Source organism: Vulpes vulpes, unplaced genomic scaffold (assembly GCF_048418805.1).
Source record: "Vulpes vulpes isolate BD-2025 unplaced genomic scaffold, VulVul3 Bu000000699, whole genome shotgun sequence".
In the NCBI taxonomy this organism is placed as follows: domain Eukaryota; kingdom Metazoa; phylum Chordata; class Mammalia; order Carnivora; family Canidae; genus Vulpes; species Vulpes vulpes.
This window is the reverse complement of record NW_027325697.1, coordinates 1-219,314: the sequence shown is the minus strand read 5'-3', so window position 1 is coordinate 219,314 and position 219,314 is coordinate 1. Positions and strand designations below refer to the sequence as shown.

The 219,314-nt window shown below is 34.2% G+C and overlaps 1 protein-coding gene across 1 annotated transcript; it reads right to left on the bottom strand.

Moving 5' to 3' along the window:
• Positions 1–47,344: 47,344 nt before the first annotated feature.
• Positions 47,345–189,744, bottom strand: LOC112912708 (low-density lipoprotein receptor-related protein 1B-like). The gene is made up of 25 exons (XM_072745171.1): positions 189,579–189,744; positions 182,890–182,996; positions 177,249–177,378; positions 175,504–175,610; positions 175,037–175,169; positions 167,421–167,543; positions 162,621–162,746; positions 161,563–161,700; positions 160,035–160,169; positions 157,064–157,183; positions 155,205–155,446; positions 144,293–144,516; positions 143,472–143,578; positions 133,883–133,999; positions 132,050–132,223; positions 130,292–130,417; positions 124,986–125,150; positions 110,822–110,983; positions 87,510–87,684; positions 83,277–83,381; positions 61,973–62,049; positions 54,911–55,001; positions 53,615–53,759; positions 50,690–50,788; positions 47,345–49,226 (listed from the first exon to the last, which is right to left on the bottom strand). The coding sequence occupies exons 1-25, from the start codon at positions 189,742–189,744 to the stop codon at positions 49,086–49,088; spliced, it is 3,435 nt and encodes a 1,144-aa protein (XP_072601272.1). The 3' UTR covers positions 47,345–49,085.
• Positions 189,745–219,314: the final 29,570 nt, after the last annotated feature.

Here is a 219,314-nt window from a genome sequence, read left to right as displayed (position 1 = left end):
AATTTATGATATATTTTGGAGTAAAGGAGAAAAGCAATTTGCAAGAGGAATACAACTTTAAGTTTAATGCAAACTAATGTACAATCAATCAGCAGTATTAAAAGAGAGAGAGAGTGAGAGTACTGCAACCATTGTGGATATGCCAGGCTAGTTCATTTTCATGTTCCGACTATAAATGTCTGGGTTCACACATTATTATAAACAGGAATCTAAATCACTGCAGCTGTTTTAATGGCATAAACAAAACATTAATAGGAACAACAAAATCAGGAGCAATAATGCATTTTCAAATAAGGGTATTTATCCTGCCATGTTCTAAAAACCCAAACATATAAGTAACCTGATAGCATAATTCTTGAAGTATGCATTATACCAAAGAATAATTATTTTTCTATAAAAAATATGGTTATAGGATTAAGCTTTAAAAGGTCACTTCTATTGTAAAATGAAGCTAATTAAAATTATACATAAAATTGGTGGAGGTTAAAAATTTGTTTCTGAGTCCTTATTCATTTTGGAAATACCAATATCTAGTACAATTTCAGGCGCATAGTACATGCTTAGTAAATATGCATTAAATGAGTAGGAGTCAAAGTTTTACAGAATAAGTTGAGTGCTAAATAAAGTAATGAGAAAGGAAGACTCATGTTATAGTTCTGAAGTATGCCTGTACATAGTGTTCAATAAATACTTGTGATCTAAGCTGAAAATATTCTCATGGAAAAGATGAAGAGAGAAACCGCAGAGTGTTGACAAACAGTTTACCACATGGGGTAGGCTCCCAATGAGTTGGGCTCCCTGGTATTTACATCATTGTGTAACCTCTTTCCTTGAGTAGTTCTTTTCTAATGAAGGGAATATGGCATGAAGGAGTTTCATTTCTGAAATTAGGTCATAAAGAGGTATGGCTTTCATCTCATTTGCACTCTCTGGATCTTGCTTGCTCACTCAGATGAAGTCAGCTGCTTCCTTCTGAGCTACTTTATGGAGAGACTCACATGGCAATGAACTGAGTATGGCCCCTGGTAAGAGCCAGGTCTGAAGCATGATACTAGCTCAAGAGCCAAGATGAATCATGAAGGGGTTAACAGCTGTAGCCTGCCAGCTAACTGCACACTTTGAGCTAAGTGCTGTTATCTCTTTAAAGGAGATCTGACTCTTCACAGTGGAGAATCAAGGAAGGCTCTCTAAAATGTGGTGCACTTGGACTGAGCTTGGAAGGATGGAAGACTAGGGATGAATGAGGCCGGGGCCCAGGGGAACTGCATGTTCAAAGACACAGAAACTTGAGGCAGCACTCTTTGAGGCTCAGAAGGGCTGGAAGGAAAAATGTTCCAGGAGAAAAAAGTAGAACTGAGTATGGAGGTAGGCAAGTGCCAGATAATGAAAGTCCATGTGCCTCAGATGGTTAAAAATTCATCTTAAAAGCTATAATAATGTTGAAGAATTAAAGATTTGGATCAGAGAATTATAAGAAGATTGACATTTTTATCAAGTTTTTGCTTTGAATCAACATAAGGAAAATCACCAGTTCATTGTTGGTTTCTGAACTCCTGAACCAGTATATAAAAACATAACCTATTTGTTCTGTGATAATATGATTGCTGAATAGTAATGTTTGTATGGCCTTGATTTGCACTGTCTCTGCCTCTCTCTGTGTGTCTCTCATGAATAAATTAAAAAAGAAAAAAAAAGTGGATGACAGCCTCTTGTAAGTCCAGCTTAAGCTTCTAGGATGGATAGGATATATAAAGATTAAAGTAGTTTCTGGCAAGTTCCTGATTTGCCTAACATCTAAGAATCTAATAGAATAAAACTTGAACCATGTACACCATTGTGCTCTAGACCTAGATTTGTCTGATTAACTGTAAGGAACTTGGGGTAGACAACAAAGATAAGACTTCAAGGATGAAGAATAGGACCATAGAAGAAAAATCACCATCAATAAGAAGCCACATGGCATAGTGAGCTTCATGTACTCAGAAAGGGCCTAGATACATGAAGGGGGCAGGAAAGCTACATCAGAAGTTACCTACTCTTTGAAATTACCTTTTTGCCCTGGGAAGGAGAAAGATCTGTTAAACAGAAAGAATTAACCCTTGTTTATCTTGCTAGCTTCATCTTATATATATCCTTGTTATCTACTGCTTATCTCTCAGATTTTTTAAATGTTACAATCTCACTAGACTAGATCAGTGCCTTTGCTATATATGGTCTCTTTTCTGTCATTTTTTAGAAAGATTTTATTTATTTATTCATGAGAGAGAGAGAGAGGCAGAGACAGAGGCAGAGGGAGAAGCAGGCTCCCTGCAGGAAGCCTAATGTGGAACTCAATCCCTGGACTCCAGGATCACGCTCTGGGACAAAGGCAGGCACTCAACCACGGAGCCACCCAGGCATCCCGGTTTTTCTGTCATTTTTAAGTAACAGTTAATTTATTACATTGTTGTATAACAATATCTTTATAATTTAATGTCATTTACTTTATTAGTTATTTATTTCATTAATTAAATGTTTATGTCAATCATTATTTTTTTATCATTATAATTTAAGCTTTATGAAGGCAGATATTATATATATGTACCTAGCATGATACAGTTACGTATTAGGTACCAAATAAATATTTGGTGAAAAGTAGGTATAGATAGAACTGGGATATATAAAATATCTCTTTCTTTATCCCAGATTTCATAAAATGACATTCAGAATTGTCCGAACTAGAAACCCCTAGACTCCTAACTCTCTACCTAAGAAGTCCCAGGCTCCTTTAACTACCTTTTTTCCCAACCTGGCTGGTCACTCACTAGTTCTGAAAAAACACAGTATGCATGGGAATTTGTGGTGATTTGTGACCTACTGTATGAGCCTAGAAGGCAAAATCAGGCTCTGTTGGTTTTACTTCAGAAAAACTTCTGAATCCATCTCCTTTCTATCACTATTACCACTGATATCTTAATGGAAAAGAGTACTATACTGATTAGACTCCCATAATCCTTTTTAATTTTACAAATAGAACGAAATAATGACCTTCTAATTAGTGTCCTGTATTTCTTAATTGTACAGATTTTAAATGTTCCATCATTAAAGCATTTTGTTAAATGCATTATTTAAGTCTACAAGTTAAATAACTTGTAAGAACTTTACAGGTTTAACTTATAACTTTAATGTCTTTAATGATCATAATAACACTTTGAAGAAAACCATCCTAGTTTTAATCCCATTTTTACAGATAGAAACATTGGGACAGGTGCATAACTTTCTGAGGACACCTAGTTTGTAAGTGGAAGTTGCTAGCAGAATTCAAATCTGTTAGTAGGCTGGGAACTAAAGGAAATGATGGACTAGTGAGATTGGAATGTAACAGTCTGGTTGCAAATTCCATACTCTTAAAGCGCTATTGTTTCTGCCACTCACTAAAATCCATCCTTCACGTATTTGGCATAATTATCTTTCTAAAACATACATATGACTCTGCAATACTCTCATCTCCTTCCCCACCCCTATTGGTATCAAGGGGATGCAAACTAAGTCCTTTGGTATGATATGCAGGACTTCCAAGAGCCTGATGTCTTTCAGCCTTCTTGGCCTCATCTCTGGCTACTCCTGGTTTTTGCCTTGCCGTCTTGCCTTACACAGCTGGTCATAAATTTCCATACATGCTGTGTTTCTTCACCTGTGCTTCTGCATGTTTGCTTATGCTATTCTCTTCCCCAGGAAAAGCTTCCCTTATTTCTGAGCTTGGATGCTTGGGTAAATGTCAGCCATCCTTCAAAATTTAGCTTCGGTACTATCTAATCTAGACAACTTCTATTATTTTACTTTCTCTGTTACTTTAAAGTAAAAAAAAAATGATTCATGTGTTTGTCTCCTCGATGGATTGTAAGCACTTTGAGAGCAAGAACTGTATCTCATATTTTGACATCCAGTGGCAATCAGTGCTTGGCACATGGTAGGCATCCAAAAAGTAATTATCAAAGAACATTAGGAAGGGATGGATAGGAATCAGAAAAAGCAAATCTGTGTTGATTTAGACCAAGTACTATAATAGACATTTCAAACTTGTCATTTCATTGTCATCCAGTACTTGTGAAACTGGAATCTATATGGTGTTAGCAGTTCTGTTTTATAGATAAAGAAATAAATGTTCATTGAAACTAAATAACTTTCCCAAGTTTTCATTATTAGGGAATTCAAATGTAGTTTTTACTCCACAGTTAGAGTGCTGGATATTATGTATAATCTAGCTTTCCTAGGAAAAAAATCTTTATAACAATGGCCACCATTTACGGTGTAATTACCATGTCCAACGTACTCTGCCAAGCACGTTTCTTTCATTCTGTTCATTCAAACAAGTGCTTATTAAGCGTATGCTATAACCAGGACTATTCTAGTGACCTAGTGACTGGGAATATTAGCAATAAGTAAAACAGGAAAAAAATCCTTGTCCTCTATGGAACTTATGTTTAAGAGGAAAAGGAGAAGACAATAAATTGATAAATTCATAATACATCAATTGGTTAACAAGTGCTATGGAGAAAGATGATGTCTGAATGAGTATTGGGTGTGCAGGGGGAAAGTGAAAGGGTTGCACTTGTAAATAGGGTAGTAGCGAAAGTCTTACTCTGTGACATTTGAGTTGGGATTGGAAAGAGACATCATGTGCTCCCTAGCATGTAGACAACAAGGAAGCTAATGTAGCAAGAATGGGGGAAGGGTAGATGATGTTAGTGGGAGATGAAGACAGAGAGGTAGGGGCTAGGGTGGGAGTTGCACACAGGGTAGAGCACTGGCTAGCACTCTTAGACTTTGACTTATATAGACTGGAAAATTGTTGAGCAGAAAAATTACACAATCTGATATGTTTTGAAAACATCTCTGTTGTGCTGACAAAATACTTCAAGGCTGCAAGGCCCAAAGGCAGACCAGTTAGGAAGGTATTTCAATAATTTATGTTAGAGATTGAGGTAACTGAAATCAGGTGGCAGTAGAGGTAGTAGAAGTGCAGAAATTATGAATGTATTTCAAATGGAAAACAGAAAGTATTTGGTACGAATTAGATGTAGTTTATGAAAAGAAAAAGAGTCAAATGTGAAATATCTTTGTGGTTCTTGATTCACTATGTAAAATGGACATGTAAAGAAAAAGTCCAATAGGATCCAATAAAATGTGAAAACATTTAATACACTTTTATCATTATTTTTTATAGTAATATATTTTTGATATTTCCATATTATTTGAAGAGAAGTCTATATTAGGGTTAAATTATCTAAGTGGTCAAATTGCCATTTCCAAAACATTTCAAAAACTGATTACCACATTCTTCCTTCTATCTTTATTTTATGGCTTGTATTGGTAATTGTTCTACTTAGTGCAAGTGTACCGTGTCTCAAGGAAATTTACAATCAAGATTTTTTTTTTTTTTTTTTTTTTGGTGGGAGGATGCCTGGGTGACTCAGTGGTTGAGCATCTGTCTTTGGCTCAGGCGTGAGGGTGGAGTTCCCGGATCGAGTCCCACATCGGGCTCCCTGCATGGAGCTTGTTTCTCCCTCTGCCTATGTCCTTGCCTGTCTGTCTCTCATGAATAAATAAATAAAATCTTATTATAATATATATATATGTGTGTGTGTGTGTGTGTGTTTCTTTTTTTACTTTTCAATCCAGTACCAGTGAGACATCAAATGACTAATAGTAGGAAGCAATCATAATGTCTCTGATTTGATTCTTGGGAGAATGAACCTACTTTCATGGCCTGTGAAAGACAGGACTTCTCGTATTTATTGCCTGAGAAGACCTTGAGCTCTTTTTATCTGGTATGCATGCATAAAATTAGAGTTTTAACTAAGGCTATTGAACAGTGATATAAAAATTATCATCAAGGACACTACCATTTTTTTGACTGTAAGTGTCTTTGTGTGACTGTAAAAGTGATATAATAAAGCAATCCAATGGATGCAGTGTGAAACCAGAGAAGAAAAAAGGAAAGAAGGCACAGTGAATGTAGAATTAAGAAGGTGTCATTAAGATCACAGAATTAAAGAAAATATCTTTTTTTTTTTTCCTTTCGGATGGTGTGAACACCTGAAAAAGAACTCAATTAGACCAACAATCAATGGCAGTACCTCTTTGGTTATGCTTATTAGGTGATTTTAGTTTAGATTCCAACTAAGCTGGAGGCACCCAAGGGAAGAAATGTCAGCGGAATGTAATGCTATTGATCTGACATTTACTCATGAAATTATCTACCAACAATCTTTGCTGAGACATCCGATTATTACCTTTATACTTTTCCACAATGCACAGAAAAGTAAACTCAGTTCATCTCTAACATTAGAAATGTTATAGGAATTTGGTATGAACTTTCATTGCTGTTTCAACACTCTTGTAAACATTATTTGGGTAAGGCAACAGGAGACATGTTGCCTAAAAGTGGGATTGATTATTTCTCAGGAGAAAAGAGGGAAGATGAGGTAGATGATAATAAATCAGATTCTCTCAACTTGGTGGTCAACATCTGACAGTATATCAAATGCATATGAAAGTTCAATGATAGTTGTCAGTACTGCATAGTCATTTGTTAAATGATGTGAAAGATTTGGTGTTTATTTTTTTTTTTTTTATTTTTTTTTTTAAATGTCATTTTTTTTTTAAATTTTTTATTTATTTATGATAGTCACAGAGAGGGAGAGAGAGGCAGAGACACAGGCAGAGGGAGAAGCAGGCTCCATGCACCGGGAGCCTGATGTGGGATTCAATCCCGGGTCTCCAGGATCGCGCCCTGGGCCAAAGGCAGGCGCCAAACCGCTGCGCCACCCAGGGATCCCCAGATTTGGTGTTTAAAGTAACAAGTATAAGATGGGAAAAAATAATAAGACTTAGAAAAAGGAAAATATATTACTAGTCAAATGAAACTTCTCTTGCCAAATAGTCACTCTGGAAGAATGTACAGTAATAGAGTGTATATATCATTGAGAAAAATTTGGGGAACTGCTGTTTTGGAATTGTCTTGAGGATAAGTTTTTAAACTCTCCGAGAAAATGAAGAAAATGAATTGAAAATTCAAACTAAAAGATTACCAAAAGAAATGAAGCATAATAATAAAAGCTGCTAAAGTGAATAGGCTCAAGCAAGGGCTTGGGATAAAGCATGAATTACCACCAACACTCTATTCTCCTTTTCTTCCCTCTCCTACCGTCCTGGTCCTGTACTCCCTACTCGTGGACACAAGGAATAATAGATTCTTGCTAAAATGGGATAATTACTAATATCATAGTTATAAAAGTATGGAGAACCTATTCTAATCGAAAAACTAAGTGACTTTGGATTGTTCAGCTTGACCAAATCTTTTTTTTTTTTTAAGATTTTATTTATTTATTCATGACAGACACACACACACACAGAGAGAGAAAGAGAGAGAGAGAGAGAAACAGGCAGAGGGAGAAGCAGGCTCCATGCAGGGAGCCCAACATGGGATTCCATCCCGGGTCTCCAGGATCACACCCTGAAGGCGGTGCTAAACCACTGGGCCACAGGGGCTGCCCAGCTTGACCAAATCTTAATTAAGATTCCTATCTGCTCAGCTCAGGCCTAGTCAAACTCAATGAGTTACACCCACACAATAACCCAACAACTTGAATATTTCTCTTTTAAATGAACCCATATAAAATAAATGATTTTAAAACCAGAGTATCTTCCTCTGAAAAGAATCACTATAGATTGACAGATAATAGTTTATAAGTGTGAGTTACTTTCTGATATATCTAATCATGAACACAGTTTAGCATCTTGAGATAGAATTTCGCAAATGCTTTTTGATTTCCATGTTGTAAGTGCACAGACTTTCCATTTCAACTTAGTAAACTTTGAAGATAATAAAAGATGAGGAAGATGAGGGGCCCAATTAACACACACACACACACACACACACACACACACACACACACAGAGCAAAGGAATATATATAAAAAGGTTTATTCCAAAGGCGACAAGAATTGAAACAGTTCTCGTACCTTGAATCGCAAGCAGTTCAGAGTGGAAGAGGTGATAGCCTGAGGGTTATGGCACATTGTAACATTCTGAGTAGGTGTTGATGTATTTTTAACTGTTGGGGTGGGGCGGGGGTAAGAAAGCAGGCTGATTTACTTCATTTGGAACCAGAAACTAGCCCTGGCAGGTGTTTTACTGCATTAAGCATATGGACCTCAAAATATAGATGACACCCCTACTGCTTTCATTTTTTAAGTCAGCCTATTAATAACACTTGACAGCTGGGTCAAAAGCATATGCCATTTAGCCTTATTGTGACATTTTGGCTCTTCAGGACACCACCAGTGATTATTCAACCTTGAGAGTTGCGATCTTGTGTCTTTTGAAATTATGACTGCTCAACAGAGTAAAACAACCTATAAATTCCAGCCAGAACATTTTATAAGGTTGTCTATATACCATAACTGAATTTCCTGGCCAAGTAGTCAAATCCTTTTATGTGTGAAACAAAATCAGCTCTTAGAGTAGATGGAGTGGATAGACCTATAATGTTACGATTTAAGGGGTCTTGACATGGAATACTCCTCAATACAAACACCCTCAAAGATGGTACATACCATTTATTATCTGCTGATAATAATTAGAAAATCTTTACAACTAGGTTGAGCATACAGAGGAGAAGGTTAAAGAGTTTAAGGGGGAGGTCATTTAAGAAAAGGAGCACAAAGAAGAAGGGGATCTACAATGATAAAGACGACTGGTAGTACTAACTATAAAATCCAATTCTGCCTGAGACTCCCCATGTGAACTGCTTTATGCACTGTGCATTCACTCTTCATTGTCCATTTACTCTTCACAGTCAAAGGAGACTAAATACCAGGTATTAAATGCGTAACACACAATTGTTGGAAATCGAATCTGGCACAAGAATTGAACACCTGGGTTGGTGGAACAAACTAAAATAGCTAATGTCAACACCTGTCCTTCAAAACAGACACTGGAGCCGGGAAGCTCAGAAAAAGATAAAGAGGAGCGTGGTGTGTGTGAGCATGAATACATTCCTCTGCTTATGGACCAATAACCCAGAGTTTGATTTGTTGGATTCCACACACACACAAAGGAATAACAAATCCCGCTCAAAGAAAAAAAGTAAAAACACTCCTAGATCCTATTTATTTGTTGCATTCTTTCTTTTTGTTGGTATTTCCTCTCAATCTTCTCTAAATGAATCTAGGTTCTTTGACAGTGAACCCTGAGTGGGCAGAAGAAGTAGGCCCAGAAGAGACATGGTTCAGAAGCCAACACTTATTTTGAGCATGTCATTAAGAGTTGCCGGCATGATTGTGCCAATCTCGAACATTCCTTACCTTTACGGGGTACAGGATAAGCATTGGAGTGCTTCCTATTAAGGCAATAAGAGCAGTAAAATACGAATTTTATGACCATATTTTGATGCTGGGGCCAGAGTCCCTGCCAGGTCTCCTGAAGGGGCTTTCTGAAAAGAGTTTTGAGGACTGCAAAATCTTAGAACACCCTGACCATCAAGTATCAGGAATAAAGTCAGCAATTAAAATTACTGAAGTCTGGGGAGAAAAGCACAGCTTCTTCCTTTCTTAAACGATTAACCAGAGTAAAATAGCAGCAGAGACACCTCCTTTTACAGAAGTGCATCTGTTTCATTTGCTCAAGGCAATACCAGGAGTATTGACCATTTCCAACGAAGTACTCTTCACTGAAATCTGAAGTTGTGTGTGTGTGTGTGTGTGTGTGATGAAAAATTTCCTGTATATCTTCAGTGAACTGGAAAAAAATGTTAATTGATAGTATTCAACTCTAAACCCATAGTAACAATTTACATTTTATCACCAGGCTCAGTAGAGAAAGTTTAGTTAAATTTCTGTCCATTTGTGTGGGTGGGTGATTTCTAAAATATGTCACTTATTTTAAGTTAGTGACTCTAACATATATATACAAAACTAGCTTAACTTTTAATTAAGACATTGGACCCATAAGTAAAAAAAATCTAGAAGTCATCAAAAAATGCACCGTTCTGTGGCAAATGTTTCAACGTTGGTCTTCAGAGGTATGCATTATAATTTGTTTGTTTTTTGCTTTTGTTTTGTAGAATGCTTGGTAATGTGTGAGTAAAGCAGCTTTTCTGTCTCCAATAGCATCTGCTTTCCATGCAGTGAAACTGACTTATAATGAATCTGAGGGAGAAATGTGCTCTCATAGACTATATTTGGAGTAATCCTTAGAAGATGCAGCATTTGAAATACCATATAACCATAACAGCAGCACTTTTTTCTTTCCCTCTGGTGACTGAAAAGAGAAAGTACACTCCCCTCCCTTATCCCAGAACCAAAGACAGTACACAGTAATTATTTCTTATTTCACTGTGATTTGTATTTTACCTGACACCATTTATTTATCCAAGTTGCAAACCCATGCACTTAAATATTTTAACCAAAATGGTATTTGAAATTATTTTAATCACCTAAATTATTTTCTCTAAGCTTTAAAAGCCACCAGTGTTTTCTTACTCCCCATTGCCAAATGGCTGAGGGTATGTGACAGTGATCATTTCTTTTTATGTTTAAAAAATGAAATGCTAGTATGAAAACACAAGTGTTTAATGTAACTACTGCTTCGGTAAAGAAAATGCATGGTTAGGAAAGGTGAGATCAGCGAGAGAAATGCTTGCCAGCTTGCTGACAGCATGCCCCAAAGTCCTCATGGTACCTCTGCCCAGTAAGCACATCACTGCCGGGGGTCAGGATTCCGATGTGGTTGGTAGTAGAAGTCAGTAAGAGCTGCCACGGGGGCTAATCCTAGCTGTTGTCACTTTAGGTTGGGCATATCACCTCTGGAGATTTTAGAAACTGCCCATAAGTCAACCTTTCTCCTTACTCTGTTATGAACACCAGCTATCATTTCTGTAATGAATCCAGTTACTTAAAAAAAAAAAAAGATTTTTAATTATTTGTTTGAGAGAGAGAGCACAAGCAGGGGGACGGCAGAGGGAGAGGGAGAAGCAGGCTCCCATTTGAAGAGGGAGTCTGATGTGGGGCTCGATCCTAGGACCTGGGGATCATGCCCTGAGCTGAAGGCAGACACTTCACCTACTGAGCCACCCAGGCGCTCCATGAATCCAGTTACTGATCTGGATAATATTATGTATTCCATTTCTTTGGTGTATTGGGACACTAAACAAATGTAGAAATAGCTTACCATTTGAAGACAAATTGAGGCCATCTCAAGACTCATTTTCTCCAAAGTAAATTCATGAAAAACTGGCTATTGTTATGCAGTGGCAATATCACAGCTGCCCCTGGGAAGGCGAGAAATCTGAAGCCACCACCAGCATCTACACTTCTGTCCCCTCTCCACCTCTCAAAGTCCTGCCTCAGTTATTGTGTCAGATGACAAGACTCAAGCAATTTCAGGAAAGCCATTAGGAGGGTGTGCTGTCGCGGAAAGACTAGAGAACAAGATGCTGGCAGTGTCTCTCTCTGTTCATATCTCTGAAATCCGTGGAAACCAGAGTTTTCTAAGGAACTTTATAAAGTGGATTCAATGCTGTATTGTCTTGTTCCTGCCCACCAGCAACCCGCCTTTAGCGAAAAAGTGGAGAGACTATATTATAAATTGATACACCAGAAGTTCCCACATTTTATCCTCTCAGTTTTGCCCTTTATAGGAGATGGCACACAAGTATTAAGTGGAAAACTTCTCTTAAATATAAATATATGAAATTTTATTCAAAGAACAGCTCGGTCTTTGGAGGCCCAGGAGTGAAGGAGCACATTGTCTGACACTCCAGCCCTTCCTGTCTACTCTGCAGTATTGATTATAAACACATGGCCCAGAGTTTCTCGCTGGGACTTCATCATTCACTAGCTGAGACTATAGACAATTTAATAGTATGTATAGTTCTGCTATGTGAAAAATGGGAAAAGTTGTTATAAGTTCCCATAGGATTTTTTTTTTTTTTTGCCATTATTAGGTCAAAATACAAGGTAAAAACATGTAGCACAGTATCTGCAACATGATAAGGGCTTGATAAGCCAATAAACTTAGCAGTTACTGTCATTTTTCTTGAGTCACTATCTTGCTCTGCCCTCTTATGACACACTAATAATATTCTACTTCCCTTGGGGATTCCCAGGTGGCTCAGTGGTTTAGCACCTGCCTTTGGCCCAGGGCCTGATCCTGGAGTCCCAGATCGAGTCCCACGTCGGGCTCCCTGAGTGGAGCCTGCTTCTCCCTCTGCCTGTGTCTCTCATGAATAAATAAATAAAATCTTGAAAAAAAAAAGATTCTACTTCCCTTTATTCTCTTCTGTTGTGTTCTCACACACCTATGTTTGTACTTCTCTTCTTCCACTTTGTTTTCTTCTCTAATTCCAGCCTCAGTTCAGTTAACTCCTACCATTTTTAGCTCATGGCCCAATTTTCACTTCTCAGCTGAGTCTTCCCTGATCCTTTCAACCAGATCAGATTCTTAGGTTATTTATTTCCAAAGGACCATATTGTTTTTATTCAGAGTCAAAATGAATATGCCTGTTTTATGTCTGTTTCATTCCTGTGATATTAAACTCCATGAAAGCAAGAGCAGCTCATTTTCTTGCTCACCATTTCATTCCTAATGCCTGAAAAGCTATTTGACTCATAGCAGGAGCTCCTCGAATATATTTGAAATAAAAAGAATCAATCAACAAATGAATGCTGTCACTTGTAGGTCATTCTTTATTTAAGAAACTTGACTTGTTAGAAACCATGATGATCACTTAACTATCTCGTCTGCATCATCCAGATCATTTTCATAAATACCTTTAAGATATTACATCAACTTCCTCCGTGATATCAGAATCTAACTCAAATGTTTTTATTTCCATTTCATCTCTTTTATTATCTGTAATGTTGTATACTTTCCCCTTAGCAAATCAATCATTCACTGATGCATACATTTATTTATTTTATTTGAAATGTTCAGAATCAGTGCTAAAGGACTGGGGGTAAAAATCTCATTGTTTTATTCTTGTTGCTTGCCCATTTGTTTTGTTTTTTTACCTTAGCTGTGGGATAGGAGCAGACATATAATAAAGCTAATATAAATAAGCAAGTTTAATGATAATTGTCAGCATAAGGAATCCTAAGAGAATGGCATAGGGGTTCTCAATGAAGGCTGAGAGAAGAGTGTCAGCAAAATTTCCAAAATGGGATAAAGGAAGACAGGGAAAGCAGTGCAGGACTTGAGGCAATGGGAGAGATATGAAGAATATGAGACTCTAAGATGATGGCTGGAATTATAGCATAAAGTCAGAGGCAGGGAGACTCAGAGACCATGCTGCCATACTGGTAGAGTGAGATCATGGTGGATGTTGAATATCACACTGCAGAGTCATTGCTCTCTCCTGAGTCATGGTGGATCATGAGAGGATTTCAAGAAGATGGGTGACATTATCCAGTTTGCTTCTAAAAGTTAGCACTGATGGCTCTGTGGATTTGGAGAAACTGAGGCTGTAGGTCCAAAAGGCCATTGCAGTCGTTGAGGCGGATTGCAGTCCTTATCACAAGGTTCACTGTGGTGCTGAAGGAGAAGAAGGGCTTGGAGAACATAGGGTGCTAGAGAGCCATTGAGGTGATGAAAAATAGGTCAAGGCTAAGAAAATGAAAGGAAGGTAAGAAAGGCACATATGGATGGGAGCTGTGAAGCGAGGGTAGGTTAGGAAGCCCCTGTAAGTTTAAAAGCAAGGAACTATGGGAGAGCCATGCCCACTGAGCTGCTCAGTTCTTGCAGTTTACAATTGCTTGAGAAGAAGCAGTTCTGAGTGTTCCTGGCAAGAATTCCATCCCTTCTACCCTCACCACTATCTGACAGGAGACCAATAGAACTAATTTATTCACGTGCTCCATCCCATATCTTTAAGGTCTTCCCCTCAGAAATCAGATTGGCTCACTTCTTCACAACTATCAGCCTGTGTTCTAAGGACTGTTACTTTAGGAAATTTTCTCAATCACTCTTTTTAAAATAGCATCCTCCACAGGCCCACCATACTTTTCTCTCCAGCTTCAGCCCTCTTTTTCACAAAACTGATTACCATGACACACATAAGTACAGGTATACCTTGGAGTTACTGTGGGTTAAGTTCCAGACACTGCAGTAAATATTGCAATAAAGGGAGTCAAATGAGGTGTTTTTTTTCCCAGTGCATATAAAAGTTATATTTACACTATATTGTAGTCTCTTAAGTGTGCAATGGCATTATTCTTATAAAAAACAGAACGTATATGTCTTAATTAAAAAATACTTTATTCCTAAAAAATGTTAACCATAATCTGAGCTTTCAGTGAGTCATAATCTTTTTGTTGGTAGAAGGTTTTGCCTCAATGTTGATGGCTGCTGACTGATCAGGGTGGTTGATGGTTGCTGAAGGTTGGGGTGGCTGTGGCAACTTCTTAACACTAGACAGCAAAGTTTGCAGCATCGAGTGACTTTTCCTTTCATAAACGATTTCCCTGTAACATTGATGCTGTTTGATAGCATTTCACCCACAGTAGAACTCCTTTCAAAATGAGACTCAATCCTCTCAAACCCTGACACTGCTTTAGCAACTAAGTTTATGTCATATTCTAAATGCTTTGTTGTCATATCAACAATCCTCACAGCATCTGCACCAGGAGCAGATTTCATCTCAAGAAATCACTTTCTTTGCTCATCCACAAGAAGTAACTCCTCATCCTTTCAAGTTTTATCATGAGATTGCAGCAATTTGGTCACATCTTCAGACTCACTTCTAATTCCAGTTCTCTTGCTATTTCCACCACACCTGCAGTTACTTCCTCCACTGAAGTCTTAAACCTTCAATTTGTAAAAAATGCAATATCTGTGAAGTACAATAAAGCAAAGTGCAATAAAACTGAGGTATGCTTATATTCATTTATTATCATTTCCCCATTCCTACTATATTTAAGCTGCATGAGAATATACATTCTTGCTATTTTGCTTATTTCTGAATCTCCAGTTCCCCGAGCAATGTTTGACACATAATAGGTGCTCAAAAAAAAAATACTATTTACAGAATGATCATTGCTGGCAACTTTTGGTGCCCAAGGATTGCAGATTTCTATAAAATGCTGGAAAATAAAATGAGCCGGAAATACCTTGGAGAAGCATTCGTCAGGTCCCGCAGAGGGCTGAGAAGAGTCCCACCCTACATGGGGGCTGCTTAGAAGTGTTTAGGGCAAAAAAGGAGGTACAAGGGCAAGGGATTCTATGATTCTGGGGAACAGCAAATTCTTTGTTCTAATTCAATGTATCATGGCATCTGAAAGGCTTCACTAATCTGGAAGCAAAGCCAAGTTTAACAATTAGGATTGGAACATTCTGTTACTATTGTGGATTATCCCTACTGCTCAATTTTACTCTAGCAGGGATGGAATATTATCCTGGGTAGATCCTCACCAGTGAATCCCAAATACCTGCTATAAAAAAAAAAAAAAAAACAAAAAAACAGTGCTTTGAGGTTATTTAAATTAGTATTTAAAACTCTTAAAAATACAAGGTAACAAAAATACTACTCTCCTTGCTTTTGTTTGACCTCTGTCATCCCAAAAGAAAATGGACTTTCTACTCTTTTTACTCTTAGCACAGTGGTGAAGACACCTCTGTCCCATAGAGTCTTGCCCCCATCCACTGCCCCCATTCCCAGATTACCATTGATTCAGCTCCCAGATACTCTCTGGTCATACACTGGTATCAGTTTTTCCCAGTCAGGATATGTCTGAAGAGCCTTGAATATGATCGATCTCTTACTGATGAAGAGGCTGTAAGAAACTTGCTTTCTTTGTGATCCTTTTATTTGCATTTATGCTTGATTACTGCGTGGACTTTCTAATTTGATTTATTTGTGCTTGTTCATTTATTTACCCGAATTCTTCACTACAGTTTTCTTGAAACTCTAATACTAGTTGTTATAGTAAAAATGTCTATGCTATTTTCATCTATTAATGCAATAGGGAATGCATTCTCTTGTTCCATAATGAGTTCTTCCTGTATTCTAATTGGTTTTATTTGTTAACTCTTATTAGAAATTAAGAGGGTGGGTCCTATTTTATTTAGCAGTCTACTACCTAGAAACTCTGAGAGTAAGTGGGGTGTATTTAATGATGGGATATATAAATGTGTGTGTGTGTTTAAGTCTTTATTTCTTTGAGAGAGAGCTTGAGCAGGAGAAAGCATGAGCCTTGGGGAGGAGCAAGGGATAGGGAGAAGCAGACTCCCCACTGAGCAGAGAACCCAATGAAGGGCTGGATCCCAAATCCTGGGATCACAACCTGAGAGGAAGGCAGATGCCTAACCAGCAGAGACTCACAGATGCCCTTATAAGTGTGAGGTGTTTTTTCTTTTTTTTCTTTTCTTTTCTTTTTCTTTCTTTCTTTTTTTTTTTTTACAAACACCAACTCTTTGTTCTTATTGCTAAACTTCATTGAAATTTTTTAATTAAAAAAAAAGAATTTTTTTAATCAAATCTTCATTGTCTCTTATGTGTTCTTCTAAATTGCAAATTTACAGAGAGCAGGAAATGCTGTCTTTGTTAACCACTGTTTCTAAAGCCCCAGCATTTCATTCCATGCCTCTTGGCACTGAATAAATATTGATTTATGAAAACCATAAATTGGGAGATAATGATCTTCGTTAATCAATGAGGAAGATGATGGGGGAATTTACAGCTTCAGTTCAGGGGCAGTGAAACACTAGAATATTTTAATGATTTCAGTATCATCACCAGTCAGTAACATCACCAGATCAGATTTTGTGTGTGTCATGTGTGTATATGTGTGAATAGACATGAATCTGATTAATTCTAGGCAAAATGAGAGGGAGGGAGAGAGTCTGTTTAGTTTTGAATGTCATGATGTTTGCTGCTAAAAAGACTCAGTAATTTAGTCTTCCTATCTTGGCTCTTTCTTATTCCACTAACCCTGGAACTCTTTCTGCTCTTATATAGCAGCCAATAGTGCCATATTGTTCTTTGTTGGCAAGATCTTAAACTTTTACTTCACTAATAAGAAGGAGACAAAATCCAAATTCAGAATTTAAAAAAGGAATAACTATATTTTTTATCCTTTTTAAAGAATAATCATTCATATTTTATAGCTTTCACTCTCATTTATGACACGATATATTTTGATATTTGTTAGTCCTTAGACTTTTAGAGGATTTTAGACATTATCTTAATTTTATTTTTCCTGAATAGCAGTCCTATTAGATTTTTCTTTAAAAAATACATTTTCATTATCAAATATGTTTGAGAAGGGCCACAGAGGCTAACTGTCTTTCAAAATCAGCAATGCTCATTCTTTAAGTTGCAAAAGGCATTATACAAAATATGTTCATTATTTATTGAAACCAATATTTTCTCATATTATGTAAATGTGAAAACTTTTTTTTAACATTTAAAATGTATTAGCATCTTTTGGGGAAGCTCTTAAACTTGGTTTATTTTAATGAGAAGGAATGTATATTCCCTGGAGGAGAAGCAGGGAAAGTAATGAGTAGAGCTAGGACATAAAGCCAAGGCTGTGGTTCCTTGTTCCTGGGGTCTCTCCGCTACGCTACAGTATGATTTATCCCTAATTCAACTTGATTCTGCAGCAGAAAGACAAGTTGTTTTTTTAAATAATAATTCTTGGATCATTTCCAATATTGAGATATGAATTAAGCATAAAAAATCACAGATATATATATAGCTAAAAAAATTAAATATTCCTCTCATCATGCTCCAAGACTATAAATTTAAAACCACAAGAAGAAAGAGAAACTAAATTTTAAGTGGTTTTTATTTGTTGTTGTTGTTTTAAGATTTTATTAATCTATTCATGAGAGACAGAGAGAGAGCGAGGCAGAGACAGAGGGAGAAGCAGGGTCCCTATGAGGAGCCCGATGTGGGATTCATTCCCAGGACCCTGGGATCATGACCCGAGCCAAAGGTAGTCCAATTTTTAAGAGTTTTAAGGGGAATCCTAGGGATGCATAGGTGGCTCAGTCAGTTAAACTTCTGAATTCAGCTCAGGTCATGATCTTAGGGTCCTGGGATTGAGCCCTGCACCAGGCTCTGCACTCAATGGGGAATCTGCTTCTCCCTTTCCCTCTGTCCTGCCCCCTACTCGTACTTTCTCTCTCTCTCTCTCAAATAAATAAAGTCTTTAAAAAAATAAAAAGGAATCCTAAAAGTATTTCAGTTATTGCTGATATTTTTATTCTTTGGCATCTCAATGCCAGTCTACTCTTCAATACCAAATATAACAGAAATAAGAAAACAGGGGTAAATGAAAACCTTTTCAATATGTAATAAACTTCTGAGGCACAATTAGCAGTCGGTGAAAATTAGCAGAAAAATTGGTAACTGAGTATTAGGTACTGACATGAAGGTAGAAGAGACCGTATTTGATACCTCTGTGAAAGTCCCCCCAAATATAGAGTGACTGAGAACCTTTGTGTGGGTTGGAGAAACATAACCTTGATTTATTGGCTATATTTAAGAAACTATAGGGCAGCCCGGGTGTCTCAGTGGTTTAGTGCCTGCCTTCGGCCCAGGGTGTGGGTTGAGTCCCGCATTGGACTCCCCGCAGGGAGCCTGCTTCTCCTTCTGCCTGTGTTTCTGCCTCTCTCTCTCTCTCTCTCTGTGTCTCTCATTAATGGATAAATAAAAAACCTTAAAAAAAAAAAACTACAGTGTTTGTAACCATTGTAATTAAGTCTCCATTCATTAGTAGATTAATTAATAAACCAATTTTGGTATATACATAAGATGAAATATTATGGATCCCTAAACAGAATGGTATAGTGATCCGTGCTGTATCATGGCTGAACCTCCAAAACATTATGCTAAATGCAAGAAGCCAGATACAAAAGGCCACAAATTATATTATTCTGTTTATACAAAATACCTGAAATCAATAAATCTATAGACATAGAATGTATCTTGATGTTTGCCAGGGACTTGGGCAGAGCAAAATGGGGAGAGACTGCTTAATGGTTTTCCTTTTGGATCATGAAAATATTTTGGAATTTGATAGAAGTTATAGTTGCATAACATTGTGAATGTGCTAAACGTCACTGGATTGTTCACTTTAACATGGTTAATTTTATGTGATATGTATTTCACCTCAATTGAAAAGAGAAGATTGAGTTAAGCATCTGGTATCTTAGAGTTCTGCTCCAAATGTAGCCTCCAACTTCAGGCTGGAAATAACCCTATGCCTCTTTTGTGTTGCTTGATATTAAAATAGCACATTTTTCTTGGCATCTCTGTCTTTCCCTTTCCTGCTTCCTAATCAACATGTCCAACTTGCACAGAAAGGTCTCCTTTCTGTTGAGAAAAATTAACAGTGTATATTATTTTAAGAACATTGCAAAAACCAAGTGGAAGTCCAAATTAGATGCATTCTGAGCATACTTCCTTTGCTCTCTTACATCTGACCCTAAAATAAAATGGGTAATAATATGCAGTCAGGAACTATAGATGGAGAACACATGTGGTAGAAGCAGCACCTGTTAGGAAGCTCTAGAAATGGGAGTGGAGGGTGGAGGGTGGAGGGTGTGTTATGGTATATAAGACAGATTCCTTTGGCATCTCCTTTGGAAGAGAGATGTAGAGGGTGCCTAAGTAGGCAGGAAAATAGATTGCCAAACATGAGCTTTCTAAATGAGTAGTAAAAACGTATTTTTTAGGGAAAATGCACTTCAACTTTCAAAGTTTTGTATCAACTCATCTTGTTGCTGTTTGTGGTGGTGGTGGTTGTTTTGAAGCTCAGAAGCAGGTGCCTCAGTTCATGACATCATTGTCATTTGTCCACCTAAGACATTTACTTGCTTTTATAATGTATATATTTATTCACGCATGCCTTTGTAGCCCATTGCACTCCACCCCCCTCCAGTGACAACCCAGTCTGGTGGACTTACTATGTATCCTTTGTTCTTGCACAGCACAGCCTTTTTATAGAGCGATTGAGGGAAATCGTCCTGTGTAGTTCTCTTTTCATTTTTGTTCTTTCTGAACCTTGTCCTTTGTTATAATTTCTCTTCTGATATAACCCCCAGAGCAATTTGCTAGAAAAATAGTGTATAATAGTGGGAAAAAGCCCAGCTGTAGAGACAGAAGACTTGTGTGGGATACCAGATTTGGTTATGAGCAAATCTAATCTCAAAGAGTCTTCTACAAAATCATTCCTTTTAACATTATAGTTTGACTAAAATTGTGATCATAGAAACAGGTAAATCATGTTTAAAAAAACTCAAATCCGATCTCGATTCCTTCCTATGTTGGGCAGTTCTAGCATAGTGTCCTACCCATAGTTGTAAATATGAATGTGCTAGGGAAGAAGATCACAAAGTGGGCCGAGTATATGCAGTTCCCAAGTCTATAGACAGACCCTTGCTTACAATGCTTGTTTGTAAGGTGGCCTTTCAGAACTCAGCATGGATTTCCCCATTGAAAGAATGTTTAATACCTGTGAGCATGTCCCCTGGCCAATCTATGGAACTTAATAAAGCCTTAGGTAACTGAGAAATAATATTAGTATTGCTAATATTACTAAGATTACAGCAAAGAGTGGCTGGCGATATTTGTTGAGAACAAATGTGGGGGTCAGTAGATTTCTCCCGTTTCCATCTTGCTGTCTGCCTTTCATCCCATTGCCCGTTTGCCCAGAGCTTGGTGAGAAGAAACACCGTGATCCTGGAATCACTTTCTCATGTTCTAATTTCCCAGCTTCACGTCCCTGCAACCATCTTGCTTACTTCTGGAACAGCACCCAGTGCTGGAAATTTTCAGCCTTTTTCTCATGTTACATTTCGGTTCTCCACTGATAATAATATTTGCAAGTCAATGAGTGCTTCTAATAATTTATGCTGTTAGAAGAGTAGCTTCATTAATGCCAAATACCATTTACTGTTTGGGTTTCTGTACAGTGTGATTGGGTTGTGGTATCTTCAAATTTCCTATACACCACATCCAGTTGGTTGGGGAGTTTTAGCATCTCTAACCTTAAAAAATATATTTCAAAGCCAGCTACATTCAGTTTCCTCTATTATTCATATATATATATATATATATATATATATTATATATATATATATATATATATAATTTTCCCCTCGATAGCTCATTTTGGCATCTAACAGCCAACATAATCCTTTCAAGAGGTTAGGGGCTTTTGTCACTACTCTATTTAAAATCTCCCATCCCTTCCCATCCCAGTTAGAACAAAATCCAAAGACTCCCATGTCGTCCTCTTCCGCCTTATCTCTATCCTTGTTATCCCACCAGAGTTATGGTGTCCTTCGGAGCTCATTCCCACCTCAGGCTCCCTCTTCAGGATGTTTTCTTCCTGATGTTAGCATGGCTGTATCCTTCTCTTAATTTCCTCCTCTGCTCTTATTTTATCTCCTCAGACATGATTTCTCTTATCACCGAATAGCCTCTTCTTCCTTTATTGCTCTCTATCACCTTACCTCGTTTGGTTTTCTTTATAACATGTATCATTAATTAACAGTAAAATTGTATTTGTTGTTATTATTAGTTTATCCACTAGAAAAAGTCAGGGATCTTGTTCTCTTCACTGCTCTAGCAATAACACTTAGAACACACCTGACATATGGAAGACAACAGTGAATACTTGAAGAAATCAGTGTGGCTACTTAGATATACTTCTTTTGTTAGCATCCAGTGAGAACAGCGTGTTGCATAGGGATATCCTGGGAATTTAAATAAGGTTCCTCTTTAAAATGGAGAATAGCAACAGTAAAATATGAAACAGGCAGACAACAAGATGAAGGTTAATAGAAAGAAAACGTGTCAAATGGAAAGTAAAATGAATTTTTTTTAAGGGAAGACAAAGAACAAAAATAAAATCAAAAAAAATTGAAACAAAATTTAAGAGATTTTAGTTAAAAGTAAACACATGCATGGGATAATTTAAAAGTAGATAAGGTAAATTAATGATTAGTATACAATATTTTCAGTAATCAATAAGTTTTTAATGCTGAGACATTGTTTTCTCAAAGCATATCAGCATATGGTGACAAACTATAGTTCATAAGGATATTTTGCCCATAACAATTAAATTATTTTCTTTGCCAGTCCAAGGATTTTTCAGTCACTCTGTTTTGATTACTGTCATGGCCTCTCAGAAAATGAATTAAATAGGTAAACTTAAAAGGTTTTTGTTTTGTTATTGTTTTAAATGTTTGCAATTATATCATTAGAAGGAAACTGGGGTGGTTTAATAAATTCTGTCATCTTGGATTTGTTTGGAGCGCAGTACACTTGTTTCTTTTACTAAATACGTGAAATTAACATGTTACATAAAATAGATACTGTATCCTTACTCCTTATAATATGATAACAGTGAAAGGATTTTGTATGGTAAAACTTTAAGGTTCAATAAGCCATAATAACAATTCAAATAAAATTCAGAGGCAAATTACAAAGGGAATGCAGAGCCTATTGTACAATTACAATTATGAAGCTACCAAATGCATAGAGTCACTTTTTCCTCTCATGGTACAGAGTAAATATGTACATGATTTGTACGTTTCATGTGCATTTATTGAACACCTACAAGTCATTGCAAAGCATTATGGGAGGTGCATATGCCCAACACAGTTATTCCTGCTATTGAGAAATAGAAAACCTAACAAACAACAACACATAGTGATAAATTATAGTGTCTGCTATGAAAATTAAATAACATATTAATATTTAGCATGGGAAATGTTTAAATAAATGTTGCCATTATATCTTCATAATTTGGGAGAAGCACCAGAATATCGTTTCTGAGTCCAAATGCCTGAGTTAAAATCACAGCTCTGTCCTCTAAGACACTGGCCTTGCTTCCGTAAGCTCCAGTGTCCTCTTCTATAATTATGAATATGATAATTAATATGAATTACCTAACATAGCACCTGGCATATAGGTAGTACCGTGTAAATAGCATTGTCCTCTGACATGAACACCTTGTAATATTAATTCAACCTTCTAATTGTTTTTTCACTGGAAGATTGCAATTGATTTGTGCACATTAGAAAGTACTTTTCCTGAGCATCTCAGGGTTTCTATATAAGGAATATAAAAAACTCAGCTCTAAAAAATAATAAATAAAAAAAAATAAAAACTCAGCTCTAGTCATGCCAGGTTGATATTTTTCCCTTTCTGTTCTGGTGAACTGATGAAGAACAGCAAAATCGAAGGAAATATTCTATACAAAGATCATTTTACAACCTGTCATTAGGCACAACTAGTCAGGTTTTACTGATTTCAGTACATATTGTTCAGACTATCTCCCCCCCATACCATCATTATCCTCTAATAATAGAATTTATAAGACATTTTAAGAGACCAATAAAGAGCAAGTTCCTAAGAGGAAATTAATGAATTTCCTTTTTTAAAACTTCATTAACTGTGAGAAACCTACCATTGACCATGATGTTAATGGTAACTATTCTGTTCATCAACATGTTTATAATTCATATAGCAACTAATGGTTCTAAAGCATCTGATGATGACAAGCAATTATAATAATTATGGACTTTGTTTTATGTGCAGAGTAGCACATGGGCTGTGTAACAGTAAAATAGGGTTGTAATTTAAAGTAATATTTTACATTTTTATGCAGTTGAGAACTGCACTTCTGATTTGAAAAATTACAGAAAAGAATATGTTTGCCCTATCACATGCATGTACTCCAAAGATCAATTCGAGGGAAAAAAAATCAGAATTACTTAAGCATCAGGATGGGCATATATTTGCACCTGGTAACCCTTTTATACACAACAATATTCAAACCATACACAAACCAGTATTTAGGTCTGAATCGGGGTGGGGGGAGTGGTCTAAAAAGACAGTGTTGATATAGACATCAGAAAACGCTTTCTAGATCATATTTAGGCATTTCTGTATTAAGGTAATTGCTATTTTATAGAGAGATATTCTTTAAAGTTCAGAGACTGGAATAGATATATTTTCCACCTTTAACAAGAGAAGTTCCCTTCTACAGCCTTGAAGAAACCTCACAAGTACCAAACTACTTTTCTTGACAGTTTGCATCCACTCTGACTTCCTTTTCTGATCCTGCAAATTAAATACTGTCACTGTAGCACTGAGTCGTGTCATAGCTAATATTGTGCTAAATGTAACTGCTTTATGTAGGCAAGTTTCAAATGAAAAGATTTCCAAAGAAAACTTCTAGTGGCAGGCAGCTAGGGAGCTGCTTTAGGAGTGTGGAGAAAGAGGGAAAAAGGGGAGAGGAGTTGGCTCTGGCAGGTGCTGAGGAGGCAGTGACACAGTTGCTCATACCTTAGCTATAGGAGTTTAGAACAGTTGGGATAATATCTACATTTTTGGCAGAATTCATGCCCATAAAATTTGCAGGTTAGAACTTAAAGAAACTCTTCCTTACGTAAGGCTGGCATTTAGCAGGTACTCCATCCAGAGTAAGGTATAGTCTCTTTGACAAGAAAAGTCATTTTTCTGTGAGACATTTAATTAGTGGAGCCATTTCTCTCTAAACTCTAAGTTTGACATCACCTGGTATTAGACTAGGCAAGACCAAAAGTATTGATTTTAGATGACTTACACAGCTTTTCAGTAACCCCAAAGCCTGCTGGGTTTTTTTTTTTTTTGAGTTAATATAACTTGGGGAGAAAACAGCATATATTTTGGGAGCAAATCTATATTTATTTTATGTTCCTGTGGGACCAAGATATCTACCTGTATTTACAGAGTTTCAATGCCAGACTATTTTAAGGTGTAGGAAAAGTTATACTAAAAAAAGAACAGGTAAAATGTCTACCATCAAATGGGCTGAATACATTTAATTTAATATAAAACACCTCTTCGTTCTCCAACCTCTTTCAATTCCCTGAAGGTTAATGCCTACTAAAAATACAAACACAAATATTTATTTTTTGTTTTCTTTGGATTAAAGAGACAATCTCTAAAGGGCATTTCAAATGCATTTCGTATTCAAAAATAATTTCAGATGTGACCTTAAGAAATGCCTCAATCCAGGAATTTTCTTTCTGTTGATGCATTCATATTCACTGCTGGCCAGGTTGCTGGTTTTCATGGTTGAAAAACACCCCACAAGGACAGTTCAGAAGGATTTTCAGGGTATTTACACACAATATAAAATCATATCGTTATCTAGGACTGATTATGAATAAAAAAATAATTTCAGTGTTTGATCATACATTTTCACTAGGCGTATGTCGAAGCTATTAGTGCTATAGTCATAAATTTATTTTTCATATTTGTGACTTATGATCTGTTAGCCTTAAGATAGAATGAAACCCTTTACAGTGCCCTTAGGGTCTTATGGTCTGACTGCAACTACCTCCTTCTCAATTCTTCCATCGCTTTCACTTGCTCACTCCATCCTTGACACATCAGCCTTCTGTGCTTGCCAAATGGACAACCACACTCTCTGCTTACTTTTGTATGTCCTGTCACCAAGCCTAGAGCATCCTCCCCACCTCCCACATATATTCACATGACTCACAGCCTCACTGGATTCAAATCTCTTTCCAAATGTCATTTCGCCATGGAGGCCTTCCCTTGCCACCTTATTTAATATAACACCCCATCAATATTTGTACACACTGGTTTACCTTTCATCCTGGCTTATTGCCTTTCTCCTTCACCGGGATGTCAGGAGACAGAAGAGGGAAATGAGTTTTGTTTGGTGCTGCACCCACAGCTCCAGGAACAGTGCTGACACATGTATGTGCTCAGTAAATATTTGCTGAATGAAACACAGGCTGCTTAGGGTGCAGAGCACTCTGATGTCGTAGCTCATTGAAGGCTCACAGGACACGAGTGGTTGGTAAAAACTAATGAGGGAAGGGCTGGGAGAAGTAGAGTATTCTGCTTATGACCCAGGGAGGGAAAGAAAATTAGAAATATTATACCATCCCATCCCAAACCAAAGGCAGACTTGAAGTGAAAGCACAGTGGTAGCACTGTGTGATGTGTTCATGTGACATCTGGTTTAGGGCCTATCCAAGGCTGGTGTTCTATCATTGAGTAAACTCAGAAAACGTCCATGAGGCTTAAACCAGTACTGTGGCTAAGATACCAAACTCCCTTTCTCTAATTACAAATGCAAAAAAGGAATATGCTACCCTATATGCCACTAAAGTTGCCCTCTGGATTCACTTATACCTTGAGGTATGCATCTAACTCTGAGAAGACAGAATGAGAAAATTAAGCTCTTGAAACTCATTTTCATAGTTTTGTGTTTTCAATCCCCAATGCTAATGATCTTTTAATGCAGATTTTATCTATGAATTCTATTTATTATGAGTGGTCATTATCATTTGCGAGCTAATGCATTTACTTATTCATGTTAGGAAATAGAAATGCAGAATATGTGTTGTATCCTTTGATTATTAGCAGATAGCTCAATAACATTCTTAGAATAATGTTGCCCACAAACTTTCAAACTAATAACAGACTTTTGTGTACACAGAACACATGTTCCTTAAATGCTCTGAATAAAGCAGTAAGTTTAGGTCAGTAATAAGTTTATATAAATTAATAAATGCCAACTTCTTTGGGTTTAATAAGTTTTCCTACAGGCTTGGTGGCTAAATATAAGCCACCAGTTTTTAAAGTTGGAGGAAATCTTGTTTATTTTGAAGAAAATATGTAACTTTTGATTGTTTGACTCTAGAATAATGCAGGATTAATTAAATAGTTAATTAAGGATCAATTAAATATTAATCCTGTCGGGATTAATTAAATATAAATGAAAGATTCAACAGTTAGTTGAAAGCCATGATCTACTCTGTTGCCAACTAAAAGACAAACAAAAACAAAAATGAATCTATGACAAAGGAGACTATCATAGATTATCCAAAATTATAAAAACATATATTATTTGCAGTTTCCATAACTCATCATTCAAATGTATGCGCAGTCCCACCTACATTAACATTCCCAAAAAAGCTTTTCTAATTTCTGGCCTGAATCCTCCCTCTTTCTGTAATCATGCCCTACATCCTGGCCACTGCCCTCACCTATACATTTTTGAGATATTTATACTACTGGTCACTGTCAAGGTATGTTTTCTTCATAAGAAATAGCAGGATGGAAAGGATGTGGAGAAAAGGGAACTCTCATATAGTGCTGGTGCACACTTAAATTGGTGCAACTGCTCAGGAAAACTGCCCGGAGATTAGTCAAAACAAAACAAAACCCATACAATCCAACAATTTCATTTCTGGGTATTTAGCTAAAGAAAATAAAAACACCAATTCAAAAAAATATATGGGTTTCTATATTTATTACAGCATTATTTACAATAGCCAAGATACGGAAGCAACCTCAGTGACCATCAGTAAATGAATGAAGAAGAAGATGTGGTGTGTATGTGTATGAATATTACTCAGCCATTAAAAAAAGAATGAGATCGTGCCATTCATGACAATATGGATGGACCTAGAAGGTATTATGCTAAGTAAAATAAGTCAGACAGAGAAAGACAAATACCACATGTTTTCACTTACATGTGGAATTAAAACAAAACAAACAAAAACAACAACAAAAGAAATGGACTCATAAAAACAGAGAACAAACTAGTGGTTGCCAAAGGGGACAGGAATGGGAGATGCGTGAAGTAGGTGAAGGGGATTAAGAGGTACCAATTTTCAGCTACAAAATAAACACATTGTGGGAATGAAAAATGAAAAATACAGCATAGAGAATGTAGTCAATAATTAAAAAAATAAATATATGTTTGTTTGTTTTTCTACACTGGGCATTTCACTGAAAGGGAAGTCAATTTCAAAAACAGCCAGAATTAAAGTACTACCAAAATTCAGTGGGTTTTCCTGTTGTTTTTAAATGCATTTGGGTCACAGTAGTTGACTAGTTATCTTGAACAACCTCTCATCAGAGTAGTATATAGGTCTGCTGCTTACATTCAGCCACCTGTGCATCTAGGTCAAAATTTTTTGAAAATTCACAGCTTCTGGTAAAAATAGTCTCTAGGGAGGGTTATTCTATTATTAATAAATTGCATTAATACCATTCAGAAGGATTTCCCTTGCAATGTAGAGCCTGAAGACTGGGCCATCCCTGATTGCTCATCTCAGATAATCTCCATGGCACATTTAAAATATAAAAAGCTTCTTCATGACACTTTGAGGACCTCCTTGAATATAAGCTACATATATACAAGTAAGCCAAGTAGGTTATGTGTAAGACACTACAATACTACCACTTAGCTTACTTAGTTCATGCTACTCACGAGCTAGATACTAAAGAATTCTAATCTGTGTTCTTTTCAGTCAGTAGCTCCATTCTATTTAAAGTTGTTCTAGTTCCTCATCTCTCTGTTTTTGTAGTTAGCACAATGGTAAGTTTTTTAGGATAAATATAGCACATACTATATGCCTGGAGCTGATCAAAGCACTTTTTACGTATCTACTCAGCCTAACACTTACAGCAGAGACCTAAACTGTGATTGAATCACAAGATAGAATCAGTTCCAAATTCAGGACATAAACCTTTGAAATCCCTTTATAGAATAATGAGGAAGTAGAGGAAAGATGTTAAGGAGGAGGAAAAAAAGGAAAGTGAGAAAAAAGACAATGGGATATTTGCCAGAAGAATAATAAAGAGATGAAAGCATGTCAGATAGGTAAGTTCTATATCTTACATAGAGTAACTCATATTTCCACTGGCTACTGAAACTTCTGTTTTGCTCACACTTGATATCTGTGTGGATGACTGACAAAGACTGAGCTGCGAAAGCTCTTGGTAAGTCTCCCTATACTAAAAAGGACCCAGGCATTTTCACATTGGTGAGGGGACTACGAAGACCAATGCTATTGATATTTTGCATTACATGTTTCTAACATTTTGAATGTCTTAGTCTCTATTTTGAGTACCTAGTATGTCTGAGGCAACTTGTTATAAATATACATTACAACGATATAGGAGACATGGTTCTCACTCTTCACAATGTAGCTTTGACGTTTCTCTCACCAAATTTTCTTACCAGAGAAGTTTTTCTTCTCCATTGGTTGTCTCTGTGCTTGCCCTGTGACTTGTTTTGGCCAAGGTCATGTTACGATTATTATGCAAACAATGGCTTACAACTTGCTTGTTCAGTGGACTTCCTTCTTGAGACATGAGAATATATTCCCAATGGACACAGGAGCAGATCATCACCTACCACCAATCTGAAGTGGAAATACCTTAGATTAACTAATACTTATTAGAAATAAATGCTGATTATATTTTGACACCAAGATTTCTGAGGCTATTTGTTACATAGCAAAGGTAGACAGTTACTAAAAGAGAGAGCAGATCTGGTCCCTTTTTGAGCTTATTTTAGACCTCCTCGTAACTCTCAATATTCCAGGAATTTTGGCCTTCTTTCATGTCTTTAAACATACTACATTTATTCTGACTTTGTGACCCTTGGGCAAGCTTTTCACTGCTTGGATTTTCTTTCCTATGGGTTCCCTTGGAGCTCCTTCTCATCTTTCAGGTTTCAGCTTAACCATTTCCTAGGCAGGGAGGCATTCTCAAACCACAATGTCTAAATATAGACACACACCCACTCCTCCATTTCCTCTATGCCAATCACATACATTGTTTGGATCACTCACGTATTTAGAACAATTAATAAGTATTTGTTTTCTCATTCATTGTCTTTATGGCTACTTCTTTCAGATCAGATAATATATCACTATTTTTCTCTAACGTAACTATGTAACTACGATGAGCCACGGAATGCCTTTTCAATGAATAACTGTGTAAATGAATCAACTTTGAGGAGTGGTTTCATCCATTTATCATTCCCAAACTACCACAGAAACCACATGAATACTCCAAATAGTTAACCAACTCACAGGCAATAAAAATGTGTTCTTTTTGGATATAGACCTTTTTTTCCTTTTTTCCTACTTTAGACACTCTAGAATTTTATTTTTTTAAAAGTGCAACATCTGAAATAAGCATGACTGATATACTGGCAGTTCTAAGTTGGTACTCTGAAGGATGGTCAGATATTTTTGTTTTGTTTTTTTTTCCCACCACACTCTGCCTGGAACCTATCATTTAAGTGTTTTACAGGTCATTGATTAAGAAAATAAAGATTTAATAGTAGGAATATATTAATGTTCATCAAATTCTGGTTGCAACTGATACATTTAAACACCAGTTTTATTTTTTTCCAGCTTGACACTTCACTCTGGTTTTCTGATGTAACTGGATAGCATGTATCATCCTATGATTTGTTTCTTCCAAACCATTTGGCTTTAATAGTATATTCAAAAAGTGCAGAAAAAAAGGCTTATTTTTTTCTTTACACTTTTATTCCATTTTCCTTTCAGTCAGTATAAAGCTATTTACTAAATTATTTGCTAGATATGAGCATGAATTCTTACAAACTATATAGATGTATGAATACATATAATATCTACAATTATTTTATAGTATGACAAAGAATTCTACTTAAAGATAAGTCATGTATTTATCATCCTCCTCCTCTATCTGAAGCACTGAGTATGCTTTTTATATTTTGACATTTCTTTTTTCAGGAGTTATTTTGCTCTTTGAATCAACTTCTATAAGAAAGAAAAGTTAATAAGCTCCAAGACTCAAATTATAAAATGACACAAACTACACAATAACAAGTATGCATTAGTTCTTCTGTAATTTATATTCAAAATTGGAGAGATAATTTGCAAACACCTCATAATAAATCCTGAGCTAAAAGAAATGTTTGTCAAATTTTTGTCTCACTTTTCTTTCTGTGGTATGCAGATGTTCAGTTTTAAATTTGTCACATTTTCATACTTCCTTCTATATTGCTTGCTTTCTTTGATTTCTTTCCAAAAAATAAAACAAAAAGCAAGCAAATTAAAATTCATTGCTATGAAATGAATTTTGCAAAGACATTCATGTTTTTTTTTTCTTATTTTCCCCCTTTTCCCGAAGTTCTGCTTCTCAATTATTTTCCAATAAGTTTAGTATACCTTGAAATAACTATTAGGAACACTACATGCTCCATCTCCTAAGATTTAGTGTTACCTTTCTTGCCACTATTTGACATTATACAAAAAAAAAAGTAGGAACTCAGTCTCAAAACAACTGTTTATCTCAGTTTCGTATTTCTGTCTGAAACATACCAATGTATTAGAAACCAATAATTTAAATTTTTTCGAGTCCTTAAAAGTCTACATTGCATCACGCACAAATCCCTTCTGATTATCTTCACCATATATGTAGCTATTTCTCTAATCCATTAACTCTTTGTCTATTAAGTTGCAATAGCTCATCTACCCCTAAAATCTATTCTGTATCTGCTGTGTGGTTCAGCTTTATAAAGACCAACTCTGCTTATGTCCTTTGCTTGTTCAGAAACTTCTAGGAACAGCCTATGCTGCATTAGTCAAAGTTAGGTACAAATTCAGTTGGCCACTGAGGCATTCCTTTCCTTGACTCCTAACCTATTTTATGTTTTCGAACCACCAACCACCTTCATGAAATCTTTCCTTCTCCCTCCACTGGAACTCAAGCATATGCTCTAGGTTTAAATAATTCCTCGTCTTGAATATTTTTATCTCATTTTTTTCCCATGTAGAGATTCTATCCATGTTTTTAGGATTGCCTCACATCCCTTTTATCTAGGAAGTAATCACTGAGCACCTGTAGTCATTAACTCTCTAAGCCATAGTGTTTGACCTCTTTCATGATACTTACTAACTAATGTAAGTTAGTTAGATTTCAGATCTAACTGTATCCTGGCCAGTGGAGAGGGGACTGTATTAGTTAGGATTATACTGCAGATGACCCTGAACTAAATGGAAACTGAAAATTCCTTAGTATCTGTGTATTGTATGACATACTTACATACTCTGATTGATTTATTCACCCAGGATACCATTAATTCAAAAGGACAGTATCTGTGCGTATTACCATAGTGGACAAAACATTGAAAGAACCAAATTTCCTGTCCTCTACGCTCTCCAACCACTAGTGTCAGGACAAAATAGTCATGGACCAGGCCTCCTGCATTGAATAAATGTGACTGGCAATAATTGTCCAGCTAGTGACATTTTTAAGAAGAACATTGTGGATATTATTGGGTGTATCAGTGAGCTTTCTTTACATAAGAAACCACCTTAACATTTTGTATCTTAATATAGCTTTATGGTGTGGCAACTTGAACTGGGCTCAGGTGGGTAGTTCTGGGTAGACTGGTCTCATCACCCACCAGTTAACGTGAGGGTTGGCTGGCCCAGGAAGCCTCAGCTAGTGACTTAACCTCTTATCCTCACAGTCTCTCATCTTTCGTCAAGTTCAACCAGACCCTCATGCAGCAACTGAACATGATGCCAAGAAAAAATAAGCAAAAATGTTCAATGCCTCTTAAGGCTTGGCCTCAGAATGGCTACACTATTGCTTCTATCTCACTCTATTTATAAAGAAGAGTTACAAAGTCACTACAGAGGGGTATGGGCTACCACATGGGGTGCTCAAATTCCATTTTTTAAATAGCTCCCAATAAACAAGAGGCATCCTTCCACATTCTCGTGCCCTGAGTTCAGGCTTCCAACAGAGATTCCTGGCTTAGCCCTGACTATTAGAAGCTGAATCTGCGTTCCTTCATGCATCTCCTCTAGGGTTTTTATATCAGTATTGCAAAGGGAATTACTTTAATTGGCTTGTTTACTCCTTACACTCGTTCAGAGAGATGGGGGTTTAATTATTAATGAACCAACTGCTTTATTTAGGGGAAAAAGTTTTAAAATGACAGGAAATTAAACATTTGATGATGAGCCTAAAATTACCTGTACCTCATCTAATTAAACAATTAACAACCAACACATATTTAATATATTTTTTCTTTTCTCCCCCAAAGTATATAGTACAAGCAATTCATATTTTTTTAAGGAAATTCCATGTATTGATAGGTCTGGGGAGCCTTAACTTAAGAGGCTGAGTTGGGAATGAAAACAAATAGTACAGGCACAGGGCTCATGAGGCCAGGATTCTTTCTTGCATTCTCATATGGTCATTTTGAAGACATTCATTTGTGGCTCAGTCCATGGAAGGAAGAATCCAAAGGGATACTCAAATAATTAGAAGTCAAGAAGGGGAGTAATAGTTCTAGGGAGCCTATAAAAGTGTATAGATAAGTGAAAAGTGGTACAAAAGAAGGTTCTAGTTCTGGGTAGGGGAGAGATGTCCTGAGAAAAGTAGGGTAATTAAGGCCCTTGTGCAAACAAGTATAGCTGTTCCTAGGGAAACTGAAATATTCCTGGATATCATACTACTAACTGATCAGGATTAAGGTGAAAGAACATGGAAGCACCATCCTGTGAACGGAGGCAAAACAAATCACTAAATGGAAACCCAGAAGTAGTCACTTGAGTATACATACAATCATGGCTCTGATTGGCAGCAATGACTGTAGATAGAGACCTTCAGTGCAAAAGACCAGCTCAGGGAAAAGTGTAGAGATAATTATTTAGTTATTTGTGTATATATTCTATCATGTATGTATGTATGTATGTATGTATCTATTTTTAAATATTTCTTTCTGTGGTGCCTGGGTGGCAGAGTCAGTTAAAAGTCTACCTTTGGCTCAGGTCATGATCTTAGGGTCCTGGGATTGACAAGCCCCTCATTGGGCTCTCTGCTCAACAGGAAATCTGCTTCTCTCTCTCCCTGCCACTCTGCCTACTTGTGCTCTCTCTGTAAAATAAACAAAATCTTAAAAAATAAAAATAAAAGATTATTTATTTGAGAGAGGAAGGGACTGAGGAGGGGCAGAGGGAGAGGGAGAGAGAGTCTTAAGCAGAGTGCAGAGCCTGACACAGGACTCCATCTCATGACCCCGAGATGACAACCTGAACCAAAAGCAAGAGTTGGATTCTTAAACGACTGTGCCACCCAAGTGTTACATGTTTATGTTCTAATTAAATATATAATGTCAAATTCTGTATTGTATTGGGCCTGTTTTAGCAATTTAGTTTTACAAATTGTAGATACTATTTTTATCCAGTAAATATCAAGTGAATACCAAAAAATGTTATTATACCAGAAATGGAGATCTGCAACCATGATTTTGCCTCAAGGAAGGGCTCACTGCACTGCTTAGCTGCAAATGTATGGTTGTATGAAATCCTTCAGCTGTCAGTCTGCCTCAGTTTTGAGTAAAGATCAAGCCTTTCTAGAGAAGGCAGCCAGTGACTAAACAAAGGGGTGATGCAAAGGCCTGTTTCTGCCCAAATTTGTACTCATCCAACAGATAATCTTTGTTTAGGAGCTTCTTGTTGAAGATGTTGTATTATTTTATAGTCACCATGTTACAAATTATTTTAGATTTGATTGGTTATGGTACTTACAGTATGTTATGATATGGATTCTTTGTGGTAGCCAGGAGGTTCATTTGGTCTCCTAACAGTATAAAGGAATGGAAGCAAGAGTAAAAGTTACGAAGGCACTTGAAAAACTGCATATAAGAGTTAATTTTTATGGATGCTCAATTAGCAGTAATAACTAGAAAACTGTAACTACTGAAACTCAAAGAAAATGCACATCTTTACTCTTGTTTCTAAGTCCCATCTTCACATCCAGTTCATCCTTTCCTAGCATGTATTGAAATTTCTCTTCTATTTTTCAGTAGATGATCACATGACTACTCTGATAGGGTAAATGAAAGAAAATTCCAAAGGAAGATAATATGAGTGCTGAATAAATCCCTGAATGAAATAAACAGAGTGGGTGTGAATATTCATTGCAGTGATGATAGTGGGTGTGGTGATATGGAAAACAAAGACAGGGAAGAAAAATTGAGAAATATAGGCAGCAAGTACAGATCTCCCTCAACTTTCAATGGGATTATGTCCTGATAAACCCATCATAGATTGAAACTATCATAATTCTAAAATGCATTTAATGCACATAACCTACTGAATGCCATATCTTAGCTTAACTTACTTCAAAAGTGCACAGAATGCTCACATTAGACCTATAGTTGGGCAAAATAACCTAACACAAATCCTCCTATTTTATAATAAGGTGTTGAATATCTGATGTAATCCATCAAATACTGGAAAAAAGAATGGTTGTATGGGTACAGAATGGTTGTAAAAGCATCCATCATTTACCCTTGTGATCACATGGCTGACTGGAAGCTGTGGCTCATTGTTACTGCCCAGCATCATGAGACAGTATCATACGGCTTATTGGTAGCCCAGAAAAAAAACAAAATTCAAAATTGAAGTATGATTCCTACTGAATGCATTTAGCTTTTGCACCATCATAAAGCTGAAGAATTGTAAATTGAACCATTATAAATTGGGAACCATAAATATCGAGATTAAGGTTCGAAATTCACAAGAACTGATAGGAATCAAGATTATATCTTTTTTTTTTTCTTTTTCATAGAAAGTGAATTTTCACTACAATGCTCTCAGTATAAGTGTCATCTTTCAATTTCATAGGCATGGACAATACTTAACCTTGTCCTCCTCCAATATTTTTTTAAGGTTTTATTTATTTATTCATGAGAGGCACAGAGAGAGAGAGAGAGAGAGGCAGAGACACAGACAGAGGGAGAAGCAGGCTCCATGCAGGGAGCCCAACGTGGGACTCGATCCCAGGGTCTCCAGTCTCACACCCCGGGCCGAAGGCAGCGCTAAAACACTGAGCCACCGGGGCTACCCTTATGTGTATTTTACCCAGAACAGGGATAAAATCCTGGCTATTATGGAGTAATCTAATATACATGATTGAAATATAATCTAGGAAACCTTACGGCATTCTAAATAATCAAGATTTTACTTATCAGTGCTGTTTATCTGGAAAGACTAATTATTCATCCATCTAGCCAATCATATTTGCATATATTTGTCAATCATTATTGAGTTCCAACATATCTCAGGTCTTATATACACAGGTGCTCTTAATGTAACTTCCAGGGAATTAGATATTTTCAGTGATGCATCTAAATTTTAATTTGCCTAAAAAACAAAAACAAAAACTGGCCATATCTGTGATTTTCATGTCAACATAGATTTTTCAGGGGTTAACTAAACTCCTTGAAAACCAAAGTAATGATGTACTCCATTTTTAATATCCTCTAAGAAAATATAGAAATCTGAAAAGCTTCATGATCAATGAGGATTTTATAAATTTCATCTCAAATATTGTTAAGAAATCTCAGACTTGGGATGTTTCCATAATAATCTGGCTATTGTGGGTAATGCTGCCTTAAGCATTGGGGTGCATGTATCCCTCTGAATTACTATTTTCAGTCAGAGAAAGACAAATACCATATGATTTCACTCCTATGTGGAATTTAAGAAACAAAACAAACAAGCAAAGGGGAAAAAAAGAGAGAGAGGTAAATCAAAAAACAGACTCAACTTTGGAGAACAAACTGATGGTTACCTGAAGGGAGATGAGAGGGCCATTGGGAGAAACAGGTGATGCAGATTAAGGAGGATATTTGTGATAAGCACCAGGTGTTGTATGGAAATGTTGAATCACCATTGTATACCTGAGACTAATATTACATTGTATATTAACTAACTGGAATTTAGTAAAACCTGAAAAAAAAAGAAATCTCAGATTATCCTATAATACTAAGAGAAATTTTAAACACAGAGCGCACTTGAAAAGAGTAGGGAAATGGTGCCCCATCACACACAATTTCTTTAATAGCATCCAAAGAAATTGCATAGGTCTTTTGGAAACCATGCTAAGTTAGGGCTCATTTCAATGCAAGGAGATGGATTAGGTACATTGGACATGTCTTCTGATATTCGGAACGTCATGCCTACAATGTGTTCTCAAATACACAGAAATACTGAATTCTTGAAATAGTTCCCCGCATACTTGAAAAAAGCCATGTTAGCCAAAACACAATTTAGACATGTAAGCATATAGGTAGTCTATATGTATTGAAATGAAATCCATGAAATGTATTACTCTGGAAGTTTGTATAGATTAAAAAATGTATGTACTCAAAAAGGGCTAAAATTACTATCACACGGGTTAAGTTGTACTGTTTGAGCATGGCTTTGTTAGGTAGGGGCTGATTTTAAGACAAGCAACTGCCATGCTTGTCCATAAGGTACTTCAATACCACCTTCAAAGATAAAACTAGGATTTTAAGGAATCATTGAAATCACAACCCATGATTTAACATCCATGATTTAATCCCTGAGCCCAGGTGAAAGAAAGCAATTTTAAATTTAGTTAAATTACATTTATCATAAATACATCTTAATATTAATACAATTAATATTATGAAAGATATAATAGTAGATTTAAGATTCATTCCATATAGATAGCACTTTAAAAACAAAGGTTCCATTAATCACAGATTATCTTTATTAATTCTAGTTACTTAAATGGATAATTCAAAGTGACAGAGGAAACAAAGGCCTCGTACTTAATGGTCAACAGATGCCATTGGCTTAATTATGAAGCCCGGATCAATTATAAGGGTCTAAAGTCTGAAATTCTTCATTTTTTTGTGTAGTTTTGATATGTAGAGTATGTGCCTTTTAAAATTTTAAATATGATTTGCCAGATTTTTCTGGTTGTTTCATTTATACAAAACTGATGGTTCTTTTGTTGAAATCTGCACTAGAAGATGAATCAAATTTGGCAGTTCCCTCTTACCACACAGTGAAATGGACATAGCGATAACTATATCCCATCTCAGCCAAAAGGTCTGTAATGGGAAACTGGCACATCATAAATCTAGTGGCATGAAAGTGATTTTTGTAAAGAAGAAATGACACACATTTAACCAGGTCTTGTTACAATCTTCAAGCTGCCATTTCTGTCTCAGATATAGCCATCAAAGGGAACAGAGTGGCCCTGTTGTTCTTTATCCCTGTCATAATAGTTCCACTGAAATATGCAGGCTATTTAGCATTTTAGGTATAGGCCTCTTTATCAATGTCTCTTCAGTATATGACTTAATGCACGAATGCCTCTTTAAAATTCAGCTGGTAATGCCAAATAAAATCAGCCTACATTTTAAAAATAGATACTAAATAAATAAAGGGACCATGTTTTAATTACACACATATAGTAAGGTTTTCTTCTAAGGCTCCAAAAGGCTTTTATTCATAGGTTAACATAAGGAAACAATTGAGCTTGGAATTCATGAAAAACACTGTCATCTTATGAAAAAAATGGATTCTGATAAAAAAAAAAACAATAATTGAAGTAAAAATGAGGTAATTATTTTAATAGCCTATTGAAGATTTCAGTCAAAAAGGGAGGATACAATTTGGACACCTTATTAATCATTCTTTTTTTGGAGTTGCATGAATTGGAAGCTACTCTCTTGGGTTAACTCAATTAGAAGTACTCGCTGATATCATAAATCTCTTCATTTTAAGTGCATCATTAATTTTATGACAAAATTAACCCAACACCATTAGAGCAACAGGCAAATCTTGACAGCCAGTTTTTTTAGACCATTCTAGTTGATATTTGAGGGGTCCGCAAACATTTTTAACAGTTCACTAGGTTTTAACCTTGAGCCTACTACAGTTGATGGGATCCTAGGACCAGAAGTGACATTATTGTTTCTATTGCCCTGTGGGAACATTCAATGAACAACACAGCTAGCTGTGATACATGAAACCTTTCCTTACCACATAGAACCATCCTTGATACGTTCACTCTAACAGGAAGATTACTTTCAGCTTTCTGCTTTGCAGTGTTCTGATAACCTTGCATATTTAATTGTAATTGAGAGTCAAGTGACTTCTACAGAGGATGCATTTTAATTAGCTATCAAATTAATGGGGAGGCTGTTTGTCTAGATTTTCTTTCTTTGTACTAATTAATTGTGAGTCAAGGGTCGGGATCTTGTCTTGCAGAATCCATTGAAGACATTCATTTCAAATATTTATATACATCCACTTACAAGCACAGGATTCAGAGTTCATTTTACAATCTAATATAGGCCAAGAAGGAGCATTTCCATGTATGTGCTGGCATCATGCTGCAAGTAATAATGATGGCAAAGTAAATATTCAAAAAACTTTGTTTTCTGTTGCAATCTTCGAGGTGGATAAAAGTATATTATTTTAAATATCATTAAACAAGCAAAAGAGCTCTATAGACAAAGATTATATATTAATTGAACAAAAATTATATTAATAATAAAGGGCAAATACACCAAATTTGAGGAGTCCGTAGAAAATAAATGGAATGTAGAATTGAGGGAGTGTTTAGCATCCAATTACTTAAAATGAAAACATTTAAGCAAAAATTAATTCAGTTTTAAACTTCACCTTGTGCCTGGAGTTACATAGCACTATCAAAATGGTCACAATGTCAGTTTTGCAAATGATTTGAAAATTTTTAAAGCTATAAATATTAGCCTAGAAAGTTTGTATTTGACATGCCTATATTTACTAAACATTTGAGTGACCTTCCCCATGTCACTGTGTGGTTCTGCAAAATGTGAGATGCTTCAGGATCCTGAAAATGGGTGGAGGCACCCACTCAGTTAAGAACCTGATTTTTTATTTCAGCTCAGGTCATGATCTCAGGGTCACATGATGGAGCCCTGTGTCAGGCTCCATGCTCAGTGCAATCTCTTGTGGATTCTCTCTCCCTCTGCCCCTTTCACTCATTCTCTCTCTCTCTTTCTCTCTCTCTCTCAAAAAAAATAAATCTTTAAAAAAAGAGGTGAACATAGTTTTGGGTCAAAGTGAATCTATATTGCTATACTTCATGCATAAAAGAAAACTTGGACCCTTTCTCTGATACAGATAGAAAAGAATGCATTGCCAGGTCAATAGCTACGAAGTGCCACAGTTTGTTTGTTTTGCTTCTTTTTTTTATTTAGGTAAATGGTTTAAGATGGGAATCACCATCATCACATCTTTTAAATCCTTAATTGTGGCATAAGTCTCTGAAATTTCTACTTGCTTTTATTTTACTATTCAGCCAGAAGATAGGGCAGTTTGGGAAACTTCGAGGGAGCAGAGAATAACTTCTGTCTAAATCCTTGGATGTACTAGATCTACTATAAGAGAACTTGGACCAGAACTTTATTCATTATGTGGAGTCTACAGGCTCCCACTAAATGAGGGGCATGATGATTTTAAGGTACCTTAGAATCTTCATCAATTTGGATGCGATATCCAACAATCCTCAAAAGTTCTGAATATTTCTTTTTCTCATTGCAAGGTTAAGACTGGTAATTGACATACAATCCTTTGTCTTCTGACCTACACAGTGCACCTTGAGTTGATTATTAGCTAACCTGAGTTTATCATTTTCTTTTTTATGCTTTAAATAAGTCATCCAACAACATAATCTTTATAATTATTGTTTTATATTGTTTAAGTACCACAGCTACCATATAAGCCAGTGCTTGATCTTCTTCTCTTTTAAAGATTTACTTATTTGATTGAGAAAGAGAGAGAGAGAGAGAGAGAGAGAGAGAGAGAGAGAATGCATGAGCAAGTGAGGGGAGGGGCAGAGGGAAGGAGCAGAGGGGGAGGGAGAAGGAGAGAATCTCAAGCATACTTCTCTGGCAGAGTGTGAAGCCCGACATGGGGCTCAATCTCATGAACCTGAAACCAAGATCTCAGCCAAAATCAAGAGCCAAACACTAAATGGAGCCAATCAGGTGGCCCTTAATCCTCTATCTATAATTCATCCTAGTCACTGCTAGCAGGGCTCTTAGAAATTGTAGTGCTACTACGTGTTAGGGTAATCATCACCCCACTTACCACCAACAATGGGGTCTTTATTATATCTGGCTAGTGGGTGAATCCATTTTAGAATTCCTTTCTAATACTTTACTTTGACAGACCCACTTCATATTTCCCAAAGCAGAGCTTGAGACAAGGGCTTTGTGTAAGCAGTTTATATTGGGTAGTAGTCGAGACTATATAGGGGAAACTGGGAATAGTACAAAAGCTATACAGATGGGTATTTTCATGTTGATTACCACAATGGGAAAATTAGGCTGGTTTCTCAGAGAACTTCGGAAGAAACAGGAATAATGAAGAATAGAACTAGCCGTCTAAAAGGAGGAAGGGGCATTTTTTATTGGTTAATGGTTGCTCCATTGGTTAATGGTTACTCTCTGGAGCATTAACACCTTCATATTCTCAGGCCACACATGTTTGAGTTTCAGATGGGTTCCCGTAGAACTCCTTTTTCTCCCCATGGTCAGTCCTTATATTATTTGTTGTCAAATAATCAAGGACAACTAAGTGCAGCTTGAGTAAGGCAGAGCTATAAACTTGGATGATATGAGGGAGAGCACATTCCTAGAGTGGATTTTATATAAAGGTGTTGGACCAGCAAGGAAGAATCATGGCAAGAACATCTGGAGCTTGCCTTTTGCACCAGCTCAGAGATGCCTCAGGGCAGGAAGCAAGAGTGCATTATAGTTTAAATATATGTGTGCGTGCTTTAATATCTGAAATCTGTGACTATGTTACCTTCCTTGGCAAAAAGCACCTTGCAGATTTAAGGTTGTGGACCTTAAAATGAAGAGATTATCCAAGTTGATCAATCTAATCCTATTAGCCCTTAAACACAAAGAGCTTTCTCTAGCTAAAAAGGGATGGGATCAGCAAAAGGGAAACCAGGGAGATTATAAATCTGAGGGAAATATGAAAAATGGTTCTGAGATGTTCTAGGGAAGATTTATATTTTCCCCATTTTTTTTTTTTTATCCAGATGCAAAGTCCTGGGATCTGTATTAGAAAAGGAAGTGGGTAGCCCTACCTCCACTGTTCCCAATCCAGGCTTCTACAATCTTTCAAAAGGTGATGCTACCAGAAAATAGCGCAGATATCTAGGACTATTTTGAAGAAAGAGAAGGGGTGTGGAAGCACTAAAGAGGCCTTTTTCTCTCCCAATGAATTTACAGAAGGTTAGAGCCCAACATAAGATGTAATATTTGGGGATGTAGCTGGTTGTGGATTACAGAAAGAATCCTGGTATTATGACATACAGGAGCATCGACGTTTTTATGCACTTCTTTGTTTTATTATGTAAGTAAATAAAATATATTGATATGAGAATGAAAATAATCATACTGTGTTCTAGGAAAGACCCATTAGGAAATATGAGGGAGAAATGGTCCAGGAGTTATAGGCCTAAGAAAGATATTTAAGAGGCATAAAACTGATGGAAAGTGGGAACAAATATTGCATACCCTATGTACTGGACAGCACTTGAGGGACAGTGTTTTCTCTGTAATTAAACATCACTAATGAAAAAGAAAAAAATAAAAAGAATCCTGGACTATTATTATTTTTTAAAATTTCATAGACAAGGATATGAGCACAAGGACATGCTGAAAAAGAGAACTTATGAAATTGACTGGCATCATGAGTAGGAAACAGGAAGCATATTATGGCACCTCAGCAGAAAGCCATGAAAATAATATAGACTAGACTAAGCAGGACAAAACAAAAACAAAACAAAACAAAACAAAACAACAACAACAAACTAAATTAAGAAGGAAGGTGAGTAAAATAATGAAGGACTAGTTCCTGAGGCACATGCATACATGCACAAATGAAACATTAGTTGAGTCTACTGGGACAAAAGTAAACTAAAATTACAGTTAAGAAACTTGAAAATCTCTTCTAGAATAAGAAGGAAAAAAAGAAAAATTATTAAAATGATACATGTGTGAGAAAAAAGAAAGACTTATAACCTAAAAACTTCTGTATATTAAAGAAATCAATTTGGACAAAAGTAATAAAGATATCTTGAAGAAAACAAATCTCAGCTAAAAACAGGTTCCTGTAAGTAGACAAAATTAATAAAAACGTGCATATGTGGCAAAATATTTTTATTACAATTAGTTTTGTGTTTTTAAGTCTGGGAAGAAATGTTACATGAAAAGAAAACCTGTTTGGTCTCAGACTTATCCTTAACAACATTGAATAACAGAAGGCAGTGTGAGGCAAGTGCAACCTAATTTTTCAGGAAATGGAAAATCTCCATACATGAGTTGAGTTGACATTTGTTTTTGAAGACCTTAGAGAGATGTTTGTATAAATACAATAGCTCAGCAAAATATACCACAGATAAAGGCTTTTTATAAGTATACTTGATAAAATATACCAATAAAATAAGATTTACATCAAAATAAAGAAATTAAGAATGGAAAATCATATACTAAAAGAAATTTTAAGTTTTAAAAGAGAAATGTTAAATGTAAAAATAGTTGAAAATATTCCAGTTAATAAAGAGAAAACAAAAAATATAAAAATATATCATTTAGTTTGTTAAAATAAAACCACAAATTGTATCAAAGACTATGAGGGCAAATGACATGAAGGGAATCCAAGAATATTAAATGTCTCATGTTAGAGGGGAAAAAAAGAGACATTTTTAAATTTTGGATTTAATTTTTAGTACATTTTTTTTAGTACATTTTTTTAAAGTTAAAATATTTAACAGAAAAACAAATAATAAATAGCTTTCAAATCAAAAGACAAAAATAAAACCATGCAATATGAAGTCTGAATAGGATGAACAGAAACTGAATAAAAGTAAGTAAATAAAAGCCCAGGAAAGACATACACCCGAATACTTTAATGTTATAATGTTATATTTTAAAAGCAGGGTAGAAAATTTAAATTTATACATGAATCTACAACAAATGAAAATTCTCTAAAATGGTAACTGGTTATTTCTAGTGTTTTAACTTATTGGTAATTTTTATTTTTTCTTTATATTTATTTACTAAATTTTCTAAAATGACTATTTTTTCTTTACAATAACTAAGAAATACAGGTTAGAACAAAATAATCTAAGAGGAATATTGGCTTCCTGTACGGTCAGTTTGGATAGAAAAAAACAAGAAGCAAATGGAGAGAACTATGATGATTTTATATTAAGGAAGAAGAACCTAGGGTTTAGTTATCACTCTGGATAAGGGTAGTGATTTCTGAAATTATAAACCAGAGAAGCTAAACATAATTGAATTTTATATAAAATAGGAGAGAAATGCCATCTTCACAATCAATGGGACATCAAAGCCAGTGTGTGAAAATATGCAAGCTGTGTGTTGTTGTGTATTTATATAGAGTTCCACAAACATACCACTGATGCTAGCTGACTGTAGGGATGGAGGTTAGTCCCATTTGCAAGCTCACTGTCCAGTTATTTCCTACCTAATTTTTGACATTATCTATTGAGAAATGTTGTACCTCATTAGTCAAGTTACTCTAAACTTCAACTCTGTCTATTGTTTTTTTAAGTATCTCTTTAAGCAACCTTATATTTCAAAATCCTAATTTTTTTTCTCAATTATATCTCATAGTTTGTTCTCTGTGTGAAAAAATATTTTCTCACTTAAATTACTGACTTGGGTAAGATGTGTATGGTTTTCACAATGGACATTATCTTTTGAAAAGTTACAACATTTTATTATTGGTTCCCCGAGCCACTATGGCATAAATAGCTAGAAATCAATTGCATCAGAAGTCTCATATTTTATGTATTAAAACTGCAGAGGAAACTACAGCTGAAAAATTATCTTGAGGTGAACAAATGAGTAAAGCATCGGTACTGCATTAAGTTCACCGTTATCTTACAAATCCCAGCTAAAGCGGCAGACTATCCATCAGAGAGAATGAACACATTCTAAGCATAGAATTTATCAAATAGGCCATCTTTAGTATCAATTTTTCTTTTGATTTTTGATCACTTTGGATTAAAAAAAATGATTGGATTCACTAGAAACTATTTTTCAGAATAAATTACAGCCACTTAGATATAATATCTACTAGAAAAAAGTTAAACCAGACAACTCTTTTCATTTCTTTTTCTTTTTCTTTTTTTAGAAGAGATACATGCATAGCACATTATGAAGTACATGTTCCTGGACCTCTGGATATTATTCCATCAAAAACTAAATGCTGTTCTGAATAAAACTACTTCCATATAATGTTAATTATCTTTATATTTTTCTTGATTTGTTAACTTTCTGAATATGTTAGCAATGGAATTGGTAGGAGAATTGAAAAAATGAACCATTTTATGGCACTTTTGTTGTTTTTTCACATTTCCAAAATATGTGGAAAAAATTTTTTTTGCCATATTATATGGTAGTCACCTTCACAAAGAAGTTCTTGAGCCTCTCCTTTTCTTACAGGTTACAATTCAAGAATTTCTATTTAGATGACTCTAATTTACATTAAATTATATCATCTAATTTTGAAGAAGTTTTATTAAACTGATGGAAACTGGAATGGGGCATTAGGTAAAGAAAACAGCTTTCAAATAGTGGTGAGTTATATTTTGCTCAAATCTGTGGGATTCCTAGTCTCTTATATTTTATTTTTTTTTAAGTAAAACGACATGAAAGAGTTGACTCTAAATAGTAGAAGTATTCTTAGAGAGGAATCTGATTTTTACATTCAAAGTATCTGTTTGAAGCTAATGGACACTCGAGAGGATAATGGAAAATAAGCAGTGTATTATTTTTCTATTCCTTTCATCACATATACCAATATTTCCAGTTAGGGTTTGGAAATTGTGGGTATTTTGCATTTATAGTTCATTTATAGTAGCTATAACATACATTGAGTATTGAACTTCTTCATATCTTAGTCATCATAAAAATGGAAAGTAACATTCATACAAGGAAAGTGCAAGCTTAAATCTCAACCTCAAGAATCCAATGGCCCAATTTACACAAAACTGTAAAAGTTTCTAAATGAAACTTTTCTCTTAGTAATGTTTTGTTGTTTATGTTGTTTTTTGTTTTTGTTTTTGTTTTTGTTTTTGTTATTTTTAGTGTATAGGCACTTTACTAATACCAAATTTCTATAACTCATGCATCATTGGTATTAAAAACTAAACAAACAAACAAAAAACCTTGGGCACACCATGATTTTGATGCTGAGAGGCCTTTCTCTCTCTCTCTCTCTCTTTCTCTTTCTTTTTTTCTTTTTTTGATTTAGCTGTTTCAGTTGAGTTTTTTAATAGTGGAAGGCAGAACATAGTCCTTTGTCATCTGTTCTTAATAAGTGCAGTTTTGTTCCCCACAAGAAATTTGGCAGTCTGTAGACATTCTGGTTATTGCAACTTTGGGTGGTACTAGTAACATCTAATGATAGAAGGCAGAGATCCTGCTAAATATCCTACCTTGTAAAGGACAACAAAGAATTAACTGGCCCAATATGTCTAGAGGTTGAAAACCTCTACTTTGGATGAATAGTAATTTGGGTGGGAAGAAGAATTTATCATGAAGCATTCATTTTTAGAAATTGTGTTCCATCAAATCTTGAAGGAATGTTTTAGGAGGTATTTTGGTGATGGCATTTATAAAGGATGATTGCTGTGGTGGAGAATTGCACATCTGAATTGGTAGCATTTATATGAGTTTTTTGGATAAAATAATTGAAATAGAAAGAGCTAGATCTAAATAAATAGAGTAAATTTAAGTAGTTGAAAAAATATCTTTGTCCAGTAAAGACTAAAGACAAAATTATTGCAAAAATAAAAGCTAAGAACTCTGATGTGGACTGGCATGGGATGGTGAGGCATAACATGGACATAAGGATTGTGATAATGTAAACTCAACTATGGCTTTCATCAATGCCCTAGTGAGAAAATAGGTCTTTTTGCCAGACTGTGGGTGTTAGTTGATTGGCTGTATATCATATATGACTTGCTAGATATTTATACCACTGTTAATTGTATCAAGATCATTTCAATCTGTTGGTTCTGTTTTTTTTTTTTCAAATAATAATTTCAGTTACATATATAAAGCTCTGATATAAAAAGGCCCCTTTGGATAATATAACTCAATGATACTTCCAGTAAGTCAGACCCTGCTACATTTGCTTCTCCAGGCTGATACTGCAGGTCAGTATACCAATAACCATTCCAGGTACATAATAATGCCTAAATAGCATCTAAAGGAATCTGAGTTTTCCAATAAAGTACACTTTTTTAAGAATGGGAAAGGCAGGAAGAGCTTTGGCTTATTTCAACACAATCACCATGCTACTGTGTATATGGCCTACTTCTCTATCACAATATAAGAATCTGTAATAAGCAATGTAAGAAGGGGGAAAAATATAAAGCCAGAAAAATGTTTCTGCTTCAAGAAAAGAGAAAATGCTTTCTCTATTGTGCTTTTAAAAATGATGCAATGAAATCTATCCAACCCAGAAAGTATGCTCTAAGGATTTAACAAAAATTATGTCTCATGTCGAGTAAAATAGTTTTCTAGGGATATTACACCCAATAAAGAAAGGGGTTTTCTTACTTTTAAAAACTACCCAACACAAGCACTTAAATATGTAGAATTTCATTTAAATAAGTCAGTCAACAATTTTTTATAAAGTATTTAACACTTCATTGTAGAAACATAGGCAAAATGACTATTATAACCAAAATGAAAAATACTGTTCAATTTAAAAAATGTACTTAAACAAGAACCTGAAAAAGTTTATGATATGCATAACATTGTTCAAGCAAAATTGCACTAGTATTACATAAATCAATAGTTTATAAAGGCCTCAATATGGCAAAGTTTAGAAATAGGTAGTATGCATGCACATAGTACAACAAAAAGTCTCTTTATAAAACAGCAGTTTTTTTTTTTAATGCTTGTACAAAGGGATAAAGAGCAACCACAAACATATTTCATCTGTTAGGTTAATACATTATGACAGCTAAAAGTCAGTCATGTCTATCAGAGGAACAAAAAGCCCTCCATACCTTATGAATAAATCTTTTGTGCCTTTAAAGATATCTGTATAAAAATGCTATCCTTTTTTATACAACTTAAATAAATCGTACTTGTTTCAATCAAAATTTGAAAACCAAAAAGTGAATGGCGGGGGTCCATGTGTTTTGCATAACTGGAAGAAACCAGAGTACCAGAGTAACTGGTCAGCATTTACACTCTCCACCTTTGATTATGGGCAGGTAATTGTTTTCCTATAACCTGGAAAGTTCTTTAAGAATATGTTTTGAATAGGGCAAATAACGGATTAGTCATACTGTGTATTGAAAATATTTACTAATTACTCTATACGATAATGGCTATTTTGCCTCTTTTGACCGAGCAAAGAGAACGCATTCGCATCATTGAAATTGTCATCAATTTGTGTGCTTATATATTATTGTTCAGTGTTCTGTGTAGTAAGGGGTTGGGTTAATCTTCCACAAAATGCACATGACTGGGAAGAACTTCCTAAGGCATGAGGACCCAATGCCCTGTTGTGCTCCAGGCTGGCTATTCACCTCAGGACCAAGGGAGAACGAAAGGTCTTATCCATAGCAAATGTAGTCTTTCCACTTCTGGTTATATTTTTGCTATGTTCTATCACCTAAATATAACTATTGTTTACAGGGTGTATATGTTTAGTATATCACAGAGAGTCCACTAAATTTTGGCAAATGTATTCATAGGTGTTCATGCAAATTATCAATTGTATATATTTTTAAAAGTTTTTTCCTCAAAATTTTTATCTATCACTTGGCAATCTAAGGCTAATTTCAAAGCAGGTGACGTTGGATTTGTGAGGGCTAGGTATTTTCAGCAGTCTGAATCAATCTTAATGGATACAAGGAAGAGAGTTGACCATTCAATCATTCTTCCATCAATTTAAATGGAAAAATAAAATGACATTGTATTACAGCTTTCAGACCATATAATGAAAAAGTGCAGAGATTCTTTTTGTTGATTAAGTAGAACCAAAAAAGTTCATATAAAATAGATTGCTCATATTCACACTACAAAGGAATATGTTGTTTGTAATTTTAACAAATTCAAAGGTGAGTCATATCAGCAGCATTGTTGTAAATTGTATTGTAGTGCAGTTCTTTTTCATAAAAATACCATACAAATGGTCAATCAATAGTCATCAGCAAAAAATAAAACCCAGAAAACTCAGATAACAATTAACCAGGAGTAAGATAAAGAAAGAGGTAATGCTGATGCCAAAACAAGTATAATACTGTTGGAACATACAAAAGTAATCCTTATATTTTATACATTTATACAGCATATAAAAGGTATCGCTGATTATGCCACCGTCTCTCTTATCCCAATTTCTATTTTCTTTGGAAGCAGTTCTTTCCTTTCATCAACACTTCCTAAGGAGTTTCGACAGTTTTGCCCATCCATATACAGTTTTGCATACACTGGATTGGAGTAATTTGTTGGCTGAAGGAGGAAAAGAAATAAAATTTTTCTCATCAGTTTTGATCACATTGGTTATTTTCTAGGATGTCTTTTTAATGTTAACAACATTTATATGCAATACATTTAATTTTCTAAATAGTAGCTTATAAATGTAATTTAAATTGTTTACAGACTTCAGTTGACTTTTGTGAGGTATTAGATAAAAACATAATTGTACATTTTTCAGGTAACTTGTGAATCTAAGTGGAACTTTGACATAATAGTAAAAGCCGGAGGATATCTTTGTGAAGACAATATTCACTGGGACTTTATTTAAAAGAATAAAACATTAAACTAAATCATCTTATTTCCAGTCCGTACATTTGTCCCTTATTGCTGTTGCAGTGGCAGGAAAGATGTGTTTACAGAAAATTATCTAAATTGCTTGAGGCTTAGAATTTTTTCAATATGAAGTTAAAATCAGGAAAACAAAGAAAATAATAGTAAAATATATTGGTGGAATAGACTTTAAAATAGACAATATTTTTGCTTCAAACAACTCATACGTAATTATCATTGGAAATACTTTTGGACTCTTCCAAGGAATTGTGATATTCACAGTCATCTTAATTTTCATACTTAGAGCACTTTGAAGTAGAACTGATACATGTAAAAGTGATCTATTTCAGTTGAAAAACATGCAGCATTCATTGTTTTTTATTAACTGCAACTTAACCCAAGAAATTACTGCCTAATTTTTGTTTAATTTTGTTTTGTCTTCTCATCAACAGAACACTAAATCTTAGTTCCGACAAAGAAACATATAATCTTTGAGCCATGCAAATGAGACAAACATGATAAAAAATGAGAATGAAAACAGCTGATGGGAGAGATGTTTAGGGGAGAACATACTCATTCCTGTGAATCTTTATACCCTTATTTTTAGACCTCTTCCATCTACCATGAACTATGTAACCTAAGACAGAGTATTTTCCTCTAGAATCTAGTCACTTAATTAAAAAAATAAAATAAATAAGAGTGGCTTTTATTAGACCACTTCTAATTTCTCAATATGATGGCATATTTTGTAGTATATTTTTATTTAAGTGAACATCAAACTTACATATACTAAACACAACATTAATTGGAAGTGAATCAAACCAAACATGAATTTAAGCTTAAATTAATCAGTTTAAATTTCTGGCTAGAGAATTCCAAAAATAGCAAATATTCATTTTTTTATTGTTAAAGTGCTATGACATTTTCAAAATCAGCAGAAGAGATATTTCTACTTAATAGCTTGTCTAAAATGATAACATGTTTTATATGTAGTCTTGCATAAGCAGGACGTCTAACATAAGCCTCTGATTTTAATGCTGTTTTGAAATCTCTTGTTAATTAAAAACTCAATTAAAGACAGGCCCTATCTAAGTCTAGCCATCATCTTTCATTGCGAGGGTTTCTGTGATGGAATGGATATGGAATAATGAATTTTCTTCTCTCACCCCAGCAGTTAGTGGTCCTTTCAAATCAGAGTTTAGGTAGATGGGCGGCGCTGTGTGTGGAAGCTTGAAAGCACTGGACCCTCCCCCTATATACCTGGCCTGTATGTAAACAGAGAGTTTTAGTTTCCATAATATCATGGAACGATTTTCATTGACATAAACTCATAGTAAGTCATAAGAACAGCATAAAGATGCTCATTAGCCCTCGGGCATATTGTATTCATAGTAACTTTAATAAACTAAGAAAAAAACTGTTAATATTGGATCTGTGCTTCATAAGTAGACAGTTTTAGTATGTACATCTTCCTGATAGACATGCCATGCCTCAAGTAATCTCCATACATTTCTATTTATTTAACTTCATCTTTCCCAAAGAAATCATCTTTGCTAACTGCTCTGTGAAAAATACACAAGCCTCCCCCCACTTAAGGTTTGTCAACTTTGAAAAGTTCTGACAGTAGCATATTCTGAACACTCAAATATCTGGCTGCTTCCAATTAAAGATTCATCACCATTCTGTATTTTAAACAAATAAAAATCTGGCACTTAAAAAAATTCTGTATTTTTGAAATCTGACTCTCCAGATGAATTACTAATTAAAATGGTTTCCTAAGACTCCATGCAAGAACATTGACTTTAGATTTTCTTGGGTCTAAGAGCAGAATTAGTCAGTCAGGTACACTCATATTTGGGATAGCAATCCAAAAGGGGGAAAAATAGATAAGAAGTTGAAAAGCATAAAAATCATGTTCAAATTTGAAGTAAATTAAAGGTGAATTGAAAAAAAAAGCTGTCAATTCTTAACAATGAATAGTCACAAAGTTTGAGATAAGGGCAAGGGTCTCAGAAAAAGATTTTAAATATAAACTCAGGTCAATACTGCCTCTGCATTTCCCCCACAAAGATCTCTTTGAAAAAATATTGAAAATAATCTAAGGTTTGAGATGAATTTGGATATAAAACCAGTAAACACTAATTTCTCTTTTTTGTGATCTTCAAACTATTCTGTGATTATCTCCATAGTCAAATCTTTTTTATTAACCGTATTTACTATTTCAATTATTTTGATTAAAAGGTATGATTGAAGTATACATTTATCCATTTTGAAAATAATGAAAATGCTCTATAAAATCATTTTTATGTGTAATACAGTTTTTATTTGATCACATCATGACTATATCAAACCATCATGACTCAGCAGATACTGTATGAAAAATATTTGATCATTAAGGTTGCTTCAGTGTAGCCTCCTGCTTTCCAAAAGTGCTTATACCTATTAGGACTAATTGTGTTTTTTTGTAGTTACTTCTTAGGCAACAATTCATATTTACATTTCAAAAATCAGAGCTAGCTAGACTCAGCCATCTAAGTCACATTAATGTAATTTTGGTCAATCAGTCAGCAAATTGGTAAATAAATATCTATTGAATGTCATGTGCAAAGTACATTAAAAGTATATCTGGGGGGCACTGAAGCATAGTTTAATCTTCCTTGAGTAAATAGAAAAAAATTTAAATGGAGTACTAAAAAGCTATTTTCTTTAAGTATCTAAAATTGGCTTAATTCTATCACTAGAAATAAAAATGATGGGGAAAAAATGAGAACTCTCTTTCTGAAAAGTATATAAAGTATGTCCTCATCAGTTCATATACTACTTATATACACTGTACTTTTTCCTAAGAAAAATTCAAAGAATAAGAAAAGTCTATTATTTAATATGTCTTTCTTCTTCATAGATAAATTGTCAAATAACAATGTGTACCATATGTATAGTCTTTCACTTTCAAGTGGAAAACAGCAAAACTTAGGGTTCCAGATTTATTTCATGAACAATTTCAAATATAAGAGTTAATTAATAATTAATAGTAAATACAAATTTACTTCTAATTAGGAAAAAAAATACTATAATATCTTTTTATAGTGTAAAGATTTATACATACAGTAACAATTGATTCCTTTTTGGAGAAATAAATATTTGACCATCAATTTCAGTCTCACTATGGATTCAGAACTAGCCTAAATGTATGGGACCCTATTCAATTCAACATCTTTGGGAGCAGCTTTTGCTATAAGTTGAACCCATTTGGAGATAGATCAGTCACTGTGATTATTTACAATGTAAATGTGGATTTAGGGCAAAAGACCTTTAATATATGAGAAAATAAATTAACCATTTAATAAATGAATGAATACGCTAAGAAAAATCAATTCCATAATAGGAAACAAATGTTCTTAATTCACAATAAAATATTCTATAATTATCATTGTAAAATATGAAGATAATACAGTGTAGTGGATCTTTGCAAGTTTACTTTACATGGATAATTGTATTATTTATCTATTTCTCTTTAAAGCTGCTCATCTGAGCATATAATAAGAACAGAAAATTTACCAAAAAAAGTCAGATTTTTCGGCTTTGTGTATCAATGACATGACTCAATAAGAAGGCTATCATGGCAGAAAAAAATATTTTCCAAAAGTAATTTGATTACAAACAAATCCAAGGGCACAGCTTAGTTGAATCAGTGAAACAAAACACTACTGGAAATAAAATACTTACTTTGGCAATGAAGTACTGCACTCTTTATATTATTAAAAAATAAATCAGACAGTATTTTTATACTAGGCTGTATATTTAGATATTTTAGCATGTCAATACATTTGGGTAAGACATTTTAAATAAACTATACACATTTATAAACTAAATGAATGAATAAATGCATATATTCTAAAATATGTTATCTTAACTTCATGCTTCAGGTCCATAATTTTATTTTTTCTTTAAAAGAGACTGTAACATTCAATGCATCCTTAAGTTATTTAATATAACATGAGATAAAGGAAATATTAAAATTCAGGACTGTCTTACAGATAAATGACTCAGGGATGTTAATGCTTACTCTTCATCATCTTAAAACATATTACCTTTGTTGCATCTACCATAAACCCAGGATCTAAAAGACCTCCATCGTTGTGATCATGATCCACCTCATACATGTTATAAGATGGATTGCCAATTTCTACATTGATTCCTCCATTGATAATAGGCTGTCTTCTAATAGTTTTTGTCCTAGAATATATGAACATTAATGTAAGTGTAAACTGTCTCAATATTAAAATCATGATACATAAAGCCATTTTATTTGTAGATTTACTAACAATATAACTCATAGAGAGTTCATAAATAAAGTGCATTCAAAATAAACGATATTTATCAAGCCATAGAACAAAAAGGGTCTTAATGTGGTAAGTTATTTCCTCGAATTATTTAGATTTAACTGCAAAAAATGCACTTGGAACATATTCCTATTAAATAATTAATACATTAATTGAAACTGAATATTCACTAATTCATTATTTTTTTTTTAAATTTTTTTATTTATTTATGATAGTCACAGAGAGAGAGAGAGAGAGAGAGAGGCAGAGACACAGGCAGAGGGAGAAGCAGGCTCCATGCACCGGGAGCCTGATGTGGGATTCGATCCCGGGTCTCCAGGATCGCGCCCTGGGCCAAAGGCAGGCGCCAAACCGCTGCGCCACCCAGGGATCCCCTAATTCATTATTTTTTAAATTCACTTTGACCTATGATTTCTGAAAATCATGACTAAAAGTAGTGATAAAGAACCTTTGAAATAAAATTTCAATCCCCAAGTCATCTGTTTAAAAAAAAAAACAAAACTCTCACAAACACTTGGTTCTAGATAATAACCTTATAGACTACATATACCTTCCAGATCTTTATAACTGCATATTCACATAAATTGAAAAATTACACTTTGAGGAATTTATAAACTATACCAATGCAGAATTTCTGAATGAAATGCACACATGTGATATAAAAGACATATTCAGCATCATTGTATTGACATCACTAATCTTACACATTACGATAATAGGATGCACTTCGGAGATTCTTGCTGTTTCATGGAAAAATTACCACAGCTGTAAAATTCAACTGAAATTTTAATTAACATGTCCTCTTGTTAGTTTTGTTAGAATATATAAATAGAGCCATTCTATTAACATAACAAGGGAAAACTGTCTAAATTATACTCACTTTAAAATGAAACAGAAGGATAAAATGGTTTGAAAACAATATTTTGCACTTGGAATAACTAAATCATGTTGTTAAGAATTTTAAAAATTAAAGGGGAAAGTCACTACATATCTGTAACTATATGTGTAATTTATTTACTGACTGTCTAAACCATGGAATCTTACCTTCTTTTTCTTTTACAAAGCACTAAACCAATTACTAAGGTGGTTATCAAAGTCACCAGGAGGACTAGAGGCACAATGATGGCAATGCTTCCTGAAAAATAAATAAATGAATAGGTGAACACATAAATAAAATGAATTAAAATCTGATATAACTGAATATTATATCAAATGATTTGACCACTGATATCATGAAAAGAAAGCTCAGGCCAAACATCTATATTCTTAGTTCATATCCATGTTACTGAAAAATCACTCTCCTATTAAGATTTTTTTTTTTTATAATTCAGTAACATTTATTTTACATAAAACAATTTTCAAAGAATACATTTAAAAACCATCTAGATACTGATTTTATTGCATTACAAAAAATTAAGAGGCACAATTTAGTATTCAAATAAACTGTGAGGGGTGGAGGCGGGGCTTAAGATCGCTACAGTGGTGTTCCTTAGTCACTTAATGGCTCTGGGAACAAGAGTCTTTAATGAGGCAGTAGTGCACTTCATTTAGTAGGAATAAATCACATAAAATATATACTTTTATACAGAAAGTGTTATTGTATTACCACTTTCAATTACTTTATAAAAACTTCATTTTGAATTGCACAAAAGTTCTTTAAAATTGGTAACTCCCAGAATATAGGGCTTAGAACTAAGTATCTTGATCTGCTGGAAATGTTTCTTTAGATATCTTTCATTAATATGTTGCAGTTAAATCTCTTGAGGTTAGAAATACTGATTTGTCAGTCTGAGTGTGATTCTCACTACACACATTTACTTTCAAGGAGTACACGCGGCAAGTCAGATTGCAGCCTCGCCAATTAGGACATCAGTGTTGGATACTGATATACATAGGCCTAATATCAGTTTCACATCTTCCTTAGAGTGAGTCCTTGGATAGGTTATTTAAAACTGAGGGCTTCTGCTTCTCACCAATAAAACAGAGACAGGGAGATCTATAATACAGGGCTATTAGAATGGGGTGTGGGGAGGCAAGGGGGATTCTCTTTCTTAAATTCCAGTTCCAGAATAATGTCAGCAAAATAAATCTGAGGATTTGGCCTTATGTTGTAAATGTCCATTTTCACATTTTTCATGTATTTATAAAAATTATCTTAGGCTATAATCACCTATCCTCAAAATGGAATAAATGATCTGTGAAATAGATCTCCAAGAGTGGTCAGAGAAACTGGGTCTAGTTTTTATGCATCTGAGCATAGGGGAGAACCTCTGCTTCTGCCTTGGTAACAAGAGCAACTATCTCTGTCTTCCCAGAGGAAGGAGACAATGCCCCTTTGCTGCTAACGTGATCCACAGGAAAACACCTACCGTTGTGTCATTTATGCAGGAAGAAAACTGAATGTGAGGGTTTCTTAATAACAGGAGAGTATTAAGTAGCTTGATCAACAGTGTAATGTTAATTTTTCCAACAGACAAATATCTAGAGCCTGTGAGAAAAAAGCTTTGTCTATTTAGAATAAACATCTGGTTGATTCATTTGAGTCCGCTTAAAATTAAAACAAATGAGTCCCAAAAGAAATTGAAATTTTTTGTGGGGATCTGGAATGCCTCAAGAATGAAATGTTAGGAATTATGAAATATATGAATTTCCTCTACAAATACACATACATGTAAAAATAATATGGTAGAAAAATTGTTAATATTTAGCACAATAAACAGCTGCATAAGGTCTATAAAATAGTAACATAGATCAGTTTTGATAGCTCTAGACAGAAGATATCAGTATGACATAGTCCATACTGGAGATTGCTTACCAAAATACCAAAAAGTCTTTATTAAGGAAATCTCACATATAAGATAATCTTCCTTTCTTTAAAAAAAAGTAAAATAACTAACCCTTCCATGCAAGAAAAAAAAATGACTTGCTTTATTTAGTCAGTTCCTAAAATGTAAAACTCATTTTATTTTATTTATTTTTAAGGATTTTATTTATTTATTCATGAGAGAGAGAGAGAGAGAGAGGCAGAGTCATAGGCAGAGGGAGAAGCAGGCTCCATGCAGGGAGCCCGATGTGGGACTCGATCTCAGGACCCCAGGATCATGACCTGAGCCAAATGCAACGTTCAACTGCTGAGCCACCCAGGGGTCCCTAAAACTAATTTTATTATTTCATGTTCTTACCAAAACTATACAACAACTTCATGTGTTTGATATTATATTACCTTCTAGGTTTTGGGAAAGTGAACTTTATATGAATGTGTAATTTATTAGTAATTAATGAAAGCAGAGAATCTGGCACCTTGGATAGTAATTAACATTTATTCACAAATTTTTAAATACCAGTGAACAGCTTGGTATCTTCATAAACTATGACTTCAACTGACTGATCATGACTTTATAAATATTCTTACTTTATTATTTATATTTTTCCCTTATAATTTGTGGTAAATTGGTAGATATAAAATACTTACCAATTCTGGTCTTAGGGTATACAAAGTTACTTTCCCATCACTGCCAATTGTACACTATTTAAAAATATATTTTACTTATTCTATGTAGTTTCCTCTATTCCTATTTAAGGTAGAAATGCTGTTATATATACATACTAAAAAATTTACCTATCTCTTTCTTTTTCTTTGTCCCATTTGTGATGACAGTTCCAACTCCTTACACTGTAGCCCTTTTAGAACCTAGAATTCTAATATGTTTATATAAAAAAAAAAAACACAACTGTAATAATGCTTAGTGTAGCCAGTAAATAATGCAGGGTGGCAGTTGGGCAAGTTTTTAAAATTGGGTTTTATAAAATTTTTATATCAAGGAAAATAATTGGCAACAACATATATCTTTAGAATTAGAAGACAGATTTTTTTTCAAAATAAGTAGAATATATAGCAGCAAATATATTGTAACATATATCAATCAAAGTTTACTGCAGGTTATTTTTTTTTAGCTGTAACTTATTGGTGGATTGTTCTAAGCTGATTTTTTAAAAAGCACATTCAGTACTTATTGAAGATAGACAGGGTATCTCGACATCTCGATAACCTTGTCACTTAAAATACAAATCTTTCTTTATACAGATTGTTAGGTTGCAGAGACCCTTTCTCTGGGAGAGGCAGGATAGCACAGCAGTTGAGATAATAAACGGTGGAGCCAGACTATCTTTGTCCAAATCTCAGCTTTCTAACAACTATACTTGGGCAAATTAGTTATCTCTGTCTCAGTTCACTCATCCATAAAATGAATGTCATCATTAATACCACCTCATAGTAATGTAAATAGGATTGTCTATTATATAGAAAGTGCGACATACATGTTTATTAAATAATTAAAAACATATTATTGCCATAGCACTGCGCTTGAGTGGGGGAAGGAGGTGAGATCATTTGGGGATATGTTGAACTTAAGATTTCCATGGAATACTGAATGATATAGATATTGCCATGGGCATGGATATAGAAATTGTGCAGTGGGACCTATGTCTCAAACTCAGGAGACAAACCAGGATTGATAATAGAAATTTAGGGGTAATTGACATAAATTTGGTAAGTGAGGTCAAGAATTATGGACCAACATGAAGAGTAAGTGACGAATGAGTTGTTCAAGAAGAGACAGGGAAAATGTATCTCACAAAGAAGAGAGTTGCTTCAAGAGGTAAGAAGAGAACCAGAATAATTCAGTATCATGGAAGTCAGAGCGAGACAATCTCAACCTTTGTTTATTGGTTGAATTTATAGTGGAAAAATATAAGCATTAAATATGCCATTACAATTAATCTCTTTTGACATGTTGCTACATATTCTGCTCTTAAATTCATGTTCACATACATGTATAAATGTGAATGTAGATATATTTTTGTGATTAGGATGTTTTCTTTTGAGCATTATGATAAACAAAAATTATAAAGAAAATATCCTCACTTTGTATCACTCTCTCTCATCCCCTTGATCCCAGCACACTGGTCTTTAAGTCCCTTGAGCATCTCTCTTTCTTGTTCCAGGGTTTCCATACCTGCTGTCTGTCCCTTGTGTTTGAAATACCCTCAGCTTCTTCTCTTTCTAATCCTTCAAATCTCAGCTTCTATATCATCACTTCAGAGAAATCACTCCTGACCTCAGATCTCCTCTGCCGTTCTCTATTTTTTGCTTTTATTTTTGCTTCCTTAACAAAACCAATCAAAATTTACAATTATTTCATAAATCTCCGTGCTTACTCATTTGTTTCCTTGCTTGTTTTATTTCTGTTTACCCTTCTAGAACGTCAGCTTCATTGAAGAGGCACTGTCTGTCTCACTCACTCACTTTTCTCTGGGATCTCATTCAGTACTTGACACTTTGTTGAGGCTTAATAAATATTTGATTTGGAAGAATTAGGACAAAGCATTATTTTGTTGCATGTTTCAGTTATCTCTCTATATCTGCAAATTGTTGGTTCCTTGGTGCACATAATTAGTCATTTTTTCTATTTTAAAACAAGATGGTATAAAAGAGATAAGGGCAAAATAGGAAAAGAGGAAACACAATTCCGTAACAGATACCACATCTCTGTTGTCACTGCACTAAAATAGAGCATCTCAATATTACTGCCTCACAAATGCTGAGTATATTTTTATCCTCTTTTATTTTAGCAAATACGAATAGCATAATTCAAAAATTGAGCATCCACTCCCTTAAAACTTGAGGTGAAATTTAAATAGAAGTGCCCAAGGAATATTTTATCATATTTAATTTAAAACTCTTCAAAAACTTCAGAAGAGTCAGACTAGCTTCTTTTAAGTGGAACCTCAGCAGAACATGCTAGGCTAATAGATCCACTTAATTCCACAGGCTGATTTTTTTAGATACTTAAAACAACAAAGGCCAGAAAACATCAGTATGAGTACTCAGAGATGATTAAGAAGCTGTGCATCAATTAGAAAGGTAAATCTCCGTGCAGGCTGACAGCAGTCAGGCCAACAGAAGCAGTGTATTCTTTATTATTCCAGGGTTCAGTTATGGAATGCTTCACTGTTAGTGGAAACGCAGATCTGAAAACACACTGCTAAAGTGTCTACCTATCTTATCGGGCAGATGATTTTTCCCCAAGTTTGGGGAACATTTGACAACCATTTAAAACTATTGGGCTTTATCTTACGTAGGATCAGTTTAACTAGTTTTTTTCCCCCTTCTTTCAAAGTTATTGAGGCAAGTTTCTGTAAGCATAAATGTCTGATGATAAGTACCTTTTAATAGTGTCATTATGTGGTCAACTTTGCTCAAATTTAAGAAAATCTGACATTTACATAGCTAATAGCCCTTTCAATGTGCATTGATACTTCTATTAAATTTAATGACTTTAAATCAGTGATGGAAGGAAGGACATTAGAGTCTTTGATAAAGGATTACAAATACTTGCGACTCTTTCTGTCTGATGCAGTCTCTGTTTTAGAACTGCTGTATGTGATTAGAGACTTCTGCCTTGTAAGGGAGCTTTTTGCCCCTGCAAATAATTGGAGACTTCACCTTCCAATAAAAACATCTGGTGTTCCCCTCCTGCAAACCATTTCCAAACACCAAACTTTCCTTTGTGGATGGAACTTATGTAAAATTTGAAAATTGAATGGATGTGCTACTTTATATCCTTCTTTCCTTTTCAGAGTTTATCAATATTTAAAATTGTTTTCGACTCTTTAAAAGGCTATGTATTTCAGTCATCTTAGATAATTGAGAGATTGCCGGAAATAAAAGCCTAACATATAACTTGTCTTCATAATTCTCAGCTTATAAATTCAGTGTGTTCCATAGGTTCAAATGCATTTGAACTGCATTTTTCATTTAAAAACAGTGCTGTTGGGCAGCCCCGGTGGCCCAGCGGTTTAGCGCCACCTTCAGCCAGGTGTGTGATCCTGGAGACTGGAGATGGAGTCCCACGTGGAGCTCCCTGCACAGAGCCTGCTTCTCCCTCTGCCTGTGTCTGTCTGTCTCTCTGTCTCTGTCTGTTATGAATGAATGAATAAATAAATAAATAAATAAATAAATAAATAAATAAATATCTAAAAAAAACCCCCAATGTTCTTAATTATTGTTGAGTTTTGTAACTGGAAAATCATATGTAAATGAGTGTGCCTCCAGAACTATTATTGGCAACATGTGTATGAGCTCTAGATCCTGGGAAAAAAGAATAGGACACTGGGACCCTGCGTGTAGGGTACAAAAATGGCATTCTTTTCACTTTGACAGTCTTTACTTTTTCACAAACTCCATGATACGTTTTTTTGTTTTCATGAAACTTTTTTTTTTTCCACCAGAGGAAAACTGGTAAGGCAAGCATTTGTCCATCAGTGAAGTTACTTTTCTTCTTCAAGAATATATTTACCCACTTACTAGATATTACATATTTCAAAAGTTCTCCTCTCATAATAAAATGCATGACAATATGTGTGAATTGGGAAACTTTATTTTTGACTTTCATTTTGAAAATCTTTATAAAATCGTTTAAAGTTGTTAAAAATATACACAACAGACACACACAATGATGATGTAGATGGACTTTCAAATCCAGATGTAGTCCTGAGACTACAGCTGCATAAAGCAATTTGTAAAATGCTGAGCTATATTTTAATACAGTTCAAAACCAATACTTTGAAGACAAAGAAGCAATAAATCAACCACGATTCTTATTGCTTGTTAATATATTTTTCCTTAAGTCTACCAGTCAAGATTGCTTTATAACGACATACTGAAATGCAATCCAAGAAAATACACTTTGGTCTAATTAAAACATGGAATTACTTTTTTTCCTGGAGCATTTTCATATCCATTGTGCTATTTGCAGCCTTGGTAGCTGATGGACATTTCTCCAGAAAAGGTTATGCTAGGTTTGACAATGTGCATTCTGAAAACTGCCCAAGTTTGCTGTCTGAAAGAGCACATAAATGCTAGAACCTGTCACCAGGTGAGCTCAGTGCTTCATCTTTCCAAAAACAACTGGATTGCAATGCATCTCCTGCAGAATTCCGTGAAGGACACTTTCCAAGATTTAAGTCCCCCAGTCATGGCATACAATACAATTCCTGCACCATATGGAACACCCACCACCCAATATATTAACCTGAAGAACTTACTTGTGTTAATATGATCAGACTTGCTGCTCTTTGGGGCTGGTCTCTCACACTGTGTGCCTGACCAGTTGGTGGAACATCTAGAAAAATTAAAAAAATAAAGAAGAAAAATTGGTTTATAATAAAACTCACAAATCTGCTAATATAATAACTTTAACCAAATGAAATGAAGGGCCAGCCATCACTGATTCATAAATATTAGGTATAGAGTTCTGCTAATGTCCTGTATATTGCCGGTATGTGGAGGGTAGTTTCAACTGGACGTCATTTGTTGAAAATTTTTTTTTAAAATTTAGGTTTACAGTCATTTTTCTTTATCCTATGTTAAAACTTAAATTTAGTATATTTTATAGCAAAACTGAAATCTTAATTAAGAATTAGGAATCAATTTAAGAAGTACTGAAAATTGCAAGTAGCCACAATAAAAACTGAGTTGGCCTGTCAAGCAGATCAATCTTTAAGTTTCTGGGACTTTTTTTCCCCCTGGCCTGCTCTATGTCCAAAGTTTAATTAAAACCCAACAGCAAATGGTCATCTGTCTCAGTTCAAACTGCAGAATTTTTACTCTTCTAATCATGCATAGGGAAATGCAGTCCGTTCCCATTTAAAATCAGACTTCTGTCTCTATGGAATCAAGAAAACGTGCCCAAGTTTTTAGTGGAAGAAGCAGTCTTCCCCATATAGGTACCATGACACTATGATGAAAAGTCTCACAGAGGGTGAAAATAATAGATCTGGTTAAAGTCCTTTACTTAAACATAAATCACAGCCATATAATTAGCTGGATGCATCAAAATAAATGCTGGAATGGTTTTAGCTACATTTCAATAATGCCTATTGGCTAGCCCAAGATGCCTCTGTGCATCTGTCAGAGGAAATCCACAGAGAGACCGCTTAATTGGCTTCAATTCTTATTTAAAATGACTGTCAAATGTCACCATATTAAGAATAGTTGCACACAATGAAAGAACAGCTTCCAGAACCATTTCAAGTAGATCTCTCTGGGCATGGTGGCCAAACTAAATAACTGCAATTTCAAGGTTTCTGCCAATAATGTCATAGTCAATTCAGATAGCTGAAGCTGTGCTTGGAACAAGGCTTCGATGATGCCATGTGAATTATCTGGGATATCTGTGAGTACAGCGTTGGCTCTCCTAAAACATGGGTGAAAGCTCATAAAATCATCATGACTGAAAACTTCAAATCATGAAAACAAAAATTTGTTTCATTAAAGCATATATTAATGTCAGCATAATTGACAATAATGTTATAATTCAAGAATATAGTTATTTGATTAATAATGATATTGTAAAAGTATGAGTATGGATTATGGTTTAAATGAATATTAATATATTATTATTAGGTCATCATTCATGCATCATCTTACCTTTTTGTTTAGATTTTTTATAACAAGTTTATGTATCTATTTCCTATACACATTTACTATATACCATAATGCAATAAATCATTAAAGTAAATAAATTTTAAGGCCAGGTCAATGACTCTGTCTACATTCCTGAAGTAAGGTAATGGAATGAGCACATTTTTACAAAATTATAATAAAGTGAACAATGGATAAAATCATTGATTTTTAAAAGTCATTTCTTTTCCTCACCTGTGGTTTTACAGATGATCGATCTACAAAAGTGTTCCAATTCTTTACAGTTTGTAATTCTTGACACAGTCCACAGATAATTCAAAATAATGTGTTTAGGATGATTTTGTAAAATGTTGTTGGAGTGAATTCTGATCATTGCAAAATTCTTTCTGTTTTACATAGCTTTACATTTGTCAAATCTTCCTGAGGAAGTTTTACATACTAATGGAAAAAAGACCAATACTGATTGCTTAATAATTTTATTATATAGCTTATGTATTCAAGGTTATTTTTGTGCAGGCATATTGAATTACTGATTAAAATATAAAAATTGGCTCTTTACATTACCTTCTTTGATAACCAAATAAAAAGAAACCTAAATCAGGGTTCATATTAAATAAGAAGAAAGACCTGAGATACATTTTGTTATGTTATTACTAGAGATAAGTACCTCTGGGCTCATCATTACACTGAGATGCTTAGAAGTCAAAAAGTGAAATTGCTCAAAATAGGAGGATTAAATGCTAAATTACCAGATTGTGTTTGGACACGAACATCACATATTTTAATTACTTTAGGAAGTGATGAAATATATGGCTTTAGAACCCCAGAAGAATAAAAAGAGATTTTTAAGCAAACAAGTAAGGATAGTGTTATTCTTAATTCCAAACTCTGGAATTATTTAGGTAAGACAGGTGGTGTTTCTGAACTGTACTAATTATCTATTTTATCCAGAGCTTGGAACCCAGTATTTATGATGGATAAAAGAAATCACCTACTAATGGTAATAAATCTCTTCTCTTTTAAATTGTGGAACCACTTTTAAATTCCTAATCTTCAAGGAATATTTTACTTATTACATACTGGAAAAAACTCTCAAAGACGGTGCTGGAGAAATAATTAATTTTAACAGTTATACATCTTAATAAGCTGATGATCACCTTGCAATTTTCCCTATACTCCTTATAAAACAATGTTTTATGGCCAAAGATAAAATGTATTCTACTGTTCAACATTTGTTACATTTTTAAAAAATTATCTCTTTTGAGATACTAAATCAAATAGAAGTCATTATTCTTGTTGCCTACCTTACAAAATGACTACTTAAGGCATTTGCTGCTCCACGAGCTCTTCTTCCAGTGGTTGATTTAAGACCAAGGACTTTTACCATCTTTAAAGAAATTCATAAATTTTTATACTCTGAATAGACTACAATGATCAAAGCTATTAAGGGCAGAACATTTAGGAATCGGAATATCTGAGGATCATCAAAATTTCTTGTCCAATTCCTCACTGAATCATTTGCATTACTGTGCTGACTATGATATTTCTGGCATCTCTTTTTCATTATTCCTCAAGTAAAATCCACAGTCCATGCCCCGGTCACCTTTAATCTGTACTGTTGTAATCCACTGCTACCTACTAGTTATCTTCAGATAACTGTCTTCAAGGAAATCCTTCGTGTACCTCCCAAGATTTAAAATAATTTTTTAAATGTTTTTTAAAGTTTATTAATTTATTTAAAATATTTTATTTATTTATTCATGAGAGACACAGGGAGACAGGCAGAGACACAGGCAGAGGGAGAAGCAGGCTCCATGCAGGGAGCCCAATGTGGGACTCAATCCCGGGACCCCGGGGTCACACCCTGAGCCCAAGGCAGGCGCTAAACTGCTGAGCCACCCAGGGATCCCCTATTTATTTATTTTAGGGAGGGAGGGAGAGGGGCAGAAGGAAAGAATATCCAAGCAGATTCCTGTTGAGTGCAGAGCCCAACACAAGGCTCAATCTCATGAGCCATGAGATCAGGACCTGAACAGAAACCAAGAATTTGATGCTTAACTGACTGAGCCCCACAGATGACTACCTGCCTTTTCTTTATTCCTTACCAGCACAAACACTTCTGTGTCATTCCTTTTACTCTTATTCTATAGGTTGTTTCCTACTATCCTTAACCTTAGGACAATAAAAATCCCCTTCTTTTTCTTATGTGTTTACCACTATGGCAGTCTGAATTATTTAACATTTTTAACACTGGTGAATTTTAACTAAGTATTGTTGGAACATAGATAGAAAGAGAGAGAAAGAGGTAGAGAGAGACTTATTTATCTAAACTATCTTTTATCTTTCTTTTTTTCACATCATCATATAAAGATATTGCTTCTGGCAGGTTTTTTATACATTTTTTTCATCATGATAAATGTACAATTAAATCTCCATCTTCTGTTTCTCCCACCCTCCTGTCCACCTCCCCTGTGGTAACCATTTGTTCTCTATAGGTAAGAGTCTGTTTCTTGGCTTCTCTCTAATTTTTTCTTTGCTCATCTGTTTTGTTTCTTAAATTCCACACATGAGTGAGATCATATGGTATCTGTCTTTCTCTGATTGACGTATTTAACTTAGCATTATACTCTCTAGCTCTATCCATGTTATTGCAAATGGAAAGATTTCATTCCTTTTTTATGGCTCCTAGCAGTTTCTTGAAGTCAATAGCTGCCTGGTAAAGTGTTATAGATTTTACAGTTTTTGACTTCTTCCCTTCTCTCTAAGGCTATTGACATTAAAAAGAAGATTATTTACTGCTGCATTGTTTTCTTAATCTTATTCTTCCACTTACATTATAGCTATATGTATAAAATAGTCTGAATTCTAATATATTTTGTGATATTTCATTATGTACTATATTAGTATGGTTAGCAAACTGAAAAAAAAATTGCTAAAATTGAAATTCTAGAGTCCCCTATATCAGGGATTTTCATTAAGTAGCTTGGAGTTTGGACCAGAAATCTTTACTTTGACGAAGTGATTCTGATGCAAGTAATTCACAAATCACACTTCAAGAAATATTTGAGACAACTTATTGCTATAGTCCCATAGACTTTGTCCTTATATCAAATATTATTTGATCTTTTAAAAAAATTTTTGGGTGAGAATAATAATATGCATGCCCAGCATGATTATTCAGAAGATTAAATTATATTGGTAAAAGTTCTTTACATAGTATTAGAAAGCTGAGTAAGTTTTTGATTTTGATAACTAATTTTCATCTGAATGTTACTATATAAAATATGCAGTTAGTTAAAAAGTAGTGTTTAGAGGACTTAGTAGTTACTGTGTCCTTTAAAAATTTGTGAAATTATTGTATAGTTATAATATACTCTGTTTCAATTGTAATATTCTGTATCACAAGGGAATGCCTTTATGTAAAGGCAATAGCAGAACAGATATTACTAGGAAGAATAGTAAACATTTTCAGAATATCAAAATCAGGTTGGCAAATATAAAGGGGATAAAAAATAATCTCTAAAAGGAACAGTTTTTATATGTAAGCATAGATACAAGACATATAATTAAACTGTCCAAAATGCTGCTATCTCTGAAGTAGTACAGTGATTGAGAATTGAGAATATTAGATACAAAATACAACAGGTGTTGTAAAATCTGAGATACTACCTTTCACTGTATAACAATGATCAACTTACATGGACTACAAATGTCATTTTGCAGAAATGTGGTCTAGAGTCACCTGCTTTGGGAGAAGTTCAAAATAAAATAATGAGATTAATATCTACTCCCTTTTTTCATCAAATTTAAAGGTCACGGGACTCTTCTGACCAACCAAAGTAAAATTCAAAGGTGAACCTTAAAGTAATTTGGAATTGAATTTCTCCTCCTCGATATATGTGCTAGGCTACGCTTATTAACCATGATGATAGAGACATTCAGGGAAAAAAAAAAAAACTCACAGGGGAAAAAATGGCACAAAGGGATTAAGGAAACCTTAGAAAACTTGTGCATAGTGCCATGCATGCTTTAGTGTTCCAAAAGCTTCAGTTAAAAAAAATGAAAAATACTACATTTTGTGCACTAGATTTATATAGTAGTATTTCCATATTTATGTAAAGAAATTTAAAAAAAAAGCACTGGCAAAATACTTTGTCCAATTAATTTTGCAAATTTCTGGTGTTGAAATGACTACATTTGCATGGTGTTCCTCACTTTGACTCACTTTGACTCTCTATACTGTTGTGTAATTCCCAGTATCTTTTGTGCCCTTTCCATGCGAACAGTAGTTTGTAAGATGTTATGTAGACAGATATTTATTCATCGGTTTGTTAATTTTATTGTAAAACACTTTTCAATATCTTATTGTTTCATGACTTTCTGAGTTAAAATTATTTCATATACACATAATGATTCATATTTTTTGTAACATGCCCCCTAAATTTCCCGTACTAACTTTGATGTGAAATTTTGCATAAGATCCAATTAACATTTGCTGAACTTTGTGCCAGATCTTAGGATAAGTATATTCATACGAAAAATACTATTACTCACTCTTGTAATAACCTAGGAGTTGGAATTACTATGTGAAGTGAGGATGTGCATATTCAAATAATTTGCCAGGAAAAAAATAGCTTAAGTAGAGGAATAAAATGTGATGTCATTATTTCATTATTGTTTTCTGCAATAATGCCATGATCATTCTAATTCAATGCAGGAGTAGGGAGAAATGCTTTTCTTTAGTCCCTTATGCCCAGGAGAGTACCAATTTCTCAATAAAAAGTCAGAATATTGTCTGAACAAAAGGAAATAGTGTATTTTTTTGAGTCGTAGATTTGTAAGAATTACCACATTACCTCAGACCTGTGATCAAAATGTTTAACTTTCTGTCTCTAGCAGTGAAACTGAGGAATATATTATTAAAGAGTGTTTATATCCTTCTTGATATCAATTTCACATCTTTATATTTGTTCCAAAATATTGTACATGTGTCTAATATATCTTTAAAGATCCATTATCTATAAGTTCATCTATATTATTACTCAATCCACTCTTGAACTTCCAAAACTATTGACCCTTATTTCACTTATTTGGTATTTTTTTACATACAATTTTGCACTACAATTTCTATTTATGCAGTACTATTCTCAATCTAAATTTAACTGTTACTTCTTACATGGGAAAAGGCAGGTATTACCTTGTTTTTTTTTTTTTCTTCAGAAGGCTTAGGGTAGTAGCTTAAATTTATGTTTGTTTTTATAAGTATACTTGATTCTACTCTATAAGAATATAATTAATTGTTTGAAAATATTACAGTAAATCATTGTGTTATCTAGTACTGATAAGATTAGTAAGACAAAACTAATCTTACTTTAATATTAAGAAAAATTCGATCAGAAAGGGTTCTTGGTTTGAGAAATGTTAATGTGATAAAGTAAAAAAAAAAAAAAAAGAGCGATATTCAATAAAATCTGACCAGTAATTATTTTAGGAAAAGTAAAAATTAATAAGAAATTGAAAAGGTGGCAATGAAAGAAATAAAATTAATAGAATGGATTTTTAAAAGTGATTTATTTTAAGAAGTAAGGTGGAATAAAAGAAGATGAAATCTAGTTTGCCAAGTAATTACCCATAAAGGGAAGTTTGTTAAGATTGAGTGGTTTAAGTTAGAAATGTTTAAACATATAATTTTGCACAGGCCACTTGAGCAGAAATGGCCACCAAAGTGTGAAATGATGACTGAATAAATACTAAAAAAAAAAAAAAAATCTATAGTAATGGAAAAGTTTATCATCTAGATATTCTCCAGAAAATTTTATTGAAAGCAGATCTGAAAAGCATGAGGTGTTTTTTAGACTGAGTAGACAATTTGTACTTCACTGAATACATTACATGCACCGGATAAAAAGGAATAGGAATAATAATAAAATTAGTGTTAAGTAATATGATGGATGTAACTAAAGACCTAAAAGCAGGCTATTACGTTAGAAACAGTGGTTATAATGCTATAGGTAAAGGTGAGAGGAAAAACATAATGTATGCTGTAATACAATTAGAGGGCTCTCTCTACACATTGCCAAGACAAAAGGCCAATCCTACAATTGTCTTAAAAAGCTACCAAACCATAAGGGGTGGGATTCTCTATGCTTAGTGCCATGGACACAAAGTAACTATTTTACCACCTGAATATTTTGTGATTTAGTACATGATAAAGGTGAACAATAAAGAATATTTCTATTAAAAAAAAACACCTCATGAATGCCCTTCTTATTTCTTAGGGCTTTTGTGTGGTGCCAGTGATGAAATTTGAAACAAATTATTATGAGGATGTCTGGCATATCTAACTGTTACATTTTTAAGAATCATTCAAGATACACTAATCCCATGCAAATCTGAGGCAATGGTAGGAAGATCTGGAAGTGTTATCACAAGGTTTTGAGTGTATGAATGTCTTTAAGTCCGATATAACTTTAATTCTCTAAAAAAATATATTTAATTTACTTTCTATTGCACTACTCATGTGCTGGGATATTGATGTTAGTCAGACTCATTTATAGCCCAAATCACTGAAAAATGATTCTGACATCAAAATGGTCTTCTGCTTTCTGATATTTCAGCATAGCCTTTAGTCTACTTACAAGACTACTACATGTTCTCCAAAAGCTAACATGAAAGCTTCCCATCAATCATTTGTACTTGATTAAGGCACCCTGTGTTAGTATCAATATCAGCTTCCCAATTACCACCTTTCAGCCTTCCTCAAAATCTAGGACCTAAACTTTCAAAATATTTGTTTTACATTTAATTGTTTTAAAAAATAAAACAAGTAATCAAAAAAAAAGAGAGAGAGAGAGAGAGACATATGAGATAGATTGAGAATGATTTGCTAAAGTCAAGATTCAGTATGAATTAAACAATTTGTATATCCCATGTAGATGTTAGTCATACAACAGTCACCAGGTTTGTTTATAACATTTATAGAATCATGTTGCAGGCAGAAACAAGGAGACCTTAGGACAAAAGATGCCCATTAACACATTTCTTTCCTAATCCAAATGTTGATTACTTTCTGACTGAAGGTAAGAAGGTTTATGCAGGCAATGGGTAAAAACTGATTTAGAAAGTAGAGACAAATATCTTCAATAAATCTAAAATGCCATACAATATTACAGTTACATAATTTTACATTATGGAGAAAACTGCAATTTGGGGTTATAAATATTTTTATTCATTTGGTCAGCATACAATCATAAATATGGTATATTCTATATGCATATTTCCATATGATAAGTATCTAGAACATGCATTTGCCTATAACTATGCTAGATTGTGATGAACTTAAGGTGGGGATTGTCTATTATTCATCTTTGTATTCTCTCATTTCTCTTTTTTAAAGATTTTATTTATTTATTCAAGAGAGACACAAAGAGAGAGGCAGAGACATAGGCAGAGGGAGAAGCGGGCTCCCTGCGGGGAGCCAGACGTGGGACTTGATCCCTGACCCCAGGATCACACCCTGAGCCAAAGGGAGATGCTCAACTGCTGAGCCACCCAGGCGTCCCTGTATTCTCTATTTCTTGAGCAGTCTCTGGCACATGGTCAGAGTGTGTATGTGCCATTTAACTAAATGAATGAATAGATCCACGAGGCAGGGAAGATGCATGGTTGAACACATATAAATATGCGACTATATAGAGAGAAGTTTCATAAACATATGGGGTGCTTATTATGAAGAATGTGTAGCACCATTCATAAGAACTTGCTTTCAATTAGTTGTCAGTCAGTCATTTCTCACTAAAAGGAATATTGATCCACTACGGGAAACACTTCATATAAAAGAACCACAGTAATAGGCAAATATTTTCTTCCTTCTTTCCTTCGTTTTTTTTTTTTTTCTTATTTCCTTCTTTCTTGGCTTCTCTTTTCCCTACCTTCCCTCTTTCACTCATTAATTCTTCCCTTTATAAAATCAGGTGATACCATTCTAGCAACTTGGGCATGAAAAAAATTTACTTATTCGATGATACAAATTGTGTGATATTTCATTTCTTGTCTCAGGATGCAGTCAACAAAGAAATGTTTTTTCTTTCATGACAAAAATTCTAAAAGTGCTTGCCTGATGAAAGCACTTGCCTGATGATATATATATATATATCATATATATATATATATATCAATTAAATGTAATTTAAGGGCAGCCCCGGTGGTGCAGCAGTTTGGCGCTGCCTGCAGCCCAGGGTGTGATCCTGGAGACCCGGGATCGAGTCCCACGTCAGGCTCCCTGCGTGGAGCCTGCTTCTCCCTCTGCCTGTGTCTCTGCCTCTCTCTCTCTCTCTGTGTCTCTCATGAATAAATAAATAAAATATTTTTAAAAAAAGTATTTAAAAAATAAATGTAATTTAATTCAATCATTTAATTTAAACTATTGTCTGAAATTAAAATGCTGGTATGCAGGGATACAAATTGCCATTTGTGTGAATTTGGAATCAGACAGACCTGTGTTGTAGTCTCTCCTCCCCTCCTCATAGGCAATTCATGCATTTCAGTTTTTTAGTTTATAGTAACAGGACAGAGAGAATGATACTTCCTGCTTTGTCACACATTGTCCATAGATATCGCCTCATATGACATCACCTTTGTTTTCCCCTCAAATCCACATCCTTTTTAGTTTGTTATTTATTTTTTATGTTTTCCTTTTACTGCCTCAAAAGATTTTTCCTTATTCCTTCCTTGTTTTTTGCAAGGTAAGTTGATTATTTTAAAATCCAAAAAAAAAAGCTTCCTTGGGATATTAAATGACATAATGATGTGTATAAAATTTACACATCATTTAACTTAATTTAATGCAAATGATGATATTATGAATATTAAATTATTAAATTTAAAGGCTGTATACCTCATGCCAATATCTACATAGTTGTAATTTCTGATTTGTATGCTCATTAGAGGAAGTATATTAGGCTTAAGATTTTATACTCCTTTAACATAATGACTTCTGTTACTGTCATACTATAGAAAAGGAGAAAGAACATATTTTCTTAAATAATGATAGTATAAGGAATCTTTAATTATTTTTTTACTCTGAAATCAACGTTGGTATTTAAACCATATGTGTCCAATCCTTTTCTGGAAAGTGTATAAAATTAGATGGGGGTCAGGTACGAGGCCTTAGAGTGACTATTTAGTTTTCTTGACTTTTCCCAGCAGTGGAATAGGAGCAAGAAATAAGCATTTTTTGTTAAAAGTATCTGAAATTGTGATTGTTTTCTATTGCAGTAAAATCTGGGGAAAGCAGTCTAAATAGAAAAAAATATTTAATTGTTAAAGAAGCAACATTAACAAATGAAAATATTATGTGGTTATATTGTGGTTTCTTTGGTTATTCCGATTTGCTGATTATGTGAAATCATATATATGATTATGTGTCCCCAAATCAAGGGAAGATAATGTGAGAACATCAAAGATTTATAACTGTAGCTGCCCAATATATATAACTCTGTAGTAAATGCTCTTTGTTAAGTAGTGCCACTGTACTGTCAAGGCGAAAACTAGACTTAAAAACTTGTACAGAAAGATGTGATATCTGTATTGTGTGTTTTCCCCACGGCACTGCCGGCATGGTGAAAGCTAGGACAAGTTACAACTTGTTACCTGGGATCATATAGGATAGCTATTGATGTGACAGCTTTTCTTGGCCTTACTACTCCAAAAGACGTGCACATCTCGTATTTTCTGTTTTGAACATATGCCATGGGGCAGGAAAGCAAATAAGGAATGTGCAATGACCTGACTCTTACAATGTGGACAACCCAGGCCCCTAAAGTTGAATTGCTCAATACCCCTGCTGAAAAGTTGTGATCTGTTTGAAATCACTCATGACAAGTTCCTTGGTTCTTCTCAAATATTCTCTACGGGGCCACAAGGTCGCTGGTCCACATGGAGAAATGCTGCTCAGCCTGACAGCAAGACCACAGAGAGCAAACCCTGTAGTCTCCTTTCTGCAAGACCAGTATTTTCAGAAACCAAGGCCTTAATTAACTGCAACCTAGAGAATAATTCCTATCTCTTTAAAATTTGTGACAGAAACAGAACTCGTTATCCTCTTCCCAAAAGTCCCGCCAAAGGCTTCTCTAGTACTTGTACATTTTCCTTACGTGTTTCTCACCCTAAGGACTTAGAAAATAATGCTGAACTTTTAATAAAATAATTAGATTGGAACAATCACAAAACCAAAGACAATGATGAAACACCTAATGCAGATTTCTCTCTTAATGAATGTCCCTTTGGTATTTATATATTTGTTTTGCATCTTTCTGCATTTAAAAATTCTACTTCGAAAATGATTATAAAACTAATTCTCCTGTGTGTTTTCTAAGGAAATTGAGGGCAGACCCATTGTCCTTTCTTTCTCAATAGGACTTGAGCTGGGCTTTACTTACTATAGGTCCCCTCCCAGTTACTATCCGTGCACTGCTTGCATTTTATTTATGCCACATAGCACCTTATTTTCAATAAGAAGCACTTTAAAAAAAAAGCTGCACTTTATTTTTCACCTTCAGACTCCTAGAAGCCCAGATTATACCAGGTTCTGATCATGTATGTCTGGTGTATTACAATGGCTTTAAGATTTTCCTTTTTAATTTTTTTAATGTTTATGTTGAAGAACAATACTCTATGTTCTTTACATATATTATATTTCTTAATCCTATTGTTTCTAAAATTGTTTCTAAAACAATTTTAGAAAGTACATGCTATTAGCATTTCCATATTAAGATGACAAAAGAGCCAGAGGATTAAAACTAAACAACCAAAACAAACTGCAATCCTGAGATATAATATCCTCTATCACTCGGCTCTTGTATGCCTTGTTTACCACAAAACACTTTTAAAAAGTCATTTTTTTAAAGTCATTTTTTTAATTGAAAAATATCTTTGTCCTTTTCATTGCAAATTGGGATTAATTTTTAAATCTCTCTCTCTCTCTCTCTCTTCTTTTTTTTTTTTTTTGCAAACCCATAGCTTCTTGTTCCAGCATAGCACCATGTCATCAAAATCTATCTAAAACATTCAGATGGCTGTGATATTCCATATTTCAAACATTATCAGTGTTCCTCTATTGCTTATGGAATGAATTTCAAATTTCTCGCTAAGCATTCTATATTCCTCAGAATTATTTCACTGTCTAATATCATTGTCCAATCCTCCTTTATAAGCATTATTTATTTACATTACTCAAATCCCCAGAGCCCCTGGCATGTTCCTTCTTCCCTCATCTTTTTCTTCAAATAGACTCACAGGCCCTCAAGGGCAGGGGCTATATCTTACTTTCCCCTTCTTCCCTGTCTATTTTTGATAGAGATTCCCAGACCAAAAACAATAAACAAACAAAAAGCAAGGAGAAGAGACAACAAAAACAAATAAAATTATGTTCTTCTAATAAGTTAAGATGTTGAATTAAACCTACTTAGATCTTTACAGAGAGCTATTTAACCTGGATTCCAGAACACTCAGGAAACACCTCAGGGTAGCGTTAGATGGTATCATAAAGGTGAGAAAGAGAATAACAAATCATGATAAGATCAATCACTTTTCTGTTTTTTTCCTGACTCTTGTAGTTTTGAAAACTTAATAACAAAGTAGGATGTGGTATTATAATGATGACAGAAAGATGATCATATCATAGGCTGTCAGATCTCACAATACAATATAGGCACCAAGAAATTATTTTTTAGCAACATTAGCTAAGAACATACTATGTGCAGAACATATGCTAGCTATTAGGGCAAAATAGATAAATCAGACACAACTTCTTACTTGAAGGAATTTACAATCTTCCAGAGAGAAACAGACATATAAATTTAAAGAAGCCATAGAGTGTACAACAGGCAACATTCCCAAGCCAATTTCATAGAAATATGTTCCATGTCCAAAGGCCACACACAGATGAGAGGTCAATTCTAGCCATAAAATATGGAATATCATAGTGGAGTATGAAAAATGGAAGCACACACACATACTCTCACGAATGATCAAAGAAAGGAGATAATTTCTTTGGAAACCATTTTTTCCTAAAAAATATGAACAAAAAAACCAGATACCCATAAAAATCTAACTAAACCAAAAAGGGGGAAAAAAAAAAAGAAAAGGTAATAGATTGGGGGGAAATGCTCATAGTACGTTATTTTTAGCTTTTGTTTGAAATGAAGAAGTAAAACATAAAAACTAACATCACTATCTTGTTTTTGACCAAATGGAGAATGGTTCTTGCCATGGGCAAGAAGCAATAATATATATTATAAGAAATGTCTTGGAGCTCTGCCATTTTCAAAACAGTCAGTGCCTGAATTGATAGGATTTCAGAAGCCATGCACTATCAGAGTTAGATCTTTTTGGTTCTCTTTTTTCAGATGACACAAATAAGTTTAAAAACTACCTTTTTTCTTCTCTTTTTAAAAAAGTATATATTATACAGAAGACTATTTTTAAAAAGTAAATATTACCCAAATTCTCCAATAAGGGATAACCATTAGCCTTTAAGCTACACAGGTCAAATATTTTTGTGTTTTGTTCACGGATTAACTCTTTGGTGCCTAGGATATTGTCTGGCTTATAGTAGGTGCTCAATAAATACTTGTTGAGGAATGGCTATAGGAAGAGAAGATTGACAGTATTTTTGTTCTCTCTAAGAGGGCAAAATATGAAACAATCAAGGGAACCGACACCTAAGATTCTAGTTCTTATAGACTTATATACTAGACTAGGGGTTATAATAAGAAATAAGTGAAAAGAACTATTATCTTTTGAGCTTAAGTGTAAAGAGACTACTCATACACTTAGCTAAACCTTGGCATATTATTTTAAAGTGTCAGAAAAATAAATTACGAAACCATAGAGAAATACTGAATAAAAATATTTAATCATGAACCACAAATTTTATGATTAATTCTTCAGTTACTGCATAGTATGAACAGATTTTCTATTATTCTTAGTGTTGCTGCTAATGGACATTTTGTTTTCTCAGTGTCTTCTTAGATGTTTTAGAGGGGTTTGGGGAGAATTTGTATCTGTGGTTGTGACTCCAACCAAATTTTAAATCAGGTTGAAAGCAAAACTTCAAATGGGACTCAGATTTAAATATATTATGCCTCATAGACTTATAAGTGAATGGTTAGCCCAAACTTATCACTTTACAGATAAGGAAAATGTGACACAAAAAGACATTAGTCACTTGCCCAAAATCATAGCTAGTGTCATTCATATATTCGATACATTTGGACCTAATATTTCCATTTCTGGGTGTTAGTCTTAGAAAACTAATGAGAAATTACAAACATATTTAGATACATGTTTGTATCTTTGGGGGGAAAAAGTTAACACAAGAACACAAGAATAAAACCGCACACCTAATAACTGAATGATACATGGTTAATTATATAAAGTAGGGAAAATGCAGACAATGGAACACTGGGCAACCACTTAAGAATAAAAGCATCTAATTATATATGCTGACAGGAATGGTGTTCAGAATGCATTGCAAAGTAAACATAAAAGAATGTCTATCATGTGATCTCATTTTAGTATCTAATAAGCTGCAAGTGTATATTTGTGTTAAGAAACTGAATGAACAGAAACCAAAAACAATAGTGGACTTATACTGGGACTTATCCTATCAACTACCTTGTTTCTCAGACCTTTGGATTTGGACTGAATTACACCAATGACTTTCCTGGTTTTCTCTCTCATTCTCTCCCTACGCGCGCGCACACACACACACACACACACATCCTCGTGGTTCTATGTCTGACTAATGTGATATATGTAGTTATTATATATAAATATATATAACATATAATATACAAATATATATTACATATTATAAAATACTTTCCTCATTAAATTTTGATTCTTTTCTTCTGAGAAATTTAGCTAAGCCCGAGTCAGTTAAGATTTACTATTCACTTTCCTTGTGCCACATACAAAGGGTATCTGAGTTGAGACTATTAGGATAATAAGAGGTAAATGGAAAAAAGGAGAAGCATTTCAATTCAATGAGCTGTTTGAGCAGAACATCTAAGAGTGGAATGGTCCTGCGGTAATGTGACAAGGCTATGTGTGTGTGTGTGTGTGTGTGTGTGTGTAAGTATGCTAGTAGTGATAGGAGAAGTAGGGTAGCTACAAACGTGATTTTATTATTGGAAGAGGAAATGTACTGTAAATATTGCTGGGAGATAATGCTGTGAATGTTTTAAAGAAAGTTAAATCCCATATAAATGAAAGTCTGACCCTTGCAAGTTATCTTAGAAGTAGGAATACACAGTTAACTTGATACTGAGTTGAATAGTTCTTCACAGTATTGATTTTTAAACCTCACAACAAAAAACATATAACAGCCAAAATATTGTCAAGATAGCACACATTAGATTCTTTTAAATTTGGTTTTAACCTAAGCAATATCACTTACTTTAAAAATATCAAAACTCTCTCAAAATAAGCATAGAAAATCCTATGTTTTATTTTTCTCTAGGATTTTCTGTGGAGTTTCCTTTTTCCTCCATATGTAGTAATAAGTGAAAATGTCCATCAAGAGACAAAAGTGAAGGCTTTCAAAGAACAAATCTATTTCTTAACTTGAAGGCTACAGTAATAAAATTTCTATGTGGAAAAAAATCTGTCACCTTCATAGATCTGAATGCTTTATAGACTTTCCAAATGTGTATTAAGTCCTGCACATTCAAATAGTTTTCCAGTCTATGAAAAAAAAAAAATGTACTACCAACAAAACTTAAGCAAGCACTATATCTTATCTTTTAAATTTTTTTTTAATTTTTTATTTATTTATTTATGATAGTCACAGAGAGAGAGAGAGACGCAGAGACACAGGCGGAGGGAGAAGCAGGCTCCATGCACCGGGAGCCCGACGTGGGATTCGATCCCGGGTCTCCAGGATCGCGCCCTGGGCCAAAGGCAGGCGCCAAACTGCTGCGCCACCCAGGGATCCCCATATCTTATCTTTTAAAGCATTTTTTTGTTTCCTGTAAGGCTTTTTTTTTTTTTTTTTTTTTCCTGTAAGGCTTTTAGATGAAATAGTACACACTAGCTTTTCATTAAAAATACGTGTCCACTACCAATTGATATCTGAGGCTGAAATCTGTATTTCCAAAAAGCTCCCCTCATAAGGATAATTGACTATTAGGAAGATATCCCAAGGGCTTAATATTCTGCTGTCATATAGAATTTTCAAAACATCTCCCTTAATGGCCATCCAATGGCAAAATCCAATAAACCATTTATAATTTCGTATCCTCCTTAAACTGTCTGGACTTTTTCTTTTCTTTCTTTCTTTCTTTCTTTCTTTCTTTCTTTCTTTCTTTCTTTCTTTCTTTCTTTCTTTCTTTCTTTCTTTCTTTCTTTCTTTCTTTCTTTCTTTCTTTCTTTCTTTCTTTCATATTCTTTCATACTCTCTACTCCTTTGAATTGAAATAATCTACTTTGACAAGTTTCCTCCAATTTCTATTTTTCTCATTTACTTTTGTTGATTCCTTTATAATATAGTATCAAACAGTAGTCTTTTCTAGATTCCATCCTTAATCCTCTATTCCTCTTTCTACAAACCCACTCTCATGTCATGGCATAAAATGCACCTCATCAAGAGGCCCCAATATCTCCCTCTAGTCTTCTCTCTTCCTATTTTGCCACATAGGCTAAATTCTGTTCTCAGCAATCATCACCTTACTTTCAAATATATTCTCTATCTCCTTAAAAAAAGATTTTTAGTCATTCCCCATCTGTACAAATACTATACTTTTTTTTTTTTACTGTGAAACTATCACTTCATCTATGAAGTTTTCCTCTCTCCAACTAATCATCATTAATTGATCTCTATTGAGATGTTTTCCCACAACACTTTGGTCTTATTTCTTTTTTTGTTTCTTAAGTTTGTCTCAAATGTTTATTTAAATTCCAGTTAGTTAAGGTATAGTGTAATATTAGCTTTAGGTCTAGAATTCAGTGATTCATTACTTACACAGAATGCCCAGTGCTCATGACAAGTGCCCTCCTTAATTCACATCACCCACTTCACTATTATAACAATTGCCAAATGGAATTTTAAGTTTTTTAAACCCATTCATCTACTAAAATAAATTTTAAGTTCTTCAAAAGTAAAAACCATGTTGGAATTAGTATAGCATAAGGAGAGTAGTACAGTGTAAGAGTTATAACCGGGGCATGAACTTCAGAATCAAAGAAATGTTGTTTGAGTCCCATTCGTTCTTAGTATGTAACCTCAGTGTTATAGTCTGTGAAATGAGGATAACAATTACATGATGATGATGATGATGATAATAATAACAGCATAATATTCTAACTTTACATAAAATATATAAAGTGCCTAACATAGTGCTTGACAGAAAGTATTTGCTAAGTCAGCTTTAGCTCTTATTAATTAAATTTACATAGGGTCTCTTTCATTATAGGTTATCAATAAACATTTGGCAAATGAATGAATGAATGAATGAATGAATGAATGAATGACAGCAGAATGTCATTCTCTCCTCTATGCTTCTTTTTATAGCTTAAGATATTTGAGGGATTCAGTAAGAATTACTGCTACCATCAGAATACATTTTAGGTTGTAAAAAACAAAGGCATGGACAAAATTCCCATAAAACCAAATGCACATAGAGACTAACATATGCAAAAGTAAAATAATTTTCTTCTAAATCTTTCCAATTAATGTATTTTTCCTCGCTGAGTTTAAAAAACAGGCTGATTATCATCTTATAAGGCCAGGTGCCTCTGATGATACTTGGTAAGAGTCAAAAGTGGAGAACATTTTTGTGGGCTGCTATGCCTATGAAAAATGGATTCTGGGGATACAGGGGCATTCTGTGGGCAGGCATAGTCCTACACCTATTTATGGGAAGGAAGGAAGAGGGTGGGTCTGAAATGTTATGTGTACTTTGCCTGGACATAATGAAGAGGGACAAGATTAATGAAGACTGGGCCCCAGAATAGGCATTACCGGTGTCCTGAAAATGAAGTAACATGGGTACCTAGATCAATGTTTGGCTAACAATCACTCTGGACTTAATAACTCTGAAATATCCACTAATCTCTTGCCCTTGCTCTTCTTTCCTCCAATTGCACTGCCCAGGTTCACGTGCCCATCACTTTTCTCATGAAGTCATGCCAAACCTTATCAGGTAGGGCCCTTGCAGCTGGTCTCAAGGCTCTCCCACACACATCAATGAGCATCACCTTCAAAAGCCAACTCCTTCATCTCAAGCCTCTGCCTCAAATCTCTTTGGCTGATCATTCATTTCAGGATCCTATGCAATCCCCTAACTTTGGCATAAATAAGATTCTAATTTATCTTTTCAGTTTTGTGTCTTTGTGCCCCTCCCCCTCCCAACTACAGTCACCCTTCATTCTAGCTATACACAACCACTCACAGTTCCCCAAATAAGCCATTAAGTTTCACATCCATGTCTTCGCTTATGCTATTCTTTCTTTGCAGAATGGTCTTCCCAACCTCACTTAGTATCATGAACTACATAAACCACAAAACATTGCCTTTTCTGTTAAGCTTCCATTTCCCATTCTGAACAAATCACTTGCCCTGCTAAGACTTCACTGCCCTCTCTTTTTTACCTGTGTTCACACTTATATTATTATAAGTTAATTAGTTGTGTATGAATTTTCACCCCATTAATTAATGAGCTCCTTGATGCTGGGGGTTAAATTCCATTCATCTTCACTTGTCTAGGATTTAGCATACTCTCAGAGTCAATAAATATTTGCTGAATGGCTGAAGAAATTTAGGGTGGAGCCATGTTGAGGTAGAACTGAAGAGTCTCCTCTGTCTTCACTTACACAGGTGCAAACCTGAGTATGAACTGAAAAGTCAATGCCTTAAAAGATCAGTTTACATACACTTTGTAGACTAATACTTAAAGTGTTATTTTTGGATGTAGTTTATGTAGGAATATTGGTTTGACATATTCAAATATCTTCTAGAAAAAAAGAAGGAATACCAATTTTTCCCTGTTTAATTAGTTTAATCACTTCTCATATTTTTTTGGACAATTATCTAAAGAATGACATTTTTAAATAAAAAAAATAGTTCGTTTGTGAACAAAACTGTAGAGTTTTGATAATGAAACATCTGAATTTCAATACAATTGTGCTTCAAGACCATTACTAAGTATACTGTGACACCATCATGGGGTTAGTATGAGGCGCCAGTCATGGTCTCTGTTTATGACATGGGATATAAAGGGGGATGTCACATATGATCCATCTCTAAAGCTCAAAAGCAAAATGCAGAAATAACTTCCATCATGATAAACATTGATAGTTACCCCAAAGGTGGTCCCTGAAATTTCTCAGAGCAAATAAGTTTATTTGACATGGATGGACAAATTAGTTGAATTAGGAGAGAAAGATTTAAACTATTAGGAAACAAAATTTTTACCATGTACCTATTTCTTCTATAAAGAAGTCTTTCTGGTTAAAGTAAGAGTGTTCTCGGTGAACATTTGGGAAACAAAAGAATGTATTATTATTTCATCAGCACTTGAAATGAAAAGTCAGTTACTGAAAAGAAGCCACTATTCCAAATATAATATAGACTATAGCAATAGGGTCTAAAAACCCCGCTTCTGTACTTCCCTAATTAAATGCGACTATTCTAGGAAATGTATTTTTATTAGACAGTTCCATGAGCTTTTTCATTCCCTCTGTTATATTTCTAGACTCTCTAGCTGACTGTGGTGCATACACTTGTCGGTGAGCGAAGCAAAGGTTAAGTGTGTGTGACACAGATGAGCCCCGAGATTAAGTATACACTGTGAAATGCATGTGGATGTTCATGATTTAAACCAATGAACTGTGGCCTGAAATGATGTCACACGAAGCGCAGTGGTAAAGTGGAAGGTTAAACCTACTTGCATCTCGGCTCATTAAACGCAGTTAAAGTGCAAATCCCCTCATTCTGACAGTAGTGATCACAAGGGTTCTCTTTCTGGTCACAGCGCTGACTTTTAAACCCCACAGAGCATCTGCAGAATTTCAGTAAAATACAGCTAAATAAAGCGTCTGACTTTTTTTTTCTAAATATGTTTCAAATTTATTTCATACAGAGATAGTAACATATGAATAAAACTTTGTAAAGTACGCTCATTTCTCTCTCATTCACACTTATCACATGCTGCTCTGACAAGGTGGGGACAGAACGTGGATGTGGATCAGAGGTAGACGTCATCCTTCTAGTGCAGCGGTGATCAAAGAAAACTCAAAATAGAAACCACGTAAGTGGAATGGTTTTATTTCCAGTTGTCCATTATGGACAGAGGGAAGAATATTAAATTATAGATTTTCTCACAAGCAGAGAATCTCCAATACTTTCCAAATGTTTAAAAACCCAGATTCAACTTCATGAATTCCAAAGGAGACAGGGGCTTAATAGGCTTACATAATATAACACTCTAAACCTGATACACACATCAAATAGCATTATACATTTGAAAAGATACCTCAAGTTCTTTTGAAAAGAATGGATGTAAGTACCAAGTGTTCACAAATATGATTATGCCTGGGTTTCCCATATCTGAATAAGGTCAATGAAATTAGAATAATTTTCCCTGGCATTTCCAACTTCAAAGATCTGTGAATGTCTTTAATGTGTATGATGCTAATAATTGAATGAGCTCTTCCTTATGAAATCACTCGCAAATTGATAAAGGAGGAGATTTTGCAGCACACGAGCCACTGAGGGACAATACTTGATCAGAGATGTCCATGAAACATTCACTTAAAATGGATCACTCCCTCCACCACCAAATAAAATGGAGAACAATAGAGGAGGGATTCCATGTACATACAAAGTCATTCCACAAAGTGCCCACAACATTATACAATACTCACAGACACACAGGTACATTTGTCTCAGGGTCCAGCTGGCATGTGCCACCATTGTAACAGTAGCCATCACATAACTGACAGCTAGAGGCAATCTTTCCATTAGTGCAGCTGCAGCAACAAAGAAAAAAGAAATCTCATTGTTACTGGCATCATTATTGTTGAAAGCTGACATAAACTCTCTGCAGATGAGAATATTCATCATAGAGGAGTAATGGAGGCCTGGCTAAAAGTAAGTTTTCAGAAAGACAGACTTCCTGGAGGCAAAGTTGTTTTTTTTTTTTTTTTTTTTAACAAAATGATGAAAGACAAATGTTTTCTTTTAGTAATTTTCAAATTTTCAACCCATTTGCTTAATATAAAATTTTAATATAGCTATATATATGTGTGAAAAAATATGCTCTAATGTCAATCACTTACACTACAGGGAGACGTTAGCATTCATTTATTCCCTTTTCATATAACTAGGGTTTGGTGACATTGGTGTGAATTATAAATCACATGATCAAATATTCTGGAAGCAAATGCTTCAGCTATTTCTCGTAAACTGTAAAATCTGGTCCAAAAAAACTGTTAGGAGTTTCAGATTCCAGGTTTTGTAAGAAAATATAGGATTATCTGATAGTCATTTTATCCCACTGTTTCTCTTTGATTATGTATTGTAATTAATGTCAATTTTTTTATTCTAACACACACAAAAATCATGGTAATTTCATTGAAAAAATAAACAGTAGTGTTGTGTTATAGGAACAATATGTAGGATGGCAACAAGGTAATGAGTTAGGCTTTCTTGGGAAAATTATGGAAACTATTTTAATTCACAGCACATTACATGTCTGAGATAAGAATAAACACTATGGCTATTGCTATGGAAAAAAAAACCAAGCATGACATTAATGGGAAAATACAGAAATTTCTTACTTGCCATGTTATATTTTGGTATAAATGAATAATATTAGATTGGACATTGGAAATTATTGGGGGAAAAGACAAAAGTACATCCACATTCTAAATTAGCAAGAGATCTCTTGTATGAGAAATAGGGTGATAGAATCATATAAGCCTTGGCTCAAAGCAGAATTACAACAGATCATGCCACTATTCTGATTATGAGATCATGTTGCACTAGGTGTCATGAAGCAATCAGTGGTGTCACCATAAATCTGGATATAAGCTTGACATGTAAATCAGGTTGCAATATCACTGATCACTTTGATCCTCTCCGTGATGGACATCTATTGCGTTACATCCATCACAGGGTAATTCCCAATGATCGGTTAGATGCCTAAAATGATCAGTTAGCGATCCTAATTAATTCATTCCGTGAATGTTTATTTCACCTCATGTAGGTGGTGAGGCTGCTGAAAAAAAACACAAAATGGCTTATCTTTTTTCCAGATGTTTAATTTAAAGGTATTTTTTAAGAGCCTAGATTTTAAAAATCACATTTCTTTTCAAGATGAACAGAAGCAATGAGTCAACTATGTACACACTCTAAAATGGAGATATGTGAATGTAGAGCCAAACATGAAGAAGGAAGCAGTAGTTAAAAGTTCCTAAGATTTAGCAAAGAATACCTTAAATCTAGAGGCATTGAATATGGATACAAAGTGAGACAAGTATACATTTAATGGTATTGGTGTCTGATATGTTAAATGGATCTGTATTTCCTTGTCCCCCATCTCAGCCTCCTTAAAAATCAAAGAGCAGAAAGTTACAGTTTCTTGTTCTATGAAAAGGACAACGCCAGAGAGAAAACATAGCTCATTTTATATTAAAGGATTTCCTACAAAAAAGATAACTATACACCAAATACCAGCTTTTAACAGAAAGAAAAAATTCTAAGTATTCATTGCTTTTATCTCCTGCTTTCAGGAGTTATAAAAGATATTGTCTCTTTCTCCTTCTAATAGTTTTATTTGCATCCTAAATTGAAGACAGACATTTGTATATATTTCAAATGTGAAATACAAATTACTCAAATCATTATAATGCTTCAAAGAGTTCAGCCCATGTTTTAATGCAAGTTTTATTCATAATTTCATTTCTTGGAGGCATGTCACACACACACACACACACACACACACACAGTTTGTGATATATCTCTTTCCAAAAGTTAATTACCAGTTGTCCATTACACACAAAGAATTGAAAAGGTATTATTTAGGCTATTCAAAATTATGATCAAGTCTTTCTTCATCAATACTTACTTGGATTTCCACAAAGGAGAAAAATATACAATTAGCTCCATTTTTAAAGATTATATTTATTATACTTGACAGAGTATCTATTCTAGTTGACAGCTCATAGACTGTGCATTAGAAACACACCTGACTATTTGTAATCACAAGTATAGTGGAGGCTTGAATTTTCATATTTAAGTAAAGATTTACTGTAATTCAGTTGTGTTTTTTGTTTTAGTGTAAGTTATTTACCTATGAGACAGAAATTCTAACATAGTGTAAATGTCATTTAATGCTAAGATGAAAAATATCATAGAAATGAAGACAAGTTTGTCTTCATTTGTTTCAGAATACGCAGAGTCTTGTTTGTATTATCACACTTTTATGTATCTAGCCTATTTGATCAAGTATTATACGTCTATTTTTAAACTTCCTCTATCTACTCATTTTGCTAACAACTGTTCTTATTTATCCATCTGACATATTCTTTCCCAAAAGGATCCTTTAAGAGTCCAAAATCACAGTGTTGGATCTTCGTGGCATGCTCAGATTATGAGGTTCTGGTGTTTCTGGATGAAGCTAATTTTCTCTGTAAGCAGGCAGTACTGAAAGCCCAGAGTCTCACTCTTCTTCATATGGAACTTCCCCTTGTAATGGAAATAGGGTGTCTGTCTCTACATGAGCTTTCCTAAGGAAAACTGGGAAGGCAATTGCAGTTTTTAGCCTGTCTTAGATGATAGTCTAGTATTTCCTGTATGAATGGAATGGAGTTGCAAGCAAGAGACTACAGTGCATTTCTGATATGGTGTATTGGACGTAGAGAAAAATGTATGTTCGTTCACTAATGGAAACAAAGTTCTGTCTTGCTAAAGTTTCATCACAAAGAAGTGACGAGCTTAATGAGCAAATATGATTTTGGTAGTTTACATGAAAATGCATTTGCTTTTATATACTTATCAAAGGCACATATTTATAATTAGTCATATTTTCAATTACTTTACTTAAAAAATAATGTACTTTCAAATGACCCAATTTGAGGGTTTGAGTAAATGTCATTCATAATGATAATACAAATCATATTTAGAGTAAATTCTAAAATGAGAGTAAATAAAAAATAAAAAATGTTGATGCTGTCTGTAATAAAATTTTATTGGGCCTTGTTTGGCAGAGCAACATAATTCAGGGCTGGCATCCTCACAGAGCTGTCTCAGTGGAAGCCATGGCATGAACACTTTACAGCATGCTTCTCTATCTCATATTCTCATTTATTATACTCCTAAGCAAGACAAGTGATGGAGTCCAGTGCTTCATAAGCCCTTCTTTTAAAAGGTTTTTAAAAGAAGTTCAGAGTAAGGACTGAACTCTAACCTCAGTGGCATCAACTTGTTTCGCGACAGGAATCCGAATGGCATTACCCTGTAGCTGCGATGCTGTTTTCCATTCACTTGATCTTGAAGTCAAAGGGCAAAAGGCAACGTAACCAAAGTCTAACTTCGACGTTTATATTGTAGTTGCCTCCTAGGGAACATTATTCCATCTACTTATTTTGGACCATAATACTTAAAGTCAGATAAAACCTGGAAGATCAAAATGTATTCCAGTAGACAGGTCTTTTGCTTCTCCCCCACAGGCTCATTTTGTAACAGAAAAATAAACACTCATCATCAATGATAATAATGAGACATTTAAAAGCCTGAGCTATTCTAATTTAGGGCTATTGCATATAGCTTTTTGAAGGTATGTTACATTTCACTATTTCTTGCTTATTATTAGGAATAGTCTATACAGCGAATGATCTGATCATATAATTACATGATTATGTGATGAATTTTCATGTTCTCCAGTAGTACATAGTAGGAGTTGAATAAGTTAATTTACTTGAAATGAACTGAATTTGATCTGTAATCAAACCAAAATAAGACAAAACAAAGATGCAATGGTCACTCTATAGAATTCTAGGATAAAAAAAAATTTACATGACTTTCACATTTATTGCTTAACTGCTAAACCTTTTGGCTTCAAATGCTTTAATAAATTAAGCTGTATGTCCACTTACTTGCAAAATATATCTTCACTGTCTTTATTTACAATGCAGTGCCCCCCATGGCACCTTATACATTTGTCAACCTCACATTTTGGACCTTCATAGCGTGTTGGACAGACACATTCAACACTTCCGTCATCTCCAATGGTACAGGATTCAGAATTCACACAGTAGTGATGACACACATCTAGGAAGAACGCACAACAGACAAAAATACATTATAATACAAGATGCTCTTCTTTTGTCACAATAAATGTAACCATTTCACTTAACATTTAAAAATGGTCAATCATTAAACACATATAAAAATAAGTAAATTGATTAAAACACCTACATATAAAAACAGCCAATCAATGAGTAGATTAATTTACAAAATCAGTTTGTGATAACGTGTAACTAGAATTCTTTAATAGTGCTATTGATTCCTCTTTTTTGCCAGTCAGGCATCATTTCATCTGCTTAAAAAAAAAAAAAAAAAAAGAAACAGAAAGGTAAGTTATATTGATAGGATGCTAGTTGCGATTCTGAATTTCAAAGTTTAAATTAACCAGGTTCCTTAGTTTCCTTCTAATAGACAATATTACTACTATTCTGAAATGCACAGAAATACTCAAGATGTCTTTGGAGGTCATTTATTGTTTCTTCTCCTTGCACCTTTTTCATCTGGAGAACAGGGTAGTATGTGGTAAGTGGGGGAATCCTACCTCTGCATCAGCTCATTGTGGTGCAAAGAAGCTTCCCTCTACACACAGCAGAACAGGGCCACTATTTCTGAACACCCGGACAAGTGAGCAAACAAGGAGATGTGTCTCTCATGGAATACCAAGAGAAAAGTGAACTGGGAAACTGATCCATCATAGGTGGGAAGTGAACAGAAGTCTAGACTATTTGTGGTTCCCCTCCTAGCTGAGAGCCTAACTTCCCAGCCAAACTTCCCTCCTCATGGAGGGAAAAACTCTATGTGGTGTGAGCCTTTTATTTGGAAAGATGTTTCTTTTCTAAAGATTTTATTTATTTACTTGACAGAGAGAGAGAACACAAGCAGGGGGAGTGGCAGAGGGAGAAGCAGGCTCCCCATGGAGCAAGGAGCCCAAATTAGGGATCCATCTCAGGACTCTGGGATCATGACCTGAGCTGTAGGCAGATGCTTAACCAACTAAGCCACCGAGGTGTCCCTGGAAAGATGTTTCTTACTGTACATTATAGATAGTTTTCTCAACTACTTGAGGAGACATCTTCAAATATTTCTATCCCTCTTGAGTGGGAATGAAAAAAATAAAGATCATGTAATAATACAATAGCCACACTATCTTTGTAATTAGACATTCTGACTCAGTCTTTTGAAGAACAGACAAGTGTATATGTATGTTTATATATGAACATATACTTTAACACATTCAGAATATTGAAATTCATAATACAATAATCTCAAGCAAAAGAACTGGTTGGATCAATCTCAGACTTTGTGTTTAGAAGCTGCAATTTCCGTTTAGCTAAGTAATTGTGAAGCAATGCTAAATGAGATTAGCTGAGATAAAAATCTCAATTTATAAACTTTAACCTGCCGTAAGACAGTTATAGTGGGTGAGGAAAATTAAAACATAATTTATAATCCTCATGTTTGTATATTTATCTAGCCCTTTATTAAATCAGACAGAAATTAAATTTATTGACAGCTTTGCTTCATATTTATGGTAATTTATTTCAAGCATTCTTATGCTTGCTCTTGCATTATGCCAAGTACCCTCATTGTGATTCAATGCTTCAGTCAATTAACATGGTTTTGGCTATATTTAAGAAAAGTAGCACTTTCAGAAGGTGAGAGACTTGAAGATCTAAAAACCAAGTCAGTGTTAGTATCTATCCATGATGGTGTCTGTTTGTTCCAGGCTTGGTGGCTATAGTGTACACATTACGAATTCTGTTTGTATTTATGAAGAATGTATGATCAGCAACTTATATGATCTTCTTGCCCCTATTCAGTGCAGAAATCTCTAAAGAATAGCTCTCATTAGTTTAGGTTGTTCAGTACCTCTTACTGACAAAGAGCTCTTTTCATTTCGCCCCCTCCAATTGCTTTAAATGTCATCCTTTCATCCTGGTTGTCCGATGGGACAGAGAAATTGGCTTATGTATCCTTCTAAGATCTTCATGTGATGTCCTTATCCATAGTGGATAATTCATCAAAATCATATAAGTGATTTATTTCCAAATGTAAATTCCAGTACTCATTCTTGTTACCACTGCCCACTCATGCCTAGATTCTAAATTCATTAATCTGAAATGGGACCCAGGTGATTCCCACGGGACTGGCTGAGGAACTAGAACTTGGGAACTGGGGAACATAAGAAATGGTGTTCTTATTAAACAAATTTCACCGATGAGTAAAGGACTACGTTGTTCAATAGTTCTAAAAGGATTGGATTTAAGTAAAATAGCTTCTTCCTTCCTTTCTTCCTACCTTCCTTCCTTCCTCCCTTCCTTCCTTCCTTCCTTCCTTCCTTCCTTCCTTTTTCCTTTTTTTTTTTTTTGAAAGACAGAGAGGGCACATGTGAGCAGGGGTGGGAGGAGCAGGGGAGAGAGAGGGAGAGAATTGTAAGTAGGTTCCATGACCAATGCAGAGCTCAATTTCATGACCCTGAGATCATAACTTGAGCTAAAATCAAGAGTCAACACTTAACCAACAGAGCCATCCAGGTGACACTAAAACAGCATATTTCTCAACTAACTTTGTGATCCTTAATTAAAATGTAATCTTTAATCCAAAATTTTGGAATTTTTTTTATTTTTTAATTTTTATTTATTTATTATTATTTTTTGGGAGTTTGTTTTTATAACCACATCACTGAGAAGACCCTAGAAAATAGAAAAAAATTGGGCTAACATTCTGATGGTTGATGATTGCACTATGTCACAGTGTAGCAAGGAACAGTTATTCCTTGCCTAGAGTGCTAAAGGGTAAAGTTAAATACTTCCCTACAATTTATTAACTATATGTAATTTTGATGCATAAATTAAATCTGCTTTAGACTAAGATTAAAAATGTGAGGATATACACAACTCAATGGTGTTCAGAGAAAAACAATTTAAGGGTACCTCGGTGGCTCATTCAGTTAAACGACGAGCTTTGGCTCAGGTCATAATCTCAAGGTTCTGATTTGAGCCCCACATTGGACTCGGAGCACAGAAGGGAATCTGCTTCTCCCTCTCTCGCTTCTTCTGCCCCTCTCCCTGCTCATGCTTTTCACTCTCTTTCAAATAAATGAATAAAATATTTTTTTAAAACATGGAAGTACAAATTAATACCTCAAAGAAATATCACTGCACTTCCACCAAATTGACAACAAATAACAGAAACTCTCATACACTACTAGTAGAAATATAAATTGGTTCAATTGATTTGGAAAACAATTAACAGTATCTACTCTATTTGAACATACCCACACCTTATGACCTAGCATTTCCACTATTAATATACATCCAAGAGGAAAGCATGCATATGTGCTCAAAAATATGTAGATAATATGCACAGCAACCTTTTTAGAAATAGTCCCAAACTGAAAATAATCCAAATGTTCATTGCAAGAAGAAAGATAAACTGTGGTTCACTCACACAGTGAACTATACATGCAAATATATGTATGTATATATACACACATTAATATCATAGATAAATAATAAAATGAAAACAGTGCAGCTTATAAGCAATAACATGGATGAATCTCACAGAAGTAAGGAGAAAAAAATCTGGAGCAAAAATATATACACTTTTTTTTATTAATATAAAATTCAAAAGGCAAAACTAATCTAGAGTTCTAGAAGTCAAAAAGGACTATCTTTGGGGAGATGAGAGGGGATAGTGATGAAGACCATCAAGGAGCATCTGAGGTACTAATAATGTTTATTCTTTACCTGCATGTTTGTTTACCCTGGTGTGTACACCTGATGATAACTTATTGAACTGTAAATTGGTGATTTTAAACTTTCCTATTTATGTTATGCTTCAACAAAAGGATTTTTCTAACCTAATGGCAAATATACTACAATTACAATATTTTAGAAATTCTAGTTAATTTGCTAACTAGGCTAAATAGGTTTTCTCTTTATAGACACTTCTATTAAAAGGAATTCATGGTCTACTTTCACTGCTTTAAAGAAAATTCTCTACCCTTTAATGCTTTCAGTATTTTTTTCCTAGGATGTCAGAGGCACATTATTCAATGCAGTTGATTGGCCTCATGGCATAAAATGGAATCCAAAGAATGTAAAAGAAATGTTTGCTTAAGATAAAATTGTGAAATAGGCAGATATTAGAATTTGCACTTTAACAAATAATTCTAAATTGCATGCCGTTAAGCCATGCCACTTTTTTCCTTCTAAAAAAGGCAGAAATCATTTTAGACTCAGAACTCTTTCTCTACAGATATTCAAATGGAAGACATTTCATTTTCCCCAGTTCACATGCTTCACACTTGACGCTATGTTGAATTTCAGAGACAGAGAGCTGCTCACTATACTCTGACCCTGCCAGAGTTGCTTCCCAGTGCCTTTCTTTGAAAATGTTCTGACTGTCTCCTACTATTAGGCCTCAGATGTGGAGCATGCAGAAGTTGCTTGACTTATATGTTCAACTGGATTGTTTTCTGCACCACTATTAGGATTCTAGGACCCAATACTTTGCATGCATATTCTCTCCCTCTCCACCCCACCCCCCATTCATCTCTCTCTCTGTCTCTCTCCCTCTATGTCTCTGTCTTAAAGATTTCTTAATCCTAACTCCAGGATTCCTGAACACATGAGAAAGTAACCTTCTTTAATAGGAGACTTTGTCATCTGCTATTTTAACTACCATGTAAGCATTGGATACTTATAAATTGGAAAGCAAAATAATTCCTTCAAGTGTTCTCTGTTATTTCAGTTTTAATCATGATACATATTACATGTAAGTCCAGGAAAAAAATTGGTACAACTGATAGTGCTATTTATAAAATGGATAATTCAACCAAAGTTCACATTCTCTCCAATTGTCTCAATATCAGGACAACAATGTACAATAAGTCATTGGAGAGTGGCCTCATTTCTCTCTCATTCTCTTCTCAGCTCTAACCCACCTTGAATTGCAAGCATCTCTATGCAAAACATGTATAAATATATGCAATATTTTTCCCAGTGTCACTTCTCTATATACTCCCAAATAATCACTACATTCATATTTAAATTCTAGGTCTCTCTTCAGCTATTTAATCTAATTAAAAGAATACTTCATTAGCACTTCCTAATCCAGCAGAAATTTAGCAAAGTATGAAGTAGAATGGTATATAAGGAGACTCCTTTGGTATGCAACTGCTCCCTTTGGTTCTAAGGATTCCACCCTGACCAAATAAGCTCTGAAGTGGACAGAAAAGTTTAGCGCTCATTGAAAGAATACTTATCAGCCAGAGCCCTAAAAAATAGTTATCCTGTAAGAGCTTACCACTTTAAAGCACTAAAAACACTTAAAAACATTTTGAAAGTAATCTTTGTATAAGACAAAGATTTTTCTAAGTAAAATATGTGACTATATTTTTCTTAAAGATCATATTTCTAGATAATCTCTATACCTAACATGGAGCTTGAACATAGAACCCTGAGATCAAGAGTCACATACTCTACCTACAGAGCCAGCCAGGCACCCCATAATATATCAATACTTTTAAGTGACTCCTGTAACACTATGATTCTTAATTATTTCTCTGAATTTACCTTTGCAGAAGTTTATAGTGTTCCACTTTTTGTTTTTTCATATTCAGCTTTGATTAAGTGACATGTTACTGAAAAAAAAAACTTAATAATTCCTCCCAAAGAAAACAGAGTTAGGGATGTTTGTGGTTGGTTAACACCAAGGTGTGTAGCAAAAGGACTGTCTTCTAATTTCTAACACACAGACATAGACACAGATTCAGAGACACACAACCCAATAACCCTTTTTTTTTTTCCAGATTTTAAATTTGGCTTAATAGTTATTGGAACTGAAAGTTTTAAAAATGTGGTAGACTAAAAGAAGACAAATTAAAAGAAAACATAAGTGATAGGACACTTTTTGTTGTAGGGCATGGAAAGGGGAAGGGATTGGATGTCAAAGATTTGAAAGAGTCTAACCAGATCAACCAGTAACCATTCAGAAAGAATACTTAGAATTTATGGAAAGTAAAGCTGGTAAAACAATATGGTGATCCTGTTTTGAACAACATGAGTAATTTAACCATGACAATAAATGGAAATGGTGAATCCATAGTTGGTTATTTGCTGAGGAACACGCATCTGCCTAATTATATACTGGGAGCTGTAGGGAGAGGACAGAAATATGAGAAAGGCCACCAGCTCTCAGAGAGCTGACAACCCAGTTGAAAGTTTAAGACAAGAAGGAAAAAGAACCAAAACTGATCCAAAAAATATCCACTGTGGCAAGAGCCTATAAATATTATTACCAACAAAATCTTCCTTCTTATGAAACATTCCATCCCCTAAGTTTTAAGCATTTTACTGACCTGAATGGCATAACAATCACGATGTTTCACATATGATAAGAAGGAGCAATAATGAAATGTAATTAATCTGTGCTAAGAAAGTAGGGATTACCATGAAATTATATAATAACACTTTATATTCACAATATAAAAATTGTTATAACCTTTGTAGGGTAATTACACTAAGAACTGCATAGTAGCACTACACACAATCATGTAATCTAAAGGACAACGATGGATATATAATTACAGAGCATTCATATGGTAATTAAGTGCATAGTAACTGGAGAATAAGTGAATGGCTATTTTCTGCAATGGAAATAAAGTAATTTTCAAGGGATACCATTATTGCACTCTTTATCTCTTTCTCTATTTTTCCTTTTCAAGAAACCAGAAATATAAGGAAATACTTCTTCCTTTAATCATTTTTAGAGAATCCTTTTTTTTTTTAAGATTTTTTATTTATTTAAAGATTTATTTTATTTTATTTATTCGTGACAGAGGGGGTGGGGGGAGGGAGAGAGGCAAAGACACAGGCAGAGGGAGAAGCAGGCTCCACACAGGAAGCCCGATGTGGGACTAGATCCCGGGGCTCCAGGATCACACCCTGGGCTGAAGGCAGGCGCTAAATCACTGAGCCACCCAGGGATCCCCATTTTTAGAGAATCTTAATAGACTCCATAAAATATGGGCTGTATGGCTGTATATATACAGGTTTATGAATATTCATGGGAGCCAGATGTCTATAAAATCTCTAGCTGCATTTACTTCTTTCCCAAATATCTCTTTCTATTGAAAAGTAATTGCCAAGACTATTTAGCTATTAACTCATATTTGCAACTGTGCTATTCACTCACATTGTAATAGTTAGTGAAGTGTGACATTTATTTAAAAAGAATAAAACCAAACTAAAATAAAACCACCTAAGCAGGAGCTGAAGATATTCAGTAAGAATAATGCAGAAACTGGAGAGTCTTTAATGGGTAATACAGATGGTCATACAGAGGAGACTAAATTATACAATTCTATGTATATACAGCAGTTGTTCTACTGACTGAATTTTGACCCCGTTTTAAAAAATAAGTTACGTGAATTGGCATGAAGATTCATAATTTAAGTAAGCATTTGCTAATTTAGGACTACACACGACAACAACAATAACCAACCAGAAGTAGGATTGTATTACTTTCACAAAGACGACTACGGAGAATTCTCCACAGTGCATATCCCCAGGCATTCTATAGCTGAGCTCCAGTCTCAGTGCGATTCATACTCCACCTTCCCTGATACCTAATTGTGTCCCAGGAGCAGTAGGTTCTATGAATTTTGCTAATATCCTCCCTACTGGGAGGTTTACGGCAGCTTCCATGTAGGTCTAAAATGTGGAAGACAGCCAACGACGGTATTTTATAAACTTTTGAATACACTTGCTAGGGTTACGTGTATAAGAAAGAGAAGGAAATAAAACCATTGCCTAGAATAGGAAGGATTTGGAGGTTAAATTCAGTTGTTACTCTGGCTAACAATGTGACCTCATCTGAGTTGACTAATTTATCCAATGTACCCATTGATCATCTTTGAACAGAGGCAGCATTACATGCCTAAGATTCAATCATGAGTCCCTCCTCCCCCACTTGCCCCCAACAGTGCCCTTCATATCATCAAGGGCAAGTAGGGCCATTTTCCATAATGGAAATGATGATCACGATGATAATAAATACTCGATTTTAGCTGTCTTCTTCACGCCAGGCTCTTCTGTTGGTTATAGTCTCATGCATTATACCATATTGTTCTCATTTTATAGGTGAGTAAACTGAGGCACAAGAAAATTAAACACCTCACCAAAGGTCACACAACAGTAAGTGGGAGAACAGAATTCAAACCCAAACAAGCCTAACTCTGGAGAATTAACTTTTATTCTTCTTGTAAGTCATACATTTATTCATCAAAATAAAACAAACCTCTAGAAAGTAATTTTAAATATCTTTGGTGGTCTCCTTCCTTTCTGTGTATCTTAAATATGCCCCCATCTATGTAGGTACCGAGGGTCTCACTACCAGCCAAAGTGTTAAAGGACCCTGTAGATCAAAAGCAGCATGCTCAGGAAAGCTTACTGGATGCCACCACAATCTGCAATATCAGAGCCCAGAAACTCAAGCTGGATTCCCACACCTCATCCAAACATTCCCATTTCACATGTCGTTTTCAGCCTCACATCCCAACCCAGATTGAATATTTGCCTCTCTCGCCACTGATAACTGGTTTACAGTCCTAGATTCCCTTATTTGGAGGAAACTTCTAGCTATCCATGGTGGTATCTTCATTATCAAGCAGGATAATGCTTGATAATGAGTCCCTCCACACAAATAAGTAATATTTGTAAAAAAACAGCCAATAAATCACAAAGTGAGGCATGTCTGGAGTGTTACCATTTACTGACATCTCATTTAGGATGAAAACATCTAGAAGGATTCTGGAAAAGCTTCCTAAATATGTTGACAAGACTGATTGTGGCCTTTCTGTCTCTGGGGTCAGTTTTTCATCTAGCATAGTTTAGGAGGCAGAAGATATAAAGTAACTTGTATAAATTTGCTTAGAGTTTTATGATTGTTGTCTTTGAAGGCTTATATAAGGAAATGGAAAAACAAATTTAAGAAATGTTAAAATTATCTTTTTTTTACAGTCCTCAAATGTTTTACACGACCTAAGATATTTTAATAATTAAACTTATTGCATAGTCTAAATATATCTTCCAGTTTCAGAGCTGAGTTTAATAAAGTAGGAAAACATTGAATCCAGGTATGCCAATTAAATATTCACTAGGGAAAAAATGTGTGCAAAACTCTGATTAGAGCTGATAAATTTTCATCAGGAAAGCATGTCTAGGAAAATTAGCATTTTCTAATATATTACTAAAAATAGAAACATATCCCAAATATTTCTATAGAGAACACTGAAAAATCCAAAAGAATGAAATCCATTCTAAGCAAACAGTGCTATCTCTGAGTATCCAGGTAAAAGGAAAATGTAAAATTCAGAAAGCCAAGTTATCAAAATGTTGATTTAGGTACAACATATGGGGTGAGATTTTGAAAGTACCAGCATTAAATCTCTCGCAGATTGCTGTTTCAAAATGTGTATTAACAATGATAGCATCGATCATTTTAGTAATAGTCAAAAATTAACTCATAAAACTATCATGGCAATATTTTTTTTTCAAATATTAGAGAAACCTGTATAACTTTTGTTTATAATCATATTCTGGGTTGAGTGGTCTGCTATTTTTAAAGCAATTCAGCCATAAAAGGTTTTAGCAAGTAATTATTTCTGGGTTGAGTGTTCTTCTATTTTTAAAGGAATACAGCTATAAAAGGTTTTAGCAAGTAACTATTTATAAAGTGGTAGAGAATCATTTGAGACTTGAAAGTGAGCTGACTTGCAGATGACAGCTAAATATGATTTTATAAGATGATGCTAACTGAAAACCAAATAAGTGAATAAGCAGAAGATGGCTTAAAAAATCATGAGAATGAAGCAGGCTCATACAAGGTGGTACCTCCGTGACCATAATCAAGTCATTTCCCATATTTATTCCCTAATTTCTCTGTCAGGTCTTGGAATATGTATTAAGGTTTAATTAATTTCAACCTACTAAGATGTGTCAACATCTACAGTGTTAATATCTGTTGGATTAATATTGCTCATGCCCTCAGAATGCTCATACTTTGATAGAACCCTCAAGGCTAACATGGTTGAAAAAAAAAACAAGATCAATAAAAAATTTTACCGAATCGGAACATGGAAATATTTTTTTAACTTTATTTACTTATTTTTAAAAAGATTTTATTTAATTGAGAGGGAGAGAGTGAGTATGAGTGGGGTTGGGGAGAGGGAGAAGCAGGCTCTCTGCTGAGCAGGGAGCTGGACAAGGGGCTGGATCCCAAGACTCTGAGATCATGAGCTGAGCCAAAGGCAGACGCTTAACTGACTGAGCCACCCAGGAGCCCCAGAAGTAGGTTTTTAAAGACAATTCAGATCACAAAGTAATAATTCATTTTTAGAAGACTGGAAAGAATCTCATGGAGAGATGATGGGAAGTGAAGAATGCTGGATGGGAGGTAATCATGGAAAAGCTCCTCAGATGGAATTACCATTAACAAAGCTACTGTCCTCATGCTGTAGCCTAAATAGAGGGCAGGGAATATCCCACATCATCACACTGGGAGGAGATGAGGCCATCCTAGAAAGATTATGCAGTTCTTTGTGTATAATTCTCTCTCTTCACCCTTTCACACTTCCATCCTATTTCCTTCCTTCTTCCAAGCTACTCACTTCAAATGTAAATGTCAAAGTAAGGATTTCTGATATCCTTAAATGTGACCTCCTTTCTAGTTTTCCTTTAATACGTTACTTTGCAGAATATATATCTGTATCTCCATATATCAATGTACTGCTATCAGTATAGATATAAATAGAGAGAGGTTTCAACACTAGTGTGATAGCAAGAAGAAAAATAATGGATTATATAGAAGTGATTACTATTTAATCAGAGTTCACTAAAACAGTGAGAAAGTCACCTTGAAAAGGCCTCCGGCAGAGTAATATGTAGCACGCTACAAAAAGATTTTTACTGGTCAAATGTGCAGTTTTCCTATAAGTCAGATATGCAGGAATTAAACAGATTATTGATATATAATAACCAGCCTTCCACTTTACTAAGACTTATAATAATTCCGAGACTATACAAAATCATTTTAATTTTATTAGTAGTAGCATTTAAATTTTAACATAATTAGAAGTATGCATTGAATTGCTATATTTAGTCAGTAAAGTGATTTTTTTTCAGTAAAGTGATTTAATCCAAGATCCTTTTTATTTAGAAAAACTATTGTTCTTTGAAAACATCCTTAAGGGGGTGAGATAAAGTCATTACTCTTTTATACACACAGAGAACTGAAAGATACTGTAGCAAGAAACTTTCGATATCATAACTAGTATGTTTTTTTCCATAATAGGCTCTTTTCTCCATTCAGAAAGTAGGTAGGTTCTTAATTTACCTTGCTTTTTTTTTTTTCATCATCTCATTCCTCACTGCCTGACATCTAACATGTTTGTGTATTATTTATAAATGCTAAAGTACCGTGAAAGCAGTTTTCAGTTTATTCATGACTAAATCCCAAGCTTCAGTGGCCGGCATGCAATCAGATGTTGTCATTATTTGTTGAATTAATGGCTGGCCACTGGAAAGCAGGGCACTTCAGAAGTCAGAGAACAAGAGCAATACGGCTGATTTTTTTAGTTTTAAAACCCCTCGGGCAGTTATATATGTAAGTATGGCATCAGTCAACCACTCCTGCAACTAACTGAAGTTTGCCAGGAGGTGTCTGTGTGGGTGGGGGAGAAGGTGGGAGATGGAAGAGGAGAATCAGATGGCGAGCAGAGACGGATGTCATCAAGTCCCAGTAAACGGGCCCTGGAAATTCGGTCCTTGTATTAAACATACACTCAGCTGCTGCATCAGTAAGCCAATACTAGACACCCTAGGCTGCCGTGTGAATGAAGGCTACGACCCACCAAATTCACAGAAATGGGGCATTCTACAGAATTAGACTGAACTTTTCAGTTTCTAATAGGTTTACGGTCATGGTCATAGTCTAATCTGTGTGTGGAAGTATACCTTTATAAGAGATGAGTTTTTTTTCAGTGGTTTGATTTACTTATTTTCATGTGACTCGTGTTCATAAATGTCATAAAACTAATAAATCTCTTCAATGTAGTGGCCTGCTTATCTAAGCGAATTGGAATAAATTTATTTTTATTATTATCCAATATCTATAACTTAAATATATATAATCTTTAAATATATAACATATTTTAATTCCTTTTTATAAATGATAGGTACTCAAAATATCTATAAAAATGAAAAAAGTTAAAAGCATTTGATTTAAAAATTTACAGAGGATTTCTCTTGTAAATTATCTCACTTGAAGCTTCCAACTCTGAGAAGCAGATGAAGTTCTATTATCATTATTTATTTTACAAATCATGTGTCAGCTATGATGATGAAAATAATTTTAAGTCTAAAGTTGTAGAATACTATTTGTTTGCCCACAAATTTCTACTCTACATAGTTTTAAATGATCTAAAAAATGTTTTAATTCCATACCATCACCTCTAACACTCAGTATTTCTTCCTTACATTTGGATTCTAGCTTGACAGATTCCAGAAGAATGAACTTAGAGAGTATGTTCAGCGAGGTTCCAGAAACCCACAGAAATTACACTACCTTTGATGAATTTGTTCTGTTTGGGCAAGAGATTATTAAAAGGATCAGAAGCCCACACTACCATCCAATGTAATAAGAGATCTGGAGTTGAAAAGTTCTAGCTTACTTCTAGTTATTCATGGTCTGGAAGATACCATGGAAGGGACCTGAGTTCTTGGACTCAGATAATAATTGATGGAGTTAAATAAAGTATCATGCATTAGATGGTCTTGCACCAATTTATCTGCTTCTGCCTCTATGTTGATTTATATTTACTTATTTTTTATATCAATTTTGAATCATTTTATTTTCAAGATTATCAGATTATGACAAGATTTCAGATTATCACAATATAGATTTTTCCATTTATCAGAAGTAATAACTAAAGTGCAAATTATTTCATCAAATTGAAAATTAAATCATCTCCTTACCATGGATTTAGTCATGGATCTTTAAGAGGAGAATGCAAATCTAAAAATTCAAATTCAGATACTTGACCTTTGGATTAATCTTCTAGTACTATTTCAAACCAAGTGACTTTCTATTTCTCAAAGTGTCTTATACTTAAGATATATCTGGTTCTCTAGTGGCAACCGTCAATAAATGTGGTTTCTTTATCCCTAATAGTTAATCTTCATATAATTGAACACATATGGTAAAAAATTATTTGCTGTGATGCCTGGGTGGCTCAGCAGTTAAGCATCTGCCTTCAGCTCAGGGTGTGTGATCCTGGAGTCGTGGGATTGAGTCCCACGTTGGGCTCTATGCACAGAGCCTGCTTCTCCCTCTGCTTGTGTCTCTGCCTCTTTCTCGGTATCTCTCATGAATAAATAAATAAAACCTTAAAAAATTATTTGCTATCTCCTTTCTATTTAACCATTGCTTTTTTTAAAAAAGATTTTGTTTATTCATGAGAGAGAGAGAGAGGGGCAGAGACACAGGCAGAGGAAGAAGCAGGCCCCATGCAGGGAGCCTGATGTAGGACTTGATCCCAGGACCCCAGGATCACGCCCTGGGCCGAAGGCAGGTGCTAAACCACTGAGCCACCCAGGGATCCCAACCTTTGCTCTTTTTAGCGTTATTTCATCTGTTGGGAAACAATGGAATTTAAAATATATTCATTCTTTTGAAATCAAACATTTTTGCATCCATGAGAATAAAATTGAACAAATAAATACTATTATTATTATTATTTTTAAAGATTTTATTTGTTTATTATCGAGAGACAGAGACAGAGACAGAGAGAAAGAGGCAGAGACATAGGCAGAGGGAGGAGCAGGCTCCATGCGGGGACCCTGACGTGGGACTCGATCCCGGGCCTCCAGGATCATGCCCTGGGCCCAAGGCAGGCATTAAACCACTGAGCCACCTGGGCTGCCCAATAAATACTATTATTAATGCACTGTTTTGATGTAAGGAAAGATCTGCTCTTCTTCATCTGATGATTTATAAAATCATAGGGTAAATTATAAGTCTTCCTACCTTTCTTTGCTCTTTTACACTCTGGGATTCAAAAGCTCTAAGTTTAAGATTTAGGAATTTTTAGGGGGCACCTGGGTGGCTCTGTTGGTTAAGTGTCTGCCTTTGGCTCATGTCATGATGCCAGAGTCCTGGGGTTGAGGCACTGCTCAGCAGGGAGCTGGTCTCCCCCTCTCCATCTGCCCCTCCTCCCCCATGCTGTACTCATTCTCTCTCAAATAAACAAATAAAATCTTTAAAAAAAAATCAGTTTTTTTTTTAATCTTGAAAATCAATGACGGCATCCTGATACTCTTGCCATTTTTATCGATAATCAGGATGAATACAAATTTTTTTCTAGCACAATATTTACTATCAAAAGAGATATATCTATTGCATAAAATAGAGTAATAATACCAGTTCATAGTGAAAAAATCTTTAATAGTGAAAAACGTACATTATCAATTAAATATAAGATAGGAATCTTAATTTTTTTCATTTAAAAGATTTAAAGGTTCCTGACTCATGATGTTTTTTCAAAACATGTCAGTTGACATTCCAAATCCGATAAAAAGAATGTGTTTTAAAATTACTCTTAAATTTATATTTAAATTAATTGTTTCAAAAGTAATGTTATAGATGCATTTAACTGGAAATAGTTTACTTGGTTTGACAAGTAAATATTTTTGTTCAATCTGTGTCTCTGTGCATGATTTGTGTAATATGCTATTTTCAAATACACAATTCTATTTCTAGATAATTATTTATGAATCCATTCAGTTTACTAAACATCAAGTACAGCAGAATTACAATCATGGATGACTTCTATTCATGAAAAACCTGCCTTTCTCCTCCTCTTTCTTGTCCTTTCCTGACCTTTCCTGTACTGTCCTGTCCTTTCCTGGGCTTTCCTGTACTGTCCTGTACTGTCCTGTCCTTTCCTGTCCTGTCCTTTCCTGTCCTTTCCTGTACTTTCCTGTACTGTCCTGTCCTTTCCTGGGCTTTCAACTGTGCATGTTCAGTTTATTTCAATACAAATTCCTCTTTACTTGTGTGGCAAGTTATTTTCAACCTTTAAAAAAGCAGTTTTAAGGCTGCTTTTCATTACCTTCACATTATTTTGTATACTCATTCTCCCTTAAGTTGGAAAAAGAAGGGTAAATACTTGTCGGTGGCCCTAATATGGTATAAAAGTAGAAGATTAAACCAGCTAAACTTGGCATGATTACTGGATGAAATGCTGTTTGAAGAATATTGTGAGATTAGAGTTTTCTCAAAATCAAATGAAGCTGGCATGGAAAAAAGTTACTGCTATGATGCCAGATAAAGTAATTAAGCATTTTTAAAGATTTTTTCCCCAATAATAATTACTGAAATTATTAAACATAATTACTAATATTCTAAGCATAAGTTATGTGACGTAGAAATAAAAGCTTATCTTTTATAAACTTTTGTTGGAATTTGAAACAATTGCATAAAAAATAATGGTATGCTTCTAAATAGGTTGGAATAAAGTCCATTTCTAATCTTTGGCCCTTTTTGAAAATGTAAGTCTAAGTTGCAGCTTTGTCTGGCTTTTAATCTGCAAAGATATGTCACTGATTTTTCTATTCTCCAAAAATTATGAGGACACGTATCTTCAAAGAGCTTTTATAATGATATATCCCTAGTGCCTAGAACAGTAAGTGTTCACATATATCAGTTGAATACATTAATTTTAATAATCAGAATATGTACTTTGACTCACATATGACATATTCTCCCCTTGGGGGAAAAATGCCTATTTCCAATAAACTCTTTATATAAAGGCATTTCCCCCTAAATCTTTTACCTCTTATTATTTTATATTTCCAAATAATAGTATATAATATTATAGTAAAAAATCTGTTTGTAATAATTCTAGTTTTATACTAGATCAAAACTATCATCAATATTTCTTTTTTTAATATTTCTATAATGCTGACAATTTCATCTAAACCACCTAGAGTAAGATAATAAAATGGTTACATTACCTTACCCTTAGCATATCATTCTCCACGTAGTCATGTGAGAAAAGAAATGTATTTATTTTTCTTTACGCACATTAATTCAAACTTAATTCTATTTTTAGACTATTTTTCTTTTCTCCAAACTGAAAATAGAAGCACAAAATTCCTCATAGAATGTAAGACTTAATGAGCTGCTGAGTACAAGTATCCCAGAACTCTTTTAAGTGGTATCTTATTAGAGCACAGACAAAAGAAAAAAAAAAAAAAAAGAAAAAGAAAAAAAAAAGGCATAGCTGGGTGGAAACAAGACTTTCCTACTTTGTTTACATTCTCTCACATACCTAATACCTTCTCCTAAATCCAGGCACTGAGTTAAGCACCCCCAAGATTGATGAGGTATGCAAAACATCATGGCCTGCTTCATATTCTAGGGTAGTAGAAAGTCGAGAACACGAATGATGATATAAACACAATGTGAAAATGCCAAAGAGAAGTGCTGGATGTCCTAGGGCAAAGGCAGTTTAAGAAGACAAAGTGGGAGGATTAGAGAGGTTTAGCAGATGTTAAGGAGGCCACGTGTAAAGACAAAGAGGTATGAACAATTCAAAGGGGCACATTTTAGAGAAAACAGATTTTCATGGCTGGAAAAAAAAGATACATAGTGAATGTGTTGTAGTAATCTGAGCAAAAAGCCTGAATAAAAGCAATACTAGTCTTCTCATGTAGAGAAAAAGATTAGAGGACTCTCAGTAGCCAGAGCTCCAAATTACTCTGTCACTCTAGGTGCGAATGCTCTAAGAATCTTGAAAGAGCTAGTTCTGATAATTTCACTTTTCTTTTAGAAAAATATTTTATTTATTTATTCATGAGAACACACACACACACACACACACACACACAGAGGCAGAGACACAGGCAGAGGGAGAAACAGGCTCCATGCAGGGAGCCTGAGGTGGGACTTGATCCCAGGTCTCCAGGATCACGGCCTGGGCTGAAGGCAGGTGCTAAACCGCTGAACCACCTGGGCTGCCCTAATAATTTCACTTTTTAACTCATGATCCTTCTTAGGGTTCTAGGCTCAGTTCTAATTGTCCTTCATACTAACGGGGACCACTGAAAACATTTTATTCTATTTTCCTGGTCATTATTAAAACCCTTTAGTCTCTTCTGCTTGGGCCTGATATAGGCTTAATTAACTCAAGATTAAAATTCTTACTAAAACCTCTTTTCAATGGAGTCGAAACTGGCAACCATCAGGTTGAACCAGTGCATGTCTTGAAGCTTTGAATGTTCCCATGGTGAGCCTAAAAAGATGCAGCAAAATGGGCAAGATATCAAATGACAGGAAAATACACCAGGAGAAGCTGCTCTTGGAGTCAGACCCACGAGGCTATATAATGCAGCTCCTATTTTCTCTAGTAGAACAGATTAGCAAGAATAGCTTAATCTCACTTTGGCAATTGTAAAATTGGACAAATAATACTTCACAGGGTTGTGTGAGTATTTGGTAAAACATTATATGTTCAGATAAATAATGTTTAACAGCATATTTCTCTGTGACCAAGACATTATACATTTTTAGTGACTTGTCATTTCCCTTGCCAACCCTCCCCTGGGAACATCAAATGGAAACAGAAAAGATCAACTTCAAAAGGCTTTCCCTTCTAGGTTTTTTTTTTTTTTTTCCTTCTAGGCTTTTGCAAGTTCTGTTCCAATCACTGCTTCTCTTCATCTGGTTAGCTGCTTCTTTTTTCTGGTCTCAGCTTACATGTCACTTCCTTCAAGAAATCGTTCCTATCCACTAAATTCTGTGTTCTTTCCTGGGTTCTGCAAACCACTGTATTTCATTAATTGTCTTATGATATATTTTGTATCTTTTTCAGAATCACGTTAGATTGTAAACCCTTTGAGGGTGAGAAATATCTCTGATATTGCTGTTTTCTCAGTGCCTAATAGTGACAGGCCCTTGTAAATCCCAAATATGTTTATTGACAAATTGACTAATGAAACAAAATTGCTCTAGTAAGCAAATGGTAAAAATGATCCCACCATGTCTTCAAATACGGTAGACATATATCTATATTCATAACTTTTATAATTACTTGATAGACTATGGTTCTAATACCAGTTACAATAGATAAAATGTCTGGGCTACTGTCAGGTACTCCTTATGTCATAAACTTGAGATATTACTTAATGTCTGTATTTATTGCAGCCAGTGGGAATAAACCATTCAGGTGTATTTCTAATAAACAAAGTTCTAAATGAAATTATAATGGTTCTCCAAGCAGATTACTAGAGAACTTTATGTTTTTTTTTTATTTTTTAAGATCTTATTTATTTATTCATGAGAGACACAGAGAGAGAGGCAGAGGCATAGGCAGAGGGAGAAGCAGGATCCATGGAGGGAGGCTGATGTGGGACTCGATCCTAGGACTCCAGGATCACGCTCTGGGCCGAAGGAAGCACTAAACCACTGAGCCACCCGGGCTGCCCAAGAACTTTAAAAATAACAAGGAGAAGACAAACAGATTGCTATTTGATTTTAACACCAGGTTTTTAGGCACAGATTGAGTCGGTCCTCCCTGGCCCTTTTGCTCTAATGTTATTACTATTAACCACTAAAAACCTCAGATATTATTGACCCCATATTTAACACCCAGATTTAAATGCAAAATACATGCTTACTCTTTTCTTTTATTTATATTAGAAATCCTTGCTCCAGATCTGCACAAAATGGAGCTATATTTGTTCCTAAACAACTTGCTTAAAGAATACCCAATTTTACTTTGCCATTATTTATCTCTGTCTCTTCTCCCTGGGTGCTTCAGTTAAAATTAATTTGCATTTGGACCTCAGGATTTTATATTGCCATTAGAATCATGAAATGTTTTTACTCAGCACAACTAAGAACTGATGTTTTACCTCCCACTAATGGACCTTTAATTAGGCACCGTAATGAACCATTATGTCATTCCTTCATTTATGGAGAAAAGATTTTGTATATGCAAGATACAATTTTGACAGAACACCAGGTCCTCTGAACCTTGCCGACTCACATATAATAGATCCTAAATTTATTATGCTTTTGTCAGCTGTTGGATTTATCATTTTAATGACCCTGTCCACAGACTTATATTGCTGCCAAAGCACAGCATCACCATACTGCAGGAATGTTTGTTGACATCTTGATCAACAACTCCTGGGGTCCAATTCTGACTGTAATATTACTACGTCGGGACCTTGAGCAAGTTATTTAACCTCTGTCTAAGGATTAATTGGTTAATTTTAATAAGTGCTTTGCAGTAAAAGGTGGGAAGTGCTATGACTGCTAATAGTGATAATAAAATGATAATGCAGCCTTTTATAATGCATCAGGCTACCTCAGACTGTGATTCTATTAAGTTGCCAATTAAAATATATGCGAACTGAATTTATTCTTTTTAAGAAACCCAATTGCTATAATGATGGCCACATAGTATTTTTTCAACTTAGATCAAAAAAATAAAAAATGGTGATACTTCAGCTTAATTTTTTTAAAGTTAAAAAAAAAAAAAAGATCAACGTTCTATGATGATGGACCAATTGGGAACAGAGAAAAGCTGCACAGAAAAATACCAGATGGTTGTACTCTGATTAAATCTAGCTCTTGTGCTTTAAGTTGATTGTTCTTTTATTAACTTGTCTCTAAACTGCTTTCATTTATTTATCTATGATTATTTATTTATTCGACAAAGGCCAATGTTGGATGTAATCTCAAAGAGGTCATCTCAGACAAATAGGTGGAATGCACACAATTAATAATACCAAGCAAAAGTGAATAGAAACAGACAGAGGTAAAGAAGTAGTGACTTGAAAATTCAAAAGAGAAAGAGATTCATTCAAACTGAGGGCAGATGTAAACAACTTCAAAAAGGAAACATCCTTTAAACTGGGCAGAGACAGATAGGACTTGGCACGGAGAGAGGAAGGTGAGAAAGAATCCAAAGAAAATGCATTCCAGAGGAAGGGAATAACAGGAGAAAGTTGCAATGCCATGGGAATTGACAAGTGGAGAAGCATGATAACTGTGGTTTTACTAGAATAAGGGAGAGGCTGCAAAAGTGGTCTGGATGGTAATGAGGGTCTACATTATGCAAGGTAGTAGTTGGTGTTGTCCTTGATGCTTGGAAGTCTTTCAGGGTTGTGAGAATATTGGAGCCAAAAAGAAAAAGTCCATGAGTTGGTAGGTGGAAGTTGTGCTGAAATATCCTGCTATGTTGGGAGGAGAGTGGGGAGGGGAGAGCCACGAGGACGTAAGCAAGGTGTGTAAGCAAGGTGTGACACCTGTATATGACCAGATTGTGTTTGCTAGATAAGCTCTGCTGGCCTATAACACATATTTAAGAGATAAAGCCAGGAAAGCAGTGTGAAAAGAGCATTGGCTGAGGGTAGTGGCATCTAAGGATGTCAAGATGCTGGCCTGCATGAGCAGAATATACACTTAAAAAAAAACAACAATCTGAAACCATATTTGTCTCTGCTGCAACAGAAATGACTGCCTGCTATAACAGAAGGAAAATATTTAATATTGTTCTTTATTCTCAAATTAAGTCATTGCAGATTGTTTGATTTGATGCTGTTCCATGTGTCTCCTGCAGTGAGCAGAGACCCAGACTACTCTTTGTAAGGGCCTCAATGATATCAAACCACCTGGAGGCCAGAATGTTGAGTAGATTTTAGAGGGTATGGTCTGGAGTTGGGTTACCCAGACAGAATGCTGGCTTCCCATTTACTGTGACATTCAGGAGGCTCTTGTGCCTCGTCAGTAGCCTCCTCTGTAAAATGAGAATAAAAGCAACACCTAGTTCATTAGTGGGATTAAATGGACTAATAGAATTAATGCAAAAAAAGAAATGACCACAGGAGTGTCTGGGTATAGAAAGATCTCATTACATATGGTTGAGACAGAAAACAATTCTTTTTATTATGAATACAACATACAGCTGTGGCTATTCTTTTGAGAGTAGGTATAGAGGGTGCAGAGAGAAAGAATGGAGATCAATTAGTAATAATACAGGTTAGCAACGCTGGAAGCTTCGTTCAATGAAGGTAGTGGGGATGGAGCTGGTGAGAAGTGTTCAGATTCTGGGCCTGTTTTAATGGGAAAAAAATGAGAAAGAAGTTCATGTAAAAGAAAGAAAGCAGTCAAGAATGAATCCAATTATGTGATAGGGATCATCAAGGAGTATACTTGTGATGAGCACTGGGTGTTGTACGGCATTGTTGAATCGCTGGATTATATACACCTGAAACTACTATAACACTGTCTGTAGCTATACTGGAATTAAAATAAAAAATAGATATAAAAAAGAAAAAATAGATATAAAAAATCTTTTAAAAAATGAAGTTAGTTAGATCAAAAAAATAATAATGAATTCAAGATACTTGGATCTGAGTGATGGGTGTTTCCTTTTATAGACACAGGGAAAACTATGGTAGAAGCAATTTTGGGTAAGAAAATCAGGTTAATAATTGAAAGCCAACTCAAACTGTCATATATACACATCGGTATCAAAATCTGGAATTCAGGAGAGACATTCACCTAGAAATATACATTCAGAATCATCTGTATTTGGATGATCTAAAAGTCATCAGTTAGTTGAAATCATCTAGGCAGTAGGTTTCAATTTCAGTCACACATCTGAAACATGTGGAAAACTAAACTGTATGGAAGTCTCAGAGAATCAGAATCTTTGGAGATGATGTTTGGGGAAACTGTATCTTACAAAATTTTATAAAAACTGTTTATTCTAATGTTCCAATTTGTATAGAAATCACAGGCTCATGGAGTGAGTGTTTTGAGAAAAAAGAAGAAATTCAAGTACAGTCATGAGCCACTCCAATGTTTAAAGGTCAGGGAGAAGAGGAGGAACCGGCAAAAAACGATGAAAAGAAGCAACCACTGAAATGGGAAGGGAAACAAGAAAGTGGTAAGAACAATTGAAAGTTTTTTTTTTTAATTTTTTTATTTTTTTATTTTTTTCAATTGAAAGTATTTTAAGGAGGGAGTGATTTACTGATGACTGTGGGATAAAATAAGAATTGGTAACTGGATATGAGAACATGGATGACAATAAAATAAATTAACTTGATTCTGATGAAAGATACTTAAGCAAAATAGTGAAGATAAAAACCTGACAGAGGTGAGGTCAAAAGAAAAATAAAGAGGAAACTGTAGCATGTAACAACTCTTTAGAGTAATGCTACTGGTAAAAGAAAAATAGTAAGTCAGGAAATGAAGTTGTGGGTCGAAGGAGTGTGGGCACAAGGCAAGGTTGTTCAAGATAGAACTAGGGAGAGAGGAAAATATTGATAAAGGAGAAAGATGGGAACAGTTGTAAGAGATGTGTCCATAAGTAGCTAAGAGGGATCGATGTATGAGTGGACAGCGTAGCATTTGGGGTAGCATGTGGTTCCTGGTCATAAGGAGATAATCTATGGGTAGAAGATAAAGTAATTCGAGAGATGTGATGGTGGGAGCTTGTGGCAGTTCTCTTTAGTTAGCTTCTATTTTGATCAATGAAACAGAAAGCAAGTTCTTGAGCTCAGGATAAATCTGGGGAGCAGGTATTCAAGGTTTGGGAAGAAAACAGAAGATATGACAAAGATACCAGTAGATTAGCAAAATACAGTAGAAGCCACAGTAAGTGCCCGTTTGAAATTAGTGATAAAAACTCAAGTGAGCATGTGATTTTCTTCAGTTGCATCCAGCCATGGGGCACTGGTTCAGAACAGGTGGAGAATTGGAGTTAACCGTGATTACAGTTTTCTAGGAAAGTACAGTAGAAGGGAAGAAGGAACAAGGGAATTGTGGGTATATACTAAGTCATGATTACAGTGATGGATTATAAGTTAGGGAAGGAAGAAACATAGAATCTTTAAAATGAGAAGGATGAGGAACAGTATAAAATACTGTTGGAGTTAGAGTGACAGAGGGAGTGACCCTGAAAAATCAGGGGCTGCTGAAATTGAGATAAGGGATGGAACATGGAGATAAGAAAACTACTTCACGTCAACCTCAACGCATGCCCTCGGACTGTCTGGTGGGAGTTGCTGTCACTTACAGTACTGACACCTGTCTCCAGTGTGTTCGGCCTGGCAGTGGCAGGAGGGCTGGTTCCCGGCAGTCACGCTGCAGGTGCCTCCATTTTGACAAAACTCCTCACAGACTGTCTTACCACAGTTTGGTCCAGTGAACCCCAGGGCACAGCTGCAGGTGGGTCTCCCTATTGGAAAAGAAAAGGTAACAAAACGAAGAAGTTACTTGGCTAGAATGGTTTATCTTCACAGAATCCTCACTAGACAAGAGACAGGAAGCCAAGATGCTGGTCAAGGTGGGTCCACACTTCCTCTGTGACTGTAGGCAGGAGGCTGACCTCGATGCGTCTGCATTTTCCCACATTCCAGTGAAGCCTAGGTTAGAAGATTAACTCAGGTTCACATCAGGTAAAATAACCAGAGCTCATTTTATGAATAATTACACATTTATACAGGTGTGTTATGCTCTGAAGTGCTCACGTTATTCTTTGTACTTCTCTCTTCATGTCCATTTTGCTTTTTCCGATCATTTTTTTCTACTCATATAGTAACGTAGATTGTATCAGCCATTAGAGTATAAAATAGAGACAATCATGATCATATCTCTCAGTGTCGAATCATCATGGACCACCACTGCTAAAGCATGAGCTTAGACTTATAAATATTTTAATAAGTTTAAAATGGTCATACCATCTATAATATTTATGCGATTAGTTATTTTAATCGATGTAAATTTATACACCGCATTTAGTATGTAAGCACTTAATAAGTCCTATTTTATTTCATCTTGTGTTTTTTTATTCATGGGAAAGGACTGTCCCTTGTAGTCTAGTAAGATGATTTAAAGTCTAATGTTAACAGCACATGAGAGTAGATCTAATGGATCATCTATGGATATTTTTCTTTATTTGCTCTGTGGAAACTAATATCACAAGTAAAGGTGAGCAATCCTTTAGGGTGCTTGGAACATAACACAGTTAACTGTTAGATCAAGAATGAGTCTCTCTAACTGGCTGGAATGCCAAGGCCTGGGTGGAAAATGGGAGTACCGAAGCAGCTATGTAGGAGAAACTCAGGAAAACAAAACGAAATAATAGCTATCATTTGTAATGCGGAATAGCGAAGTTTGGAGGTTGTACAAATGTGAAGAAATCACATGAAAAAGAATAAAAAAGAAATTTAGTCATAGATCTGAATTAACTATGACTCGGAAGTGTCACCCAGTTGACTAGCAGCAGAGAATATCCAGCCATCGCCTCTCTCACCTTTGTAGACATGAGGTATAATTAGACTGGTCATAAAAATGTATGAGTAGAAGTCTTAAGACTTGAAATGTGAAAATGACATAAGTTTTCTCTATTGTCATAGGTTCTACATTTTTTTGAAAAGCACTCATAAGTGAATAAAATGCCTCCAAATGAAAGCCACCTGCCTTTCCAAGAGAATAAATAAGTTGAGGTTCCATAATTTATTTATTTATTTTGCATCGAAAGCTCTCCACACCTTTAAACATGCTTGAAGCTTTTGCTTCTCAGTGAAGAAAGTTACATACATTTTTAATGGTGAGTAGCATTGCTTTAAAACGTCTGCATAAATGTTATTACTTTGGTGGCAGATAAATGCCTATTAGTAGGTTGAGAAACAAGGTAAATTTTATGTACATTAAAAGCTGAGTAACATCGTGTTTTCCATTCCCAGAAAATGGCTTTAAAACTTTTAGCTAAATATTTTTCTTATAATGGTAGTGAATTTTCTAGTTGTTGCTTACATATAGAAAAAAATATCTTCATGGGAACAATAATGGGTGAAAGACAGAGACACAAACAAGGGAATGAATAGTGGTAGAAGATGAAGAGGACAGCAAATTGTTGGAACACAGTTACTAAGGTAAATGAAAGCCCTGAACAAAAGAAGTAGTTCCTCTTCATCAGCAAGAACCAGTGACTGCCTTACAGAGAAATAGAACATTTACACAGGGACACAAATTAACATGAGCTAAATGTAAAACAAACAGAACAGAAAATACAGGAGAAATCAAAATGCATTAGGATAATCATAAAAAGTGCCATATGGTGGTAGGACTTCAGCACCGTGGATTTATGTTTTTCTCCATTATTTTCTAGGTTTCTTTAAATTAAGAGTGAAAAACATTAAAATGAAAGAAGTTTGAAAGAAACAAATGCAACCCACGAAGGCCCTTGAAATCTATTCTGTCCCAGTCACTGAGAGAATGACACCATGCTTTCATCTCATCTGTAGCTGCTTTGAAACTAGGGCAGAGTGACCAGGTTGTCCCCCCACTTCCACATCCAGCATCTGCCTCACATCATTTAGATCCTGGCTGAATTATTTTCAAAAGGCTCTTTTTCTTCCTTTATAAGGAGGATTTCTTTTTGACAAGTAGAAATCTTCATATTCAGGGGAACATTACCAACTTGAAACTGTGTGTTGATACAGTAGATCTTTTGTTTGCTGATGGGAGATGAACCACCTGTCACAGAGTTTTATAATGGGCTTCCATCTAATATTTTCACGACTCTCTCTGGGTGCGCCCTAACAAGTTGCATTGGATTTATTTATAAAGATTTTTTAGGTAGCTCAATTTAATTTCGGCATTTGAAAAGGCAACAATACTGTTACGAAGACTAAGGTATAGATTTATAGCAGTGAAGCATCCAGGGAGCTTGGGAGTTGACAGCTTACAAGAGTAGTATAATCAAAAAGAGCATCAATTAACCTGAGGAAGGAGGGAGAGGATCAGTCTGTTGCCTCTACTCAGTCTAGTTTTTATAGCATTCAGACCTGAAAAGTGTGAGTTGTTAGACTGCCTGGTTATAGACTATCTGTACCAATTACTGGTTGTGAGGCCATGGGCATCACTTCTCTGCTTCTTTTTCCTTGTGCAAAACATGGAGATAATAATATGGGGTTGTTAGGGAGAATCATAGTAAATGAAATGAAAAGTAAAGTAAATGAGATGATATGTGCAAAGCATTTCTAAAGGTACGAGGCACATAGAGAGCACACAATGATACTTTGGCTCCAATTGTTTATTATTATTACTGTTGTTGTTATTTCTATTGAGCTTCGCCATTTATGACTTTGTAACTGCGTCCTAAAAAAGACACCGTCACATTCTAAGAAAATCATTTGGAAAACTGTCTTAAATTACACATTTAATGTTTGTTATTTATTTAAGATAAAATTAAATTTGAGCTTGCATGGCAGCGATGGGATAAAGCAGAAATTCTCCATCAACCTTACTCTCAGACTCCAACATTTTTAACTTTGAAGGATGGGTCTTTCTTTCTCTTTACTTTCTCAACATATTTAATCCCACACTTTAAAAAGAAAACACACACACACAGAAACTCCACATGAGAAACACAAACAATAAAGCACACCTAGTATTTTTATCAAGTCCATTTACTTGTATACCTTCAAATTTTGATACATACTTGAGCTTTTTTTTTTTTAGTCTATACTCATAGCTTCCAATTCTACCAAACAAAATCTTCCATCATAAAGTCACATTCCAATCCTTCACTGGGTTTACAGTTTTAATTTTTTTTTAATATATAAAAAAAGGTATCTTAATCTGTTACTTCTTTGTTATTTCAGAAGAGAGGACAGATCCCTCAATATGTATGTATTGTTCACATCAAGCACTTCTGATTCCCTAGTGGTAAAACAGGTTTAGGGATGGAGAAGTTAATGTGTGTTTTCTTTATTATATATTTATCTCTGATCTCTTAATCTCTAAATCCACTGATTTCTTTTCAATCATCCTCCTCAGATGTTCTCCATAATTTTACACATTTTATTCTTGAAACTTCTTATTTTTATTACACATTTTATTTCGCATCTCCTCTTGAAAATTCTATCTTGGTGTCTAAGACATTACCATTACTGATGTCCGTATCTTTTTCTGATTGTCCTTTTCAATTGCTTTTATGCTTTCTCTTTCTTTCTCTTAAAATATATTCTTCTAAACTTATTTTGGTGATGTAATACAGTTTGATGGCTCCAATAATTCTCTATCTGAATACTACAGTCTCAGTCTTCTCACTCTGGACTCCTTGTCCTTCGTAACTGACAGACCATTCTCTCTTTGTCCTAGGCTCATCAACTCCCCCATGACCCACAAGAGAGAAAATTCTTCTCATAAATATTGTCCTGGTAGCATACGTGATTTCTGTAGACTAGTGATTTCTCCCAGTGACGGGTATGCTCCATACTCAAGTTCGACACTATAAGTTAGCAAAGTGCCTTACTAGCTGTGTACAACAAATGGAGCTTAGTTTATTTTCTTGATTAATTTATTATTAATATATCTGCTTCCGTTCGTAGATAAATGGAAACTTGTTGCATACATCTTCTAAAATGTGCCAGCAAATTTTCATGCAACAAGGTAAGTAAATAATAAACTACTGAGATTTAACTAGATAAACTACTGAGATTTAACTAGATAACTAATAGTAGCTAATGTCAAATATGGCAAAAATATAATTAAAAGTGCTAATCATCTATAGTCAATATTAAGGAATATTCACTGACACAACTAAAGATTGTATTGATCATAAGGAAAAGAGAAATGGGTGCCTGCTTGGCTCAGTAGGTTAAGAGACTGCTTTCTGCTCAGGTCATGATCCCCAAGGATCAAGTCTCGCATTGGGCTTCCTGCTCAGTGGGGAGTCTCCTCCCTCTCTCTCTCTACCCCTCCCCTGGTTTGTGTTCTTATTCATTTACTCTCTCTCTCAAATAAATAAAATCTTAAAAAAAAGAAAGAGAGAGAGAGAAATGGAAATGTCTTGGATTCTCACAGGGTTCTTGAAATTTCACTGGTCTTACGTGGCCCTTACATACTTAAACTAGTCTCAGTAAAAATGATTAATTCTGAAATAGTTCATAAGAATATTTAACAAGAACTAAATAAATTTGGCACAAATAAAATTGTTTATTTTTGGCATTAGATCTGGGAATCAAATATTGTTAGATATTTATTAATTGTGTGGCTTTGCCAAACTTACATTTCCTCACTAGATCTCATTTTGCATCTCATTCTGTAAAATGGTGTCAATGATGCCTACTATGTGCTGGTAAAACACATCATACAACGTCTGCCACATAGCACGTACTTAATTGGTAGTATTAGTAGTAGTAGTAGTCGTATTGAAAAAAAAAGTAGTAGTCGTATTGGTATTATAATTACTATTAGTATTATTATTAAACAGATTGTTTATTATTTAAACAACTGAGTACATATGCTTTTATTAAAAAACTGCATATGGAATCCCAATACACAGTTTTTCCATATTCTTTTGAAAATAATATGCCCATATCCTATCCATATATACCAGTTCAAATAATGTTTTAAAATATATAATAAAAATGCAAACTTTTCTATCATATAGATAGGTAACTACATGGATAGCATAAAAAATTATCATTAGTCCTTGTTAAATGAACGTTAAATTTATATGATTTTGTTACAGTTTTTAGATAAATGGACCTATTTGATTATATGTTACTTTTAGCTATATAGTCATAGCCAGTGATTTCTCTGATATGGACAGACTATTGCTGATTTTCAGTGATAATAAGTAATGTCTTAGAGCACTGACTTTTGAATATCCTAGATTCTTGGATTTTAGTGTTCTTACTTAGCCACTCAAGTTCACATCTGAAAAATAACACAATGTTAGACATAATAGAGTGATAAGGATTAAATAAAGTAATATGTCTAAGGAATTTGACAGAGTTTTTCATATTTATTAAACATTTAAAATGTAGTAGGCACTATAATAAACAAAATTAAGTAGTTAAATTTCCAAAATATTTTAATTACTGGATATATATTCCATATAGAAATCACTATTTACTTGCTAATAATTTTAGAGTAAAATTTGCTGTGTAGCTTTTGTTCAAGTAATATATGAATAAATCTTTTGGTCAAGTAATATATGAATAAATATCAATCAATCAATATGCTCAAAAACCTATATTCATATTTGAATATTATAAATGTGTATCTGTTGGCATTTTTCAGTGACTTGATATACTACTGGTGTCTGTTTTTAAAAGCTAGATTTATTTAATAAACAGTTTTTAAGATGATTATAAATATGCTACTCTTCAGTGTATTTAATCAATATTATATGACTTTAAGTAGGTAAAATTACTTCTCTGCTCAATATTGGACAAATAAATCATTACTCTTTTTTTTTCTATTTAAACATAATGCTTGAAAATGTGTGGTTGATTGCCATGAAGGAATGCTAGCAAAAGTAATTACATATGAACTTCCTATGAGACAGTGACAGTGTTTATTATTTCTGAGTAGATACCTGCTAGTGAGCATCATTAGTCAGTTCTCTTTTTAAGCAATTTATTGAATTCATAGTCATTTGTCAATGTGAACCCCGATGCATCTTAACCCTTACTTGTTGAGTAAGTCTGGTGCTTATAAATTTTTATTCCTGGTTGTAATGTTTTCTACCTAACAAGTTTTCAATATATACAGTCATTGTTTAATTCAATAGTCTGATGAATACATTGAGTCTAGATAATAGAATTTCATTGACATTTAAACTGCAGAGCATATTAATAAATGCTTATATTTAATGTTCCACAAAAATACTATCTGAAAGTTACCCTTTACTCACGATATCTTTACTATTTGAACAAAAACCACATTTTTGTTATTTTATATAGGAGAAAAATAATAAGCTGAGAGACAAGTCACCATAGCCTCATTTGGTTAGATACTAGATTGCAATCAGAAAGCCCATCTCCTGACCCCTAATGCCCAAGACCACTCTGCTTTTTGAAATCCATCTTCACTTCTGACTTAGATTCAAGTGATAAAAGTTTTGAATGCTTAAAAAAATTGCTAGTCTTTTTGATAAAGAGATTTGACATTCTACTTTTCCACTTTATATAATGTTTTCCTGAACAGAAAGTGAGTGCCCATTTATACACAATTTTAGTAAGTTGACTATAGCTGTCGAGTTGTCTTAAGTATCATAAAGATTACAGAGAACTATTCAGCAAAGCCTGAAAAAGAAAAGGAGGAACTGGATCATACCTAGCGCCCTCCCAGATACTACTTAATATATTCTGACATGTTTCAAATTATAGGTCACAATCTATTTATACTTTTGGAAAGTTCGTTTTCAGCCAGCTTTTTTGAAAATAAGACTGAAATATTTTTGTCCTTTCTGTGAATATAAGGAAGCCAACTCAAACCTTCTGAGATTAGCTTAGAAAGCCATAAGACTTAATAGTTCAGTACCACTCTCACCATGTAGTTCAAATGAATCAGTAATTGATTCAAAAAGTCAACAGCAGAATTAAAAATCTTACTTTCAGCCACTCACAGGTTTTTTGTGAAGGCGCAAGGATTGTGAACAGCACCTGGAACTCAGTAAGCAGTTAAATATATGTTAATTACCATGATCCTGGCAATAATAATTATTATTTAAGTTTCTAATAATAATTATTATCATTACTTAATTTTTAATTCTAACAGCAATGCATGTTAATTGTGGAAGTTGGAAAAAACAGACATAAAAGGAAGGACCTATTTCCTTATACAGATGCTTTATTTATGCATTTTTTCCCTATTAGGCTCATATTATATAGTTCTATTTCTTGTGCTTTTTAACTTTAAAATACAATGTAAATTATTGGATCTTATGATGTTTCCATTTCTAATTTTTGAGAAGCCTCAAAATTCCATTCTTCACTGTTGCAACAATTTGCATTCCTGCCAACAGTGTATGAGGATTCCCTTTTTGTCTACATCCCTGTTAACATTTATTTCCTGTTTTTATGATACTAGCCATTCTGACTGGTGTAAGATGGTATCTCATGGTGGTTTGGATTTGCATTTCCCTGATGATTATTGATGCAGCATTATTTACAATAGCCAAGATACGAAGTTATTTAAGTATCCTTCAATAGATAAATGAATAAAGAAGGCATGATACATATGTGCAATGGGATATACTCATTCATAAGAAATAATGAGATTTTGTCATTGTAATAACATGGATGGACCTAGAGGGTATTGTGTTAAGTGAAATAAATCAGATAGAGAAAGACAAATTCCATATAATTCCACTTATATATGGGATTTAAAAACAAAACAAATAATAAAGAACCAACCCATAAATACACAGAACGAACTAGTGGCTGCCACAAGGGAGTCAGTGGGAGATGGGCAAAATGGGTGAAGGGGAGTGGGAGGTACAGACTATCAGTTATGGAATCAATAGGCCACAAGAATAAAAGGAATCAGCATAGGGAATATAGTCAATGATACTGTAATAGCATTGTATGGTGACAGATGGTAGCTATATTTGTGATGAGCATAGCATAACTTACAGAGTTGCCAAATCACTCAATTTTACACCTGAAACTAATGTAACATTGTATATCAACAATACTTCAATGAAAATAAAATAAAATACAATGTGAATATTTTCCTATATTATCATATATTCTACAATTCTGGTTTTATTTATCATATAACATTCATCTTTTAGATACGCTATATTTTACATATTAACTATTTGGATTCAGATTTCTCTCTCCAGTTTTATATTCTAAATAACACTATATTGAACATCTTTACTTCTAATTTTGGGTTTTATCATTATGTAATCCTTGGAATATGTTTCTAAAAATGACATTATTTAATTAAAGAACACAGAAACTTTTTAAACCTCTTGGAGAGTACTTCAAAATTGCTTGCTTCAAGATTTGCACCATGAACATTTTCTTCTGACAGTGATTTACGAATGCTGGTTTCATCTATGTGTGACTGGGCTCCTCCTGCACTTCTTCCTTTCCAAACTCCTTCTTTTTCTTTTTTTCTTTTTTCCCTTCCTTTTTTATATTTGTGTACATGTGTGTGTGAGACTTGTCTTCTGCCGTCTTCTTGCTATGGGTATGTATTTCTATGTCACTTATTTGTTAAAAATATATGCCCTTTTTATGTTTTTACTTTTACATTTTCTTTTTTTAAATATTTATTTATTTGTGAGAGAGAGAAGAGAGAGAGAGAGAGAGAGAGAGAGAGAGAGAGAGGTAGAGACACAGGCAGAAGGAGAAGCAGGCTCCATGCAGGGAGAGTGATGTGGGAGTCGATCCTGGGTCTCCAGGGTCAGGCCCTGGGCTGAAGGTGGCGCTAAACCGCTGAGCCACCCAGGCTGCCCCTACTTTTACATTTTCAATATAATATTCCTTATATCCTTAAAAAGCAAGTAGGACCAAATATCCAGGGCTCTTAGTACTCTCTAAATATAAACAATATTTATGTTTAGGAAGTTAGGACATCAAGCTTAATTTAACTTAAAAACAGCTCTCATTTAGATAAAAGTGGAAGAAAACAAAGGTGGGCAGTTTAAATGCACGTTCACCCTTTATCAAGATATTATTTAGGTGATTGTAAACTTTATGTCCTAGGTACAGATGTGACTCAAGAGACATCAGTATTTATGTTTTGTCATTATTCTCAGGATGTTTTGAGGGTATCCAAAAGTTCTTAGCTTAACTTGCTTTTTTAGCAAACATTTTTAGGGTAGCCTTTTTTTTTTTTTACCATATTTGATGGCAGCCATATATGCCACCTTAATACCTGGGGGCAGTGTTCTCGATAGAAAGAGCCTGAATGAATGAGAAAGAAAAGTCTTACCATATACTTATTATTTTTTAAGGACTTTATTTATTTATTTGATAGAGAGAGAGAGAGAGAGAGTATGCAAACAGGGGGATCATGAGAGAGAGAAGCAGACTCCCCACTGAGCAGGGAACCCCATGCTGGGCTTGATCCAGGACCCTGGGATCTTGACCTGAGCCGAAGGCAGATGCTTAACTGACTGAGCCACCCAGGCGTCCTGCATCTACTTATTATTTTTAAGGCCCTTCCGGTTGGAGTGAGAAGTAGTGAGAATAATCTTTTTTTTTTTTTTTTCCTTTCCTTAACAGGGGCCACTGTCTTCCTGTTTCAGTTCTGAAAGCAAAACCTTTCACTGCCAAAGTCCACAGATGTGGTAATAGGGGGAGTCACAGTGAGAGCTTCTGCTTTCTTCTTTCCATATTTATTTAAACATCAATACAAATGTATTATCTACTAAAAAAAATTGCACTGTCACTCCTTTGTCTGGGCAGTCCTGCTTTTGTGCATTTTCAAATTCCCCAAATTAAAAGTTGCCCTCCCCGCTGCGTAATTTCAAACTTTATGAGTAGGAGTTTTTGGGTATATTGCCCCAAATTGATAAACTCTCTTGCTTTACTACTCTAAATCAGCTGTGTAGAAAATCGTGATTCATTTCGATATGAAAATTAAAAGTCTAAATAACAGAACTCAAGAGTATTGAAAATACCAAACAATATATTTTAGAAAATAAATATTTATAAAAGTGAAGATTAATTGTAAATATATATAAATATCCTCATTATATTCATGATGAGAAACATTCTTAAATTCTTCTCTATTTTCTCTAATAGAATGATTGAATAATTCAGTACTTTACTCTCATTTCCATTATTTTGCCCAAGGCAAACTTTATCTTAATATCCTCCTATGAGCAAGTCATAGAAATGAACTACATGCACCCTTGTCGATATAATCAATGTCAAACGATTTCACTTTGTGGTACTTTCCTGTATGGATAGAGTCCACATATTTCAGTTTTAGCTTTCTCTATAAAAAAAAAACAACAACAAAAAACTTAAGGCACGAGGAAACACTCATGTCTAAGATGCAAAATTTTAATTATGCCTCTCAGATGTGTGCTTTTAATTAACTGGTGACATTTCCTTTGTTCAATTATTATAGTCCTATACAACTGTCATAAACTTATAAATTTTAATTAAAGCTGCCCCAAACCCTAGTCATATAGTGTCCACATAGGAATTTGCCAAAAGGCTTAACTGTAAGTAAACCAACAATGAATAAATCCATGAATTGCCCGCTGGGATTTGTTTAACAAATTAACATTTGTGTGGAGATAATGAGGTTCTACAGTCTATAATGCCAAACAATGTTTTTATAAAACCATATTTTTAAAAGTAAAAAATGCTTTGTAGATGACTTAATTTGATATGATATTATTATTATTAATTAGACGCTGTAAGACTATAAACTATATGGCCATATCTCAAATTGAATTCATATAAAGACTCATTTATATTACTAATTTGAAATATAATTTTTTATGAACATGTTATCTATGTGAATCAAGATCTACCTGGGTGTATAGGTAAAATTGATATGCTAAAAAAATTAAAAAATAAAGTAAAATAAAATTGATATGCTATAGATTTTAAGAATATAGCAAGATCTGAACCAATGACTTCAACAAAACATTAAAAGTTGTGCTATATCCAATAGAGTTCTGGATCCATTAATAGGACAGCAAATTCAGTGTTTTGTAGAGATTTGTCTTTGTGGATCCATTTCAGGTTGAATAGATACTTGTAGTTTGGAGTACCAAACTCTTTTCCATTTAAATATTTCTAAAGGCAAATAGAAGAAAACCATTTCATTGTAATCCAATTATTTTTATTATCATAAAGAGAAAATTAACAATCAAATAATAAAAATCTTTAAACAAGTCATTTATGTAAGAAAAGCTTCTTCTCTCCTAAAAGAAAAGGTATCTGTGTCACTAAAATACAATTACAGGTCGTATCAGTTTGCCACATATTCAATCAGTTTTCATTTGCATGGTCCCAGCAGTACAATTTCTCCCACAACAATAGAATATATTCTACTGTAAGGAGTAGCTTCTCATAGGCAGAATGAAAATATATAGTAAGACCTAGTACCTTTTTATTTCAGTCAACTTGCTGAATATGTTTTCAGAATTCCATTAAGCACCTAGAATACTTTAATTATCAATTAATCAGAAGCCAAAAATATTTATAGACATAAAATTATCAAATTTAAAGAAATAGTAATGCTTTTACTATTAGAATGCAAATCAGAACAGTTTGGTTCCTCTGAACTCCATTGAATATGCTTTTTCATGTGGCTCTTTCAGCTAGCATTATGCTAAATACTTCAAAGAATAGCATAAGCAATAAAAACAGTGAGAACTCCCAGTAAGACAAATTAACTGTGTAGGGGATGTGAAGATCATATGGATTAATTTTCCATTTGACTAAATTTGCATTTATTGTAGTAGAATTAAATGTGCATAAATTTCACTCTCTTAGTTGCATAGTGTCCTTTGCATTGAATTTTGGAATTCACAATTTATTTTTTATTATGCTTTGGGGTTAATTTTTCCTATGGGAACATATCTTAAATATAATAGCACTAAGTAGAAAAAATATGTTTTTAGCAAATACTTTTTGCAAACAGAGCTATTGTGCAAATTAATAAGAATTTCAAGTGTATCTTAACATATAGTAACCTGATATTTTCAAAGCATATTATACACTACATTGCAATGCCAATAAACTAGTTATGATTTTAGATAGGAATTATGTTGCTATCAGATGTACTGATATAGTGTATTTATATTTAACTTAATTTTTAAATTTAAATCTAATTTAATTGAGTTTAATTCTCAATAGCAAATGAGGTTTAGCATTAGGCTAACTGTTCAATTAAAAAGAACACACAAAAGAACGAAACTGGACCACTTTATTATAGCATATACGAAAATAAATTCAAAATCGATTAAAGACCTAAATGTGAAACAGGAAACCATAAAAACTGTAGAGGAGAACATAGGCAATAGTCCATTTGACATTGTCCATAGCATCTTCATTCTAGATATGTCTCCTGAGACAAGTGGAATAAAATAAAAATAAACTGTTGGGACTTCATCAAAATAAAACACATCTGCACAGTGAAGGAAACAATCAACAAAACCAAAAGGCAACTTATAGAAAGGGAGAAGATATTTGCAAATGGCATATCTGAGAAGGGTTTGTGTCCAAAATATATAAAGAACTTATAAAACTCAACACTCAAAAAATAATTTTAAAAAATGTGCAGAATATATGAACAGACACTTTTCCAAAGAAGACATACAGATGGCCAGCAGACACATGAAAAGATGCTCAACATCACTGATCATCAGGGAAATACAAATCAAAACTACAATATAGCTTCATATCCATCAGAATGGCTAAAATCAACAACATAAGAAACAACAGGTATTGGCAAGGAAATGGAGACGGGGAACCCTCTCGCACTGTGGGTGGGAATGCAAACTGGTGCAGCCACTCTAGAAAATTGTATGGAAGTTCCTAAAAAAGTTCAAAATAGAACTATTCTATGATCCAGCAGTTGCATTATAGGTATTTACCTAAAGAATACGAAATACTAATTTAAAGGGATACCTGCACCCTGATGTTTATAGCAGCATTATCTATAATAGCCAAATAATGGAAACAGCCCCAATCAAAGATGCTGTGGTATATATATATATATCTGCAATGGAATATTACTCAGCCATAAAATAACAAAATCTTGCATTTGCTACAACATGAAAGGAGCCAGAGTCTAATGCTAAGAGAAATAATTCAGTCAGAGAAAGACAAATACCATATGATTTTCACTCATGTATGGAATTTAAGAACAAAACCAATGAGCAAAGGGAGAAAAGAGAGAGAGAGAGACAAACCAAGAAACATATTTTTAACTATGGTTACCAGAGGGAAGGTGGATGGAGGGAGGAGTGAAATAGGTGATAGGGATTAAGGAGTGCACTTCTGATGAGCAGTGGGTGTTGTATAGAAGTGGATGAATCACTATATCGTACACCTGAATATTAACTAACTGGAATTTAGAAAAAAAAATTCAAAAAAAATCTCTACCTTGAAATATCAAAATAAAAGTAAAAAAAAAATATTTAAAAGAACAGATTTTGGAATCAAATATATGAGGCTTATAAAAATAGTTTTACTTAATCATTCTAAACCAGCACAGCATCTGTAAGCACTGAGCCCTGTCACTTGTACACACTCAGCATGTGATCATGATCATTGCTATTGTTGTATTTTGTGACTTGCACTTCAACATACAGAATATAGAACAAATACTATTATGTTGCATTAATAATTAAATCTAATTTGTGTTAATCTATTCTTCCTCTTTATATTTTTCACATTTAAAGAAAAAGGTAAGTTATTTGAATATACATATGATGAAATTCAAGTATTTACCCAGAGCTGAGGGTGCACAGGTTCCTCCATTTTGGCAGTAGTTGCTACAATGATTGACTTCACATCTGTCGCCTGAGTAACTCGGCCAACAGTGACACCTCAAGTCACCCTTCTCATTTAAAATGCATCTTCCTCCATTTTCACAAGTCAATTTGCAGGAATCATCTGGTTATAAGAAGAAACACGCAAATTAGCATGCTATTCATTCGGTAGAATAAGAACAATTCACATATACAACATGAAATATCAGGATTTTATTTTTTTCATAAAATTCTCCAAATAAATACCTCAATATAAAAATCGAAGAAACAAAATACTATAAATGCTGTCTGAAAACAGGGATATCGATTTTAAGTAGTCTTGAATAGTGAATACAAATGCTGATTTAATTTTTATTCTTCTTTAGGCTTAAAGAATTTTAACCATTTCTTGTGTTTATTAAAACATTAGACAACAGAACCAACTGAAACTTCCTAAAAATGAAATATTTTCCAATCAATACATTTTTTAAAGATATAAGTAAACATGGCCTATTTTTAGGACTGTTTGATATTAAACCGAACTAAAATATGTAAGTTAAATTTATGGTGCACATATAGTATATATAATATATATAACACATGGAACTTACAGTATAGAAAATACATTCTTTGATATACATCCTTATTAATTATGTATAAATAATTCAGAACTAAAGTCACTTAGGTTTGGTATAAGATATTGATAAAAGATTGTTAGAAATATTTCCATATGTAAAATTTCCCTATGGAAAATGATTGGCACAATCTGTCTACTTCATACATTTTGGCTGAGGGTAAGAAAGGATGGTCATTCCTTGGGGTTGCAAAATTATCCTTAAAAATATGATGAGTTCAGTTGGTCTGGAATAATTTTTTAGTTTATGTGCATTGACATGGACTTACTCCATTAGAAATACTGCTTTTACTTAGGGCAGGACGTGATGCCCAATGGAACACAAAAGGCTGAGAATATTGTAAGAAGCATTCTCTTCTATTAAAGCCATGCCTCTTTTATAGTTAAATAGAGAAAAATCAAAACAGCCTGTATTCTTTATTCAAGATCCATTGGCCCACACATAGCAAAAACTTTAATATATCACTACAATAATCACAAGAGCAGCTTAAAGAGCCTTAGTGACTTCAAATAAAAAAAAATGACTCGAATATCATATCCACTGCCACAAATAGAGACTATTTATCAGCAGTACCAGACAACTCTAAAACTTGCTCATTTCAAAGCAGAGTTGAATACAGACATTAAATTCTCAAGAAAGATCTCAGGTGGAAATATACACTTGCTTAGTTTAAAATTCACCCAAACATTTCCAATTCATTCAGCATAAAGTATCCTGATTGGAGTTGTGAATGTAAACAGTGAAGATAAATATTTAAGGCATTATGATCGCAGTTAAGATTATTGTGGGGGAGTTCATTTTCATCTGTAAATGTCCTATGTAAACTACATAGCTATTCAAAATCTCTACATGTTAGGACATGTACATTTCTACAATATGCCTCATGAGTTTCGAGAAATTTTAAAATAGAACACAGCTTGATGAAATAGAGTGGAGTTTCAAAACCTAACTGTAAGAGTTCTATAATGAAAAAGAAGGCTGCTTTTGTCAATAACTAAATCACCCCCAGAAGCCAAGCTCAAGCAATTATAATCAACTATAGGAAAGAACAGGTGAATACTTCTCCAAGAATGAGTAGCATTTGAATTTCAAATTTCTTACACGAAGATTAAAAATATTCAGTGTCTCATCATTTAACAATAGCAGCTAGATAAAGGCAAGTAATTATAAAGAGCAGAAAAACTTGGCTACATCAAATGTTAATGTCAAGAAAAAAATTAATTGGCATTTATCTACACCAATCAATAATTCTGAAACCTACTTATTTATATTCCTCGCTGAGGTGGTCCAAGCTGTCTGCTGCCAACGTACATATTCATAGAGGCCAATGTGAATATTTTTTAACACTCTGATTATTTAAAATATAAGATTTTCTTCTAAATTACAAAATGAACTTTTGGGAAGTTTCTGTAATAGTGCCTCTCACTCAAATCTGAAATAGTAAAACTGAAATTGCTTAAAAAGTTTTAGATCTTGGATATGTGTACATCTAGACAAACATGCTTTCTCATTCCAAACATAAAACTATAAAGTTTGATGAATAAATATAGCAAAAAACTTGTTTCATTTTCTTATCTACTGGAGGATAGATTTATCTTCAAGTGCTGTGTGTCTACTTTTTCCAAAGTATTGTGGTAGGCAGTTTATATATGTTATTTCTGGTCTTTTCAGTGACTCTGGACATTGGTAATAAGGGTGTACTACATGATGGTTAAGAGTATAGAATGCCTGGGTTCACCTTGGGGTGCCACCATTATTACGTAATGTTAGACAATCAGTTGAGCCTCTCCATGCTTCAGTTTTCTTATGTGTAAAAATAGGGGCAATGAAAATACTATCATAGGGGATTTGAGGGGATTAAATACAATAATATACATATACTTACATTATGCCTTGCTCATAAGCCTTCAGATTATTTGTTATTATTAACAAGTCATAGTAATATTTGTTAATCTAATTTTACACAAAAGAAGCTGAGACTAAGGGAGGACAGGGCCAAACAAATTAATTAATTAATTGAGCTCTACCTCAGATCTCCCCCAGGCCAACATCTTCCTGTGTATTTTTTTGGATTATTAGCTAAATAAATCTGGGTTTTTAGGTAAATAATTTATCCTAAGCAAAGAAGAAAAAAGGAAAGTTATGTAGAAAAGATATTAATGTCTAGTTATAATGGAAAAACAACAAAAACTGTAGGCAACCTGACCATAAAAATAACACTGATAACATCTGAGTTAATGTAAAAGTCACATTGGTGGGCGGCATCAATAGAATAATTCTGGTCAGAATCCCCATCTCTCTCATGGGTCTCTCCCAGCCAAACAATAGTATAAGTAGACACAGTACATAGGGGTAGGGGGAGCTGTGAAATCACTGGTTATGAGTGTGTGGAACTAGTAAAAATGCGGCACATCATCTAATATAGAGAATGCTATTATAAAGGATCTATTTCTGGGAGGTTAAGGAGAATACATGGCCTTAGTTTACCTACATAACCATGTCAGAGGAGAGAGTGAAAAATGTGCCTAATAACATTTGAAAATATCCATTTAATTCTCTTATTTGATCATCATAGTTGAGATCACAGTTACTTTGGTTGGAAAGATAATCAATAAGGAGAAAGGGTGCATTCTAGTGCCAGTGACAGCTCCCTTTTCTAGAACTGGGATGAAAGTACTCATCCAAAATACCAATCATGATTCATAATTAGCTTTCTGTTAAGAAATTACTGACCTGGTCACCCACTACAGTGTTTCACATGTGCTACAGATTAACTAAAATAAATGACTGCCTATTTTCTTTACATGCTTTATTTTCATGCCTTTTTAGCTCCTCTGTCTCAATGTTCTGATCCCTCATTCCCATGTAATCTGAATCCCCTCTGTCTTTGCAGACCTCATCCTAGAGTCATATTCTATAGAAACCTGTAATCAATTCTCTATTTGGATGATTATCTGAATCCCTTTATTTTTTTATTTTTAAAAAAGATTTTATTTATTCATGAGAGACATAGAGAGACAGAGACAGAGACAGAGACAGAGACATCGGCAAGGGAGAAGCAGACTCCCTCTTGGGAGCCTGATGTGGGACTGGATTCTAGGACTCTGGGATCAGGACCTGAGCCAAAGGTAGATGCTCAACCACTGAGCCACCCAAGTGCCCCTGAATTCTTTTAATAGTTTTAACTCTGTCTCTTCTGTGCCTGCTATCACTATTCACACAAATACCTATTGGTGTTTAAGTCATTCATCATATGATCTTTGTGACCTCTTCAGCTTTGCATATCCAGTGCTTAAAGAATATATATTAAATGAAGGCATTGTGATAGTTTATAAAGAATTTTATTTTATTTAAATTTATTTATGATAGTCACACAGAGAGAGAGAGAGAGAGAGAGAGAGAGAGAGAGGCAGAGACACAGGCAGAGGGAGAAGCAGGCTCCATGCACTGGGAGCCCGGGAGCCCGACGTGGGATTCGATCCTGGGTCTCCAGGATCGCGCCCTGGGCCAAAGGAAGGCGCCAAACCGCTGCGCCACCCAGGGATCCCGGCATTGTGATAGTTTAACACACTTTGAATATTAGAAAGGTAGAAGTCTTTGGATTGCATGTAACTCTCAGTAGAGAGCAATGAGAAAATGATATGGAGATAGAGATGCTAACTAAGGGCAAGGACACAGTTTTCATGTGAAGAGTTCATTCTAACCAAGAAAAATACTGCAGGTAGAAAGTCCTGCTATGAAGAGATCCAAAGTGTATCTCACTGGAAAAATGTGACCCTCAAGGGAATTTAGAGCCTTGTGTTTTTCTCTGTATCCATAAAATTTAGTGTTGATTTTCTTTTCTCTTAATAGTAATTTGCTTTTCCATTACGGCTAATGTCTTGATTATGAGGGAACTACTTGTCATCTACCTGGATAATGAAGAGATAGAGGTCTCTTCTTTCTCGTTTCTCATCAAAATCAATTTGCTTTTGATTTTTGTTATTTTATTTTTTGATTTGCTATTTAATACTTATAAGCTTCTGAAATAACGTTTTGCTTTCTTAAATGTTTGTTTCAGTGTTAATGTAGCTTCTAAAATATGAGCTCTAAGAATGAAGAAATCTTGTCAGTTTTATTTATAAAGTAGTCCTTAGTTTCTAAATTAGTGCTATGTTTTGTTCACAAGCCCTCAAAATATTTGTGTTAGTAGTAGTATGTATTGTGAATCAAATTTTATGCAGAAGAAAGTACAGCTTAGTTTCTTATTATCAGTTTTAAATTTGTGTTTGGTGCGAGAAAGTTGCTCGCTATGAACCTGATGAATGAATAAAGGATTTTAAGATTGGGTTTAAACTTGTAAGGAAATGGCATCTTTTATCTTCACCGATAAAAAGCTATATAAAAATATCTTGATTTGGTGAGTGACTTCAAAGTTCTTAATCTAGTCTTAAATGCATAGTAAGTGCTCAGTGTAGCTTTGTGAATAAATGTATAATAAACTGATAGGAAGTCATCATCAGAGACAGTGGTTTACGCAGGCATTCAAGAACTGATAGTATCAAGGCATCTATGTTGACAATTGAGTGGCTAATTCTGTTTGGTTTCAAAAGGTGTGAAAATATACCATACAAATTAATTCATTATTTACAGCATAATGACGTTTACTCACCTAATAGGCTGTCATCATTGCAAGTACCATTAATCAAATATTTGCCTTCTGGGCACACACAGGTAGCTCCGAAAGGATTTAGCAAACACAGGAAGTCACATACTGAGTCCAAGCATGGATTAGGCACTGATTAAAACAAAGGATAACAAGGAAACACATGACTATAAGTACAATAATTTTCAGAAGCATAAAACTCAACAAGGTGAAAGGATGCATTAACAATGTTGCAACGAAATCATCAAATCCCTACTGAGTGTATCTCATTTCAGTGTCAAACTGTTCCCCTTTATAGATAAAGAGAAATTACTACCCAACACTCATAATTAACAGGGGATTTATGCCGATTTACACTTCCAACAAGAGAGAAGAAATTATGCAAACACATACTTTGTTGCTCTTCCATCTGACTTATTTTTGATAAAAGTGTTGGTCTGAGATAACAAAGTATAGTTTGGGTCTATGTAAAAAGCAGTAAAGCCAACTGTAGTCTTTGGGGGACCTACTCCCCAGCTTAGGGAGTTTCAGAACTGTTGAACAGACAGAAACAACTTCCCCTTCGTATTTACAAAGGCTTGAAATACATATGTATTTGTCTGTTCAAAACACAAACAAAAGAGAGGACTCTTTTTTATAAAACCCACGTTTAACATGGTTTCCTTTCCATCAGGTTGCAGTCTGTGTGCATGTAAATGTCTGGCACATTTATTTTTGTCTAAATTTCTACCCAATTAGCATTCTGTGCAGTCATAACTGTTCCTGTGGCTCTTCTAGAAGAATCTGTCATTAGGACAAAACATAAATGTCACCCAGGTAGTGAAATAGTGACTGTGAGAGTGGCTTTGACTCAGAATCACTACTCAAATACCTATTGTATTCAGGGCAGAGTTTCATTTATTTACATAGTTTTTATGAAGGTGGTAATATTTGACTATGAAAAAGAACCAAACACAACTAGAGGATGACAGAGAGTGTCCTCATATTAATCTTGGAACTAAATATGTCGGATCATTGGTAAAGAGCAACAAGAGTTTGGATAGGATTTCAGGAAGTTCTTAGGGGGAGATCTGTTTTAATCTGTTTCCAAAACTGATTTGGATAAATATCACTTATTATCTTTCCAGTAGTTGCACCGAATGAGGTTAAGTCTCTCTTTATTTGCCATAAAAAAACTATCAATAAATCTTAAAGTTTCTTGGAGTGTAAACTCACATATAGAAACAGATTATTAGAATTTCAGTCACATTTTTTTATTTTGTTCTTTAATGTTTTTGATAGTTGTGTTTGAGACAGATATTTCAAGATAATTGCATCAATAACATTCCTTTCTAGTAGGGAAAGTAACAATAAAAATAATAAACAATCAGAGAAAATATAACCCTTGAAAGCAGTAGTCCTCAGTTGCTTTTAAAGATGGAATGTTGATGCTATGGTTATTACTTGCTATCAGAAACAAGAGTCAAAATGGCTAATGATGAATTTTAATACCTGCATAGTTTATGTATAGACTCTGGTTTTATTTAAAATTTTAGAAAAAAAGAATGAGACTTTTTTAAATAACCAAGTCAATTCTAGTTTGAAGAAAACACAGTCAAATGCAAAATAAACCTTTATATTATTTGCATCTTGACTTTGGTGATTAAAAAAAATCTGGTGATATAAAAATTAAAGTTACTTAACTTACAGGGCTAAGTACTGAAATAGTTAAAATATTATAAAATACTGTTTTTTTTTGTCAAAAACAGTATCGAATATACTTACAGTCTAGTTGTTTATAGCGATGAGATATCAAAACACCTTTTGTTTTATCAATATCTAAAGCTAGGTATTCTACTGAACCATGGCCAAACTTTTGTACTCGAAATACACCATTTTTAGGTCCTGCTCCATATATGTAATCTTCAAAGACATCAATCCTATGTGGATGTAACAAGCCTAGAATTGTTAAAATGTGGAGTTATAAAGGTTGCAATGTAAATAAGTGCTCAGACTTAAAACCAAGTTTATTCAAGATCATGTAGAAAATCTTACTACTGTTTAAAAAAACTTTAAGAATTATAATATTTTTTGATATTAGATGTAAAGTTGTTAGAATTAATTTCTTTGCAGTAGGAATATGTGAAATACTAAACATATCACTCACAACATAAAAATCATTTCCATCATCACTTTAGCCATCTGCACCATCACAAAGCATTTGCTGGAGGCTGACTATATGCAGAGTAATCTCTGCTATACACTTTGCAGACAAAAGAAAAGCTACAGGCCAGCCTTATCCATTGCACACAAACAGGCAGTTCACAAAATTCTGAATTGTGTTCTAGACCAAATTAATGATCAAATTAGACTGCCTGAATGAAAAAGAAAAGAAAAAAAAACCATTATCATTGTCTGTTTTAGAAATGGGATAAAGAAAGCAAACTAGCAAATGGTAATGATGCATATGACTAGTTTGGCTAATGATGGTAGAGGCCATCGTTTTTCTTATTTTAAGAAATGACTGTTATTGTAAGAGATTTTCATGAAAAAGAATAATTAACCTAACCTTTGACACTGAGATGTGTAACAAGTAAAATAACATTTATAGTTATTATCTAGAGGTTGTGAAACATAAAGTGCCTTTTAAAAACTGCCTCTCTCTCTCTGTGTGTGACTATCATAAATAAATAAAAATTAAAAAAAAATAAAATAAAAACTTATACATGTTTCTTCAATGTCCTTAAGCTGAAATAGGTCAACTGTATTGTAATCTATTCTAGTAATGTGGAATTTTTTTTTTTTTTTCCATCTAGGGTCATCATATGAAAAACACACGTTGGGTAAAGGCACAATGAAAGTTCACTTTAATTATTTTTCTTTCAACTTCTCTGCTCTGTTAAAAAAACCAGAAGCAAAGCTATATTCAGTATATGTAATATGTAGATACAAAAACTTTAAGTACATATTGTAAGCAATTTGTGGTGGATAAATGAGGAGACTGTGATAGGGAAGAGCAAGAAAGACAGAGGGAAAGGAATTAGATTCAGCAGAAAGAACTGAGATTGCCAGGCAAAGCAGGTGTGAGACATGAGCGGGAGAAATTGAGAATAAAAGACAGAGGTGGGGATAAAAAAAGGGTACCAGCTAAAGAAGAGCACAAGTAGATTCTGCTCTCCCTGGAGGTGAGGTAAGTTATTTTTACACACTGCTTTTCATTTGGATGTAGGATTGTTACAATGATGTTTTATTATATACAGTAATTCAATTCCACTTGCTACCACTGAATTTGAAATAAAAACTTGTGTTCAGAGGCACTAATCTTGAACACTTGAATGTCCTGCTCAGAATGTAATATCTATAGAAGGAACAGAACGAATATTTTCTGAATCTGGGCAGTGATGCACCGTGTTTGTCCTATGCTAAGGAAATTCTGGACTGGCCTCTTTGTTACCTTAGTAGGAATGAAAATTATATAATCCATAGTAAGAGCAACCTTTTAAAAAGAAAAAGAATTTGAGGAAATTGGGAATGTAAAGCTTTCATATTTATATTTATGTACCATTACTTAACATTCTCAATAATAATTAAAAGATGAAACAAGAGCACTTCACAGACCTTGTTTGCTACTGATGGAGACTACTGAATCAGAGCCATCATACAGAACACTGCCAATAACAGAAAGCTCCAGGTCAGCCCAGTATATTCGTTCACTAAAATGATCCACAGCCAGACCTGCAAAATCAATACATGAGGACAAATAACAAAAATAAAGTTGAAATTATTTAAAATTACTTTTCTGCTTCTTAATGTATGATTATGATTGATGTTTTTCTTCAAGTATTAAAGAAATTACCCAGTCTATATCACGGTACTGTAAAAAGAAAAGAATGAAACAATTACTCCTTATGTGCAATATATGTGTAGAGCTTACATAGAGTTTAATAGGCTGTAGTAAAAACTGTACTTCACATAGGAAAAGCTACCCTCACTATCTTCTCTTTCCGCACTTACTGGTCTCTTAATTACAGATGTTTTCTAAAAGCTTTTCCATGATATTTTAGTTTTTATCTTTATAGTACATACACAATTCACCATTTAAATAACTTATCCAACTAATTTACTGTAATTAGTTCTATTTTGAGTATCTTCATGAAGATATACTACTCAGAATAAAAAAGGTTCATGGGCTTCATCATAAGATATTTTCACCCGTTTGGAATTGGCCTATGGTGTTGTGAGCCACCTGTGTGCATTCTGAAGTTTAAATTGGTTAAAAATTGATGGTTATGGTAGGGAAGAATGAATGGCAAATTCCTTACTTAAGGTTCTAGTTGTGCTTAAAGTTTTTACTCTAATCATTAATTTTCTCTGAGACTGCTTGTCTTTATTTTTATCATCAGTGAATAACAATGGGCTAAAATAAGAGGTGGTAAAAAAATCATGTTTTTCTACTTTTTTTTTTACTTTTTAAGTTTTATAATGTGATTATATCTAGACAGTATCTTCTTACAAAAATATCATTGACATAAAGGATATCTTAAGTAAATTTCCTTCAATATAGAATAGTAAGATCTACAACACGTAAATTCTACATCATCACTGCTGTAGATATCTAATTTTTGTGACATAGCTAGTCTTTTATATATGATGTATTGCATATTAAAAACAGTATAATGAAATCCAAATACCTTTGGCAGCTGAAAGTAAAATGGCTTTCCCAATCAGAGCATTCAATAATAACTGAGATATACCTCCATGGCAAGGCAACTGAATGGGAAGTGTTTTTGAATTTGTACTAATCGGATTCCTGTATAGGTAGGTCCAAGATTTAACAATCAGAAGGAAAAAAAACAAAAAAGAAAAAAAGCAACACACACAAAACCCAACTCACAGTGAAGATCATTTGAGAATCATTTTTTACTTAAGTATGTAGATCTAGCCCAAATATAATCAAAATAAATACAAATATTGCTCCTCAAATATAATATAAAGATGTACTATGTCCAATCAGTCCCTGAGGAATGACTGAACAATCAAAACAAGTGGTCCATGTTTTACTAGTTTCCACTCAATGAACAATTTGCTATTTGGAGTCATATTAGGGGTTATGATTTTACTTCTTTATGTATAATTATGGGTAAACATGAACCATAGAATGACCCAGTTTCCTGCTGCCACCCATTATTTTTCAAAACAGTTGTCTAATCAGGATTGAAAACACTTTCCTTTCTCTTTCACCAATGTAATACAGTAAAGAAGTAGATTAAAATAAGCTGACCCCAAAACTGATCTTTATATTTGGATATTAATATTGTTAACTGTAGAAAAAAAGAAAACAAAGGACATGTCACACAGTCTAATTACCAATATTGTTTATTGAGATTCGACAGCAGTAAAAAAGTTCTCAAAAGTGTAATATATTGCCTTCTTTGTCTTGGCTTGTCTAAGATATACCCATTTTTATCAGCTCTGGTCACATATTGTACTATTGGATGGAATTACAACTAGATAAAAATTATATAACAAAACTTTCAGATGAGTGGGATTTATATTCCAAAAAATCCACAAATCGATGATTTTGATTTTTCCTTAAGCCCTTTAATAAAAGAGATAGTCTTTTAAATTAAAAAGTTAATAAAGGATTCAACTAACTTTTCTTGTTATAGAGTTGGGAGTGAAGTTTATAAGAAAGAACAAGTTCATTTCTGTCTTTAAAATATCACATCTCCTTTTTGTCTTTAATAAAGTACCAATAATAAAACAGGAAAAAATCAATTCCCAAGACAGTAATTTTCAGCTGAACTGGGAATGATGAATACTTGGAACCAAGTCTGTGTAAGTACAGGAAATTTAAAATAAAGTGCCATTTGTGCTAATCAAGCATTATGGGATCACAATTTGGAAGACTTTTAAAAGATAAAGACACAGACTCACTAAGTTAGGAATGTATAATAAATAATAAAATAATAAAGACGTTAGTCATGTAGGCATTTTCTTAACATCTCTCATGATTTGTAGACTATTATTACATTTTAGCTATTTTTTAAATCTCACTTTCATTGAACTCTGAAAATTTCCAAGATCTTCCCTCTAGTTTCCTAATTTCCACTCTGGTCTTGAAAGAAAGAGAAAGAAAGATAAAGGAAGGAAGGAAAGAAGCAAGGAAGGAAGGAAGGAAGGAAGGAAGGAAGGAAGGGCAAGAGAAAGAAAGAAAGAGAAGGAAGAAGAGAGAGGAAGGAGGAAAGAAAAAGAAAATATTAAAGAAAAATGTTATGAGAAATGACCAGAATACCAATGTGATATTTAAGAAAGAAGACTTGGAGAGAGTAATAAATTATAATCACTGTATTTTCAGAAATAGAGAAAAAGATTATATATATTCGGGGTTAAAGGAAAGCGAAGATTTGTAAGGTCATATTAACCAGCAAGTGTGCACTACCATATTCTTGATTTAAAAGGTGATAAAGAGAGTCCAAAAACTGAAAATATTTGCCTCTATGTCAAATTTATTTTTAAAAAAATTCTTAGAAGTATTTTTTGGGATAGGTTGCCTACTTAAAGTCTTGGATTCCCAACTAAAGTTATATACACACACATACACATACCCTTATTTGTGTGTTAGTGAAATAAATGTATCTAGGAGTTCCAAAGTAGTCCTAAGTTTTGTTTTATTTTATTTTATTTAAATTCAATCAATTAACATATAGTGTATTATTAGTTTCAGAGATAAAGTTCAGTGATTCATCAGCTACATATAAAACCCAGTGCCCATTACTTTAAGTGCACTCCTTACTGGTCATCACCCAGTTACTCCATCCCCCCACACTCCTCTCCAGTAACCCTCAGTTTGTTTCCTATAGTTACGAGTCTCATGGTTTGTTTCCTTCTCTGATTTCATCTTATTTTATTTTCCCCTCCCTTCCACTATGATCCTTTGGTTTTTATCCATTTTATTTCATTAGAGACCTTTTGTTGTCTGAGGAAAAAGAATCTGCAATCAATAATTATAACTGGTGTGGGGACAAGGTGTACTTTAATCTCTCAAAAATTGCCAGGATTTGGCAACATAAATAAGCTAAAGGCAACATAAATAAGCTTCTAGGTATAAAATAATAGGCTATTTAAATCAAACTTGTAATCTTATATGTTCTCTTACTGGAGGAAGAACTGGAAAGTGTCCTTACCTGACACATCATTCATTAATCCAATATACATTCATAAGACACTTATCTTGTACTATACACTGTCAGGCACTAGGTACGTGGTAAAGAACAAAATAGATCATGTTCCTAATCTCATGGAGCATGCTACTCAACCACCACACAACCGATTGAATCAGAAGATAAATTATGCTTTTTGTTTTTAATATAGTGTCTAATAAAATAAACAAGTGTGCCATTTGTCAAAAGGGGCTATAAAACCATACCATGGGTTAGAGTGTTAAAAATTGTAAGCATTCATCTCTTCATTCATTCAATACATAATTATTCTTAGGCACACAACTAATTATAGGCACTATAATATTCTTCAGTGTACATAAGAATACCAGTAATGGTTTTGATTTAAGTTGTTCATGGTCTTATTGGGTACATAGAATATAAAGAGTTCATGTTCTACTATATCATTAAAGCAATAGATGATGAAGTATCAACTATGGAGATAATAAGTGCTATGAAAGCCCAGAGAATTGAGCTTTTCTCATCATTATTTTGGAAAGTATGTAAGGGTAGTCCTGGTAGGGAGCAAACACAGGGCAAGCTAAGTGGTGGGCTAACTATTCAGTCGGATAGTACAACTTTAACCCTGAAATACAAAGGGGTTACCTAAAGAGACAGAGATAAGTTCACATCTATTCCTATTGCTGTTCATTCTTGTGGATATGATCTTTACTCAATTAAAATACAGAGTATAATCAAATGTACTGCATCTCTGTGCATGTGTTCATTCATGAATTCATAAATGAAAGGTAGCATTTCCAATGAATGAAAAATATAAAGAATAACATATTACACATGGAAGGAAACAAAGGTGTTATTACAGTTACTGATTTCAATATAATAACCTTGGAGTCAGGGCAAATATTTATAAACATATACCAAGAAAAGAGAAAAAAATAGGTACAAACAAGTCTTATGATATTTCTCGGAAGACAGAAGTAATGAACTTAATTCCATAGAAGGATATCCCTAGGATACATGAACATTAGTACACATGCCTCTCTACATATGTTTATGTATACATATAGATGCAGAAAAATGACTAACTTTTTGCCAATTCTTCATCACCTTCTAGTAATATGCTATTTATAAAATCTAAACTATCTATTATTTACAAAAGTTCTCATAAGATTTGTTCTTGACTCATTTTTATAGCAATAACATTTAGCGTGACAATACTCAGGAGTTATGAATCACTGTAAGGATAACATTGGGAGATGTTTATGCCTGATGGAATAAAATCCTGCTTAGGAATACAAAACCAGCATTTCCAATATTAAGAAAGTCACCTATTAAGCAGGGAGGTATTAAAATAATAGATTTTTATATATGACTTGTGGATTTTTAAAAATATTACAGAATTGTAATTGATATACAAGGAGAAAATGAATCAAACTAACAAAATATACTAAATCATATTGTGAAATGTTAATAAAAATAATTATCAGTGCTAGGGAGTTATGGTGGGCATTATGTGGAATAATATGAGGCTTTAGCATAATACATAGCACATTGTTTTTTTGACATTTATCTTAGCCTGTTAGGTATTAAAGGAATTATATTAATCAACTTATATTGGTTTTAGCATCTGATTGTTACAAATTCTCTTTAAGGTAAATATTATCATATATATTTTACAGATAAGAAATTTGATGCTCAAAAGTCTATACAGGCTGCTCAGCTTTAACTCAAGCCTATATAAATGAGAGGCTTATGCTCTTTCTGCTACTTTATATTTTTTCTGTAAGTCCTATAATAATATACCCAGGAAAGTGCACGTCTTTCTTTTGAAACTCTTCCTTCAGCTAATGTGACACTGAATTCTGTTGCTTTGTTCCAATTGCTCCAACACCTTTGTAGTCTTCAGTTCTGAGTGTGACTCTTCTAAATATAAGCATCCCACAAAATTCTACCCTAAGAAGCCCCTATCTTTTCTCCTCCCTTGTCCATCTTCACAATTCCAACAGCTTTAAATATCAGCTTTCTTTACTAATTCCCCAAACCTTAAACTTAAACCCCAGCTTTAGGCTCTAGAACTACAGTTTTCAATTATCTGTGAAATACCTTCATCTGACTGACTCAGCTGCAACATTTGCCTGTGACCGACAGCACCACAGTCTGCTCAAGTGTCACCTTTTTGAGGTTCCACTCTAAAGACCTAATCATGTCACTTTGCAAACTCCTCTTCACCATTTTTGATACCCTTTTAAAAAATGATTTTATTTGAGAGAGAGAGAGAGAGAGCACAAGAGTGTAGGAGCACGAGCAGGGTGGGAGGGGTGGAGGGGGGCAGAAGGAGAGGGAGAAGCAGACTCCCTGCTGAGCGGGTAGCCTGCCTCTGGGCTCCATGCAGGGCTCCACACGGGGCTCCATCCCAGGACCCCGGGACCATGACCTGAGCTCAAGCCATATAACTGGCTGAGCCACCCAGGTGCCTCCATTTCTGACCCTTCTTACTGTTCTGTTTTCACTCTCCTTTCCATAGCATGAAACACTTCATAACTTACTTCATTATTTACTTTTTAAAATATTATATTTTTACTACATAACCACCAGAAGAGATCTCTGTGTTCACTCCTGTATTCCCAAGGCCTAAAATTATCCCCGACACAGAGTAGTGCACAAAAAATATTAGCTGAATGAGTGAATACATGGCTTCCAAGAGTCTTCCTGTAAGTGATGCAGTTTTCAAAGCTGAGTTGTTGAGAAAACTCAAACAGGTCCAATCACATGGCGAAGAGAGCCTCATACCAACTCCTCTCTTGACATGTATCCATGGATATCTGATGAGATCCTGTTATCTACTTAACATGAGGCAATTGTACTTGTTACGGTCTCCGAATCCTGCTCGGCCTGACCCCTACCCACCCCTCTAAGCCTTGTCTCATGCTATTTTCCAATTTGTTTACTACATTCTTTGGCTTTCCTACCTCAGGGGCTTCTGTCCCATTGTGACATATCCTGCATGCTACACTCACTCCTCTCTATCAGAACCATTTACACACATGAGCCTTGCATGTGAACACACACACATGCACACACATTTTTTTCAGTTTTCTTTTTATGGTCATGCATATTAGAAGTTAAGCTCTGTGAATGCAGCTATCCATATTTCTGATGACCAGTAATGTATGTCATATAGTGAGCATCCAATATTTTTTAATGAAAGGAGGGATGGATGAATGAACAGAATAAGATAATTATATAAATGGTTTTAATTATCGATTATTTATCCCTCTTTGACACATTTCTTGTCTCTTCCAGTATTCTCATATGTATTTGATAAATTCTACTGCGCTAACTCTGCTTTGTCTCCCATATATATCCTCCCCTTCCCTCCTGTTACTCTTCTAATTATGCTATTCTCTGCTCTCGTCAGGACCATTCAATGGGTTGTGAGCTGGTCTTTTAGTTCTGTATGTATTTCATCAGCACAATGCTACCAAAGCAATAAGCCTGGAGACCTACCTTATTCACACCACTCCTTGAGTCAAAATTGTATGGTAGTTCATTATTGACTAAAATATCATGTCAAAAACCTTGGTATTTAAAGTTCTCTGTTCTCAGTTCATGTTACATTATCTATCCTGTCCCCTTCTGGGTGCATCATGACTCCTAATATCGTAGACTGCTGACCCTGGTGGCATTACACCAAGCTTTGAAGATACTAAGTTCCTTTCTGAGATCCCATAGTTAATAATCCCTTGGGATTGTTATCCATGTATATTTGACTTCAAAGAACACCTTTATAAAATCTACAGCATGATGGGTTAACTGTCCACCTTTCAAATGTCTACCTATCCTTCAAGTACTTGTTCAAGTGACACCTTTCACATAATTTTCCAGTCTTGGAGATGATACCAAATAGCTATCTACTACCTGCTGGTTCAGAACTAAGGAATCACACTTGCCCCCCTTCCCCAGAGAATTGTGCTCAACTGATTGCAGCAGCCTCAATTGGGAAGTTAGAGCCCAAAGGTCAACCAATGACTGATAGAGCATAAAAAACAGGAACCCTTTCCTGTCATGGGATTTATGCTTCAAAGCACATGCCCTGGGGCTCAAGCCAAAATGAGAATTTACTTGAGATATGATCTTTCTCGCATCTTTTCCTTTCTCTCTTCATCTTTTACAGCTTTCTCTTGAAAAACATGCCCCTCATAAGTAACTTTTATAAGAATTCCTGTCTTAGGTTCCTTCCTAAGAACCCTCTGACAAGCAATTCTATAAACTGCTGCCAGAACTCTTCTTTAAGATGAAAATTACATAACATATACTGTGATTATGTAAGTTGTTAACATCACAGACCTTTTTTTTTTTAAATTAATTTTGGAACTTTTTTGTAAGCCCAGAATTAGTTAAAAATAGAACATTAAAAATAAATTTAAAGTTCTTTAAAACGTGAAAACAGTGCTTGAGCATATTATGTCACTTGCCTCTTCAGTAGTAGCCTTCCATATTTCCCCTCAAAGCTAGAATAAAATTCAGTCCTTAACAGTGTGTTCCAGGTCCTAGATTATCTACACCTGGCCACCCTCACTTCTACCATTTTCCTGAGTTGCTCATATGCTTCTAAGCATACTAACATTCTTGCTATTTTTTATACACACCAAGCACATTCCTAATTCATAACTTGTTCTCTCTGTTTGGAAAGCTCTTTGCTCACATATTCACATAGCTTGCTACCTCTATGACATTCTTTTCTCAAATATCACCTTTCTAGAGATGACTTTTTTGATAATCTTCATAATTTTACCCCTATCCTCCCACTCTGCAGTGCCCATTCTTTTCTGTATAGCATTGATCAGTATCTGATATGATGTATATTAAATATTCTACCCTCTGGAAGAAGGCATGTTTCATGAGAGTTGGTAATCTCTCCACAAGAGTAAGAACTTGTCTTCAGCATCTGGAACAATTTCTCATACTAGGCAGTGTTCTCTTAGTATTTGTTAAATCAGTGAATGGAGACATGTAAATGAGCTAAATCCCAAAGACTGCTCCTTCCCATACAGAGTAAAAACACTGTAGTTGAAGGAAAAACTCTTAGGGCATGTTAACAGTTCATAAGAATACAAATGCCAAATATAAATAAAATTTCAACTACATAAGATACTACAAAGCACAATTATTAAATAATACGTGCTCTAGAAATGTATTCTCTCCTTTGGGGTATAGTGGGCAGGGGCACTGCGTGCGGCATGAAATCCTTGAGGCTCCTGCAGTTCTGAAAATGTTTTATTGAAGAAGTGTTAAAATTAGACCTTATAAGGTGGGTAAGATTCTGAAATGTTAATAAAAACAATTATCAGTGCTAGGGAGTTATGGTGGGCATTATGTGGAATAATATGAGGCTTTAGCCTCATATTCAGCTGGGTGCACACCAGTCAGAAGGACATTCTAGGTGGGGACCTGGGAGGTAAATGCAATGAGAGAAACACAGTGGGAGAAAAAACATGCAAGCTTCTGAGCAGTCCTGGGAGTACAGAGATTTTGGAGTGCTAGCTTAGACGACATAGCTGGGAGGGATATTAAAGCCTGATTAAAGAGCTGTGAATGAAAGGCCAAGGAATCACAAAGCCTGCCTTTTACAAAAATATTTGTTTTCCCACCTCTTTGCCTATTTAATTTTTGATCCTCTAGGAATATTATCGTCTATCGCAGCATCATTAATATATGTCAATAAAAATATCCTAATACATTATAAACTGTCAAAATTCCATGCATGTGAAATCCTACAAATGGCCTTACAACTTAGGCAATTTTCAAATAATATTCCTGTAATATCACCGGCAGTATGATAAGGCCTTGACTTTCAAGTGGAAAAATACAACATGAAATGTTAATGACTTTCATAAAGTCATACTATAAATTATTTTATCTGCTTGTAAAAATGATTATATTGCCAACAAACCTGGAAAGAATTTAACACAAATATGCTGAGCATATTGCTCCATATTTTAGACTGTGTCAGAAATACATCATACCTGTGGGTCTTTGCAAATTCTTTTGTACTAAAATCCTTCTCAGAGTACCATCCATGGCTGCTTCTTCTATATGGGAATGGTCCCCAACAACAGTCCAGTACATCATCCTGAAGAGACAGGTCAAGTTGGTTAGCTTACCGATAGTGCTATTATAATCCAATTCTGCTCCCCCAAACACAGTTTCTCTTCAGACCGTGTGCATCAGAATCACCCTGGAGACCCTGAAAAAAGCAGATATCTGGACCCAACTCTAAATCTATAGACTGGCAAGTTCCAATAAGGGCAGGTGATTAGTAGTTTTATTCAACATTTCTCTATTTCCTTTTTGGTCATTGCCTATAAATGAAAAAGTAAAAGTAAAAAAAGGAACAATTCAAATAAAGGAAAGATTTGTGTTAAAATTGTTTAAATTTGTTTATACATACACCTTCATCTTTATTATCAAAATAGTTAAAATACTAATACTCTACACTTCATATTTTCAACATTATGGTTAATGCCTTGAGAATTCAATCTTAAGTTAACAATATTGGTTATGCGTTTATCGCAACATGGCATCTGCAATGTCCACACCAGAGACATACAAATACACACATAGAATGTATAATGTAGCAGCCTTTTGGGACAACATATATTTTGTGCTGCCATTTGGTGTGAAAAGGACATGCTTTTGCACATAAGTAGAGGGATTTTTAGAAGTCTTGTGAATCTATTATATGTTGAACACTTACTACAAAAGAAAACTACAGAGCGCAGGTGGGAAAATCTCTAAAAATGGTTACGCATATCAAGAAATATAAATAGCCAACTCATTAACCTACCCTCTTTTAGGATTTACAGCAATAGCATAGGGTTCTCCAGCCATGTTTGTCAAGAGTCTGGTGCAGTTGGGGCCATTCAGCTGTCCCACGTTGATAGAGTATCTCAGACTAGTCCAGTGAGTGGTATAGTAACTGAACCAGTGCATTCTGGAATGATCAGTCCAATAAATATTTCCAGCAACCCAGTCAACTGCAATGTCCCTGGGCCTTTTGAATTCAGGACACTAAAAGAAAACAAAGCAACAAACCGCAGTATTTTCAAAAGCAAAGTGGTAGAGAGGAAATCTGTATACATTGATAATGTATGGGAATAATATCAACACGGTCAAATATTAATTGTTACACAGGTTTTTTTAACTACCAAAAATACTCCATTTTATTCTTAATTTTTATAGATATTATAATTTCATAAATATTAGGTGCACAGCTCATTGGGGTTTAACCTCTAACTGCTCTGGTATAATCACCACCCTGCTAGAATATTTCTAGAATTGTAGAAGGTTCACCTGTGACTTCACTCAGTGTTCCTCTATGACTAACCATAATTCTGATGTCTAACAAAATAGAATTGCTTAAACAAATCCATGTAGATATGTGTTATAAATAATACTGTTCTATTCCTGACTTCTTTTACTCAACATCGAATCTATGAAATCCATTCATATTGTTGTGCATGTCAATTATTAGTACTTTTTTTATTGATGGGTAGTATTTCGTTTTATGAATGTAGCACAATTTGTTCACCTTTTCACTGATGATGTCCATTTGGATTATTTACAGTTTTAGGTCACTACATTCAAAGTCATGAATACTATTGTACATGTCTTTTAGTGGATACAAATACACATTTCTGTTGAATATTTAATAAGGAATAGAATTGTTGAGTCTTAAGGTACAATATGCTTAGCTTGGATAGATACTGCTAGCATTTTTTCAGAGTTTGTACCAATATACACTCATTTTAGCAATTTAAGGAAGTTCCAGTTGTTCTGCATCCTCACCATATGTAATTTGATTTAAAAAATGAGATGAGCACTGGGTGTTATACAGTATGTTGGCAAATTGTATTTAAATGAGATACTAAAGAAACGTGAAAAAAAAAGATAATAAAAAAATTAAAAAAGCAAAACTACCCAACAATGGAAAAAAATTAAAATAGAATAGTACAGATAGACACATTTAGAAAGATGTGTACTTAAACATGTTTTAAGGAAAGTGAAAATATCTGTCATTTATACTAATTTACTAGCTTGAATTTTTTGCTTTATATTGTATTATTGAATTATTGTGAGACAAAACAGTAAGGGAGTTCTTTGCAAATAGGCATCAAGAAAAAAGCGTATGTTCTATGTCCTTCAATTAAATAGATCACTTCGAGTAGGAACTAGTGTTATAATTAATTTGACATGGTCAGGTTTATTGTGCATAACCAAAAGTGAGAAGGGATTTCCTCTGGGTATCATATCAAGAATGGAAACAATTATTTGAAGGTGATTATAACTAGACATGTGGTCAATGTGAAAAAGCATCAGTAGGACCTGGCAACCAGTGGAAATAAGGGTTTTTAACACATGATGGTTTCTTGTGTTTATTACTAGTGAACAAATTGTATTGAAGGAGTGAGTAAACTTGAAAAAAGTTTACATGAGATGCCAAAAAGGAGGAATTGCAAGCCACTGTCTGCTGTGTGATTACTGGGATCTTAAGGAAGGAAAATACAGCCTGAACTAAACATAGAACCCATAGAAATTTCTAGCAACCTTTATTATAGCCTTTACACATATTTATTTAAAAACTGAAATTATGAAATTTATAGTTACCTATTTCTCAATTCTAGCAATAAATACTATCCATCTACCCAGTGATAGCTCAGTGATGTTTAATGAAAAGCACTCTGCAATACAATATGCTTTATAAATACTGTATAAATACTAGTCACAGGTGGATAGAATATAAATATTTGTCCTAGCCAAACCACAAGCTTATTTTTCAAATGTTCCAGTATCATTTAAATTAACTGTATTTTTTTTTCTGGTTTGGCAGCATTTAAAAGTAAATATATGAACAAATGACATGAACATGTCAGTGTAAGTCATAAATTTATAAATATGACAGACAATGGAAAAAATAACCATTATAAGCTATTTGGAACCTGTTGGAGTATATTTATCATTTTTGAACGCAAATAAAGCAAACCTTCAGCATGTAAAAAAATATGATATTGGTTATCTCTCATGAGCATAGAAAAATACCTAGTTTCCCTTTATCAGATGTAAATGTATACATATGATTTTCTATCCTAATAGTATCATTGCTAAAATAGGACAAATTTATTGCAAAGTTCTACTTTTTTGAATTTAGGATTTTCATTTTTTTATTCATTAAAAAATAGCCTGGTTATCTTTCAATTCTATACTTTACCCCTGGACATAGACAATAGAAGCCCCAATTCTTCATTTTCATAAAACATTCAGAATTTGACTAAGTGATATTTTGGCAGGTAAGCAGGCTTGTGAAGATTCTACTAATGGTAAATTCTAGAAAGATAAATAATATTTATGTCACACCAGTAGGGTAAAGAATATGGTTTAGGGAAAGAGGGAAAATGTTACTTTCAATATTAAGCACAGGAGATACTGATGGAGTCATTTAAATCTGTACATTTATTTTCTGGTTCCCTGATCAAAAAATCCGTAATGTCATTCCACAATCAACTAAAGTAGTTAGAATATGGGGTAAAGGACATCACACCCAATAAATCCAATGTATGGTCATAAATCACCAGTGACAAGACGATTCTCAGAAAATAAGAGCATCAGGGTAAAGATGTTACCAGATGTTCATCTTCACTGATTCACAACACACTGAATGCTCAATGATTTTCAATATTGAAGAAAGCAGAACTGAACAGAAAAAGAACAATAACAACAAGAAAGCCAACAGGATGGTCCTATTTTCAAGGAAACTATGGCCAAATTAGGAAATCCCCCTTTATGATGAGTTCCAGAGGACCCACAGCTTGACCAGGATTGTGAGTAGTATTAGCCATAAATGGATATTGGCTGGGGAGTGGAAGGTAGAAATTCCTGTTGGATCTTGATATAATAAAAAATAATTTGTGGAGAGGTTAAAAATAAATAGGTGAATACAAAAAGTAGGCAAATACAATTAAAGTAAACTGAGGTTCTTGGTATGGAATGGAGACTGACGCAGGACAACAGTAATGGAAAAGCTAAGCCATTTGCTTCCAAAGAGGCAATAAACAAAATAAAACAAACATATCAGATTCAAAAGAAGAAGTAAACAGAAAACTCTCGTTGCCCCTTTGGCTAGCTCACTAGACAGATAGGCCTATGAGCTAGAGGCACTAATGAAATATGTCATGTGGAAGAGACTGCAGAGGCATGTAGTTACCCTGACAACAAAAGGCGTTGCTCGTATTGTTGCACAAAGTGGAAGACACGTTTTGACTGCTTTCTCCAGACAGATGATTTCTTTCCTAATAAGCTCTCTAAATACACAGCAAAGTTTTAAGGCCTGAGGCATTCTTCCTTGTGGAGATATATTAGTCCAATAAATGAAACACTTAAATCTTAGAGAAAAATTGGCAGCTTGATTGTAACAAAATTAGAGGTTACTACTTTAAACTACTAATTCTTTATAGCTGTGGATTGTAAGGTATCTGTCACAATTCCAGCTTCAGGAAACCAAAGATATAAGTCACTGGAGACATTTGATTTCAATCAAAGAAAGATGAAAACCTACAAAATGAAACTTCAAGCATTTGAAACATGGAAATACTGTCCTCCTTTTTAAAGAAATTCCTATAGTTAGCAATATACCTTAAGCAAATATTGCTAATAACACAGGATAGACTGAAGTAGTCACATATTTTATCTATGTGTTATTTTTTCATCTCCGAAAAGAAAATTTGGTTCATTTTACTAAAGTTAATTACCTGTAATGTAATGTTGTTAAAACAAAGATTTAAAGCCACTCTCAAGTGTGTGTGTGTGTGTGTGTGGTGTATATCACAATAAAAGCTATTTATACCTTCAGCCCACAATATATGAATCAGAGTAAATCTTCATAAGCCAGGGATAGAAAAAACGACTATGCAAATTCTGAATATTATTAAATTATATGGCTTAATAATATTATAAGATATACAGATATATGTTATTTCAATCGAGAAGTTCATACAACAATGGGGAAATCCAAAAAGAACCAAGAAAAAGTTATCTTTGGAGCTAGAATGTGTAAGAGTTCCAAAAACACTTCAGGAAGGAGATCCCTAGCTTCTATCTACAGTTTATTCTGAAGAACAGATTTCAATCTGAGTAGTTTTAAACTTCTATCTACATTAACACCATGTCAACCTGGCAGGGGGGAAAGAAAATAAATAAAATATGTGATTCTCAGACAATTTCAAAAAAGGACCACATTTGTCTTTGGACTATAGACTCGGTATTCTGTGAAGTTATCTTTTTTTTTTTCTTTTTTTTTTTTTTTTTTAGAATACTATACTTGTGTATGTTATATATATATGTATAATAATGAAAGTTATGTCTTCTTAATAAAGAAGCTTCTGTTCACCAGGATAATTAGGAGAGGCAAAGTAAAGAGCATGCTTGAAGATTCTGAAATGAAGTTGCATTCCTGGAAAGTAAATGTGATGTATTTATGGCTAGGAAAAAAAAATGTGTGTTTATGGGTAGATATGTGTATGTTGATCGATGTGTAAGGAAATGGGAAGGGGGTGTGGCATAAGATGAGCTGGAATATCATGGAGAAGCTTATAAACCACTGAGTTTTCAATGGGCAGCTATCGGAAGGATTTAAGTGGTGGGGTATGATGATTATATTAATGTTTTAAAATTATTTTGGCTATAGTGTGGAGAATGGCTTAGGAATGGGGACCTGAAGTGGATACAGGACAATCAGAGGAGGCTTACTTAATGGGCTTCAAAAGTAAAATGTGTAATTGTAAAATAAGTTTTGTGAGACAAAAGTGGATAAAAATGGGATATATCTGGAGACAAAAATATTTGACCTTGTGATAAGTTGAATACCAATGATGAAAAGAATAACTTGTAGAGTATAACTGTCTTTTTCTTTAATTTTTAAATTATTTTAAAGTATAACTTTCAAGATCAATATACTCTTGCCATATATACCAAAAATTTTCAATTAATATATTGCTTGTAACTTTTAAAAACTATTATGTACCTACTTTATGACAAATTCTGTTCTAGATGTTAGGATTACATATAATAATGGCCAAAACAGCAAAAATACTTGCCATGGGAATTTACTTACAGCAAGGTAAGGTACAGTATAGATAGTAAACATAATAGTTAAGTAAATTATATAGTAGTTTAACGAAGATAAGCACTATGAAAGTGAAAAAAAAATAATGAGTAATGTGTTGATGGTCCAGGATGGGAGTGGGACAATAGATTGCAATTATCAATACATTGTATATTCAGAAGATGGCATTTGAGCAAAGTCTTGAATGAGTTTAGGAATTGAGCCATGTAGGCTATCTGGCTGAAGAACACTTAGGCCAAGAGAACATTTCAAGAAAGGCCTTACATTAGTAGGTACTGATGGGTTTACCAATACCAAAGCATCCTTAGAGAAGAGTAAGGGAAAAATTAATAGGAGATGAAGTCAAAGAGGTATGGGAGACCAGATCTTTTAAACCCGTGTAAGACATTATGAGAAATTTGTCTTTGCAATGGGGAACCACTAGATATCTTTGATCAGAGATGTGATGTGATCTAATCTATGTCTTAGAAGGTGCATTCTGGCGACAGTGTGGTGAGTAAGAAGGAAAGCAAAAAGACTAGTTAGGAGGCTACTGCACTAGGTCAGAAGAAAGATAATGGTGGTTCAAAATAAAATAGTTGTCTTAGACATAAATAAAATGACATTACTTCCTCCTCATCTCTTAGGTGGTCTACACTCAAATCTCTTCAAATGGGCCTTTATTGATCATCCTATTCAAAGAAGACTTACAACATCTGACTTTTTTTTCTTGGTCTGTTATGTATTTCCTTCAATATAATTTTAAAATTATATAATTATAATATACTTATATACTTATATTATTATATAATTAAAATTATATAATATCAAAATTACAATTATGATAGTATATGATTATATTTTGAAAATTATATTGCATTTTTGGTATTTATTTTTTTATGAATTTACTTGACTCTGTTTTTGTTCCCCAGAATATAAGCTTCATGAGAACAAGACTACATTGTCATTTTGTATCCCAGGAACCCAACACTAAACCTAATAAACAGAACTCCTTAAATAAAACTTTGGGTATGAGTAAATAAAACTTGACTAGTTCACCTTAAAATGCTATAAAATATGTTCAATAATATCCTCAGAGTTATTAATTGTGGAATCATATGTTTTATATAGTCTTGTAAGATTTATGCAGTAAAATTTGAATATTGATCACAACTGTTATAGAACCATTAACTCCAATCAACATACATTGTTGAATGCCTGTCTTATGCAATCAATAATAATCAAGTCACAAAATGACAATAGTTCAATGATTTGATAATTTTAGATTTCCTCCAAAGAAATCATAATAAATAATTTTAATTGTTAACTGGTTTGAATAAACTGATGGTTTGAAAAGTATTCTTGGCAAGCAAGTATAGATCATTTCAAGGTAGAGTTATAATGATTACCATAAATTTATAATAATAAAGAAAATAAATTTAGAAATGGAAAAAGAAGCTATCAATTTCTACTAGTACTTCAATGTCCTAAAACAAGACTCTGAAGTTTTTGCTAAAACTTATGTACACACATAAACTTTTTATGGGCACATATGCAAACCTATGCACTTGTGTGTATGTGTGATGTTTGTATGTGTGTGATATACACACAAATCCATATATTGAGGTTTGAGGTTTATAGCTAGAACTCCAATTAAAGATGGAAGCCTATTAAATAAAACTTAGTTGGATATATTCTTAAAAGCTTCAGGGAAAAATAATTGCCTAATCAACTTATTGAGAAAAATATATGATTATTAATGAATAAAACAGTAAGCAGGATCATTCTGAACATCTTATTTATATAATAGAGAATATGCCAAAAATGGTATCTCCTATTCACTTCTCAAAATCAGGTAGATCAGATAAACCATTTGTTTTGCTCAGGAATATTTAGCTCTTTAATGGTAAAAATCTTATCTGGATTTTTAAAATCATTTGCATTTTTTCAAGCATTGACCTACTTCATAGTGCTCGTCATCATGTACTTTGCTGTACAGCATTTTATACTAGAAATGATAAATTGCCAGAAAGTATGTACAATTGTTGCATAATGCTATCATATTCTGTTCTGACTACTAAAATTTAAATTCAGAAATCTCATTATGCTTTACATATAGATTGAATCATGTCAGCCTTTTAAGTTTTAAATTATTTAATTTTCTTAAAGGAAAAAAAATCCATCCATTTTGTATAGCCCAAGGGGCTAGGAAATCATAAGCATTTCTATCTATAAATAACTTAGACTGCATTTGAAATTTAAATTTATAATCATAATTAGTATTCAAGCCATTTTCACAGATTACAGAAGAGTATTCCCCTTATGACTTCCAGAAAAAGATCATATTGAAAATCACCTCCCTTTGGAATGGACTTCAGTTAACATTTAATTAAGTAATATTCTTCTGATTTCTGATATAACATATTTCCTATATTTTATTGGGGGAAATATTCCAATATTTTTAGTTTCTGTGAATATGGGTTCAAGACATCTTGTTATTATATGGCTAACGTCTTCCATTTGGTCCACTGATAATGGGGTTTTGACTAAAAGTATCCACAGTTTGATTTTTGTATTTTTCTTTCATCTCCTGATTCAGAGATAGAAACCAATGTTCCATTTTCAGCTCAGGGGAAAATCTTGAGTTTCGTTTTCCAAAGGGTGGAGAATTCTCTGGTCAGTATCATTTATTGTTTGTATCAAAACTTAGAAGATGAAATAGATTGCATGCTTATTAAACTACTAGACAACTAACTGGTGACTAGTAAAAAATGCAGATACAATACATTGCAGAGTATTCAGGGGGGTAAAAAATCCAATTTTTATACATAAACTGGATTCCAGAGTAACAAACACAAATCATCCAAGTGAACAACTAGATAAACATAAATGATGTCACACATCTTTTGGAAATTATGTATATTTACTATCTGGAAGGGACATTGGAAATTTTCTACTTCAATATGGTAGTTGTTTTTCTTATAAGTAAGTTGAGACTCAGGGATGTAACAATTTTCTCAAGTTAAAGTCTAAATTTGGTCACATTACAGCTTTATGGCCATAGATGAGTCATTTGAACATTAAAGAATGCACATTATTCATTAAGAATATAAGAATGGATTGATTACGTATTTATAATATTGAGGAATCAGGATTACAAAATGATTTATGAAGGAAAAATTAAATAATTCCTTTCATCTGTATAGCCTTAAGCTTTGTTTTGATGCAGTGCACTGATTGGAATGTCTATAGAATACTGAATGGTTTAGGACATAGTCTTAACTTATAATCATGATATTTAAATAGTTATGATGGAATCCTATAAACTGTACCCTAATGTTACACACTCTTTTCCTAGTGAATACTATTTGTTGTGAGTAAATCTGAAGAGAGAGAGAGAAAAACAAAGTCTAGATGAAATAACGCATGTAATCAGTACCATTAAAAAACAAGATGAACTTTCATGTCATTTTAGGGAAAAGCTAATCAATAGCTTTGCCATCATTTACAAAAGAATCTATGCCACAGTTATAAAATATAATATATATATTATATGTATATATGTATATATAAATAAAGGGGCATCTGGGTGGCTCAGTCGGTTAAGGTTCTGCCTTGGGCTCCGGTCATGATCCCAGGGTCCTGGAATTGAGCCTGGCACAGGTATCAGTCTCTCTGCTCAGTGGAAAGTCTGCTTCTCCCTCTCCCTCTGCCCTTCCCCCTGCTCATGCTCTCTTTCTCTCTTTCTCTCTCCCTCAGTCTTTCAAATAAACAAATAAAAACATCTTTAAAATATAGAAAATATATACAGATAAATAAATATATAATATACAAAGAAAACATATACATTTATACATTTCTATGTGTAAAAATAAAAATTTAGAGATCTGTATAAATTCTGTTCCCTAGAAGATACTGACTATATATTAATTTTTAATCTCCCCAAGGACAAAACTAATTATCAAATAATTTTCACTGAAAAAATTATATCAAATTAAAGATGTATTTTTAGAAAATAAAATTCAGACAAAGGTAAGTTGCAAATAATTTTTCATATGATAATATACATCCTAGAGAAGAACACCTTGTCAATCAACATTATCAACACCATCATTGTCATCACTGTTCTCAGCAGCAGCAGCGGCAGCATCCTGTTAATATAGCAAGGTACTACTGTATAGATACTATATAGTACTTATTATATGCCAAGAACTATCAACACTAACACATATACATACAGTATATATTCCTCACTAAAACTTCATGAAATAGGGTAGAGCAGTTTAGAGGCTAGTAAGAAACAGGATCAAGGATTAAAACCCAGGCAATGTAACTCTACAGTACATACTCATCACTTCATTGATAACATGTGAAATGGTACATAGGAGCAATGTTTTTGCAAAGCAGACTTGTGTTTTACAGATAAAGAAAGCTAGAGTTAGCCAAGACTAAAACCAGATTTTTGTTCTGATAAAAATAAGTAAGTGAAAGAAGGCAGAGTGATCTACTAAAGTTTTTGGCTCTCTTCTGGAATTGTTCTTAATACAACTTAAAGGTATTGTATAATACTGTGTTTGGTGGAGGATTTGTTGAAGAAACAATTCTGATATATATGGATTTTTACTCACAGTTAATTTAATCTAACCTGGATTAGAAAGGCAATATAACTTCATTAAAACCAGATTATTGCCATCTACCTGATAAAAATGTATTCCAGATTTCTATCAAATGGTATTCATGCAGTTTGAGTCTTTATGGTAGATACCATGGCAAAGATAGTTAAGGACTTCCAGATAGGCACCCCTGATTCTTTTCAAATGCAAAGCTTCAATTATATCCTACTGTAATAGCACTTGACTTTTTGGTTGTATGGGAAGGGGCCAGGCCCCATAAAAATAAGTATTTATCTGTCATTTTTCTCCCAGGTTACTTCAAAATATAAAATACACAATAAAATGACATACTCTAAAACAAAAAAGGATAGTCTATAACCACAAATCTAAACAAATGTTCTAGTTTACTTTTCTCAAAAAGAATAACCATGATAATCAACATGTCCATCATATACCAGCAAACAATATTGCTCTGTTTTTGGATGTTCCCTGAAATACAGTTATCAGGAGTCAGAAGAAATGGTTGCACAATTGATTTGATCTCTTGCCCTAGAAGAGAGGTATATTTCTGATATTGTTAAAATGAAAAGGTATACCCTGCATATTTTGACATTTTATTTTCTAACATAAAAACAATTGAGATTGATTCTCAATCTCATATCACAATGAAAAAAAAACTCACCTTCATAATATAAGGTTAAATAATACAAAATATGAAATGTACTAGAAATATTGAGTATTATTCATTACCATTTTTACATAGTTAAAGCAAATGTATTCAAACAAATAATTTCATGCAATTAAATTATATGTTGCTGTGAGATTAATTGAGAAGGGAAATGTTTTATTTCTTTATATGGAGAATATTGGGAGAAATCATTGACTATATTCATTACCTCCTATAATCATATATTGTGATGGATAGATTAAAAAAAAAAAAACAGAGAGATGGAAAGGTTGACTTCAAATAGTCAATGTTATTTACTTACAATTAAGCCACTGTTTGCTTGCCTTTTTTCTCTGCCGTGGATCCTTTTGTAGAAAATTCCGCCTGGATTAAACTGAGTACTCCAAATTATCATATCTCTTTGATAATATACATCCATCCCTGTTATCCTTGAATTATGTTCAATATGAGAAATTTGTTGATGATCGCCACTGTAGTTGAATGGATATATAAAACCCAGGATATCAGTGTCATTAGCAATGTAGAGAACTTGATCTTCAGAGCCTGGAGATTATTATAATAAAATACAAAAATAAAGTAAATTTCAACTAATGTAAAAGCAATGATTGTATTTTTAAATTATCTTGAATTATTATACTTAACACAGTTTCTTGCTCTATAAAAATCAAACAACTTTATATCATGTTTTAGTCTTCAATGATTTATTTCTAATATACATGTTCTTAAACATTTCTAAGACTTATTGATGTAGGTTTTCCCAGGGCAAAGCTTACCTTATGGCTAGAAATTAGGTATTTGTAGTAGATATTCTTTTCATAAAGAGGGATTTCTTTTGATAAATTGCAGTGCATTATGTTCTAATGCTTTGATCCTCAATATTCAGATGCTATATTGTGTACTCATTAATCCTCTAACATTCCTGAGTATCCAGTTTATGCATTCAGTTTATCATCATTGTATTAGGTTAAGCAATGAAAATTAAGAGGAGGAAAGTCTTCCTTTTTTAATATTCATGTATCTCAAATATTCTATTTTTATCATAAGAAGATATTACTATTTACTACATTAAATTATCGTAATGTCAATATCATTTAGAATATTTCTAGTTGATGCCTGTAGCCTGAAGTTTTCATACCTACAATAGAATTCTAATGTTATTTGCAAATTGAGACAAGTAAAACCCTAGACTGAATTCTCAATTTATTAATTAAAATATTGATGGAACTGTAAATATTGAATTGCATACACACCATCTGCAAATTAAAAAAAAACAATGAAGTATAGTTCAGCACTATTGTTTTAATAGTTCTCACTTGGTTATGTTTACCCTATGACAGGCATTATGGAAAAGATTTCACAATTTATCCCCTCTTATGGAAAGCAGGGATACATATTTCCATTTTATAGATGAGGAATTGAGGCTCAGAGAGTTTAATAACTTCCCCAGGGCCAAAGATTACAGAAGGGCAATGCTAGGATTCAAATTCAAGTATATTTACCTCTACAGCCCATCCTTAATCTACTATATCATGTTGTTTTCCACCTGTAATAACTGTTTTATTACAATTGTCCAATCCTGCCCTATAACTAACAATCTTTGTTATGATATTCTTAGTAAAAACCAGAGCATGAAAATTCATTCCCAAAAAAGCCCCAAATACCTGGGTTTTTTTTTGAAGTTTAACAAATTTTATTCCTAAGTAAAGGAGGTCTGAATTAAAGCATGATTTTACTTAAAACTTTTTATATTCTTACTCAAAATTCCATTCTCCTTACAATGCTAGCCTTTAACCTGTTATTTTTATCCATTGGTATATAATAATATTTCTCAAATACACTGAGGGCAGTCCATAAACAAAGATGCTTTACAGTCTATCACATTGACTTGTAAAAACTTTTCCCTCCTTCTGACCAATTTTTTAAACACAAAAATGATTTTAACAGTTACAATGTATTTGACAGTCATGTCTATAAACCATCCTAGATTAGATTAATTAAGAAGGTTAACAAACAAACTGGGAAAATTAGCCAATATTGAAAAGAGACTTATTTCTATTTTCAAACATGGAGCTATTGCTAAAATATAATATGAAACATTGTTTTCCCATAAGATATTTATAACAGTTATATTAGCATTTGAAATAATTGTTATGATCTTACCTTTTGCTATGCAGGTGTTATTCCTTTCCTGAAAATTCTGGTCACACACACATTTATATGACCCTTCCATGTTTATACATTGGTGGGAACATGTGCCAAACACCAAACATTCATTAAGATCTAGAAGAGAAAAGCTCAAAATAGCATCATCATACCCTCAATTAGCACTTCCATTTTTCAGACATGTAAAAAAAGACAAATTTATTTTTCTTCCTTCTACTTCTTATTTCTATTTCTTTTACTGTCTTTTAAAACTCTCAAGTCTGTGATTTGCTCTGTCACATTTTCTGGCCTTAGCAAGTTTTTACAATAGTTTCACTATAATAATTCATCAATTGCTTGTACATTGCTTTTTAATCCACTTAACACATTGAAATAGCACTTTCATTGCTATTGAAATAGCACTTCCCTAGTATTTTCGTCACTCAAACACACACTTCTTGAGGTTTCCTTTTAAGACTCTTTCTAATTACTTACCTTCACACCTTTGTACACATCATATAATATCCTTGCTCACCTTCACATAGAGAATTCTTACTCATCTCTCAAGATCCACCTAAAGCGAAACCTTGCTTGTTCTCCACCAACATACATCCCTACCATAGTTTCTCCACTGTTTGCTATCTGGGTATTTCTCTCTTACAACACTGTATATACTATATTTCATATATAATATATATGCCATGTTGTACAGAGAAATTAAACACACATACACATATATGCACACTAATGTTGGTACCATGAGCTTTCATAGAGGATGGAAAAATCTCACACATGTCCAGTACCTAAAACAGTGCCTGGCACACAGCAATTATTAATACATTTCTACTTCTCTGATGGTATTTTTGGTAATCTGTCTTCTCTTTATATATTCTAATTAAAGTGCTTTGGTTCTAACATCAAATAGTGATTTCTTATTTTCTTTTTGAGCTATATATAGGAAAAGCAAAAACACATTTGAATTCCTTGAATTATGAATCAAAGTAATGTCTTTCCCTTCCTCCATACCAAATCAAATTGCTTTTCCTTACTATCAAAACTTCCTTCAGTAAGGATACAAATTTTATTGAAGTGCAAAAGTTATTAATTTGCACAATAAAAATACCGGATTTCTAGCAACTTAAAATGAAGAATGAAGTTGCAGCTTGTATTTGCCATAGAATATAATTAAAAACACAGAAATGTTTGAGAATGGAAGTTTTAATTTTCATAAGTATGTGCAGGAAATAGAGTCCATTATTCACAGACAAATGTTAGAAAATTAATGTTTGAAATTAAAATTTGAAGAAGTTGTGGATGTGTGCATGTGTGTGTTTATATACAATCAAGAGAAAGTGTCTGGGGAAAAAAAGAAATAATCTAGCCTTGAAAAATAATTTGCTCTTGGGCACCTGGGTGGCTCAGTGATTGAGTGTCTGCCTTTGGCTCAGGTCATGATCCCAGGGTCCTGGGATGGAGTCCCATGTTGGGCTCCCTGCAGAGAGCCTGCTTCTCCCTCTGCTTATGTCTCTCTCTCTCTGTCTCATGAATAAATAAATAAAAACTTAAAAGAATAATTTGCTTTTAATTTTATTTATTTCAAGATTTTATTTATTTGACAGAAAGAGAGAGAAAGAGAGAGAGAGAGATTGAGTACACACAAGCAGGAGGAGAAGCAGAGGGAGAGGAAGAAGCAAGCGGGCTCTCTCCTGAGCAGAGAGCCTGATGTGGGGCTTGATACCAGTATGCTGGGATCATGACCTGAGCATAAGGTGGACGCTTGATCAACTGAGCCACCCTAGGCATCCCAATAATTTGCTTTTTAAATTACAATAGTGAAGACCTAGGGGTGCCAGGGTGGCTCAGTCAGTTGAGCACCTGACTCTTGCTTTTGGCTCAAGTCATGATCTCTGGGTCCTGAGATTGGGTTCCATGCCAGCAGGGAGGCTGCTTGAGGTTGTCTCTAACCCTCTCCCTCTGCTCCTCCCCCACTCTCTCTCTCTAAAATAAATAAATAAATAAATCTTAAAAAAAAATAAAAACCTAGGCTGTTATTTTTCAGTGTTCCATGTTAATGGAAAAATAAAATGTAACGAATATTCCAAACTGGTATATAATTCAAAATGTACATAAATATGACATGTCCACACTTCATTCTCTTTTGGGCGAATATAACCAATTCAATTCAATAATCTCATTTTGATTGATGCAATGCAAAATCATGTTTCTTTACCCAAGAATAAAATGGACAGTAGAGAAGGAAGCTAGTAGAAAGCGTTTTACAACTTGAATTTCCTTAGATAAGCCAAACTTAGACAACTCTAATCACAATAATATCAATTTTAATGGAGAAACTGGCAGTAAATACATATAGGTCTGTATTTCATGGCTCTCTATTAAAGCCCCAATGTATAGTATATTTACATATAATTTACTGTGAAATCCTATCCTACCTTGCTCGATTTTTAAATGGTCTCAAGTAAGTTGACAGAGATTTATCTAGATCCTGTCTTTGAATTTTAGAAGGGACTTTGATAATATAAAGCACTGTTTAGGAAATGGGTTAGGACAAAAGCCCACAGTTCTCTAAAAGTGAATTACCTATTGCAGTACTGCAAATGCCACAACTCACGAGAAATGGGTCATCATAAACATGGTCTTTCATGAAGTGCCTCCAATTCTCCAATAGTTCCTGAACCAGCAATTTTGTTATTTGCATTTCAAAACAAAGTTGTAACAGTACAATAGAAATTCCTGCAGATCTGAATTTGCTATAGAAAAAGCTTTGTAGCCTCAGAGATGGTTAGCTTAGCAGTACAAACAAATAGGCTCTTGACCCGAGAGACTTTCACTCTTGTAGGTAAAACGGTATCCCATAGATACACACCAATCTGATGAAAATCAATCCCATGTCATCTCACAGTTTAACAGCATTGTGAGTCTTTTATAACCTAAAGATTTAAGAGCAAGCTGTTGAGGAAATGTACTATACCTTCACACTGTCTGTTTTTCATGTTTCTCTGAAATCCAGGCTTACAGCGACAAAAAACAGATGTTTTTATTTGATTACAATATGCGTCATCTCCACATGGATTCACATTATCTTCACAGGTATATTCAGCAGGAGCTGGGATTTAAAAATGCCATCAAAACTAATATAATTCTAATTCTTGAAGTGGGAGTTTACTTTTTTTTAAATTTGAAATTATATTTATTATTCCATAGATAACTTTTTGAATTTATAAGATTATGATCTTCTCTCTAAAGCCCTCATTTCTTATAAAGGTGTAGAAGCAGATAAAACATAAGCTCATTTACATTGACTATAGTTCAGACCAAACTGCCAATAGCTGATATTTACAGCTGTTACTGAAGTACACTATTTTGTAAAAGGAAGAGTCAACGTTTTTAATGATAGGTTGTCATTACTAAGGTACAAATGAGGACTACACCCTTCTCTAAGAACCAAAAGATTTCCTACAAGCTACCTAGACATGTGGCCATTAATTGCTAACCTAAATTTAGTATTCAGGAATTCAATCAAGGGTACTATCATGTTATTCAAACAAGTAGGCTAAATCATCAGTTCTTAAACTTTTTCAGCCTGGAAATATGTATGAGGAGCAACATGCTCCAGTGGTCATGGGCTGTTACACAAGTTAGGACAGACTTGTGTTATTTGTCATTTCTAGCATAGTAGTTGCAATTTCATAGCTTTATCTCTTATTCCAGAAAACATTATAGCATTCAAATAAGTGAGAGGGACATTATTATAAAAATATTGTTGGATTAGCTCTATTTACTGACATATATCAAGTTATTTTGAAATATGAAAACTTTATCAGAATTTTAGCCATTATTAATCTCCACTGACTTTTGAATATTTTATAATTAATTAAAGTACATCAGTGGAATTATATATACCTCAGTTGAGATAATACGTGGCCATATTGTAGCGGGTAATGCTTCATCACCCAGTGAGGAACAATTCAGATGCATAAATGAGAAAAAATAAAAGACTCCATAGTAGAAAGTATTTTATGACTTTTACAAGCAATCCGAATCTAAAGTTATAAGTTTGGTTATGTTTCTTAATTTGAAAAATTAGATATCAAACATTAAACACAAAAATAACCAAGGTCTAATAACTCAAATATCACCACGCTCCAAATGAATAAAACAAATGATGTCTTCAAGAATAACTCAGCAATGGATTAAAATCTTAAAACACTGAATACATTATTAACACCTTACCTTCTTTTAAACTAAATATCATTATAAGAATCAAAAATATTAAATTTATATTTTATAAAATAAAATATTAAGGGATACAGATTTCTTTGGTGACATCAAAGTCTGTAATTGGAATTTGAGATCTCAGGTTCGGCCCTAATAAGGGTACTTATTGTGAAATTGAACTTTCCTACCTCATACTTTTTGATATAATTTAAGTGGCATTGCAAGGTTGTGTTGGCAAGGGCTTGCCGCCCAAAAAGTATACTGTTTGAAAATAAACTTACTTATTCTGCAGCCTTGTTCATCTGAACCATCTCCACAGTCATCAAGTTGATCACACTGGAGGTCCATGGGGATACATTTTTTATTGCTGCAAGCAAACTCATCTTTTTTACATGGTCTTGCTTTATATGTAAGCTTACCTATAAAGTAATTAAAAATGATTAGTGCTTCACAGAATCAAAACAAATTTACTGAGTACACAAACATTCAAGATTTTACTAAACACTGTGAAAAACATGACTCCACAATCCATATGAAGCTCTTGGGCCAAATAAAAGAATTCTGAAATTCTGGATTTTTAGAAAAGTAACAGTGCATTTACCCTATAATAAGTAACACTATATTTCCATAGGAAAATGTTTGAATATTCACCCTAAGTGGGACTTTGTTTTTAAAGCATTACAAACTGCTCCAGACCAGTTTAAGTCAGGGTTTGTCACCCACCAAATGATTTTGTCGCATACATTAGCATAGTCTTTAGTTTTATTGTGAAGAAGGGATTGTGTATGCAGACATACATTCTTTAGTAGCACTCTCCCCTCAAGGAACTGTTTAACAGAGAACACTTTTATTTTATGTTTTAAAATATTTTATTTATTTATTCATGAGAGACACACAGAGAGAGGCTGAGACACAGGCAGAGGGAGAAGCAGGCTCCATGCAGAGAACCTTAGGATGTGGGACTCAATCCCAGGTCTCCAGGATCACGACCTGGGCTGATGGCAGTGCTAAACCACTGAGCCACCCGGGCTGCCCAACAGAGAGCATTTTTTACCACTATGTTTTTCTTTCTCTCACACAGTATTTTCTGGAATAAAGTATGTATAATCAAAGGAGACTTACAGACTAGTAGAGACTTTGGATAAAGCAGCACAACTCTACTATTCAAATGAATGTTAGCAGATTATTTTCATACCGTGTCAGAAGATCAAGTGTCTGAAAAAAATATCCTCAGACATGCCACATGGAAAATACTTCTTTTTAATTTTTTGTGCCCCCAAACCATTATATTATCTTGTAGCTGTCAGTGAATCAATTATTTCACATTAAATGGATTTACCACCACAGTGATCTTCATCTGAGTTGTCCCCACAGTCATCAATCCCATTGCATACTTGCTCAGGCTGCAGGCATATTCTGTTATTTCTGCATCTGTGAGGTCTTGTGGGTGGGCAAAGAAATTTGGCTGAAAAAAAAAAAGAAAAAGAAAAAAGAAAAGCAGCTCCTTTGGGTACACTGAGTTATGAGGAATCATCCTTTCTGGGGGAGGGTCTTCCTTTTTTTGTTTTGTATTAGTTTTTGCTTTTTTTTGTTTTCTTCTTTTCAAATCCTTAATCTGACTTTTATGAATATCTTTTGTTGTGGAAATTGCCTTCATGTAGGTACTGGAAAATGTGTGATAATAGAAGCTATGATCCTCGTTATTTATATTAACTACAGAAAAGAGTGCACAGCTCAAATGAAATAAAGAAAAAGAACCAAACTTCATGGTCTCATTTCCAGATGCCTTATCTTAGCTGACTTCACTTGGTGTACCAAATTAATTTATGCCTGCAGTTTATACAACATGGCAGGACACTAAGCTATTTGAAAGAGCAATTTCACACAGAATAGAGCTTGAGCAAGCATATGTTACAGGCCCAAATTTGAAAATAGGTCATCCTGTGAAAAAATGCCCCAGCAATGCTATAACTGTGTTTCTTGCTTTGTATCTCTGTAAAGGAATGTGTAAATATATATTTGAGTCACATAGGGGATCTCTGTTATTTATTTTTAATATTTATGGGTATATGTAGCTTTGTGTGTGTGTGTGTGTGTGTGTGTGTGTGTGTGTACGTGTTAAAGTGACAACAATGAAAGCCAGAGAATTTTACCATTGTCCTTTCTATTATTATCTAATCTGAAGACTTCCATCTCTAGAGTAGGATACATCTCTCATGACTCTTTTTCCTTATGTGTGGAATAATCCAGGACTCTTTCATTGGTTTCCTGATCTCACTCGTGAATTCTCTGCTGATATTCTCTCTCATTCATTTTCATGGATTTACTTTATACTATACCCTTATGACTTTCAATTTACTAACTAATTTTAGCATCTCACAGTTGACTATAGGATATCTCTTCAAGAATTTCAAATTCAGGAAGTTCAAAACTCCAGACATAAGCTGGATTTCCTTCTCCCCAGACATAAGCTTTGTGTTATTTCCATGGTTCAGTTAGTAGCAAATAATAGCTACAAGTCTGGGGTTATCTAAATGCATTCCTCTTATTGACTTTCAACTCTTACTAGTCAACAAGTCCATTTGACACAGTCCCCAAATTTGCCTTCTTTTCTCCATATATACCAGCTATAATAACGCAGCTCTTGATTATCTCTTACAGAGAAAATAACAGTAGAATCCCAAGTGTGTATGTTTCATTGCTCAACCTAAGATCTTCCAAAAGGCACCAGAACAATCACCTTAGACATCAATCTGATCATCTCTCCCATAGTTATCCAGCATTTTCAGAATAAAATTTAGGATACTTTACATGACAGGGGCACCTGAGTGGCTCAGTGGTTGAGCATCTGCCTTGAGATCAGGTCATGATCCTGAGGTCCTGGGATCAAGTCTGGCATCAGGCTCCCTGCAGGGAAACTGCTTCTCCCTCTGCCTATGTCTTTGCCTTTCTCTCCACCATGAATAAATACATAAAATCATTTTTTAAGATACTTTACATGGCATAATAGACTGATCATTATTTTGTCCATACCACTCATCCCTGACAGTCTTAATATTCTATCAATACCATTTTATTAGCTCCTTAAGTATGCCACACTTCTTCTTGTATGACCTCCTTGGTTTAACTGAAATCTGGTTCCCACTCCAAGCATAGTTCCTCCCCTTTAGGTCTTTTAAGAAATATCTCTTAAATTTCTCAAACTTCATGTTATCTCATGTTCAAATATTCCCTAATTTCCAGCTTTAGCTTTCAGAACTTTTTTTTTTATATCCTCACATCTGTTTTTAAAAAGAAACTAAAAATAAAAACTATTATTTTGATGGCCATTTGATTATACATCTTTTTTATTGCTATTTTCTCATCAACCTTGTAAACATCACCCCTTCCCAAGTTTATTAAAGACTGTAGACTTTCCTTCATCATTAAAACCCTCCATCCAAATTCATTTCAACATCCTAAATGACTGATCAACACTCGCCTTTAACAAACCAGCCAATCAATACCTGTACCTCTTAGCTCCTTGAGTTTTTCATACCCAATGACCTTTAACTCTAATTCACCTAAGCCACCAACTATCCTAGAAGGTTAGAAATCATCTATATCTATATATAGTAATATTTAGGGGACATCTGGCATCAATAAATTAATTCATGTTAAAATTTTTAATAACAGAAAAGGGCTTACTACCCTTATCTAAAACTAATTTTTCATATGCTCTGAAAATCATTTTTTCCTGACTTTTCAGGAACCTTTCCATCTTTCTTGATACATTTCATTACTTTGGTATTTCTCTTCCTACTTTTTTTTCCCAAATTATTTTGTGGTCACTCACCTGAGTCTTTTCCTGCTGCTTGTATTTATTTAGATGTTTGGTAGCCCTCAATATTCTATCCTAAGTCACTTCTCTTATATCTTACTCTCACTCAGCCTAAATCTTACAAATTCTGTAGTATTCATTACTCCATTTTATTCTGACTTGGACATTTATAACTCTAGATCAGCTCTTCAAGCTTTAGAATCAAACAGAGCCTACATGTAATCTGTACTTGAATGTTTCCTCAAGTATATCTCAAACCAGGCGTTTAATCTTTACTTTCAACACTGTTCCTTTTCCTATGTTACCTATGTATTCAACTGTGAAAGCACAAACACCCTACAAATTATACTTAATAACTTCCTCTTCCTTGTCCCATGTATCTAATCTATTGCTTAATCCAATTTATTTTAGTTTTTAAATCACCTTCAAATCTGTGTATATTTGCCATCATGTGATACCAGTATTTTAACCCAAGCTACTAGCATAGCTTGCCTAGAGTACAGCAATTATCTTACCAAGCCTTGCCCCTTTCAATCCTATATATGTAAAATATAAATATAACTATATGCCTGTTGTACTTAAAACTTTTTAGTATTCTTTTATTTTTTAATATTTTTAAAATTTTATTTATTTATTTACTTACTTACTTTTAGAGAGGGAGGTTGAGGGGAGGAGCAGAGGGAGATGGGAAGAGAGAATCTTAAGCAGGCTCCATGTCCAGTGTGGAGCTCAACATGGGGCTTGATCTCATAACCCTGAAATCACTACCTGAGCTGAAATCAAGAGCTGGATGCTTAACTGACTGAACCACCCAGGTAACCCAAAACTTTTTGGATTTATTAATTACTTTTAGGCTAAATCTAAAAATCCTTATGAAGACTCACAAGGTTCCAGACTCTTCTGTCTCTTCAGTTTCATCCTAAACCAGCATCTACTTTGTTCTGTATTCTCCAAGCTCATGGATCTTTCAGTCCTTCCAGGAAGCTATGGTGTGCTCTGCCTCAGGGTTGTCTACATCTTGCCTACAACATTATGTCTTCCACCTTCCCTCCACCCATCCCTTTCACCTACATGGCCAGAACCCATTATTTTTATAAATTATGTGTGTGCACATATTTTTCTATTATAATTCAGAAACAACATAATCTCTGGTATAAACCCATTGTATAAGATTATGTAGAACTAAAACTGAAACTTCATTAGTTGTGCCTGCAGAGGACATTCTCCAAAGACTTTCATTTTTAAGTTTTAAATCCTTTTAAAAATAAGACTGCCTCTTTGTTTTTTATTCAATTGTAATGTCAGTAGTCAGTCATCATCTATCAAAAAATATTGGTTTAACCTGGTCCACCAAATAGAACAGATAACTTAAGTATATACACTTATGCTATGCTTTCTTTCATTCATCTGATGTGCTACTTAATTATTTCCAAATAATTAAATAATTAATAATTAAAATATCTTTAATTTAGAGGTGAAATGCATTTTTTATGGAGATTAGATGCAAAGAATGTGAAGAAAGGACGAAAAATGTTTGCTAGGTATAAGAAATCCTTTCCTTTGGTGGTATAAAATTGGACATTTATAGTTGCTGGTTGCATAAGTACATTCCTGACAATTATCAGTTGAATAAAATGAATTTGAAGAAACACTAGCTTTTGTTAAGATTTTCAGACTGAAATGTTATATAACTCCTAATTTAAGTTCTCTGCTTAGTCTAAATACATATGGATATGTTAATATATTTATAATTATAATGTAGAACGTATATGAATAAATAATACATAATATTTAAATATATTAATATATACTCATATATTAAAATAAATCTATATGTTTACATATTAAAATATATCAATATATTTACATATTATCTCATATATATCCCTTCTCTGAACAACATTGGTCTCAGTAGTGGGTAACTTTTGGAACTACTTGATTTTATTATTCACATTTTTTCCATGTATTTATCCATCCAAAAAAAATGTTTTAGTCTAAGTGACCAATTTGATACAGAGCCAAAGTCCTTATATGAACCTTATATAATTCAAAAATTCAGCTACTCTTAATCCTCCAAACAGGCTATAAACTATCTTCTGAATAGTGTTGACATGTGCAAGTTCAGATTTAGGGGGATTTTCCATAAAGTCCTCAACTTTGAACAGAGTAATCTCCTATTACCTGAACAAAAGCTGTGTATGTAACTACCTAACCTCAGGATGGTAGACTCTGTGGTTTGTCTCACCACTTCATTGATTCATGCCAGTAAATTAGATCGGGAAATGAGAATATAATCTAGATCCATGTGACATGCCATACCACACATATCAGGGGCTTCATCAGAGTTGTCTCCACAGTCATCTTCTCCATCACACACCCAGAAATGGAGTTTGCAAAGGGAATTATTGCAGAGAAACTCATCTGCTCTACATATATTTCCTCCTTTATTAAAAAGAAAAAGAAAAAGAGACATAGAGATGTAGCATAATTAGTGCTGGCCAGCAGGACACACATTCCTCTAATTCTTAGCACAGTATTTATTTCTCACTTCCTTATATTATTTTCCTATACAGTACTGGGACAAGTAGTATCCAAGCTATTTTTTTAAGTTACTCATGTTTTACTTTTCAAAATAATCTGATATTATGCAGACATATATTTTTAAAGAAAATACCAATAAGATGATAGAAGAAAGTTTTCTCAAATGTAAATTATCTTCCATTTTACATGATTTTTATTTTACTATAAATAAACTTAACTTTAAGTAGTATTAATTTTCATTATAAAAGTTGTGTTGTTCTGGAAAGAAAAGATCCTTTCAAAACTGTTAGAAAATTCAGCTGTATCTGGAAACAAACAAACTGAATTGCTGAAGACAGAATAACCAATAAAAAGTGTTTTGCAATCACAGAGAATCAGCTAATTTTATAACAGAATTAGAAGTTGGTAATGTGGTGAGATATTACAGTCATCCTTATAAAAACTACAATAGCGTCCTTGGTTTTTTGTGTATTTTACAAATGTTTGCATTTTTTTCTCCTTTCACAATTAAATAGAAAACATCAAGAATATAAGGCTATGCTTCCACTTAAAATTAAGTGTATGGACCCAAAATACTAATAAACTTTGGTGATGTATCTAGATATGTAATAATATAGTGGAAACTGCAATGGTTCTAGGATTAGGAACTTCCTTTTTCTTGCTCTGGACAAGTCTATTAATTTCTCTGGGACTTAATGTCTTCCTATGTTATAAGAGAGGCATGCTTAAAGTGATTTATAAGATCATATTTACAAGCAGTACCTGGGAAAACAACACAAAGTAACTTGATGGGAATTCAGAATTAAAATAAATAAGATTGCTCTCAGAGAATTTCACTACTTATTTAAACCTCATACATAAAATAATAAATATGGTTTCTATAATAGATTTGATGACTGAAAGTATTAAATATTTAAAGTGAATATCTATTAAAACATGGGGCTAGGGAGTGATAGTGCTCATCCTTGTGAGACTAGAAAGTCCCAAAAGGAAGCATTGTTCATTTTGTGGATGCACTTTGGAGGCAATAATAAGTCTAGGTTAGGGTCAAACAGCTCATCTTGTTGAGTTCTGACTTGCAGACAAATCTTTAATAATTTAGGTGGAGTAGCAAAGATTTAACTTAGCACATGACAGAATGAGATTTAGATTTTAACATGATAACACTAGCAAGAGTATGGAGAGCTTGGAAATGAAGATAGCAAGAGTGAAGCCAAGTAGTCTGGAGGAGGGAAAAGACAATTTGAAGAGGGGTTGCAGCAGTGCAGAAGAGAATTGCTGGTATTTGATTTAGAGTAGCTACATTTGAAAGTGCTTTGGGAGGTGCTCCAGGAAGTAGAACCCTCAGGATCTCATAGCTAAAAAGATGAAGTGGCAAGGGGAGTGAGGAGTCAAACACAGTACTCAGTTTTTTTTTTTTTTTTTTGGACAATTTGGTAAATATTGGTATTTTCAAAAATAAAGGAATACATCAGAAGGAGCAATATTAGCAGAAATAATGACACAATTCTTTTAAGGTACTTGTAAGACAACCACGTAGTGATATTTAACAGGATAGTAGATAAATGTATCTAAAATATAGGATAGGTTCTGGCCTGTAAATATGTAGCTGGAAATGATCAGAGTGCAGTTGTTATTTGAAATTTAGAACAAAACAGAGGAAATCAGCATTTAAAGATTGGAGAGATAAAACGGAGGCTGCAAAAGGACAGAACATTAGCCAGAGTGGTTGGAGAAATACCTGAAAAGTGGTCCAACAAGAAGGTAGTAGTTAGCACATTTATATAATGCTAAGAGAGGAGGTTCAGTGAAGTGGTGGTAGATTTAGTGAAATGTTTGTAGTTGGTTATTATTAGATGAAAATTAGTAGGGACTGTAATCTTTCATCCCTTTCCAGGAGTTTGGTCTTAAAGGGAAGGAAGAAAGGAGGAAGTTAGGTGTCGAAGAGATACCGGTTATTTGTATGGAGTAAAGCAAATATCTGATATCTTTAAGAGCTTCTGAGAATAATTCAATAGACAGAGTAAGCTTGAGGATACAGAAGAGAGTAAAGGTCATTGATACAACAAATTCCTTGAGAATTCAGAAAGTGTGAAGGATTTAAGATCTAAAGTAAAATAAATGGATTATCCTTAGATTGGAGCTGCAACAAATCTTCCATTTAAAGAAGAAGTAAGGGGGGAGAGGTTAGGCGAGGCACAGCTATCGGTAGATTTGCTAATTTGGTGACCAGATGCTGAATAAACCTCAAGATTTTTATTAATTTTGTGAAGTAAAAGGTGAGGAAGAAATTCAACTTTTTAAAAACCTGATAGGGTTAATGGTAGGGAGAGATGATTAGAGAAATATAGGTCAATTGCTTAGAAACCTAATAGTTGAAGCTGAGACCAAGCAACACACTCTAAAATATGGAAAAAGGCAAGTCTTTGGTGAATCCATCAAGGTAAGTTGATACTCACCACATAAGACTAACAATATAATATCTGGCATTGAGGTGCCCCTTTCTTTCAACTTCTGCAATGTTCAGTTCTAAAATGCCCTAATTCTGACAATAATTTCAATTATCAAAATTCATGCCAGAAAATATACTGCTATTTAATAACTCTGTCTGAAGACAATAAAAAGATAACATGTACAGTCTTTAGCATTAAAGAAACTTGAGATATTAATATTGATAGGAGGTGAGTGTTGCTTAATTCAGTATCAAAATCCATAGAATATGAAAGTTACATTCTTTCAGAGTAAAAATCCTCATGATTAAACCTCATTATTGCATGTTCCATTTTACAATGGATTATATTCAAACAATATTTGTGAACTCCTGACATCCTCTGATTACTACAGAAAATTTTAATTGTAGCCCATCAGTTTTGTTAAAAGGAAAAAAAAATGAGTTCCCAAAGGTATCACATTGGATAACATTATAATTAGCCCCGTTTAAGAGTGTTGGGCCTATTACTATTTTAATTAAGAAGAAGATAAATATAAATGAAATCACAATCACAACAATAAGACAAACGTTTTAAGATAACTTACTAAAGGCTTCCTATTGTATCATGAAGAATTTTCATTAAAAAAAAAAAAGTATCATGGGCCTACCATGACATCTTGAGTCTAACATAAAATGCTTTATTTTTGAAATGGCACGAGGCACACATAAGCAACAAAAAAAGGTATAATTTAAAGAGATTAGCTAGATCAAAATTCCAGTTTCCTAGTCATTAGTCATGTTCTTAATCAGCTCAACAGAAGATTAGAAAAATATAAAAGTGTATGTGTATACACACACATATTTATAAACAATAACCTATGTTTAAATATAACTGAGCTTCTGTCAGATTCACTGAAATCTGGACAGGCCATAATCACAGAAAATAAGCATCTAGAGTTCCCATTTTAATTTGGGTGGATAGAATGTTTAATATATGATAATATTTTATAATTTTAATTAGTAGTTAACACACTTGTGAGCCGATGATTACTAAAAATAACAATTCTCAAAAAAATAAATAAAAAGAATAATTCTCAATCTTTCCTACTGAAATTGCTAGGGGAATAAGGTTTGGGAGCGAAGACAAACATCAAGTTTCCTTGAGGCATCATGTTTTACCTTTAAAAATATGAATGCTGTTTTTAATTCCACAGTATTTGGCGGTTCATCTTTTTAAAGTAAAGTAAAAAGTGGATTCATTTGGAAAATGTTCCTGCATGCCTACTGCCTTCCAGACCCTAACACTTAGTTCATGTGTCCAGATTTGGGATGAATGAAGTGAGATTTAACAGGAGAGATATTTATTCTGGCCTTCCATTTCCTCAGTGCCTTGAAGGACATTTATCCAATACCTAAACCACTTGCTGGAAGTAAGTTAAATACTAGAATTCTGAACTTGATTATGTGTTAAGCTACAGCCATACAGGACCAAATACTTTAACCACCATGATAATTCACTGGAATTTACCTGGCAAAAAGAAACCCAAGAAAAATTAGAAACATGAATATTGAGACAAGGAGCTTTGAGACACATTTGTAAATGATTCAGTTAAAGGCCCTCCACTCTTTTTTAATCAGTAAGCTTAAATTTTATTTTATTTTATTTTTTTAAAGATTTTATTTATTTATTCATGAGGAGGGGGGCAGAGACACAGGCAGAGGGAGAAGCAGGCTCCCTGCAGGAGCCTGATGTGGGACTCTATCCAGGGACTCCAGGATCATGCCCTGGGCCAAAGGCAGGCGCTAAACCACTGAGCCACCCAGGGATCCCCAAGCTTAAACTCTAAATAGACCCATTTTAAATCTAAAAGAAAACTCAGATTTCAAATGCTATAATGTTCTGTCTTTTTAACTATAATGTTTGATTTTTAACCTGGAATTCTTTGTTCAAACAAATATTTCTTACGGAATTTTTTTTTAATAGATAAATCCTGACAGGATTGACCTTACACACACACATATATCCTTACTTTCCAGATATTCTTATGGCTCTGAGAGACTTTTCACTGTGGTTGGATTTGATAATATGAAAAATGGGCACAGAAAGGTTCCTAGAAGTAAGACAAGACACTAGATCTCTTGAATCTCACTTCATTAAATTCTCTGTTTTATTACATAGTACAAAGTCTACCACTCTCTCCCTTTGAAATAATACTTGAAGACTCCTTAAAAGCTTGGGAAGCTTCTCATTATGCTTAATATTAAAACCAAATTCTATAGCATGAATCTTCAATTACTTATAGTTCCTAAAACACTTAAACTTTGTCTCACCTCTGAGACTTTGTGCACAATGATCCCACTGCCTGGGATGCATTTCTTCATTCTGTTTGCGTACCTAATTTTTTACATCAAGAAGCTCGCATTCCAACAGGGGAAACTTAGTCAACTTAATACAGAAGTAATTATAAAGAAGGAAGAATATGATAACAAGAATGCAATCAAGAGTTGCTAGGGAAACACCGTAAGAAATGGCAATTTGACTGAAGACAGTAGCAACCTAGTGGACTAAAGGATAGATATAATTTTCATTGGCAAAGGTATTGAGATGGAAAAAATAGCAGAGGGATCATGAAAGATGTTGAAAAGCATGAAAACTGTTGCTAGACTTATTCTTCAGTTTGGCTAGGATATATGATCCGTAAGGAGAAGTAATAGAATATACAGGTAGGAAGTAAAATAGGATCATTTTCTTGTAACCCTGACGGCCATATTTGTACGTAACCAGGAAGGAAGAGCTTCGAGCAAACATTGATATAATCAGAGCTACGCTTCAATAAGCTGAACCAGGCAGCAGTGAGTAGAATGTGTTAGAGTCCAATTACATGGTAATACATGAGCCCAGGCAAGAAGCAATGAGAGAAAGACAGACTGAAATTGAGAGGATGGAGCTCATTAGCTAGAAAATGGAAAAAGATGAGTAATTTAATTGTCCTGAAGTCTTAGAATATGACTGAATTTAAGAACTTTCGGTGCCAGAAGGTCTACAAAGTTTACAGTCTCTAAGGTGACCAATTATAGATTGTGAATGTGAGAACTTATCCAAAAGTAGAAAGAGCTATTAGGGAAGTCTAACCTTTTACGGCTCTATATAAAGCACTGCAGATTCCAAATGAGAACTAGGATTCCTTCTGCTGAATATTACAATTCTTTATCAGGTTTGGGATGAAGGTCTTAGTAAATCATAAAGGTTTGATCTAGTATTAAACAACATGGAGGATATTTTTGAGTGACTAGATATTTACAGAAGTAAATATTTTAGAAGTATTTTACCTTTTTTCTCTTTTTTTTAGTTTTTATTTAAATTCCAGTTAGTTGGCATACAGTGTAATATTAGTTCTAGGTGTACAATGTAGTGATTCATCACTTCCATATGACAGCCGGTGCTCATCACAAGTGCCTTCATTAATCCCCATCACCTATTTCACCCACCCCCTCACCCACCTCCCCTCTGATAACCATCAGTTTGTTCTCTCTAGTTAAGAGTCTGTTTCTTGATTTGCCTCTCTTTTTTTCCCTTAGTATGTTTTGTTTCTTTTTTTTGGTGTCGTTTTGTTTTGTTTTGTTTTGTTTCTTAAATTCCACATATGAGTATTTGTCTTTCTCTGCCTGACTTCTTAGAAACCTAATAGTATGAAGCTGAGACCAAGTAACAAACTGTAAAATATGGAAAAAGGCAAGTCTTTGGTGAATCCACCAAGGTGAGTTGATACTCACCATGTAAGACTAACAATATGATATCTGGCATTGAGGTGCCCCTTTCTTTCAACTACTGCAATGTTCAGTTCTAAAATGCCCTAATTCTGACAATAATCAAAATTCATGCCAGAAAATATACTGCCATTTAACAACTCTGTCTGAAGACAATAAAAAGATAACATGTACAGTCTTTAGTATTAAAGAAACTTGAGATATGAATGTTGATAGGAGGTGTATAATGCTAAAATCTTAGCATTATCCATTCCAGGTCCATCCATGTCATTTCAAAGGTGTATTTACACCGTATAAACCCTGAATACATTTTCAAATGCACTGCAACATACTCAGTATCTTGTATCATCTCTGTTGAGGATATTCCAAATATACTGAAATGGAAAGTCCACTGAAAGACTTTTGTGACCAGCTTAAAAGAAATTTTGCATTTAAACAACATATTTAACATTATGAAAATAATAAGAGTTGTGGAATTTGTGATCATTTGAAGCTTTGCCCCACAATTTTTTCGCTTTCATCTCATTAGCTCTAAAGTAGTAACAACTGCTGCTTTTAATGTAGTGAGTTACAATTAAAAAGTTATTATCTGCCAGGAAATATTTTCACATAGCTAGAAAATAATGTGCTACAAAATTGAAAGTTGTCTTCCAGACAGACAAAAAATGTAGGTCATTTTCTCAGCCATATAGCAAAAAGGAAATTTGGGACACAACCTGCAACCTATATATGATCTAGCAACTTAGTATGTGCAATATCGTGTGCCATATGTTATCATTCTTTCATAGTAAGACAAACAGTGTGGAAGAGAAAACATACACCAAAACTAGTTTTGTAGTAGTGGTTATAGTGGTTATATTCCCTGCACCCTTCTCTGGACCCTATCTCTGACCCAGCATCCTATCTGAGAACATGGTAGGACGCAATAAACACCTCCGCTTTGATTGCCTTTGTCATATGAAGATTGATACTTACTGTCTGAAATTAGCCGGATTTTGCTTACTCAGAACAGAATGTGCAATGAAACAAGAATGGGTAAAGAGAATCATTTGATGATCCTATCGTCTGCCTCTAACACACTTTTGATTCTGCACAACATTTTAACTGTCATTCTCTTATTCCCTGGCATGCGCACCCGTGTGCGCGGGCACACACACACACACACACACACACACACACACACACAGTACCTTACCTCTGTCACAGTTGTCTTCATCACTGCCATCCACACAGTCATGAATGCCATCACAGAGCCATCTAATTGGAATACAGTGGGCTTTATTCCTGCATCGAAACTGATCTTCCTTACATTCAGTCACACAGTCCATCTGTTCGAATACAAATGGGCACTGCAGTTTTCATTAATGATAATGACATAGTCAAAGGCAAAATAAACATGCAGCTGACAATATTGGAGATTTATTACACTGTGGGGCTTTCTTTTATTTTGACTTAATGAACACAACCTCTACAAATGACAATGGGGTTTAGTATACAAACAGCATGCAGATTCAGGTATTTGCTGCAATTACTGTATTCAGTGTACTTGTCCTAATATTTTAGGCAGTGCCAAGAATAAAGAACCTGTCTATTTTTATTACATTTGCTTTCCCGAACCTAATTCCTATAATTCAGAGATTTTAATCAAATGATAGATTTTACCTCATCTGAACCATCAGCACAATCATATTCTCCATTACATTTCAAAGATGCTGAAATACATCCTCGGCTGGCACATATATATTCACTTGATGAGCAAGTAGGAGAAGCTGCATATAATTATAAAGTTAAGATTTAGATTCAGTGAAATGAATGACTGGTTTGATAGATAAAAACATATCTATATATATATGCATGTAAAAAATTCATAGACAGTCATGAAAAATAGGTTATTTAAACTATATTCAAAATCTGATATTAAACATTTATTTAAAATGTGTCTCACAGTATTATTGCATTTCATTAAATATACTTTAATGATGTAATAGCCTGTTCAGTAAGTGTTCAACTTACTAAAGAAAGGAAAAAAACCTAAATATCCTCTATCTCTTTAATTTTGAAGAATTTCCATAACTTTAAATTATTTAAATATAAAGGCCTCAAATTATTTTTAAAATTATAATGGGATTTAGTGACCCCTGGGAAAGTTAATTTATATATGCATCATATAAAGCTAAAAGTAGAAATCTTGGCATGTTCTCATAGACCCCATGATATCTTGCTGGCTCTGTTGACATAAATGTCATATTTGCATAAGTTCTGAGAAGTATTTTTGTTTTAGGGTCTTAAACATGAATATATGTATAATTAGCTGAGGCTATAGAAAGTATTCTTTTATGACATAGAAAATAATATTAACATGGATATTTAAATTACTATCAGTACCAAATCTAATTAATCGACTTAGTAATTATGATTGTTGCCTTTGTCTACAAGTTTGAGTTTGCTAGGTTTGCACTCAAATCTCTGGGGTTCTTGGCTTTACGTTAGACAACTAGGCAGCCAAATGTACTTATAAAATGACTTTATGGTCTCAATTGTTTACTCCGAGGATGCTAAAAAAGCTTTTTCCTAGAGTTTTAGTTCCTTTTAATTGGCAGTGTTTGCCTAGAGATCTGTACTTATGTGGATTCTGAGGACCAAATTCAGTAAGTAAAAAGATGTGATCAATTAGCAATATGGACCATGGACATTGTACTGGGACATAGCAATGTGTGGGTCCCGTATCTGCTACTCTCACCTGGGCTCTCAAAGTAATGCTTTTGTGGTTATACATAGGTTATAGTATAATTTTCTCCCAGTAATTTTTTTTTCTGTAAGATACTGCTATTAAAATACCTAAGGTATAAAAAATTAAGTTTTAATGAGCATATTTACAAAGCTATATTTAAGGGATAAAAATGTATTTTGAATTGGGTGTTATTTTCCTGTACTCTGGTCTTGCTTCCTAATTTTATTTTGATTTTAGACAAAGATGCAAATAGAAATAATACACTTACACTTTTTCTCAGTTGGTATCCTGTTGAAACAACTGCATTCTGTTTCATGACTTAATTTCCATAACTGAAAACCTGACTTTTATTGCACTTATAATACTTTCAACATATTGCATTTTGCCATCTTGGGAAAACAATTCCAAATGGTGTGGAAAGACAGAGAAACCGGAAAATCTAATTTTGAGGAGTAATGCTTGGATCCCCAACATAGTAATAATCTTACCTGCCCAAACACTTTCAAAACATATGAAGGACACACCAATTAATTCATCTATAAATACTTCCAAATTTTATTTCTGACATAGCAAATGTTCATGTGCACTTGCCACTATTTTCGTTCATTATTGCCTACAGCGAAATTACACCTAGTTAAAATAGCCACTCAATTAACTATCACCTCAATCATTTTACCTGGCTCACAGTGTTTCTCATCTTCTCCATATTTACAGTCTTCATGGCCATCACATTTCCATTTTGCTGATATACACTGACCATTGGAACACTGGAACTGATCTTTGGAACAACTTGTTTCACAATTTCTCTGTCAAAAATCACACAATACAGTCAACATTGAAGTTTTAGACAAATATCTACAAGGCCAAAAGACAGCTAGAAGCCTTATGAATAGAGACCTAGAAGTATAGAAACCATGACTGCCACAAGAAACTCAGATGGTCACTTAAGTCCATGGTCATATAGCAAAACTGTAACAATTTTCTATTTTCATTGGTCTTTGTGAGTCATAATAAAAGAGAAAAATAAGAAAATATAGATCATATCATTTGCTCTGAGGGGATCATTTTCCAACAGACAGGGGGTAATGTAATTTTAATAATTATAGGTGACAATGAAGACAAGGGGGGATATAAAGGGTTAAAAAATTATTTCTAAGCAAGTACATTCAGTTAATTGGGGATGGAGTGGCAGGATGAATGTGAAACAAAGAACCTGAAGGTAAATCTATTTTGTGTCAGCAAAACTTCCCCATATGTCTTTCTTTCCCCTTTTCCTCATGCCTTTTTTCCTCAGTACCTGTCCCTTCACAGTTGCTGTTTATAATCTTTCACCTCTCTTCCAACATTTGCTGCTAAAGAACTATGAAATGAACTGTCACAATTGTCACTTCTGCTAGCTTGCATACAGATTTTACTTGGAAGTCAAACAAGACAGTAGATACATCTTAGGGGAGCTTTCAATTCTTCATATGAGATCAATAAAAGGGATCCACTAGAAATTTACCTTCCCTGTGTCTGACCAGCCTGGTTGGTACAGGATGCTCCAGTGAAATGTCTTGCTGGGATGACATTTTTCTGTTGTTAAGTACTTTCTATTCTTGCCAAAATGTACTTGTCTGTTCCTTTCACAAAATGTGTAGCCCTCACAGCTTATGAAACTCTCAGTAAGTGAAGCATGCTGAACTATTACTCCCTGCTTCTTCCCAGTGTCATCCCCATGTAAAGAAAGAGAGTTTACTTTCTAAATTCCTGTAATTTTCTCTTTCCTAGTGGTAGTTTAATTAGACTGCCTGCAATATAATTTATTTTCTTCTTTCTGCCTTTCTTCTTCCCTTCTTTTCTCAAGTATTGAGGATTTGCCAGTCAACAGAGTTTCTTAAATAAGAATCCAAAGAAGGGCAGCCTGGGTGGCTCAGCAGTTTAGAACCGCCTTCAGCCCAGGGTGTGATCCTGGAGACTTGGGATAGAGTCCCAAGTCGGGCTCACTGCATGGAGCCTGCTTCTCCCTCTGCCTGTGTCTCTGCTTCTCTCTCTCTCTCTCTCTCTCTCTCTCTCTCTCTCTCTCTCATTAATAAATAAATAAAATCTTAAAAAAAAGGAAAAAAATAAGAATCCAAAGAAAACTAAGATTTATTCCCTATATTTCATGAACTCATAGACTAAGGAAAGACCAGCACCTGGACCAATAATGCATTACTTGTGAAAAGAAATTAATATAATTTTAAACATATGGTTTCTCAAGGCTTTTAGGAAAGACTTCATAGAGGAAGTTCAAACAGAAATGGAATTATCTAAGGAAAGGCTTTCCATGTGTAAGGGTAAGTAGAAATGTACTATATCTGAGGTGTAAGCTATGTTGTGATAAATGTACAAGACATTGGAGAAACAATCCATGAACTGATCATGAGAAAGGGATTTCATACATTTTATCCACCACCTTACCTGCCATGTTCAGTATTATAGCTGGGACATAGTAAGCATTCAATAAAAACTGCCAATGGAATGAATGAGTGAATGAATCAATGAATGAAATAGCAAATGTAGAACACACGGAATATAAATTAAAATTTCATGTACTTCAGTTCCAGTAGAATAGGGATCATGTCTGTAAGTTTAGTGATCATGTGTGTCTGTGAACCAAATATCTAATACTGTGGCATGATTTAAATAACTGCTCAGTATGTATTTGTAGAACTAATGAGTGATTGTCTCAGAGCAAAGCAATTCAAATAAAATAGCTCAATGGATGGCACCGGTGATCAGTACTGTCAGCAACATAGAAGATTGTACTTCTCGATATTTTTTCTATGAGAAGGTTTCAATCTAAAATAAATTACAATTGATGATTGTGTATGTATGTCTATATTTGTAGGTTATTTATTTTAGACTCTTAAAAGCATACAGAAAGTATAATGAATCCCATGTGCCCATCATGCTTGTTTTAATGATCAATACTTTGCATGTTTCATGTACCCTCCTCCAACACATTTATATATAGTCCAGATTATTTAACACAGCAACAATAGTATTGGAACATTGACAATATCACAAAATTTGCAAAAATTCCTTAGTATAAAGTTATTCCCAATCAATATTCAAAGTGTTTTCATTTTTAAAACTATATCAAGATATTATTTGGTAAAATAAGGATCTAAAGGAAGTTTACACTTTGAATTTGGCTTGAGTCTCCTTAAATAACTATTTCCCATTCTCCTATTTTTTTGTCTTAACGTCTACTTGAAGACACTAGGTCATTTGTTCTTTTGAATGCCTCACATTCTAAATTTGGCTGATTAAATCCTAAAAAAGGATACCTTTGTAACATCTAAAGTGACTAACGAGCTTTTCATTTTTAAAAAGCATTACTATAAACACATATATTTTTATACATTTATTGTATTTCAATCCATTACATTTTTTTTCTTTTTTTCTGATATCCAAATTGTCCCTTTGATTAGTAGAAACTCCTTCAATTAGCTCCTATGTATTCTGGACACTATACTAAGAGCCTTGTTCTGGCTTCACAAGATGTTAGTGGCTCATTTTGTCAATTTCCTTTTTCAAATCTAGAAATGGACATTTTTCACAGGAGTTCTGTTTCTTTTAATTGGAAATGGTATTTAGAAACCACTATGTCAATGTTAGAGATAGCCTATAATGCTGAGATGTCATCAGTTTTAGAATTTTTCAGTGACAGAGCTAAGAATTATATATTTTTAGAAAAAGAAAAATAAATCTCTTATTGATACTTAGGAGTTTAATATTACAGAATTTTTATTTACTTTTTTTGTTCCCACATTTGTATCTCTTTTCTTTTACTTAAATATTATGAGTTATGAATAGTATGAAAATAACTAAACATCTAACCTATTCTACTCTCGATATATACGAGTTTCAAATTAGCAAAACCAATATTACTAACAAGTGTATGAACAATATTATTAACAAGTTTAAGATTCATTTGCATTTCTCTTTGTCCTTACAATGCATTATACTTGATGCAGAGACCAAATACTGTATTTTAAAGTCACTTTAAATAATTCTTCTGTGCCACTAATGTGATACACAATTATACTGATCCAGGCTTCTTTTTTTAAAGATCTTATTTATTTATTCATGAGATACACAGAGAGAGAGGCAGAGACACAGGCAGAGTGAGAAGCAGGCTCCATGCAGGGAGCCTGATGTGGGACTCCATCCCGGGACTCCAGGATCACACCCTAGGCTGAAGGCAAGCGCTAAATCATGAGCCACCCAGGTGTCCCTCTTTTTTTAAATCATTATTTCAGCTCAATATTAACAAGTTAATTATATTATCAGTTAACATCCTTACAAAACCTCACAATTTTATCTTTTATTCCCAAGATGAGAGTATCCTGTATGTAATTTGGTTTTCTAGCCATTTGTTCAGTTCATCTTTTTGCTTGTTTCTTAATACAACTTGTCATTCTAATCCTTAGAAGAGAAGAATCAACTGCCTGTAATGTTAGACACTTCATTACTCATAGACTATACTAGATGGCTGTAGATGTAAAGGAAGACCACCTTTAAGAAAGTTATTTTGATTCCCTGGGGGCAATATCATGAAAACGTCTGGGTAATGGAGTTCTATTCAGCCATCAAAGAACTACATCCATGAACTTAAGACATGAGAAAAATGATGTTAATAAGAATGTCTACTTTCACTTGAATAAGATTTTGAAAAGGAAATGTATGTTTGAGTCTAGATATATACCTTGGATATATACTGAATAACGTGGAAGATGAAATCATATGCCTTAAGCAGTATATCCCCACCTCTTGATGTTTCACAGATTACACAGGGCCAGTGAAACCTATTTTCTAAAGAGAAAAAAACCAAACTTTCATGGTATGGATGAGTTTATGTGAAAAAGAGGGAAACATTTAAGATAATTTTTGAATGAGTGGATACTAAGAAAATATGTAGCTGGGCAATATACTAATTTAACTCTCCTATGAATTTTCTTTAAATTCTGTTTTGACTTGTTTGTGAAAAGCCCCATGAATATAAGTGGTATTTTTCAACTTCTCGGTCAGCAGACTTTTGCAACCTCAAGGCTTAGGTTTCCTGGTCTTTAGGTGAGAAGTGAAATACATTTTTGTTCCCAAAATCTAGGCTCCTGAATGTGACTGGGGACATTTCCAACATAGTATGAGAATGGAAAATTGATCAATCTTAATAATACCGAAGACTGGGAAAGAACCAGTCTGAGCGTGTCCTATAAATAGTAGAGACCTACAGTGTCTCCCAAAGATGCAGGAAATCAGTGGCTGATTAAAGAAGGTTGACACAGAAACCTCTAGATCAGCAGAGAAGATTTTTTCTAGGCAAACCTATGGTCAATGGGAGGACTTTCATGAGGGGAAGATCCATGTGTGTCAATCAGAGCAGCAGAGCTCTAGGAAGTCACTGTACCCTAGAAGGAGCCATGCTGGCCATGGAGAACCAGATCCCTTTTTCTTTTATATCTGACTAGGCTTGATTTCACCAGTGCTGTGTTCCTGATATTAACATAGAAAATCATTAATGGAGAAAATCATGAAATGTGACTGCTACTGGATTTATTTCTGATATTGGAAAGTAAAGGATTACAAGTCCTTTTAGATTTGATTGAGAAAAAAATATAACTGTGTAGCATATGCTTTTTTTCTAAAGCTTCACGGAATAATTAACAGCGGAGACACAAATACATAGATGCATAAATAATAAATTGCATGAAGTATTATGTGTTAACACAATCTAAGTTTATGGAATTATCCAGAGATGTTCTAAACTTTTTCACTTAAGCTGTGTGTACAAAGACCTTATTATAAATGGATTGTGATTCATCATCTAAGCAAAGCTGAACCTGTGGTTTCATGAAAATTGATGACCCACATCGAAGTCTATAAGACTGTATCTATTGAAGAAAGAGACTGGGGAGAAGAAACTGTTTAAAATGCATAAAAATATTAGTCCTGACTATAAATACTGCAGGAAAATTTATGAACAAATTCACAGATGGCAAAGGCATCAGCTATAGGGAATAGGGCTTCCAAACATCCTATTCCCAACCCAGCCATTCACCACTTGAGGTAAAACAGACTATAAAATTAACTGTCAATAGTAGTACAAGAGCTATTCCCTGTGCTGGATGTGTGCGGCACAGCACTTAGACATAATACTACTTATCTTATTGTGTCAGGAGTAAAGTGCATTTCAGAGCTGTCCATGTCACACTTACTGGATTGAATAATAATTATGAATGCGACTCTAAAGAACTTTCTTTCTTGTTTGGTTTTGAAAAGTTGCCTACCTCATCGGAGCCATCTGCACAGTCAAAATCTCCATCACACCAGAACCTTGAAGAAACGCAGTCCCCATTGGCACAGAGAAAATCTTTCAGTGTGCAGGTCTGTGGCTCTGGGGACAGAAAAATAGCACGGGTTTATTCTACTATATGCAACTGCATTCTAAATTTATATGACATATAGCATGAAGTAGCACTAAGGAAAAAGAGGTTAGCCAAGCAGAACCAATATATTGTTTAAAAAAAGTGTTTCATGAAGCATCTATGGGACATAATAATGTTTTTTCAAATTTATTTTAAAGTCATGAATAGAAAGTGGCGTTATAGAAACAAATGGAAAAAAGACCATAGTTTAGTAAAAAAAAAAAAATCAAAGTAAAATAAAAGACATAAAAATCTACATATTACATAATAAATAATCTTTTCCAATTGTTGGAATTCTGAGTCATTTTATGTATTTAGTTTAAGTAAATAAGATATCTTATGATGCTGTACCCATGGGGCCATTTATTAATTAAGTAGTAAGTCTAGCCTTTGACTCTTGACTTCTCTTTTGCATTTTAATGACTTTCTAATTCTTCAATTTTGTCTCCAGAAAATCTAGAGTTCACAAAACAAGAAGGGTACATGGGGAGATACCACTGAACATGACTGGATGGGTAAGAGTGGAAGGGACAGAAGGTGGCTCTGTTTTTAAAAGCTGCCTCTTTGTTGATGCAATCGTTTGCTTATGCCCCGTATAATTTACCTGCCATTTTAGATACTTTGCCAGTTATTGATTTAATTATGCTTCACCATCTTCCCCTAGGATTTAGGCCAAAGAGTATGACTTGCTACTTGGCTTAACTCTGATATTGAGTATGTTTTATCTGGACAATGAAATAGGATTTTAGGAATTTTTTTCTTTCCCACAGATAATCGATATGATTGCTAGAGATCATCTCTTGTTTAGTTTTTGTTCTCTAAATAGAACTGATATCTGACATGATGAAAAGCCCCTTTTTATTTTCTCTACTCATTAACTGTATTTACAGCTGGCTCACACACAATAACAGTCTTATCAAGGGAAGGAAGAATAACAGAAATTTAATTTAAGGAGTAGCCCTATGAAGCCTAATTTTCTGCATAAAGGTTGTGAATATTTCAGCCTGTGTTTGAATATTGCTTTACACAAACACCCGGTTTCTAGCTATAGGGTAACACCATGAATGCTTGGTATCATAAAGGCTCTTACATTTCTATATAAAGATCCCTCCTGAGACCACTGGAAGAACTATGGTAATATGTATTAGCATTTTGTTCTGCTCTGGGACTTACTTTCTTCAACAGCGTGAACTTCAGACTATGAATAAGACAAAATGCTATTCAGTGGAATGAGAAAAAGCCACTTAGCAGGAAGACCCCTCTCATTTCTCAACACTCCTTTATTTGGTGAGCAGGACAATAGCAGTTTCTTTTTTTGTCTTTGCATTATGTTTACATATACCACGTTTCAATATTAAAACATCTATATTAACACTATTATCACTATTTATAACAATAATAATCACTACCAGCTGGTGATTGCTTATTTGTTGTTAGGCACTAGGTGAAGTTAATGCTAAGTGCTTGAATTAACTCAACAATTAATTTTAAAAACTGTATAAGGTAGGTACTATTATAGGACCCTTTTGTCGGAGAGTAAATTGAGGCACAGAGAGGATAAGGAACTTTCTCCAAATACCCTGGAGGCATAAGAGCTACTATTGAACTTGAACTTACAGTCTGATACTAGGGCCTGTACTATTTACTGCGAGGCCATATCATTGCTCATAATACTACTGAGGAGATAATAAGTGTTCACATTTACAGAGATTACCAATAAAGCCCTGAGAAGCCAAGTTACTTGTCCAACGCACATGGATAGTAATATCTACTTCCCTTAAAAATAAAAGAGAACCCTTTTTCTCTCATCATTCCTCCGTACTGAAACTATTGCACCCTCTTGTTTGCAGACAAGCAGTTTTCTTCTTAGAGAAAAGAAATTACAGCAAAACTAATGAATTAATTAATTAAGAAGTGCTTTATTTAATAATGGAAAATAAGAATCGAAATGATTTTCATTAAAAAAATAGAGAATATTTTTTAAACACATTGTACTTCGATTTTTAAAAGTAATAGACATACTGAATTTTGTGGACTTGGAGGTATCTGAATAAGATTTTTTCCCTTTAATATTCTAACTTGCCTCTATCTTAATTAAACACAAGTGTGTTCATCATATGCCAAACAACATTGACTTCACAAACTTTGATACACTTTGCTATAGGGGAGGGTTGGATGTTGTTGATCTAAGATGATACCGTTATAAGGTTAGAAGTTATTTCAAAGCATTTGCCCAATAATTCCACAGAACACTTATTCTATAGAGACTTTTCTAACATTATTAATTATTCTGTTCTCATATGGGCTCAGAGGAACTGAGTGATTTGTTGGAAAAAGTTTTTTCAGTGCATATGAAATTCTGTGAGGCTCTATGATGCTTTTAAGAATGCCAGCAAAACCACTTCTGAATAATAATCATGAATTATTTATACATATACAAGTGTCATCAAGGAATGGGATAGCAAGTCTGTTTTTAACTCTCATCTATATGCCTCAGAATCTTCTGCTACTGGGTATCTCAAAAATAAACTCTCTCTTGAGGACAATTTAATTTGGTTATGAAAAAATGTCCTGAGGGATTATATTGTCTTACTGTTTCTTACCTTTGATCTTTTATGGATAAAGTAAAAGACCAATATTTAGATCTTGGCATGATAGTTAACATTTTTCTTTTTAAAGAGAACAACAAAATGATTATACCTGGAAGATAATGCATTTAAAAAGAAAATTTGAGTATGAAATTTTCCCCAGTATCTCCAAAATGTTTTTCTCACATTAACTTTCTCTGATGCTACCTATGTTCCCAGATCAAAAGTAGAAAGGGAAACCCCCGGATGAATAATTAACAGGGTTTTCCATAAATCTCATCTAAACGTACCAAATCAACAACAAAGAAGCTTTTACAGGGCATGTTTTGGAAGGCTGATCTGGATTCTATAATAATAATAAAGAACAGGGCATTGCATAGAAAAGTCACTTCCTTCGATAATAAAGGAGGTAAAATGTATAGACTCAGAACTGAAAAGAGCTTCAGAAGCCATCTTACACAAAATTGAAGAAACTAAGTTTAGAAAATAAAGTGACTTTCAAAGCCATAGAGTTAGTGGCAGAGCAGAAAGGTTTCCAGACTTCAAATTCTCTTCTGAGTATATTATCATAAACCCTTGATGATAAGTTCAAAAGTTATATAAATGTGGGTGTAAGCATCTGAGGAGAATTTTTAGAATACAATTAGTATAACTGACGTGCTATACAAATAATCTTCTGATATAAATTCAGTGTGAAAGTACTAGAAATTCAAATAAGGCCGACACAGCTTGTCTCTCTACAAAAACCTTAATCTGGTTGATCCAGTTATTTGGTGCTTTTAATTCTATTGGATTGGTAGTTACTTCTTAATAATGTAAAGATGTGAAATAATTTATTTTGCACATCAATTACTTAGGAGGCATACATGCCATATAAATTTGTTTCTGATAAAGGTGGTATAGATGCTGAGATTTGTCAGACATTTCCAAACCTTTGATACAGATGACAAAATAACTCCAATAGCAATAAAATTTTCTTGTTTTTAAGAGCCTAAATCATTGTTGGAGCAGAGTGTCCCTGCTGAACACTTAACAAGGGAAATCATCAGCAGATGATGAAGAAATGACAATGGACTAATTATCCCATATAAAGATAAAAAAGTAGAAAGCATAATAGATTTAAAACATCGCTGGCAGTTAATTGCTCCACTATGTTTCAAACTCTTCCCATATCTATGCCTGGAGTGTTTCCAACACAATTTAAAGAGTAAACTCATCAGATTCATAAACAAGTAAGTCCAAAAGTGATTTTAACAATACATTGCTAATATGATAAGTGTGTCAGGCCCTGTGCTAGACCCTGAGAAATAGCCCTACTCCCTACACTAGCTTCAGATATTAAACAGGAACTGAGATGCATGTGATAAAGACATGAGTGGTGCAGTGGAATGCAGGAGAGTGTTGGTTGATGCAATGTGGTCACATTAAAAAAAAAAGCTGCTAAAAAAAAGCTGCTATTATTTTTTTACTCTAAGGCTAATTTACTATCTCTGTCATTTTTCTCTACTTAATAATCACTAACAAGAATCCTCAAATGTGAACTAAAATGCATACCATTGACTAATGATATTTAGAAAATGTGGTAACAGTATAGTGTATTGTCATCATGTCTATCTACTAAAATTAAATTTATATATGTGATGTGATATATTATATATATAGTCATGATTACCATATATAAATAGTAATTTATATATATGTACTAATAGTTTTATTGTAAAATATACATGAAATTATAATAGTTTCAACAGATCGTGAGAAAATGGAAATATCTTGATAGCATTTTATGTGGGAGCAGATCTTTCCTAAAGCTGACTCCTCTATGACCAATCTCTTGGTGCCTCATATGGCTATACTGTATTTTTTCTCTCTCTTCATCAACTCAGCTTCTGTCTATGTAGAACCACTGGCATTTTCAATGTCTGAACTTTCTCATTCCTTCAGGCCTATTCAGATGGTATCTTTAAACACTGCCCAATTATCCAGATCTCGCAATTCTTCCTCTTACACATCCTTACCTGTTTACCATGTTACCAGTTCTGATACTGGTCCAATGTATGCCCTCTCCCTTCCATGTCACAATTATAATATGCTTCCTTCTTGTTCATTGTCATTTGTCCCCTGCAAATTACTCAATGTTGCTATCTTAGGGCACATACTTAGATTTAATGAGAACCAAAAGAGAACCACACATAACTTGGTATTTTACACTGCAATGCTTGATATTGCAGCCACTCTCTTGGTTTTTCTTAAGGGTTCTGTGGCTGTTGTGATTTATCACTAAGGTTCCCCAGTGATGAGTGAAAGGCAGTGTTCCTGCTCCTTGTGTTCTTGCATGAAAGGAAGACTTTTAGGAGATGCCAGCAAAATCATACTCAACCACATAGGAAACCCCAGCAGATTAAGACACAGGTTATCTCCACCTTTCATCCTTCTTCCCCTTATTCTCTAGTTACAGCAGTAACTTAACTTCTTCACAATTTCAGCCTCCACTTGAATAAAAGGTTTTCAAAGATGTAAGTTTCCAATGTGGCCTTCTCACTTCTCCCCCTCTCCTGCTCTCAACATCATTCAGCCATTAGGTATTTCCTCTCGGTATCCTACTGATAACTAACACTAAATGTATCTATCTGTATATTTTAGCTCTGAAATAAAGGTGAATTAAACAGAACGGATATGCAATTGCTTCTTTTTTGTATTTGCTCTTTTCCTCCTGCCACTCTTACCTTATTAGGTCTTTCTCTTAATCACTGGATAGTATCTGAAAACCCCTTCTATAAAGTTTTTAAATTTTAAAGCTATTGATTAAAAGAATCTGGAACCTTCTAAAGACTCTTTGCAATATTTTTCACCTTCCTAAAGCATAAGATCAGTTGAGAAACCTAGATATGAAGGAGTAATAAAAGGTCCCCAAATCAGAGTATTCCATAATCGTAATGATCCAGATATTTCATACATAATATACCTGATTCTTAAACATCAGTCAGATTAAGTTTAAAAAGCTATTTTCAAAAAGTTGATATTTTGCAAACTCAGTGTCCAAGTGGTTTGTTAAGCCTGTGATTCTACTAATTACATACTTTCATATAACATCTTCCTATGCTTTAATGTAACAATTCTATTTCATCTCCTGTGTCTTGGGAAACCAATGTTCTTAGTCCAATGGATGAGTACACACTATTGTTATTATTAAATACTTTCTGGAAGTAGCAGAATATAAATATTTAATAAATGGAATTTGATTAATATCTTATTTTAAAACATGACTATATTGCTTTCTTTGTTTAAACAGCACTGTGAGAAAGTGCTGGTAAGAAATATATTCAGAAATTAATGCTAGAATATAAGGTTGCTGTCACAATTTTACATACTGCCATACTTTTTAGAAAATAAAATTGTTGGACAATTATTGTCTTTTAAATTTATTACATAAAAATGCAGGAGGCAGATGATGATAATAGTGTTATTCTATTTTCAGAGAAAAGCATCCTGAATACATATGGTGTTCACCACTCCAGGGAGAATAAATGATATTTCGCTGAAAGATGCTCATGGGTAAATTTGTAGTGTAAAAGGATTTGAGACGGAAATGAAATGAATACCATCCGCTAAAGAATGATATGTTTTGTACTGTCTCCACATTATTCAGCTTTTTGTATGAACTTGCATCAAGGGCTCACTTCATTGCATACTAATGGGTTGCATTAAACCTCATGATACTTTCATACCAATTCTGATAACTGTAAGAAAATAACTCCCAGTATGAGCATTTCAATAATTCTACCATTTGAGATTCAGGTCAATTTAGTCCGAATATTCTTGTCCAAATGTGAATACATGTATAAAAATGTGAGCCGTAGGACAGATAGGTTCAAATTCATACCTTAACTGAACTAAAAATTGCTATCCTGCTTATTGAATATGCTGTCAAGCTCACAATGTTCTCAAGCGAGAGTTACTTACTACAGTTTTCTTCATCTGAATTATCACTGCAGTCATTCTGGCTATCACACCGCCAGTGATCTGGAATACAGTTGTTGTTTCTACATTGGAATTCGTGAGGTCCACAAGTCTTTTTATCTGTAATAGAAAGAGCCAGAGTTTGTGCTGTTGACTTCCATGAAGACATCCCTCATAAAACCCTCACTGCCAGGCCTAATCCAGGGCATATGACATCTCCACAGACCTTAATTCAGTTACTAACTGAGCAGCATCTCTAGGAAAAGCTGAAGGCAAATGTTAAATAAAATTCACCCTACTGCCTTGTTTTATGTTGTTATCAGTCATGCTTTCATCACTAGCGAATTACAAAGCAAGTGGTTGGCCCACTCACATAAAGTCAACACAAATCAATCAAAAAAAAAAATAAAAACTATGAAGAACTACATTCTCTTTAGGATACTGCCTTCCTAAGTCACCTTCTACTTCTTCTATAAGGCAACAAAAATAGTTATTAGCCAGATCCTGAGATGGTCAGCTTGCCTTTCTCCCTGAGTTTTTTACTCATAACCTACCTATCAACTGATCTAATTTCATAGAGTATAATAGAGCCTAAAATGTACAGGCCTTGAAAATTAATAAAGTGCCATCTCACTTGAACTTTTAAACAATTCCACTGAGCACAAGGACAGGTATTAACTGGCTATTCATTTTACAAATGACAAAAGATAGAATTTAGAAGCTTGATGAATTTTTACTACCATTAAATGGCACAGTCAATATTTGTGTGTGTGTTTACTCTTGCCTTAGTGCTCTTTACAACAAATCTGCATCCAAAGCTCAACCAGAATCAGAATGCATGCAATAGGAATTTAATTAAAGTTTAGGTTATATATTTTTTAATTTCCATAAGAGCAATAGCTAACTGTATATGGGCTAAAGCAATGCATCTTAAACTTCAATGCACGTATACATATAAATTATTTGGAAATTTTCTAAAAGAGAGACTGCAATTGAGTAGATCTGGATTTATAAGAAGCTCTCTAGGGATAACATTGTTCTTAGGTTTATGAAATATAGTGAGCAGAAGGGGTCTGAAACATAAAGATGGGATAAATTCAATAACATCACAATAATAAAATTATAAATATCAACGTACAACTTAGGACACATTCCCCTTTCATATACTTAGATCGATTCCTTATTCTCAGCTGTATTAGAGATGCACAGTGAGTTTAATAACTCAGACTAGTAAAATAAATTAAGGGAGAAGGTAAGCTATATGTTGCTAGTTGCTACTCTTTCCTTTAAAAGATAGATTAGATAATAGATAGATAGATAGATAGATAGATAGATAGATAGATAGATAGATAGAAAATATATATTTTTACGTATGTCTATATATAAAGAGCCTGCATTTCCCTTCCTCTTTCTCTCCCTTTCTTCTTTGTAGCCTACCTGCCTGCTAATGATTACTCACGCCCTATCTTGTGTCACTGTGTTGAGTGCTGTATTTTGTGATATATTCTTTTTGCCTTTGTTATACCTACATTTAGATTTTAAAGTTGGATTAACATCCACAGAAGTTCTAACATAGCATTTTGCACATTTCACTCAATAAATGTGTTAGGATGATTGGAATTTATATAATGCCCATTGAAAATATGGGGTTTGGTATTGGACTATGTAGACAGTTTCATTTTGACAGTTAAAACAAACTTATCTGAAACCACTACTCTATGTTTGTTTCAAATTACCTGTATTTCTATGTGTTGCTTGCATCATTTTAAAATATTGTTTCAAATTTTTAGAATATGAGAAAGTAAAAAAGTTCAAACTGGATCAGAAAAATTGACTATAGGACTTAGTATTACAACATTAGCCCCAAGTAAATTCCCATGGCTACAAAAGGTTCACAATTGGTACTGAGTATCGATACAGTAACTGTTTTTGAGGGTTTTTCCCCCTAAATCCTATTTGTACTTTTTTTCTATGCTTAAATATTTGTATCATATTTTGTGTTTGAAAGAGATCTGCATTCATTTCTAAACAAAGACAAGTTACAGTTCATTGTGAAGATTTCCATTTGGGGCATGCAGAAAGAGTAACACTGAAAGGTTAATTGCCTTATGCAAGGTCATTAAAATGTTGTGTTTCCAAATCAGTTAACTTTTGATCCATGACATTAGTTATAAAAATTACAAATACAAACTATACAACCCATGTAGACTTTGTTCTGTACTTAAAGTCTCTCCTGAGGAGATTAATGTAAGTATAAATATAAATATAATTTTAATAAGAAACTATGAACAAGGTAAAACAGCAGTTCTCAAATTGGCTACACATTAAAATCACCTGGGAAACTTAAAAATCCCTTTGCCCAGTCAATATCCTGCATCAATAAAATCAGACTCTCTGGGGTGAAACCTAGACATCAGTATTTTTATTAAAGCTAGCTGATTGATTCCAATGAGCAGCCAAGATAGAAAATTACTGGTCCAAAGAACTAATTGTAGAACAGAACATATATGACTCCGCATTATAATACTCTAGAGTAATTAATATAAAATGCTCACAATATATAGAGTTTTCTATTAATTCAAAAATTTAAATAGCTTTCAAACAATGCAGTATTTCTTTTGGTATTATAAATATGAAGAAAACAAATGGAGTATCTAAAAACTTGATTTTTTTAATTTAATGTGTTTCCACATGAATTACAGATAGTACTACAAATTTGATCCCCCCAGAGGGATTACCGAAATGTAAAACTGTATATGGTGTATTCTGAAATACTATTAGCACTTGCATATGCATGGGCTACATCTTAAAAAAACAAAAAAGATCTGGTGTCTGTGATGTTTTTGTGAGCCAGAATGAGGGAAGTGGATTGGAATACATAAGTGAAAGAGAAGTTTAAGTTTCTCATTATACCAAAAAAATCCAAAGGAACGTACAAACTACTGGAAGCAATATGATTTTGGTGGATACAAGGACCATATATATATTTAATTATATTTCTCTATATTAGCAGCAACTAGAAATGAAATTTTTAAAAAAAGAAAACTTTTACAATGGTGTCAATAAAATAACAAATACCTAGTAATAAAACTAGTGAAATTTGTGCAATATCTTCATACTGGAAACTATAAAACATTACCGAGAAATTTTGAATAATGCTTAAAAAATGCAACAATATATCAGGCTCATGGTTTAGAAAACTCGAAATAGTTAACATTTTTTCCAATTAATATAAAGAATACATACAATTAACTGAAAGGTACATGATAAAACTTTCGGGGCAGAGAGAAATGTTCTGGATCTTATTTTGGTGTTTGTTGCATGGTATATAAAATTGCAAAAACTCATGAAATTAAACATTTCAGATCTAAGCATTTAATTTTATTTTAATTATATTTTAATTAAAAAGACTTCACTATTAGAATTATAAGACATTTGGAAAATCATCCAAATAACCATACTATGGTAAAGAATTATTCATTTCGCCCCTGAACACTCAGGTGTGTTCAGAACAGAAGGGTAGTCTGAAAGAGAATTCTGTTAAAAACAAACAAAAACAAAGTCAAAATTTAAATGTTCCACACTAAGTATAAGCAATAGCATGTATATCCCACATACATATACGCATTTCTCCAGAGATATCCTTATTTGGCATTTGAAAGTACCATATATTCATTCTGTCCTACCCACTTGTAGTATCAGTTTATAATTATCTGTCTTCATATTTGGGGTGATGATTTCAGTAGCAATAAGAGCACTGGATTGCCTAAGACATAAAATGTACTTTGTTATCATCTGATATCTCTCTGACCCAAAAGTACAGTTAGCTTTGCCCCCCGTCCCCCAAAAGCATACTTTTTGAAAATTTTAGATGGAATTCAAAAAATACAAATAAACCAGTATTTTCTTATAGATTTCAACTACAATTATGTAACTTAGAATATAGAATATAAACAATACTGTTGTCAAAAATTGCATCCTTTTTGGAGGTGCCAAAGGTTTCACTTTAATCTGTGAATTAAATGATGCTTCAGGGTGTCTATATCACTTATTTTTTTCTCTTGAAAACTTCCTAAAAAAATGCATGCCACGAAAATGTTTCCCATAATGTTTAGTAGTGAAAATATGTATAGGTCTTATGTATAGGTATTATATGTAGGCTTTTCATATATAACACATTTATTTTTTCTGGTTAGATCTGCAGCATAGGACAAAATAATACACACTATCAGGGAAAATATTCCTCAATGAATATGTGAAATGATGCATATATGAGGCAATAGTCATCATTTATAACATGTACATATACAGACATGTTTTGTTTATTATTATTCTTTTTATTATTATTTTTTTTCTTTTTAGAGAGAGCATGTGCATGAGTCGGGGGAGAGGGAGAGAGGGAGAGAGAGAGAATATTAAGGAGCCTCCATGTCCAGTGCAGAGAACAATGTAGGGCTCAGTCTCACAACCCCAGCATCATGACCTGAGCTGATATCAAGAGTTGGACCATTAACTGACTATGTCACCCAGGTGCCCCTGTGTATTAAATATTCTAAAAAAATAATATTTTAATGACTCTAAATAGATACCTAACCAAATTGAAACTATACACTCTTTCACTAGTAATATTTTATTGCTGCTTTAGAAAATAAAATGTCACTTGTAAACTTGCCATGTGTTTTATTCAACTGCTGATCAGATGAAAATGGCTTAGAAAATTTTACATCTTGAGGAATAAGCTATCAATTTGAAAACATAACGTATAAAATAATTTTAGAGAAAAGTTAGTAAGAAGACATTAGCTTGTGATTTAAGAAATGTTGGCATTTCTTGGCCTTGCCAAAAAAAAAAAAAAAAAAAAAAAAAAAGGACTGCGGGGTTTCTGTTGTTCTCACTAACTCAATATGAAAAAAAAAAAAAGAAAAAGAAAAAAGATTTTATAGCTTAAACCTGATAGATGATTTTTCTTCTTTGAAATTAAATATACAGAGGAGGGAAATGCAAGGATTATATGGTGGCTAAACAACATCTTCAGGAACGCAGATTTTTATCAATTTACTTCACTGTCTTAACTAATGGCTTCCATTGTTCTTAGTCACTCGTGGCCCGGGATGACTACTAGCGCTTGGGTCTTCACCTTGAAGTCCTGAAGAAGGAAGGGCAAAAAGCAACGAAGAGGACAGCCTGGGTGGCTCAGCAAAGTAAAGTATCGGACTCTTGATTTCAACTTAGGTCATGATCTCAGGGTCGTTAGATCAAGGCCCACATTGGGCTCTGCACTGAATGTGGAGCCTGTTTAAGATTCTCTCACCTTCTCCCTCTGCCTGTCCCCACCTCAATGCCCCCACACCTCCCTGCATTGTATCCATATTCTCTCTCTCTCAAGGAAAAACAAAACAAAACAAAACAACAAAACAAAACAAAACAAAAAGCTTTTCTACTTTGAGAAAAATAACAAAGCCCCCTTAAACAGTCTTCCTGAAAGTCCTGTATAACACCTCTGTTTATATTCAATGGGATAAACTTAGTCATGTGTTAAAAACTCATTATAAGGGGAGATGGGAAATGTGATGACTTATTCTGAATAGCAATGTGTCAACCTAAGAGACACAGTTCTGTTGCTGAGGAGAAAATAAAAACTAGATATAGAAATAGGCATTAGGAGTCTCTGATAAAAACCTAACAAGGCCAGTTAAAGTCACTGGAGATTTCCATGGCTCCTGGAAGAGAATATTTCTTTCTTTCGAGATGACAAGTACTATTGCCTCACGTTGCCATGGGTCATTTAAAAAATCACATAGGAAGCACCATTCACAGAAGACACCAAAAAAGTAAGGAACAGCTTAGGAACAGAGAAAAAGATGATAGGGCTCTTATGACTCTACATAAATACCTGCATCCAAATGGTTCCTGAAGTCAACTCCATCCATTCCTTGGTAAAATTTATTTTGCCATTGGTTTGCACAAGGTTTCTGTCATTTACAGACAAGAATCCTAATGCAAACATTATTTTATTGCTTAAAAATAAGAGGGACTTCTATTAATGTTCTTATCTGTATGTGCTGATTTACATAATTCCTAGGCTATTTCATCGGTTTATAATTACCTGGGAAATTCAATCTCTTTCCAGGAGAAGCCTCAGAATTAGTCTCTATTTAAAAGTAATTTGCAAATCCAGGCTTCCATGAAGATAGGAGATGGTACGAACACTTTTTTTTTTTTTAAGCATATTCTCTATGTGACATATGCTATTACAGCCTCTAGTGATATTGATTATCTGGAAAGCTGCAGGTTGCCTTGCATTGTGAAGTGTTTGGTGGATCTGAAAATTAATTTCATGTTACTTCTCATCAATCAGGGTAATATTCCTCAATGAACACTTACATGCACAGCCTGTTCTTCTAGGAGAAGTGGAAAGAATATGTGGATGCACCAGTGGTTGAGAATAACAATGCCAGCTGTGGCTTGTCCCAGTGGGATCCTACTACTTCTGTCTCACTGTTGAATTTTTTATTTATTTTTTAACTTTTACATTATTCTTCTAGGTAGAGAAGAGAAAGGCTTATAAAGTAAAACAAACTACCAATGACATATTTTCTTTATAAAGAGGTGAATCTATAATAAGTTAGCTCTCTGGAAGCTCCAATAATGACATTTTATAAATTGCATGTCAATGTAATACAATTTTCAGTGGAAATTTTTTGAATTCACATTATGCAGTTTTAGAAAGTGTCATATTACATCCTGTAATGCCATATATTGCACTTGACAAGAATTTGTGATTTTTTTTTCTTATTTAGAAATTTGTCTTGTAACTTTATGGCTGTGAACTGGGGGGAAGTAGTTATTATTTCATCTTTGCCAACACACTGTACATCATCTGCCAAACCCCTTCTATTCCATTTATCATTCTCTTTGCAACAGCCTGTTGCCTTGACAGCTTGAATGGTAATATTGTACAAACAAATTTGCATTTGTGAACCTCGGTTGAAGAGGAACCCAGATCTCCAAAATACGAAGATGTAGGTAGCGCAGAGTCATTCTTGACTCTCCATTACAGATTCTGGTAGTCATGTGCTAGCAATTCTACTAGTGCTTCCTCATCTAGCTGACAGAAAAACAAGCTTCTTTCTTCTTCTAAATATTGATTCTGTTTTATTTTAAAAGCAAAGGAAAGGCAACTTGAGGCAAATAAAAAGTGAGTCTATCAACATATTTGTAAATATGCCTTGGATTGCCTCCGTCTAGTTGGTCTGACCCTGTTAAATCAGAGTCACCAGACAGTTGTTCAAACCACTTTACGTTTTTGGATGAACATCAAACTCTGATTTGGTGGAAGATAGTGAGACAGAGTGAAAAGAACCTGGACACTGAAGTCAGTCTGTGATTTGAATCCTAATTCTGGCTCCTACTCATGCCGCAATTTATTTTTTTTAATAATAAATTCATTTTTTATTGGTGTTCAATTTGCCAACATACAGAATAACACCCAGTGCTCATCCTGTCAAGTGCCCCTCTCAGTGTCACCCATTCACTGAGGGGTGTCACCCATTCACCCCCACCCCCTGGCCTCCTCCCCTTCCACCACCCCTAGTTCCTTTCCCAGAGTTAGGAGTCTTCATGTTCTGCCTCCCTTCCTGATATTTCCCACCCATTCCTTCTCCCTTCCCTTCTATTCCCTTTCACTATTATTTATATTCCCCAAATGAATGAGACCATATAATGTTTGTCCTTCTCCCATTGACTTATTTCACTCAGCATAATACCCTCCAGTTCCATGCCGCAATTTAAAGTCATTATTTGGGATGCCTGGGTGGCTCAGCAATTGAACCTCTGCCTTTGGCTCCAGGGATTGATCATCAGGCTTCCTGCATGGAGCCTACTTCTCCCTCTGCCTATGTCTCTGCCTCTCTGTGTGTGTGTGTGTGTCTCTCTCTCTCTCATGAATAAATAAATAAAGTCATTATTTATCTTCCTTCGACTTCAATTTCCCGAAGGCTAAGAATTAAAGTGAAATACACTGTACTGAAATGAACACCTGGTTTAATGAAGAGTTGTTAGTGATCATTAAGTAATAGTAATAATTAAGTAACTTGTTATTTAAATAGTAATAATAATAATAAATAAATTAGAAAAATAGTATGTAAAAATAAGCAAATAATAAATAAAAACAGTAGATGCAGATTGCAATATCAACTTTATCATCAATAAGCAATGTGAATTTAGGAGGAAAAAAATGGTATTTATTTAAAAGGCTGCCATGTTGCAGACACTGCTTTTGGCCTTATAATGCTATTATTTTAAGTGAATAGATGATTTTACTGTAACTTTATGAGGCATCCTATTTATTTTATAAGCAATAGATCACGTATTGGAAACTTGCTCAAAGTCACACGTAAGTATTAGAGTCACATAGGACACTTAAATCCTGTGGGAAATCACATTCCCAATCTGCACATTTGAAAGATTATGAGACACCTGAGGTCTTTTAAACAAAACTGTGCTTTAATTTTATTATCTGCATATATGTTTAATTATCAGATCTATAAAATATTTTTATCTTGTATCATTCTTATTTCTTGGGAAATAATATTTTTCTTAATTATATAAGTGACTCATACCATACTTCTCTATGGAAATGTAAGACTTTAACACAGAGAAATAGAAACAAATCGCTCATAGCCACAGAACATAAACTTTGTTATGTTTTTCTGACTATGAAAATAAATAAAATATTGTATAGTGTATATTTCACTAAAAATTACATAGAAATAATTTCTCTAAGTCATTAAAAATTCTTATAAATGCCACTTCTACAGCTGTATAATATTTATCTTGTGGATATAGTGTAGTAGGAACTACTTAGCTTAACTAAATAGTTCTCTAGAGTTCGGCATTCCATGTTTTACTTTTTTTTTTCCAATTTGAAAAAGGGAGATAATATTTGCAACAAAAACACTTTTACGGTTATGTATGTGGATACACGTTTCAAAAGAGCCTTTGTTAGTGATAGTCACGTCATTTTACACTTGATAATCTTTATATTTTTATCTTGTCCCTAGTATACATTCTAATAGTTCCTTGTACAGGAACTAGCATTCTTAGATTGAATGTGATGTGTGTTGGTTACTTAACAAAGTGACATATTCTTTCTGTTTGATATTCTTTCTCCCATATAATGTATTTATAAATGTCTCATTCATGATTAGAGTTTTGTGATTATATCAATCAGTAATTATGAACATAAAAACAAACTACTTTTTAGTGTAAAATAGTTAGCAAACCTTTTTTGGTATTATAGATTCAGGTGGGAGATGAAGAAAAAGGGCAACTGAGAGAATATTTCATTTACTTACAAACATACAATTAGATAAGCATCACTATATAAATATCTAGGGTGAGGTGAGAGGTATCTGTTTCACAAAACCAAGTCAAAAGGATACATGCATACACACACACCCCTTCAGGTAGTATGTGGATACCAGTTATAAATGCATACAAAGGATACTGCTATTTATCTCTGAAACCACACATACAACACATGTGTGTGCACACGCACGCGTGGGCATGCTTGCATGTGTGCATACTTACCTTAGAAAAAGAGAGAGTATAAGAGAAAGCTAGCTATAGGTCAGTTCTGACAAAAATTAGGATTTTTTTTGTGGTTACGTTTGTCATTGAATATTAAACTGTGTGTCCATTTGAAACCTCAGAGAATTGATACCAAAACTGAAGAAAGCTTTTTCCTTGTTATTATCTTGTTACTAGACTCATCTCTGTGGAAGAATATTTCCAACTACCAATTATAATGAATGGAGTATCTTTGTTGTGGTATTGTGTATGGAGGAACAGTAGGGGCTGTGTTAGCTATTTTTAAAGAAATTTCCTTGTTTTTGAGCAATCACTCTAAAACATTTATCTAACCAATATGTTTTGGAAAGTACATAATGAACTCAGATAAAAAGGCTAGAGTCAAAAATGTGTTAATTTAACTGAGGGATCCCTGGGTGGCTCAGCGGTTTAGCACATGCCATTGGCTCAGGGCGTGATCCTGGAGTCCCAGAATTGAGTCCCACATCAGGATCCCTGCATGGAGCCTTCCTCTCCCTCTGCCTGTGTCCCTGCCTCTCTCCCTCTCTCTAATGAATAAATAAAATCTTTAAAAAAATAAATAAATAAATTTAATTGAGTAACAATTCAAATACTTAATTTTTTTTCTTTCTAACACTTCTTTGGAGGTTTACATTTGATCTAAAATTTAGTGACTTAATACTTCGAAAAGTTAAGGTCAAGACACATATACATATATACATGTACGTATGCATGTATACACACACACGCAAACATTTTTATATACATGAGCATATGTTTAAGGACCAAATGACATTCAATAAAAAATTATTGAAAGAGGATAACAAGAAGTGGAAATAATTGTGCTAGATGATGGTGACCAACACTTGTGAGTCTTAGATTATGATCTAATTATGTGGGTACATGGTAGGATGGGCTCTTGTTTTTCCCATACTCAGTTTTAAAGACTCTCTTTTGCCAACTTTTTGTCTTTTAAGTGAATCTAATGCATATTTAAATCTAATATATGCTGAATACAAGGGTTTGATTGGAAATTGATGGTGAGTGCATAAGAAAAACAACCTATTGTGCTGTTCAGGGTCTCTCAATTAGAGTGATATCCTTAGATTCTTGCATCCACAAGTGATGAAGTCTTTTTTTGGAATATGGATTTAAAGTATATGACATCAGTGCCCTTCTACAATCCTTGGTATCCACCGTGCCTAAGCCAATGACTTCAAACTGTAAGCACTTATGACTGCTTGGCTCCACTCTGGAAATGCTTTTCAGGGAGATAATGCACCTGTCTTCCTAGAAGCAAATGTAAAGCAATAACTGATAAGAATTGGTATGAATAAATACCACAGCTGTCTCCTTTGTTTGGGGTTACTCTGAATATTCTACACTGTCTCATAGAATTTCTTGGTAGAATGGATCTCATTCCTACAGTAAGTTGCTCAATAATGTACCTTCTCTTTTTCCTTCGTTAGTTTGGTTAACTTCCTCACCCACCTACTAATGGTGTCTGGAATCATCTTCCTAATAAACCATGTGTACTCAAATCTCATAAAAAATTGAGTATAAGCTCTAATTATGGGAGAATCTAACTTGAAAAAGGATTTATGTATTCATTTATTCAACAAATATGCATTAATGCCTATAATGTTCTAGGCAATGTTCTGAGCTTATTGGGTTTATGCGAATAAAGGGAACAGATATAAATCCTTATGCTCATTGAGTTCATGTGCTAATGGCCATTTAAGAGACTAATGGCCAGTGGGATCCAATAGACTGAATAAAAGAAAAAAAAGGTAAATAAAAGAATAAAAAATAGTTTATCAGATGGTAAGAAGTGCTAATATGAGAAATAAAGAAGAGAAGGAAATAGGGAATATGTGTGAAGGAGGAATTTCAAACAAGAGTTTGAAAATCCTGTATGAAGAGAGTGACCTTGAAGACTAACAGAGAGAAAATGATTGAGAGATTGCATTATCTTGGAGAAAGGACATTCAAAGAAGAGACAGGACTTGAAGAATAAGCAGGTCTGGAGTGTGCAAGGAACAGAAGGGAGATGAGATAACTAAGGAGACAAAGAAGGTCAAGAGTGGTAAGAGAGGTCAGGAAGCCTATCCATTTCGAGGAAGGGCACTTACATCAGATAAGGCTTTGGGCTTTGTGTGGAACTTCTCTTGCTATTTCTCCTCCTTGAAAGAGAGCATATAAATTTGATCTCTTTCTTTTCTGACAAATGCATTTCACATACTGTTTTAGATTTATGCTAAAAGGAAGATGAACATTTGAAAGATTGCTCAATGATTGCAGCAATACATTAACCCAGATGTTGAAATTGCCATGATGAATTCTTTGGCTTGTACATATTCTAGATAATTACCTTTTTCGTAGTTTTGGGTGTTTATTCTTATCTACAAAAGTAGCAGGATGGCATACACTGATAAAATATACAATAGGTAATAACAGGCCAAACTCAACTTTGAAAGAATATTGAGAATCTTAAACAAAATAAAATATGTCTAATAACAAGATATATTGATTACAGGTCAGTAATTTGATTTCTTGACTAGAATTTTTGCCTAAAAGTAACAAAGAGTACTATCATTTCAACTAGAATTGTATCTTATCTTTTAAAACATGGATTTGTATATCTGAAGAGATTCACAAGTAAATATTATGGGCCATCCTTTAGAATTGGCATTAGTATTTTTAGATTCCAGGTTAGACTTTTAAGTATTGATTTGAAGACACTAATTGCAACTTATATTTATTGAGGGTTTTCTCTATGTGAGTTTTAAAGCTAAGCCTGACTCACAGAATCCTCCTAGCAGCTCAACAAGGAAAGGATATTGAATAGCTGAGGATACTAAAACTAAGGTTACAGTAAATTACTTGTCTCAAAGCTCACAGCTCTTAAAATCTGGATCCAGGACTTGAATCCATACCATCTGATCCAATATCTATAAACTATTCTGCAGCTGGAACACAAATAATTCCCCAAAACATAGTTTTTCATTGCTTCTTTCTTTCACCATTTTATACCAAGATGTCAAATCTATGGACTCTAAGAGCTGACTAAAATTGTATACATGTCAGAAGTTTTATGTTAAAGGTAGTTCCAGGAGAACATAGCTGTCTTCACCATAAAACCCTAAAGTTGTAGTAGGTCTACATAGAGTGTTTGTAAAAACATACTCATATAATAATTATAAATTTATACTCAGAGACAAATATGGACAGTAACACAAAGCCTTCAGTGACAAGAAATATTATTCCTGAACTATGTATTGTTGTTGTTGTTGTTCCTCATAATCTGGCACACTTTACACTTTGAGGGAAACAAGTTTGTTCACTTTTTAAAAAGGCAGTCTCACTCTCTTTCAATACAGAGCATGCCCCTTACTTGACTTACAGTTCAAGTAGGTGCTACATATCAATAAATGATCACATTAGCCTTTATCTTAACCATTTCCTCATTGGCTGCCTAGTCAGCAAGGTATTGATTTTTTTTTTTTTTTTTTTTTTAAGATTCTGCTTACAGTACATGATGGTTTGCTTGGCTTTACTCCCAAACATCTTTAAAAACCTTAGTATTGCACTTCCCTGTTAGATGTCTTTATTCACCTTTTAATAAGCCTGTTTGCCTCCTATAATAATACTGCATCTGCTGTAGAACCATATTTATCAGAGAGACAGCAGGCTATGAAAGAAATTTTAAAAACCAGTGCTTGAGCTGAATGTAATATGAGAATTTAAATAAAGGTGCCAATAAAATTCACATTTTAATACAGCCATTAGACGCATGCAGAAAGCAAAGTATCTCAATGGATAATATAAATCATCATTAAATTTGCATTAATTTAGCTCGCTCAAATATTCTTTCAACTTCTAAATGTTTCACTATAAACAATGAAGAAACAGGAATTGTCCTTCACATCATGGTCTATTGGGTATAAGAAAGAAAATAACTGGCACATTAAGACATGATATATGGGATATATTATCAACTTAATAAAATTAATATCCATAGTGAAAGTTGGTTGGAAGTGTTGTTACAAGGCCAGGGTGACTCTTCTGACTGGGAATAGCTACTGAGTAAAAAGGGAAGTGGAAGGAACCCACTGAACCCACAAAACCCACTGAACCAGTGCCTGGCCTACTTCACTAGAGTGATATATCCCATTTCACTCACCCATGTGACACTCACAAATTTGCTATTTGGTAATGTCACCTCTACCAGTATTTATTTAGTATTTTTCTTTATACTGCTTAACTTTTTAAAATTTAGCTTCATTATGAGCCAAAAGGTTCTTGATATATGATCTGATATGCTGGTTTATGTACTTTAGTTACATATTTAAAATAAATAATTATCCCATGCAATATGTAAATCATTTCTTGTTTATGTATGCTTACTATACATCAGGAATGATTACTTTATGGCAACTTTCCCCGAATACTTTCAAGAGTAAAATACACATACAAGCACATACTCATAGACAGACACATGAATTGGAGACATTCCCCTGATAGTACGTGTGGTTTTATTTAATTATTCTATTCTAAAAAAAAAAAAAATAATAATAATTATTCTATTCTTAATATTTAAGGCACTACTGTGAAGTCAGAGTCTTATGATATCAGTTAAGTGTTCCATCCAGTTCCAAACTTCAAACTTTTTTCCAGGACACTGACATGTTTCTCTTGTGTAAGAAATTTAAGAAAACAGAATTAAGCCAAGGAGAGCTCAAAGTTGGATGCTTAGCAGTGAATGAATGTATTTCACAAGGTTTACAAAGAATACTGAACATAAGACTTAGAATTTGATCTAGCCTTAAAGTCAAGAATAAAGAAAAGTGCCCAGGAAAAATGGAAAACCAAATATGTTATAGAGAGAAATGGATATGACAACAAAAGGAATCACACTAGAACATCTCAGTATAACAGTGTGGGGAATTCTATGTCTTGAAACCAAAAGTCACTCACATCTTGGAGGAGGGGGTGAATTTATTTCAAATAATGATTTACGGTTAATTCGAAACTGCTGAAAAATTAGCCCCAAGAAATAATATTTGATGGCAACTTGGAGGGATTATTCTGATAGCATGCCAACAAACTCCATCCTTGACACAACCTTATTAAACATCTTATTAATAAATGACATAAAGATATAATATGCACTGTTGACAAACTTGCAGATGACACAAATCTGGGAGAAAATGTCATGATGAGATTATGAGGCAGGTATTCTCACCAATCTGGGGTGAGGGAGGGATAGAGAATGGATTTAATAAATACAAAAGGAAATAACAAAATGCATGATATACATGAGATTAAATACATCAGCACTTTCCCACCAAAGAGAATAGTATTCTTTCTGAGACTTGAGAGAAAATGGCTATGGGTTTTTTTTTCTTTTTCTAAGATTTTATTTATTTATTTATTTATTTATTTATTTATTTATTTATTGGAGAGAGAGAGATGAGCAGGTGGGGAACAGAGAGTGATAGACACGCAAGCGGGGCAGGTGGTAGGGCTTGAGGTAGGGCTCAATCCCAGGACCCTGGGATCATGATGACCTGGGATCATGATGACCTGAGCTGAAGGCAGATGCTTAACTGACTGAGCCACCCAGCCACTGACTAAGCCACTCAGATGCTTAACTTTACTGAGCCCACTTTATATCATCTTTACATGGATGCAATAAGTATTATATAAAGTGATATAATTTTTATGTTTTATGTGTCTCAAACAAATGAATGACAAATTACTAAAGAAAAGGTCAAGAAAAGCTTTGGTGTCATTTCTCAAATTGGTCTGTTGACCATGATTAGAACATATATCAAGGTTCTGGTTTTCGGAAATAATTTGAAGTGTAGCAATAATTCTTCACTGCATATTAAGAATAGATCTAGGTGATATAAACATTCAACTAGACAATGGCTACGAAAAAGGTCATCAGAATTGTCACCACAATAGAAGAGATGACAAAATGCATAATCATCATAATTCTATGTTTTCCCCCCTCAATGTCAGATAAGTAATTTCGTTTTGGTAAAAAATTTAACTTTATACGTTTCTCGGGGCAGGGGGTTTGGGGGGCCTCCTGGGTGGCTCAGCCACTTAAGCATCTTCGTTGGATCCTGGGGTCCTGGGATCAAGCCTCACATCAGACTTCCTGCTCAGTGGCGAGCCTGCTTCTCCCTCTGCCTGCTGCTCCCCCTGTTTCTGCGTTTGTGCTCGTGTGCATGCGCACTCTATCTCTGCCAAATAAATGGAGAAAAAACAAAATCTAAAAAATCAAAATCAAAAAAAACTTTCTCAAGCTTTCTTCGTTTTACAAATCTAATTGCATTGGTTATAGCTAACTTCTGAGTCAACCCACAATGTTCCAGACTTAAAATATTTTTATACAGAACCCTCTCATTGAGTACTCTCAAATGGGATATTGCTAATTCAAGAAAAAGGAAACAGATACACAAATGCAAATGAATAAGATAGAGTACATTGTGGAAAATATGTATCCAAATGCAAGTAAATATGCCAAATCTAATCTAAATATATTAGATGAAAATAGTATCCCTCGCCCTACTTCTAAGTTAGCATGAGCACTCTATTGACTCAGTGTCAGAGAACAGATTTATTCTCAGGAGAAGAAATTTCATTTTCAGAGCACTCATCATGTATCATATAATGTAACTCATTTTGAAAAGATAATTTTGCTTAATCCTTTTAATAATCTTATGATAGATATTGTTCATTTTACATCAAAGAAAACTGATGTTTATGGAGGTTTATATGCTTAATATAGCACGGCTGCTACTAGCATGGTATCTCCATAATTATCCAGATGAGAATTCTGATGATTTCTCATGATTTTAGGTTTTTAAAATTTAATTAACTAGATGATTTTCAAAAGGTTTTATGAAGCATGCTTATGATATAGAACAATGGCGGAATAAAACCTGAAAAATGTGTAATCTTATATTTTAAGAGAGTACAAACATTTAACAGAATATTAGGAAGTACGAGTCTTTTAATATATACTATATATGGCGAAAACTGTAATAAAAACGGGTTTTAAAGAAGCTCAGAGCCCTTGTATTGAACACTGAGTGGTGAATAAGTGGTGAATCACTAAATTCTACCCTTGAAACCAATATTACACTATATATTAATAGAATTTAAATAAAAATGTGAAAAAATAAAAATAAAAAAGTAAAAATAAAATTAGGTAACATTGGCAGAAAGTATAATGATGGTATCTTGGTTGCATCATTTTAGCATTAAAGAAAAATAAATGTAATGTATTTGCACACACAAACTCAAACATGCTATCATATTGGACCTTAAATATTGTGTTGACATCCCCAAGGTTATATTTGGAGGGCTAAAGAGAAAGTAAAGCCATCTTAATCCTTTATCTTCAGTCTTAAATTTCTTATATACTCCAGATGTATTAACACTGGTTTTCCTTTCTCTGGTCAATGTTTAAGAATGTTTGCTTTAGAGAAAAATCCCTTTACAGCCAGATCTGAACTGAGGTTTTCAATAGGAAATCTGTCACTGTGAATCTTTGTTGTTGCCTGCTAAAAGTAACACCTAAGAAGGCATTAGTTCAACAAGTTTACCTCTCCGTAACTGACATGGGACTAGAGAGGCAAAGGTATTAATTTTTACTCTAAACTAAAAGCACCTAAATAAGAAGGCACTTGCTATTTTAAAATAAAATTGCATGCACCATTAAGAAATATTTTTTATGGGGAAATGACATTTCTTAAAACTATTCGTATTCAGTTAGCAGATATTCACATACCAGGGACCATGCTAGTTATGGTGTCATTTGCAGAAATATTTGTTCCACGTTAAGCAAAATATCATCTCCACCTCAGCAGGAGATCTTGGCGCATAATTAAGTTGATCTTTTGCAGAAAGTTTGCAGGGCTCTCCTCTGTTTATTGATAAAAAGAGAATCCCGTTTCTAATGGGATTTAAGTCGAGTCAGTTTTTTAATCCCATAAAAAGATAGCTCGTATTTTTTCCTGAAGTATTCTCCAATGCCCATCTTTCTTTCATTATTAATTATGGAAACCCACATTACTTTGGTATTCAAGATTTGGAATATTTTGCTTTTATCCCTAAAGACAATTAAATCATACTGATTAAGTTTCAGCTTCATCTTTTATTTCCACAACTAAATTCCTGGCCCAGGGTCTTACATAATAAAATTAAAATTAAAATATATATATTATTCTTATTGTTCATATCTTGTCAGTTTAAATAACCAGCATTTTCAAAAAGTCAACTGCATATAGCAGTGGCATTAAAATGCCCTGGGTAAGGCAATGCTTGTGCGGAAAAGGGATGAACTCACAGGGGAAGAGAACGGCGACGCTTCCATACCCTTCTTACCACAGGTTCTCTGCTCTCTTTCCTAAAGGCTGGCCTGGGTCCTGAACAGAAGCTGAGATCCTGTCTATGGCCAGATTCCCCCAAATTCTGGCCCCACTTATTTGTGACTCTCTTGTCTTTTACCATACTCTCCCCAAGTCTTGGAGGGATGGAGACAGCAGCTTTACAGAGACAATGAATTACTGTAGCAGGCCTTGATGCAGTTACAGTAGTTGCAAATTCAAGTTTGGCTGGTGGCCCTTGGCCATAGACACTGATTCATTTGCCCAAAATAGGCTATGGACTCCTATGTGACACATTTGCACCAGGGCTGAATTTGTCTCCTTTTGTGTAGAGAATCACTACTCTTAGTATCTTCCTCGTATAGATAAATCTCTAGACTTTGAAATAACTCATCGCAACCTGACCTTGTAAGTGGGCCAAGTAAGTATAAAATATAGACATGCTTAGCAACTCACTGTTATTTCATATCACTGCTACTGAGAGACATTTCTGGGCACTAAATATGGGGCAAAAAAGTATAGAATGGCCATCTTCAAAAATAACATGAAAGGAGAAAGTGGTCAAGTCACTGGTGATGTAGCTTCAATGACAAGCTTTATAACCTCACCCGAGTATAGCTAGGATCATGGTTGGCACATGCTTAGAAAAGTCATCACCCCAGGGAATATCCAGTGAGTGCTGTAGTCAGCAACTCCTCTATACTTTCCCTTCTAAATAGTTCCAGAATTATCTTTGAAAACTCCCCAGCCACATGTATATTACTCCAATGAGGACTGCAATGCATGAGCTTAAAATACCTGCTCTCTAAGTACCCAAACCTGATGAACAAAATGTGTACTCCTTGTAGACCGTAATAACAAGGTGCTATTAAAGTTCTATGGGGGAGATCCCTGGATGGCTCAGCGGTTTGGTGCCTGCCTTTGGCCCATGGTGCAGTCCTGGACATCCTGGGATCGAGTCCCGTGTCGGGCTCCTGGCACGGAGCCTGCTTCTCCCTCTGCTTGTGTCTCTGCCTCTCTCTGTCTCTCTATCATGAATAAATAAAATCTTTAAAAAAATTCACATTATAAATAAATAAATAAATAAATAAATAAATAGTTCTATTGAAATAAAGTCATGATGTGTTAAGAATTATTTCTTTTCAGACTATTCAATGTCTCTGTAATTCCAAAATTATTTCTGATTCCTACTTCCCTATATATGTGGTTGTAATTGAACTAAATCTTAACAAGGTGGTAAAGCCCTGGGGAAAGAAAATCTGATTAAAATTGTAGATTATAACTAATGAGACATTGGAGTAGAGAAGTCAGGGGAGGGTAAATAAAGCAAAGCATTGAATGTTTATCAAAAAGGAGGTCTTCATATAGAAACAGATGGTTTGATTTGAGTAATAGGTGTCAGATTTGCCCTCCCACCTGAAACAACCCAAAAGGAAAAGAACCCCCAAAAGATAAAATATATGAAACAATGGTTATCAACATATGAGACATCAGGCAGCAAACGACAGAGATCTCTGAGAGACAAGAAACAAATGAGATGCGATGAGCCCTAACATTGTCAGGCCTTACTGTCGTGAGAGAGTTTCCAGGATGTGTTGCAAGTAAGGGAAAGCGAGGCAAAGTCCAGTGGACGGCATTAATTGACAAGAATGGACTGAGTCTCGGAGACCATCACAGTTCTCAGAGCACTAATGGAGAACAGAATGCTGCATAGAATATGAACCCCACAGATTTGTGGAGGATCTTCCCTGCATATACAGTAGAAAATCAATCAGGGTACATATATAATATCTGGAAACTTCCAGATACTACCAAAAAAGCCACCCAAAGGATTATAGGGAACAGTATCTGAAACACAAGCAGGACCTAGAATAGGGCCCATTCCCACTAGTCAGACTGGACGATCTTACAATGCACAGAACAGTGGATAGAATGATCATAATTACATTGCCCTGGTAGTGAATAGTTAGTCCTGAAGAAAAACAAAAACAAAAAACACAGCTCTAGTCCCTCAAGCAAATCTTAAAAGCTAAATTTCAATGAGTAAAACTGTTTCAGATAACTTAATAGCATTGCAAAACAAACCTCAGAAATATTTATAGAAATACAAAAAAATCTGGCACCTAACAAAATAAAAAGGCAAGCAGACATAATTAGATCATAATAAATAAGAAAGAAAGGAATTTGTAACTGAGGTGGCGGACAATTAAACTTATTCTAGTGGTCATTTTACAATGTATACATGCATCAGGTCATAACATTGCACATCCCAAGCTGATAAGATGTTATATGTCAATTATGTTTCAATAAAACTGGAAAGTACAAGAAAGCAATCCTCAGGAAGAAATAAAATCACCTCCAGTCTCAGCACTGGCTGTTGAGTAAGAGAAGGGAATGATGCAAACAGGGAAAGTTAGGGAGTTTTGTAAGACTCTCAATATGTTAAGAATTTAATAAATTTGATATTGCCAGAAAAGATCATGGGAGTTTGGAAGAGTGACAGGGAGATATATTATGGGTTGTGAATTAGTCACAGGGCTCATTGAATGAAGGAACACCAACCCTGGCAAACTTAAGGGCAGAGGAAATGTATTTGCAGTATTTTGGGCAGCTTGTAGAATCTAAAAGTAGAATCAAAGATAGAGACTTCCTTCTAACCCCTCGTTGAATTGGATAGCACATTTACCACAGACACCTTGACAAGCTGGGTGCAATAAAACAGGCATCCTTGAAAATTCATAAATATCCAAATTGAGGGACATTCTACAAAAATAGCTCACTAGTGATCTTCAAACTGTCAAAGTCACTGAAAACAAAGGAAGATTGAGAAACTGTCATAGATTAAGGAGGTTAAGGAGACATGATGATTGAATATATTGTGGGATCCTAGAACAGAAAAAAGAACAATAGTGGAAAAACTAGTGCAATCTGAATGCAGTGTGGAGTGAGTAGTAAAAAACAAAACAAAACAAAAGACTCAAAATTAGAAAAATTCATATGTGTAAATGGTCTTAAAACTCCAATTAAAAAGACCAAAAAAGGACAGGCCTGGTGGCTCAGCGGTTTAGCGCCGCCTTCAACCCAGGGCCTGATCCTGGAGACCTGGGATTGAGTCTCACGTCGGGCTCCCTGCATGGAGCCTGCTTCTCCCTCTGCTTGTGTCTCTGCCTCTCTCTTTCTCTCTCTCGAATAAATAAAATATTTAAAAAATATATTTAGAAAAATAATAAAATAAAAAGACCAAAATTATCAACTTGGAAAAATTTCATCTGTATGTACTCCCAATTCTATGCAAACTGTAAGAAAGAGACTTTAAATACAAAGTCACAAGTGGATTAGAAGAGAAAGGACGGAGAGAGATAAAGCATGCTAATAGTAAAACCAAAGAAACCTAGAGAGGCTATAAAATATCAAAGTAGATTTCAAAGCCATGAGTATTACCAGGCATAAAACAGGTTATTTTCTGATGACATAGATCAGTTTACTTAGAGAAACCTAACAGTTTAAATTACCAATAACAAAACTTCAAAATACATGAAGCAAAAATGGTAAAATTGGAAAGAGAATTAGACAAATGCACAATAATAGAAATTTTTATACTCATCTCAAAAAAACTGATAGAATAAGTAAACAAAAAAATCAGGAAGCATAGAGAAGACTTAAACAGCACTATCAACCAACTTGATCTAAGGTAATGTATAGAGCACTTCACTCAACAACAGCAAAATACATTTCCTTTTCAAAAGCTTATGGAATCTTTGTCAAAATAGACCAAATCCTGGACAATGAAAGTATCTGTATAAAACATTTATAATAAAGAAGGAGAGAGGTTTCAAATCAGTGACCTCGGCTTCCACAATGAACTAGATCAAGGAGGGCAAATTGAATCAAAGTAAGGGGAAGAAGAGAATGAAAATATTTGCGAAATATTTAAGTGAAAAATAACTTGGACCCACAGTGTATAAGAACTTGCAAAATTCAATAATATAAAATAAGCCATCCATTAAAATATTGGGTATATTACTTAAATAGATAACTTCATTAAGGAAGATATAGATAGCAAATAAGCCTGTGAAATGACATTCAATATCATTAGTCATAAATACAATGCATATTAAAACCATAATGAAATACTACTACACATCTATTAGAATGGCTAAAATTTATAAGTATTAATCAAGTATTGGTAAGAATGTGGAGGAACTGGAATTCCCCAACACTGCTAGCGGGATGTGAAATGGTACATCCACTTTGGAAAAGAGTTCTGTATTTTCTTCATAAGTTAAGCACACACTTATATGATCTAGCCTTAAATTCCTAGAGAAGAAAGAGCATGTGTTCATATAAAGCCTAATATGTGAATGTTTATAGCGGCCTGATTTCTAATAGTCTAAAATCTGAGTTAACCTAAGTGATCACAAATGGGTAAATTAAGACAAAATATTGTGGTATATCCATACACTAGAATGCTTCCAAGCAATATAAAGGAATAAATGTTTAATATCACCATCAACACAGACAGTCTCTAAGTAAGATGAGTGGAAAAGTTAGACAAAATATATGCATACCGTATGGCTCTAGATTTATCTAAGTGCACATAACCAAGGTGCCTGGGTGGCTCAGTCAGTTAAGCTTCTGCCTTTAGCTGAGGTCCTGTCCTCAGGGTACTGGGATCAAGCCCAGCATCAGACTCCCCTCTCAGTGGGGAGTCTGCTTCTCTCTCTCTCTCTCCCTCTGCCCCTGCTAGTGCTCTCTCTCAGTTTTGCTCTTTCTTTCTCAAGTAAATAAGTAACATCTTTAAAAAAATAAATTTTTAAATCTTTTTAAAAATAAATAAACTATAGTAACTGAAAGAGATAAGTGATTGTCTGAGGAGGCTAGGTTACAGGATGGACATGCAGAGATGGAGAGAAATTGCAAAGGAAAACAAATTTCCAAGAGTGATGAGTATGTTCATTATCTTAATTGTAATGATGGTCTCATGACATATGTGCTTGTTAAAACTTATCAGGTTGTACATTTTTTTTAAAGATTTTATTTATTTATTCATGAGAGACACAGAGAGAAAGAGAGAGAGAGAGAGAGAGGCAGAGGGAGACACAGGCTGCCTGCAGGGAACCTGACATGGGACTCGATCCTGGGGCTCCAGGATCACACCCTGGGCTGAAGGCAAGCGCTAAACCGCTGAGCCACTGGGGCTGCCGAGGTCGTACATTTTAAATATATACAGCTAATTGTTTGCCAGTTATTCTTTAATAAATCAGAGAAAAAACAGAACTCACAGAGAGGTGTAGTGCATATACAGAATTGTGATTCTAACATGTTGTGGAAATGATATAACACAGATCAGAAGATTCATACTAGCCACAGTCTCATCAACATTTATTATCATATTTCCCATTAATCTGTTACATCACAAACTCTTTGTTAACTCTAATGTTTTATTTTTTCCTCTTTCCTGACAAGAAATGAAAGAATTCACAGAATACATTCTGTCATGAAATTTTACACTGTTTATTTAAATCTTGTATTTATTCCCTTCTGTCTCCATTACAGAATAAATAATTGGGTGTTCTATTTTTTTTAAGACTTTATTTATTTATTCATGAGACACACAGAGAGACAGAGACACAGACAGAGGGAGAAGCAGGCTCCATGCAGGGATTCTGAGGTGGGACTCAATCCCGGGGCCCTAGGATCACACCCTGGGCTGAAGGCAAGCGCCAAACCACTGAGCCACCCAGGGATCCCCTAATTGAGTGTTTTAACTCATATCATTGCTAAACATTTGGGAAAAAAGTGCTGTAAAGAAGGGGATAAATTATTTTGGAGAGCCTAACGGTACATATACTTACTAGGTACTTACATACCTATCAGGTACTTCTATCCTTAACTAGGTGCTTATAAACCTATTTATCTTTATTTCTTTAAAAGCTCTCATTAGCTTTCTAATGACAAATTATTAAATCCATTCAGAAATGAGGAAATAATAGAGACCTGAAGAAACCTACCCAATTAATAGATGTTGAAATCAAGAATGGGGCTCTGCTCCTAGCTGTCCATAGTATATGGGCCCTTTCATGACACTATCAAACGTGCTGCCATTGCCTACTTTTCTTCCTAGAGATTAAGACATATATCTCATTCCACAAATTTGATAGAACATGGCAGTGGTGTTATATATAAAAATTTCCTTATGATTTAAGTCAATTTTGAATATAAATCAAGCGTACACTATTGAATTGATCAGGAGAGAAAAGCAGTGCTTACACAAACATGCAATAAAATACATTTAAACTTAAAGAGGGATGCCTGGGTGGCTTAGCGGTTGAGCGTCTGCCTTTGGCCCAGGGCCTGATCCTGGAGACCAGGGATCAAGTCCAGCGTCAGTCTCCCCGCAGGGAGCTCACTTCTCCCTTTGCCTGCGTCTCTGCCCCTCTGGGTGTCTCTCATGAATAAATAAATAAAATCTTTTTTAAAAATTCTTTTCTTTACTCATTCTTCAAATATTTATTTGTGTCAGATTTTATACTATGCACTGGGTATATATATTAGGAAATTAGAAGATATATAATTCCAGCCCTCTTGGAACTTATAATTTTGCAAGAGTCACAGTAGACTTCACTATAACTTTTCAAAAAGCAACAACGTGGAAGTAGTTCATAAATATATGACATTGAAAATCTGGTTGAACGTATGTGAAATCCCAGAGATTAGGGGTTCATATATGTGGGCCACAGATCAACAGTGTGAACGCTGTGGTTTTTATTTGCTTTTAATCAAACACAATATTAGAATACAAAAGCAGGCATATAGAATGGGGAACAGGAGATACACAGCACTTAAAAATGCCGCATTGTGTTTCATAGATCATAACAAAGCACACAACGTAGGAAGGTTTCAGGGGAGAAATAAACAGCTGATTAATAGAATGGAGAACAGAGCCCATGTAGAGAGATAAAAGAAAATGGAATTATTTGGCCTGAAGAAGGATGTGGAGAAATTTAATTTGAGAGTCCTTCAACAAAGGAATTTTTACACAAAGGATAATGTTGGGTTATTCAAAATTTCTATTGGAAAGGATAAAAAGAAAAAAAAAACAGGCTTAATTTATAGTATAATGATTTTGTCTAGACATAAAGGAGCATTTTATTTGTTTGTTTAGATTAAGGATGGTACTTTAACCACAGGACCTCTAATGATCCTTTTCCATCCAAAGATTCCATTAAAACAATATATGGGCTTTAGATGGAACTGAGTGGATTGACATTTTCAGCTCCATCCTTTACTGTGGTTTAGAAGCGCCTTCCATGTTAATTCAGCAACATACTTAGGGAACACTTTCCATCTGTTAATAAGACGCTGAAAAATACTAAGTCAAAGCTTTGAGCCAAGAAATGAAATCAAGTGGATGGATATTTTGCACTATGAAGAAGTCAGAAATTCCAGTTGTGAAAACCAAACAGCATGAAAAAAGCTCTGGAATTTAAGGTTGGCATTGTCACCCCCGTAACCCATATGGCTAAGTCTTGGATGATAATCATACTTTCAGTCAATAGATTCACATGTAATTACATTTGGTTTAACTATTCCAAACTAGAGATTTTAACATGTTCATTTCGTGCAACTGTTTCAATGCCAACAAATACAGCATTTCGTGCCAAGACTTAACTGTATCTTCCAAAAAAGAATTTGAACAATTTATGCCCAGTGGTCAATTACAAACTTTCATAAAATTAGAAAAAAAAAAAGAATGCTTTCTCGTTATTAAAGTTTTCAAAAAAAAAATATCGGAACAAAGCAGTGTTGATGACCTTCACTTCTGCAAAGTAAAAGTATTTGAAAGCACTAAAAGTAAGTAATATTAGCATAAATATTTATTTTCTTCTCAATAGCCTCCTGTATTTTAACCAATTTAAGATATATATATATAAACTACGTATAGTTTATATGTAATTATTATACATATACTATATAATTATAATATATATACACTAATATATCAACAACATAATTTATATATAGCTATTGGAAAAGCTGCAGGAAGAGGTAAAGACATGATCTAAAAATAAAACTATACTCATGTTTATTCATTCAGTTAATCAAGAGGAGGACAACGTTTTCAAAGGTGTGGACTGCATGACATAGATGGTAAGCACCAGATTTCTCAAAGAATATATAAACATGGTATTGGATAGTACGGTTTCATACTGGCTGGTGAGAAACTTCTCCATTCAAGTCTCTTTAATTCTTCCCACCTAGTTGCTTCATTATGAATTTTATTCACGAAAAGATAAGGCTTCTGTGACACTCACTGACCTCTCTTTTTCACAAAGAGAGAGCTAGATTTGGATAGGCCTATATCATCTTAGAATTGAGTCAAACTAGAATTTAATGACACTGTTCTTCTCATTGTACCTATTTTTACTATTACCTTTATGGAAGGCCAGTAGATTTCCATTTGGAGTCATGATCAATGGCTTGTCCTTCTAGGGAGGGGTTTTTTTTATCACTTACATTGCCTCGAGTAGCCATTAAAAAAGATTATAATAAAAAGCAGACTGACTTTTAGTTGGTTAATTATTGCTTTCAAATTAACACTTCTATCTTACTTATTGTTAGTGATGATAATTTTCTTTAAAAAACTTTGTATGTATTCTTTCTGATGACTTTTAACCATTCCAATTTGTTGGGGATTATTTGTATCTGTGTCCCAATTCCTTGCCTTATTGTAAATTTAGGGCAGGTTAAGGAAGCTCAATTGAGTAATAGTTAGTGTATGAGTCTGGAGCCAGATCCTGCAGGTTCAAATATCTGCTCAACCACTTTCTATCTGGGTGACTTGGGTAAACAAATTACTTATGTGTTCTGAGCCTTATATCCTTACCTATAAAATAAAAATAATAATAGTATGTTTGCATGAAATTGTTGTGAGGATTAAATGATATAATTCATATAAAGCTTAGTATAATGCTTAACACATAATAAGCTTTTAAAACTATTATTTATCCCTATTGGACTTCTTTGAATTACCTGAGTCTCTGGTGGCTTATTTAACGTATTTAATAGGTGTTTATTAATTTTTAAACTATATGAATATTATAGAGATACAAAAACCAAGCTTAATTATATAAGTAAAATATTAAAAACAAAATGAATAATACAAACTGTGCCCAAAATATGTTCGATCAACTAATTGTACCCAGGGATTTGAGCTTTCCTCTGCAAAGAATAAGAGGTTGATATGAGAGCCTCTTCAAGTTCAACCTTATGCATAATGTTCAGATTTCCTATTGGTAGCAACCATATATATTGGCAATATGTCTTAGTGATACCAAACCGTTAAATATTTCCAATAAATTTTAAGATATGGTGTGTGTGTGTAATGGAATATTATTCAGCCATAAAAATAATGAAATCTTATTTGTAATGACATGGGTGGAGCTAGAGAGTACATGCTAAGTGAAACAAGTCAAACACCACATCTTTTCACTCATATGTGGAGTTTGAGAGACAAAACAAATAAGCAAGGGGAAAAGGAAAGAAAGAGAGAGAATGAGAGAGAGCGAGAGAAACAAAACAATAAATAAATTCTTACGTGTTGAGAACAGATGGTTACCAGAGAGGAGGTCAGTGGGGGGATGCGTGAAAAGGTGATGAGGATTAAGGAGCACACCTATAATGATGACCACTGGGTAATACATGGAAGTACTCAACCACTATGTTGTACACCTGAAACTAATATACCACTATATGTTAACTATACTGGAATTAAAATAATAAAATAAAATATTTTAAAATCTAAGATGCAAGTACTTTTTTTTATTTATGATAGTCACACACACAGAGAGAGAGAGAGAGGGGGGCAGAGACACAGGCAGAGGGAGAAGCAGGCTCCATGCACCCGGAGCCCAACGCGGGATTCAATCCCAGGTCTCCAGGATCACACCCTGGGCCAAAGGCAGGTGCTAAACCGCTGCACCACCCAGGGATCCCTGATGCAAGTACTTTTATTAGGACATTATGCAATGGACGTGATGAATTCTGAAAGAAAAATATGTATATATTTGTTTATATTTTAGGCAAATGATTCCCAATTTTTTTTCTCTCTGACTCAGTGAAATGTCCTTTATTGAAAAGGAACTGAATTAACTGTTAGAGTTCTGATTCCATAAAATGTTTTATGATTCCTGAAGACTGTTTCCTATATTTCTGTGACTCTCTGATAGTTAGCCACTGGGATATTTACTGCTCAATGCATGTTTATATCAAGAATATTGTGGTTTTAACCATTACATACTAAAGATCTGAGCAGTTGAGGCAGCCCAGGTGGCTCAGTGGTTTAGCACCACCTTCAGCCCAGGGTGTGATCCTGGAAACAGGGATCGAGTCCCATGTTGGGCTCCCTGCATGGAGCCTGCTTCTCCCTCTGTCTGTGTCTCTGCCTCTCTCTCTCTCTCTCTCTCTCTCTCTGTGACTATCATAAATAAATAAAAATTAAAAAAAATAAAATAAAATTTTAAAGGACGACAAAACTTAGTAATACTTTTGTCCCTGACATCCATAAACCAGCAAGAGGTAACAGAGTTATTTCAAACTAACTCCTCTGTTACCTCTCTCCACTCCCATTATTTCCCACATGAACACTGAACAGAAACCACATATAAATAGTGCCTTAATGACATGAAAACCCCAGCCCAGAGACTTGTCTAGGCATTGAATGTAAGACTGATCAGAGCATGAATAGGAGTATTAGAATCATCGTCTAAATGCCTGTCCACAAAGATTACAAAGCTAATAAATGGTACAATTACAACTCTACAAGAGGCCTTTTACTCTCATTAATATATTATGTCCTGAAATGTTAACGGATGAAAATGGATAATCATTTTGCAAGCAAAATCTGATACCACTTGGAACCTCAAGCTGAATTTAACATATAAGCACAAATCTGTTTATTTTTTCTAAGGTTGGTCATTTTATTTTTTAAATATATTTTTGAAAGATTTATTTGTTTATTTATTTTAGAGAGAGAAAGCTCATGCACGAGTGGGGAGAGGGGCAGAGGAGGGAAAGAAGCAAACTCCCTGCTGGATGTAGAGCCTGATGTGGGGCTTGATCTCAGGACCCTAAGACATGACCCTGAGATCATGGCCAGAACCGAAATCAAGAGTCAGAAGCATAAAAGACTGAACCACCCAGGTGCCCCTGGTCATTTTATATTTATTACCTATTATGTTCTTTTTTTTTCTTTTTTTTCCTATTATGTTCTTAAATGAAATAGCATTGTTTTTTTAAATAGTAGTTTAAAAATCTATGTATTTTGAATCCATTCTCAGAAATTAAGGTATCACAAAACTAAGATATTTAAACTTTATAGCCTTTCTAATATATAATATATAGCACTATGTAAATGAAATATTCTTAAAAATCTTCAAAAATATTCTAAATAAATTCTACTAATTAGACATGCAATAAAAAAGATCATGAATGAGATGTTTCAGAGTTTCTTACTGCAATTTACAAATACCGAACAGAAACTGAAGTGACAACCTAATTGCTTTGAATATACACGTCATATTTTTATAGGCTGGTTATCTAAATAAGATGATTAGACCTTTAACCAGTTGAACGAAGCTATTGGCATTTTCTTTTTTTTTTAAAGATTGTATTTATTAATTTATTTGAGAGATTGAGAAAGCACAAGCAGGAAGAAGGACAGAAGAAGAGGGAGAGAATCTCA

Bases quoted from the DNA above. Each gene is read 5' to 3' on its own strand.
- LOC112912708 (XM_072745171.1), bottom strand. From the start codon at position 189,744: ATGTCTTCATGGAAGTCAACAGCACAAACTCTGGCTCTTTCTATTACA. The intron at 175,170-175,503 runs GTAAAATCTATC...GTATTCGAACAG, and splicing joins GTGCTGATGGTTCAGATGAG to ATGGACTGTGTGACTGAATG. The intron at 143,579-144,292 runs GTAGGTTAATGA...CTGTCTCTTCAG, and splicing joins GCTGTAAATCCTAAAAGAGG to GATGATGTACTGGACTGTTG.